We start from the raw sequence: 288,358 nt of genomic DNA, 5'->3' as shown, positions 1-288,358 counted from the left end.
AAGCTCAAACTCCTTTCATAACATCCTTGGGGATGAGGGTCAGGGATTATTTCTGACCATCATACAGATGAGAAAACATAGGATCAAAGAAATATTTACTCAAAACACACAGCGAGTCAATCCTGGATCTGGGACCAGAACTAAAGATCTCTGACTTTCAACCCAATATGCCTACTAGAAAAAGAGACAAAGACAGTTCTCTGTTAAAACACTAAAAACAGCTAAGAGTATGAATCAGGACCAATAGGTTGGAGTTCATATTAAGCATCTTTTGGTAAATTGAAGGTATCACTTTATTTTCCATAGGAAAAAAATAATCATGAAAAATATCTGCAATTATAGCTCATCACTGATGATTGTGTAACTACCGAGTAAGTACCTGGTAATCAGAGGACAGGAGACAATAAGAATTTGCCTTTTTTTTTTAAAGCACTTTCTGCCTTCCCCTACCTCCAAGCAGAGGGGGATGCTGGCAGAAGGAGATGGGCTCAACCATCACAGTAAACAAAGATCCCACCACATACATCCTTTGTCTCTAAAGATGCTGTTGACTCATTGGCAACCAGGGTCAACTTTAACTTGTTTTTCCAAGAGTACGGATGGGATGTACTAAGCCATTTGCACTCTATGGGTTGGAGGCAACCAATGGCATCCATGTGTGAGACAGATGGCTGGGATAGCAGGGCAGAGTTTTTCTCTGTGTGATGCTAATGGGTATGTATATGAATGGAAACTGTCCCTTTGGCCTCATTAGCAGCAGGTTTTCATCAGCTGAGTTAAATACAGCCACACATGGGACAAGACATGGAATCCTTCTCTTTGGCTGAGACTTCAGCTAAAGCAGAACTGTGGGCCTGGTTCCTAGAGGGAGGAAGCTTAGTTCCAGGATTCAGAGGAGCTGAGGAAAAACAAAATAGTGGAATGAACACTGTACTGTGAAATAGAAGTCTTGGGCTCTAGTCTTGTTTTTCCTATTCTCACTCACAAGTGGGACAAGAAATAGATAGGGCACTGGGCTTGGAGAAAGGAAAACTGAAGCGAAAATCTCATCTCTGATACTGAACTAGTTGTGTGATCTTAAACAAATCATTAGACTTCTGTTTGCCTCAGTTTTCCTTGCTATAAAGTAGAAATAATTATAGCACCTACTTTCTAGGATTGTTGTATCAAAAAAGATATTAGTAAAGCACTTAGCACATAGTAGGCATAAATGCTAGCAAATTCTAGCTATTGTTATTAGTTCATAGTACAAATTTATTTGAGTCTGAAATAGTGAGGAAAGCACTGAATTTATAAGAAGAAAGACCTGAATTTGAATCCTGATATCTATTCTACCATTTACAAGCTATATAACTTTGGGTAAGACACTTAACTTCCCAGTGCTCTCTGTTTCTTGACCTACAAAATAAGATCTCTAAGGTTCCTTCCATCTCAAATCCTATGATCCTAAATCTTTTCACTTTTTTTCCCCACAATTTATTTACCTATGAAAAGAACCATGTAGGGTCACTTTTTAACTTTATTTCCCAAATTGCTTCTTCCAGAAAGCCCTCCCTGATTGACTCCAAAGGAAGGCTCCTTTTCTTTGTGCCTCCTCAACATTTGTTTACTCAATTTTATCTTTATTAAAGTCTTTCCTCATATTTGTATGTCCTGTTTTTTCATTGAGAAGTTTTTTTAGGGAAAGTATTGAAAGCTAAAGGACCTGGATTGTGTTCCTGATTCTACTACTTAGTGACTATATGACCTCAAGCAAGTCACTTTACTTCTCTTGAGCCTCAGTTTACTCATCTGTAAAGTTATTGCCAAAGCCTCTTTCAACTCTGGAGTCTATGAAACTAAACCACACATTTAAAAAGAGTAGTTATGGAGTCATCTGTTCCCTCTCATTTTTCCTATTAGTGCCTAATACAGAAAGCTATACATAAGATGTGCTCATTGATCAATCAATCAGCACTATCAACTGAATGACTAAGAGAAACAACCCTTCCCAAGACTCAGCAATAGGGGTACAATTTGCCTTTAAGGGGTGGATGCTTGTTCTTTGGAAGCAGCATTCACCTGAATGCAAAGCTGTGGGTGAGTGAGCAGGATATTAATCAGGTACTGCAGCAGATTTGCACAGGGGCTGTCTGAGCAGTTCTGGGCTAGCAAGCAGACTAAAAGGGGGAGTGTCTCTCTCTATATCTCTGTTTCTTTCTCTCTCTGTCTGTTTCTCTCTCTTCCTTTTTTCTTCCCTCCTCTCCCCTTTACCTCTCTTTCTCTCTTCCTTCCTCTCCTTTCCTCCCTCTCTCTCTTTCCTTCTGTTTCATTTGTTTGTCTTTCTCCATCTATCTCTTGTCTTTCTTTATCTGCCTCTACCTCTAATTTTGTCTCTATTCTTTCTCACAGCACACACACACACACACACACACACACACACACACACACACACACTGCAGATTTAGCATCCTTTTTTCAGAGACCTAAGCAGGTCTAATAAGTAATTATTCCCAACCCCTAAACACTGTTATTTGACCATGGAAGTTTCATATCCTAAAAACAAGAAGGGAAGGGAAGGCTATGGAGGGTGGATATTTAGTAAGGAAGTCATTAGAACAAAGAAGTGGGGCAGGATGTTCCACCACTGGTATTAGCCTGAATTTTGACCAAAGAGTTTGGGGGGAGGTGAACAACAACTTGGACCATTCTTCCAAATGAAATAAGCTAAAAGAATATATCAAGTGCTTTCCATATCTTCCCTCTCCTTCTTTCCCCTCTCCTTCTCTCTCCTCTCTCTCTCTCTCTCTCTCTCTCTCTCTCTCTCTCTCTCTCTCTCTCTCTCTCTCTCTCTCTCTCTTTCTCTCTCTCTCTCTCTCTCCCCTTATCTATGTTTCTCTGGATCTGTCTCTCTCTGTTATCTTTGTCTCTGTATCTTTCTTTGTCTGTCTCTTGCTCTGGCTCTGGCTCTCTGTTTCTGTCTGTGTGTGGATGTCTCTCTCCCCACAATCCCCCTTTTCTTTTCCAGTAATTATTATTCTCTATTCCCACTTTCTTTCTCTTTTGATTAGTTTTCTTTGTGTATTCTTTCCTTCCCTGTTTTTTCTCTCTTTTTCTGTTTCAGTGTCCCTCCTTCCTGGTGTCTATAAGTCAGTCTGTATCTATTTCTTTATTTAGTCAGTCAGTTAATTTCCTCTTCAATAAACATTGATTAAATGCCTACCATGTGCCAGACTCTGTGCTAAACAATGGGGATACCAATAGAGATAAAAGATAGTCCTTGGCCTCAAGGACCTCACAGTTCAATGGAGAAGACAACAAGCAAATATACACAAACAAGCTATATGGGAATAAAAAGGAAATATTTAACAAAGGAAAAGCACTAGAATTTAGAGGGGTGAGGAAAGGGGTTTCTTTTCTTTTTTTTTTTCCATTCAAGGTTTCTTAATCTGGGGTTTATGAATTTTTTATAACTATATTTCAATATAATTTATTTCCTTGTAATCTTCAGTTTTATTGTATGTATTTTAAACCATTCTAAAAAGAAATCTGTGGGCTTCACCAGATGCCAAAGGGATCCATGACAGAACAGGTTAAAAATGTCTGTTCTATAAAAATCTCCCTTTAGATCTGTCATCTGACTTTCATGTTTCATACTCACTTTTACGCTTGTCTTAATTCTGTAACCAGTTCTCACTGGCCTCCAGTTCGTTCCCTCTTACTAGCTTTGTTTTATTCATTCAGCACATAGTTATGGTAAACCTACAAAACATAAGGCACTGTACAGGGAACTGAGAAGGTGTCAGCTCCCACTTGACCTTGCACCTGTTGTCCTGCCTTGTTTGATTCTACTGAACAACAAAAGGAAAAGCTTATCACTTCTAAATCAATCACCTCAAGCTTTGACTAATTCCATTTCCCTTAACCTCATCTACCTTCTCTTTGAAGGGCTAGAGGGCAGAATATCAGACTCCTCCCAACACCATCCTTTATAGCAAGCAGAAACTGCAGAAACTGGATTGTCAAATCATTCTATCTTACTTCTATGCCTGCCTGGTCTCAACTTTACAGAAAAAGCTACTTCCTTGATGGATCCCTCCCCTTCCTCAGCTTTCTTGCCTCTTTTTGTATGTTATCTCCCCCTTTAGATCTTAAGTTTATTTAGGATAGAAATTGTTTCTTTTATTAAACCCCAATGCTTACTTCAATGTCTGAAACATTATAGGCACTTTATAAAGTATATTGGATTGAATTAAACTAAATGGTAATTACCTGGTTCCTTGGCCCCCTAACAGAGAATCTGAGAGGGAGTAGGAAAGTTGTCAAGAATATAACTATCCATGACTTAGTGATAGAGTTATTGCTGCTTATTTATTTGATAAACACTGTGCCCATATCTAAGCCACTTGCAAAACTGCTTGATGCACAAGACACAATTCACAATAAAAGAAAACAATCATAAATAAAGAAAAACTTTCAAAATAATCCAGATAACTATGACTGGAAGTTAAAAAAAAAAAAGTTGTTGATCTTTATCTATGGAAGGCGTTTCCATTCGATACCAATGCAATCACAGATCTGGATGAAGAGGGGGAAAATCTAACTTTGCAAAATAGATGAAGGTTAGAATGGAGAAAGGGAACAGAGAGATCAATTAGGAGGCTACTAGAAAAATCCAAACAATGTGGAACAATGGAAAATTTCATGGGCTCGCAGTCAGGAAACTTGAATTCAACAACCAGCACTTCCTGGCTGTAGTTCATGGTCCCAGAACTAGAGTGGTCCCCAAACACTATTGAGGCAAACTTCTTCATTTGTACTTGAGGAAATTGAGTCATGCTAAGTGATTTGCCCCAGGCTCACAGGTAGTAAAATGTCGGAATTGGGATTTGAATTCAGATCCTTTCACTCTAGAGGCATTTTCTCAGTTTCCCTCCGTCCTACATAGTCTACTTAGTCCCATTTAACACTCAATTTCCTTATCTATAAAATGGAGATAACACACTATGTACCTCACAGTTAGGAGAAAAGTAGAGTGTGTGAATTTATTATTATCCCACGGCCTCTTTAGTACCACCAGCCCCAGATCCTTCTTTGTCACTCAGGGCCTTTTTCATGATTGCCCTTTGATTGACCAATTGTTCATTCTTCTTCACTGAGCTCAGGAAACAAATCTATTCATGAGAATAGGCAGATTTTTTGGGAAAAACCCAGAGTAATGTGCTAAAATAAAAAAAAGTGAACTTATGTAGTTGGGAAAACTGGGCATGAATAATGAGTTCCCTGTCAGTTTAAGCATTTGAACAAAGCTAGATGACATATCCATCCTTCCCACACACACCCACACACAGACTCATCAGGAATACCAGGGAGGAGAGTCCTGAATAGGAAGTGAGACTGAATGAGATGACCTTTAAGATCCTTTCCAATTTTATAAGAGATGCAATTGCTGGAATTGAAGGAAAGCTACAATATTCCTTTCTCTGACCATCTTTAAGGTCAATAGGCCCTCTTAGACTCAGTGCTTCCACTATGAAGAATATTCCCCAAGGAGGTCAATTAAAAATAAAAATGATAATTTTCCTATCAATCAAAATATTCATAGCAGAATTCTTTGTAGCCACAAAAAGAAAACCAAAATAAACAAACAAAATAAAACCTGAAAACAAAAAGAGCACCCATTTCTTGAGGAATATCTGTGTGGTATATATGATAAATTGTGTTATATGAATGGAATGAAATATCATTGGGCCATAAGCAAGGACAAATATTATAGAATTCATGGAAATATGAAGAAAGTTTATTTGAAATGATGCTGAGTAAAGAAGAAAATAGAATCAAGAAAATATTCAATACAGTGATTAAATTAATGTAAATATAAAAGATGACTTCTCTCTACATAGCTGGATTCATTTATGTCTGACTCCTCTAGTTTATGTCTTCTGGTTCTTTCCATTCCTTTAAGGTCCAACTCCCATAATGCTGTGTAGCTGAAACTGCAATAGAAATGATGGATTCTTGGAACCCTTCTTGAGACACTGTGAAGTAGACTAATTCCCAAAGTCCTACTTAATCCTGTCCCTATTTCTGCCACAGTACCTAGTTTTCCAGTGTAAAGAACTGAACAAATATGTCATAGTTTTGATTAGGGATGTTTCTGCTCTGCATTTCTTTTTAGAGACCTCCCAATTTCCTTCTCAGTCCCTCTTTCATGGCTTTGTTATTTTCATACTGCCCCTTGGCCATTATTGTTGTTTGTCCTTCTTTCTGGAAGAGGACCAAGACATCGGGGAGGTGAAGCCATGACATGCAAGTGAATTAGATTTAAGTGAGGGAGGACTGTGCAAAGTCACCTGCTTTACTTTCCTATCCAGAGCCCTCTGAGACCAGTGACAAGATACAGATCTCCTCTTTCTCCTAGTCCAAAAAAAATCTAAATAAATAAATGAATGAGTGAAACTGGGAGGGGAAAACCCTCAGGATTTCTGGCCAAAGCAGAAATGACTGCTAATCAGCTAAGTCACAAACAATGACCAAATGGGGCTTGGCCTAGGACCCATTGGTGGCTAATGAGAATCATAATGGTTTTGGTTTAAGACCTAGTCCTTAAATAAGAAACTAGCCAGTAAACCTCAAGAGATTTTAGGAGAGTTCAGAGGTACAAAAGAAAAAAAAAATGCTTTTAAGAGCATCTGTAGATAAGGATATGATACCTTATGTGGACAAAGAGGGAGGGGAAAAGAGAAGGAAAGAAAGGAAGACAGGGGAGAGAGGAAAGAAAGGATGGAAGAAGTGAAGGAAAGGTGAGAGAGGGAGGGCATTATGCACCTACTATACACTCCAAATTTGGAAGTTCTGATGAGATTTTCAGTGTTAGGTGTGCTTAGTAGAGGAACTGATCCCTAGGGCAAACAGGCAGAAGGCGCTGAGAGAGATCAGTTTAGCTCCAAGGTCCCACCCTTTGGAGAGGTGATCAAGTCTGAAATGCAAATTATGTCAAACCCCTGAGACCCACCCTCTGTAGAGCTTTCCAGCAGTCTCACCTTTTCTTGCCATACCCTGTCAGGAATCCCAGTCATGTCCCTAAGGTTAAATTTTCCCTATAAAATCTACTTATGGGGCATCCCGTGGCTGGTGCCTTCCGCCATGACACTCTGCCTTATGATGTCTTTCTTTTTACCTCTCCCCATGCCATGTGGTATCTCTTCTTAAATCCACTATGCTTCTCAACCCCACTTTTCCTTACAGCTAACTCACTCTTTTAGAGTGCTAAGTCCCTTTCAAAATTTAGCCTGTCAACCCTCTTTGGAGTGGCCAGAAACTGGGAACTGAGTGGATGCCCATCAGTTGTAGAAAGGCTGAATAAATTGTAGTATATGAATATTATGGAATATTATTGTTCTATACAAAACGATCAGCAGGATGATTTTAGAGAGGGCTGGAGAGACTTACACGAACTGATGTTGAGTGAAATGAGCAGGACCAGAAGACCATTATATACTTCAACAACAATACTGTATGATGATCAATTCTGATGGACGTGGCCATCTTCAACAAGAGAAGAACCAAATCAGTTCCAATAGAGCAGTAATGAACTGAACCAGCTACACCCAGCAAAAGAACTCTGGGAGAAGACTAAGAACCATTACATTGAATTCCCAATCCCTATAATTTTGCCTGTCTGCATTTTTTATTTCCTTCACAGGCTAATTGTACACTATTTCAGAGTCCAATTCTTTTTGTACAGCAAAATAACAGTTTGGATATGTATGCATATATTGTATTTAACTTATTCTTTAACATATTTAACATGTATTGGTCAACCTGCCATCTGGGAGAGGGGGAGGAAGGAAAGAGAGGAAAAACTGGGAAAAAAAGGTTTTGCAATTGTCATGCTGAAAAATTACCCATGCATATATCTTGTAAATAAAAAGCTATAATAAAAATTTTTAAAAAAAGATTTATCCTGACAGCTAAGGACAAGCCCCAACCTCATGGGGTGCTCCCTTTCTATGGGGTAATTGTGAGTTCCACTGAGGAACTTGTCTTTCATATTTCAACTCTATTTCATATTTCCCATTTCTGGTGTCTGTTGTGTCCCTTCATTTTGTCTGTGATCTATTCCCCTAAATAAATCTCTCTTTTGTTAAAGAGAATGGCCATTGTGAATTCTTTACAACCAAACCCCAACTTTCGGTGCCTGCCATCATTTGATGATAAACCCCACATCATCGATTACATCAGTTCCACTTTGTAAGAAAAATGCCTCATGTTCTGACCCTATCTTTCCTGCTATCTTTCTCCCTATGGCCTTCAAAACTTATTAATATTTTGTCCCTTTACTTTGGAGACCTTGTTAGGCGAGGATATTAATGGATAATAATGACTTTTGCCTCTTAGGGGTATTTGTATTATAACCAAAAGAAAAAAAAAAAAGCCAAGGAATAGTCAGTTAATTGAATATCTCCTGTTGTCTGATTCTATCATCTTTCCCTTTCTGGAGGAGGACGAATGGCATGAGTGTGGTGTGATGTCTTGACTTGCAAGTGAACCGGACTTAAGTGAGCAAAGCTGTGCAGTTACCAGCCTCGCTCTCTCCTCCAGGATCATCAGAGTCCAGTGGTAAGCTATAGATCTAGAAGACTTGGAATGGCCCCTGATGCAGTGGGAGACCTTGGCCTTTTTAAGCTAATATCACCTACATACATAACACTATTCTGAGTTATATATTTAACCCCCAAAAAAACATAAGATTAGTGGAATTTCAGGTACTATTGGAATATAGGGATTTTTAGAACTACTCAAGTTATATTACAATCATAGCTACCTAAGAGAAACAGAATATCTGTTTACCTTTCACCTAGATGAAAGTATAGCCATCAAGGCCCGGAGAACAGAAGTAGGAGCAGTGATTAGTTAGAAATTGCAAAAAAAGGAAATTAAAACTCAATGAAAAAAAATTCTTAACATTTCTAACTGTCCAAAAATAGAAAAGACAATGCTAGGAAATGGTGAGTTCCTTCTCACTTGAAGACTTTAGGCAGATGCTGGAACACCATTTATGAAAGATGGTGAAGAGACAATTTCCTTTGTATGTATTGGTCAGAATAGCTTCTGAGATCTCTTCCAATTCAGAATTCTGTGATTCTATGTTCAGCCTGGGTTCCCTGGCTATAAAATGGGAACAGGGCACAGAAATAATAGAGTCAGCTAGATGTATCAGGAATCCAGTGATCCTCTAGTCTTACTGCAGAGGTTGGGAGGAGTTGTCACTGGACATTCTCTCCTTTTGCTATCTACATGACATCTATAGTCTCCACCAGTCCCCTTACTAATGATCCAACTTAGACATTTGGTCCAATGTTTTTCCAATCTGGATTTTCTCTTTATCTCACTGTTTTTGTTATTATTTAGCCATTTCAGTCACATCCAACTCTTTATGACCCCATTTGAGGTTTTCTTGATAAAGATACTGGAGTGGCTTGCTATCCCTTCTCCAGTCTATTTTACAGATGAGAAAACTGAGGCAAACTGGGTTGTAACTTTCACAGTGTCACATAGTAACTAAGTATCTGAAGCCAATCAAATTGTGTAAACCCTTTGATCCAGCAGTGTTTCTACTGGACCTGGAACCCAAAGAGATCATAAAAAATGAAAAAGGACCCACATGTACAAAAATGTTTGCGGCAGCCCTTTTTGTAGTGACAAAAACTGGAAACTGAGTGGATGCCCATTTGTTGGAGAATGGTCAATAAGTTATGGTATATGAATGTAATGGAATATTATTATTCTATAGGAAACTATCAGCAGGTTTCAGAAAAGCCTGGAGAGCTTTACTTGAACTGATCCTAAATGAAGTGAGTAGAACCAACAGAACATTGTATATGGCAATGGCAAGATTATGTGATGGTCAACTCTGATAGACTTGGGTCTTTTCAACAATGAGATGATTCAGGCCAATTCCAATAGATTTAGAATGGAGAGAGCCATCTGCACCCTGAAAGAAGACTAAATGTGGATCACAAGACAGTATTTTCACCTTTTTTGTTATTGTTTGCTTGCTTTTTGTTTTCTTTCTCACTTTTTTCCTTTTTGATCTGATTTTTCTTGTGCAATATGATAAATGTGGAGATGTGTATAGAAGAACTGAACATGTTTAACCTATATTAGATTACTTGCTGTCTAAGGATAGGGAGTAGGGGAAGGGAGGAAGAAAAATTTGGAACACAAGGTTTGGCAAGGGTGAATGTTGAAAACTATCTTTGCATGTATTTTGAAGATAAAAAGCTATTATCAAAAAAAAATTTTAAGTACCTGAAGTCAGGTTTGTGCACAGTTCTTCCTGACTCTAGGCCGTATCCACTGCACCATCTAAAAGCTGCTTCTATTCTCCTTTATTGTCCTCTATCCAAATCCACCCCCACTCCATGCTCACATTTTCAAGGGGAAAAATATAAAATTAGACTATTCCATATAACTACATTTCCTTCAATCATTACTCCTGTCACATACTTTCCTTCCCTAATATTCCCTAGTTCATGTTAAATCTTTCTATCCCTTCCTGAAAACTTCAGAGAAACGATTTGATGGAAAGAAGCAACATGAGATATATTAGAAGTCATAACTTTGGGCTTCTTTTCCTGACATGCTGTGTGATCACAAATACATTTCTTGCTCTCTTTGTGCTTCATTTATTTCCATCTGTTTAATGGGTACAATCCAGGCTTCTGCCTTCACCTAAAACCTTTGGTCATTATCCTTTATAATTCTTTTCTGTCCCAAGCCTTCCCTCCCCAAGCTTCCTATCCATTGAAAAATACTGACATCTAGTGGTTTATTGTAGTGTCTAAAGTATGGGTTCTCACCTTTAATGGAAAGAGTAAACAGCTCTGAGCTGAATTTCCAAAAACAGGAGAAAAAAAAATACCCTCTGAATTTAGAATTTCAACTGAATCTTCCCCTACCTTTTCTAGATTTTACTATCCTTCATCTTGTAAAAATCAATCAACAATTATTTATTAAGTGGCTATTATGTAACAATCACCTTAAATATCAAGGATAGAAAAACAAAAGTAAAACAATTCCTCCCCTAAAGGAGCTTACATTCTAATAGGGGAGACAGCATAAACATGTGTGTGTGTGCGTGTGTATAATATATGTGTGTATGTATATATTTAATGTGTAAATATGCATATATACATACACACACACATCTGCTCTAATTCCCTCTCCCAAAAATAAGATAGTTACTTCTGCCCCCTAAATTATTCTGAGGAGTTTATATGGGGTCTCTTCCCTACTGCCATCGGTTCCATCTTCTCCTGGTTGCATTCCCTTTATTATTATGTACCAATTTTATTTAACCACTTTACATCAACTAGATTTTACAGTGGAATATTGATGTCAAAGAAATATTAAGAACAAAGTATAAACATGTCTTACAATACCTAGAGGTCATACTCTCCTAAACTATCTCAATCTCTGAGGGGAGTAAACTCAACTTTGTTCAGTTCTTAACTAGCATTGATCCCATCAATTTATGTTAAAGACAGCACTGCTGCCAAATGAATTCTTGTCTCTACAATCTTGAAGCTGAAATCCAAAAATCATGTTTTACTCTTTTTTTAGCATTAATGCTAAAAAATGACAAGATGCTGGAGCTCCCCCCTGACCTTTTGAAATCTCATCTTCTTAACCTAAAATGAAAAAGAACAAATGCAAAAGCCAAGGAAAACCTTTCACCAAACTACAGGGACCCAAAGAGGAGATGATCTCAGGTCCTATCTCCTTACATCATTGTCTCTCACTAGACATCATGAATGAAGGAATCACCAAGATCTCCTAAAAACAGGCAAAGAGACTTAAGGGAGAGCGAAGGCATTTGACAAGTGAGATCTTTAAAAGCCTCCCTAATCAATCAAAGAACTTCCCACTTGACATATCATATTAGCTGACTAGAATCCATTATAAAATATCTTCACATGCTTTATAATCTTTTCAAGGCAGTTCCTTACTAATATACATTTCACTATCAGAAGCAGGTTCCCCACCTCACCTCTGGTCTTTACCCATGGAGTCGAAGCATCCTATGAATGCTCCTAGTATATATATGAAATTAATACAGAATAATTTGATGAGGGCAATTGGAGGTTAAGAAAGGCTTCCTATAGAGGGAGGCGTTTGAGCTGACGCTCAAAAGAAATCAATGATTCTTAGAAGCATGAGTAAGATAGGAATCTGTTTCAGACATGGGAAACAGTAAGTGCAAAAGTATGGACATGGGAAATGGGAGCATCCTCTCTGTGGAACAGGACATTGGCTAATATGTTTCGATTGTAATGAGCATGTAAGGAAAAACTAAAAGTAGGAAAGGATTAGGTTATAATGACAAAGAAAAGATTTTATACTCAATCACAGAGGAAAAAGTGAGTCACTGGATTTTTTAATGGGGTTGGGGAGGGGAGAGTTAACATAATGAATTCTCCACTTTAGGAAAATCACTTCAAGATTTCTATGGAGAATGGATTAAAAAGAGGAAAAACATAAGGTAGGGGGACCAAAGAAGAGGCTATTATTGTAGTTCAGAGTAGAGGCAACAAAGAACATGATGAGGAAGATGGTTATGTGAGTGAAAAGAAAAGAACTCTTCACAAATGGTCATGATTTTCTCATAAAGCATGAAGTTCAGAGGCAGCTAAGACGTTCAGTAGATAGAAAACCAGGCCTAGAGTCAGGAAGACTCATCTTCCTGAGTTCAAATCCAGCCTCAGTTACTTATTAGCTGTGTGACTCTGGGCTTGTCACTTAATCCTGCTTGTCTCTGTTTCCTCATCTGTGAAATAAGTTGAAGAAGGAAATACCAAAGCAGGTCACAGAGTCAGGCATGACTGAACAACAACATGAAGTTTGGACCATAGCTGAGAAAGCAGGAGAGGAAAGGGAGAGATGATATGGGTGACATATAAAGAAAATACAAGGTTGGAATAGTTGGAATAGAGAATGGTAAAGAGAATTATTTAGGGTGGTCTAAAAAGGATTGTCTTGCCAAAGGGAAGGTACATTTAAGATTAGATAATACAAATTAATAGTAGACCCAGTCAGCACAATTGCTAGATTTCTTCAGGTCCATTCATGTGAAAATATCTTCAAAATATCTAGGTAAAGGACTGGAAATGTCTAGCCTGAAGAGTTGTCTTAAGAAGGAAGAGAGATGTGATAGTTACAATCAAATATCTAAAGATACCAAATATACAAGAGACAGAGGCTTATTCTAAAAGGTTTTAGGGGACAGAACTAGAACTCAAGAAGAAGTATTAGAAAGGCAAATCTCAACATAAGAAAGAACCTTTAAATATTTAGAACTATCCAACAAAAGAACGGGCTAGCCCATAAAGAAGCGCTTTCCCCATCACTAGATGGGCTCAAGAAGGGGCTAGAGAATCACCCATCAAAGATACTCTGTGTGGGGACCACTGCCTGGTGGGTGATTGAAATAGATGATGGTCTTTTCCAACTCTGAGCCTTCATTTTCCCATAAGTAAAATGTGAATAATAATAATACTTACATTAGTCCACCTCACTGACAACGAAAATGCATCATAAATCTTAAAATACTACATAAATGTGAGCTCTTATAGTTGTTAATAATAATTCAAGATAATGGAGAAGAGTGACTACATGGATAATGCAAAATAGTATCCAATCAAACAAAAGTATTTCTATTTGGCCTTGGAACAAATTATGATTCAATACTTCAAGGATATTTTTTACATTTAAGAGCTCACAACTCCTCCACAATTTATCAGGTGATCTTTGGAAATTTTTACAAGTGAAAATTTTATCTACTGCAAGCATTCTAGCGATGAGACATTCAAAACTTAGAAGGACTTGTCCTCAAATGCAAATATTCCATCATTGAATTTTGCATCTTAGTATAACCTGCCATGGAGTATAGTTAGGTGATGCAATTGATAAAGTGCCAGACCTAGAGTCAGGAAGACTCATATTGTTGAGTTCAAATCCAGTCTTAAATACTAGCTGGATGATTCTGGGCAAGTTACTTAACCCTATTTGCCTCAATTTCCTTATTTGTAAAATGAGATAGAGAAGAAAATGGCAAATCACTCCAGTATCCTTGCCTAGAAAACTCTAAATAGTATCAAAAAATAGTTGGACACAACTGCAAAACAACTGAACAGTAGAATTTGTTAAACTCTTTGCCTCGCTGGATAGATATATGATTTTCCTGGTCCCCTCCATAGGAATGTGAGATGTCAGAAAATGCTCTTGGTGAAGGACATCTCAAAAATGGCTATTTTTTGAATCAGGCTGCTTGAAAATCTAGTCCCAAAGTGAGTGATTAATTCTACCCAAAGGCTAAATACCAGTCACAGATTAATAGTCAAGAAATCCCCATAAGGGAAATTTGAGGAGAAACATGGCAGGTATTTCTTTCAACTCTGGAATACCTTGCTGCCAAAGATTTAACATGATATGTTTTGAGTACTTATAGGTTTATGAATATAACTCAAATTTCTATCCAGTATATTCTCAACCAACAGACCAAGCAGAACCATAAATCAAATAATAAAGCTTTGTTAGTGGACCTGTGAATTGATTCAAATATCTTCAAAAGAATTTGGAATTATACTAAAAAAATTATTAAATTATCAATATCTGTTAACCCAAGGATCCTATTATTGGACACAAATTCCAAGGATGATGAAGGAGGAAGGAAGACAGGAATGAAAGAAGGAAGGAAGGAAAGAGGAAAAGAAAGAAGGAAGGAAAAGCCCATATACTACAAAATATTTATAGCAGCATTTTTTAATTAGCAAGGAGCTGGGGGAAATGTAGATGTATATCAATTGAGGAAATGATTTAACAAATTATTGTATACAAATGTAAGAAAATATTACTGTGCTATGAGAAATGATAAATACAGAAAGCATGAGAAAACTTATATGAACTGACACAAATTGAACTAAGAAAACCAGAAAAACAATATACACAATGACAAAAATGTATATGGGAAAAGAAAATAAAACTGGATGTCATAAAATTAGAGGCAGCACAGTGTGGTAGAAATAGAACTAGTCTGTGAGTCAGAAGACCTAGTTCAAAGCTCATCTTCAACATTTCCTTTATGACTTTGTCCAAGCCATCTGATTTCCTAGGGCCTTAGTGTCTTTCTGTAAAACGTTGGTCAAGATAACCTTAAAAGTCTTTTCCAGCTATAGAAATGTTATCCTTTCATGAATTGTAATGGCCAAACTTGGCTCCAAAGAAAAGATATAAAAATGAAGGGGGAAGAGGAGGATGACAACCATAGATAGGAAACTCTGTGGATAAGTTTGGAATTGATTCATAGTTAGGTTTTCTGAACTGTCTTTTCTTATTTATTCCTTATCATTAGCAAAAGCTCTCTGGGAGAGGAAGAGATATATTGAGAAATGCACATGATATAAAAGAGGCTACTAATATGTACACTACCTCATCTACCAATAGAAAAGGACATCCAAGGGAAAAAAAAACCAATATCAAAATTATTCTCAGCTTCTATACATAAAATGGGTATAATCTCCCACAGACTACCCTTGGGAAATGTAACTCCCTAAATGATGCATCCTTCAAAGTGAGGGAAAAATGGGAACAACTGACTGCCTTGTTCCTTCTCAGCTCTACCTCTCACAGTTCGTTTGGTGGGTTCCAGAGCAATCTTCTGCAGCAATCTTCTGGTGTTGCCCCCCCATCCCTATCTCACCAATAGAACTTGGAATTATTGTGATCTTTTTGTCAGCCAAACTCAGCTGATAACCCAAAGAGGTCACTCAGGTAATTGTTATCACATTATCTAACTCCCTCACAGAAAGATCATCAATCCATATTCCTAGCTGGGAGAGGTTAAGTAAATTCCTTTCATTTATTACTCAATGCAGACTGTGGGTTCCCCACAGTCCAAACCTCCTCCTGTGTCTTTCTGGAGCTGAGGATAAATACAAATCCTGCTTCTTTATTTATTTATTTATTTTGCTCTTTCAACCCACATCATGACTGTGGCAGGTAACAACCAGGGACATGCAAATTGTCATTGTAGTGCTGTCTTGGAGTTACCAAGGAGATCAGAATATTGAGATACATACCTTCTGGCTCAGACTGAAATTTCACCAGCATTCTCCTCTTCAAACTTCAAAAATGTTGTCTTGACCCTGTGATTGATGGGTCCAGATTGAATAATAAGCTAGCCCCTCTTCTCCTAAGTGATTGTGGGCATGTAAAGAAGAACAAGCCTATAACCAGAAGGATACATAGGAGTGGGAGATGAATAGTACCTGCTAGGAAATGCAAGGTACCTGGAACAGCAAAATATGGCAGTAGGATAGTGGAAGCCACAAAGGGAAGTCACCTCCGGTTTTTTTTTTCACACCATCCACAAGATCTTCACTATGGCACACCAAAACTTGAGCTCAATGGGCAGAACAAAATGAGGCATATAGATATTTTATTGCTTGAAAACTCAGGATTTTAAAACTCTACAGTGATTTTTTTTCATCTTCCCTTCTTCTCCATTCTTCCTCTCTTGGGAGAATGTGTGCTTATTTCCAGAAACAAATCTGTTTAAAAGAGTTGTTTACTTTTATATTTCCTTTGTTTCTTAAGTCAACTATTATGATAAACATGGTTAACCAAGATACTGCTCATCTATATATGAGGATGTCTGGGCACAAGAGAGTACCTAAGAGAGGGAGATAGATTTGCACCTATGGTATTTTGTGAGAACAGTTTATTGACTGGAGACTCTGAGCTAAAAAAAAGAGAATTATTGATTCACTCCTTATGTAGATGAGTGAGAATGGGGTGGGGATAGTGATAGATTGTAGAACATACTTGAATTTGTGTGTGTGGTTTTTTTTTTTTTTTTAGTCATTCAGAACAAATTCAGATATCTTCTACCAGCTTCCAAGTCATCACATAGAGATTTGGAGAACCTATTTCCAGCTATGAGTGATTAAGGAGCTGTTACTTAGTGATGGTAAAGAACCTTCTGATTAGCTGAAGAACCAGAAGAACCAAAGGATGAATCAAGAATTGCTTAATTGGAATTGAGTGTGCATAAAAAGGGGAATGCTTTGCTTTTTAATTGGTCTTTTTATTCTTTTTTTCCTTTTTAGTTGTTAGTGAGGTAGAATTGTTGTGAGCTTCCACATGGCTGAGGGTGACTTCTCTATCTCCCACTCAATGTCCATGTGTGTCTGAGCACATTACCTCTATTTCTTTTGAGTCTGGTTTTTCATGATCTTAGGTGAATGAGAATTTGGAAAGGGGAGTACCTAGAGTACCCACTTGGCCTGTAGATCCATCAGATCTTCAGAAGTCCATCAGAAGTCCTACTGGCAATCAGTATAAGCAACAGAGTCCTCTGACAACAGCAAAAGCACCGACTGAGAGATATGGAAAGCTTGAGGACATCAAGGATTATGACTTCCCCACATTGGAAAGAAATAGGCATGCATTGTCCAAGAGAAGAAGAATGGAGAAGAGAGGAAAATGAAAAAAAATCAATTTCTAGAAATGTACTGATTCACTTACCACCTAAAGGAAAGTACCTAAGGACTCCATGATTAAAGAAAACGACTTCCAGAGCCAGGAGTCAGCAAGTATTCCTTGGTCACAAATGTTCTCTGCTCACATGCATCACTACTATTGTATATGAAATGTGAGTCCCAGAAACCTTGTGTGTGCAAGGAGATAGTGTGTCCAAGTGTGGAGGTAATTGTTTTTGTACCTTCTTAGCAATTCTTTTTTCTAAAAGCTAATAGAATTCTACAATGTGACCTATATGGAATGGAGTCTCATGAGCAGAAGTTTTAAAACCCCCAACACTTCAAGGTTGTCCATAGCACCTTCTGATGAGCAGTGGTCATTCCCTTATGTGGACTCAACATGCCAGGACTTGTGGAAATTGGGAGAACCAATTCAGAGGAAATAGTACATTTTAAATTTCCCAAGGCAAAGGGATTGATTTCCTAGGATCTCTTTTTAAACAAAGAGTCAGCAGTCTGGCTAAGAGATTGGGGTACTAGAACTAGCTGAACTATAATGGAGGCAGGGATTTTGCCATTATCTTTACATTTTGGTTGGAATGGAAAACTAGCAAAAGAGAAGAGTTGAAGATTATGTCTGGAAAGACAATCATGTTCAAGGTGGTGGGAGCGGGGTGGGGTCAGCCTCACTCATGCAATCCATTTTTCAGGTTTCAAAAAGGTTTGGAGGAAGGACAGACCAAAGGAAGAGAAAGTGACAATTTTGTTTACCTTTGTAGCCAGTTATTATCATAAGAGTGCTAGACCTTAAACTAGGAATCTTAAAGAACTCAGTAAAGTTAGGGAGGGAAGAGAAAAATTAAACACCTTTGCCTTATATTCCTGCCTTCATGGCATGCTCCTCATCCCCAATTGATGTAACTAACAAGATATTCTATACTCTATCAAGCAAAAATACTTCTTTGATGGATTCTAAAATCCATCAAAGATATAGACTAGATATGAACAATTTTAGATACTTCCATTAAGTCAATCAAAGGTATAAACTATGTACAAAAAATATCCTGAATCACTTTGAGAGAAGGGCAGTATTGGGATCATTTACTGAAAGCAGATGATATCACACAGGAAATGTCCTTTTTTTGGAAGAAGAGAATCAATTATACCCAGTGAGACTTGTATAAAACAGCAAACTAGTAAAGAATCTAGCCTCTTGATGATGACTTGTGATGAAATCAGACTAGTGATAGAATAGCTCACTGAAAGGAAATCCCTGGGTGGGAAAACAGTCTCACTCTCCTTCTGTTTTTTTTTTTTTCTTGACTAGAGGATGACTTTGAGGACTTCAGAAGGTTAGAATATGTTGACTTCCCATCAATGTTCATAGTATCTCTGGAATAGAACTAATAGTAGAGTATACACTGGGAATCCAGGGAAAATTAAATGCATTGAAAACAGATATCCTCAGGACTCTGCCATATCGTCATGCCTCAAAGTCAGCAGAGAGCTAAACAAACCAGAGGAGAATTCCTTAAAGATCCCACAAGAGAGAAAAGGATTTGCAAGTCAGGAGATATGAGTAAGCACACATGTGCTCATGTGGCAAAGGATCCTATACCTCAACCCACTCTTCTCAGGGAACCTGCTTGTATAAGGGATGTGTATGCCCCGAACTGGGGCAACTAGGTGGCACAGTAAATAAAGTACCCAGACTAGAGTCAGGAAGATTCATCTTCCTGTGTTCAAATCTAACCTCAGATACTTATTATCTGGGTGACTTAAGCTGTTTGCCTCAGTTTCCTGATCTGTAAAATGAGCTAGAAAGGAAATGCCAAGCCATTCCAGTATCTTGTCATGAAAACTCTATGGGAACCAGCACCCGCAGGATGGACGGGAGGGACCTGGCAGAGGCCCAAGAGGGACTTGGTAGAGTAAATGGGGTCACAAAAAGTTGGACAAAATTGAAAAAAGACTAAACAATAAAGTAAGTGTTCCAAACTGTAGGTTAGATTGTTTCTACAAAAATGGTCCTGCTTAGTAAACACTCCTTTCTAGCAGCTAATTAATTCTGGCTGGCTAATGGATAATTCATATGGGGGAAGTATACTAATAGGACCCTATGAACAATAAAATTAGAAATATCCTATACCTTCTGGGTTATCCCTAAAGACTCTGAGGAGATAAGTAGTCAACCATCCTCTGTAGTTGAAGCTCACCAAAATAAGTCGGGAAAGTAACCACAGAAGAAGTGCTATAATGTTGTTGTGTTTTCATAAGTGCTCTTGCCCAATTTTAAAGTTCAATAAACCATGTTGAGAAACACTCATGAATGATGTGAGACTAATATTGAAACACATTATTTCTTTTGTTTGTTTTGCAGCATATTTACCTTCCATATTACATGTGTGCTCGGGCTAATGTTAAAATTGTCTTGGGTTTTCTGAGAACATATTTGTCTACATAGTGAGAAAAAAAGCTACTCAGGAGTAGTATCATCTACATTTCCATTGGAGACTGAAGTAACTATGGTACTTAAAGGAAGGAATCGGGACAAAGAGGTGGTAAATTGTTGACAATACTATTCTTCAACTTTCAAAAAGATTATGGAATAAGGACAGACCAAAGGTAGGCACCAGATCAGGCATGGCTGGGAAAGATGTCCACTATGCTTTTATTGCAGGAGTCCCAGATACTATTCTAGATACAGAAAAAGCTGTTGACAAATACAGCACTCATTCCTATTTAAAACACTAGAAAGCATAGAAATAGGGTTTTTCTTAAAATAATAAGTAGCAACTATCTAAAACCATCAGCAAGCATTATATATAATGGGGAAACATTAGACATATTCCCAATAAAATCAGGTTTGAAACAAGGATGCCCATTATCATCACTATTTTCTGATATTGTATTAGAAATGTTATTTTAACAATAAGAGAAGAAAAGAAAATTGAAAGAATTATAGAAGGCTATGAATAAACAAAACTATCACTCTTTGCAGATGACATGATGGTATACTTAGAAAATCAATTGAAAAAGTATTGAAAAAGTAATTGAAACAATTAACAACTTTATCAAAGTTGCAAGATATAAAACCCGCATAAATCACCAGCATTTCTGTATATTACTAGCAAAACCTACTAGCAAGAAACAAAGAAAAATTCCATTTAAAATAACTTTAGACAAAACAAAATATTTGGGAGTTTACCTGCCAAGACATACTCAGGAACTATATGAACACCATTACAAACCACTTTCTATACAAAGATCTAAACAATTGGAAAAGCATCAATTGCTTATGGGTGGGCTGAGCTAACACAATAAAAAGTGATAATTCTACCTAAATTTATTTATTCAGTGCCATACCAAACTGCCAAAAAATTATTTTATAGATCTCAAAAAAGTAATGACAAAACTCATCTAGAAAAACAATAGGTCAAGAATATCAAGGGAATTAATGAGGGGAAAGGGAAATTCAAAGGACAGTGGCCTAGCTGAATCAAACATAAAACTGAATTATAAAGTGGTAGTCATCAAAACTATTTGGTACTGTCTAACAAATAGAGTGGCAGATCAGTGGGCTAGATTAAGTAACCAAGACACAATAATCGATGACTGAAGTAAACTATTATTTGATAAATCCAAAGTCAACAGCTTCAATATTTGACAAAATTTAAGAAAAAACCACTGGAAAATAGTATGGCACAAACTAGACACAGACCAACATCATATACCCTATACCAGAATAAAGTCAAAATGGATATCTTATTTAGACACAAGGGGTGCTACTATAAGCAAATTAGGACAGCAAGTGATAGTTTACCTATCAGATATTCAGGAAAGGCGAGAATTTATAACCAAACAAGAAATAAACAACATTATGAAATGCAAAATGGATCATTTTGATTACATTAAATTAAAAAGGTTTTGCACAAGCAAAATCAAGGCAGTCAAGATTAGAAGCAAAGCAGAAAGCTGGGAAATAATTTTTACAGCCAGTGTTTCTGATAAAGGCCTTATTTCTAAAATATATGGAAAACTGAGTCAAATTCTCAAAATACAAGTCATTCTTACATGAATTGATGCTAAGTGAAATGAGCAGAATCAGAAAATCATTATACACAGCAACAGCAAGATTATATGATGATCAATTCTTGTGGACATTGCTCTCTTCAACAATGAAATGATTCAGGCCAGTTCCAATGGTCTTGTGATGAAGAGAGCCATTTGCACCCAGAGAAACTGAGTGTGGATCATAACATAGTCGTTTCACTCTTTTTGTTGTTGTTTGCTTGCATTTTGTTTTGTCTCATGTTATTTTCCTTTTTGATCTGATTTTTCTTGTGCAACATGATATTTGTGGAAATACATATAGAAGAATTGCACGTGTTTAAGCTACATTGGACTAATTGCCATCTAGGGGAGGAGGTAAGGAAAGGGAGGGAAAAAATTGGGAACACAAGGTTTTGCAAGGGTGAATGTTGAAGATTATCCATGCATATATTTTAAAAATAAAAAGTTTTAATTTAAAAAAAGAATACAAGTCATACCTCAGTTGATAAATAAAGTATATGAATAGACAACTTTCAGATAAAGAAATTAAAGTCATATATAGTCATATAGAAATATTCTAAATAATCATTGATTAGAGAAATATAAATTAAAACAACTCTAAGGAACCACCTTACACCCATCAGATTGGCTAAGAGGGCAGGAAAAAGAAAAGGATAAATATTGAAGAGGATTGGGAAAACTGGGACATTAATGCATTGTTGATGGAATTGTAAACTGATCTAGTTATTCTGTAAAGCAACTTGGAATTATGCCTAAAGGGCTATAAACTGTGCATAATTTTTGATCCAGCAATGCCACTACTGGGTCTATATCCCAAAGAGATCATAAAGAAGGAAAAATGTACATGTACAAAAAATGTTTGTAGCAGCTCTTTTTGTGGTGGCAAAGAATTAGAAAATGAGTAGATGCTCATCAACTGGGAAATGACAGAATAATTTATTAATGTAATACCATACTACTGTTCTATAAGAAATGAACAGCCTGATTTTAAAAACAAAAGCTTGGGAAAAACTTGTATGAATTGATGGAATGAGCAGAAAAACATTGTACACAGCAACAGCAAGACTGTGTAATGATCAACTGTGATAGATCCAGCTCTTCTCAGCAATTTAGTGATACAAGGCAATTTCAATAAATTTTGGATTAAATTCTATCCACATCCAAAGAAAAAACTATGGAGACTGAATAAGGATTGAAACATACTATTTTCAGCTTTTTTTGTTTTGTTTTATTTTTCTCTTTCTTGTGATTTTTCCCTTTTGTTCTGATTTTTCTTTCCAAAAACAATCCATGTGGAAATATCTTTAAAATGAATGTGCATATATAACCTATATCAAATTATTTACTAATGTGGAGAGGGAGATGATAAGAAAGGAAGAAAAAAATTTGGAACTCAAAATCTTACAAAAATGCATGGTGTGGACCATTTTTGTGTGTAATTGAGAAAATGATATATGATTAAAATAAATTTTAAAAAAATAAATTCTTCCCTTCTCCATAGATCTGAAAGGTAAACTATTCCTTACTCTCCTAATTTATTTATGGTTTCAACCTTTATAGTTTTTTGTGATGAGTATTTTATAATTATGTTCATGTAGTTTCTTCTCCCATACTATGCTGTCTATAATTATTTTCAATAGAATTTCTCTTTCTATCTCTTCCTGGTGGGTTTTGTTGGTAGCATATAGAAATGCTGATGATTTGTGTGGATTTATTTTTCCTAAAATTATTCATTATTTCAACTAGTTTGTTTTTTTAATTTATCTTTAGGTTCTCTAAGTATATCATCATATCATCTGTAAAAAGTGATAATTTTGCACTAATGAATTGTTGCTGGAATTGTAAACTGATCTAATCATTTTGGATAGCAATTTAGAACTATGCCTAAAGGGCAATCAAATTGTGCATACCCTTTGATCCAGCAATACCAGGTCTGTATTCCAAAGAAATCATAAAAAAAGAAAAGAAAAGAAAAGACTCATATGTATAAAAATATTTTTAGCAGTTGTTTAGTGGTGGCAAAGAACTAGAAAATGTGGGCTTGCCCATCAATTAGGGAATGACTGAATAAATTATAGTATATGAATGGAATAGAATGCTATTGTGCTATAAGAAATGATGAGCAAGCAGATTTCAGAAAAACCTTGGAAGACTTACATGAAGTGATACTAAGTGAAGCAGGCAGAATTTGGAGAATATTGTACACAGTAACAGCAGCAGAAACAATAAAACAACAGAGTTTGATGATCATCTTTGATAAGTTTTCTCAACAATACAGTGATTCAACACAATTCCAAAACACATGTGATGGAAAATGCTATCTACATCCAGAGAACTATGGAGTCTGAATTCAGATAAAAGCATTCTATTTTTACTTTTTTTGTTTGGTTGATTGGTTTTTAGTTTTTCTTTCTTGTGGTTTTTCCAGTTCTGGTTCTTCTTTCATAGAATGACTAATGCAGAAATATCTTTAACAAGTGATAGCTCTGTTAGTTTGTTGCCTATTCATTCACTTTTCAATTTTCTTAGCTATAGCTAACATTATAACAAAAAATAGAATAATAATAGTGATAATGTATAATCTTTTTTTCTGTGATCTAATTGGAAAGTCTTCTAGTTTATCCCCGTTACAAATACTGAGTGCTATTCATTTTTGGTAGATACTACTATTCACTTTAAGAAAAGTTTTATTTCAAATGATGGACAGAAGCAGCTACACCCAAAGAAAGAACACTGGGAAACAAATGTGAACTATTTGCATTTTTGTTTTTCTTTCCGAGTTGTTCTTACCTTCTGAATCCAATTCTCCCTGTGCAACAAGAGAACTGTTCGATTCTGCAAACATATATTGTATCTAGGATATACTGCAACATATTTAACATATATAGGACTGCTTGCCATCTAGGGGAGGGGATGGAGGGAGGGAGGGGAAAAATCGGAACAGAAGCGAGTGCAAGGGATAATGTTGTAAAAAAAAAAAAATTACCCTGTCAATATAAAGTTATTATAAAATAAAATTTAAAAAAAAAGAAAAGTTTTATTTCTTTCTAAGCTGTCTAGGATTTGGGGATTTTTTTAATAATAGAAATGGTCATTATATTTTGTTAAAAGCTTTTTCAGTATCTGTTGATATAATCATAGGATTATTGTTGTTTTGGTTGTAGATATGGTCCATTATGACTGTTTTTTTGTTGTTGTTTTTTGTTTGTTTGTTTTGGGTTTTTTTACTGAGGCAATTGAGGTTAAGTGACTTGCCCAAGGTCCCACAGTTAGGAAGTGTTAAGTGACTGAGGCCAGATTTGAATTCAGGTCCTCCTGACTTCAGGGCTGGTATTCTATCCACTATGCCACCGAGTTGCCCATGATTGGTTTTTTAAATATTGAGCCAGCCTTATATTTTTAGTATAAATTCAGCCTAACCAGCCTAACAAATTACATCTTTGTAATATATTTCTATAATCTCCTTATAAAGGCTTTATTTAAAATTTTTGCATCAACATTCATTAACAAAATTAGTCTATAGTTTTCTTTGTTTTTCCTCTTCATGGTTTAAGTATCAAAACCATATTTCTGGCACAGAAGTAGTTTGGTAGGACTCTTTTACATATTTTTCCTATAGTTTTAGAATTAATTGTTCTTTAATGTTTGGCATTATGTCTTTTGCAAATCCATCAGGTCCTCAGGGTTTTTTTGTTAGGGAACTCATTTATGGCTTATTCAATTTCTTTTTCTAAGATAGGGTTATTTAAGTTTTTTATTTCCTCTTCTAATCTGAACAATTTATATTTTCATATATTCATCTATTTCATTCAGATTATCAATTTTATTGCCATATATGGCAGTAAATATGCAACATGGCCAAATACCTCTTAATTTGTTCCAGTTAATCTTCATTGGTTATATATTTGAGCTTTTTATTTATGATACTGTTAGTTTAGGTTTTTTTATTAAATCAAATTAGTTACTGCTTTGTCTCTTTTTTTAGTTTTTTTTTTTTTAATAAAACCAGCTCCTCATTTTATTTATTAATTTAATAAGTTTCTTTGACTTCCAATTTTATTCATCTCTCCCTTGACTTTCAGGATTCCTATTTTGCTGTTTAACTGGTATTTTTAATTTGTTCTTTAGTTTTTTAGCTGCATGCCCAATTTGTTGATCTGCTCTTTCTCTCTTTTATTGATGTAAGCATGTAGAGACAGAGACATTTCCTTAAGTATGGCTATGGCCGCATCCCACAAATTTTGGTATGTTGTTTCATTGTTGTCATTATTTTTAATGAAATTATTGATTGTTGCTCTGATTTTTTCTTTGATGCTGCACTCATTCTTTAGGATAAGATTACTTGTTTCCAATTAAATCTTAATCTATGTTTCAAAAGCTATTATTAAATGCAATCTTCCCTGCATTATGGTCAAAAAGAGTACATTTAATATTCCTCCTTTTCCACATTTGTTTATAATATTTTAATGCCCAATACATAGTCATTTTGTGAAAGTGTCATATATATGGAAGTGTGTTGGCATGATTACATATGATAAATTGCTTGTCTTCTCAATTATGTGGAAAAAGGAAGGAGGGAGAGAAATTGAAACTCAAAATTTGAAGAAAAAAGAATGTTAAAATTGTTTTACATGTAATTGTGAAAAAAATATTAAATAACATTAAAAATAAAGTGACATATATAGCTGAGAAAAGGTATACTCCTTTCTATTCCTATTCAATAATCTCCAGACATCTATACTAGCTATTCTTTCTAAAATTCTATTCATCTCCTTAACTTCTCTATTGCTTATTTTTTGGTTGGATTTACCTAGGTCTCAGAAGGTCAAACTGAGTTTTCCTTCTTAGTATAGTTTTACTGCCTATTTCCTCATGTAACTCATTTAACTTATGATTTCTCACTCGTGTTTACCTTTTTATACTTGAGTCTTGATATGAATGAATATAAAATTTTCTATTCAACTCTAGGTTTTTCACCAGGAATACTTGAATATCCTCTATTTCACATTTCTTCCTGTAGGATTATATTCAGTTTTGCTGGGGAAATTATTCTTGGATGTAATCCTAGCTCCTTTGCTTTCTAGAATATCATATTTTAAGCTCCTTTAGGGTGTTCGCTGCATTTAACTGTGCTTCCATAGCACCTGAATTTTTTCCTTCTGACCTCATGTAGTATTTTTGCCTTGACCTGGAAGTGCTGAATTTTAACTATAAAATTCCTGTGGATTTTTATTTGGGGAATCTCTTTCAGGAGGTGATTGGTGGATTCTTTCAATGTCTACTTTGCCCTCTGGTTGTAAGATAATGGGACAGTTTTTCTTTGTAATTTTTTGAAATATGATATATAAACTCTTTTTAAAAAATCATGAATTTCAGATAGCCCAATAATTCTTAAATTTATCTCTCCTCAATCTATTCTCCAGGACAGCTATTTTTTCTATAAGATATTTCACATTTTCTTCAATTGTTTTTCAGTCTTTTGACTTTGTTTCATTGCTTTTTGATTTCTCATGGAGTCATTACTTTTCACTTGGACAATTCTAATTTTTAAGGAGGTATTTTCTTTGGTAAAGTTTGAAACCTTTTTGTTATCATTTGACCAATATAATATTTTCTTATATGTTTATAAGAATTGCACATATAGGCTTACTTTCTGTCTAGGGGAGGAGGAAAGGTGGAGAGAGGGAGAAAAATTTGGAACACAAGGTTTGTAAAGGTGAAAAATAAAAAGCATTAGTATAAAAGGAAAGAAGAAGAAGAAGAAGAAGAAGAAAGGAGGCTTTGCTAGAAGATATTTTCAAATCATTGTTTTTTTTTTTCCCATTGTTTCTAATGATCAGATTCTTTTTGTTTTATTCTGTGATTTTTTTTATTGGTTTTCCTTCTTGGAATTTTGTTTGATGTACTTTTTAAAGTAATTTAGAGGAATGTTTTGAAAGAATGAGGCAAAAATATTTCCTTCATTCCACTACCTTGTCAATAACCTTTCAAAATTATGATGTCCAGAACTAAACATAATACTACAGTTGTGTTTCTGTCCCATAAAGGCAGAGAACCATGAACTATCAACTTAATATCTCATTAGCCTTTTTGGCTGCCATATTATGTAAATGATTCATTTTGAACCTATAGTTTACTGAGATTCCCACATTTTGTTCACATTAATTATTGCGTAGCCACACTACCCTCATCCCCCACACTTGTGAAATTAAACACACTCTCTGAGTCATGCCCCAGTCCCGTACACAACACCAGGACATAAAAGATATAAAGAAAAAAATACTGACTCAAATGCAAACTGGATAACAGGAAAAGCTAGATCTAGCTTTTTAAAAATGGCATACTACCCTATGAGTTGGGGAATGGCTGAATAAGTTATGGAATATGAATGGAATGGAGTATATTGTTCTATAAGAAATGATTTCAGAAAAGCCTGGGACGACTTATATGAACTGATGCTGAGTGAAGTGAGCAGAACCAGGTAAACATTGCACACAGTGACAGCAAAAATGGACATACTATCTCACCCTTATCCATTGGCTAATCTGATAGAAAAATGTTGGAGGGCATGTAGAAAAATTGGGACAATTGTTGGTGGAACTGTGAATTGATTCAACCATTCTGGAGAACAATTTGAAACTATAACCAAAGGGCAATCAAACTGTGCATACCTTCTGATTCAGCAATAGCACTACTAGGTCTGTATCCCAAAAAGATACTCCTAAAAAGGGGAAAGGATCTATTCATGCAAGGATATTTAAAGCAACTCTTTTTTGTGTGTGTGACTAAAAATTGGAAATTGAGGGAATTTTCATCAACTGAGGAATGACTAGACAAATTGTGGTATATGATTGTAATAGAATACTATTGTACTAGAAGAAATGATGAATTGGACAATTTCAGAAAAATCTTTTCTTCTTTCCTTTTTTCCTTCCTTCTTTCCTTCCTTCCTTTTTTCCTTTCTTTTTTCATTCTTTCTCTCTTTTTCTCTTTCTCTCTTTTTCTTTTTGTTTCAAGTTTTTTCCATAAAATTACTAATATAAGAACACATTTTTCTATGATTGCACACGTATAGCATATATCAGATTGCTTACCGTCTTGAAGAGAAGGATGAAGAAGGAAGGAGGAAGAGAAATTGGAATTGAAGTTTATATATATATTGCTTTCACATGTAATTAGGAGAAAGTAAGCATTTTTTTAAAATAGGCAAATGAAACAAATTAGAAAACAAATGACAGCAATTTCTCCATCTATTTATTTTTTTAGTCAACCAATCAGTCAAGGAGAAAGGAGAGGAAAGAAGAGAGAAGAGAGAAGGAGGAAAGGAGAGGAGAGGAGAGGAGAAGAGGAGAGGAGAGGAGAGGGGAGGGGAGAAGAGGAGAAGAGAGGAGAGGAGAGGAGAGGAGAGGAGAGGAGAGGAGAGGAGAGGAGAGGAGAGGAGAGGAGAGGAGAGGAGAGGAGAGGAGAGGAGAGGAGAGGAGAGAAAAAGGTGTAAGAGCTCTCAATGTGGCTGAGGATAGAAGGAACACACAGAGCAGATATATGGAGAATTATAAGCAACTGCATAATAATTCAAATGCTTTAGGGAAGTAATCTATAGCCCTATGTTCAAACTAGGTGTCTATCTCATATGTAGGATAAAAGTCTGAGATCTCACTGGGAATACTCTGTTATAATCTTCACAGCCCTGGAAAAGACAGAGGATATTGTGATCATGAGGCAGGGGGTGGTATTCTCTTGGGGGAAACTTTTGAATCTCCCTACAACAGAACAGTTACTCAGAGGATGTTGCAAAGGCAATCTATTATAAAGCTCCAAGAGAATCAAGGACTAGGGCTGGGGACAAAGATGATGGGAAATGTGGAAAAGAAAGAGAGAGAGAGGTGAGCTATAGTATAAAGGGGAAATAGAAACTGAAAGGAGTGATCACAGGGGGTCATAGAGTTTCTGCAGCTGTCTTAGAACAAAGAACTCAGACTAAAGCTGTAAGTTACAGTCCTTGTTTTAAGGACTGAGGAAAGTTCTGAATAGGTTTTTACTCTCCAAATTCCCTTCCCCATACCTTTTTACTAAAAAACAGTTATATGTTCTCTCTTGCTAATTATGTAGCTGCTTCTTTATCCTTATCTTTGTTTCTTATAACTCCATGATGAATCATGAATGTCTGTATTACTTTTCTGTGCCAGAAATGAAGGAATTAGAAGATGCTCAACATGGAAGTGTACCCAGTAACTAGCTGGGATATATAGAATTTTTACACACCTATGATCTGTGTCAATATTACACAGACCATTTGACTTGACCCTAGGCTCATCTCCATTAAGAGCTGTCCAAAGCAGAGAGATGGACCACTGCCAATACATCCTTTCTCTTACCTGCTAATCCTTATCAAGCAAGGGGAAAGATCTAAGTTAGGAGTACTCCTGTGAGGAAAGCAACTTTCCCCGCAGCCTGAAACAGAGCTTGTGATCTGCTAGCTGGAGTCTCAGTTCTTGGGGTCTTTGATATGTGTTTGCCCCTCTCACTCCCCACCTCCCACCTCTGGACACAGCAGGGATGAGAAGCACATCTCTCTTTCTTGCCTAGAGAACTTGACAAAGCCCAAGTACTTCTTTTATTTTTTCCAAAAAGTTCTTTGAAGACTTTCAAAGCCAACAGTGTTTGTGAGCAGTCACCAAACAGCATGGAAAGGGCCCAGGAACCCTAGGGCAACCCTAAAACAAGGCAGCTTGTACAATTCAGGATTTATGATCACTCCTTCAGTAGGGAGCCTATGGAGTACAATCTCCAATAACAAATCAGTGCCTGCAACCCCAGAATTGTGGTCATCCCAGGGCTTTGATTTGGATGGGAAAACAAGGACTTGCCCCCAAGGTGATGAATTAAGGAGGGCACTGAAAACATTAGCAGTCCTTCAGGAATGCAGAAATAACAGAGGTTAATATTGAGCAAGCACGAATAAATCATTAACATAAGAACTTATTAGTGTCCATCCAACTCCATAACTGTACCCCCAAACACTCATAACAACCTGTGTTGTAGAGTCTGTCTGGCCCTAATTCCTATGTAAGAGTGCAATGAATACTTGACCCAAGTCTGTTTCATCGTAACAAAGCTGATAGTTAAAGAGCCCAAGGTAACCATGCAAAGTAGCATCAAAGTAATGGAAAGAAAACTGAATTTCTAGTCAGAGGAGTTGGATTCAAATCTAAACACTACCAATAGCTACCTACATCATCTTGAGCAAATCATCACCATCACCCCACTCTACCTCCTTGGCTCTGGCTTCAATTTTCTCACTTAGAAAGGGAAGAGGTAGAATTTAGGGGCTTTTCCAAATCTTACAGAAAATATTTCCAGATTTTCCAGATCTTATATTGACAGAACTTGACAATGTTCCAGTCATTTGGGGCATCTCTATTAGGTATATTCTAATACAGAATATTTGGGAGCCTGAGTTCACATCATATCAGTAGTCATATAAATAGTGAACTAGAACCAGGAATACAAAGTTTCCAAGTAAGGGGAGACTAAAAATATAGATGAAATCATTCTGATGACCTGAGGGAAACATTAGACAATGTGCCTTCCTTTCTTCTTGGCAGAGGTGAAAGGCTGTGGATGTGGAACACTGAATATACTTTGGGACTTGATAGATATTGAGTAGAGAGGGAATAGTAAATAAATAAAATATTTGACCTCCAAAAGTATTTCCTCTCCCATTCCCCATGAACACAATGTAAATATGGGAACAGTCTCTCTTCCAAAAGGAGTAAAAATTTAAAAGCAAGTGGCCAAACCACTTTTCTCTGCAATAACAAAGATTCTAGATTCATTTGTTTACTTGTCACCTGAATTCATAACATGCAAAGCCACTTGCCTTGGTCTTAAGTTCCTCTATTAGGAGATGCCCAAACCAGAGAGATGGGCCACTGCTGACACTTTTTCTCACCTGCTTCAAAATTTAGAATATTAGGTGCTGTAGCTGCCTTTTTCTCTTCCTTGCTCTCCAAGCCAAAGAAGGGACATAGACTACTTTTCCACCTTTGGGATTAGATCTAGGCTGATTGCCTCACCTCCCATGTCCCTCCCTTTATCTTGCCTCTTTTATTCAGATCCTTTAAATATATGTGTGTGTGCATATTTGTGTGTATATGCATACACATATATACATGGGTGTATTTATTCATATGTCTAAATGCATGTATGCATATGCATGTATACTCATGTCTCCTGCATTTTATTTTTTGATTTATTATTGTTGTTGTTTGGTCATTTCAGTCATGTTTTATTCTTCATTATTCCTCTTAGGATTTTATTGACAAAGATACAGGAGTGATTTGCCATTTCCTTTTCCAACTCATTTTACAGATGAAGAAACTGAGGCAAACAGGGTCAAGTAACTTGCCCAGCATCACACAACTAGGTAAATATCTGAGGCTGGATTTGAACTCAAGATAAATTTTCTTAACTTCAGATCCTGCACTCTGTGCTATTCTACATTTGGCAAGGCAATTTAAATAGATGTTAGAAATGATAGGGATGGAAGCCTCCCTATTTTCCAGTAAACCATGCTTACAAAGGTAGTGAAAGGAAGAGGGACAGAAGCTGGGGAAAAGGAGGAATTATCAGGGACATGAAAAAGAAACATGAAATTCCTAAGACAACTTTCCCACCCTTCTCTATGGCCCCCAGGAGTGGCCCTCCTCCCCCATCCTATGGCCTGTGGTTTCAGAGTCTGACACTAAATCTCATCAACAAGAAATTTGAAGCCATTAAAATACAATAAAAGAGAAATTAAATGTAATTGCTTCGTATATTATAACTAATTGAAACATCAATTGTGATTTTTATGATCTGCATTCAAAGTGAGCGATGCTACGATTCACAAAATGAAAGTTAAATGATGTTAGAAATGTCCTGCAATGTTTCCCTTTCCTTTCCCACTCTGCCAATCCATGCCCCATTTCTGCCTTCCAAATCTTGCTCAAAATATATTTCCTCCAGGAGACCATCTTTAGCTAACTCTAAACAGCTATGATCTATCCATAGTTCCATATTTCCTCAGGTCATAGTTCACCTCAGTCATCTTTACTTTTCAAGTCTCATTAGATTATATACTGGGCAGAGTCTTTGTCTCATCTCTTGTCTTTTTCAAGTTCCCTACAATATCACATCTTGGCCAAGATTCTAGACTCAGTATAGCAGAGACACTCTCCACTACCTCCTCACTCTAGTCTGTAGACCTTATAGCCTGAGGTGACTGAAGGATAGATTTTGGGAAAAGAGATTTTACTATTTTAATTCAATAGACACTTATTAAGAGTGGACTCTTTTGTGCTAAGCACTATATTCATTGGAAATGCCAACAATCCCTGGCCACAGGGAACATACATTCTCCTAAGGAATTTCAACATGTACACAAGTATATTCTCCAGATTGTTTGTGAAGAGAAAAAACATTAAGTAGCACATCACTGAGGTTTTATGAACTAGAAGTAGCACTGAAATTGAGCTTCCAAAGGACTCAGATCTACCCCAATAGAACCTCTGCTTTTGAATCAACTCACCTGATTGGCAGGATCCTAGACATTTTTTCCCCATCATAGACTATTTGATTTGTAGATCTCAGGAGTTGGCATTAGAGATGCAACCCTAAAACCAATATTCTCTTAGTTCAGGTTTAATATTTGTATGAAACAAGGCCCTCACGAGTCACTGAACATTTCACAAAGAACGTTTTCTTTCTGCTAACACTGCGAGAAAATGCACAAAGATACAATAGTACTTCAGCTTCTCTGAAATGGTCCTTCTTGTCTCCATCTGGAAATATGTCTGGTGATCCGTGATCAGATTATAGTGTTCTTTACTATCCATCAGATCTGAAAGGCGGTGAATATATGAAATTGAAGATCTTTTATGTCCCTAGACTAGATAGGCAGATCAGGGAAATGGGGACTAATTACGTTGCATGAGGGAAGGAAGATAAGTCAGAATGAGGGAAGTTGTGTCAGGAAATGCTGATCCTACCACACATAAGTAATTTAGTCTATTCCCTGCTTCCATATTTCTCAATATTCCTTCGGATAACATACAAAAGAGTATCTGAGTCTGGTATGGTAGAATAATTTCTCTAGGAAGTGGGAACATAAGACTTAGGATACCAGTCTCTGCCCACTAGAACTAGGCAATTAATTTCCTTCCCCTCTTCCAGTTTCATATACCTTGTAGGTACGGTGGGTTTAGTTTAACTACCCTGAAAAGGTTATTCAGAGTTCCTGGAAGCTTCTGTTTTTTTTTTTTTTTTTTACCATCTAACTATTAATGTAAGTCCAGTCCCAAAACCCAGTGCTATGGAAGCTCATTAGTAAAGATCACTGTTCTTTACTAGGGCACTAGTATGTTTTGTTAAAAACAGGAGACCACCAGTCTCTTCTTTTTAGTCTTCAAGTTTTCTTCTAATCAGAGTCCCTTGAGCCACTTTTGTCTTCCACCTTCAAGAAAAAGGGAAGATGCCAATCCTATTCCAGGCTGTGGAAGTGAAGGAAAAGGAGTGGGTTTGAAGGGAACACCTCTAGGAAAAAATCAAGATGCGAGAAGCTTGCAGTGTCCATCACATCCCAAACTCCAACTTATTATACTAGAGAATTTGGGGAACTTTCTCTGTCTGTCTCTGTCTCTGTCTCTGTCTTTGTCTCTCTCAGTCTGTCTGTCTGTGTGTCTCTCTCATCTCTGTCCTCTCTCTATTTCTCTCCCTTTTTCTCAGTTGAATTGAACAACAGAAGAGTTCTTTCATTCCATATTGCTTGATGTGTATATTCTCACATGTATCTCTGATTTCTTTTTTCTACTGATTTGAATAAATGACATTCTTGACTAATTGCTATACTTGTGTGTCTATTATAGAACTGGTATTTGGTGGAAAAGGGATTAATCCTTGGATTTATATTGCAGTATCTTGTTTGCCCTCAGTAACAAAACAGCCATCAGAAGTTGATTTAACCTGAAAACACATCCCCTAAGCTAACAATATTTAAGCAACCCTGGCCTGGAGTCAGGAGGACCTGAATTCAGATTTGACTTCAAACAGAGTTACTAAGCATCTGTTGGACCCAGCCTCCTTTTTTCCCTCCTGGTAGGAATTATAGTTTCCCTTGAAGAGGACTAAGGGGGAAAGGTTAAAGGTATATAGACTGCCTCTCTTTGAGATATACAAGGACACTTCCATTTGACAGCCTTCATCACATATACTATCAGGAGTTCCCTTCCCACTTCACAGTCCACCTGATCCACATGCTTCCTTGTGGCTCTAGAGATGACTGATAGAGATGCCATTTAGGAAAGGAAAGGTTATTATTTCAATTCAACATTTATTAAGGGTCTATTAGAATAGCTATTAGACATTAGCTAGCCATACCACAGGGACTCCAGCTGCTTATACAGAATCCTGACTGCCATTCATGAATGACTCAAAGACTTTCAGCATTCAGATTCTTAAAGTCTTCTTCTAGGTCACTGCAAACACTACAAGGTCAAGATCTCAAGAGTCAAGATTCCAATCAACAAGTCTTACATGATACAGGCTCTCTATATCTCAAGCTACCCTAAATCTTGGAGGACCTTAGTTGCCAAGTTTGAATTCCTCTGAGACCCCACACCTAGGATTTTACTTAATGGCTGTCTTGGTATAAACTGTGGCACAAGGATAGAGCACTGATCTTGGAGTTGGGAAGACTTGAGGAACTACCTGTGTACACCTGGGCAGGTCACTTACCTTTAGTTTGTTCATCTATAAAACCAGGATAATAATAGCACCTACCTCTTAGGATTGTAAAAAAAAATTTTTAAATAATAATCTATATAAAAAACTTTGAAATCACCCTGGCATGAGTTCTATCAATAAAAAGTTATTAAAAAATAAAAAATAAAAAACTTTGAAAGCCTTCAAGTGCTATATAAATGCTAACTATTGTTATAATCATCATCCCAGAAGTTTCTGCAGTTTCAAATTAAGACTAGATAGGTTGTGTCAGCTAGGTGCAATGGATAGAAAGCCAGGCCTGGAGTTAGGAAAATTCCTCTTCCTGAGTTTGACCAGCCTCAGACACTTACTATATGGTCCTGGCCAAGGCACTTATCCCTGTTTGCCTCAATTTCCTAATCTGTAATCTGTAAATCTGTAAATGTAAAATGAGTTGGAGAAGAAAAATAGCAAACCACTCCAGTATTTTTGTCAGAAAACCCCAAATGAGGTCACCAAGAGTGAGATGTGACTGAAATGAATGAACGGCAAAGATCACAAGAGGCTAAAAGCATAGATTTAAACCTAAATGAGATCCAGAGCCCAAAACTCAAAGTAGCAGAGCAGAATCTAAATTCAAGTCCTCCACTTACACATTAAGAGGGTTTTCTTTTGCCACTGCACCAGTCGTGCCACTAAAAGTCCTTTTGGATATCAGGGCATATCTCTGGCACAAGTCTGACCCACCTGTTACCCCAGAGCCTTAGAAGCCAAACCAACCAAGGCCGCCCAGGGCTGATGGAACACTCATAGGCACTCTGCCATAGTCCGCAGAATGGATCAAATACCTCAGTGGTTTGCCTCCATTCTCCTATCTCACATTTCCATCTAATAGGACAGCACAGAACCCAAAGCCAAGTATAGGGACTGTGCAGAATGTCTCTGGGGGTGAAGCTAGAATACAGAGAATAACACTCAGGATTCCATCTCCCCCAAGGGCTGGAGGAGCCACAGTTTGGGAAAGAAAGAAATTCCAGAGATTTGTGGCTTTTTTCTTCCCCAGGTTACAGAACAGCCAGTGTCTCAGTGGGCCTGTAATTTGTAGCTCTTAGTTTAAATGCTGATGTTTAATAGACCTGTGACCAAAAAATGTTTTTTAGCAGATTGTAAATGTCTCCCTGATGTATCCAACAGTAATTACTCCAGCACTGACAATCTCTATTCAAAAGTTCATGGCCATCCGGTGGGGAGGGATTAGGGGAGGAGAAAAGACATCAAAGTATCTCTTCATGGGGAGTGTGAAGGGAGGAAGAAGAAACATGTGCCAGCCTGTATGTGGGTCTCAATGCCAGTAAGTCAGCTGCTCAGTCCATGTGCCCAATATATGACAAGCTAGGGCTCAGTTTTATTGTTTCAGAAATCTCCTCAGTGACTGTAGCTGGGCATGCTATAAAACTGAAGAACAAAGGAGAAAGAACAGATTTAGTCATTCCTGTAGGGAAAGGGAATAAGCATTTATTAAGTACCTACCATGTGCCAGGTACACTACTACACATTTTTACAAATATTACTTCATTTCATTCTCACAATAACTCTGCAAGGTAGATGCTATTAATATATACAATTTATAATTGAGGAAATATAGACAAATAGGTTAAGTGGTTTGTCTAGTCTCTGAGGATGGGTTTGAACTCAGGAATTCTTGAGTCATCCAGGTGAAGAATTCTATCCACTAAGCCACCCACTTTGCCTATAGAAAGAGTCTCTTCCCACTCACCTGTCAAAATGATCCTCCTTAGGTATGACCATGTCACCCCTACCTTTTCTATTCAATAAACTTCAGTGGCTTCTTAGCACCTCCAGGATCCTGTTAGGCATTCAAAGTCCTGTATCACCTAGCACCTTTCCTACCTTTTCACTCTTCTTGTACTTCACTCATCCTTCCACCCCTATACACATTGTAATTCAGTGACACAGATCTGTGCTCTTTCTCAAACACAACATTCCATCTCCATATTCTGGATATTTTCACCTGGATTTTCTCAGTGCCTGGATTTCTCTCCATCTTCATCTTTGCCTCTTGACTTTCTTGTCTGTATTCAAGACACAGATAAAATTTTAATTTCTACTAGAGGGTTTTCTTAACTGCCCTTAATGATAGCATTTTCCCTCTGTTGACTATAATTTATCTTGGATGCACTCATGCACATACACACACACACACACACACACACACACACACATCCTTCCAAATATAGATATAAATGTAGATACATATATATATATGTATATATATGGGATGTATACACACATATATGTATGTATGTATGTACATATATATACACATACATACATATATGGGATAAATACATTACATATATTTATATCAATTATAATTATATAGTGGGGAGTCAGGTCTGGAGTCAGAAAGACCTGGATTCAAATCTAGCCTCAGACACTTACTAGATGTATGAACCTGGGCACCCCATTTGCCTCAGTTTCTCTATCTGTAAAATGAACTTGAGAAGGAAATGGCAAAAGACTCTAGTATCTCTGCCAAAAAAAAGGGGAGGGGGGGAGGCTCTTGAAGAATCAGACAAAACTAAAATGACTGAACAAGAACAATTATATATTTAGTTTAATCACAATTAATATAAATTATTATATAATGTATTTAACACTTAATCATATAATCTATACTCTCTCAGAAATGTAACCAGAATCCAGGGAATAGGGTTGAGAATAGTAGGTATCAGTTTAACTTCCAGCTCTGGAACTGCAAGGTCTTGATACCTTTTCTCCATTACATGTGGCTGCTCTGTCCAAAGCAATATAATTTTTGGTTGCTTATGTTTGGAGGCTGCATTTATTTTTATTTTCTATTTTCTTTTTTTTTCCAAAAAGCTGGGACAATTTACTCTTTGTCTTACGGTTTTTATTTGTGATTTCTTGAAATATAGCTCTGAAAAAACAGTCATTAAGAAAAGCCATTGCAATTCAAATGGAGCTACTTGACTCTGCCTTTAAACCCAAATCACTCTAGCTTTCACTGAATGGCCAATAATAGGCTCTAGCCCAAATCTGATGTGAGTATAAATAGTAATTGTTTTGGCCAGACAGTCTGAGGGTTTTCCCCTCTCAGAATAATATTTTGTGAGGGTAAACTAAACTATCTTTTGTCTCAATTCTTACTCATTAAATGAGTTAAGCCTCAGCAAACTGAGGCCTAACCTTTAAAACCCATAATTTATAAAACCCAAGTCACCCACTGCATCCTGGGTCATCGCCAGACATCTTGACTCTAGTCTTAGGACTGGATTTTCTGATGATCCTGGAGGAGAAAATGAGATTGATGAATTTGCCAAGCTCTCCCACACTTAAATACAATTCACATGAAAATCAAGACATCTCCCTCATAAAGCCATTAGTCCTCTTAGAGAATGAAGGACAGTCGCTCCAGAGAGATCTCAAGAAATTCATTCACATCATTCACATGCAACTGGGTTGACTCTTCTCAGGTCATCTGAGTGTCTCTACTGGACCAGCAAGGCTAGTCATCTGGGGTTGTTCCTTCTAGAATGGGTGTCTCAGGTGGACAAGCCAATATGATGCATGTGTTCTGGCCCCCTTTAGAAGTCTGGTGAAACCTATGGAGCCCTTTTCAAAGTAATATTTATAAATGCATAAACCTTGTTTACAAAGGAAACCAATTATATTGAAGCACAGTTATCAAAATAAAAATAAAAAAGTTCACAGGCTCCAATTTAAGAATTCCTGAACTAGAACAATGAGCCCAGAAGAAGCTTCTCCCTCTCAGAGTCTCTCAGAGCCTCAACAGTGAAATTAAGTGTAGCCTGCCTTTCATGCTTACAAATTCTTCTTAGCTCAAAAGCCCCTTCCACAGATTTTTGCCTTAGGGTGATTTGTTTCTGTTTTTATTTTGTTTTGGCTTTTTTACCTTCCATATTCCTTTGGGAATCTAGTACAGATGAATGACTAAGAACACAGTTGTGAGTGCAATCTACGACCCAGAGAAGCTAGTTTTTTTGTCCTCTTCCTAGTCTATCAAGGTATTCAAGCCTCCTGTCTTTTCTGGAGTCTGTTTTGTTTATGAAAGTTTTCCTTTTTCCTTTCAAAGTCTCCATCTTCTGGAGGGACAATGGGGCGCTCCCCTTACACTAGAAATATTGATACTCAAGAAAGCTAAAATAAATGTATAAAGTCAAAATTTTTGTTTTTTCAGATATATTTGGTAGAGCATGGGGCAGGCAAGAGAAGAGATTCCTGGATACTTCAAAGGCAATTCAGGGAACAGTGGGGCTGAGAGAAGCTGAGCCAGGAGATTCAACTGGGGAAGAATTGTGGAAGGAAGGGAAATCACAAAGCTACAGCTAGAAGGAAGCTCAAGATCCATTAGATCCAAATGACATCATCTTGGGGAAACTAGATGGCACTGCAATAAGCAGGGTACCAGTCCTGGAGACAGGAAGACTTGTTTTTATGAGTTCAAATCCTGCTTCAGACACTCACTAGCTGTGTGTCTATACAGCTCATCTGTAAAATTTGTAAAATCTTATCTGTAAAATGAGCTGGAGAAGGAAATGGCAAACCAATCCTGAATCCTTGCCAAGAAAACCCCAAATGGAATCATAAAGAGTGGGCATGACCAAAACAACCCAGCAACAACAAAGCCCTTATTTTATAAATGGGGAAATTGAGGCACATGGAGGAATGGAGGTTGTCACTTGCTCAAATTCATTCAAGTCATAAGCAACAGAAGCTAGTTTAAAAGCCCAGACCACTGACTCTAGAGCCAGAAAACATCTGGGAGTTTCTTGCTTTGATTAATTATTCTTGCTAACTGATTACTAAGCCAAATATTTCCTTATATTGTCAAAGGTATACAAATGCTATCAGCATCCTCTAGATTTTATTATATCCCAGTTCCCTAGTCACTGACTCTAATTCTAGCTTTGAAAATAATCTTTAGGTCCAAGCAGCACTCAGTTTTCTATGGCCCTTCAGATTCCCCATTAAAGAATCTGGGGATCCAGAAACTCATCTGATCTCTGTCCCAAACTGCCACCATTCTTGACCCAGGTTGGTCAGCTAGCCAAAGGCAGAATGTGCTTCCCTGCTCCAAAAACAAAACAGAAAACAAAAAACTATGCCCAGATTTCAATTACAATAATTAGCACTATTTATTAGGTATCTCTCTTACATAACTATGGTGAGTTAGTCTGAGTTTAAAGAAATAAAATGGGGGGAGGAGGGAAAGGGAGGCAATTCTGTCCAAATTGAAAAAGTCCTCCTGTAATTACAAGATTGGAAAATATCCACTGTGGGGATCAATAAAGAGAAGCCTAAGTACCATTGTTTGCAGAGATTACAGTTTTTAAATTGTTCCATCTCAGATTTTAATTTTCTCACTGGCTTCAACAATGTGCCTGGGGCTGTGATACCAATCCTGCTTTCTGGTTCAGAGTAGATCTGCTGAAATGGAGCTTCACTGGGGCCAGGTCAGCCAATAGCAAAGACGTACCCAGGAATTTCTTCAGCCTGTGCAATTTCACAAAGCTTTAGCCATGGTTTTGTCCTAACCCCTAGGCAAGTCCTGTGCCCCATACCTTATATTAGTGGTCTGACTATGTCACCCCTCGATTAATAAACTACAGTGCCTCCCTATCACTGCCAAGATCAAACATAAAATCTTCTGTTTGGCAATCAAAGCTTTTTATAACTTCACTCCTTCCTACACATGCATCTTTTCCAGTCTCCTTACATCTCTGCCATTTACTCTGCAATCCTCTATATTCCAATTCCAAACATTTTCACTAGCTGTTCCCCCCCCCCCCCACCCTTGGAGAGTTCACCTTTCAGCTCTGTCTCCTGGCTTCCTTCAAGTCCCAACTAAGAGCCTACCTTCTATATGAAGCCTTTCCATATCCCCTTTATTCAAATGATTATTTCCTAGTATTTTCTATCTTGCTTTTTGTATATAGTCATTTACATGTTATTTTCCCCATTAGACTTCAAATTCCTCAAAGGCAGGAACTGTCCTTTCTCCTTTATTGTATTTCCAATGCTTAGAACAGTGTCTGGCACATAGTAGACACTTAATAAATGTTTGTTAAGTGACTGACAGATTGAAATTATAGATTCATTTCCCTTCTCCTTGCCCCAAATACCCCAAAACAACCAAATTCAAATTATGGAATTTCTCTTCACTCCATTTAACTCAATTCTGCTCCAATTCAATAGTAAGGTCTTATTATGTGAAAGGGAGAGTAGTGGATGGAGGGTCAATCTTAAACTCAAGAAGTCCTAGTATTGTCCTATATGAGAAACATAGGTTCTATGCTGTTGTTCAGTTGTATTCAACTCTTCCTGACTCCTTTGGGGTTTTTCTTGGCAAAGATGCTGGAATGGTTTGCCATTTACTTCTTTAGCTCATTTCACAGATGAGGAACTGAGGCAAATAGGATCAACTGTCTTATCCAGGGTCACACAGCTAGTAAGTGAATGAAGCTGGATTTGAACTCAGGAAGAGGAGCGTTCCTGACCCCAGGCTCAGCACTCTAAGCACTCCCTAGCTGCCAACAGATAGATAGGTAGACAGATAGATATACAAATAAATACATATACATAGGTACATAAATATATAGATATAGAAAGATGGATCCACATTGTTATGGCTATGGTTACTGTCCTTTGTTCCTAAAAAGGAGCAAAATGACATCAAAACAAGTCAAGTTACAGTATATCTAGCTGTGGCTGATCAGACCAATACACATTTGGGATGATCTACCACATAGATATATATTTACATGAATATGTACATACACAAGCATAGATAGATATACACAGAGATAGTCCCATAGCTAGAGAGATGTATACACACATAGATAGATACATACAAAGATGTATAGACCCAGATAGAGAAGTAGAAACATGGAAACACACACATAGATATAGAAAGAAACATACACATAAATTATAGAGATATAGAGAATATACATACAGATAGATGATAGATGAACATAGATATACATACATATAGATGATAAACATTTATAGATAGATATGATATAGTCTAGCTCCTGGGGATGATGGAGCAACAACCCTAAGGCTAACTGGCCTTAATCCTAAAGCCACCTGGTCAGAACAATCTGTTGGTCTGTAATAAAGTTTCTGAGACAATGTAAGCCATAGAATTCAGTAATGAAGTGCATCTTCCATAGAATTCAATAATAGGATGCATCCTCAACTCCACCTCTCAGACCACTCTTCAATTCTACCTCTAAGCCACAAAATTAGCATATCAGTGATATGAAACATCTGATCTTTCTATATTTTTCTTATAAATTTATCTTCCTGCTCATGATTCTTTGCTAAATTCTTTTGGAATTTAGTCCACTTCAATTGGCATTACAATTATCATAAATATTGCCCCTTGACTTAAGGATGGATCCAAGCCTGCAAATTCTTTGGAATCACCTTGCATCTGGAGCTCCAACTTTTTGGGCATCTCCTTTAAACCTCAACATATACACATATGGATAGATAGATATACATATATAGAAACATATACACATATATATATACAGAGAGATATATAGATAAATGATAGAATAATAGACTGATAGACAGATACACACACACATATATATATGTATATATTCTTAAATATAAAACCAATGATGATTCTACAAAAGAGATTGTGAAAAATATCTCCCTCTTTTTTGGCAGAATATTGCAAATATTGTCAGATGCTGTCACTGGATCAATTGTTTTAATACTTGCATTGGGCCACTTTCAAAAAGACCTGAGCAAAGAGAGGCTCCAGATCAGTCCCTTAGTTCCCTCACCAAGACACTATGTTAAAGAAGATTAACAAGTCCTATTCCTGCTCTTTCCCTGTCCCTAACAATTCTGCCCCCAAGAACACTAAAGTGCAGCTCTCAGGATAGCTTCCTACCCCTTCATCTCACATTTTCAGGTAAAATAAACAAATAAAAGTTGGGGGCAGTAGTATTAAAGTCAAATAGAAATTGATCCCCGCCAGCAGCATATTAATTTAGAAAAACAAAAATATTTTCTACATTTTACTGAGGCAGCTGGATGGCACCATGATGCTGGGGTTAAAGTCAGGAACACTAACCTTCCTGGGTTCAAATCTGGCCTCAGACACTTACTAACTGTGTGCCCTGAACCCCTAAGGTCACAACCTTGTTTGCTTTAGTTTTCTTATCTGTAAAATAAGCAGGGAAAGGCAAACAGAGTATCTTTACCAAAAAAAGTCTCAAATGGGATGAAGAAGAGTCAAACCTAATTAACCTAACTAAAAACGGACTAAACAATAAACTACAGGTGTTCTATTGTATTTGCATTTATTTTGTTAAATATTTCCCTATTACATTTTAATCTGGTTAAAGTAACTTTGCAGTTTTAAGAGGCTTGGAGCCCTTGTTTGAAACCATGTTATAGAGGTACCCTGCTTTCTCACAATACCCCAGAAAAATATATTCTGAGTGTGTGTATCAGGGAAACCATAACAAGTCCCAGCAAATGATGTTGAAACCTAAAAGCATTGAAGGAGTTCCTCAAGAGAAAGTAAACTCCTTCCTACATATGCATCTAAATATATCCTCCTCTCATTGATTTGGAGTTAAACTCTTTCTTGTAACAAAGAAAGTTTACAATGAAAAAATATAGGGGATTAAGAGAAACCCAAAATGAAATCCCAGATTGAAAAAAAGCAATGCTACAACAAATCCAATCAGAAACATAGAAATATAATGGACATTAGGGCTACAAGAATAGTTGGAAAAAATTATACAGAAGATTTTTTTAATGAAAATAGAATTGAAATAATAATTCGTTTGTTATTCAGTCATGTCCAACTTTTCATGACTTCATTTGGGATTTTCTTGACACAATGGTTGCCATTTCCTTTTCTAGCTCTTTTTTTTTTTACAGATGAGGAAACTGAGACAAATAGGCTCAAGTAACTTGACCAGGGTCATTCAGCTAGTAACAGTATGAGGCTGGATTTGAACTTGAGAAGATGAATCTTCTGAACTCCAAGTCCAACATTAGCAACAGTGTTATTAACTGCCTCAAATAAAAACTCTAGAAGAAAGAATTGAAAGGATAACAAATAGCTTAAAAAAGAAGGTGGAAAATCTTGTCAGGTAAAGACAAGGAGCTAAAACTTTAGAGTAGAAATATCAAAATTCAGTGACTCCATGAGAAAGGATTAAAAACAGTGAAACAAAATCAAAAGTTTGAAAAAAAAAAAAAAGAAAAAGAAAGAATATCTGGAACTTATCACAAGCAATGGACTGATCTACCAAAAAGGTCAAGGAGAAATAATTTAAGAATCATTGGACACCCTAAAAACCATAACCAGAAATATCTAACCCTAACCTAGCTCAAATAGTAAACACTGAAGTGAAAATGAGACATATTCATCAGTCCTACAAAATAGTCTTTACCTTCCAGGAAAGTATAATAGATGTGATGTGTTCTTGTTTCATGTTTTAATTTTTAATATTTGTTAATGTACAAGGAAGACTTTTATGTTTTAAGCATTTCATTTGTGGTAGAGTAAATAATAGATTCTATGCCTGAAATCTTCTTTGTACATTCAGTAGCATTTTTTAAAGGGACTCTGTTAATCCCTTTTGGGGATACCCTACAGATAAGTCATATCAAAGTTTGTGGGAGTTTTTTAACAGATCTTTCCTTGAGTACTTCTCTAGAGTGTCATTAGGGTGAGAGTTAAGATAACCAGAGCACTTAAAGAATCCACTCTCCTCTCTTTGGGTTCTGGTTTCCCCAGGATTGCACAGAATTTGCATGAGTCCAAAACCAGAACTCCATTGGATGAAAGGCACAAACCCACCATGGTACCAATGACACTTTGTTACAAGAAAGAGTTTAACTCCAAATCAATGAGAGGAGGATATATTTAGATATAACAATTTTGTAAAAACAAAATTCATCTCAGAATTATAGCATCAATAAAACTCATTTCAAAAGAAAGATGTATCTGACAATAGCATAAAGAATGGTTTGGAGATAGGAAGGCATGTAAAGAGGTCATTGCAATAGGTCACAAAGGTGGTAATGAGGAGCTGTGATGGAATAAGGGCTATACGAATAGAAAAAAGAGAAGGCATGCAAGATACTGCCGAGGAAGAATTGACAGGACTTAGCAGCTGAAAACTTGGTGTTATCCTCATCCCTTCCTTCTTTCTCACCTCTCATATCCAAACGTGGAAGATGGTGGTAGATGAATTGCTTTGTCACTGACAGTAATGGTGACAAAAATTGAAAGTGACACAAGGAGCAGATTAAAGGGGAAAGATAATAAGATTGGTTTTTGACACGTTGAATTTGAGATGCCTATGGGATAACCAGAAAGACATGTGGGTCAGCACTGAAAATATAGACTTGAGAGTCCAACAGATAGAGGTAATATTTTAAGCCATGGGAGTGACTGAAATTGCCAAGGGAGAGATGAAAAGGCCAAGGAAAAACCGCTGGGAAGAATCTACCTTAAGAGGTCAAGGAAAAAAAAAAGCTGGCAAAAGGAGGATTTAAAGAGATAAGAGGAGAACCAGGTAGTTTTTATTTCACTGAAACAAAGAGAAGCCAAGGTATCTAAAAAGAAGGGATGGGAACCACTCTCAAATATTACAGAGAGGTCAAAAAGGCTTAGGACTAATAAAAAGTCACTGGTTTGAGTAAGTAGAACATTTTAGATAACTTTTGAATGAATGACTTTAATTACTGCTGGGAACATAAGCCAGTTTTCAAAAGGCTGGAAAAAAATGAGTGACAAAGAAGAAAAGGATCAAGAATATATTTTTTCTCAAGAAATTTGGCAGTGAAGGGAGAGGTGAAAAATAGGGTAATAACTGGTTAAAATAATCAAGAAAAGGATCTTTTTTTAGGATTTGGCAGTCCTGAAAATAGGAAGATAGGAAAGAGTTAATAGAGAAATAAAGGCTAAGTAATCATGACAAAGAGGAAATGATTTATATAACAAGTCCTAGAAAAGATATGAGGGGATGGGATCAAGGGCATAGAGAAGAAAATTTGCCTTTAAGAAAAGAATGAAGCTCTCTCTTTCTGTGAGAACAGAAATTAAAGAAGAGAGGAATGAGGCAGCTAGATGCCACAGAGTGCTGGACCTGTTTCCTAAGCCCCTTGAAAACTATCAAAGTGAAAATTATTCAGTAGATGGAGGCCTACAAAATACTCAGGTGAGTAAATATAGATTCTCTAGTCCCTGAAGATTCCAATGAGCCTATGACTTTTCTTTTTAAGACTGGGGGGTGGAGGATTATAAAGGACTACATCCAGAATCATCAAGGTTCTCTCCATTCAATTGATTCCCCAAAACTTGAATAACTACATTGGACCCTGAATTATCTTAAATTCATCTCCTACTCCTCTTTCCTCCCAGGAGCCACTATTTAATCTAGGGCTTCTACCACTGTATTCAATTCAATTCCAACATTACATCATCAATATAGTAGTGGATATAGGACAGCTGGATGCCACAATGGATAGAGTGCTGCACCTGGAGTAAGGAAGTTCAAATTTAGCCTCAGATACTCATTATGTGAACCTGGGCAAGTCACTTAACCTTGCCTCAGTTTCTTCATCTGTAAAATGAACTGGAGAAGGAAATGGCAAACCACTCCAATATATCTTTGCAAAGAAAACTCCAAATGGGGTCACAAAGAGTTGTACGGGACTGAAAAATGACCAAACAACAGAGAAGGATATTAACATCTTCAAAAGATGGTCTACATCCAGTTCTCTATCAACCAAACTGTGACAATATAAAGGAGAATTCAAGAAACCTGGAGAAGAAAATTAATAGCATACTGAGTTACTTAGCCAGTGATTCTTTTACTTGCTTCTGACTAGTCTGGGCCACAATATTAGTGAGATTGAAAAACCCATGCCATTCAGCTGGTTCCTAAGTCATTCATGGGTTGACCAGTAACCTCATCTAAATCAGTTTGCAATCCTGCTTTGGACCAACTTAGACACACAAATTGCCTGCTTTTTCCCACAACTGGATTCCCCACTATGGTCCAGAATATGGGCACATCAACACAGTTCTGGCACAGTATTTCACCACATCTTTTATTATGACACTAACCTTTCCTTTGCCCCTTTCAGTTTTGTTTATCAGTCAGTGACCATTAAACTCTAGATCAACAAGAAAGTCTCCCATGGGACTCAGCAAAATGAAGGTTGTGTAGTTGGGTAAGGAGTTGGTTCTTTTTTTTTTTTTTTTTTGACTTCTCTTACTCCCCTCCAGTGGAAACCTCACTCTGGAGAGGATCCTTATTTAGGGGTATGGAAGGATTTTCTATCTCAAGTTTTCTATGGTCTTAGACCCACCATAACGTAACATCAAGGCCTGACTAATCTACTGAGGATCAAGGACACATAAATTCAGAAGTGAAAAGGACCTTAGAAGTCACATAGTTCAACTGCCTCATTTTATAAATGAGGAAACTGAAGGGGCTGGCTGATGGGTAGAGAGTCAAAGAAAGGGGGTCAGTTGAGATTCAAACCATATTCAACAGCATTGATCCATTGTCTTCTTCTTTCACTCACTGACCTCTTATTGTGACCTTCATGTTAGGAAATATTGCCTTGCAGAGATGCATCTCAGGATAGCATAAACCAACACATTTCAAAGCCCTTTTCAAGGCTGATATTCTGGAGACAAAGGGTAATACACTGGAATGTTCTTTTTGGAATCAGGTGACCTAAATGATAATAATAGTAATAGTTAATTTTAGGTAGTATTTTCTATGCAATTGTTATCTCATTTGGTTCTCCCAACAACTCTAAAAGAAAGGCATTATTATTATCCCCATTTTACAGATGAGAAAACAGAGGCAAATAAGAGTTTGCCTTACTCCTGACTCCAGACCCAGAGTTCTATCTACTTTGCCACCTAGCTCTACCTTTTATAATCCATGTGACTAACCTTAGACAAGTCAATTCATTTCTCAGGATCTCATTTTCCTCATCTATTAAATGAAGAGATTGGACCAAATTATATTTAAAATATCTCCAATTTTTAAATCATCCTGTGAATGTTTTCAGGCACCAAAATTTCTAGTAACAGCTCTGTCAGAACCCAACATCAAAAAAGTCATATGTATATGTGACCAACAGCAAGTAACTTTCTCCTTCTGATTTTCTCTCTTTTTATCTGTCAGTTTTTCCATCAGCAGAATAGAGGCAATAATAGTTGCCCTATTTCCCTCAAGGGACAAAATAGAGAAGAAAATAATTATTTAACTAAAAGAAAATATAGGAAAATATGTCATTATTATTACATCATACTATCTCCTATAATTTGCTTCTTTCTTTCAATCTCTCTTTGTCTTCCTTCATCTTTCCCTACCTCTTATAGCCACACATTCAGAAACACTTCTATGTCACATTTAACTCCCTACCATACTACTCCATCCTAGACTTGTTTTTTGCAATTCATAGACAAGATGGTCACTGGTGAGAAGAAAAGAAGGTTTTGATAAATTCCAACATCAGAGCTCCTAACAATAATAAAGACTTGGATATACCTTTATTACTTCCTGGAGTAAGAGGATATTTCTATTTCTGTTTTTTTGGCACAGGACAAGATCTGCAGCTCAAAGTCCTGATCCCCCCTGAATCAGTCAGGGTGAATAGTATCCAAACACTGACCAAGGTCACAATGCTTGGAGTGTTTAATCCAAGGGAAGAACAGAGCTGACAACCAACTAATTTCCTTCCCTCTCTCCAGGAGACCTGGACTGAAGACTTCATCTAATGTAATTAAGAGGCCAACTGCAGCTGTCTTGCTCCATTAAGAGTAGATCAGTCCTGTCAGGCAGGAGTCTGCATGGCAGGAAAACCTAAAGAGCAGGTAAGAAAGAATGAAAGCAAAAAAATAGGACAGGGACTAGAGGATCAAATTCCATTTGATCATATCCCATTTCTGGATCTTTCCTCTTTCCATAACATCCTGTTCCTTCCATCCCATTCAAATCTCAGGGATCCAAAGTGAAAAATACAATTGTTCAACAATCAAAAGAAAGAGTCAGTGAGTATAGGGTTTACAGGAATGGAACCTTTCTGGACCTAGAATTCACATTGATCTCAGAAATTCTGCCTCAGGTTACCAGGTTCTCACTAGAGAACCTGGTGTTTAAAAGAGAGAGCCAAACTTGAGGGAAAATTGATGAGTGTTGTGGGGTTTAAATCCATTTTTGTTGTTGTTGAGTCATTTTTTAGTCTTCATGATCTCATTTGGGTTTTTTTCTTGGCAAAGATATTGGAGTAGTTTGCCATTTTCTTCTCTAGCTCATTTTACAGATTAGGAAACTGAAGCAAAAGAAGAAAGTCATACAGCTAGAAAGTGCCTGGGGCTGCATTTGAAAGCTGGAAAATGAGTCTTCCTGACTGACCCCAGACCCAGCACTCTAGTATAGCACTCCTTTATACCAACACAGAAGATCCATGCACTAAAGGTATAACCCTTTCAAGAGACCAGAACATCCCCAACATCTTGACCCATACATTCCACAAATGCTTTTTAATCATGAGGTATGTGCATGGTACTATGCAAGGCTTTGATGTCTGACCCACCAGCCCTAAATACTGAGTCAGGTATTTGTAGCTGAATTACAACTCAGGTTGACTTCATACTGACTTCATATTCAACATACTCTATCCTCAGATATCTCAGTATCTAGTTTCTTGGCATTTTGGTTTCTTCCCACAAGTTCTCCCTTCAGCCACATCTCTTTCTTTAGAAAGATTGCTGGACAATTAGATGGAGAGAAGGAAGGAAGGAAGGAAGGAGGGAGAGAGGGAGGGAGGGAAGGAAGAAAGGAAGGAAGGAGGGATAGAGGAAGAGAGGGAGGGAGGGAAGGAAGAAAAGGAGAGTGAGAGTGAGGGAAGGAAGGAAGGAAGGAAAGAAAATTCCATCCAATACACATCCCTAACTAATCTCTCTATAATGCCAGACAAGAGAAAGGAAGAAAAGGAAAGTCTGTAACATCAATCTATTCTCTTCACTGATATTCTGAGATATTTTCCAGCTTCTCCTCCTACCCCTCCACCATTTCTGTGTCTCCTTCTATTTCCAATTACCTCTGCCTTCATCACTATGTGTTCCCCTCTGTCTTCATAAAAAAATAAAATAATCAAAATCACACACACACACTTGTATCTGTATACACACACACACACACACACACACACACACACACACACACACACACACACACCTGATTTATGCTGCTAATAGACCCCTCTACTCCGGCATCCCAAAGGCTTGCCATAAAAGGTTTCTTTAATCTCCTCACCTTGGGAGACACGATAGCATTCCAGTAATTGCTTTTGGAAACTCGGTCATCATTTAATTGCTAGAATTTCTGCTGGGTAATATAACACAGTGAAGTAATCTCAAGTCTAGTTACTTCTTGTAGAAACTCAAGTAAATGTGCATGATCTCTTTTGTATGTATGTATATGTATATGTATACATATATGTGTTGATGGCATGTGTGTTTCTGAGTTCAGTTGTTTGTATTTGGTTTTGGCTATCCCCCCCACCTCCCAGTGGTGCTAGTAGCAGATTACCCAGATTACTACATTACTACATTCTGGGTCAGAATCAGGACCCACTTAAGCAGGAGAGCACAATGACCTAACCCCTCTGGGCCAAATGATAATTATCTATATGTTGTTACAGACACACGGACAAAAACTTAAAATTATGTGTTAATATTTAAATTATAAAAACTGTTCGTGACAACCCTTTTTGTAGTGGTAAAGAACTGGAAAGTAAATGGATGCCTATTAATTTGGGAAATGGCTGAATAAGTTATGGTATATGAATGTAATGGAATCTTATTGGTTTTTTTTAAATGATTAGCAGGCTGGTTTCAGAAAAGCCTGGAAAGACTTACATGAACTGACGCTGAGTGAAGTGAGCAGAACCAGGAGAATATTGTGATGTAACATAGCTTCTAGGGGAGACAGTAATTTAAGGTCCCCTGACTTAAGGGGTTTCTATTCTAACAATCTGTCTAAAGTCCTCCGGTTTTGGAGGCTCCCCACACCCAATCCTAGAATACTATTGTTCTAACAATCTATCTGATTCTAAAGTCTTCTGGCTTCAAGATAGTCCCACAAATCAAGATCCTGAGACAATGGTGAACAGATCACACCTCAGTTCATTGCCAACTGTCAGATGGATAACCTGTTGGTCAGTGATAGCCAAATTCCAGAGACCACTCCTTGGTTCTACTCTGAGCCATAAAATTAACATATCTATAACATGAAGAACTAGATAAATGTGTCTCCTTGCATCTGTTTCTTTGCTAAATTCTCTTGGAATTTAGACTACTTGCATTACAGTTACAATAAACTTTGCCCCTTTACTTGGAAATAGGTTCAAGCCTGCAAATTCTTTTGAGACACCTCTCGACACCAGTCCTTGATCACAACCTTTTGGGGTCCCTTCCCAACCTCAACAATTGTACACAGTAACAAAAAGATAATGTAATGATCAATTATAATGGACTTGGCTTTTCTCAACAATAGAGTGATTCAAGGCAATTCCAGTAGACTTGGGATAGAAAATGATAATCACATCTGGAGAGAGAATTATGGAGACTAAATGTAGATTGAAGTGTAATATTTTCACCTTTTTTGGTTTTTTTTCCTTGTGTTTTTCCCCTTTTAGTCTGATTTTTCTTGTACAATATGACAAAAAAAAAAGAATTGCACATATTTAATCTATATCAGATTATTTGCTGTCTTGGAGAGGGGGAGGTATGGAAGAGAGAGAAAAAATTTGGAACACAAAATCTTACAAAAATGAATGTTGAAAATTACCTTTACATATATTTAGAAAAATAAAATAATATTGATAATTTTTCAAATACTTAAACTAAGAAAACATATTTCACTTCCACCTCAGATCTGCTGACCGAGTAGCTCGCTCAAGGTCTGTATTTCCTAGCCAGTCTGGCATTCATGACCCATTCTCCTGGCACTCATCTCCTCCAAAACGCTATAGCTACAAGGAACACCTGCTTCGGGGTAGCTGGCAGTGATTAAAGAACTCAGAAATTACTGACCTCTTGACATAGATATTAGGCTTTTAAAAAAATCTATGTTTACTGGTCATTGTTTTGTCACCTGTGTTCAGAGAAAGAAACACAAAGCCCCTTCCTATCAAGTCTCAAGCTTACCTAAACAGTATGTTTTCTCAATGCTAAATTTTTTAAGTTACCATGGCTGCAGAGGGTTGGGAGGGTAGTCCTCCCCCACAGCGAGTCTAAAGGAAATCTTAAAGGGTCCTAATATGCTTGGTTGGTGAGAGACACAGAGACACAAAAAGACAGACAGATACAGACTGACAGAGACAGAAAGAGCAGATAGAGATAAACAGAAACAAAAAGAGAGAGAAAGAAAGACAAAGACACAGAAACACAGACAGAAACAGGAGCAGAGAGAGTAGATATAGAAAGACACAGAGGGATGGGGAAACCATTGTTTTTAAAGTCCAAAGCCTGGGCAGGAGTCTTATTTGCCATCATGCCTACTGCCATCACAAGAACAAAGGGACCAATAAAAAAACTGCTACATCATCCCAAAGCAAAAGTCCTTTAGTACTGAACCAAAGCACCCCACTTCCAGAGGTGGCCAGAGGACCTACCTCAGCTTCACACATGCTCCATGGAATATCTTTTGTTCACTTGTTTCAATCATATCTAACTCTTCATGACCTCACTCGGGGTTTCCTTGCAAAGATACTGGAGTGGTCTGTCATTTCCTTCTTCAACTCATTTTACAGATGAAGAAATGGAGGCAAACATAGTAAAGTGACTTGTTCAGGATCACATAGCTAGTATCTGAAGCCAGATTTGAACTGATAATGCGTCAACCTGACCACATCCAGCACTTTATATGTGCACCACCCATCTGCCCCACTGGAATAGCTGCCAGAAGACCAATTCCCCCATTGCTCCATAGGATGTGCTCTAGTTAGGACAGATCAAAGTATCTTCCCTGATTACCACTCCACTACCACCATTCCCAATTATATTCAGTCAAACAAAAGATACAGCTCTAAATATAAAAAGACATTTAATCAAGAAACATAATAAACTACAATAAAAAATTCCTACATACACAAGATACTCTCCCACCAGCTGTGGGACAGGGGACACATTCATGGAGATTTGTGACCAGAGGACACATATGAAGGGTCATATACATAGAAACATATATGAAGGACTACAAATGCTCTGCTCCTGTGTAATCCCTGTTGCATTGTTTTCTATGGGGTATATCCACTGTGGATAGGTCATTGCCATAATGAATAGAGTGCCAGGATTTGAGTTCAAATCTGGCTTCAGATTCTTACTAGTTGTATGACTCTGGGCAAGAAATTTAACTGTTTGCCTTAATTGCTTCATCCATAAAATGAGCTAAAGAAGGAAATGACAAACTACTCAGTCAAGAAAACTCCAAATTGGAATCATAAAGAGTCAGAGACTGAACAACAAAATCTCCACTAAGTTATTCTCTTTGCTGGATGTCTCTATTGATGCTCTCTATTATCTGTTTTGGACCCCTAAGCAGGTACGCTAAACCATCTATTATTCCTTCCTAGATTGATACAACTTTTCCCCAAAAGGGAAAAGAGTCCATTTAAAATCAAGCTTAATAGCCCACAGGCTGTTTTTAGTTCTGTGATGAAAACTTCAGACAGACAACTAGCCAGATAGAGAAATTCTTAGGTTTCTGCTATCATCTCCAATAATCCAAAAATCTAATAAATATTTATTAAACACCTGTTGTATGTCAAGCTCTGTTCTAAGTGCTTGGGATACAGTTCATAAAAGAGACAGTTCCTGCCTTGGAAGAGCTTACAATAGGGGAAGGGTGGGGAGAACAATATACAAAAGGAGGCCAGAAAGGTGGTGAAGGGGCAGTGGTACCAGCCCAGAGGCATCTTATTCTGTGAAGTTGAAACCAGGCAGAACAGTAAATGCTTAACTCTCTTTTGAAGTCCTTTTATACAGTCATTGAGGTTTCCTTATTCTTGACTCTTTTTTAGGTATGATTTCAAAATTGCTTCTAATTCCAACCATATCCCTGGATTTCTTTCAAATCATCTCCATACTCCATTTAGCAAATGTGTACAGAAGTTGGACAGATTTCATTGCATTCCTTATAATGTCCCCTGGGTGCCATGCAAATCACCTTAGAAAAAATACCAAAAAAAAAAAAAAAAAAAGCCAGTTGGAGGTGATATACCTGCTAACTTTTGCCAACCAAAATTGCCATAGTTCATAAATAACATTTATTACATCTCTACTGTATGCAATGCATTGTGCTATTTGCTAGAGCTATAAAGATAGATATGAAAATTAATATTACCTCTGTTTTCTTCTGTGTGAGTTTAAATGATTTTATGCAATATTAATTTTATAATTGAGTCAGCTTTTCCTCTGAGTTAAAGTTACAAGTTATCATCCCTAACAGGTATATTACCTATCTTTGTACAATTAAGGAGAATCTTATCTACCTGACAAATCCTTCTATACTAGCAGTCTACTAATTCAGATCTACTTTACAAGGTCTGCAAGATGCTGATGGGTCCCATAAAATAATCAATATTCTTTAACTGTCAAAGAAGAGTGGTCACTAGCCCCATGTGGGTATGCTAGCTACTTTCTTTCTTTAAAATAACCATTCTGAAATAACCAGCAGGATGATTTCACAGAGGCCTGGAGAGACTGGAGTGAGTAGAACCAAGAAAACATTGTACACAGAAACAAGATTGTGTGATGAGCAATTCTGACGGAAGTGATTCTTTTCAACAGCAAGGTGATTCAGGCTAGTTCCACTTATCTTGTAATGAAGAGACCCAGATAGAGTACTATGGGGACTGAGTGTGGATCACCAACATTTTCACTTTTTTTTTTTTGCGCTATTTGCTTGTATTTTGTTTTCTTTCTAATTTTTTTTTCCTTTTTAATCTGATTTTTCTTGTGCAGCATGATAATTGTGGAAATATGTATAGAAGAATTGCACATGTTTTAACATATATTGGATTACTTGCATCTAGGGAAGAGGGTGGGTGGAAAGAAGGGGGAAAAAAGTTTGGAACACAAGGTTTTGCAAGAGTGAATGTTGAAAACTATCTATACGTGTATTTTTTTAATTATAGCTTTTTATTTACAAAATATATGCATGGGTAATTTTTCAACATTCACTCTTGCAAAACCTTCTGTTCCAGTTTTTCCCCTCTTTTCCTATGTTCCCTCTCCTAGTTGGCAAGTAGTCCAATACATGTTAAAGGTTAAAGTATCATGCATGTGTTTTGAAAATTTAAAATGTTGTATATATAAATAAATCAATAAGTCAATAAATGAATGAATAAATGAATGAATGAAATCACCAATCATGGAGGCATCTAGGTAGCATAGTAGATAGAACACCAGTCTGGGAGTCAAGAGGACCTGAGTTCAAATCCAGTATCAGATAATTGATACTTACTAGCTATGTGACCTGGTATGGTCACTTAACCCCAATTGCCTCACACATAACTAAAAAAATCACCAATCATGTTGTCCTAACCCATATGATACTGTCTACCTCTATACTCCCCAAAACTATATTAAAGCTGGTGAGCCTTACCTCAGGATCTTTGGTCATTAACAAAGGTCACTGATCCAATTTATTGGTTACTGTTAGTCTAACTAATAAATTGATCATGTTCAGATTTTTGTCTTTCAGTTTACCTAAATTTTCAAACAGAACAACACAGATACTGTCAGTAAGAAGTTTCTGATCTAATGAGGATATCAAGTACATAACTAATTGTTACATAATTTACTAACATGAGAATAAATGAAGTAAATGTCTAGAAAGTACACAGACAAAGTACTATAAGAAATTCAAGGTATGAGAGATCATGGTGATGGAGGGAGACATTCTGGTGGAGAGAAAAGCCTTCTTGAAGAAGATAACACTTGCACTGGGCTTTGAAAAGAATAATTTAGGGTACAAAAGATGGTGATCTGAATTAGAGTAGTTGCAGTGAACACAGAAAAGAGCACCCATATAAAGTAGATTGCAGATGGGAAAACAGTAAGACTTAACTATTGATTTGATAATACTAGCTATACTAGCTATATTACCCTAAAAAGCCACTTAACCTTTCTCTGACTCAATTTCCCTATCTGTAAAAATGGGCATAATAATAGTACCTACTTGTACATGGTTGTTTAGTGGATTAAATGAGATAGCACTTTTAAATTTTGAACTACTACATAAATGTTCATTTTTATCATTATTATTGTAATTATATGTGAGGAAAGGGAAAAAGAGTCAAAGTTGATGCTAATAAACCTAAGAGAATTGGAGACTAGGAGTAACATTAATTAAAGGGGGTTAGTTTTATGGAAGAAAGTGAGTAACTTTAAACACAATGAATTTGAGGTGTCAACAAGCAGAGCTAACCAGTTTAGTTGGGAAGATAATACCTGTTATTGTTCACCTTTTCTTCTTAAAGAGGACTGATATCTTAAGGAAGGTAATATCTTGAGTTGTGCATAAACTGGATTTAAATGAGGCAGAACTGTGCAAAGTCATCAGCTTCATTCTCTCCTCAGATCATCATCATCAGATCCAGTGGCAAGACAAAAATCAAGACAACTGGCAGTGATCCAGTAAAAATAGAACTAGAGTTCTGGGAAAGGACATAGAGTGGAGATAGCAATTTAGGACATCTTTTTGAAAACAGAAGTAATATAGTACCCTGATAATTGAAGAGATCTGGATTTGGAGAATGAGAGCCTGGTCCAAATCCCAACTCTGTTCTTTGACTCATCTGAGTGAGCTTGAATAAGTCTTTTGACTTAGATTCAGCTTTCTCATCTATCAAATGATGAGGTCCCTTCCCACTTTGACTTTTTGATCCTTCCTTAAATTTCAACTTATAAGAATAGATAAGCACAAAGACAAGAGTATAGAGATAAAAGAAAAAAATATGTGAAACAAAATCTTGAAGGAACAAAGAGAAGAGTCTGGAGGAGAATAGTCAGTACAAAGTAGCAATGGATTGCTTAGAGATATATAAAAGAAACTACGGGCATGCAATCATGGAAGTAAAGGGAGGTAAACATATCCAAAAAATGAGCACAATCAGAGAGTCTAATGCTCTCTAGGCATTTAGAAATGTCAAGAAGGAAGGCAGAAAGAAAGAAAAAAAAAACATTGGCTTTAATAATAAAAGAGGTCATTCATGACTTTGAAGAGTGCTATTAAGGTAAAACTAGAGATTACAAATTGAAGCATGAGTGATTAGTCTTTCTAAGATTTTGGTAGTGAGGGGAAGCAAGATATAAGATAACAACTTGAAGGAGAAGTAAAAACAAGGAAATCCTTTTTTTTAATTGGGAAATCTTGAACATCTTTATAGAAATTGAGGGTGAGGAGCCAGTAGAGAGGCTCTCTCCCATGATTGAAGATGCGTGAGAGGCAATGATTGATGGAGCAAGGCTTTTAGCACTGTAATTGAAGGAGGCTGAAATGCTTTGCTGCAGTAAGGTGGTGTTAGGTGGAGAATTGAAAGAGCAGGGAGGCATAGCTATAAGCAGCATCGATGTTGTTGCCTTTATGAGCACCGAGTTGTCTGCAGAACATGAATCAGATCCAAGTCAGCCTCTGGGTTTAGGAAGGATACAGCATAATCTGGTTTTCACTGGTGTCTCTTCCATGGAAGTGCTGACCCATAAGAATGTAGCCTGGAGATTTTATAGGATCATAGAATTGTAGATTTAAAATTGAAAGGGACCTTAAAGATCATCTAATCCAATTCCCTTATTTTATGGATGAGAAAATAGCAGAGGAAAGTGAATTAACTTGCCCAAAGTCTCCCTAAGAAAAAATGACAGAGGCTGGACTCAAATGAAGTCCTCTGACTCCAAAGCCAGCACTATTTTCATTTCACCCTAGAGGAATGGAATAAATGAGTTTTCCCTTTCCTGGACAACTTGTATGTGCTGCATCTCTCTTGGGTAAAGATGATCAACTTTCCCCTGGGGTAAGGGGTTGGTTTTCTGTAACACTTGTGTTTTAAGGGTTCTATGTCTGAAAGAGAAGGCAGAAAGGATGACTGAGATCAGTGAAGAGATTTGAGAGAATTCAGTCAAATTATCTGTAGAGCATGAGGGGAAGAGAGTGGCACTGGAGAAAGCTAGAAAGGAAAGGTTTAGAGCAGACAATATAGACAATACAAGGTCAATAAGTGAAGGGAGGGAATCAAGCAAGCAGAGAAACAGATTAAGCTGCCCCAAACTTCTGTTTAGAAAATTGATATGAGGAAGCTAGGTGACATAGTGGACAGAACACTGGCCCTGGAGTCCAGAGTACCTGAGTTCAATTCTGAACACTGAAAGCTATCTTTACATGTATTTGGGGAAATAAAATACTATTGAAAAGGGAAAAAAGAACAAAATTAAATCAATTGCATGATTTTAAAAAAGGGCTTTATAATATTAATTTTCAATAGTCAATAATATTAACTAAATTTCAATTAATTTTCTATATTAATTCATGAATTAATTAATTCAATAGTTCAATAAACCTTACATTCTGCTGAAGGGAAAATATATCCCCAAATAAATGCAATATATATACAAAGTAATATCAGGGAAGTGTCAAATAACTAGAGGAATCAAGAACGACCTCTTGAAGGGGTTGGCTTTTGAGCTGAGCTTTGAAGGAAACTAAAGAAGCTAAGGAAGTTAAGAGGGGGCACAATTCAAATGAGGGAAAGCAAGTATTTATGAGGATTATTGGGCTTGGGCAAAGAGAAAAGTGGATCTGGACATATAGGCAAGAACCGCCCAGACGTAGTCAATTCAAGGATGAAGCCTGATGTACCACTGACATCTTCTGGATGCACTGGTATGTCCCCACAAACTATCCTGTAGTGTAATCTTTACAATTAATCTCCAGGGACCTATCCTAATAGCTGTGTATATTGAGAATTCAAATTGGATAAAAATCCTATATGTAGTATACAATAGGAAAGCTTTCAGTCAAAGTTCCAACCTTGTTGTTTGTCAGAGATGTCTTAGTGGAATGAAATGTTTTAGATGAGTGAAATCTTATGAATCTAATGTAGTAAGTAATACTTTTAGCTGGAACATAGACCTGATTAGATAGCAGAAAATTTGTCCTGTGGGTAAAGACATATAAATATAATGAATTTTTCTCTGAAACAATACCCTTTCCTCAACAGGCAATCTCTGTCATCAGCAAAATCATGTGGGGCTCCTCTCATCAGAAATGGTGAGAATCCTCATTTGATGGTCCCCTTCACTGTGACGCCATAAACCAGTCCTCATCTTCCTCAGCTGCTCCTTGGAATTAACCCAGACAAACCTCTATGACAGGGATGGGAAGAAGTTCACAGCCTTATTCATTCTGCCTTACTTAGGTGCCCTCTGGCTGATAAAGGAGAGGTAAGAGACCCATATGATAACATTTCTAATTTTAAGGGTCTTACTTGTCATCCCTTCTCTGAACTCTCTCTAGAACCTAATGATTTATGGACTTTAATTTTCCCAGAGACTCACTAAGTGTCTCCTCTTCCCCTCTGGCCTGTCAGGGTATTTAACTCCTCTCTCTCTTCCCTTCCCCTCCTCACCCCCCTTTTTTATTTGAAGCATCCATCTGAAGCATCCTGAGATGAGAAGGTTTGCAATGCTGAATGCATTAAATTCTTGACAACTCTATTGATTTCCTCTCTCCCACTGCATAATGCAAGATATATATAAGCAGATAGGTTGGCCCCCTGTCCCTTACTGTAAAGGGACTCTGCCTTTTCCCCCTATCTAATGTCCCTTCTCTCTGGCATATGATGATGTATAGAGGTAGCGCTTGTCCCTTATGTTGATGATGGATTATCTTCTTCCCCAATATTATTTTCCTCCCTGCTCATGGACGTCTTCTAATTTATCCTCTTTACAGTGGCAGATTGGATGCCCCACATACTGCTCATTGAAGTTAAAGCTGTTAGTGATGGGAAGCAGGGGAACATAGAAGGGTTTATGTCAAAATGAAGGCAGCCCCAACTCTGGGCCCCTGATGAGTGAGAATGAACATGACTGAAGCTATGGTTTCTGAGATTTCACCTAACACTATGTCTGAACTCCTGAAAGGGAAGGAATCCTTACTGCTCCAGGTTACCCACCCATACATAGCTGCCTCCACTATTTTCTAATTCCTTCTCCTTCAGTACATCATGGAAAACTTATCCTCATTCAGCTTCCTTTTGTGTCTTATCTTTCCTTATTAGACTGCTCTCCTAAGAAAGCAGAATGGCTTTCTATTTCATATTTGTATTCCCAGAACTTAGCAAAGTATCTAGCAGTTATACATTCCACATGGTATGTGGGACATGGAACCTTTTCTCTTAATTTGGAAAATCCGAGTAAAAAAATTTTGACCTTCCCTTTGTACCAGAAAAGTCTGAATTTTTTTCCTTTTCTTTTATGAGGTATTTATAGTCCTTGTTTTTAAATTTAGTATTAAAATGTGGTATTTAAAAAGTAAAATTTGTTGATATTATATAATATTATAAGTATATTTAGGGCTTCTAAACTTTTTTATGTGTAATCTGTGATTTCCGCAAAACTCCCAAAATATATTCATTTAATTTCTTGTGCCTATCCACAATATTTCAAAAAAGAAACAGATGTCAACAAAGTCAAGATGTGGAAGGGATAACTGTACTTAGTAGGTACTTTTAAAATGTTTATTGACTAACTGCTTGTCATTTAAGAAGCCTTCCAGAATTGACTCTTCCTACAGAGCTCATTTATTCTTGACTTCTCAGGCTTTCTCTGTTTGCACTATATTTACTTGTACTTCCTGGCATGTTGCTTTGGAAGAATTCCCAAACATGTGTAAGTGTTTTGTCTTATAATAAGGGCAAAGTCTACATCTTCCATCTCACTAATCCCACCCCATATACGAGACTCTGAAGAGAACAAGGCATTCACTAATCCAGCAACATTTATACCATGCAGACAAAAAAAGGTTAGTTTTTCCTTAAAATATATCAAAACTTACAATGATAAACCATGATGCCGGAAGACTAGAGAGGAAGTATGCTAAATATCTCCTGCCAGGTGGATTTAAAATGCATGTAAGAATGAGATTTACACTTTTGGACATGACCAATTTGTATAATTTTTTGTTTGTTTGTTTGGTAGGGATTTGGGGGGAAAGTAAGAGGAGGGAGAGAGGAAGAGAAGGAAGAAAAGAGAAAGGGTGGGTGGGAGAGAAGAAGGAAGGAAGGAAGGAAGGAAGGAAGGAAGGAAGGAAGGAAGGAAGGAAGGAAGGAAGGAAGGAAGGAAGGAAGGAAGGAAAGAGGAAGGAAGGAAGGAAGGAAGGAAAGAAGGTAGGTAGGAGGAAGGGAGGTAATGAGGGAGGGAAGAAGGGAGAAAAGGAGGGAGGGAAGGAAGAGAGGAGGGAAGGAGGGAAGAGAGAAGGGAGGGAGGAAGGAAAGAAGGGATTGAAACTGTCTTTGAGATTTAATTAATCTAGGAGACTAAGGCTCAAATCATAGATGTCGCTTCCTTTTCAGCTAAATAAAAAAGCCAGCACATGAGGAGTCAAGGGTTCTTCTCACAGGTCTGACATGAGCATGATTGCAGGAAAACTGTACCTAACTAAATCAGTGTTTATCCCTATTAAACATCTTTCCATTCTATCGTTAAGTTCTTTTTGTTACCTGTTAGGATACAAGTGTCTTATTTGTTTTCCAATCTTGAACCTATGCCAATAAACCAGCCTCTGTCAGGCCTGGTCTAGAATATTTGGCGTTAGTTGGCTACATTGGATCAAAATGGCTGTTACAGTTGAAATGTCAGAAAGGTAAAACAGAAGAAAGGGAACTTCAGATAATGGATACTCTGATGCCTTGGATCATGCTTTTGGCTACATACAAGGGGCTCCCCTACTAAGGGGCTCCCTACTGACCCAAAGTGATATGTTGACATTCAGCAATTAGAGATAGTTGCAAAATTCTCTGGATCCTTAAGAACCACACCCCCCATATCACAAACTGTCATTTGCTTAATTTGTGTAGCTTTTCATTTAAGATGAGTTGTGATTTCTGGACCCACCAGTTTTACAAGTCCTAGGCTCTCCCTGAAGATATTAATTTGGGGGTTGTCTAGGGTCTGTACTGAATGAATTGCTTGGGACTTCTTGCTATGGTATTTGAAAAGTGAAAGCTTCACCAATTCTTTCTTGAATCTCTTGGTTGCAAAACACTAGAAGAAATATTTGGAAGACCTCAGAGACCTTTCAAGAGATGGGGAAGGTAAAACCAATATCTCCTTCTCTTTCTCCCTTTCTCTCCTTCTGTCCCTTTATGTTTCTGTGAGTCTGTCTCCAACCTTTCTCCTTTCCTTCTTCTGTGTATGTCTGTTTCTCTCTGTGTGTGTGTCTCTCTGTATGTCTCTTTGTCTCTGTTACTATCTTTATCTTTATCTCTAACTTTCTCTTCCTGTGAGGAAAGAAAAGGTTATTTCTTCTAACCTTTCTCCACTTCGGCATTTATGCCTACCTGAACCTACGCTTGGGTTTTGATCCTCTTCGCAGGATCTTTTGGGTCGTTTCTTTCCATAACGATAGAAACCTGAACAAAGATCATGAGATTTTCCAGCTCTGGAGATGATCTCATGAGTTTAAGACATTGGAAAGTTCTGGGCCCCTCAGTCACGCTGGCTGCTTAAGTGAAAGGAGCTCCCTGCAGCTATAATCATGACTCTCAGAAGAGGTACAACCACAAATTTTGTCCTGCCTTGGCTCGCCCAAAAACCTGGACCATGGTGTTGTTCTGTCAGCACATAGCCAAGGTGAAGGTAAACTACCTTTTTAACAATCTCACCAAATAGTTCTTGTTAATGTTTTAAGTACCAACCTCCAAAAATGTAATATAATTATGTTATTGCTTTTTCACATTTAAGTTTATCATTGAGTTTTGTCTTTTGTGTTCTGAGCATTTCTTTTGTGTGGAGTAAATAAGTAACTGTCTTTTTACCTTATCTACATTATATATTAAATATTTCTCCCTATAGGGAAGATCTTAATCATTTATTAAATATAAACTTTAAATGATTTTCCCCAAAGATCTAGGGTGTGTCCTTATATATACTTGGCTACTGGACCCATATGACTCTGGAGGAGAAAGTGAGGCAGGTGATCTTGCACAGCCCTCCCTCACTTAAATCCAATTCACTTGCATCATGTGCCTGATATCATGGTTCTTTCAAGAATAAAGGACAAACAACAACAATAACAATATAAAGACCCAAAGGATTCAAAAAAGAAAAAAAAAAAAAAAGAACCTGATTTTTTTCATTAAGGCCAGGCTCCTCCAGGACTAAACCAAGTCTGGAATTAGTGGTCTATTTAGAGAAAGGAGGCAAGAGCCACAGTAGCATTTCTATGTAGTTACATAATAAACAGAGTTGATACATCACAGACTGCAAATAACACACTGCATATGCAAACATTTCATAGAATGTTAAGTAGTATTCATAGAAGTCACAGAATCTCTCTTCTATCAACATGCAACTCAAGACCCGCTTTTTACATGACACACGAAGTTTGATAAAGGTAATCTTTCCTGATATCACCAAATTTGAGTGACCTCTGTCCCTAACCACTATTTTTAAATTTTATTTTGATTTATTCTCTTTACTTATAGAAGCAGCATAGAGTAGTGGATAGAGAGCTAGCCTTAAAGCTAGCAACACCTGTATTCATATTCACTATCAACACATGAGAATATGAGCTCCTTGAGGATAGAGAATATGTTTTGTTACCCCTGGTGTTTAGCATAGCATCTGGCACATGGTTGTTACTATTCTTCAGTCATGTCTGATTTTTTGTGTTTGTAATAATGGGTAATGTAAAAATGGTATTTATAATAATGGGTATTATATATATATATACGCTAATAATTGTCTGAGGCCAATTTCAGATTGAGATCTTTCTGATTCCAGGCCTGTGCTCTATCTACTGAGCCATCTAGCTACTTAATAAATTTTCATTGATTGACTGATAGTGTGACTCTGAGCAAGCCACTTAGCCCTTCAATATTCTAAGCAATTCACTAAAATTATAAATTGCAGAAAACGTTTTGATAATAATTGGTAGAAAGAATGTTCTCATCTAGAAATCCTTCCTATTAATGAGATCCTAAGTATGTTACTAGGGAATTGTGTATGAATAGAGTGCCAGTTTTTCCTGAATTCAAATCTGGCCTCAGACGATAGTTGTGTGACCCTGGGCAAGTCACTTAATCCTATTTGCCTCCCTTTCTTCACCTGTGAAATGAGCTGGAAATGGAAATGGCAAACACTCCAGTATTTCTGTCAAGGAAATTCCAATTAGAGTCATAGTCATATATGACTGAACAATAACAATTGGAAACTCTTTTTCTGGGGTAATTGAAAGAGATAGAAAGATAGAATGATCCTGATCATTTCCAGGTTTGAAATTTTAAGATCCTTAAAGTACCTTATAACTCTGAAATCTTAAGAGTTTAAGGCTTAAATTACATGGCCTTCAGGACTTTTTTCTATTCATATGCCTTTGCTCCCTCTTGTGGCCATTTATGCTCCTTACTCCTAGTCCTCCCTCTAATACACAAGTACAAAAATTGAAATCCAGAGTTACTTGTCCAAGATCACATAGCCAGAAGTTGCAGATTCAGGATTAGAATTCAGGTCTTTTGTATTCAAATTCAGTGTTTGCTATACAGTGCTAAAGTTCAGTATTCAAAATGAACAGTGGTGGCTATGATGACTGAAAGGGGCAATACCACCTAGAACTGGCATTAAGTAAACTTTTGAAGTAGAATAAGTTTAGATTTTTTTCCCAGTCATTTATTTCATTTCCCCAGTCCCTCAATATCCTTCAGTCCAGAAGATGCCAACTTGTACCTTATTCCAGGAGAATCATAATTAGCAAATTTTTATTCCCTAACAGAAATGGTACTCCTTGCAACAAGGGCAAGTATCATAATTCACATCCTCAAATTCTGCTTTTGATGCTACTGGAAATGGGAGGGATTTACAAAGAACAGTTCACCTAAGATGTAGCCTTTCAAGTGAGGAGAAAAAGGAAGTGTTTACAGTAGCTTCTCATTTGATTAATTATTGATGCTAACAAGGTGCTTAGTTAAGTTGTTCTAGGTGCTCATGGTGTACAAGCACAGCTAACAGTCCTAAACTTCAGCCCCTTAGGGCAGAGACTCAGTTGCCCTGCCCTAGTTACAGAATGACTTTTTAGTAGAGCTTTGCTCAGAGTTGCTGTCATGCTCAGAAAATAATAAATTAATCAAATTTTAAGTTAATGTAATTAATTAGCTTAAATAAATTAATTTATAATAATAAAGTGATAATAATAAATAAAACTAATAATAATTAAAAGGGATCTTGAAAATAATTTATTCTAACCCTCCTCACTTTACAGATAAGGAAACTAAGACCCTGAGAAATGAACTAACTGACTCAGAATTGTGCCAAAGTCCATACTAAAACCCAGACCACCAAATAATACCAATCTGTGCTCCTGCTCCTAAAGTGCTTGATAATAATGATTGGCAGTATTATATCTTTCAGGAGTATTCCCTTTCAAATAATTCCTTTTCATATCTTAAAGAATAAAAATGTGCAGGCCCTTAGAGACTTAAAGCTAACATATTCTTGCCTCAATTCAAATTGACAAGCATTTATTAAGCACCTATGATAAAGAAGACACTATTAGGGGCTTATAGAAAAATAAAAAATGACAGACCTTGCTGTTTAAGAAGCTTAATGGGGGAAGGGAAGATATAGAGTGTTCACAGTTAGGTATTATAATAATAATAAGATTATGCAATCAAAAAGACCTTGGCTTTTACCAGAATCTTGTGCTTCTATTTCCTTGTATTCCTCACTTACTCTGAGGGGGTTGTAGGGGAGATACCAGATTTATTATGAAGGGGCAGACTATAGCCCAAGTTGGAAATGGAACAGGTGAAGCTCCCTTGACATTTGGTAAGACATTTGGTCCATGGGTAGTTTTGCTCTTTCAGTCTGGGAGAAATAGGGAGACCCAATCTTAAAATAATAATAATAATAATATCTTGGACCAAACTCTTCTGTAGCCCCTACACTTCTCCCTAGACCTAGGCTTCCTCTAGGCCTATTATGTCCCTGATCATCAGCACAAGTCCAGCTTTATCCCCAGAGTAGTAAGCATCAAACAGAAAAGGTACAAAGGAATTAATCTCATGACACAATTCCAGTCCCTATAACAGATGGTAAGGAAGTGTTTTTTTGTTTTGTTTTGTTTTGTTTTGTTTTTGTGGGAAGGGAAAGGGATTTTTCTGGCACCTCTCAAATCATACCATGTAAGCTTCTGGCTACTCTGCCTTCTTGTAAAGCTGCTGGTTGTGGGTCCAATTCCTGGCTTCTAGCATCCTAATTAGTCCAGAAATGAGAAGGGTGAATAATTGGCAGTGAAATAGTACAATGTATGCCTGAGGAGAAGAGATTGGAGAGGTGCCCACCCCTCTGTTCTCACTTTCTGCCCTCCCCCTGGCTTTCTGAGTATCTGAAGCCAGCCAGGATCCTGGCAATATATACCATTCCTGCCAGCTTCTAGTGAAACTCCAAAGAAAGAACTTCATTTTCATTGTTATGTGATATCATAAAGGTATACTCTCTTTGAAGGCAGAGATCATTCCACTAAAATCCTCCACAGGGCCTAGCACACTTTCTAGCCATGAAGTAGATGCTTAGCAACTGTACACTTTGAAAGACTTGGAACTTTTATGGATACAATAACAAAGAACTTCATGATGAAATATACTACCTACCTCCAAAGAAAAACATGATAGATTCAGAGAATATATAGGGAGAAACAGAGAAAGAGGTGGGGGAAAAAGAGGGAGGGAAGGAAGGAAGGATGGAGAAAGAGAAAGAAAGAGACAAAGACAGAGCTATAGGGATACAGATATAGATAGATGAATAAATTAAATTAGATACAGATAGATGATAGATGGAGAGAGGGGGGAGAGAGAAAGAGAGAAAGAGAGAGAGAGAGAGAGAGAGAGAGAGAGGACATTACTAATGTGGAAATTTGTTTTGCTTAGTTATACATTTTGCAACAGGTTTCATTTTTTTCCTACTTTTTCAATTCGTACAAAAAGGAGAGGAAGGTGGAAGAAAGAGATTGAAAATCAAATTTTAAAAAATTTTTAAAGAAAATGAATGTACATGATTTGATTAGCATGAAAATAGCCATGCAAAAAATGACAAACCTGAATCAATGTCAGTACTAATCAAGGCAAAGTTAAGAAGTATGTTGTTTTTTACTGGAACTGAACAGGTCACCTCCTTTCTATGATACTAGTTTCCTTCTCTGTAAAATGAGAGGACTAAATAGATGTTTTCTCATGTTTTTTCCAGTTCTAAAGTTCTCTATAGTTTTTTATTTGATATATTATGGGGTTGGTTCAACTCCATTCTCTAAGGTTCATTAACATCTGTTTACTATGCCTATATTGATAAGTATTCTCAATCTAAATAGATATTTAGACCACAGACTTGTAAAGGCTCTTGTAAACTACAGTGCCTTTGGACTTCCTTTCTGCTATAAGACTGGAGCATCAGATAAGAAGTAAACAAAGTGTCTTCAAATGAACAGTGAGCTAAGATCTCTTCCCTTCACTTTCCTTCCCAACATCCTCCTCCCTTTCCCCCTCAGAGGGATCATGAATGTGTAGCAAGTATTCCTAATAGTCCCTTTTCAGAAGTTTTGCTGAGAGAAATAAATCATTGAGACAGTAGGGAGAGTTAAATATATGTGTGTGTGTAGGGGTTTGGAGGAGAGAGAAGGGGAAGAAGAAAGTAAACTGTAATAAGATTGGAAAGGTAGGAAAGGGCCATTTTATGAAGGGCTTTAAAAGTCAAATAGAAAATTTTATATTTGATCCTGGAGACAACAGGGAACTATTGAACCACTAGAAGATGATACAATCAAACTTATGCTTTAGGAAGATCAATTTGACCGCTAAGTGAAGGCTGGACTGGAGCACAGAGTTACTTAAGGTAAGGAAATCAATCAGCAGGCTATTGAAATAGCCCAGGTGAGATGATGAGGTCCTGCACCAAAATGGTGTTAGTGTTAGAGAAAAGAAGAGGGCACACTAGAGGTGATATGAAAGTGAAATCAATAGGATCTAGCAATAGATTGGATATGAAAGGACACCTAGATTGATAGGTGACAGGAAAATGATGAGGAACTTAGGAAGAGGGAAAGATTTTAGAGGCAAGATAATGAGTTCAGTTTTTATTCAGTTTAAGACAACTCTGAGACATCTAGTTTGAAAGAACTGGATCAGAAATGTGAGCTGCACACAGAGTATCACATTATAGGAGTCCATGTTGGCAAGACAAGATACAGAGTCAGGGTACCAGGACTAGAAGCTTCTGACAGCATGAGAGAAGGAAGACAAATTCCTCTCCCATATTCTTTGCCTTCAAGTTGATATGTTTAAAACCTAATGTTTTAAAAAGGAAATTCCAGAGACAAAATTCTTTCCCCTAATCCTTTCATCACGTAGGGAAAGCAGGAAGAGCTACAGATGGTAAGTGATCAGGCTAAAATATATAAAATAAAGTGCAGCTTTTGAAAAGCCCTTAATAATTTTCTTTGTTTGATAAAGTACATGGGACTACAATGTAGATTGCCTACATTCTACTACTACTACTATAACAACAAAAACAACAGTTACTATTACTACTCCTCCTGCTGCTATTATTTCCTGTTTCTATTCCTTTGAACTATATTTCAAGCACACCTCCATTCTTTCTGACCTCCCAACTCTTTCCCTCTCTTCTATCTCAATCACAATTATCTCAAAAACACTTTCCTGCTTCTTTGTTTCCTATTTTCCTCCCTTCTAACTTTCTCATCTTCTCCCTTGCTCTCTCCTTATGTTTCACTTGCAAGCCAAAAACTAACCCCAATGTAAGATTAATGTTATTACCACACAAGACCAAGAAAAAAGAAAGTCACAGAATTTCAGACGCAGGGTTAATAAAGATTTTCAAGCCCATTTAACTTAATCTGTCCCTGTACTTACCTTCTACAACATTCCTTGCCACCAAAAAAAAAAAAAAAAGGTTATCTGGGATCTCCTTGAAAGTCTCCAGGATTGAGGATTCCATTGTCATCTCAAATAGTTCATGGACTTTTTGACATGTCTTAATTATTAGCCATTTCCATTCAAAGAGCTAAAAATCTGCCTCTAAAATCTTAACTCATTGCTTTGTTTGCCCCTCTAGGGCCAAGCAAAACAAGTCTAATCTCTCTTCCACATGACAGTTTTCAAATACTAAAAGACAGATATCTTGCCCTCTGCTATTATCTCTTTAATCTGACACAATAAAGTGCCAGGGCTGTCAGTCGATAATGACCTTGACAATTCCCCAAAGTCTCCTTCAAGATTTCAATCCACAAACATTTAACCGCCTACTATGTGTTTAGTGAGGACTAATGATATCATGGGTGATGTCTTGACTCTATGAATTGGATTCAAATGAGGCTGAGGTGCACAAAGTCATCAGTCTCACTTCCTTATCCTGAATCCAGTCACTGTAACTATGTCTTTAGATTCAGTGGACGACCTCGGAAGTCTTCAATGTCTGACCAACCTCTAAGTCCTCCACAGCATCTGCTTCAGCTGTTTTCACATTGAAACAAAGTGCTCTCATCCATCCATTCCCTTCCCCCACCCCAACCCATGAAATCCTCCCATGCTTGAGGTAGATACGACCTTAACTCATTGACAGGTTTGAAGCATTCAACCTTGTTTAGTTTGATGAGACAGTTTACCTGGGTGTGGCACCAGACATGCTACAATTTCTTGGAGCCACAGGTGAGAATCGAATGCCAAATGTGGATGAGTAGCCCTGAAAAAGGCTCTGTAAACTCTCACACCAGAGGTGCTAGTCTTCCTTGAATATCCCATGTCAAGTATTATATTAACCTCTGGGAATATATGAATAAAAGTAAGACAAGAGTTTACATTTTTTTAAAACATTTTTTCAATTACATGTAAAAACATTTTTTCAAAATTAATTTTTCTTAAATTTTGAATTCCAGCTGTTCTTCCTCCCCTCCCCACTTCATTGCGATCACAAGCAATGTGATATATTATACGTGTGCCATCCTGGAAAATATATTCCCATATTAGTCATGTTATGAAAGAAAATGCAGATTAAACAATTTAAAAGTTTCTTTTTTAAATATGCTCTGATTTGCAGTAAGACTAAAAACTTACAAATGGAGGACAATATGGACTTATTTAAGCATGTACAAAACACATACAAACAGATATAAGGTAACCTTGATAATAGAAGGCACTAGGAACTATGAGGACCATGAATGGCATTTCTCCAAAGATGATACTTAACTTGAATATTAGAGGAAATCAGACATTCAAGTAGACAGAGGAGAGATGGAAGAGCATTCCACAAATGGGGGAAAGCCAACCAAAATCAGAGATGAGAAACGAAGTGATACATATGAAGAATAGAAAACAGACCAGTATGACTGAGAACAATAATACATAAGGAAAGTGGTAAAGGAAGGGGACAAACTGTGAAGAATTTTAAATGTCCCAAAATTGAATTTCTAGCTTATCCTAAGGAAATAGGGAGCTATTAGAATTTACTAGGAATCAGATTATGCCTTTATGGAGTTACTTGGCACTTATGGGGAGAATGAACTGAAGTGGAGAGAGATTTGAGTCAAGGATCACCAAATAGAAAAATTCAGTTAAAAAAAATTCAGAAGAGAAAAGAGGTCTATGAGACAGAGAGAGAAATGACAAGATTTAACAACTGATTGGATAAATGAGATAAGCAAGAGTACGAAGTTAAGGATGACATTAAAGTCACAAATCTGGGTGATTAGGTTAAAATGTTGTGTGTTCCCATTTCGAGACTTCTAAGGTTCAACCATTTCCCCAAAACAAAAGGGAAGGCATGTATGATTATGTGAAGATTAATTGGGATAATATATGCTAAATGTGTAGCAAACTTTAATAGAAAATTAGCTGTTACTAGCTGGTTGTCCTCTGCTTTTGTTAATACAACTTCCTGATCATAAAAAGTTCCACTCACGTGGAATCCAGATCTCTCAGACTTAGTAAGGACTTCAAAATCACGTGAGTTACTATACCCCAAGAAATTGGGCCAGGTTTCCATCATGAGGCAAAGAAGGCTGAATAAATGCATACTATGTTATAATAGTAAACACCTTTTATTAACTAATGACAAATCTCCTTTCATCCCAACAGCCAAGCTTAACCGCATACTAATGTAACAGCTCTCAAGGTGATAAACGAAGAAATTCATCCGGATGGGAAACTAACAAATGGCTAGCCTGGGTCACCACCTTAAATGAAGGTTCTGAGAGAAACTCTCCTCTCAGCCTCTAGTCAAAGGCACTTCCCCGGCAGAAGGTACAGATAAGGTGTGAGTTACAAGACCAATGTGGTCTTGCGGGATGAAAAGGTGCCGATGGACATGATGGAGAATTAAAAAAAAAAAAGTGGGAAATGGAGAGCCTGGTCCATAAAACTCCATCTTCTGAACTTTTTGAAATCTTTCTGAAAACTGAGGGTGTGTCTGTGCGTAGACTTCTCTACACAAACTCTAGGGTAAAATAATTCCAAAAAATCAACAAGTATTTCCCAAGTGCCTACTTGGTGCTCGAAATTGCACTAAGTGTTGAAAGCTAGAGTTCAATCTCCCCTTTACTTTATGGGGGGGGGGGGAGGGGAAAGGGGGAAGACAAGAGGAGTCAACGAGATTCTAAGGTTTAAAAATCCCCGGCCCCTCTGAGCTAGAGCAAGACCAGGTGTCCCCATTTCGCAGGCAGGACTCTTTCCACAACTCAATTATCAGGCAGTAGAAAATAGGAGAGTTTGGAAGGGGAAAAGCTTCCTTACATTAAATCCCGAGTGGGTTGGTGGGTTGGTGGGTTGGTTGATTTGTAAATGCAAAATCCTTTCAAAAAGATATTCAACATGGGTAAATCAGAATCTCTTCTTGTAGTATCCTGAGACACACGGGATCAAGACTGAAAGAAGGGAAACGCAAAACTATAATATTTGATCCATCGCGGATACCGTAGCACCGGGTTACTGGGGGCGGTCTTAGTTAGCCGGAAGTAGAAGTTTATCCTTTTCCGTCTTCCTCTGCTTCTTAGCAGTTGTGAGTATCTCTCCTGTGGTAAGCCGGGGAAGAATCCAGTGCCATCCTCAGGTTTTGTGGGGCCGGGCCTGCTCGGGAATTCTCCAGGGGATAGTGGTGGTGGGGAATTGGGCTATAACCAAGGACTTTATTCCTGGAGCGGGGCCGGGATCGGAGTAGGAACGTGGGGGGTTCCAGTCCCGCTGACGCCATGTTCTTCCCCTCTTCTCTTGCAGGCTAGACGTCTCGGGCCACACGCAGCCCCCTCGTCCTGCCGCCGCCATGGTGAGTTCCCGGGCCCGCGGCCCTCACCCCACGGGTCTGCTTTTCCGTAGAAATGGGGGAAGGGGGGCTGGAAGGGATTTAGCGACTGCTTAAGCCTAGCCCCTTTTGCAAATCAGAAAACCGAGGAGGAATGTCGAAATAACAGCTGCCATTTACAAAGCGCTTTGCGAAATAATCATTTCATCCTCGCAACACCCGTGGGAGATAGGCGGTATTATCCCCATTTTGCAGACGAGCAAACTGAGGCAGATTTAAGTTACTGACTCCAGCTCACACCGCTGGAAATTGCATGAGGCTCCATTCCTTCTGACTCCCAAGACCAGCACCTTTTCCACTGCACCACCCAGCAGCCTCTCCCTTGCACTTCGGGGCACAGTGACTCCCGAGGGGGGGGGGGAGGATTTGAACCCAAGCCCTCTTCATTCCCTTGACTAGCATGGTATCTGCCAAATCGGGGTGGGAGGAAAGGAACGATAACCATTTGAATTCAAATCCAAGTTCTGTTTATAATCTTTTGTGACTTTAGGCTAGCTACCTCTTTGTGGCTTTTTTTTTTAATTCATCACTAAAATGAAAGGATTAAAATCAGGATTTCTTAACCTGGAATATTTGAGTCTCTATTTTCAAAATGTCTTGATGGCTATTTTGATATAATTGGCCTCCTTTGAAAATATGCATGATTTTGTGTATTTGGGTCCTTGATACAAGAGTTGAAGAATCCCTGAACTAGATGCTCTTTTGGGTTTTCCCTAACACTAATTGTACAAGTAAACTCCTTGCCAGTAGTGTTGGCTTAATTATGCTTACGTTATGGCCAGTGCCTGGCACTTAAGAAATGCCTGTTGACTCATTGGTTTTGTTATTTCCTATGGAGGGGGGTCTTTATCAGCAACGATAGCCAACTAGCATTTTGATTATATTGCAGCCAAGAAAAATTGAGGAAATAAAAGACTTCCTGCTCACAGCCAGGCGAAAGGATGCCAAATGTAAGTCATCTTTCCTGCTTCAAATATTTTTGATTTTCCTCACCCCAAAATGTAGGCTATGCATGTTTTAGAGAAAAATTTATTTAGAAGTAATCAAGTTAGGTACCACAAGCTGTTTTTAACATGTATGTGTGTATCAAATTCTGGAACTTGGGCCTGTTCAAACTTCCTGGGATAAGTCTCCTGGTAGTAACATGTTTTTTTGGTTGGTTTTTTAATAAACTTAATTAGTACTAGTACATAGTCGGCCTAGAACAAAAGTTCTTAATCTAGGATCAGAAAATTGGAGAGTTATATCAATAGAATTAGAATTGCTTTCCTTTGTAATCCGATGTATTCTATTACTGTTTATCAATATTCTGACAACTGGGTCCATAATAACTCCTTGTTTGGAGATTTAGAACTAAGAAGTTTTAAGTGAGACTTAAAAGAGATACCTGGTTTGACCCAGTTAGCAGCCTTGTTAGTGGCAGAATAGGCACTGAAGAAGTTCAGTGCTGTTAAGAATCAACAGTGACTAACAATCTGTATCTTTTACTCAGAATAAGACTGAGAGTCAGGGGGAGAAGAAAATTGCTTACCTAAATTTCATTATTTTATGTAGCCACTAAAATCTGAGTCTAATACTTTTCACAATACTGTTATTATAAGATTATTTACAGCTATCTTTTTGATTCTGCTGACAAGTGGTTACAGATAAAGGAGAAGAAACTGAGGTCAGGGGAAGATATCACTTATGGGTTTGGGTCCAGTCAAGGGCTCAGATAGTAACTTCCAGCTCAGGGCTCCTGCCATTAGATTCTCTGTCTTTCTTGCTTTTTACTCCAGTCTTAACATCCTCTCAGCACAGCCTCTTTGAGACATACTCCAAAGAAAAACCCTGCAAACAACCCATTTGTATTTTGTCCCTATGCTAGTGTCCCCTGTATGAATGCTCAATCTGTATCTGATTGGTTTGGAAGTGAGGGAAAGGGAAGAATTAAGAGAGGGCTTCTAGAGAACAGGAGTTAGTGGATAGTGGTAATTATAGGGGAAGGAGGGTGTAGTGAACTTTTTACACAAGAGAATTCAGAAATGCCTCTTTTAACAAAATGTATTAAATTGATGGGTGCTCTCACTAACATCCTTCTCACCCTTCAGTAGGAAATGTATTTTTCTTTCTTGGAAAATTTACTGAATTTTCAGAGGAACTGGGTTCATATCCTGACTGGAAATTTCTTGCTGTGATCTAAGCCAAGTCACTAAGTTTTTCAGATTCTTAAATCTTTCCAGCTCTAAGTGCTATGGTAACAATTTTGTTGTGTTTCTTACCTCTCTAATTTAAAACTCTATAAAAGGAACTGTTACTGGTCATTTTCTTGGCATAGATACTCCTTTTCCTTACAGGTGAGAAAACAGGCAAACAGGGTTGAGTGAGTTGCCCAGGGTCACTCAGTTAAGTATCTGAGTTCATATTTGACCTTAGGTCTTCCTAACTCCCTACCTGGCACTCTATGCACTGTACAACCTAGCTAGCCTAAGAGCTATTGCAAAATGGCAAATAATTAAATTGGGGGCATAATACTTGTATTGTTCGGGGGGAGGGAAGAGAGGGGTAGGTTGTATAGGTAAATGGGTGTGGGATGTGGAATTGAAGCTGCCATTAAATTATTTTTCTCAATTACAAAGCCAATAAGTGAAAGAACCTTAGTTTTCTCATTTTTAATCCAATACTCAACTTACAAAAGTAGTAAATTAGGTTATATGTTACTAATGAGTACTTTTGAATTCTCTTGTTCGTGTACAAGGTATTTTGCAGAAATTCATTTGGCATTCAGATTTTTATGAGTACATCTGTTGTTCAAAATATAATGTTCAGTAGAGATGTTGGGATGTAAGAATTTGCTCATTTGCATGGAAATTTAGATTGCTGAATTTATATGAAATTTTGGTTGTGGCCTCAAATGACTGGAGTCCTGCTTCCTGTCAAATACCAGTATGTAACATTTCATATCCTCTAAAAGTGTTCAAATAAATGAAGTTACAGGTTTTGATAGTTGAGTTAATTTAATTGTAAGTCTGTTTTCCTTTGGAATTTTGTGTGTGTGTGCTTTTTCTCTTAATTCAGTTGTGTTTGAGTACTTTGGCACAAATACCTAAATTCTGTACTTAACCACCTGTTTCTTACTTGTTAGCATTCTAACAGCTTTTGCAATGCTAAGCTAGGGGCTTTTTTCTATGCTATTTGTAAAAGGGTAAAACAAAGAGTTTGAGTATTCTGATGGAATTACTCTAACCACATCAGAAGAAACAGATGTATTCTACCCATCTTAAGTACCTCTAGAATGTATGGAAATGTGCTGACACTTTTCCCATTAGTCTAGCTGTTGGGGATTTGTAAGATTTCAAGCAGATTTAGTCTTTAATTTGAGGTTTTGTCTTAAAACTTGATATATGGTTCTGTCGAAAAACTTTGCTCTTCAAATAGGGGATAGACCTGAGAATATTAGAAAAATCAGAGCTGCATTTTGGTGAAGGCCAGGGAAATGAATCTACAATCCTGCTGTTCTGTCCCATGTATGAGGCATTTGATCTTGAAAGATAAATAGTGGGCAATCTAGCTTCCTTCTCAAACTCCAAATTGCTGCCTTTGCTTTTGGTATTGTCCTGTGTCATGTCTCTCAGTAATTTTGAGGCCTTTTTCTTGTAGCTGTCAAGATCAAGAAAAATAAGGACAATGTGAAGTTTAAGGTTCGATGCAGCAGGTACCTGTACACATTGGTCATCACAGACAAAGAAAAGGCAGAGAAACTTAAACAGTCCTTGCCACCTGGTGAGTTGACTTAAAAGTCTTGGGCACAAAAGCAAAAATGGGAACCTATTTTCTAAAAAAGCCAACCAAGAGTGAGAGAATGCTAGATTGTGTTTTGACAGTAAATTATAAAGTAGTGTTTCCAAGATACTTGCTATTAGGGAACTGTCAAGTTTGATTTGTGCTATAAACAACTCCATGATAAGTCCTGGTGAATCTTGTCACTTGTCATTGTGCATGCTGTCTACAGAGAACAGTAGAGCAGTCCCAGACTGAGTCAGAAGATCAAGTAAGGGAAGGGTTAAGTTCTTCCTAACACATGGTTTGATTGTGAAGAGAAGTGCTTTACAGACCTGAACAAACTACATAAATGTGGCTGTTTGCTCATTTTGTCTTTCACATGATACAATAATACATCTTAATATGAAGGATTCACAAACTGTTTTAAGTTGGTGTCTAAGTTTGCCCTTGGTTACAGAGGTGGGATTTGAATCCAGGACTAGCACTCTACCCACGATGTCATCTTGGGAGGTTGGCCTATTAACATGTAGGGATTATTGTCATGGATATATTTCTCCTTTGGATATTATTGCATTCTTTACCAGCTATGTCTGCCTTAGCAAAGGCATGAAGTCTCTTGTTGTCTCTTTCTGGTTAACTTGAATTGAGATTCTCAGCTGTACTGTATAAGCTGACAGACTATTACTCCATTTTTAAAAAAATTAGATGAATCAGAAGCACAGGTGTTAGCCTCAATCTGTAAATTATAATAATATTTGGCAAAGGACTATGGAGAAACTCATTTATTTACTGTACACCTCTACTTAAAGAGCTCTTTTACATCATTTTGGCGTATTGGGACCTGCCTGAACTAGGGGATATAGATTTTATATAACTTGCCTAAGGAATATAAAATACTTAATAGGAGTAAAGATCTTCTAGTTGGCCAAAGCAGAAGAGTGGTTCATGAGAGGGCTGGGCTAAACTGAAGCCTTTAGAACCCTGTCTCTCTTTGCTCTCCTCTTGAGGAAGAATAAGACAGTGTAGCTTTAGCTTGTGTGTCTTAATTGGAATTGCTTATAGTCTAAATGTGTAGGCCCATTTCCATTGTTTCAGCATAGTTGGTCTTAACACTTGTTTAAATTAAACATCTTTGGGGACCACTGATGTTTTCTAAGCTTTGCCAACTTTTCTCTTAGCTACACTACAAATGTTAAGTGTTTCTAGACAGAAGTGGTAATTAGACTAAAAGTCTGTCTGCTGAGTGACTCATCTTTCTGTCTCCTTCCTTCTAGGTTTGGCTGTGAAGGAGCTGAAGTGAAGGAATTATTCAATGTTCCGCCTGTATTAAAATAATAGGGGAAAAAAAGAATTCTTGGGTGTCTTGTCTTTTTTGGGGGTGAGGGGGAGCGGTATGACACTTGTGGTACTGTTTCTAAAGAATCAATCCTTGAACATGGCTTGTCATCCTCCCCTACCTCTTGTCTTTGAATTGCATTACTGTAACCTGTAGCTCAATTCTCAGTTGTTGGAGCACATGACTTTCTTCAGTCTGAAGATGAACCCCAGGAACCAAAACTGACTTTTCAGGGAGGGGCTGATGTTAATATTTTAGCTTTATTAAGCCAGTCTGTAGTTGAAAAGAATGAAGGATAGAGTATCTTAGATTGATACTTGGTGGTTGGGGTGGTTGGTGTACGAGAACACAGATATATATATATGAGTATGTATTGAATAAATACAAGGTATGGGTAAGCATTTAAGAAGTAGAATTCTGATAACAGTTTGGCTGAACTGTTAGGGCAATATATAAGATTGAAAATATAGGACAAGTCTTGGCTGTGTTGGGCTTTAAAAGTCAAACAATAACTATCTTAACCATTATCACTACCTTCCTCCTGCTCCCCCAGGCTCAAGTTAAGTGTTCTCAATTCCTCACTATCTCACCATTCCCCCATATCCAATCAATTGCCAAAGCCTGTGGATTTCATTTTTATAACATGAATATACCACATCCCCTTCCTGATAGCATTGGCACCCTGATGCAGGCCTTCACAATCTCTTCCACCACTATGACACACCTCTTAAATCTAGTAACTAACTTTAAAAGCACTGACAGCTTGGCCTTTTTGCTGACTGTCCCCCCCCCCCCCCCCCCTGAAATGTGCTCTTCATCTTCGTCTCTTACCTTCAAATCCCAATCAAAATTCCATTTCCAGAAAGCCATTCTTAACCTCTCAGTTCTAATGCCTCTGTTGGTTATTACTTATTCTGTATGTATAGCTTGTTTGTATGTACATAGTTCTTTCCTTCAGACTGGGTTTGAGAGCAGAGACTATCTTGCCTATCTTTGTATTCCTAGGGTTTAGCACGCATAGGTACTTTAGTTACAGTCAAATATGTACTTAAAAAGGACAGGCTGTCATGAGGAAGTTAGATTGGAATGGGAAGAGGCTAAGCTAGAAAACAAACTAGGCTGTTTATTTTTAATAATCAAGAAAAACAGTAAGGGCTGAACTAAGATGGTACCTCTATTGGGAAGTTGGATGTGAGAGATGGAGATAGAAGTGGAACAATATTTGTGTGGGTGGTTTCAAGAGTACAGAGATATACAAGTTGATTTTAGAAACCAAAAGAATTGTGTTTCCAACAAATAGAGCAAAGTTTAGAAGTGCACTAGCAATAAGAGGAAGATGTTTGGGCTGTGTTGATGCTGACCAAGACATGTTTGTGATGTTTAGTTTGAATTGTCCATTATCCCTATTGGTGATATGGGACTGGTTTCCAGGAGGTATAAGGGATATACATACATCTATATAAATATGTATTAGGGAATAGCCACATAAAAGTGGGAAAAGATTTTTTCAGTTGTGACCCAATTTCCTTAAGATTTAGTTGTATTCTAGATGATCTGATTGGAAAAAATTGTCTTGAGGTATCTATAATCACATTTCTTGTGTGGGAGTCGGTTAACATCCACATATTCTGTCCTGGTTATAGAGTGGGGACTGCCAAGATGGGTGGGATTGATCTGAGGTGGGGATGAATGCCATCTGACTGCATTTGGCTTGTCTCCAAGTGAATGTGTGAATTGGTATTCGGCATTTCTTTCCTGGTTATCCTTTTACCCTCACTACACATCTTTTTTCCAGTTAAGCTCCCTAAAAGTAGGAACAGCTTAAATTTTTGTGTCTCCAGTGTCTAGCACATTGCTATATGATGTCTGTTGATTTTTTTTTTAAGCCATTGATAATATACTGCATTTTACTTAGGCAAACTTGATCTCTCCATTGCCTTTTAGATTACCTGTGGTTATAGGGTTGGGTTTATGAGGTCAAAATCTATACTAATAGTTATGTGTTTCTTGATAATTAAAAACAGATCATTTTCAACTGGATTCCAGCTTCAACCCTCATTTCTGGACCGTTAATTTTCTGTTTGCAATATTTGTCCATATTCACTAACTCTGGGCTCCCAGCCAGATTTCTTAATCTAGGCAATATGTGCTCTTCTTCTGATTTTTTTTTTCTGAATGTAACATAGTTGAACAGTTCAAAAAAATTTTTATTGTTGCCTTGTTTTTTACACCAGTCTGAGTTTCTGATTATCTGCCCTCATATAACCACAGGAACCATCCTTTGTAGGAAAAACAGTTAAACTAACAAGTTTGATTATGTTGCCTACCCCTCCCTTTCCAAGGAAAGGAGGACAGCACGTTTCCTTATCATTTCTCCAGTTCATTGTAGTGTTATTTACATTATTTTGATCATTGAGTATATTATTTTCCTACTTCTATCATTTCAAAGAATTTTCAACATGCCTCTGAATTCATATTCCTCAGATTCTTTTAACACAATATTTGATTATTCACATACTATATATCATTCAGCTATTTTTTAATTTACACGTTTCCCTTTGTTTATGAATTTTTTGCTATCACAAAAAGTGCTACTGTAAAGGGATATATGATCCTTTCCCCCCAAAAAAAAAAAAATGTTGCAGTTCTCTGAAGATTTTTAGTACCTGTAGTGGAGGTTGAAAAATCAGTTTGTCACTTTGTTATGTGTGTTATATAAGAAAAGTTAACAAAATAACATCTAGACAAATATGTGACCATAGTTTCTACTTTGTATTACCTAGATGCGGGCCTTTGATAATAGTATAGACTCCAAAATTTTTTAATCATACATTCAGTTAAAAAAAGTTTTAACAGGAATCTCTAATAATAAACATATATATATTTACACTAATATATACAGCATGAAAATAGGAATTTTAAAATAACCTTTTGGCTTATTAGATCTTAATAATCTAATACTTTATTATACAACAATTCAAAGGTCCATTATAAATTTGTTTTAAATTACTCAACAACTGAAGACAAATATCTAAATCGAAGAAATGCACTTGTTAAATTACAGTACTTATTTTTTACTAATTATCTTAGAAGTTCTTGAAATTCAGCTAGTAAATTTCTATTTTCCCTAATGTCAGTTATTAACAAAACAAAACATTTTGTTTTTGTATTTTTAACAGATAAGTTCAAAATCCACCATATGGTGGGAGGTGATACTTTGCTTAGACTGAGTTGCCTCTTTAAAGTTGTAATATTTTCTTATATCTCAGTGGATCATCCTTGGCATCCCACTTTGGAGAGACTGAATCTAGGACAGGGCTTTTTAAAACTAAACACTCATGACTCCTTTTCACCCAAGAAATTTTTTACATGACTCTAGATATACAGGTGTATAAAATAGATATACAAATCAAACATTTATTGATAATAAGTCATCATTTCATGATCCCCACACTTGGTTACAAGCTGCGACCTATGGTTTAAGAAGCTTTGATCTAGGAGACCACAATCCTCCCTTTGACAAGGAGAAACAGATAAGTCTTTGGTAGGTCACTAGGTGGAGCTGTGTTATAATGAATGAAAAGCAACCTGCTGTTTGAATTTCAAGGAAAATTGTGCAGAAAAATCAAAAGCAACAACAACAAAAAAAAACATCCCTGCTTTTAAAAACCAATCAGAGAAGCTTATATTTGAACAGAAAGGTAACCGAACCACGGAGTTTATTGTACACAAGAGTTTTGTGGTCAAACTTATTCTTTAGAAAAATCACTTTGGCAGTTGTGTTAGGGGAGGGACTTGAGCTAGGAAAACCCAAGTAGTCGAGCCTTTTACACAGTTATCTCTTCTGCATTGCATTTTTAATATAATACAGATTGGTGTAAGAAATTAAATGGGAATTTGGGGAGAATTTTGCAGAACCCATAGGTGCAAAGACAAGCAACGACAGCTAGCCTTTGACCAGATATTTAATCCAAATTTACAAAAAGGAACTTCTTCACCTATAAAAAGGAAGGCCAAAAGTTTTTATGCAAGTTCTCCAGAGCATCCTAATCTAGTAGTAGGGAAAAAAGTGACAAAAATCTCAACTAGTTTTAATGACTGTCAGTAGAGACAAGATGTGAAAGATTTGGCAAGTGATTGATTATATGGAGTGAAGGAGAAGAGGAGACTGGGATAACACTGAGTTTATAAAACCTGAGCGAGTAAAAGGATGGTTCTCCCCATGATAGAATTAGGGATCTTCAAAATAAAGGTATGCTTAAGGAAAAGATTACTCCAGTTTTGGACATATTGACTTGAAGATGTATAACTGGCATTCAGGGGAAAGAGTAGGTCTAGATATATGGATTTAGGTGCCATCAGCATAGAGATAATTAAACTCAAGGGAGCTGATAAAATTGTCATGTGAGAGAAAATAGAAGAGAGCCCAGGGAGAACTCTAGGGAACATTCACAGTTAGTGAACATGACATGGATGATGATCCAGCAGAAACAATCACAGGTAGGAAAACTAAGAGACAACATAGTACCAGATGCTTCAGAAAAATCAGCTCGGATGAGAGTTGAAAAAAAGCCACTATATTTGGCAATTAAAGAGAGTGTTGAATGATGAAGTTGGATGAGAGATTGTTAATTATTTAGAAGTAAGAGGAGAGATGTATATCATTTCTCTAGAAATTTGGTTTTGAAAGGAAGAAAAGATTTGGGGCAATAACTTGAGGAAATGTTATGTTCTAGTGAAGGGTTTTTTGTTTTATTTTTTAGGATGGGAAAGATAGGAGTGTTTGTAGGCAACTGGAAGTAATCAGTAAGTAGGAAGTCTGAAGAATAGAGGAGAATATGATTATGAGGGGGGGGGGCCTGTTGGAAAATATAGGAGGGGGCAGGACCAAGAGTATAAGTAGAGAGATTGACAATGGTAATGACAAGGGTCCCATCTTCCCTGGAGACTGGAGGATATAAGCAATCATAACAAAAATTAGATGAGGGACCTCATGGTTCCTCTTCTCAGTAATTTTTTGAGATAATCAAGATAGGGAATGTTTGGGAATCCGGGGAAAAGGATAAAGAACTAACCAATAAAGGAAGTATAAAAAGATTGAATTGGTTAACTAAGGGTCATGATTGTGAGGTAAGACTAGGGTTAACAACGTAGGAAACTTTGGAGAGATTACAAGGCTTGCATAAGGAGAAATGCAAAAATAGATCATAACCTGATAAGGGATTGAGACCTTTTACAATATAGTTTTAATGTATGTTTCCAATCATGTTATATGTTATTAATATATATTAATTGATATATAGTTCTTGATATTTTAATATAATTCTTGATATCTTACTATATATTAGTTCTTTTATACAGTGTGATCTAGGTGATTTGGCCTCCTTGCTATTCAAAGAAAACAGCTGACTCCCATTTCACTTCAGCTCCTTATAATCTTTATTCCTTCAGAACTATCCAGTATATCTTCTAAATTAAATGTTTCCTGATTTCTCCCAACTATCAGAGCATCCTCCCCACAAAGAAAATTTATATTGCTTCTATTTTGAACATATTTTATATATATTCTTAAATGCATATTATCTCTTCAGATAGAAAATGTAAGCTCATCAAGGACAGGAATTGTTTCATTTTAGCCTTTATGTCTACCACATTTAGAATTGAACAAGTCATTTAATCTAATGCCCAATAGTCTCATCTATAAAATGAAAGTGTTGAGTAGTTGGACCTCTAATGTCCCTTCCACCTGTAGAACTATATCTTATATTTATTTAGTTTTTTATCTCTAAAATGCCAATATAGAGTATTTTAGGACTCCATCATTGTTGTGGAATGATTGAAGTGAAATCACTGGACATCTCTAAAAAATAGAGGAGAGGAAGTAGAGGGAAGACCCTGAGGTGCTTTTGCCAGCCATCTTTTTCATCCCTTCAGCATATAAGAAGTTGGAGAGACATGGGGTATTGGATTTATTGTATATACTTCTTTTGTTTAAAACTGTCCTATACTTTTGTCTAGAATCTTCAATTCAACAGATATATTAATGATACTGATAAGAGCTTTCAGCATTTTTCTGAATGCTGCATTACAGAGTAAATGACAAGTGACAGTTCTTCGGAGAAAGGTCAGGCAGCTAGGTGACACAGTGGGTAAAGCACCAAGCTTGGGCAGTCAGTACAATTCATCTTTCTGAGTTCAAATCTGGCTTCAGAAACTTACTCACTGTGTGATCCTGAGCAAGTCACTTAACTTTGTCACATTTTCTTCATCTATAAAATAAGGTGAAGGAAGTTAAAAAAAAAAAAAAAAGGCAACACAAACTTCTACTGTATTGTTGCCAAGAAAACCTCAAATGGTTTACAAAGAATCACTCATGACTGAAACAAATGAACAATAGAAAGAGGTTGCCAGGATGATGAAAGAACTTGACAAATAAATGAGAGAAAGAGGAGAGAGAGTGCACTAACAATTCAGGATCAGGAAATAGCTGTTTTATAAAGAATATGCCAAGTAGCCCTTTTTTGAAGTGGCAAGAACTTGGCAACTGAGTGGATGTCCATTAGTTGGGGAATGCTGAAAAAGTTATGGTATATAACTGTTATGGAATATTATTGTTCTGTAAGAAATGACTAGCAGGGTGATTTCAGAGAGGCCTGGAGAGACTTACATGAATTGATGCTGAGTGAAATGAGCAGAACCAGGAGATCATTATATACAGAAACAACAAAATTATATAATAATCAATTCTGATGAATGTGGCTTTTCAACAATGAGATGATTGATGCCAGTTCCAATGATCTTGTGATGAAAAGAGTCATCTGCACCCAGGCAGAGGACTGTGGGAACTGAATATGGATCACAACATAGCATTTTAGATGTTGTTCATTTGCATTTTGTTCTCTTACTCATTTTCTTTCCTTTTAGATTTGATTTTTCTTATGCAGCAAGATAATTGTATAAATGTTTATATATACATATATATATATTATTTAACATATATTTTAACATGTATAACATATATTAGATTGCTTGCCATCTAAGGGAGGATGTAGGGGGAAGAGGGGAAAATTTGGAACACAAGGCTATGCAAGGGTCAATGTTGAAAAATTATCTGTGCATATATTTTGTAAATAAAAAGCTTTCAAAAAAAAATATATGCCAAGTAAATGAAAGAGAGAGAGCACACGCACTGGTAATTTGGGATCCAGAAATAACTATTCTAGGAAGTGACATTCAACCTATGCTTTGAAGGAATATTTTGATTCTGGCACCTAACAGCAAAATAAACATTTGCTAAATGTTTGATTGATTGATGCTGTGAAGCAAAAGTCAAGAGGAATTACCTTGTAGGCATGAAAAACCACCTGAGCAAAAGCAAGAAGGTGAAGAAAAAACAAACAGGGAGAAAATGATAAAGACTAAGAGAGTATGAAGAAAAAAATAGGAAACAACTTGAAAGGTAAGTGGCAGCCAAATTGTGGAAGGCTTTATGTGCAAGATTGAGGTGATATAAAACAAAGATTTTTTACTTCAACATGGTCAAACCTATATTTTTTAGGGATATCAATTTGCCAGCTTTGTGGAAGACAGATTTATAGAAGGGCTCTCCCCATCAACTCTGAGATTCCATTATTTTATTTATAAAAGTCTGCCCTGGCCTGTGTTGTAGAAACAGGAGAGACATTTAACATCAGCTATCAATTGGTTGACTTTGATGGAATCCCTTTCAAAAGCACTGGCTGGTAGTCAATAAATATTGAATGGCTGGTGAAGGGAGAAAATGGACGTAACAAATATTTGTGGATTCCCAAAGAGAAGTGTTTGTCTTCTACAACTTCTTACTGATTCCTTCCTTATCCCACCTGTTTGTCTTAGAAGAACCCAAGGTCTAGCCCCTCTATCTGATTATTGCCAATATTCCCGGGTCAACAAGTCTGGGGAAGCAACAAGAATGATGAGCCAGTTTCTGTCTCTGCAGTAGCAGTTAAGCAGGGTCTCAGTGTTCTCCACAATACAGAGGTGACTTTGGCAATGATAAATGACATCCTTAACTGAAGAAAACTAAAATTTATTTCTCAGAGAATTGCATGCTAGTCCTTTCCCAGCTCCTATGCACATCCAAATCTGGTGGAATCAACAAGTTTCATCATTATACTCACTATGATGGTTATAATAAAACCTCCCATCCTCTTCCTAAATCTTCTACCATGGGCATAGTAGAAACAGGATAAGGAGGTTGGTGTGGGAGAATAAAAACATAACAGAACTTGTTTGGTGGTTTTTTCCAGTAAATATATTAATAATTATAATATATAGTAGTAATATCCAATAAATATTTGTCAAGTATCTGTTATGTGCCAGGTACTGCACTAAGTGCTGGGAATTCAAAGAAAGATAAAAGATACTCCCTGTTCTCAAGGAGCTCCCAGACTGATGAGGGAATAACATAAAAATAACTGCCCAAATAAGATATAAGTAGGATAAATTGGAAATAATAATATATCCAAGACAATTTTGAGGGACTTATGATGAAAAATCTTCTTGACTTCCAGAGAAAGAACTGATAGATTTTGAATACAATTTGAAGCATACTTTTTAAATTTTTATTTTTCTTGGGGTTTTTGTCTTTTCTTTTGCAATATGGCTAATATAGAAATATATTTTGCATCATTTCACATGCATAATATATATAAAATTGCTTGCTATCTCAAGGCAGTGGAAGAGAAAAATTTAGGAACTTTTTTTTTTAATGTAAAAAAGTAAAAATTAAAATGAAAGGAGTTGGGGGGAGAAATAATCAGTAGAGCACTAGAATTAAGGGGATCTGTATAAAGCCACATAGCTGCCCTATTTGCCAGGACTTTGTACAACTACTCCTTATCTATAGGTATTTCTTTCTGACTTTAGATTTTCCAGCTTCTTTCCATACACAACTCAGGTGGATCTTAATAGATTAAGCCTTTTGGAGAGTTGTTAACACTCTCTCCTACTTTACTTTCTTTAAAAATGTGTTCTCTGAATAAATGCATTCTTCCAATAGAATGTAAACCTTGAAAAGAAATCATTTCTTTTAATCTTTGATGCTGTATCATCTTACACAGGGCCTTCCATATAGCAGACACTTAGTAAACATTTACTGAATGTTTTCACAGAGCCATAGACTAGCTGAAAGGGTCTTAGAGGTCATCTAGTCAAACCTCATTTTTTAGATGAAGAAACTGAGGAGTTCTGGAGAAGTTAAGTCATTTGTGCAAAGCCACATGGCTATTAAGGGCAGTTAGGTGGTACAGTAGATAGAGCACAGGACCTGAAGTCAAGAACACCTAAGTTCAAATCCAGCTTCAGGTATTTATGAGCTGTGTGATCTTAGACAAGTCACTTAACCCTGTTTGCCTCAGTTTCCTTATTTGTCAAATGATCTGGAGAAGGAAATGGCAAACCACCCTAGTATTTTTTTTGCCAAGAAAACCCCAAATAAGGTCACAAAACAGGGTTGACATGACAACAGTATACAGCTAGTAACTGGAAAACCCAGGATTCAAACTGAGGTACTTAGCTTTCAAACCCAGATCCTACCACTGTTGCATGTAGGGTAAATTGAAGTGAATTTCTGGTGTATACTCCAGTGTCTGGAATCATGTTTAAGATATGTCCTGAAAAGATAACAAATGCCTTGTGATTTTTCTATCACCACCTATTCCCTAATACAACCAGTGGCCAAGTCCTGTCTGGTCTGTCTTTACACCAAATTTTAAATCTATCTCTTCTCTGTCTGCCTACACGCCTACCACCACAGAATGTTAGCACCTATCTTAATCTCACTCCAAAATTTTTGCAATAGCTTCCTAAATACTTCCAATCTTTTCTTGTTTTTTTAATTTGAAAATTATTTCCGTATCATTGATTTTCTATGTACTACTTGTGTATTTTATGCATTTAAAAACATTATTTTGAAAGGGGATCCATGATACCAAAAAGGTTAAGAACCCCTGACATAGTAGAAGGCCACCAGCTTGCTGGTTGGATTCTCAAGTCAGATTTATTGAAGAACATAATTAAGTTATATAGTTATGACAAAGAGTAGAAGGAAAACTGTGCAAATGGTAGGAATATTTATCATCAAAAAGCTCACTAATATTCACTGAAGTGCACTACATGGGAGAGAGGAAGAAGGATGGAAGGGAAAAGGGCCAAAACCTCAAAACTTTAATTTACTGTTCTAATTTAGAAGTGCTAGTTTTTCTTCCAAGGTTGGTCTACTCTATTTCTATCTTTTATATGTTACCCAGGACCAAAGATAGATTCTAGTATATCTATAATTAGGTTCACTATGTTTGGAGTTTTTTTTTTTTTTTTAATTGGGGAGTGGGCAGAGAAAAGTGTATGAATCTCATATTGAAGAAGTCTACCACAGACATGTCTCTTATCTTTTCACTTTCTGGTCTTTCACCCGGGTATCAAAATAGTTTTTCTAAAGGAGGGAACTTACTGTATGACTCCCCATTCAAAATCTTTCCATGACTCCTTTGTGGCTTGAGAATAAAGTACAAACTCAGCCTGACATTTAAGGTACTCCAGTTTGGTTCCAATCCTGCCTTTGCAACTTTATTATATTCCCCTCCACCCACTCTCTGTTCCAGCCAAACTGGACTCCTAGCCATTCCCTGGTAGGAGGGAAAAAAAAAAAACCTGAATTCACCAAGCACTCTCCCGCTTCTTTATTTCCCAAAGAATATTCAAAATTCCTGGAACATATGTATAATCTCTTCAAGTGTCAGTAGATATCTTTCTCCAGCTTCAAATTCCAACTTGAACTACTTCAATTCAATATTAAACTCTTATTAAAAAAAACAAAAAACAGTTCCTCCTCTCAAGGAGCTTAAATTCCAGGATATGGGTTTTGGTGTTTTTCATCTATATAGGTTTAGCATCTAGCACAGAGTCTTATACACTGTAAGTGTTTAATAAATATTGTTTAGCTGTGTCTGATTCTTGATGAACTCATTTGGGGTTATCTTGGCAGAAATATTGGAGTGGTTTACCATTTCCTTCTCCAACTCATTTTACAGATAAGGACACTGAGGTAAGTAGGGTAAAGTGACTTGCCTAGGATCATATAGTTAAAGTCTCTGAAGCCAGAGTTGAACTGAAGATGACTCTTCCTGACTCCAGGCCCAGTACTCTATCCATTATACCAGAGCTTCTTAACCTTTTTTCCATTTGTACCCCCTTTTCACTTAAATTATGAGACCCCATATGGGATCAAGACCCACAGTTTAAGAAGCTTTGCACTATGCCACCTAGCTGCTCTAATAAATGTTACCTGAATTGAATTAAGCTTTCCTTGATTATCACCTCACTGCCCCCAACTGCTAATCCAATTTCTCCCTCTTCAAATTATAGGATACTTTGTAAATTTAGAATGTAAACTCTTAGAGGTAAGGCATTGTTTCATTTTTATTTCACCAAATTCTCTTTGATTGTATTCACAACAGTGTCTTGCACCTAGTTGACTTGTTAAAATGTTTTGTAGACTTGGTTTGGGTTATATTGACCCCTTCCCCCACTGAACCCTGGGCTTGAATGCCCCCAGACCAAAAAAATTAATTAATTCTGAATTTAGATTAGCTCTTCCGAAAGAAAAGGAGTAGGCAGTTAGGGGAGAGGGGATTAGGAAAGAGAGGATAGGGACCAGAGAAAACATTTTTATTTTAACTAGCCCCGGGAAAGAATATTGGAAAAATCCTGAGAAGGATTAAATTTTGGTCCCAATCCACCTGGCCCAAAGGTTTAGAAAGGATTGAATGTCCTCGGGCTGCTCATTCTATACTCATCAGTTTCAGTTACTCCATGGGGCAAGGGACCAAGATTCCATCCTGTCCCTTAAACTTTCTGGGTGAACCAGAACAAATCTTGCACTGCCTAACCCACAGTGTTATTGGAAGAAAGGTGCATTATAAACTTAAAGTTCTATTTTTTTTTAATAAGAATGCAAATTATTATTACTAATTAAAAGGAAACTGAACTGTGATTGGGGAATGGGAGTGGAAGATCTGTAGATTACAAATTAGCAACCTGTTAAACACCAAACTAAACCACACCCCCAAGTATGCTGCAGGCATAGAAAGAAACCGAGAAAAGGAGAGAATCAGTTGCAATACTTTGCCATGGCTTAATTCAGGGGCCCTCAAACTATGGCCCTATGCAGCAGCTGAGGACGTTTATCCCCCTCACCCAGGGCTATGAAGTTTCTTTATTTAAAGGCCCACAGAGTTTTTGTTTTTACTATAGTCCAGCCCTCCAACAGTCTGAGGGACAGTGAACTGGCCCCCTATTTAAAAAGTTTAGGGACCCCTGGATGTACTGCTTTTCATCCAGGAGGAATAGGAAAGGAGTGAAGCAGCTGGTGATGGGGGAATAGGGAGTGGAAGCTACTGCATAACCTGTGAGGTGGAGAGTGATTCACTATCACAGAATCTCAGCAGACATGATTGAATAAGAATCTTCCTTTAACATGCATGAGAGGGAAAGGGGGAGGAAGAGAGAGAGAAGAGAACAGAGAATGAAAGGGGAAAAAAATTTCGATGTTGTCTATTTCTTATTTGTCCCTGCTCATATCTTCATCTGTTAGTCCCTTACACTCTAATATCCTTGTTGGATCACTCATAATATAGAAGTATCTTGAATTAGCAGTTGTGGAAATAGTAACACCTATTCCTCATAAACTAAGCTTATTTTTCTTTAAAAAAAATTAATGAAAATTTTTTCAAAACTTAATTGACTCATAGAACTAAGGCTCAAACCAAAGTGCCCAATCACCACACCCATGAATAGCCCAGAGCAAGAACCCCTCAAGCTTCAAGGAGTACGGCCCACTCACCTCAGAAAGTAAATCTGTCCTGCGTACCAGGGCAATCTACATATGAAAAGTAGGGAAGCCACTTTCTGCAGAATTAACTTGGTTTGCTGAATATCCTTTCTTACTGTTTTGATAACTCCTCTTCCTTTAATCTCTTATTATCTGGGCAAGGAGGGTCCTGTGATTTCAGTCCTTAGTTTGAACGGAAGACTATAAGGGCTGGGCCGAAGTAATATCTATGCAACTATGACCATCATTTCATCTTCAAGTAAGTCTCTTCATCTGTAAAATAGAGATAAATAAACCATACATTACCTACTTCACAGGGTTGTGAGAAAAGCCCTACTTAAATACTAGATATTTATTATTATTATGAGTTAACATTGACTGGAGGCTCATAATAAGTTAAATGGCCCTTCTCACCCCCTACCCTAGGGCCTAAGAGTAGTCAGTCCCTCCTCTGGGTCAGGCGAGTTAATAAGTATAATCAACAGAGTAAAATAATGATGAGTAAGAACGGAAGTAACGATAAATGTCTGCAAGAAACACGGCGGGTAGACACATTGACTTTTAGGGGATGATAAGGCTTTGGAAAGTAACTCATGTCAACCTGAGGCATCATGGCTTAGCTGATACTGGACTGGAGACAGGAAATCATGAGTTCAAATCCCGTCTAAGATACTAGCTGCGTGCAAGCCATTTAAGCGCTCTGTGCCTCAGTTTCCTTATTTGTAACTAACTCTGTAATAGTTTTACGCCACTGTTCTAACTAGTTGGAGAACCTTGGGTAAATTACTTAATCTGGTCGGAACCAGAGATTACAGCTGAGTCGAGTAAATGGAGCAGACCCGGTCATTTAGCTTTAAATCCCTGATCCCGATCCTTCCCAGCGGCCGGGGGCGGGGCGGGCGGCCGCAGATCCCTTTTTATTCCTTCCATCCCTCGCTTCCCAGGCGCCTCCTCCAGGAGCGGCGCGGGAGAGCCGAGGGGCGAGGCGGGGCCGGGGGCGCGCTCGGGGGCGGGGGAGGAGGGAGGACTCCGAGGGCCGGCCGGGGATGGTGTCGGGAGCGCGCCCCGTGCAGTGGGCTCGCCTGCCGCGGCTGCTCTACTGCCTGGCGGGACACACGCACCGACCGGCCGAGGGGCAGCAGCAATGCCGGCCGCCCGCGTGGACTACATCGCTCCCTGGTGGGCCGTCTGGCTGCATAGCTTCCCGCACTTGAACCTGCGCTTGCAGCCTGTGGATAGCACCTTCCACCCCCAGGACGCCAGTTACCAGGAGGTCAGTGAGCTGCCCCACACCCCATGTGCAATCCCGGGCGAGGTCTCCAGCCTAAGATTCCCCCTCCCGTCCGGCTGCCCCTAACTCCATCCCTTTCCCGTTCTGCAGCAAGCCTTTGCCTTTTTTCCCTCAGCACCCCTCTACTTCCCTTTCCTGGATACCGATTCTCCCCCATTTGCTCCTCTATTTCCTCTCCTCTCGGCTTTCTTCCTCACTCTTTCCCTTTCTTCCTCTCTTCTCCCTCCCCACCTCTCCTTCTGGGACTCCTTCTGAGATGGGAAACTGGAAATTCGCGACTGGAACATGGGGCGAAGGCGTTGAGAGGCAATCGTTTTAGAAACTGAGGTAGCCTCTCTATCCCAGGGTTTCTTTGCAATCAGTTTAGGAAGTTAGGGGGCCCCTAAAAGGTGGATAGAGAGGTGCCTGGAGGATATGAAGGACTCGCCTATTTCAGTGTGGTTTTAAACAGCTACTCCTGGGTAGGAATCAATAAGAATGGGAGGTCTTTTAGAGTTTATTTTCTTTCAGATTTTTGGCCTGCTTTTGGTTGTAAGAGATTAGACTAACTCTGCACTCCCGTTTACCCACTTTTCTTTCCCAACTTCCTTCTTGAAATTCCACCATCTCCTAATCTTTTTCACCTCTTGTGGTCTTGCCTCTCCTAATTTTCCTATACTTTCCCTTATTAACCTAGTCTTGTCTAACATTCCCACCCTCCTTCATGTCCTACGCCTTCCTCCCTCCTCCAATTATCTTTCCCACTTCCAGCTTTCTGAACAAGGAACTTGCTTTCCCTGACCCTTTTCCCAAATCCCCATTTGAATTGACTTGAATTGAAGACTCTCCTAATGAAGGATATTATAGTAATAAGACAAACAATTGTTATAGTGATAAACAAGCATGTGTTAAGTTCCTATTGTGTGCTATTCTATGTGCTTGGCACTGGGTGAGGGTCTAAAAGACAAATAATTAAAGACATTGCAGTGATAAGATTATCAAATCACAAGTATTTATTAAGCTCCTACTATGTGAGTACAAAGACAACAATGATACAGTCCTTCCTTGCATTTGAGGAACTTCTGTACTATTGGGGAAGTGACAGCTTAGTTTTGAAAGAGCAATGGCGATGGGAGACTTAGAAAAAGATTGTTTTTCCCCATGGGGAAGATGGAGCTTGAACTGAGTCTTGAAGGAAGAGATTCTAGGTAATGAACATGAGGAAGAGAGTTCATTCCAAGTTTGGGGGTCATAGAGTGCAGAATTGGAAGATGGAAGAGCATTTCCTGTTGGGAACAGCAAGGAAGCCAATTTGACTGAACCATAGAGTATAGAAGGGGAATAATGAATCTAGAAAGATAGATAAGGGGCCAAGTTTCAAAGGGATTTAAAAAGACAGAGGTAGGAATTTGCATTTTATACTAAAATCAATGGAGAGCCACTGAAGTTTATTGAGGATGAGGAGAGGAAAGAGTAACCTTGTGCTTAAAAGAAAATCTACCTTGGCTATTATGTGAAAGTGGGAAGAGATTAGAGGCAGAGAGACCAAGTAGGAGGCTATTGCTTTTAAGTCTGTGTATGGAGGAGAAATGATACTAAGTCTGGTGGACATATGGAGTTTCAGATATGATACTTGTCAAAAGAGAGCTATAAGTAATCAATTCCTAAACCTGGCAATGATCTTAAGCCTTTATGGCCATCCTACTGGAAATAGCACTGAGTAAAAGCTTCAGACTTCTTTCCCTTTCATTAATATAATTAGTCTCTTTCTCCTCTTCTCTCCCTCCTCTTTTATTTGAATCAGAAAGCATTAAAGCTGTATGGAGGCTAATAAAATTTAGGGTTCTAACCCCAACACTTATACCCAGTAAATAGCTGGTGTTACCCATCCCTCTTTCTACCTGTTTTCCTGTTAATTTCCTTTTTAATGAAATATTTTATTTTTCTCCTAATTACATATTGAAACAATTTTTTGACATTTTAACAAAAAATTTGAGTTTGAAATTTTATCCCTTTCTCCCCTCCCTGAGACTAAGCAATCCAATATAGTTTATACATGTGGAATCATGTAAAACATTTCCATGTTAGTCATTTTTTATAATAAGACATGAATCACACATCCCCCAACATTCCCTTCCTCTCCCCATACTTCCCCACCATCATCAACACCCTTTTTTCTCTAAAAGAGAGACTGGAGTTTTAAAATACTAATCCACAGCCTCATTTTGTCAAAGAATCTTGCAAAGAAAGTCAGTAATAACACTGTCCCTGCTCTCAGGAAGCTCACATTCTAATAGATACATAGAAGGCAATCCCAGATAAGAGGCACTGGCATTTGGGATGGGAAGTAAAGAAAGACCATCTGAATAAAAGGAGAATTTGAGCAGCTTTGAAAGAAAGCCAGAAAACTAGGAGGTGGAGGTGAGGGAGAACATTTCAGGAATGAGAGACAGCCTATTTAAAAAAGAGGAGGAGAGAACAAGTGTTATATGTGAGAAACATGTGGAGGGGAGTAAAGTGGGAAAAGATTGGAAAAAAGCCAGATTATTTAGGGCTTTAAAAGCCTAACAGGATTTTATATTTCATCCTAGAAGTATTAGGGAGTCATTGGACTTTTTTCAGTGGAGGGAGATGTCAGACCTAAAGTTTTTAAGATCAGTTTCGTCTTGTTTTTTTGTTTTTCAGAAGTACATTCATGCATTTCTAATATTTTGAGCATATCCTTTAACCTGTGTGGGTGATACAGACATTTTAAAAGTCTTTAATCTGTGAGAATACTCTAGTAGCTGGTGGAGAATAAGCCAAAGTGAGGAGAGACTTGAGGCAGAAAAACCAACCAAAAGATTATTACAGTAGTTGAGGTAGAGGTGATAAGGCCCTCCACTGAGGAGGTGGTTGTGTGACTGGAGAGAAGGGGGCACAGAACCCAGATGTGTTGGACAACAAGGCTTGGCAGAAGATTGGATATGGTACAGGGCTGTGAGCCTGTCTTACTGGATTGGGGGTGGGGGAGGGAGAGGGGGAACAACAGTCATAGGGAAGCTGGGAAGAAGAGAGGACTTGGGAGGGAACATGATGAATTCTTTTTGGATGTGTTGAGTTTGAGATGTCCAGTACACAGCTGGTGATGCAAGTTTGGGAGTCCCAGAGGGAGAGCAAAGGTAGATAAATAGCTCTGAGAATCATTTGCATGGAGATGATGATTGGACCCTTAGGAAGTGAGGAGATTCCCCAAGTGAAATAATCGAGAGGGTGGAGCCTCTCTAGGAACCTTGGGAGATATCCAGTTTGTGAATATAATCTAGGATCCAGCAAAGGAAATTGAGAGGGTTTGGTTTTTTTTTTTTTAAACCAGTTTTCACTAATTCAATATTTCTCCTGCTTCTTGGGACCAAGCTGAGCCTATGTTCCCTTAGCTAGAGCAATGTTATAGGGATGGGAGTGAAGCACCAGGATGGAGCTTTTGATTTAGCCCTAATCTGTTTAATCACTGCTCTTTGACCCCTCTAATATGCCAGGGACTTTAAGAATTGCTTCCTCTCTTTGGGACATTATGAGCTTCTGACACTGAGAGGTTACGGAAAGAGCACTCGATCTGCTTTAAAGACTGAACCAAGGTTAGATAGCTCCACTTCCTCCCTGATCCCCTCATACAGGGCTTTTCCCTTTCTGTTCCATAGTTGAGGGAATTGTGTGAACTCATGTATGGATGTATGCTAGCCTTCCACGCCCCTCTACCTTGGTTTAGTTTAGCCCTGTGAAAAGAGAGTTTGGTATCCTCTGGACCCCTGGGGGCAGGTGACTACTTGTCCTTTCCTCTTTGAGAGAGAAGAGAATAGCAAAGAAACTTTCTAATAACTGAAGCAGGTAGTAAAAACTAGTTTAGTTCCACCCATCAAACTCTCAACCTACTGTTTCCAGAACCAGTTCCCCAAAATATCTCTTCCTTCTCTTCCCCTCCCCCACTTGAGTCTGTATTCAGTCTGTATTCTTCCACAAGAGTATAATCCGGGTGCCTTATCTCAACACAGGTTCCCTCAGTTCTTGGAGGCTATGTCAACAGAATATGAGCTCCATCAGGTATTCAGGGGGAAAGGAATTCATTACCAAGAGATTGATTATTATGCCACAGTTTCATGAAAACCAGTATATGCAAATTGTAACCCCTTTCTGTCAGGGTAGGGATTTCACACTGATGAAATCAGAGATCCTTGAATTATTTGCCCAGGAACCTCCATCTGAGGATAGCTCCAGGGAATCTTCTGCTCTGTGTTTATGGAAGAAAAAAGGCAGCTCTGGTGATCAAATGTGATTTCCCAGGCGAAGAGAAACTCTACTTGGCAGGCTTTTCTGGGTATTCCCAAGGGAGGGTCCAACAGCTGGACTTGGTCAAGTAGCACTTAGCTATTTGTTTTGAGTTTAGGAAAATGAGTGATAGAAGAGGGGCAGCTGGAAATCGGCCTCTACTTGCCTCTACCCAATTCACTAGCACCAAAAGACAGCCTTTGTCTGGCCAGCACCTGTTACTGGTCAGACTGAACCCACCCTTTCCCCTTTAGACAGTTGTTCACCTTTAATTGCAGATCCAGGACTCTGATAACTTAAGACTTTTCACAAAGTAAGGCAGAGTCTCATAGCCAGGCCCCCTTACCTTTCCCTCTCTGTTTTCCCATGTTCCTTCATTGAATTGAATTTCCTCATACACTTTTGTGCTTGGTGATTGTATCATTCTAATTTGAATCCACTACTGGTTTAGTCTCATCGTTCTTCAGCTTTTGGCTGGCCTTCCTCCTATGTTTTGTAACAGACATACACAGAAGTTGTAAAAGTCTTAACATAGCAGGAGAGCAATCTCTGGCTACCAGTGCCAGTGTGAAGTTTGGAATAACCTGCTCTCTTTAGCCCAAAACCTTCTGGGGATCATGTGACCTGTGGTAGTAAATTAGGAGAAAAAGCAGCTAGATGGTACAGTGGAGAAAATACCTGATCTGGAGTCAGGAAAAACCTCAGACACTTTCTGGATGTGATATTAGGTAAGTCACTTAACCCTGTTTGCCTCAGTTTCCCTCTCTATAAAATGAGCTGCAAAAGGAAATGGTAAGCCACCATAGTATATGCCATTAAAACCCCAAATGGGGGTCACAAAGGAGCAAACAAGACTGAAATAACAGAACAAGAGAAAAGTGGGGTAGTTTTGTGGTGTTTGTATCTTAGCTTGTAAATAATTGATTGTTGGCAAATCCCCCTACTGGTCATTGTAGAATGATTTGGTCCAATTTGTCAAGACAGGACATGGGATCATAGGTCCAGGAGTGGGAGACCTTGGAGGCCATCTAGTTGAATCTCTTTTTTGGAAACTGAAACTCCAGCAGGGAATGCAGATCATGAGTAGCAGAGGCAACATTTGAACTGAGCATGTTTTATGGCTTCAGAATTTGTCCTCTTTACACTATGAAAATCTGATTTCCTCTTTCCTCAGGGGGTCTTCAAGTGGGATACCTATCAGGGAATGAATAATAGAAGCAGAGAGGCAGCTATATACTGTAATATAGGGCATAGGACAAAAAAATAGAAGAAGACCCAAGTTCAAATCCTGTTTCAGACACTTAGTAGCTGTGTGAGACCTTGGACAAGTCACTTAAGTTCACTCAGCCTCAGTATCCTCATCTGTAAAATGGAGGCAATCATAACACTTCCTAGGTTTGTTGTGAGTCTCAAATGAAGTAATATTTGCAAATCATTTTGTAAACCTTGAAGCTCTCTATGCAGAGAATATTCAGATTGAATATAGACTGAGCTGGGGTGGAGGTGGGATAGAAGAGAAAAGGAAGAGATATTTGGGGAACTGGTTCTTGAAATAGTAGCTTGAGAGTTTGATGAGTGGACCTAAATTGCATCTTTCTGAAGTTTTAAGCTATTGAAATATTAGTGAAGGGGAGAAGAAAGAGATGAGGTCAAATCTGTACTTAGAGAAACAACCTTGAGAGTTATATGAAGCTCCTGAATCCTAAAACTTCACTAAGACTTTTGGGATACCTTGTATAAATGCTAGCTGTTATTACTGTAATAAAACAGCTGGGTGGTGTAGTGAGTAGAAACTGCTTAGAATCAGGAAGACTTGAGTTCAGTTTCAGCCTCAGACATTTATTAGTTCTCTCACCCTGAGTTACTTGACTTTATTTGCCTCAATTTCCTCATCTGTCAAATTTTTGAACTGGAGAAGGAAATGGCAAATCACTCTAGCATCTTTGCTAAGAAAACCCCAAATAGAGTGGCAAAGAGTAGACCTGACTAAACAACAAATTGTCATTATTGTCATTAAGCAGTTGTTTGAGATAAGAGACTGAGCCCCATAAGAGCTCTGTAGATCAAGAGCTCTAAGGAGCTTTAGAATCTATAATTGAGAAGCTACTGGTACAATGAATAGAGTCCTGGTTTCAGGAGGACCTGAGTTCAAATCCAGCTTCAGACACTAGTCTTCAGACACTAAATCCTAGACAAGCCACTTAATCTCCATTGCCTCCACAAAATAAAAAGAAACTAATTGAAAAGATAGGAAAAAAAAAAACCCAAACTTGATTTCATAATATATGTATTCTTTAACTTGGGTGGGAAAGGGAGAGACAGCTTTCTGTGTAGAAAAGAGATATGTTTGTTCCTCTTGGCCACCAAGACAAAACTAGGAGCAAGGTCAGGGGAATTAAATCTGCTTTAAAGAAGCAGATTTCAGCTGGACAAACATCCCATCATAGTAGTATAGGAGATGGTAGTCCCCATCACTTAAAAGCTTCAGGATCAGGTCATTCAAGCAAATGTCCCAGAAGAATATCCTGACTTATTTAGGCATGGGTTGGATTAGATGGCTTCTGAGGCCTAAATTCCAGAATCCTGATTCCTTCTACCCACACAGATTTAATACCTGTTCACATTCTAGTACTTGGGTTCTTAGTCTGGTTTCCAAGGAACTTTATTTTATTTTATTATTTTTCTAGTGTCAGTCCTTTTTTTTAAATAATATTTTATTTTTTCAAATACATGTAAAGGTAGTTTTCAACATTCCTTTTTGTAAGACTTTGTGTTCTAAATTTTTCTCTCTTTTTCTCTTACCATCCCCCTCCCCAAGAGAGCAAGCAGTCTAATGTAGGTTAAATTTGTGCAATCCTTTTAAACATAGTTCCATATTTGCCATGTTGTACAAGAAAAATCAGACCAAAAGGGGGAAAAATGAGAAAACAAATAAAAAGATGAAAATACTATACTATGATCCACATTCAGTCTCCATAATTTTCTCTCTGGAAGCAATTGGCATTTTCCATTGGAAATGCCTTGAATCATCAAATTGCTGAGAAGAGTCAAGTCACTTTGTTCAATTCTTTCCTGGTTCTGTTCGTTTCACTCTGCATCAATTCATGTAAGTCTTTCCAGACTTTTCTAAAATCAGCCTGTTCATCATTTGTTATACAACAACAATATTTCATTAACCTTCATTTACCATAATTTATTCCGCCATTCCCTAACTCACAGGCATCCATTTAATTTCTAGTTCCCAGGAAACTGTAAAAAATATATTTTGGTAACTCTTATTTCAATATAATTGAAATTTTACTTTGTAATCTCATGCGTTTTACTTTATATACTTAAAAGCATTGTTCTGAAAAGGGGTTCATGTTATTCAGTCATTTTTCAGTTATGTCCAGCTCTGCATGACCCCATTTGGAGTTTTTTTTGGCAGAAATGCTAGAGCAGTTTGCTATTTCCTTCTCCAGTTCATTTTATAGACAAGGAAATTGAGGCAAAGAGTTAAATGGCTTATTCAGGATCATACAGTAAGTATCTGACATCACATTTGAACTTCCTGATTCCAGACTATCCACTATGTCACCATAGGGGTATAGTCTTCTACAATTCTGTCAAAGAAGGACATGACACAAAGCAGATTGAGAACTCTTGCTCTGATAGATTATCTTCATGAGTTGTGATAGCCCCTGGATTTATTACCTGATAGCTTCTGGTGATGAGCCTCTATAATTTTAGGCCAAAAAAAAAAAAAAAATCCAGAGATTAACTTAGGAACACTTACAAATTAACTTCTGTCTATGCAGATAACTACAATACAAGCTGTTTCTCCTTGATAATTTATAAACACAAAATAAAGATGCCAGAATGGAAGAGGAAAAAAACTCCCACTTTTAGAACTGGAAGGGACCTTAAGGGTCATCAAATCCAACCCTATTCCCAATTTTATAGATGAGGAAATTGAATCATGGAGTGATTGATTTGCTTTTTTGTTTGTTTGTTTTTTTTCCAAGCAACATACTCAGGGTCACACAGTAAGTGTCTAAGGCAGGATTAGTGCTCAGGTATTTTTTATTCCCAGTACAATGCCCTAATTACTTTTCATTTATTGAAGTCCCACATATTTGAGGCCACTGTGATGGAATACAAAGAAATTTGACCCTTCAAAGAGTGAAAAGTGTATTAACTCACATTATATAAAATTTTAAAGTTTACAAAGCTCTTTTCTTATCACTACCTTGTGGGATAGTAGGTCAGATATTATCATATGTAGTTTATAAATAAGAAAACTGAGGTATAGAGAGATGTAACTTAAATGTAGTCACAGAACTTTGATTCAGGTCCAGGTGTTCTGAATTCAAATTTAGCATTTTAGAACAACAACTATATATTTCTTGTCGCTTACACATTAATTTAATGCAAACTAGAATATTTTGTTGCTGCCCATTTCTTCTAATTGTATCTGATTTTTTTATGACCTCATTTGGGGTTTTCTTGGCAAAGAACCTGGCAAAAAAGCCATTAGAGTGGTTTGCTATTTCCTTCTCCTGTTCCTTTTACAGATGAGGAAACTGAGGCAAATGGGATGAAGGGGCTTGCCCAGGGTCACACAGCTAGTCAGTTCCAAGACCAGATTTGAAGTCTTTCTGATTTCAAGCCCATTGCTCTATCCACTGTGATACGTAGTGCCTAAAATAGAGTATGAATGTATATAAAAGGGCTTCAGAGGAGGAAGGATGGTGAAAACTGTAGAAATAGCATATTCTCCTTCAGAAGCTAAAGGCTAGCCTCCTGATTTTTATTTCACAGACCACCTATTTCTTTAGGACATAGCAGAGAAACTTTTATCCCCCATGTTTACTGATTGACATAATTCAGAAGCAGAAATCTGAACCAAGTGCCCCCATTCTCAAAATCCAAGAAGGGGTGAGAGGAGTTAAAATTGAGACTCAGGCTGAAGGTTTGAACTTAAAAGGATCATATAGTTCAGCCCTCTGGTTTTAGAGGCCACAGTCAAAACAGTGATGAGTGTTTGAGAATCAGCATTGAAACCAGTCCCTCTGCTTGCAGATCACCACTTTGCCTTGTACCATGCTGCCCGATTGCCTTCAGGGAGACCTTGGGCCCCATGCCCAGCATAGCTGAGCTCAGAAAGTGCCTGGAGTCATGATGAGGAAATGGCATTCATCCCCAGCATGAAGTCAGAATCACTAGACTGTCACACTGAGCTCTCCCTGGACCCAAGAAAGCAAGTCACCCTCCAAAGGGACAGAGGACAGGGACAGTTCCCTTCCCCTGAATGATCCCTGCCTTTCTTACAGGCTCATTTCCACTCAACAGCTTCATTCCTATATTAGGATCTCTCCTCTGTAGACCTTCCCAAGAAGGACTTTGGTTATCCATCCCTCAGTCTGCAGGCGAAGTTCCTAGAAGAGGGACTGTCTTAGGTCCAGCTATCATGTATCTTGTAAAGAAAAGGAGTCCCGGCTAGTTAGTTCTATGATCTGAATGGTACCTGAGGCACAGCTCATCCTCAGGCAGTATTTCTCTGATGTTCACCTGCTCTGAAGTACCCCTATTGGAGGGAAATATTGGAAAACTTGACTTTTTTTGTTAAAAAATGAAAAAAGTAAAACCAAACAAACCAAACTTTTCCTAAAATTGATGAGTAAGGGAACGGAGGCTGTATTTGTGGGTATGGGTTTTAGGAATTTGGTTCATGGTGTTGGATATGTGGGTGAAGGCAATGCAATATAGTCGATAGAGCATCAGATTTGGAACTAAGGCTTCAATTGGCATAATGCAGGGAGTCTTAAATTTTTTCTACTCAAGACCTCTTCACCCAGGAAGTTTTTACATGGTAGCAGCTAAATAGCTCAATGGATAAAGCCCTGCCTCTGAACTCAGGAGGACCTGAGTTCAAGTCTAGCCTCAGATATAATACTTACTAGCTGTGTGACCCTAAACAAGTCACTTAATCCCAATTGCCTCGTGGGGGAAAATGTTAAATTGATCCCTAGTATATAAAATAGGTATACAAACCAAACATTTACTGATAATAAATCACAATTTCACCACCCTTGCATTCAGTTATAGGATTCTTTGTGAGGTTGCAAATCATAGTTTAAGAAGTTATAGTATAATGGATAGAGTATTAGACTTGGAACCAGGAAGTTGAGTTCAAATCTTGCCACAGATATTGCCTAGCTATATGACTCTTGGAAAGTCACTTAGGTTCTCTCAGCCTCAGTCTCCTCATCTGTAAAATGGGGTTTAATAACAATAGAACAGGGTCACTAGATGGTGCAGTGAATAGAGCATTTACCCCAGAGTCCTGAATCCAAATCCAGCCTCGGATACCTAATAGCTGTGTGACCCTCAACAAATCATTTAACCCTAATGCCTCCAAAAACAACAACAAAATAGCAAAGACTCTTACTTTTTTGAGAATCAAGTGAAATAAAATATATAAAGTGCTTTGAAAATTTCAAAGAGCTACATAAATACTGGTTATTATTAGTGAGGGTTCATGGGAGAAGATGAGTATTACAGATCTATGGTTTGAGTGGGTATGTATCAGAAAGGTAGGGAGACTAATAGGGGATGTTCAGGGAATCAAGAGCCTTAGATTCTTAACCAATCACCACCTTTACTTAATAACGAGTTATCTGACCTTAAGCAATCACTTTATATCTTTAAGTGTCAAGTTTTTTTGAGTAGTCTGAGTTAGCTGATTTATTTTACCTCCTCTGATTCTGTGATTCTTTACCTCTAGGGCACTGTCATCCTATCCTGAGGAGGGGGAAATAGTTAAATAGCTTTTTGCTAGCCAGGGTATAGCAGCAGTGGAAAAGAGGTCTTGGCTTCCATTTAGAGTTTGTGGTCTCCTTCTGCACCCTTTAAAATATTCACACACACACAATCATCCTTTCCCCTCTTCTCCCTCCTCCCCACTCCCCCAGATATCCACTTAGAGGACCTGCTACATTAATTACAAACACAAAAAAATCTGAGGAACAGATGACACAGGGACTTATCGGAAAATGGTTTCTCAGGTTAGACGCTCCATTCTCATCCAGAATCTTCCCCTCCTTTGCCAGTGTCTTTCCCCTTCTTATCTTGCTACATGTTCTCCCCAACGAGGAAGGACTTTGAGGTGAAAAAATCCTACTAAAGGGTTGCACGGGGTGTGGATTGCATTTTCACTAACCTATCTGTAGGCAGTTTCTATGTTAGATGGACTTGGAAGTGTGTGACATTAGAGTGTCCCATTGACTGTTTATGTTAGAGGAACAAGAAAGGAGAAATTGAAATAGTCCCGAAATCCCTCCCATCTCTATGAAATATAATTCAGTCCTCTGCCTCCCCAGAAGAACAGGAGGACTCTCAGTGCTGAGGTGGCAGATTGCTCTTACCACTTTAAAAAAATCCCTTTTCTTTCCCTCCCCAGCCCTGCTGGCTCTCCCGATGACCACTTCTGTGGTTTCCCAAAGACTAGTGTTCAAAACCCCTTTTCCTCTAGCCAGCCCAGCCGAATCGGTTCCCCTTGCCAGACTGATTTTCCCCTTGGTGTGCTAAGGAAGTTGGGTCAAAAGGCTAAATAAAGTATCTTCCAACTCGGAAAAATCCAAGATTCTAGAGCCCTATGAGGGGAGATGTGTCTAAAAGGGTCTGCCGCTTTGTGAAGAATCAGAAGAGGGGGACAGAGGAGCCCTGACTCTATTACAAAGGGGAACTTAGTGAAAAAGGCTTCATTTTGCTGGCCCAAGGAGGGATACCTGGTAGCAGAGAATCAGAAGAGAAACATAGTATCCGCGCTCCTAAGAGAGACATTGAATGTGGAGGAAACATTTGATTTTTTTTTTCTTCCCTGAAGCAAATGGAACTGGGGTTGGATATGGAACACGGCCAGTTGTAGCCTATAATGTCTGACCTCAAGCCAGAAGAGATCTACTGACAGACAGTGATGGCTCTGACAAGCCAGCTGACTGTCCCTGGAATGTTCTGCTCCCCCAGCGCCTGCTTTTAGCTTCCCTGGCTTCCTTCAAGGCTCCACTCAAATCCCTCCTTCAGCAGGGGGCCTTTCCCAGCCTCCCTAGCTGCTGATGTCATGTCTTTACTTCCTAGATCCCCTTCTAGCTATGAGAGAGACAGAGGTATACAAACAATAGGGGGAGGGAAGGAGAGAGGGGGAAGAGATATGACAGAGATGGGGAGAGAGATGAGAGAGATACAGAGACATGATAGAGGGGGAGATGAGAGAGAGACATGACAAAGAGAGGGGCAGATATAACAGGGGAAAGATGAAAGAGACAGACATAACAGAGAGATGAGAGAGATAGAGACATAACGGCGTGAGAGACAGACTACATGACAGATGAGGGACAGAAACATGAGAGAGATACACAGAGGGGAGAAACAGAAAGACATGACAGATGAGAAAAACATGGGGAGAGACATCGAGAGGGAGAGAGAGAGAGAAGTGAGAAACAGACACAGAGAGAGTAATGATGGGAAGGGGCAGATAGAGAGAGGGAGACTGATACGGGGAGAAAGAGAGGGCAAAAGATGGGAGAAGGGAAGGGAGGAAAGGATATGTAGCTATACCTGTATCTTGTATGTACCTCTTGATTTATAGGGCAGATAGATAGGGCAATGAATGGATAGAGACTAGCTTGGAGTTAGGAAGACTAATTTTTGTGAGTTTATATCCAGTGTCAGACACATACTAGTTATGTGACCCTGAGCAAGGCACTTAACTGTTAACCTCAGTTTCCTCATTGTTAAGTGAGCTGGAGAAGTACTCCAGTATTTTTGCCAAGAAAATGCCTTCAAAATGGGGTCATGAAGAGTTGGACAGAACAGAAATGACTGAGCAACAAAAATCATTTACGTGTCTTCTCCATTAAAACATGTCATCCCTGGGGGCAAGAAGTATGGGGATTCTTTTTTGTCTTTCTTTGTATCCCCTGTACTTAGTACAGTACCTGGCATATAATGTTTAATAAATGTTGTTGACTGACTAGGGCCTAGAACTTATCAATCACTGGAATTTTAATGGTATGTATTTGTTTCATCTCATCTACACTTTGATGGCTGCAAGGATATCAGTCTTCTGCATTTGTTTCTCCTTCCCCTCCCTCCTATACCTAATTTTCTACTTTGGGAAATATCATATCCATGTTGCAGTTGGAGCTGGGGGACTACCTTTTCTATGTACCAGTCACATATTTTGCCTCCTAGACACTTATTAATGGCACTTCAACCTTCCCCTCTCCCCTGCACCATTTCCCTAACTCTTTCTTGTCCTCTTCTGTTTCTCTAGCACTATTCATCCAGGAGATTCTGAAGGGATATCCCAGCATTCTCTCTTTTTCATCCTACCAGAGAGTGATTTCCCATATTACACCTTAGTCAGTTCAGGCCAAGCGAGGGTATGCACTATTCTGCTAGATATTGCCTAAAAGTTACAGCAACCTCTGTGTTGGGAATGAGGAGGCAAGACCATTTCGAAATGTAATTTTTCCCCCACATCCAAACTCATGGATCTCCTGATTTAGAAGAAAGGATAGAATAGAGAGATTCTACGATTTCCTTTATTGTTGAGGATGCCTTGAGGGGAGAGAGGAAGAAGGAGTTTCTGATGGGATCATACTGACCTTTTGAGCTTTTCAGAGAAGTCATTTAGAGTGGAGAGAAGCTGACTGATATTTCTGTTATTTGTATTACTGTTTTGTCTTTATCCATCAGTATGTTCATCTCCCTTCCCTCATTAAACTGAGGGGTCACTGAAAATAATGAGAGTATCTACTATTCAGATATTCTCTGTCTAGATACTTTCTATCTGTTCCCAATAGTCAAAATATTCCCTGGATAGAAATGCAATCTATGCTATTGGCTTTTTGATTAGCATTAGAAAGGAACACCTTTCTCCCCATGTACAATCTTTCCTGAAGCTGAATGAGCTCAGGCCCAGAATGGAAGGCTGCAGGTGTTGTTGGACCAAGGAGTGTTGCTGGGCATATGGTAAGCCCCAGGTCCAAGTGGACAATTGGAGACTAGCCCAATTCCAGCTGGCAGGTACTTAGATTTGATGCCAGATGCTGTCCATCTGGTATTGTTAGAGTTTGGAGGTAGCTGGGGGCAGTAGCAAGAAGGAGGACTTACTCAGGGGCCCTCCTCATAGTAACAACACTCTAGATTAAGTATTTGAGTTTTGAGCAGGCCAGAGGAAATGACCTGTTGCTGAGGTAACCAGATTATGCCTCCTGCCCAAAAGGACAAGAATTCATTTAATTGTTGATATATTCTGCTGTTCCTTGTTAGTGACTTGGTGACATGGCTTATAGGTTGCTGTGTTCCATGTACTGTAAGAAATTGAGATAGGGATGATGAAGAGCAAAGTGAGCAGAACTAAGAGAACATTGTATATAATAACAGTATTATTTTAAAAACAACTTTGAGAAACTAGATCATTTTGATTATAATAAATACACAAATTAAAAGTAAAGGACATGTGAAAACAGATACTAGGTCTAGAGAAGGAACTGATAGACAGATGTATAGAATAATTGTTTATATATATAAATACATATGTGTATGTAGATGTCTGTACACAAACACACACCTATTATATGTTTCTAACCATTTCTAGGGTGGGGAAGTAGAGGGAAGAAAAAGAAATTCACATGATAATTTTGTTGTATATTTGGAGAGAATCACAAGTTATACATAGTAAACGTGCAGTTTCATGTGCAATCATCTATTATACTGTTGTGGAAATGCTTGTTTTGTTCCATGAGTTAAAAATACAATAAATTTTTTTAAGTCAAAAGTATAATAATAGAAATAAGGACACTATGATTTGACTTTAAGTAAATCAGTAGGGACGGGAGGTGGGAGCACAGGAGGATGGTGAGCCAAAGTGGTGAAACTCACTTGAGTTCTCTCAAATTCCTTTCCAAACAACTTTAAAATAATGCTTCAAAATGAATTCTGAAATGGCAGAATCCACACAAGACAAGGTGAAACAATTTTCCAACCCAAGACAACTTAGATCTATCTCATTGGGGTAAAAGTGGCGTACAAGCAAAGCCCCAGCAAGCCAGCAGCAGGCTTTGGTAGATGACTGAATTGGTTTCTGAAGCTCTCAGCCCATAGAAAATGTGTAGGTCAGACAACTGACTAAAAGGGAATTACAGGGGATTTCTTACTGCCACTGGGAGCAGGACTTTATTACATTACTTATATGTGGTTTTCAGTTGCAGGCCCAGGGCAAGGAAGAGTACTAGGAGGACCCTGGTTACATTCCAGGATTTAAAAAAAAAAAAAAAAAAAAAAAGAGTGGTTGTGGTCACAGACCAGAGCACAGGCCAGATGAGCAATGGCCACACCTCTCCTTAGATCTAAAAACTTACAGATTCTACAGCAAAAAAGCTGAATCTTGGAACACTATCCCTCTGCCTCAGTTGAACCCAACTTTAACATATAGTTAAAGGCCAAGAAATAAGCTGAAAAACAAGCCAACAATAGCAACAAAGAACCTGTCCCATCAGGTTACTATCATGTCAGAGAATGTCAAAACAAATGCTGAAAAAAACTGTCAAAACAACTATATCCAAGTCCTCAAAGAAAATGTGAATTAATCTCAGGCCAAAAAAGAGTTCTTGGAAGAGCTCAAAAAGGATTTTAAACATCAAATAGGCATAGTAGAAAAAAAAAATGGGGAAAGAAATGAAATGCAAGAAAATTACCAAAAAGAGTCAACAGCATGGTAAAAGAGGAGATAAATACACAAACACAATCACAGGCACAAATACTAAAGAATATAATACCTAAAAAAAATTGGCCAAATGGTAAAAGATGTGCAAAACTTCCCAGAAGAGTACTCCTTAAAAAACAGAATTGGCCAAATGGAGAAAAGAGGTACAAAAGCTTATTGAAGAAAATAATTCCTTAAAAATTAAAACTGGGCAAGGAGAAACTAATGACTCTGTGGACTGATGCAAAGTGAAGTGAGCAGAACCAGGAGTACAATGCACACAGTAACCCACAATATAGTACAATGATTCATTGTGAATGACTTTGCTATTCTCATCCACATAGTGGTCTGAGATAATTCCAAAGGACTAGTGATGAAAAATGCTATCCATCCCCTAAGAAAGAAGTGATGGAGTCTGAATACAGATTGAAGCATACATACTTTTTTGAACTCTTTTTCTGTGGTTGATTTTTCTTTTGTCTATGTTTTCTTTCACAATTATGACTAATATGGAAATATATTTTGCATATATAATATATTAAATTGTTTGCTTTGTCAGTGAGGAATTTTGGGGGGAAGAAGAGAATTTGGACCTCAAAAAAAGTTTTAATGAATATTAACAATTGTTTTTACATGTAATTGGACAAAAATAAAATATTGAAGTTGTTAAAAAGTTAAAAAAAAAAAAATTAAAGCAAATAAATTCCTTTCTCTGGGCCTCTGTTTCCTTTTCTATAAAATGAAGTTTGACTAAATGGTTTCTGCATTCCTAGTGCCCACCATAGTGTCAGGTATGTAGCATTTACTCACTAAATGCTTATTGAATTACATACTGTGATATTTGAATAATATCAGACTGGACCATGAGTCTCATGGGATCTCAAGGACTGCCTTCTGCTCTGTGAGTCAGCCCACAGCCTAAGAGTTTTAGGTATTAGGACTTTTAACAAGAATGTGTGCTTGATCTTTGACTGTGAGAGAGAAGTTATCCTATCCTCCTCTTACCCAGTGATCACCCAGTCAAGGACCAGCTCATCTCCTTCCAGGAGACCATCTGTGACTATTCAAGCTCACAGTGATTTTTCCATTTTCTAAACTCTTTTATCATATACTGTCTGTATCACACATACAGTGACTTAGTAGAGTGGCTTAAATGTTTCCTGTCTGTATCTGTCTGCCTCAGCTAAATATCATAAATTCCTAAGAAATGGAGATCATCATATCTGGTGGGGGTTATGGTTTTGTTTTTTTTATATCTACCTCAATGCCTTGCACAATGCTCAGCATACAATAGGAATCAATAAATGCTTGTTGAATACTTATTAATAGTTTGGGTTCCTTCTTTCTTCCCTCACCTCTTTCAAGGACAAAAAGGCCCCCTTGTTTCCTGGATCACAGCACAGGGTACAATACCAAGCACATAGTAACTCTTAATAAAAACTTGTTCCCTGAGATTTCAGAGAAGCCTGGAGAGACTTAGATGAATTGATGCTAAGGGAAATAAGCAGAACTAGGAGATCATTATACACAGCAAGATTATATGATGATCACTTCTGATGGATGTGACTTTTCAACAATGAGATGATTCAAACTAGTTCCAGTTGTTCAGTGTTGAAGAGAGCCATCCAGACCTAGAGAAAGGACTGTGGGTGCTGAGTATGGACCACAATAGCATTCTCACTCTCTCTGTTGTTATTTGCTTGCATTTTGTTATCTTTCTCAGTGTTTTTTTCTCCTTCTTGATCCGATTTTTCTTGTGCAACAAGATAGCTGTATAACTGTATATATATATATTGTATTTAACAAATATTGTAACCTATTTAACATATATTGGACTACCTGCCATCTAGGGAAGGGGGTGGGGGAAGGAGGGGAAAAGTTGGAACAGAAGGTTTTGCAAGGGTCAATGTTGAAAAATTACCCATGCATATGTTTTGAAAATAAATACTTTTTTTCTTCCTGCTTGTATTGTGGCAATTCATCTCGCGCCCTAGTGGAGAGAGCTCTAGGTTGGAAGTCAGAAGAAAAGTTTGAGTTCTGACTTTGACATTGGCCACATATACATCTTCTAAGTGCCTAGTTATTTGCAGTTTGACTACCCCATTAGAATGTCAGCTCCTTGAATGTGTCAACAAACTGTCTTTCATAAAAAGACCCACACTTTCCTTATCACCTACAGAGTCTTCCCTTAAGCCATCTTTCATTTTGTTCATTCTTTTAAAATTTAATATGCAAGTGTTTTTTTATCTGTATGAATTTTATTTTGTTTTTATTAAAGCTTTTAGTTTTCAAAATATATACATAGATAATTTTCAACATTCACCCTTACAGAATGTTGTGTTCTAAATTTTTTCTTTCCTTTCTTCCCACCCCTTCCCTAGATGGAAGTAATCCAATACATGTTAAACATGTGCAGTTCTTCTATATATTTCCACAAATGTGCTGCACAAGAAAAATCAGATCAAAAAGGAAAAAAATAAGAAATCAAAATGCAAGCAAAAAACAACAAAAAGAATGAAAATACTAAATTGTGATCTATACTCAGTTCCCACACTCCTCTCTCTGGATTATATAATGATATTAAACAAAACTAATGACCTATTAAAGAATTTGATTCCTAAGGTACAAAAGATGTAACAGAAGCAAGAATTTCTTTGTAACCTTAGCCCCTAGCACAATAAATGATGCATACTAGGCACTTAATAAATGCTTGTTGACTGTCACCACACCTTGGGGATTCTTTGCTTTTCTGATGATGAGGATGATGATGATGATGGTGATGGTGATGGTGATGGTGATGGTGGTGGTGAAGAATCACTCTAGAAGTCCGGTGAAACTATACCTCTTCTCAGCCAGTCCTTAAACATTTATTAGACACTTACCATGTGCTCATTCCTGTGCCAGGGCTACAAAGGAAGGCACAAGACAGTCTTCTCCAGGACTTCGTAGTCTAATGGAAGAGACAATATGCAAACAACCAAGTACAAAGCATATTCAGGATAATGACCATTGCATAAGACAAAATGTATAGAATTACTAAGGAACTCAGCTGAATTGAGGTAATTCTCAATCAGCTGGTGAAGTCTGGGTCACGACTCTCTGCTCGACTCTCCCCTCCACACGGAGGATTGTTTTCTTCTGTAGAAACAGACATAGTAATGGCCGCCTCACCCACTTACCTGATCCCTCCACAAACCTCGCTGCCCCTCGCTAAAACCTGAGCCCTTGTTGTGACTCTCTTTCAGTCCCTGCTGTTACTGGGGCTCGTGGCCGGCATCTGCCTGGGCCTGAACTTGATCTTCATCACAGCCTACCTGATTTGCTTGTGCTGCTGCAACCAGGATGAGGAGGTGCAGACCAAGCAGCCCAGATCCTCCTGCATCACCTGGACCTCCGTGGTGGCTGGTCTCATCTGCTGGTGAGTGTCCCGGCCCAGAAGCAGGGGGAAAGGCCTCTGCAGACTGGGGCTCCCCTGTCACATTTGGGTTTTGGTTGGGACCCATCTGAGTCAGGCAGGTGTGGCCAGGAGGTGCCCGATTCCACCTTAGGTGCCCTCCCCACCCAGACTCCTGCCAGGATCCCCTCATGACGAGGCTGGTTGCTGTTCAGGTCCTTCAGTCAGGTCTGACTCTTTGGGACCCCATTTGGGGCTTTCTTGGCAGAGATCCTGGAGTGGCTTGCCATTTCCTTCTGCAGATCATTTTACAGATGAGGAAACTGAGGCAAATTGATGCAGTGACTTGCCCAGGGACCCACAGCTAGCTTGATTTGAACCAGGAAGATGAATCTTCCTGATTTCTGGCCAGAGACCACCTAGCTGTCTTATCACTGGGCCAGACGCAGCATTTTTCCTTAAAAACAAACAAAATTTCAACTTTTTTACTATCAAATAATTAGACTCCTGAGTATATAGACTATATAGGGCTGATTAGATGACTTGAGAATTCAGGCAACAGACATTTATTAAGTGCTTACCATTGGTGTCATAGTGGATAGGGCCTGGAGTCAGGAAAACTCATCAAACCTGTTCTCAGGCACTTATTAGCTGTGTGACCCTGGGCAAGGCACCTCATAATCCTGTTTGCTTCAGTTTCCCCATCTGTAAAATGAGCTGAAAAAGGAAATGGCAAACTACTCCAGTGTCTTTACCAAGAAAACCCCAAATGGGATCACAGTATTGGATATACCTTAGCAACAGCTAAAGTTAACTTTAGTGATCAGGCATCCAACACTTATTTAATGTATACTTTGTGCCAGGTACAAGTGAGTGCAATAAGAAAGTCAGTCCCTGATCTCAGGGAGCTTACATTCTGAAGAAGAAAGGCAACCCACCAAAGAGAGCTGGAAAGGGGGTGGGGAGAGAAGGAAGCCCCAAGCTTGGTGCTGAAGTCCAGAAAGCAAAGGTTAGCCAGCTTGGACCTCTTCCAGAATCAGGAGCTCATCAATGGGAGAAGGAAAAATGGGGCTGGAATAGCAGAAGAATATTTCAGGTTGAGAATGCCACAAGGGGAATAGGTCATTGTTCCTGGAAAGTTTCAGGGTGAGAATGCAACTGAGGAGTAGTGTTAAAACTGAGAAATTCAATAAAGGGCAAAGTTTGGAAAGTCAGCTGAGAGTAGAATGAAGATTGGACTTCATTAATCAGGAAGGATGGGTCATTCCACAGCTGGCTTGGATTTTGTCAACCCTAAGCAAAAACCACCAGCAAGGGCTCTCTAAAATAATCATTCTGGCACTACACTGAACAGATTATTCACTGGGCAGCTATCCCCAGGTTAGGTGCTTTTCTGACCTCTTCCCCTACATGTTCCCTTTTCTTTCTTCTGAATGCTGTTCTTGGACAGTGGGATCAAAACAAAGCCAGATTTTATCCCAGAATCAATTTCATCTTCAGAGTGGATCAATACCTTTTAATGCATTAGTCAGTTCTTTCAAGATGCTTTGGATGAAAGGGTAGAAATTTGAGATTTTAATGCTGAATACTCTGCTTCCCCATCCCTTTCATCATTGGATAGTAGGAAGCCCCTTTGTTTCTGGACCTTCTGTGAGTTTTTCTGATTGCAGATTAGTTGGCATCTGTAGAGGTTCTTCCCAAAAGATTAATGAAGTACCACACATTTAGTAATAATAGGGAGTAGGGTCAGCATTTAGCATTTTTAATGCCTTTTAAGAATATCTGGTGCCCTTAAACATTCATATGAGGAAATATTGCTCTCTTTAACACTAGTAATGACTAATATTAATATGGTACATTAAGGTTTCAAAGTACTTTGTAAATAATTTCTCATTTGATCCTCACAACACTCTTGGGAGATAAGTACTGTTGTTATGCTCACTTTTCAAATGAGGAAACTGAGGCACAATAAGGACCACATAAGTAAGTATCTGAAGTGAAATTTGAACTTGGCTCTTTCTGATTCCAAATACTGTGCCATCTAGTTTCCCTTTGGTAGTAAGCATCAAGAAAGTAACTTGGTACAATGAAAAGAATTTTGGACTAAGTTAAATGATGCATTTCAGTCCTAACTCCACAAGTTGAAGAGACCTTTGAGATAATTCTAGTCCAATCTTAGCATTTTATATATGAGGAAACAAAGCCAGAGAAGGAAAGAGATTTTACATATTCATGTAATATTTAGGGTAATGTGGAGTTTGTCTTCAGCTATTTGAAGGATATCACGTAAAAGAGATCAGGTATATTTCAGCTCAGTGGGTAAGGAAGACCATTCTAATAGAACTTGGCCAACAATGGTGGTGGCTAATGAAAGGGCAAATTCTTCATTACCCACAGTATTCAAGTAAAGGCTGACTATCCCTTATAACAAGAGATGTTATAGGGAGGGTTACTGCATTGGGAACCAATCTTTTAAGTTCCTTTTCAACTCTGAAATGTAACACACAATATGGATCAGTGGGAAATAGGGGATGGGAGAAATGGGAATCTTAAATGGTGAAGCAGTGACATTAATTGAGGAAAATCCCAATTAGGGAGGCATAAAAACAAATTAGTGTGGTTGCTTAGGGAACTCCCTAACAAATTCTTTATTTCTTTTAAAAAATCTATGCAAAAGAAGGAAACGAAAATGTCTCCTATAGGAAGTTTGCTGTTATTTGTCCTTTATTCTCAAAAAGGACCATGACATCAGGGATGTCATGAGGTGCAAGTAAATTGGATTGAAGTGAGGAAGGGCTGTGCAAAATCCCAGCCTTACTTTCCTCTCCAGAGTTATCTAGGTCCAGTGGCCAGATAGAGATCAGGATGAGTGGAGACCTCCTTGGATGCAGTGGGAGATATTGGCCTCTTAGAGCTAAGGATTCTTAACAGGTTTCCATTTGACTGAGGTAACAGGCCATTCAGTGATTAAGATTAGATAAGAAATGTGGAGAAGAATGGCTTCTTTTATCTAGTCCAAGAAAAAAAGTGAGTTTGTGTGTGTGAGCCTGGGAGGGGAAGCCCCGCAGGGTTTCTAGCCAAAACAGAGACTGGCTCTCTTTACATTTACTCAGCCAATTAGGGCCTAAATAATAACAAAGTGGGGCTTGACCTGGGACCTATTGTTGGTTAGTCAGTGAGAACTAGTTATTTGGATTCTAATCCTTAAAGCCAAAGATATCTTTGGAGATTTCAGTGATCAACGTTTACATTCCAGAGGTAAGGGTATGAAACCCTGTGTGAACAGAGGGAAGGGAAGAGAAAGAAGAAAGAAAAGAAAAGAATAGAGGGAGCTGTGTTGCCCAACTGGCCAGTTCCAGTTGAGTCCTCAGTGGAGCAGCTGGTACTCCTTACCAAAGAGGTTGTTATTTGTCTTTTGTTCTTTAAGAGGACCATGACATCAGGGAAGTGATACATGATATGGAAGTGAATTGGATTTAATAAGCAAGGGTACATTGTACAAAGTCACCAGCCTTGCTTTCTCCTCTGGAGTTACCTGGGTCCAGTGGTAAGACATAACCCAGAAACAGGTTCTCTCCTTTCCCTTACCTCTAATTTTTGTTTTGGTTCTATTCATAGTGCTGCAGTGGGAGTTGGTTTCTATGGAAACAGCGAGACCAATGATGGGGTCTACCAATTGATCTATTCCTTGGATAACGCCAACCACACCTTCTCAGGGATTGATGAACTGGTAAGGATATTGGTATGGGTACTACCACTGCTGTGCTGCTGTGAGGATAAAGGTAAAACAGATCTTGGAGATAATTTGCCAGGGTCGTCTTTGAGTTTCCAACACAGAGGTGTATACTACTTGCCTCTTCCAATTTTTGTTTGTTTCCCCTTCCATAGGCCTATTCTTAGGTACAAAAAAGAAAACAGGAACAGGAATGATAAAGGAACTATCTTATTAGATAGAATCTATGGGGCAGAAAAGACTCTAGACAGTGCCTAAAGAAGGAATTAATTGCACTTATTTTCAGAAGTGCCTGAAGACATCCCTTTATGATTCTCTCAAGGGGTCTTTGTCTGAGAGCATTTCACATCACTTTCCAAATTCTTTTTTTCTTTTCCTTCAAATGTTAGACCTTGAAACTATAATGAGAATCAAGAAATTCTAGTTCTTTTATCAAAAAAGTGTCTTCTTACTCAGCTTAGAGTACTAGTAGAATCTTTAAAGAATACACATGTGAATAGGATGTTTATCTAGCATTTATGGCTTAGGGATCCATGAAATTTATATATGTATGTCTATCTATATGTATAAACATACAGACTTTACAATCCTATGTATTTCATTTTATTCTTTTAAAACATGATTCTGCAAAGAGGTTCATAGACTTCATCAGACTGTCAAATGGATCTTTGACATAAAAAAGGTTAAGAATTTCTGATTTAGGGTTTTCTGGGCATATTCTTATAAGGGTCAAGGTCCTCAGAGTGATTGAATTGAGCAGTAAGCTTTTTTTTTTTTTTTAAATAAATTCATCTTTTGTTTTTATATTGCTTTCTTTCCTCTATATATCCTTTTCTTTTTTCTAGAAAGCAACCTCTTATAATAAGAACTTAAAAAATAAAAATGTGGTGAGAGGGAGATTTAACAAATTTGACCCACATAGAAAAAAATGCTATGTTCTATGTGTGTGGATCCCAGCTTTTGCGAAGGAGGGAAGGGAAATGTGTTCTCATATTTCTTCCTGGGGTCAGGTTTGTTCTTTTTTGCAACATTCAGTTTCATTTATTTTCTGGTGATGGTTTTTTCTATTTACATTTTTTATACTCCTTTTGTGTGTTGCTTTCTTCACTGCTTATTTCACTTTGTATCAGTTTGTGTGAGTCTTTCCAAACTTGTAAATATTCATCATATTTCTTACAACACAGTCATAGTAGTTATGTTAATTAACCACAATTTATTTAGTTCCCCCAGTCAATTCTTCCATAGGGAATATATTCTTAGTAAATCAAATCTCTTGAGAAAGGGCATGGATATTTAGTCACTCTATTTGCAGCATGCCAAATAGTTTTCCAGAGCATTTGTAGGAGTTGATGAGTTTGTCCACCATATGTTAAATATGCTTGCCTTTCTACAACCCTTCTATTGGTTATTCCCATTTTTTGTTATTTTTGTCAATTTTCTATGTACAATGGTTGGGTTTTTGTTGTTTACTTCTCTTATTATTTGTGATTTGGAACATTCATATAGTTGTTAATTATAATTTATTTTGAAGTTTGTTCATCTCGTTTGACTACTTATCTATTGGGAAATGGCTTTTGCACTTATATATTTTTATTGTTTAAAAATGTATGAAATGGATATCAAACCCTTATCAGAGTTATTTGAAAGAAATATTTTTTCTCAGTTGACTTCTCTTATGCTAGATATTACTTTTTCTTGTACAAAAGCTTTTCTGTTTTATTCTATCAAAATTGTCCATTTTAGCTTATATAATTGGTGCCATAAGTTTGAGTAAAAATTTTCCCACTACCCATAGCTATGAAAAATACTTAATTTATTTCCCTTCCAGTTTTAATGATATGATCTTTAATAGTCAGGTCACATATCTATTTTGAATGTATTGTGTATTATAGTGTAAATTAATCTTAACTTGATTACTGCCAGACAAGCAGTAGGCCTCTTAATAAGCTGAGAAGAAGCCAGATTTTGTTAAATGCTGACCCTAGGCATAAGAGAGAATACTTCACCTCAAAGTATCTGGATTCAGAAAGTATCCCCATCCAGCTCTGAGATTTCCCAGATGCAATAACTTGTCTCATTCTTTGTGATTAAAAGGAGAAGGATACAGGAAGAAAGGGGAATGGTTTGAACTAAAAGAAAATGGAACTGTTGGCCATTTACCCTCTTTGTAACCTGCAGGTTTGATCCCATTGTGATTGATAATTAGTGCAGTATCAAATGTTGAACCCAAAAAATCCAAAGGCTCTGGGTAATGCTTAATGGACTCCTTATTGAAATCTGTTACTACTAAGACTACTCTGTTGTCATCAGAGAATTTAGACTATGCCCTTGAGCTCACTGTAACAGAGTTTGACCTGTATTTATTTGTATGTTCTCCTATCCCTCTTCCTGTAAGCTGCTCATACAATATAATCCCTTGGTCTCTCAGAAAGGGCTCATCTTAAAGAGGCCGCTGTTCTTTTTCTAAATTCATAGTGTAACAGATTTAGAACTAGAGGAGATCTTAAGAGGCCATTGAGTTAAACCTGTTAGTTTACAGATGAGGAAACTGAGCTGAGAGAGAAGGTAATTAGCAAGTATTGTCCCCATTTTACATGTGGAAAATCAGAGACTTGAGAGATGAAGTGATTTGTTCACCTCAGCAGAGAACCAGGATTAGGTGGCCACCTCTAGAGAAATCTGTTTCTCTGAGATGTTAAACCAACAGAAAAATGAGATTGTAAAGAGCAGATCCAATATCTAGGGAAGGAGAATTTTCATGTGTTGATTCCTTATCCAATCCAGCTTCCAGTAGTATGTACTGTCAAACCTTGAAGATTCTAGATTGGCTAGAAAGGATTGGATATAGATTAGTTATAGATCAGTTAGATAAAAAGGGAGGGAAAGAGTTAAGGAGGTGTGGAGAAATTTGAGAAAGGGCACAATTAGTAGTAGATTCACTAGGATAGGAATAATTGAAAAGGATGTGGTAATAAAAAATTACATTTCTATAGCAATTTAGGACTTACAAAGTGCTTGACTTTTTTTTTTTTTTTTTTCATTTATCCTCTCAGCAATTTTGAGGTAGATAGCAAACTGGGAAGTCCAAGGTTGAGAAGTGAAGTATATGTCCTAAGATCAAGTAACATATAGCCAGTAAGTGGAACAACCAGGATTAAACCCAGGCCTCCCAATTCCAAATTACCATGGCCACCTCCAGATACAATCAATCATGACAGCTGGATTTGATGTATCTCAAGATTTAGAGTGAGCATGAATTTCCTGGACAGCTCCACCTGTACCTCCCCCATACCAGCTGCTTTACACTGAAGGAATGCCATGGGAATTCTTCTCTTGGCATTTTGAATGCTGTCCAGCAGTTTTAAGAGCCTAGCTCTGGTCTCCCTACTCCTAGCTCTCATTGGTAGAACTAAGAATAATCTGTCTAACCATTCTGGAAAGCAATTGGAATTATGCAAAAAAGTTACTGAACTGTTCATGCTCTTTGACCCAATGATATCACTGCTAGGTTAGTATTTTAGGGAGTATCCTTTTAAATGTTTAACAATCTGCTTTCCTGAAAAAACGTGGTGTCTTGTATTTTGAAGTTTAATTTGACTAATTAACATTTTCTCTATCCCTTTTTAAAGCATAAAACAATCAACAAAACAATAAACCAAAGCCTGATTTGCAGTGTTTGCTGATTTCAGAGATGTAAATGCTCACACTGAAAATCTAACAATTGGCCCTTGTGAGTAGTCACAGGCTAACTCACTCCAGCACACCCTTACTCCTGCCTCAAAGAAATCAGAGAAAAAGGGAAAAAATCCTATATGTACAAATATATTTATAGCAGCAAATTTTGTGATGACAAGAAATGGAAACAAAAAAGGGGTACCTTTTAATTGAGGAACAGTTCAAACTAGGATAGATATTTGAATGTAATCAAATATTATGGAAAGTCTTGTATGAACTGAACCCCACTTCTCTTTAACATTGGTGAAGGAACTGAGGCTCAAAAAGAGGAAGCTCAACTGGGAAGCCCCACAGCTATGAACTTAAATGCATAGACATATGACCAGCATGTGGAGAATGTACTGTATCTCCTGCACAGCAGAGTGGGGGAGGACAGGGACTCCCTCATTCCCTGTGATGGGAAAAGATGAAATGTCCTTTTTGTTTCCATTTTGTAACCTACATTCAAAATTGGACTTTCTGGCCCCTGGGATTTATGGGTAAGATATATATATATATATAAAAAATTTACAGAGGATTTCCCTGAAGAGAAGGACATAAAACAAAAGTCTCTACCTTTGCCCTGGTATAGCTCCAGAATCTTGGGACATTTCTCTTTATTTTCCTCCAATCCACTAAATCCTCAAAGAATATGTGTTTGTCCTATAACTGTTCCATGTCCCTCTTTTCCAACTGAATGTATTACCACTGAGAAGAGCCTTCTATCTATAAATTGCTACTGTGTCATTGCTTTAGTCTCTAATTGTGTGTGTGTGTGTGTGTGTGTGTGTGTGTGTGTGTGTGTGTGTCTGTCTGTCTGTCTCCCCTTGGGGCCATCTCTGGTAAGCAATTTGCCCAGAATCACATAGGTAGAAAATGTCTGAGGCTGAATTTGAACTCAGGACCTCCTGACTCCAGGGTCAGTATTCTATGCATTGTGCCACCTAGCTACCCCCTCATCCCTTATTCTCAAACTGGGAACTTTGAGCAACAACTGTAGGAGAGTATGCTGGTAGTTTGGGACAGAAAGATAAAATCCCAAAAGGTTCCTAGTTACCTGTATTTGTAGAATAGAGGGGAAAGCCTTACCCCAGGATATAGTGGCAAAAACCCTAAGACATTATATTTCAGCTTCTGGAGATTTGTCCCAAGAATGAGTCTAATGAGCCTCTCATAAGTAATGTGAGATTAGACAGGGAAGGAACTAAATTTGGGAATGGGATCTGTAGAGATTGTTCCAGCTAGGGGCTTAGAGCATGTGACCCTACTCTGGATATTGAGTGGGAGGAAAGAATATTTAATACACACTTAATTCATTCATTTGTCTGTTTATTCCCTGCAAGGAAGGAAGAAGCAAGCATTTATTAAGTATTTCCTGTGTTTTAGGCACTGCACTAAGCACTTTACAAATATTATCTCATTCAGTCCTCATAACAACCCTGGGAGGTACATGCTATATCTCCCATTTTATAGATGAGAAAATTGAGGCAGAGCATAGAAATTAATTCATGAAACCAGATTCAAACCCAAGTCTTTCAGACTCTAGTGCTCTATCCACTGTCACCATGATTTTGTCAAACATGATATATTTATGCAGATGTGTTTTTTTAGCAGTTTGTACAGTAGAGCTCATTGACTTAGAAAACCACAAATTAACATTATCTATGTTGTTATATTTTAAATTTTTATTTGGCTAAAATATTTCCCAATTACATTTTAATTAGGTTTTGGCTGGTCATGTGTTCAATACCTTTGGTGTAGATAATCTGTGATGTGGGAGGCCGACCCGTTCTTCACTGATGCCATATACCTTTTCTGGTAGCTCATTTCTCTAATGACTTCTATCACATCATTTCTTTATTAGTTGCCTTAATTAAGTGGGAAATTATGGCATATTTATAATTGCAAATTGACAAGTTGTATTTTTTGGTGAAAATTTTTGTTTTTTATAAATGCATTTATAAGCTACTAAACTATAAGGAGTAAGTAGCATACAATAGAACTGAGCATAAATGTCTGAAGACCTGAACTTGTGGTATTGAGCAGTCTGCAAAACTAATATCTCTCGTTTTTTTCAATCAGTAAGCATTTATAAAGCACCTACTATATGCTAGACACAGTACTAATCACTGGGGATCCAAAAGCCAAAATGAAATAGTCTTTGCCCTCAAGTAATTTATAATTTAACTGGGAAAACAACATGTACCTATATTCGTAAATACAGCGCATAATTAGTCTATACAAAATGTACAAAATTAATCCAAGTTAATTTGTGAAGGGAGGGCACTAGGGTAGATCAGGAAAGATTTTGTGCAACAACTGTTTTGAAGTGAGTTTTGAAGGAAACCATGAATTTTTAGAAGGGTTGAGGAAAGAATGCATTCCATGCATGAGACAGAGCCATTGCAAAGCCCTAGAGACCAAAATGGAACATCATGTTTGAGGAATAGTAAGTTGGCCAGCTAGCTGGTGCCACAGTGCATAGAGCTCTCCAATCTGGAGTCAGGAATACTCATCTTCTTGAATTCAAGTAGCTGTGTGACCCTAAGCAAATCACTTAACTTTTTGCCTTAGTTACCTCATTTGTCACATGAGTTGGAGAAAGAAATGGCAAACCACTCCTGTATTTTTTTTTTTTTTTGCCAAGAAAACTCTAGATGAGATTAGGAAGAGATGAACATGACTCAAAAATAACTAAACACCATCAAAATAGACCATTATAATTGGACTTTGGAGGGCATGGAGAGGAATTATGTTTAAAAAAAAAAAAAAAAAAGACTTGGAAGTGCTTGTAGACAAGGGAGATGACCTAGAAAAACTCTGAGATGTGGAAGGATCAGAAGTTGTGGTGAGCATGAAAATAATTTTAGGAAAAGATAAACTAATAAAGGAATTTCAGAGTTCTTAATCACAGAAGTGAAATATTTATGGATGATGGCAAGATAAAGATGTGAGCATAACTTTGTGTAGATGAGTGAAGGTAATGAGAATTGAGAAGATTGAGAAACTGAGAGGTTAGAGTAGGGCCTTTGTGGGAGTTTGAACACATATGTTGAGATTCTTTGCCATAAGAGAGAGGTTGGAATAGAGAGAGACTGTGAGCCAGGCACTGAATTCATTGAGAAAGGCTGGAAGTTATCCTGGGAAACAATGGAGAAAAAGCCACCAGCCTCTGGATTGGATAATAAATTTGGATAGGTACAACTTGTAACAAATGGTGGCCCAGAACACAGCATTATCCAAGTCTCAAAGAAGGCCAGAAAATGAAAAGAGGATGAGAGGAAGAGATCTAAAATGAAAGTTTATTCATTACAGAATCGATGATGGAGGTGGAGATAGGATATTGTGTAAGAGATGGACATACAGGAAGTATCTATGGGAATAGGTTCATGATGAGAGAGAGAGAGCAACAAGGTTGGAGAGCAGAGTCTAGTTTTTTTTGGTATTTGGGAGAATAAGAAGGACTGGGAGTTTGTTAGCCATTAGGGAATGAGCTCAAATAGAATCTCAGTAAGTGAAGGGAGGCAGGTAAATAAAATGTTCAAGCATGAGCAAAGCTTGTAGCTCTCGTTCTTCCCTTGTGAGAGTGAAGATAAGCGGAGAAGAAAAGATACCAGCAGCACTACAATAAAACAAGTAAATTATTAGGTTTTCTTCTTAACATCCTCCACAATATCAAACAATAACAAAATTATTTATTTTCAAAACAGAAGCTAAGGGAACTTTTTACCCCGAACTCATTAAATATAGCTTTTGGTACTCAAAAATTGTCTATTTTCTGGGTATCCACACTGGGCCCTTATGGGCCAAATGAGGCCTCCTTAACTGCTCTCAGACCTGCTTAGTATTTTTATCAGAAAAAAATTTTCCCCAAGTATATATAACATAGCAGAGGCAGCATGGTATAATGTAATGATTCCCGAAATATGGTCTGCAGGCCCCCTGGAGATTCTAGAGACTTTCAAGAGAATCCATGAATTGGAAATTATTTTTACAATAGTACAAAGACATTATTTTCCTTTTAAAATACTCCTTTCTTTTCAACTACACATTGTTGGGAGGCCAAATTATCTTTGTTTACTTAAACCAAAGCAACATTGAAATATATTGATTGCAGAAACAGAGATAAATCCAGCTGTGTTTTGTTAATCCAGATATTAAAGAAGTCTGCAAAAATATGAAAAGCAATACCATTCATCCCATTATGTTTTTTTGTTTTGGAAATTTATTTTTTCATTAAAACTTTATTCATATTAACATGTAAATTACATTTACCATTATACCATTACATGGGTATATTATTGTCTTTTTAAAAGAATTATAATTTTTTATTATTTTTTAAATAGTAGCTTTTTATTTTTCAAAATACATGCAAAAATAGTTTTCAGCATTCACCCTCACAAAAACTTGTGTTCCAAATTTATAAATATTTTTTAAATGTTCTCGGAGTATAATGTGGAGGTAGAGAACTAGCAACAATTGAACTCTTCTAACATTCCTACCAAATAATTCTTCAAATCAAATTTTGGAGTATCAGAGCTAACAAAAGGACAGAGTGCGATATTCTTCCAGCCTAAGACAGCTTAGGAAGTAAAGAGAAGAGGTTATGACCAGGAAGGAATCAGCCCAAAGCATAGCAGAAGCACCAGCAGAAAGGTCTGCAATAGCAGCAGTATTCTAGAGATGGTAAGGGAGTCAGGCAACTGGTCAGAAAGAGATCACAGGGGATTCTATGTTGGCATTGGGTACAGCTGATGCTGATTGGCAGCTCTCTTGTCCATATGCAATTCTGAATCACAGTTCCAAGGAACACTTAAGATTGGTCACAAGGAAGCAGAGGTCTTCCTTGCAGTTCCAAGATCAAGAGGAGCACTAGCTCTTATGGCTACACAGGAGCAAGAGTTCTTCTTGGGTAATGACTAGAGCACAGACTAAGAGAGCACTAAACACACTTCTCCCTGTGTCACACAATCTTGGAAGTACTGAAATCTTGTAGACCTCTAGAACTAGCTCTGAAAATAACAGCACAAAAATGTCTAAAGCTTGGGTCAGAGCATTCCTGTCCCCAGATGAGCTGAACCCAGCTTTAATATAAAGTTCAAAGTGAAGAAATAGATTGGGGGAAAAAAGCAAATAACAACAACAATAAAAAATCTTAAATATAAAAAAAACTATGATAGTGACAAGGAAGAAAGGTGGAAGAAAACAGCTACAACAGAAGCCCAACAAGAATTCCTGGAAAAAGTAAAGCAAGGTGGTAGAGGAAAAATTGGGAAAAGAAATGAGAATGATATAAGAAAATCATTATTAGAACAGTTAGAAGGAATCTACATAAGACAAAGGGCAGGAATGTGATTCAGTTATGTTGGAATGATCTCCAAAAAAGGAGGGAGGTAAGAATGCAGAATGCATTGGGAATAGAGAATAGGGAATAGGAAGGGCTAGAATAAGAAAATTTTTCTCAGATAAAAGGCACACAAGGATGAGCTTTATAATGGAAGGGGTGGGCAGATAATGCTGGAACCTCATTCATCAGAATTGGTTCAAAGAAGGAAGGATATAGATACCCACTCAGGTGGTTATAGAAATCTTGTCTTATCCATTACGGAAATAGGAGGGGAAAGATTTACAAGAGGGAGTAGGTGAGAGTGATAAAAGGAAAAATGGATTAAGTCAGGCTGTATTCAGAAACAAAACAGGTTTTTGAGGAGGGCTAGGATAAAAATAGAGAAGGATAAACAGAAGAAAATAGACTGGAGGAAAACACACAGTTATTGCTGTGAATGTGAATGGGATAAGCTCACCCGTAAAACAGAGACAGATAGCAGAATAGATTAGAAATCAGATCCACCAATATGTTGTTTACAAGAGACATAACTTGGGAACAGAAAGACAGAGCTAAAATTAAGGGCTGGAGCCAAATCCATTTTGCTTCAGCCAAAGTAAAAAAGACAGAAATAAGCAGGCAAAGCAAAAATAGACTTAATTAAAAGAGATAATCAGGGAAACTACAATTTGCTAAAAGGTACCATAGACAATGAAGTGTCAAAAATTTTTATATCTGATAAAGATCTTGTTTTTCAAATATATGAGAAGCTAAGTTAATTTAAAAAAAAAAATTAAGAGTCATGGGGCAGCTAGTTGGTCTAGTGGATAGAACACCAGCCCTGAAGTCAGGAGGACCTGAATTCAAATCTGGCCTCAGAAACTTAACTCTTCCTGGGCATGTGACTCTGAGCAAGTCACTTAGTCCCAGCTGCTGGAGGGGGGAGGAGGGGGGAAAATTAGTCATTCCCTAATAATAAAGGGTTAAAGGACAGTTTTCAAAAGAAGAAAGCAAAGCTGCCTATAATCAGATGAAAAAAATGCTCTAAATCATTATTGTCTAAAGAAAAGGCAAATTAAAATAATTCTGAGGTATTATGTAGTGTTCTTGTTGGTTTTCTGGAGGTCTTGGGACCAGCCTTAGTTTCAGCAGAGTAATCATCATGAGAATAGCCGGGGATAAAGTCCAAATTCTTTATTATCTCCTTCAAAGTCTGTCTCCTTCATTGGGGCCTGGCTGGCTTTCAGGAGGTCCTTCAGACAGGACTTGGTTTCAGTGGAGAAATGAAGGAGGGCCACCAGGAGCCTGATAAAGATGGAATGTCTCTCTGAGTCTGAGGGCTTGTGCTCCAACCTCCAGCCACCACAAGGTGGGAGATGGAATGAATCTGTCTGGCTGAGTTTGTCCCAGCTTATATGCAATACTGAGTATAAACCAATCATTATATCACTAGGGAACCATTATTTGTTGTAAGATTAAATCAACCATACTGAACTGGAGAACTATTAATTACCATGCTCAACTATATAATCATTGTCTCATCAGTTCCACTGATTTAACACCTTGTAAGAATCCTTGTTTCAAGTACAGATTTATGGCCCCTTACAGCATTACCTCATATCTATTAGAAATGACAAATGCTAGAGGAGGTAAGGGAAAATAGGTATACTAATAAGCTTTTGGTGGTTGTAAACTGGTCCAAACATTCTAGAGAACAATTTAGAACCATACCTAAAGGTATGTAATACTGTGTATACTCTTTGATCTAACAGTACCAGTACTAGATCTGTACCCCAAAGAGATCAAAATTAAAAGAAATGGACATAGATATTTGTGCCAGCCCTTTTTTTGTGGTGGCAAAGAATTGGAAATTGAGGGAATAGTCATCAATTGGTAAATAACTAATTTATTATGGTAGAGTACTATTATGGTAGAAGAAATGATAAGGAAAATGGTTTCAGAAAAAGATCTATTTGAACTGATACAATGTGAAGTGAGAATAACTGGGCGGTTATTGTGTACAGTAATAGCAATGTTGTGATGATGATCAACTGTGAAAGACTTGACGGTTATGATCAATTCAGTGATCCAAAATAATTCTAAAGGACTCATGATGAAAAAAAAATGCTATCCACCTCCAGAACTGATGAACTCTGAGTGCAAATTGAAGTATAATTTTCATGCTCTATTTTTATTTTTTTGTGACATGGAGTGATTTCATTTTGAGTGATTTCATATGTATAATTGATATCATTTGCTTGCCTTCTTAGTGGATGGAAGAAGGCTTTGAGAGGGGATGAGGAAGGAATTTGGAACCCAGAATTTTAAAAAAATGATAACAATTACAATTTTTTTTTTAAAAAACCAGTTTTCTTTTAAGAAAGTATAAAGGTCCTTAGATCAGAAAGTTAGAATGAAAGTGCCTATATTCATTCATTAGTATGAAATTTATCACCAGGAGGGCAGCCAGGTTGGGGAAGAATCAAGTATATGTCATATGAGTATTATTTGAAGGAATTGGGGCTTTTTAGCCTGAGGAAACTTCAAATATTTGAAGGCCTACCTTGTAGAGGAGAGATTTTATTTATTCTGCCTGGCCTCAAAGGGCAGATACTAAAAGTACTAGATAGAAAATGTTTTAGATGAGTTATCAAGAAAAATTAGAAGTGTCCTGAAGGAGAAAGGGCAAGAGATGATAGGTTTTCAGAGGGGTTTTTTTTTGTTTTGTTTGTTATTTGTTTTTGTTTTGTTATATTGTTTTGTTTTTTATTGTTTGTTTTTTTTTTTGTTTGTTATATTGTTTTGTTTTGTTAAGTATTTTGTAAATTCTAAAAGCTTTATAGAGGATGTTCCAAAAGTCTTATTGCAAAGGCTTGAGAAAGGGTTTTTTAAAACTTGCAGTAGTACCAAGACTTTTGGGACATCCTGTATAAATCTAAGCTATCATTATTAACTAATCTCATTTTCTAAGCAATTTTATGTCATTGTTAGCAGTTACTCTTTCTAAAGATTTTTTTTTAAACTTTGATCAATTTCTGAAAATTACAAAAGCTGTCTGGATTAGAACATACTTTCCTCTATTCACTTTATGCCTTTATTTCTTCATGTCAAAATCCAGACTCCTTTTGACAATATGCATTAGGAGATGAAGAAGTCTAAAGCTGGTGAACAGAAAGAGAAGCCAGCTGCTCTTCTGAATAAACGTCTGGCTACCATTCTGCTGCAGAGAGGTGTTTGGCAGAATCCCAGGCTGCTTTCCTAGACTGAAGAATCTCATATCTCCTCAATTGAAAAGTGCCTTGCTTAACACCGTGTCCTTAATGTACCACTCATTTGGTAATCAAGGACAACAGCAGCACTGTCATCACCTACAGTTTCTTCCTTTGCCTGAATAAATGTTGCTGCCATCCTTGAGGACAGGAACGTAGCCACCAGTTTTCAAATTAGAAGTGATGGAGAGGAAGCCCATGAGCTAAAAGGCATAGTCTTTGGAGTTCAGTTCTGTGTCGTAGTTTTAATGATCTGATCAGATTATTTTTATAGGAATTGGATTGTAAAGATGTTAGATTGTGAGGTTAAGCATTAACTAAGCTAATTTTAAGCATTAGATTATTATAAAAACAATTTTAGAACTTGAGTCTATCCCTAGCCTGCTCCTAACAAAGGAAAACAAAGAAAATGGGGGAAGGGGGTTTAAAATTTTTCCTTTGTTGCACTTGATTAAGGATCTTATTTCTCTTGTAAGAAGCCAGATTTAGGGATGACAGTCTGATTTGGGTCAGATTGGGAAGCTTCTTTCTCCACCTACTTATACCTCAAACCCATCTCTCACCCCTTACCTTTCTTGGAAATGAAACATAGCAGGGGAAACTTGGTTATACTTGTCTTCTGCCAACCTGCTATTGGAGGGGGCAGGATTCAGCTCCCTACTGTACTCATGGGCAAAAGGGTAATCAGCTGTGAAATAACCTGACCCAGGAGTAGTACCTAGAGCATCTTTTTCCTCCCAGACTTCCACTTCCAGAAGTGGGGTCAGCCATTTATATTCCTGAGGCATAGTTTAATTATTGTACCCAAATGTATTTGGAATTTGTGTCTTTCATGTGTTAGAAACCACCAGAGGTGATTTTGAATCTTTATTGTAACACATGACTTAGCTGAATGCAAAATGAATATCTATGGCTACGGATAATATAATTTCCTGGTACTAAAAATGAGTACTTTAAAAACTAATACCACATGAGTTTGAATTTTCATTTCAATTTTTCCTCAGATCTGACTTGCATCATTTCAAGGAGGCCTTTAATTCTGCTTTTATAGAATAGCAACAAAAGCAACAAAAACAATAATGGAAAAAAAGGATGAATTGCATTTATTTGGATGAAAAAAAATAATTTCCTTACCAAAAAAAAAACACCCTTTTCTCAATATATACATAAATTATAGTTCCATTTTACCATAACCCTATATATTTCTTTCATGAGAGATCTCATTCTCATTTTATGGATGAAGGTAGTCCTATATATACTTCTGAGGTTCTTTAACTTTTTTGTGTCATGGAATCCTTTAACAGTATGAGGGATCCTTTTCAGTAGAATGCTTTAAATGCATAAAATAAAATACAGAGAATTACAAAAGAAACCAATTAGATTGAAATATAGTTTACTAAAATCTTTCACAGATTGAAATCTATATACAGATAACTATGGGGGTCCATGGGCCCCAAATTAAGAACCCCTAATTTTGACCAGTACAAGCTAAAAAAAAGTGTTCCTCCAACACAATGAGCCCAAAGTGTTTGCCTGCATTGCATCCCTCCAACAACTGCCAGCTGTCTCCTCCCACATTTGACAGTCTCTCACATCCCTTTCTTCTTCCTGCCCCACTCCCAGGTATCAGGCACCACCCTGAAAATGAAGGTGAATCTGGAACAACACTTGGCACGGCTCAGTGAGATCTTTGCTACCCGGGGGGATTACATCCAGACCTTGAAGTTTGTGCAGCAGATGTCAGGCAACATCATCCTACAGCTCTCAGGACTACCTGTGTGGAGGGATGTCAGCGTGGAACTGACGGAGGTGGCCAACAAGACCACCTATGTGGAATATTACAGGTGAGAGAGAGGTGACGGGCAGGGAACGGGGGCGGAATACAATTTCAGGCAGATCTTCAGAATGGGGATTGAGGGCAGTGTATACAACACTGGTCCTAGTGTCAGGACGACCAGAATTCAAGTAAGGTTTGAAACAATAGTTCTATAACTCTGGGCAAGTCATTTAACCATGATTGGGAGAGAGACTGAGAGGGAAAGAATAAATGGTTATCAGTGGTGGTAATTTGAGTTCTTCCTAGAGGGGTTTAAAAAAGGCTCCTGTTCTCAAGATATTTACAAAACTCTTAAGACATCTGTGGAAAGAATTAAGTTAACAAGCATTTACCTTATTTGCATAAATTCATACCAAGTACTATGCTGTACCAAGTTGGTTTAAATTGCTATTAGGAGAAAAGTAACTTAAGACCCAGAGGGTGTTTTACCTGTAAATGTTTAACATCCAGCCCTCCTCCTTCCTCATCTCCTCCAGATAAACTTTTTAAAGTGTTCCAGATGTACTTCTGAAGTTTAATTTATATTATTAACATTTTCTCTATCCTTTGCTTAAATCTAAGTAATCAGAAAAACAAATCAATCCTGCTCACACTGAAAATTTAACAATGCCAAATTTGACCTGGTTCTGATATACAGCTGTCCCCTCCCTTCCCTCTATTCACAAAGTCATTACCCCACTTTAGACGCCTTACCAGAAGTATTAAAATAACCTGATAGTTTTCTTTGCCTACAGCCATTTCTCTTATCACTTCATGTGCCCCACCTCAGAGGAGGCTACTCATAAGATTTGGATCTAGACCATGAATGAGAATTTTAGCATTTTAAAGAGGACGTGGAGCATATGGAATTGCATTGTGGCCAGAGTATATGGATAAAACAATATTAGGAGATAATCCTAAAAAAAATAATAGGGTGAGAGCCACTTGAGGAGGGTCTCAAATGCTAGGCCAAAGAGTTTAGTACTAGGCTCAAAGATTCTCAGTGGCACCTTGTTGCCTGGTGAATAATCGGTGCTATTCTAGAATGGTTAATCTGATAACAGTGGATAGGATGAAGATGTTGAATGAATACACAAATAGGATTAAGTGTTTCTATGCAGGAATAGGGTTGAGGAGGGCAGTGAGGGCAAGGCTCCTGTACAGCTGTGGGGAGGGGTTGTTGAGGGAGCTGGGGGAGATTATGGATTCACTAGAGATAACCTTCCCTGTGACTGCCAAATCCCTAATCCCAGACTCCCTTAAATGCTATTCTGTCATACTCCTGCTTTACAGAAGTTGTGAGTTACAGCTTTCTTTCTTTTCCTTTTCCCCTCCCTCTCGATCTCTTCCACCTTTCTGCAGGCTGATTCAGAAAAGCCTTTGGTACTTAAAAAACATCTCACAAGCCTTGTAAATGCCTTCCATTGTCCAATGTCAATCCTGAAAGCCTTACCTCCCAGGAAGATGTGTACTCTCTATGGTTTTGAGACTAGTGTGGCTAACGTTGCATTTTTACAGCCAGCATTCATCATGATCTCCAGATCTGATAGAATGTAAGCTTTTTGAGAGCAGGTGTGTTTTTTCCCATTTAGTTTTTGTATGTAGCACCTAGTATTTATTAAGTGCTTGTTGAGTTGGAGTAAATCAAATTGAATGAAATTATTTCTCCCCTTGGGAAGCTCCCAGTGTAGCAGTAAGACAGAATATACAATAAAAGCATATATAACAGTACTAAATAAGCAAAGGATATAACTAGTCCAAGTTCTGCATATATACTCTACTCTCTTCTTCCAATGCTTAAAAGTTCGCCAGTCTAATGATCTGAAAGCATTTACCAATAATGTTTCAAGGTTAACCCCACATTTCTGGATTGGCTACTCCCCAGCCACTCTCCTAACTGGCCCCTATCTTTCCCATTAACACACCTAATGTATTACAAGCAGAAAGAAATCGCTGTACTAAGAGTTCAATCAATCAACAAGCATTTTAAAATAGATTTTTATTGGTATTTCCCCATATCTATATCCCTTCCTCTTCCTAAAGAGCTGTCCCTTGCATCAGAGTTTACAAAGGCTGGGGAGAGAAGAAATAGAGTAAAGACAATTAATAAGTTAAAAAAAAATTGCTAACCTTAATCATTGTTCCCTCCCTGTGGTCTCTCAACTCCAAAAAGTGAGGAAAACATTGGTGTATCTGTTTTTTAATCTTTTTTAAAAAGTGTGTGTGTGTATGTGTGTGTTAATCCATTCACATTGTAATACATTATTTTCCTGGCTTTGCTTACTTTACTTTCCATTAGTTTATATATGTCTTTACTGCTTCTCAATATTCATTTTACTAAATAAGCATTTACTAAACATCTGCTGTATGTCAGGTACTGTAACAAGTGCCATGGATACATAAAGATGAAATTTTCCCTGCTCTCATGAAGCTTGTTTTCTATTGGGAAAACTATAAATATGGAGTAGATCTGCTGATCCATATATAGTATGTGGGGTGTGATTGCCCCTTTCCTTGCATGCTGTTGACCCATTTTTTTCTTGTTCATTCTTATCCCACCTTCTAATGTAATCAAGCAGTATATTCTGATAAGTACTAAAATTGAAATATTATATTTCCTTCATTAATTAGCTATGGAACCTCACCAGTTTCTCTCTCTCTCTCTCGCTCTCTCCCTTCTCCCCCAAGGTTATTGGCTATACTATTTATTATCAGTATAGCAAATCAGATGTAAAAAAGGTTCCCATTGTGTCAGTTGTGAGAAACATCCTGGCCAGTTACCTTTAACTATCACTATTACTACTAACTTCTGCTCAATTCTGAAAACACAAATTCATCGAGTCCTCTCAGCAGTCTTTTCTCAAAAATTCTCTCCATGCATTAAATGCACTTCTGTCAGGAAATCAATTCTCTTTATTCTTTTCCGCTAGCCTCTTTTCATCTGTCATAGTTAACAATCTCTCCAGAGCATCAGTCAAGCTCTTGTTTCTTTAGACTCTTCATAAAATGACATCTGAACTGTTGACTCTTAAATGACAGTTAACAACAGACATTCCACAGTTCCATTGCTTCTCAAAGATGCAATAACAGTTCATGTATAATACATACAGTCTTTGGAACTGTACTTTTGGAGAAGCTAGTGTTAAATTTCTCCCCACAGTCAAAATTTTTAGTCCCCAAAAATGATTTAAAAGCACATCAAATCCACTTTAATATTCTACAAAACACACTTATCAGGCTGCTTCAAATAGCAGCACTTAAGACCACAGTGCCTGGTACATAGTAGGTGCTTAATAAATATTTATTGATTCAAATAAGGAGAAAAAAGGATATAATGTTAGTTATTGCAATCATAATAACAGCTAAATATAACTACAATTTCAGACACACAGCTAGTAATAGTGTGATCCACTTACCCTATTTGCCTTAGTTTCCTTATCTGTTAAGTGACCTGGAGAAGGAAATGGCAAAGCACTCCAGTATCTTTGCCCAGAAAACCCCAAAAGAAGTCACAGAGTCAGATACACCTGAATGACAATAACAATACATTCATAATACTGCATATACATTTTTAAAAGCCTAGCAAAATATGTAATTCAACAGTGAATTATATTTAACTGAAGAGATAATCATTTCTCCCACAACATCATCATTTAGCTTATTGATAGATTGGCTTCTGTAAGGATTCTTTTGTGACTTGTTACCTTTCTATATTTGTATCTAAGCCTATTAGAGGCTTACTACCAGTATTTCTAAATTCCTCTGTTCAGGAAGCTCTAGAGCAGAGATTCTAACTTTTGTGTATGGTTTAAGTATATAACTTAACTATCTGAACTGGATTCCTTTCAGTCCTAAGCAGTTATTTAGTTTGTCTATTCTGTGTCTACTTTAAGCAGGATCTTTTTCAGGAACTCCCTGTGCTCTATTATTTTTGAGCTGCTGTTTTAAAGTAACAGTTTTCTTTGAAACATTTTTTTTAATGTTTCTATTCTATCAACCCATGGATGTCAGCTGTGCCCATTTCTATGTATCTAAAATAAGAAAATCATGATTTGTTGTATATTCATAGGTGCAATGTCTAGCATATATAATAGATGCTTAATAAATATTTATTGATTGATTATTATAGATTAATGATAGACCTTCTACCTTGCTTTCCAATTTCTTCTTTATTTGAGATGCTTCATGTTTCTTACATTCTATGTGGTACTAAAAGTTCATCCATACTCTCTGATCAGTGGCATTTTTCAGAAAATGTTGTTATCTTGCTTCAAATTCCTGATATTAGTATCTCATTATTGGATCCTTGGAATCTACTTCCTCCAAAATGAAGGCATTTTATTCTTGGGTGCATTTGACAAAATTTGACAAGTTACATCATTTACATTTTAACAAAAATTAGTTTTGCCTCTCTGATATCTTCTTTAGTTGGAAAAAAAATTCTAAACCTAAACACCAAAAAAAGCATCTCTGTACACACAGAATACCAAAAGAGGATTCTCTCTGAAACTATGAATCTCCATTTCATTACACTTCTTTTTAACTCCTTTATTTTTCTCTTCTGTATGCTTCTAAAAATGTTTAAATGACCTTCTTTTTTTGCATCATTATTGGTAAGTGCTCCCTTCCCCAATTAGCCAAGAAAAAAAAACAAAAATGAAAATCCATAGAATGAATAAAAACAGTCAAGCAAAAATATATATATTTCTTTAAGCCTTAGTCAGTTATCTCTATATGGGGGCCAGTAACATACTTTATCATAGGTCCTCCGGAGGCATGGTCATTGAATTGATAAGACTTCTTAAGTTTGCAGTAGTTATTTTTTAACTTTGTAGTTATCCTCACATAAATTGTTGCTTTCAAATCCATATACAGCTAAAAAAAAAAAATTTAAGCCAATCCCATTCATAATTGCTTTGTATTTGAGTAGTTATCAATCATTATTTCATGAAGAGTTCAAGGGTGCTACAAATGTCTTTGTTTGATAAGCAAAACAATTCCTTATGCACATGCATGAGTTGGAAATTACTTGTCTTTTCAAAGTATGAAGCTTATCAAAGTATATTGCAACACATTCACCTGTCACTGAAATCAGAGCTGCTACAGGTCCTGTTGTTTTAAGCTGAGACAATATTTATAAGGTAAAGACACTTGATTGGCACTTGTATGACCTTTTCATTCAAATTCATATTAGTTTTCTACACTGACTGAAAAATATTTGTGAAGGCTACTGGAATAGAAATTTTTTAAATGATGAGAGGAGTTCTCAGGCAAGTGGAGAGAGGGTAGCTCATAGAAAGGGGCAGAATGATGATGACAACAGCAGAGGGTAATTGCTCCCAAGGGTGCAGCAGTGCAGCACACAATTGACATGGGCACAGAAGAAGTGCATGCTAGTCAGGCAGTGCTTAGCCCCCAACCTGCTACTTCCTTCAGTTTTCCACTCCTTTGTCTGCACTGACCCATCTCCATCTCCTGAAGCTGATTCTTTGGAATTTAACTTCTCATGACAACTTGCTTTCTTCTTTGGAGTATATCAGTCACTTGTGGGTCCATCCAGGTCAAGAAAAGAAGGAGAGAGAAAGGAAAGAAGGAGGAGCTAATGATGGAAGGAAAGAAGGAAGAGAAAGTTGCTTCTTCATGTGCATTGTGCTAATGATGATTTAGCATCAGACTATTGTGACCTCTGTTCCTTGGTCTTGGTTTCACAAATAGGGCAATTTTGTCTATATTTCTTCCTTGTAACACACTCACTGTAAACTTTTGTCATCAATTCAGGATTATTTTCTTTCTGTGCTTTTCTAGCCCATACATGAAAGGATGCTGTGGACTTAGATGATGTTGAATCTTAGCAAGGCAAATACTGCTGTGCTTTCCATTCCAAAAACTACATCCATTAACTTTTCAAAAGTGGTTTAGCCTAACATAGATCAACGTCAGCTGGATTCCAGTTTATTTCTGGGTTCTGTATCAAGTGATCGCATATTTGTTCTCTCCTAATCTCATCTCCTACCTCGGACTGTTGCTCAATTCTACAGACATTTCTTTAGTTGTTTTCACACAAACTACAAAGTCAACAGGTTCTTCACATGGCATCCCACCAACATCAAATCATCTTTCTAGTTTTTTCAGGCTGAATTTCCTTTTAACATTGTTTCAAGTCAAAAGTGGACCTCTAAGCCTTTCCATTAAGCTACTCATCCTTTCTAACTCGGGTACCTAGTTCCACAGTCACTGTGTCACCTTATTGACAGACTTGGCTAAGTTTGTTCCCTAGAATATGGTATTTCCAAGAAAAGCTTCCTATGTAACCAATGCAATCTCTCTGCAATGTTATATCAAATTTCAGCCTAGCCACCTATCATTATTCAATTCTTGGAATCTAGTCATCCATAGATGCTTACTCTGGCTCTCTCTCATTTCTCTCTGTCGCTGTCTCTGTCTGTCTCTCTCTGCCCCAGGGAATCTTGCTTTGGTCCTTAATAGCCTCAGTTTGATTTCCTTTCAGTCTCTTTGCTTTCAGGCCTTTTTTTTTTTTATTAAGGTCTCTGTTCTTTCAACCAGTACTTCTTCCTCAGTGAGGTATTTGTAAATCACCTGTTCCCAGGTGAAGTCTCCTATTATGGTATATGGTATTTTTGAGTGATCCAGTCAATCAGGAAATTTACAGAGTACAACCTGAGTGGTCTCCCCAGCTCTGATCCTGCTATCATTACCTTGTAATCGCTTAATTCTTTGACCTTTCTTTTCACTGTTCACTTATTTTTATTCTCTGTATTTGCTCTTAAAATCAGGAAACACCTATGAGTTCACAGCTCAGAAATATCTAATTATTTATTGTTTGTCAACTTTTTTTAAAGTAGCTTTGAATGAATCAGTAGCCCCAAAACAAAAACAAAACCCAACACCATAAATTTAGGAACCAATGACGATTTATTGAATTCACTGGCAAGGGAGCTCAACTGAAAGAATAAAAAGAACAAGGTTTATGTGCATGTGTGTGTATGTATGCATAAATATGTGCACGCTTAAGTGTGTGTATATGTGTAGCATATATAATTTGTATACATATAGTTTGCATATGTGTGAGTAAGTTTAAGGAGGAGGTGAATTGGGTATGGAATACCTTAGGATTGGGCAAGGAATAGAGGATGTGGTATTCTGTCATTAGTCAGGCCTATTCCTGGGAACTATTAATAGGAAAGGCTCTTCTTGGGTAAGTCATTTCTTGTCATCCAACTTTGAGAGATGAGACTGTCCCTACTGCTTCAGCCATAAAGGTTACAGACAGGGTAGGGGTTACAGTACAAGCTGAGATAGGGGCAAGGTAGAGAAACTACAAACAAAAAAGAAGTTTGTTTTGCTTTCTCTGCTACCCACAGTCTGTAATTTCTAAATAAATTAACTTTTCTCTAACTCAGTTTCTCCAATTCTTAAATAGGCATAGTAATGATTATATACTACTATACAAGGTTGTTACAGAACTATAACATAACATAGAAACAATGATTGTTTTTGTTATTGACTGGGAAAGGAGTATAGCAACTGAGGAAAAGGAATCAAAGAGGTATTCTCTCCAACTAGTTTCTTGCGCTCAGTAAGTATTTATTGAGTGAACCAACCTAAGTATATAACAAAGAAGGCATAGGAATTTATTTCAAATAGTAGATAAAAGAGGGACTGTTGTAGGTATCACTATCTAAAATAGAATGTGCCAAAACTAATACAATATCCAGAAGTCTTTGAGAAGAGAAGGAAGAAAGCAGAGACTGGGTGGTTAACAGAATTCTTTACTGGAGACTTGATCTCCTGGCAGGCAACTAAATATACTAACCCATGCCTCTAGTTCCTGGAATAAGTCACTGAGGAAACAGGCCACAGATACCTATAGAACTCTTAGTCTCCTCATCTCATTTATCTCTTAACCTGACTGGCCTGCCTCCGTTTCTGGACGTACAGATCCTTGTTGATGACACACAATGTGTTGCAAGCAGTGCAAGTACGGTTCAATAGGCTTTACAGCCCATCCATTGTGCCTCTTTCTGTTGCCCTTTGAGTCACCTACAATTTTGATCTAGTTGTTAGTTATATGTAGGATTTACTTAATATGAGGCCTTGGTCAGAAACAATCCTTTACGTTATTTCTATAAGCAGGATTTATTTTGCAGTGTGAACTCCAAGAAATCATTGTAGCTAAAAGTGAGATCTGTTTATAATCATTTGGCTGTTTCTCCTCATATAATTTCATCAACATGAAACTTCCTTTACTCAAGTATATCACAAATGGACTCACTGTGCACTTTTTCATTATTCTTTCTTCTTCCCCCCCAAAAGGCTACAATTAAGTACATATGTATGTATATGAATATGTATATATACACACATACACATATATTCACCTATATACACACATAAACATGTGCATGTGTATATACATATACAAACATAATCATACATCTACATCCACATGCATCTATGTAAGACTGTACTATGCTTGTTTGTCCTGTTACTCTGAAGGTGGATAACATTGTCCTTCATGAGTCTAAGTCTTTCCATATTTTTAATAGTCTAAAACAATATTGATTAATATGGCTGATGTATAGTGTAGTTTCCTTATTTTTCTCTTTTGATTAAACCTATTTTAAAGCTAACTTAGTCTGAGATTGTGATTACTACCCAGGCTTTTTTTTTTTTTTTTAACATAATAAATTCTGCTCCTGATCTTTATTTTATGTTTGTATGTACACAAATAGACTCTAACTCATCAACCAGTCAACAAGCATTTATTAAGTACTTGCTGCTATGTATCAGGAATTCAAGGACAGAAGTGAAAGTGTCCCCTTCCCTAGAGAAGTTCATAATCTAGCTGAAGAGAAAAAAGCTTAGATTGGAGAGGGGGTGGTATTAGGAAAGGGTTTATATAGGAGGTATAGCTCGAGTTAAGCCTTTTTACTTTTAGAAGTAGGAATTTTTTAAAATGCAATTTTATTTTCATTTCCAAATTCCCTTCCTTCCTCCATCTCCTCTCTTACTCATTGATAAAAAAGGGAATACTGTATAATTTGGAAGTTAGAATAGTCAGTGAAAAGTTTTAAAAGCCAAAGAAGTTTATTTTTTGCCTTAGGCACCATAGGGAACATAGTGACAATCAGCCAGTACTTTAGGAAAATCCTGCTGTCCAACCTCCTGCTTAGATAACTACCTGGCAAATATGTTTATATTTACTCCAGCAAAACCCTAAAATTCACCACAGACTGACAGATGATTAGAAGTCACATTGTTAATTATGTTAAAGATGATTTGGAGTAGGGAGAGACTTTAATTAGAGACTGTTGCAACAATCCAGGCAAGAAGTAATGAAGACCTGAGCTAGGGCAGTGATAGTGTGAGTGGAGAGAAGAGATGAATCAGTAGAGGGACGTAGTGAAGGAGAAGCATCAAGATTCGACAATTGATGGGACATCATGAGGTGACCCAGGTGATTAGGACACTGATGACTGGAAGGGTGATATGACCAAAACCTGGATGACTAGATCGAGGTCACTGATTAGAAGGTGACTAGAACTTGAATTGCTAGAAGGATGGCAATATTGGGAATGTGGAGGAGGGATAGATTTGAGGTAAAAAAATAATACATTTAATTTGTTGAGTGAAAATAGTGTTAGGGAGTTGCCTGCCATATCTCAGAGATTAAATAACTTATTCTTGGTGATATAGCTATTAAGTGGCAAAGGCAGGATTTGAACCCCAATGTTCCTTAACCCTTTATCTGTTCACATCTCTATTTCTTGTGTTCATTCTCCCTCTCTCCCTCTCTTTCCCTCTCTTCCTTTCTCCTCTTTCCCTCTCCTTCTCTCTTTCCCTTTCCCTCTCTCCATTCCTTTCCTTCTCTTTTGTTCCTTCCCTCCTTCTCTCTGTCTTTCTCTCATTGTCTCTCTCTCTCTCTGTTTTTCTCATAAAATATTAGGACAGATTTTGACTGAAAAAAGTAACTGCAACATTGATATTGGGAAACTAAGTTCAAATGTATGCTCTTGTAAAATGATTTAGAAGTATTTTAACATGAAATACTGAAAACACATCAATCTCTTAGGAAAGGGGGAAAAAAAACCCAAGAGATTTTCAGTTTGAAGTATGAAAAACAACACTGAAGACAGATGTGGATAAGAAACAGCAGAAAGAGCACTGCAGTTTTTTGTGTAATCTTGGTATCCTGAGCATCCCCAAGAACATTTAGGGCAGGGGATATTTTTTTAAATCCAGAGGCTCTGAATTCAAATGCTGTCTCATCACTTAATTACCTGTATAACCTTGAGTAACCTCTCTAATGTTAAGTAGTTGTGTTTTATTCTTTGGGCCTCAGTTTTTCTGGTTCTATAAAATATAGATGATTTTATGGAACCCTTATACCTTTCTATGTCTGTGAAAGGCATGTTACAAGAAAGGGAAATCTATGGAAAACTGAAGTCTTTTGGGGAGGACCAGAGCCTCTGTGGGAAGGACTGAACCCTCATTTTGTATATCAAGAAGATTTTAATTAGGTCATTAGATGGCAGCTGTGATGGGGCCCCTGCTTCCCTCCTCTCTTGTGGCATCCTTCCAGCCCCACCCCCAGCTCTCTCCTAGTCTGTGTAGTGTAAATAAATCCAAAAACCATTGGCAGAAAAGAAGAATGAAAAAAATGTTATTAGACTTTTGCATCTAGGGGATCTTTAGGAACTCAGGAAAAATTCCCTCCCTCTTTTTTCTCATTCTTATCTTTCTCCTCTTCCCTTCTGCTTTTCTCTTTCTTAGCTATTAACTAAATGACCTTGACCTCAAAATCTTAGAGGATGATCTAATCTAATTCCTTCATATTTTAAATAAAGAAATTAAAGGGGGCAGCTAGGTGGTACAGTGGATAGAGCACCAGCCCTGAAGTCAGGAGGATCTGAGTTCAAATCTGACTTTAGACACTTAACACTTCCTAGCTGTGTGACCCTGGGCAAGTCACTTAACTCCAAAAAAAAAAGAAAGAAAGAAAGAAATTAGAAAGATGTTTAGCACCCAAGGTGCTAAAATGATTAAGGCCAGATGAGAAACTTGGCAGTCAGGCAAAAAGAAATGAGGTGAAAGGGTTGAACACAAAAGTCAATTAATTTGCTTAGAATTTTCTAGGACAGGGGGCCTAAGCAGCTAGATGATGTAGTGGATAGAACCCTGTACTTGGAGTCAGGAAGACCTGTTCAAATCTGACCTCAGACACTTATTTACTATGTGATTCCAAGCAGCTCACTTAACCTCTGTCTGCTTCCGTTTTTTCATCTGTAAAATGGGGATAATAATAGCACCTGCTTCCCAGATTTGTTGTTAGGATCAAAAGAGAAACTTATTTTTACTTTTGAGGTTTTTGTAAAATACTAAGCACAAAACTTGGCACATAAAAAGTACTTAATAAATGCTTTATTTGAAAAAAATTAATGTAAGGTGGGTCATTCACTGGCCACTGCTCCTGTACTTATATTTTTATTTCCTTTAAGACAGGGACATTAGAATCTTTCTATAAACAAGTTTTGGATTCTGTGGCATGTACATCACTGGTCAGTAAGGAAGATGGGCTAGTCATGTAGTATGAGGAAGAAATAGCAGATGGGTGGCTCAAGTTCTGTATTGATACCCAGATAATGTTAAAAGGATAAAAGGAAGACCATGGCCAAGCGGTCATAAGAAGAGTTTTACAAAATGAAGAGATTGTGATCTGTAGCAGTGGGGAAGATACCCATATTGGTTGTGAGATGTATTGAAGCATTTTGAACATATTTCTGTTTGTAAATGAGGAGAGAAAGGAAAAGGGCCGAATGGGCAAATGGCCATTGTGGAGGCAACATTTTAAAACACATTTAAAAAATGAGGAATTGGGGTTAGAATCCAGTCTCAGATATTTACTAACTGAGTGACCCTAGTCAAATTACTTAACTTCTGATTCAGTTTTCTTACCTGTAAAATGGGGATAATAATAGCACTTAGCATATACAGTTGTTTTGCTCAAACAAGGTAATATTTGTAAAGTCTTTAGCACAACATCTGGGACATAATAAGTCCTTCCTTCTTTCCTTTCTTCCTTCTTTCCTTGGTTCCTATTGTGAAAAAAAAAATTCTGTACTCTGCATTTTAGGCAAAGTCTTTCAGAGATATTTCTTAAGGTACAAACATTCCTAGTTGGAGAAAAGTCCAAAAGGGTAAAGTTCTCCTTGCTAATTGGAATTTCCTGACTCAGACAATATCCACTTACATTTTAGAGTGACCTTGAAACAAAAGACAAAATTCCACAGCAAGGTAAAACAATGGTACACATAGTGTATACACACACACACACACACACACACACACACACACACACAGTCTTTTTGTTCTCAAGGCCCCTTTACAACTCTTAAAATTTATTAAGAACCCCAAGGACATTTTTGTCATATGTAAGATGGATATTTTATGGGGACCATGTGGAAAATTCCTATACACACAAATACATACATACATATACACACATATATATCTTCACACATTATATATACATATATATTTACTGTATTAGAAATTTAAATGTTCTAGTATTACTATGAAAATAACTTTGATGTCATAGACCCCTGAAATGATCTTAGAGATCCCAAAGGACCACATTTTGGGAATCTCTGTCATATAGGTTAAGTTGAGTGTTTTTGATTTGCTTAAATTGGTAATATTAATGCTGGTGAACTCTTAGAGAAATTGGTTTCCTGAGACCAGTTACTTTCTATAAACCTACTCCTAAGGATTCTTTTTTTCAATCTGGCCAAAGGTGCACAAAAAGACATTTCTTTTAATTGGATTAAATAAGAATACATTCCCAATTTTAGTTGTATCACCACAATTGAAACAAGCTAATGATCCTAGTTTCAGAGAATCAACATTCTTCCTTGGATTCCCCACCCCCTCTGGAATTTATTATGTTTCCTATTAAGAAGATCGATGGGGTCTTTGATTTAAGTTAGAGTAGGCATTTCAGCTTTCAGACCACTAATATTTTTTCTTAATGTTTTAGAGTAGAATTGAGGTCTTAGTTGATGTGGAATATATGGATAATAATGTACGTAATATGTAGACTTAAGCCTACATATTTCCACATTTCCCAGTCTCAAAGTCCATCCCCCAGAGATCTGCCAAACTTGTGTTTAGGGTCCAGCTCCTGGTAGTCCATCATGGAGGTTGTCACAGGAATAACCTAACACAGAAGAGGGAGACAGAGCCAGAGGCAGTAGTGTGCTAGTAATTGGCTTTTCAAGGGGAAAAAAAATATATCCTTCATGCACTTTGAAGTTTAATCTACATTATTTTCACTTTCTTAAGCCTAGGCAATCAAGAAAACAGTAAGTCAACCCTGATTTTGTAACATTTTCCAGTTTTTGAGGGATAAATGCTCATACCACAAATTTAACACTTGGCCCTTCTAAGCCAATTATAGATCACTTCAGTACACCCATCCAAAGAAAAGGGGGAAAAGGAAGAACCTAAAACTATCAAGATGGAGACTCATTAAATTCAAGGGCTAGAGACTTAAAAAAGACTGCTTCTAACTCAGGATGAGAGAGAGTTGTCCTTAGTCACAGTAGCCACAGATCGCAGTGTGCCCCTATTGTATCCTGCTAGAAAATGCATAAGTACCCAAGACTATACCATAAGAAGCTGTCCCCTCAGCTGATGATGGCCTTCTTTAGCAGTGTGCCTTCCCCTAGCTCAGGGGTCCTCAAACTACGGCCGCAGCCAGATGCGGCAGCTGAGGACGTTTATCCCCCTCACCCAGAGCTATGAAGTTTCTTTATTTAAAGGCCCACAAAACAAAGTTTTTGTTTTTATTATAGTCCGGCCCTCCAACAGTCTGAGGGACAGTGAACTGGCCCCCTATTTAAAAAGTTTGAGGACCTCTGCACTAGCTCATAGAATCATCAGTTTTAGGGTCATCTAATATAACACACATCCCAACCCCCCATGATAAGAAAACTGGTCTTTGAAGGCAAAGTAATTTACCCAACTTAAGCAGTTAATAAAGAGCAGAGGCAAGATTGAATCCAGGTTCTCTGACTCTGAATCCAATACCCTTCTTATTTCTTTACTTTTCGTAAGCCCAGAACAAGAGATGAAAAGGACAAATCAGTCTTTATGCATCCTTTCATATCCACTGTCTAAGGCAAGCAAATACTTTGAACAATCTTCTCTTTAGATCATATCTTATTTATTCACTGTCTTAAGTTACTCAAGTCCATCAACCAACAAGCTTCCACTTTTTTCCCAACTTATTTGCTACATAAGTAAATTTAAGTGGTGCTATAAATATTTTGGAATATATGGGACATTTCTGTTTTTAACTCCTTAAACTCTATATTGGTATCGCTAGGTCAAAGAATAGGAATGGTTCATTGACACTGAGCAGAGAATTCCAAATTCTGTTTCAGAGTGTTTGACCCATTCATAGTTCCCCCAAGAATATATTGGTATGCTTGTATTATATTGCTGTCTTTCATTATCTTTGCCAATTAATGGATGGGAAGTGAAACTTCAGTGTTATTTAATTTGCCTTTCACATTTGGAACATCTTTTCCTATGGCTGTTGATAATTTATTCTTCTAAAAAGTCCAGGTTCTGAAGAGATCAAGGAAGGCTTCTGGTACATTAGATAGGGTAGTGGTTGTGGTTTATATCATTAGAGCAAATATCCACATAGATGAAATCAAAGATACATGTTGGTAAAATCTAATTGACTGAATGATTGAATTCTTCCTCTAACCATAGACCTGAAAAATACCTCCTGCTCTCTAAATATTTTATGTTTTGGTCACTTACCCATTTAGTATATTGTAATATATGGTCCCTAGATTTTGGTGTTCTGCTCAGAAGGGGCACAAATTTAACCCAGGGTGCAGAAGTTCCCAAACTTTCTTAGTTCTCAACATCCTTAATATCTAAGTAATTTTTTTAAGACACCTGTAGACCAAACAGTCTTCCTTATACATAATGAGATCCAAAAAAAATTTTTTCTGAGTAATCTAATCATTTTATTTTATCAAGTTTTTACAAACTTAAATACAAGAGAGAAAAAAGTTGCTGTGTGCATAGCAAAACATGAGAGTATTCAAATTATAAAGCAAGAAATTTCCATTTCAAGAAAACTTATATAATAAATAGTATATATTATGTTCCAAGCTGTCCATCTTGGTTTCCTTGTAGATTTTCTTTTGTTCCCTGCTGTACACTTTTTTATTTTATTCTTTTTCCCCCATTTCTCTTCCCCCTCCTCTCCAAAAAGACAACAATTAAACATGATTATATTATATATATATATCATACACATATACTCACATGTATATTCATATGCATAGGTAAAACCACAATATGCTTGTTTATCCTCGCTTTCTCTGATCTTCCTTCATAAGTCTGCCAACTTACCATTTCTTACACCACAGCAATATTCCAGTCTTATATTGTCTAGTTATTTTAAATAGTCTAAAACTATATTGGCCGACACATGGAGTAGTTTCCCTATTTTTCCTCTTTTGTTTAAATCTGTTTTTAGTTTTAAAGTTTGAGATCATGATTACTACTCCTGGTACCTTAAGTTCCATTCCTGATCTTTATTTTATGTTTGTATCTCTTATTTCCTATCCTTTCTGACTCCTCTGCTTTACTTCTGTCTGCTGCTTTACCCTTGTATTAATCTACACTTTCCAAGAATATCTCCCTTATTCTCTCCCCCTACCTTTTCTCCTTACTCTCTTTTTTCTATGTGAATTCAGAAGACTTTTTTTAGGTTATGCATACATATTTATTTTTTACATATTTTCATATGAGTCAGTTTAGGAGACAAAAATCAGAACAAAAGGGAAAAACTATGAGAAAGAAATAGGTAAAAATAGTGTGCCTTGATCCACATTGAGTCTTCATAGGTTTCTCTCTGGATGCAGATGGTATTTTCATCAAAGTTTATTGGTATTGCCTTGGATCACTGAATTGCTGAGAAGAACCAAGTTTCATAGTTTATCATCACACATTTTGTTGCTCTGTACAGTGTTTTCCTAGTTCTGCTTGCTTCACTCAGCAACAGTTCACATAAACCTCTACCCCAGTCTTTCTTTTGAGCTACCCAATTCTTTTTTTTTTTTTAGCTACCCAATTCTTAATGACAGTTTTAAATCTATAGTTTACATTTCCACATATAAAAAGTTTGTCCTTATTGAAAGAATTAATTTTAATCTAGGGAAGATTCAAAGGGAATGTGTGAGTTGTCTTTAAGTATTTTAAAGATAGCTTGGAGAAGGGGGGGGACTAATTTTGTTTTATTTAGTCCTAGAGGGCAGAATCTAGATCAGTGGATAGAAGCAGAAAAAGAGACTAATTTGGGCTTGAGATCAGGAAAACAAAACAAAACTTTCTAACAATTAAAACAGTCCAAAAAATGATACAGGCGGCTGCCTTACGTAGAAAGGGCGAGTTCTCTCTCCTTGGTGATCTTTGAGCAAAGGCTGACAGACACTTCTTAGCTAGGTTACACTGGAGATTACGCAAAAGGTCACTGCAGCTCCTTCCAGTTCCCAGATTCTGTGATTCTTTTACTGAAAGATCTCTCAAGTCTGTTCCAGCTTTTCATGTTGGAGTGTGCTCAAGGCAACATTGAGCACCAGCTGCTTCCTTGGAACCAAGATGTGAAGCAAAAGTGCGTCACACTGAGATCTTCATTGGGCTTTGGATAGCCAAAGTGGCCTGCAGTCCAAAGAGACACTGGCTGTTTCCAACAATTTGCCATGAGCTCATAGTTAAATACCAATTCTTGTCCAAACAGCAAAATTATCCCTAAATGGCAGAAAGTTTGTGACCCTTATCTAATGGAAGGAAATTTAAGAACATCTTGGAGTTCACAAACTAGACTGCAGCTTGGCCCCCAAGTGAACTAAGGATGGTTTTTTTTGTTGTTGAGTCATTTCAATCATGTCTCAATCTTTGTGACTCCATTTGGGGTTTTCTTGGCAAAGATTTTCCAGCTCATTTACAGATGAGGAAACTGAGGCAAACAAGATTATATAACTTTTTTAGGCTCACTCAACTAGTAAATGTCTAAGACCAGATTTGAACTCGGGAGAATGAGTCTGCCCAACTTTATTCTTGTTACTTTATCCATTGTACCACCTAGCTGCCCAAGGATGGTTTTTATAAACTTAAATATTTAAATAATTAATTTTCCCTGCTATAAATAAATAATTCATTTAAGTAAATATTTAAATGACTAAATTAATTAAATTAAATATTTAAATAAACCATGAAAAACCATTCTTAGCTCACAGCCCTTACAAAGCCAGAATTAGTCATCAGCTCTTGTCCACCAATCCATGAGCTAGTTCAATTGCTTTGCTTTAGGGATGCTAGAAGAGAAAACTGAGAGCAAGGTAGAAAGTAACTTTTTCAGAATCATACAGCTAGTTAGCTGATGTCTCAGATCTGACCTCAGGCTTGAATTCTTCCCACTCCACTTTGATGTCTCTTTCAAATATAGATTCTCTCCTCCAGAATCATGCTCTGGGCTTTCCCACTGGTTCATGACATGTTGGTTATTTTACATTTTAAGGAAGAGATTGTGTTTACTCAGGACTCAGTGATTTAACTTAGATGATGAGTGAAATTGATAGTGAAAGGGATATGTCAGAAAGTGTCCTGCAGACTCTGTCTGTGGATCTCATACTTCTCAGTTTTCTGACCAGTAACCATCTTCTCCTTTCCCAGGTGGCTCTCTTACCTCTTGCTTTTCATCTTGGACCTGGTTATCTGCCTCATTGCCTGCTTGGGGCTGGCTAAGCACTCCAAGTGTCTCCTAGCTACGTGAGTATCCTTGATCTTAAGCCATATCAGAGCCTTGGATGGGGAGTCCAGTAAAATGAGGAGGTGGGAGTGGCTGGGTGTATATGATTACCCCGTCCCTAAGCCAAGCCCCAACCTGGCTGGGAGGATTCACTGATGCTTTTCCCAAAGCTGCCTATTTTCTGCCTTGCTGCTTGAGCAGAAATTAAGAATAGAGTGTTAACGAGTTGTAATGAACCCAAGAAATCCTCCGAGACCAAATGAGGGCAGTAACTAACTTTGCACCAAACCCCAAGAATAGAATCATCTATTTTGAGCTGAAAGGGGGCAGTTCTTAGGGGTCCAGCCTTTTTTTTTTTACAGGTAAAGAAAACAAGGTCCAGAGAGAGAGAGGGTGGCTTGCTTAGAGATCATGTCGGGTTTTGATAATTCAGTGAGTTTTGCCCCTGTTCTCTGCACACACACCAGGAGAAAACATGGGCTTTCCCAGTGGTTTCTGGACAGTAGATCCCCTTCCTCCCCAGCTCACTGTATTAAGTAGTAGGGGTGAGATTAGGGGTCCAAGTCCTTTTAATCACAAAAACAGTACTTTTCCCACTGCAGCATATTGCTTTGCCATTTTCCTGTGCGTATGCCCACAGCTAGGCTGTATCCCTGTATTTGAAGTGTCTTATACTAAAGAAAAACAGCCACCATTTTCGATGTCTCTTGCTACCCCCAAAACAGAGGCAGTAGTCTGTGGCTATGGCCAGACTGAGGGTCTTCTCCACAGAGTCCCAGGAGTAAACAAGAGGACAGGAACACCCCAACTCTGAGTACCAATAACTCAACAGCAAACTGAGAACACCCTAGGCTTTCTGCAGCCCCTTTGCCCAAGAAGAGGGAGCACATGGGGATTTCACTTAGCTCTGAGACACATAAGGGTCTAAAGAAGTCAGAACAAGTCCCAGACCCTTTCCTCCTCCTACTCTACCGAGATCCCAGGTCGCGACTCAGCAGATTCTGATATTCCTTTGTACCAGAAGGAAATCGTCATTTTCTTGACTTCAGGACAGTAGCCTTCCCAGCCCACTGTTGACTTCCCCAGTGTCAAGGTCACTGTCATGAGGGTTGACTTAAGTGCTGAATTCTAAGAAGCCCCAAGAACCACTGGGAGAAGGCTTCCCCACCAGAGTGCACTAGAAAGCGCAGGCTTGGTGCGAGCCTGATGGCAGGGGACCCTCCCCCACTGGGTGGTCTTGGGCAAGCCACTTAATCTCTCTGGACCTCCAGTTCTGAAAAAAGAGGGGTCCCGTTGAGCCGTAGGCTTGTGACCTGAAGGCTGGGCAGGACTTAGCCTGCCACCAGGCTGGCCCAGGGCAGGGAGAAGCCTCTGCTACCTGTGTCCATTTCTCTCCAGGATGCTTTGCTGCGGTGTGCTCACTCTGCTCCTCAGCTGGGCCTCCATGGCGGCAGACACAGCAGCGGCGGTGGTGAGTCCTCGAGGATGGCGGGAGGTGGTTCTGTCATGGGGGTCTCTTATCACTTCCTCTCACTCCCACAGAGCTTAGGTCCTGTACCAGTGAATCGAACTTCTCTAGTGATTCCCTAGAAATGGCCTAAGGGGGAAATGAATATTATTGAAGTCCAAATTCCCTGCTTCTGGGGTCCTCATGGACCTCTGTGGCCTCAGTCTCCTGGGTCCCTATGTGGAATCCTGGAATATCAGAGCTGGGTGGAACTTGAGAGGTTGCAACTCAAATCCCCCATTTGACAACTAAGAAAACTGAGCTCTGGAGAAGCTAAACAACTTACCTAGGTTCACACAGAAAATTAGTGGCAGATCTGGGGCTCAACACCATGTTTCTTCACTCTATTCTGCTGCTTGCTGATTAAAGTGTGGTGACTTTTGACCCTTGAGACTTAATTGATTCCCTGTTGGCTAGGTGAAAAGAATGACCCACAGCTGTGTGTATAATTGAGGCAATGGGAAAAAACACTGGCTAGGTGAAAAGAATGACCCACAGCTGTGTGTATAATTGAGGCAATGGGAAAAAACACTGGCTTGGGCAGACAAAATTCCAGGGACTGGGTTCCAATCCCAGCTCTCTGCCACTTATGGGACCTTTGCTTCTCTGGACCTCAGTTTCCTCATCTGTAAAATAAAGAGATTGGACTAGTTGATCTCCTGAGTTCCTTTCAACTCTATACCCATCCTACAAAGATGTTTCCCCTTTTCAAAAAGTAAAATGTTCATCCTTCGTTTTCAGAAACAATCAGTGACATTGTGAGGGTGATGTCACAGTTTCCTCATCTTGTAGGGCGGTACTTGGAGCAGACATTTTTTCCATGTTGGGAGTGGTGGTTGGTGGGCAGTTAGGTCTTTCAGTAGTTAAAGCTCTGGCTCTGAGTTCAGTTTCTAACTTTGTGATCCTGGTAAGTCATCTAATCTCTGTCTTCTTCAGAGTCAGAGGTGATAAACATTAATTAGGTACCTATTATGCATACTGTGCTAAGTGCTGGGGATAAAGAAAAGGCAGAAGATAATCCCCTGCTTTAAAGAGCTCATAATTTAATGGAAGAAGACCACACCTGAAAAGAAGGTGGGGGTGATCTCCTTAAATGATGGAGAATCTGGGAGGAGCTCTCCAATATCTATCCTTCATTTTATTATGTCCCATGACATTATATCCCAGATGCTGTGCTAAAGACTGCAAATGTTACTTATTTGAGCAAAACAACAACTCTGTGCACTAGATGCTATTATTATCCCTATTTTACAGTTAAAGAAACTGAGTCAGAAGTTAAGTAATTTGCCCAGAGTCACCCAGTTAATAAGTGTCTGAAGGGGAGAGGTACTGAGAACTGTCTGATCCTAAAAAAATTCAAATTTGCAATTAAAAAAAAAAAAAACTGAGCAGAGCTCTGAGCTAATAAACATTTATTAAAAGCACTTGGACCCTTTTAATGAATGAGGCTCGGATTTTTTTCACAATCCAAGGGCTTTAGTTTTATAGTGCTCGATATCCAGATGAAACAAACCAAAAATAATCTTATTGGTTGATGGTTCTTGATTTGCCAGAGGATCCTACTAGCCTATGAGCAGACTCATGGGTTGGGCTGGTAAACAGATGTTAAAATATCCACATGTGCTTATGGGCTGATAGATAGGCAGGCCATAGGCTAGCAAACAGGTTCACTTGTTGGACAAGTACTCATGGCCATCTCCCCATGTTGGGCAGTAGAGGGGTGATGAGTTGCAAAGAGGCAGCAAAATAACTAGGGAGCTTTCCATTTCATTGAGTCATCTCTAACACTGAGCTTGGTCCTCTAGTTAGTTTCCTGGGATTAAGCAATAAACTTCATGACAAGTAAATGAATTTATAATCTTGTAGTTTAAAATTTGGGACCTATTATAAGAAAAAGCCTTTTATTTAATTGTCCTTGAATTTAAACTATGTGTTAGTGTGGACTTTCTTATGCTAAAATTAGTTAACTAAGTGTATATTGATAGACAAGTGTAATTCTAATAATTACTAATAATCATTATCCCTATGGAATCACACTAAACTAATTAACACTGATTGGAATCAAATGGGAATCTAATTAAAATCATCATAATTAAAATTTGGGACCTATTATAAGAAAAAGTCTTTTATTTAATTATCCCTGAATCTAAATTGTGTGTTGACATGCACTTTCCTATGCTAAAATGAGTTAACTAGTATATATTGATAGACAAGTGTAATTCTGATAATTACTAATAATCACTATCCCTGTGGAATCACACTAAACTAATCAATACTGGTTGGAACTAAATAGGAGTGGAATTAAAATCATCTATCACTATGAGTTTCAGAATTGATTTCATCTTACAGGTTGATGAGATTCCTTGGTTTTCTCATTGTAAAATGGGAATCATAAGAGTACTTATCTCCCAGGGCTATTGGGAGGTTCAAATAGAATATTGACAAAGCTCTTAGCATAATATCTTATGCTAGGAGAGCTTGGCGTAAGGCTTAATAAATGTGTGTTTCCTTTCTCCCAAAATAGTTCCCTTGCACAGTTAGATATTATGATCTATAAACTGAGAATACAAGTCTGCTGCTTCGAATTGAGCCCTCATCAATGTCATGTCATTCTTGGTATTTGACCTGAGGTAGAATAGTGGAAAGGTCATTGTACTTGGGAGTCAAAAAGCCCCGCACCTTAAGTGCCTCATCTTTCCATTTAAAACTGGTGGGGATGGGGATGGTGAACAGCTACACGGTGAATCAAATGAAGGGAAGCAGGGATGGGGACCAGAAGTGCCTGCTGGATGCCGGCAGAGAACAGGAAGGCTGAGAGGGAGAGAACCAGGCTGGGCAGCCGCTAAAGCAGCAAACTCACAGCTCCTGGCATATTAGTAAATGAAGAAGCGAGAGTGTGAGGGGAATGAGCAAGCTGCCAAGCTGTTCCTCTGTCCTGAAAGCCTGGTACCGGGACTGCCTGTGAGTTACTTGCAGACTCCAGCTTGTACCAGCGTGATTCTCCCCTTTTGGGGGGAGGGGGAGCCTTTTTCCAATTAGTTCTAAGGAAACAAGTCCTGATTTAATCGCTTGCATTCCTCTGAGAGCAAGAGAGTGAACTAGAGATGCCATTTCCCTAATGAGTTTAGTCAGGCCTTTGTGTAAGAGCCGAGCAGAGAAAGACCAGCTGAATGGGTCTTTGATAGGATTTGAAATACAGATGCATTTTAAAAGGAAGTGGTGGGAGGAGGAGATGGGGAGGGGATGTGATGCTGTCAATGAGTTATTGTGTAAAAGCGCTTTTGTGTTGCCTCCCGAGCGAAGCCTAACTCTCTCAGCCTAGTTGCTAAAGCAGTGTGGCCAGAAGGCTAGCATTAATGTGTCTTGCACCGACCCCATGCTCAGTTCTTCTCCCCCGTCCTCCACCTCACCAGCAATTACAGTCTGTCTCTAGAATTGAGCCCCCATCAGTGTCATGTCATTCTTGCTATTTGACCTGAGGTAGAATAGTAGAAAGAACACTGTTCTTGGGAATCAGAAAACCTGACACCTTGAATGCCTTGCCTTTCTATGTCTCAGTTTCTGCCAACTGCGAGTATTCTCTATTTTACTTGCCTCACTGGATTGTTTTGAGGATTAAAGGAAAGAAAAGTTATGAAAGATTTGTACATTTCAATTGGAGCAGAAATTTGTTTTGCTTGGCTGCACATGTGTATAAGGATTTGTGGTACTTTTTCCTTTTGGGGGGGAGAAAGTGGATATTTGCTCATTAAAAACATTTAATTGAGGCTAAAATGCGTAAGATATTCTTAGGGGATAGGGATCAGACTCATAGGTATGGGGAATTCCAGAATGAGGAAACGCCTATTTTTCGGTACAGGTTAGCATCCTCCCTGTGTCTTTGAGTCTTAGGTAGAGAGCTGCCTCTAGCATCGAGAGGTTAAGTGACCTCCCACACAGCCAGCAGATTGTCATGGTGGTCGTAGAATTCAAGTCTTTCTGGCTACAAAGTTAGCTCTTGGTAGCCTGTCACAAAAATAAGGGCATTAGACTTCCATCCTAGAAGAATGGCATTGAAAGTATGTATCTTTAGAAATAGCAAGAGTAAATCAGAGAGATTTCATTTGCAAAACCCTAAAGAAGAAACATTGTCATGTAAAAGACATGTGGACCAGCATTTATTAAGTACCTGCTTGGGCTCAGCTAATTTTCAGGGATGCAAAGAAAGGCAAAAGTAGCCTCTGCTCTCGAGGAAGATGCTGTTTTCTTAATGAGCTTAGACAAGTCTCGAGGATGGGTGAAACAACATCACTGAGATGTTGTGAGAGCAGTTACACACAAGCAAGCACCTACTGAGTAATTGAGCCATCGTCTCCGAGGAAAGGCACGAGCACAGCAGGAGATTCTGCGTGGCCCCAGAGGGCCATGGTAGGAACAGTTCCTTGCAGGGAAGCAGATCTTGACTCAATGTAAAAATAATAATAATAATAATAATCTTCTTACTGATTAGAACCACAGACAAAACCTCAGTAACTTTGCTATATCCCTTCACTGGCCCTTTTCAGATGGAGACAGAGTGATCCTTTGTTGGGGGCATAAAGTAAAGGGAATTCCTGCCTGGGCACACATTGGTGCACTTAGGTACACTACTACCAGCAGCTGACATGTACTAAACACCTACTCTGTGCTGGGCATGTTACAGTCATTTCATCTGATCTTCACAAAAACCCTGGGAAGTAGGTCCTGTCATTATCTTCATTAAAAGCGAGGAAAGTGAGACAGAGGCAAAGTGGCTCGCCCAGGCCCCACAGCTAGTCAGTGTCCTGACTCTGGGTCTGCTCTTCTCTCCCCTGGGCCTCCTTAGCGGTCCTTAGAGCATCTTGTGGGTTCTAGGTCCATAGATCAAGAACTGAAAATAACCTCAAAGGCCTTAGGAGCCATCACTTTCGTTTTACAAATGAGAAAACTGGGATGCAGCAAGACGGAGTGACTTGCACACAGATATACTGAGTGGGGGAGGCAGGATTTGGAGCTGTGTCCTCTGGCTCCGGACTCAAGCTCTTTCCACTATTCCCAGCTGTCTCCCAAGAGTAAAAAGAATCAAGCAGAATCTTGATCTTTTCTCTGTCAGAGACCCTGTGGTGGGAATAGGGAATCCCTTCTCAGAATGTTTTCGTATGCATACAATAAAACAAGGAGCATCACAAAGGAAACCGGTGGTGCTGAAATACAGTTATCAAAATATTTCAGTTTCTGGACCCCAGAGTGAGGACTCTGTGCTGGGCATGTTACAGTCATTTCATCTGATCTTCACAAAAACCCTGGGAAGTAGGTCCTGTCATTATCTTCATTAAAAGCGAGGAAAGTGACACAGAGGCAAAGTGGCTCGCCCAGGCCCCACAGCCAGTCAGTGTCCTGACTCTGGGTCTGCTCTTCTCTCCCCTGGGCCTCCTTACCAGTACTTAGAGCATCTTGTGGGTTCTAGGTCCATAGATCAAGAACTGAAAATAACCTCAAAGGCCTTAGGAGCCATCACTTTCGTTTTACAAATGAGAAAACTGGGATGCAGCAAGACGGAGTGACTTGCACACAGATATACTGAGTGGGGGAGGCAGGATTTGGAGCGGTGTCCTCTGGCTCCGGACTCAAGCTCTTTCCACTATTCCCAGCTGCCTCCCAAGAGTAAAAAGGGTCAAGCAGAATCTCGATCTTTTCTCTGTCAGAGACCCTGTGGTGGGAATAGGGATTCCCTTCTCAGAATGTTTTCGTATGCATACAATAAAACAAGGAGGATCACAAAGGAAATACGGTGGTGCTGAAATACAGTTATCAAAATATTTCAGTTTCTGGACCCCAGAGTGAGGACCCATACACAAAAGGAGTCTATAACCAGTTAGTGGAGTCGCCCAGTTTGTGTCTTCTTGAAGTAGGAATTTGAGATGATTAGAGGGAATTCCCCATGTGTGGGCTCCTCCTTTCTTAGTCAGAAATTTTCCAGTTTGGGCTGATCATTAGGTGATTTTTCCCATGGGCACCAGCTGTGATCTCACTCATTTGTCTTCGTTAGCAGGAGACAGACACCTGAAGCTTCATGGGGGAGAGGGGGAGGGGGCAAGTAAGAGTGGCAAACCCTGCCCCTTCTCTCCCTACTTGCACCTACCCTTGCAGCAGGCAGCATCCTCAGGAAAGGTGGGCAAGGCAGGGATTATCTCTAATGTGGATGACTACTGAGAAACGGGGTCAGCCTTGAGAGGGCAGAACCAGGTCGCACCGAGAATATCCCAGCTGACAGCTGTGGCCATGAGGACACTGACCCTGCTTGGAGTCTAAAATTCATCCAGAAAGATGACATGCTATTTAAGCAGCTTGATTCTGTTATTTCAGGGAAGGGACTTTATTGGAAGGTACTTGTTTGAATGTTTGCTGAGAAGTGTATAGATAGATAAACATATATAGATAAATGTATATATAGACATGCATGTTATGTGTACTTGCACTGTATGTATACATATATTTGACAGATGAGTTTGTGTGTGTGTGTGTGTATTTGTGTTTTGCATATGTTCAATGCAGGTATTTTTTGCTTTTTTAAAAAAAGAAGGAAAGAAAAAAGGTTCAAAAGAGGAATGCAAACCTCTTCTACTTGATCTGATCTCCTTTTTTAAAAAATAGGTATATTTTCATCTTCCCTCCCTCAAGTACAATCATTTTTTGTTTTTTAATTCTAAAACTAACACTAAATAAAAGTATTTCCTATACAGTATAGAACAAACAATAAGAGAGCATTATACGTGAAACTACAGTTATGTAGCATTGACTTTTCTTTTAAAATATCTTATACATTCAACATGTAACTTTCTGCTTGTCTGTGATTTCCTTCTCACCTTATGTCCTTGTTACAATTTAAAGTGGAGGAAGGATAGAGAAGGCACCTTTTCTCTTCTCCCATCTCCCTACTCTGCCTACTGGAGGAAAAAGAAAAGAAATACAAAATTTTGTTATGATAATCCATCACCTCTCTAGAGGTGGGTAGCATATTTCATCATTACAATCCTCTCTTGTTTTGAGTAGACATTCATAGGAAAGGGATGGAAGGAGGAAAAAGGTCTCCATGGTGTGGCCTCTCACCAACCTAGATTATAATGGATATTAATTATTTTATCATTTATTTGTAGGTTATGCTATAAAGCACTGTACCTTCCCTCTCCTGCAAGATTCTTATTTTTAAATTTAATAATATTTTATTTTTCCAAATACAAGCAAAAATAATTTTCAATATTCACTTTGCAAAACCTTGTGCTCCAAATTTTTCTCCTCCCCTTTCCCCAGTACAGCAAGCAATCCAAAGTAGGTTAAATATATCCTGTAATATTCCGAAATGCTTGGCTCTGGGTGTGTGTGTGTGAGTGAGTGCGGAATACAGATAGATGGCAGCTATATACAAAATTGAATTGTTGCTGTGCCTCACTGCACTAGTATATGACACCCAGTGCTTCTATATCAGGACAAAGCATGTGACAGCTAGCCTACTGCACCAGTGGCGATGGGGCAGGGATCTTGGCTGGAGAGCATTCAGCTGTGGAGAGGAGCTAATTCCCAAGTTGGAATGGGGCCACTGCAAAGACAGGACTGGACACAGCAGCTGCAAAAGGTCACAAACAATCCCTGTGTCCCCAGGCACGGGTTGCCTTTAGCCCTCGTCACCCTGAACGAGACTTAGGGGGCCGTGCATGCAGCAGCTTCTTGGAGTCCCCTGCATCCCGGTGGCTCACACTTGGCTGGAGGTCGTGGGCCAAGAGCAAAGAGCACGGGATTGGGCGTCACAGGACAGAGTTGCCAAGCTTAGAGCTAAGACGTTTTGCAGAGGAGGAGACGGAGCCTGAATTGCTAGTACAGGGTCACAGAGATGATGGACAGGGGACGGGGACGGGGTTGGGAGCCGGGTCTTCCGGCTTCCACAATCAGTGGAATTAATGTATAATGAAAAGATGGATTGATTAGGACCAGGTCCTAGTAGACGTGGCTCTGGAGTGGGGACCTTGAACATCCACTTAACCTCTCCAGGCCTCAGTTTCCCTCTTGGTAAAGTAAGGGGAGTGCTCTGGGTGACTTCTGAGGTCCCTCGTTGGCTCTAAGTCTGCCAGGCCATGAGGGTCCCCAGCGTGCTCGTCTGCGAAGCAGGCTGCACAAGCATGAGCATCTACCATTTACAAACTACAGCTGTAATAGCTGCAGTTTCCCCAGCACTTTGTAGAGATTATTATTCCCACTTTACAGAAGAACCACCTGTTCAGTGGCCACGTAACTAGTAAGCATCAGGCATCTGGAGCGCTCTTTGCCCATGGTCACAGAGTGAGTCAGGGGCCGGCCAGGACCAGACCCTGACCCCTGACACCCACAGGCTGAGTCAAGAAGAGTCCCTCATAGCCAAGCTTGGACTTGGAGACCTGAGGTCACTTACTCAGACACTTACTAGCTGTGTGACCCTGAACGCATCACTTAACTCTGCCTCAGTTTCCTCAGTTGCAAAGTGAGGCTCATAATAGCACTTACTTCCAGGGCTGTTGTGGAATCAAATGAGATAATAACTGTAAAAGCACTTGGCACATCGCCTGGCACACAAGCACAAATGCTCATTCCCGCATCCAATATTTTCTTTCCCTGCACCACCCTGCCTTCTCAAGAAGTCCCTTGACTTTAATGTGGGTCCTATTTTGATTTGCCCTTCACAAAGAACTAAAGAAAATAATGAGGTTCCACATCAGATGGTGTAGAGAATCTGTTTTAATTAAAATGTGTTCCAATCAATGAAAATCCATCTTCTCTTTCTCCTACCTTCTCCTTCTCATGGTTGTTAAGGTAAGAAAGAAAAACCAGCCCTGAAGTCAGGAGGACCTGAGTTCAAATCTGGCCTTAGACACTTAACACTTCTAGCTGTGTGACCCTAGGCAAGTCACTTAATCCCAATTGTCTCAGCAAATAAATAAATAAATAAGTGAATGAATGAATGAATAAAGATAAAACCCCTGTTATAAACATAGATAATAAAAGAAGCACATTCCTGCATTGGCCATGTCATATGTATATGTGTATACCGTGGATGTGTGTGTCTCATTCTGTTCTCTGAATCAATCACCTCTCTGTCAGGAGGTAAGTGGAAAGTTTTACCATGAGTCCTGGTAGACAGATTTTAAAAGAAATAAAGAAGACTCCCTGATCCCAGAGGAGTATATAGTTTGGTTGGGTAAGCAGAGTACAGATATAAGAAAACGACTTAGATACAAATCACTGCCGTCTCTGCCATATTACTCTCTTGTGGCAGCAGCCAGTGTTTTGTTTTGTGAGTTTTGGACTCTATGATTTTCCCCCTGAAACCTAATTTTCCCTCAGTCTCTTGATTTACGGGGAGTGGGGTGGGATAAAACAGATGGAACAGGATTGCTGCTTTTAAGTATTTGAAGGGCTCTCAAGTAGAAAGATTAGATTTGTTTTGTTTGGCATTAAATGGTAGAACTAATAGCAATGGATGGAAGTTAGAGAAAAGTACACTTTAGTTTGAAAAAGAGAAAAATGTTATATTAGAATCATCCCAAAGGGCAATGGGATGGTTTAAGAGATAAGAATTCCTTATCATTGCCTGTAGAAACCCCTTTCTGTTGGCTCTGAAATTCTGTCATTCTTTACCACAGGGCACCAGTGACTTCTGTGTAGCTCCAGACAAGTTCATCCTCAATGTCACACAGGGCCAGATGAATACAGGTAAGCAAGGTGATGGGATGACTCTCTCGGGGCAAAGAGGCCACATTATGTCCAATTAATTTGTGTTGGTAATTACCCCTTCCTTCTTTTCTGGTGAACCTCGTGCTTCTATTCTCTTTTCCTTCTGATGGTTTGCTCTCCCAACACCTAGGACAGAGCCTGGTGCATGATACCATGGTTGTTGATTTATTTGCTCTTGGGATCTCCAGAAAGAACAGCTTTAGCAGTGTCCTCAAAGCCAGGCAAAAGTTACTGAAGGGGGGTCATCTGTATGGAACAGGAGGAAGACTAACTGAGAAACAGAGGAGAACCATTGGATTGCCAGTAGGTGGCTCCTCCCTTGAGACCTTGATCACAGCCACTGCCTTTGTTTTTCAGAGATAACCCGTTACTATCTGTATTGCAGCCAGGGGCTGAGTAACCCATTCCAACAGGTATGCACATCCTTCCCTGCCCCCTGTTCCTCCATGACACTGCCATTTCCATCAAATCAAATTTACCAACATCTTGGCCAGCAAGAATGAGTTTGTGTAGTTTCCAGGGCTAAGTTTGCTACCATCTCATTTTTGTTCAGTTTCTTCATCTGTAAAAGGGGAATAACAATAGCACTAACATCACATGATATCATATGTACAAAGAGATTTGCTCAGTTTCTTCATTTATAAAATGGAAATAGCATCTACAGCATCACATTGGTCACATGAGATCATACCTATAAAGTGCTTTGCAAGTCTTTACATACAAATGTTACAATTATAACATACAGCGGTCTGTAGGTTTTTTTGTTGTCTTTTGGGATAATTTGTTCTGGGAACCCAGAGGGTTTTAGGAAGCCTCAGGACTGCAGAGGAAGGGAATCCCAGAGGAAGGGAGCATGCATGATTGGGGATGCTCTGGAGAACTCGTCCTGAGGGCCACCGTAGGCTGCATGGGGAGAGTCGAGCCACGGGGTCTGTAATGGCAGGGCACCTAGAGTGACCCTATGGATCCTTGGCTCCTCAGTGTGAGGGAAAATAGCAAACAGCAGCTAATGACCTGCTCCTCTCTTGGGCTCAGGCACTGACCATCTTCCAGCGATCGTTGACTACGATGCAGATCCAAGTCCTCGGCCTCCTGCAGTTTGCGGTGCCCTTGTTCCCCACAGCAGAGGTGAGGGGAGAAAATGTGCACTGAGCAGGACGTCCGAATGGGGAGGTGGGGTAGGAGGATGTGGGAGAGAAGGGTACTGTTCTTGTCTTTAGTCCGTCTCGATGAGGACTGACAAAGGCTCTTTGGGCATGATGCCAAATCTAGCCTGGAAATGCCTCTTACCAAGGCACCGGTTGATATTTTGGAGGTTTTTCAAACCTTTTCTCCCCCTCACAATACACTTCCCCCGTGCCTCCTCAAATGGTGGTGTGTGAGGATTATTTTAGACTTTGTAGGCAGTTAGATGCCTCTGATGCTGAACTTTCTGTGTGATCTTAGACAAACCATGCTTTGCCTGTCGGGGGTTCAGTTTCCCCATCTGGAAAATGAGAATTGGACAGAATGGCCTCTGAGGTTCATTCCAACTCAAGCTCAGAGCCTGTGATCCCATCATCACTTGCTAGCTGCCTGGAACCCAAAGCGTCAAAGAGTCTCCTTCCCCCTCCCTTTCTCCTCCTCTCAATCCCTTTCTCCCCCTGATCCCTGGAGCCAGATTCTCACTTACAAGGGCCAGACTTGCTTTCCAGTATTTTTGAAAAGATGCTGAGAATGTGTAAATGCCTTCTCTGTCCATCCCTCGTCCTTGCAGGTTGGCTCCTTCCCCCTTGGTTTTAAAAGCTTCTTTGCAAAAGCAAATCCTAAACCTTGTCTGCCTCGTCCCTCTTCAGAAAGATCTGCTTGGGATACAGCTGCTACTGAACTCATCCGAGTCCAGCCTCCACCAGCTGACTGCCATGTTAGACTGCAGAGGACTGCACAAGGTACACTAGCTGGGGAGGGGGAAAGCGGCAGCCCCATAGGAATAAGGACTCCTTAGCATTTTGCCCTAAGCTAGGGACTAATGGAGGGTGGCAGGTGGGGAGCAACTGCCTTGAGCCCTAGACTGGGTTTCACCATGAAGGGGCTACAGCTGTAGAGTAAAAGAGGAGGGTATTAGGGTCTATGAGTCTCCTGAGATTCTTTCCAGCAGCTGGGAGAGGGGGGCTCTGTGTAAATCACTGAAGCCTTCTGTTCCGGAGGTGATGAGTCACTGCTCCATATTGCAGACACACAATCCCTCATCTACCCAGCTGTTTTTCCAGGCTTACTTTTATCACCAAAAAACATTGTTCGAAGACATGTTTAGACAAAGAAAACTGTCTGGGAGCTTCCCCACAATAAAAATTCCAGATCCCTATGACTTAAATCAAACCTACGTAGTTTTCTGAGACATGTAGACATTAAATGACTTTTTCAAGTCTTCCTGGCCCCAAGCGCAGACTCTGCCCACCATATATATTATACCAACATACGGAATGAGACCCAGGTTCAAATTTTAACTCCTCTACTTAGTGCCAGTGTGACCCTAAGTAAAATCATATAACCTCTAAGGTCCTCAGTTGCCTAGCCTTTAAAAGGAGGAAGTCAGACTTTAAAGTTTCTTCAGGATCTAAATATAAAACTATGTTCATTATTCAGTCATTTCAGTCATATCTGACCCTTTGAGGTCCCATTTGGGATTTTCTTGGTCAAGATACTAGAGTGGTTGGCCATTTCCTTCTCCACCCATTTCTCAGATGAGGAAACTAGGCAAATAGGGTTATGTGATTTGCCCTGGTCATAAAGCTATTAAGTGTCTGAGGCTGGATTTGAACTCAGGAAGATGAGCCTTCCCAACCCAAACCAGATACACTACTGCACCTCCTAATTGCCTAAAGCATATAAGGTGATAGGAGACAATAAACTGGTCTGTGACTACCAGAAAATATTCGCAGCAGATGTTTACTTCAGAGGGAAGGGCAGGAATAAGTATCTACCAAGAATGGCACTTTAAGCTGTGTTCACTCTGGAATGAACTTTCCCTCCATTCTCCCATCCCTTTTCAGGATTACCTCGATGCCTTGATTGGTATTTGCTATGATGGTGTGGAAGGGCTGCTCTACCTCGGCCTCTTCTCCCTCTTGGCTGCCATGGCCTTCTCGACTATGATCTGTGCAGGGCCTCAGGCCTGGAAATATTTGGTTGTCAGGTAGGTTGATTGGAGAGAGAAGGATAGAAGTCTCCTCCTGTTTCTCATTTCTTCAAAGGGATAAGGAGAAATATAGTGATCATTCTGTGTCTTCTGATCTGGGAATTAAGCAACAAGACCCTTTTCTGCGGTTTTCTTTGGTTGGTTTTCTATGAAAGTATCTAGGGAATTTTAGGATCTTTAATGTGGAAAGTTGATGGTGACCCTAGTCAAGTTGCATTGAGGAATACTTTTATTAAAGTCATACCATGGTGCTTTAATCTTTGAGCTGCCCTTCCCCTTAGGTTTGAACCCTTGGATGTTCAGCTTTAAAAGCCAATTAGGAAAAACCAGGATAGAGACAGGAAAACAATTGCTAGGAAGCTGAGCAGACAGTATTCCCTAGACAGCTCCTTTTCTGTTACTCCCTTCTTGTTCTGTCTTGTGTTACAAGAAACATCTCACAGTATAGAATGAAAGTGGGAAGGGGGAATATGGGCGATGACTACAAGTATCCTCTTATCAATCTCAATTCTCCCTGCTTCCCGCTACTGCACATTCTTTCTCTATCAACCAATCAGGATAATTTCTCTGTATTACAGAAAATGGAAATGCCAAAATGGAAAGAAAAGCGAAATAAATAATCATTTTTTAAAATTAGAAATTCAGCAAATAAACCTAAAATAAGCATAAAAGAGAAGTTATTAAAAATTAGAGGAGAAATCAATTGGAAATATAACAAATTATGAAATAAAACTAAAGATGAATCTCTGAAAAGATCACTAAAATTGATAAATCACTGTTAATATGTTTAAAAATAAAAGAACACATAATTAAATCAATAAAATAGCAAATGAACACATTGAAGTCACAACAGAACCAGAAAAAATAAGAATACTCAGAACATACTGTGATCAATTGTATGCTAAGAAAACTGAGAACACAAAAGAGAAATGCCTTTAAAGATTTAAAAAAAAACTAAACTATCCAAAAACCAGTTACAAATCTAAAATAATGCAATCTCAGAAAAGAAAGAAGATCTGGCTGTAAAAGATTGCCAAAGGACCATACTGGCCTTGATGGATTCACAGAGAATTCCATCAAACTTATAAAGAACAGTTAGCACTCATCCTTCACAAATTATTCTCATAAATCTCAGAATCCTTTTATGAGACAAATAAAGAACACCAAAACTACGAAAGGATGGAACACAGAAAGAAAATTATAATCTGATATATTATTAATGAACTTTTACTCAAAAATTTTAAACAAAAACCTATCAAACATGCTGTAGCAATTTATTCTAGAAGTCATTCATTATGATCAAATGAGATTTATACCAGGAATACAAGAATGGTTCAACATCATTAATATAATTAATTAACATAATTAGTTTTATTAAAAACTAAAGTATCCAAAACCACACGATCATCTCAGTAGACACAGAAGAAGAAAAAAAAAACCTTTGACAAGTATGTTTTTAATGCTGAAAACCTAAAAAGTATAGCCACAGAGGGACCTTTTTAATATCATAAAAAACATCAATCTAAAACCAAAGTCAAACATCAGAAGCAATGGGAATACACTAGAATCTTTTTCAAAAAATACAGACATGAAGCAAGGGCGCCCACTCTCCTCATTTATTGATATGGTTCTAGAAATTCTAGCAATGACAATAAGACACAAGAAGAGAATTAAAAGAATAAAGATAAGTAAGGAGGAGATAAAACTACCCATTTTCTAATGATATGATAGTTTATTTGGACAATCTTAGGGAATCAGCAAAGATACTAATTGAGATAAACTTTCAACAAAGTTTCTGGCTACAAAATAAATTCTCAGAAACCAAAAGCATTTCTATATAATACTAGTAAAATAAAAGAAGCAATAATAGAAATAACATTTGAAATAGAAAATAACCATAAAATGCATAAAATATCTGGAGATCTACCTCCCAAAGCACACACAAAAACTTGTGTAAATTCAAGTACAAAGTACTTAAAGAAATAAAGAACTTAAATATCCATATAAATATTCAGTGCTAATAAAAATAACAATACAACCAAAGTTAATTTACACTTTTAATGCCAAACCAATCAGGTTACAAAAGGAATACTTTACAGAATTTGATTAACTAAAAATAACAGAATTCCTTTGGAAAAGAACATCTTAATAGCAAGGAAAAATGGTCTGACAGAAATTAGTCTTAGACTAGTATTTTATACCATAATCTACAAAACATTCAAAATGGATATATGACTACAATATTAAATAAAGATCATGCTATTAAAAAATTAGAAGAGAAACAGATTATATATTTCTCACATTTATGAGTAGGAAGTGTATTCTTAATCAAACAAAATATAGAAGCAAACAAAAGATAAAATAGATAACTGATTACTTGAAGCTGAAAAACTGCTGCTTGTAAGATATAATAATGTATATAAGATAAAAAGCAAAGTAGTCAAATGGGGAAAAAAATCTGTATCCATTTTCTCTGATAAGAGTTTGCTATCTAGGAGGTATAAATTATACACACACACACACACATAGAGAGAGAGAGAGATACATATATATATGTAACTAATAACCATTCCCCAATAGATAAATGGTCAAAGAATATAAACAGTTTTCGAAGAACTGTATAGAATTCACAAATACATTTAAAAATGCTCTAAAATTACTAATAAATAATAAGAAAAATGCAAATGAAAACAAGCTTGAGTTTTTACCCCACACCCTGAATATTGGAGAGGAGGGAAAGGAGAGACAAAAAAGGGCCATAGCCAATGTTGAAAGGTGCGACTACTTTGGAAAGCAATTTGGAATTATACAAAATGACTAAAATGCCCATATTTTTTGATCCAAAGACCCTATTACTGGGCTTTATACTCTAAGAAAGCCATCAATATAAAAAAGGGCCTTATATATTCCAAATTTTTTTAGCAGCATTTTTTATTTTTTTATTTTTTTGTGATAGTTAAGAATTGGAAACAAAGTCAATCCCCAATAACTGGGGAATAAATTCTGGCATGTAATGAAATAGTATTGTAATGTAAGAAATTATATATGTGCTGAAAAAGAGAAAAGTATAAAAAGATGTATATGAACTGATGCAGAGGGAAGACAATAGAGCCAAGAAAACAATATCCACAGTAACTGCAGCAATGTAGGAAAGAATGACCCTGCCCTCCTCCCCCCCCCAAAAAAAAAAAATCAAAAGTAAATGTAACAGTTATAAAGATCACCCAGGACTCAAGTGAGGGATATGAGAACACAGTCCTAATCTATCCCTTCAGATACAGGGAAATAGCTGGAGATCGGTGGATAGAACAGGTTTAATACACTCATTATGTGCTGATTTTGTGCTAAATCTTGAGAACACAAATACAAGCTTGAAGATGTTCACAGCAGTTACAAGAGACTAAGAACAGGCTGGACAGAGAAGGAAAGGTGGGGGGCTGCCTGGGGCGTCGCGGACTGTCCAGCTTTGAAGAGAGCAGGATGCTTGTGCGGGTGCTGGCTGAAGCAGATGCTCTGATAGAGGTTCTGGAGGAACTGGCCAATGGGAGGCAGAAGCCTAGGGTGGGAAGGAGCAGGTGCCGGGGGCCAGAAGTGGTCAGAATAGAACACTCTCTGCTTGCAAGAGACTCACAGTCTCCTAGGCAGAGAGGATGTGTACGTATGAAAATAAAGTTACTAGCCTAGAGTCCTATTTGGTAACGGTAACGTGTGAGAAGTGACAAATGAAGGGTATCAATGCTATTGACATTTAGAGACATAAAATCCTCCTGGGCCGGGGGGTCATGGAAGGCTTCGAGGAGGAGGGGGGTCTTGAGTCCTTTGATTTGGGTAAACAATGACCGAGGAGTGGGCACTCCAGTTGTAGAGAATGGCGCATGTCAAAGACCGGGCCGGTTAGGATGTTGCAGGCAACAAGATTAGCAGGTGGATTGGGGGCCAGGTTGTGGAGGGCTTTGAATGCCAGGCTAAGGAGACGTAGCCCGGTTCCTCCCCATACCCCCTTCTCTGACACGCCGGGCGTGCTCTGCCTCTTGTTCCAGGGACCGCAGCTACGATGACATCGATGAAGACGATCCTTTCAATCCCCAGGCCCGGCGCATCGCGGCCCACAACCCGAGCCGGGGGCAGCTCCGAAGCTTTTGCAGCTACAGCAGCAGCCTGGGCAGTCAGACCAGCCTGCACCCCCCAGCGCAGACGGTCTCAAATGCCCCAGTCTCGGAATACATGTGAGGCTCTGGGAAGGCTGGGTTCAACTCCCTCTGCATCCCGCTCCCCGAGCTAGGAAAACAGACCACTGTACAGTCCCTTCCTAGTGCTGTTTGAGAAGAACCGCGGTGGGTTCGCTGGGTCTAACTAGACCAATGGGAGCAGAGAAAACGACCCTGCTCCATACAATGAAAGCTGCCAGGCTGGAGATGAGCAGGCCTTGGGTTGGACGCCAGATTCTTAAACTGTGGGTCGTAACACTATGTGGGGTCTCGTAAATGAAAACCGTGATTTATTAGCAGTAAAAGTTTGATTTGCATATCTATTTTATATACCCAAAGTCGTGCAAAAATTTCTTAGGCAAAAAGGAATTGTGAGTGGAAGAAATTTTAAAAGCCTGGATTTAGAATCATAAAGACAATATAAGGCTGAATAGAAAGATGAAGGCAATAGACCGCTTTTCAGAATAATAAGGTTTTAAAATGTATAAAATAAAATACATAAGGTTACAAAGGGAATAATTATGTCATAAAAGTTATAATTATCCTGTGAAAATTATGCAATTAAAATTTTTTTTGTTTTTAGTTCCATAGCCCTTGGGTTAAGAAGCCCCAATCCTAACAAGATCCAGGGGAGGGGACAGAGGTCTCATAGGTGCTCACTAGCCATTCCTTCTGCCCTTCTACTCTGCCAGTGATACTTAGAAGCTAAGATATATTGTTTATAGCACAGATCTCCCCTGGATGATCAAAAGGCAGTGCTGGCTGTTAGGAGGCATTTCTAGATGCAGGCAGATGTCTAGGCTGCCATCTGAGCATCTCCCTCCTAAAGTGAGCCTCCCTTACACCCCACCTTGTGTTGGAACCTTCCTCTCCCCTTTTGTTTTCACCTACCCCCTGCCTTTTAGCTTTCTTCTTCCCCCTCCTAAGCAGTCTCTTCCACCCTTGCAGGAACCAAGCGATGCTCTTTGGTGGGAACCCGCGCTATGAAAACGTGCCGCTGATTGGAAGAGCTTCTCCTCCCCCACGGTACTTTGGCCTCCCAAAGCTAAGTCTGGCCCTTTCCCCAAAGTCTCCCTCCTCAACAGCCTTTCCTTGTGAAAGAAGGAGAAGGGGTGGAGATCCCATGCTGGGCTGAGATCACCTGGGAAAGAGACCAGAATAGTCAGAGACGCCTGGCTAGGGATATTCCCTCAACTAATGAAAGTTGGCCCTTTATCTGTAATTTAAACGAAATCTTGCAGAAGTGTCCAACAAGTGCTGAGATAAACGAGCAACCAGATAAAAACATATATATATATATATAAAGATACAGTGGAATATAGAGTGTTAATATGTGGTGTTCTCAGTCAAGGGGCTGTCCACAAGCAAGAGGCTTGTAGGTGGCTCAATGGAGAGAGTGCTGGGCTCAGACCTTCCTAACGCGGTGCCCCTGGGCAAGGCACTTAACTCAGTCTGCCTCGATCCACTAGAAGTGGAAAGGGCAAACTACTCCCCTGTCTTTGCCAAGAGCTTCCATGACAGTACCGGTGTGCTGTGGTCCATGGGGTGGCAAAAAGTGGGAGGGACTAAAGCACAATGGACCAGTTTCTATTTGAGTCTGGTGTTTCTGTGGTAGAGCACTGTGAAGTTAAGGAATTATCCCAGGACGGATTAAAAACCAGAATCCGACAATATGTTGTTTACAGGAAACACATTTAAAGCAGAGAGAGAGAGACATACAGAGTAAAGGTAAAAGGCTGGAGCAGAATCTACTATGTTTCAGCTGAAATAAAAAAAGCATCCTGATCTCAGATCAAGTGAAAACAAAAATAGCTCTAATTAAAAAGAATTATCCCAGGGTCACACAATGTGTGCCAGAGGAAGAGCTTGGCATGGGTATTCCTGGCCATCTCCCTATCCACAAGGCCTCTCACCGCTGTATATTAGCAGGGTACAATAATGGACATTTTGGGGGAGAAGGAATGAAGGAATGTCAGAGGGTCATAAGATAGTGGATTTAGAAATAGAAAAACCTCAAAAATCGTCTAGCCCAACTCCCTCAGGAAACCAAGGCACAGAGCAGTCCAAGGACATAGATTTAGAGCTGGCAAGGACCTTAGAGGCCATCCAGTCCAACACTCACCCCCCAACCCCTGCCGTTTTTGTTGTTGTTCAGTTGTGTCCAACTCATCATGATGCCCTTTGCAGTTTTCTTGGCAAAGACACTGGAGTGGTTTACTTACCATTTCCTTCTCCAGCTCATTTTACAAATGAGAAAACTGACACAGACAGGGTTAAGTGACTTGCCCAGAGTCACACAGCTAGGAAGCGTCTGAGGCCAGGTTTGAACTTACAAAGGCTTCTGATTCCAGCCCCGCAGTCTCTCCACTGCATCACCCCACTTTACAGGAGAGAGAAAAGAGGTGTAGAGAATTCAGGTGGCTTCCCCCACGCCCCCTAGCTAATAAATTGTGGCAGAACACAGGACCCACCATTCCAAGTGCACTTGAGGTTTCGTTTGCCTGCAGCATATATTGATGCAAACCCATATCTCCCTAATGATTGTGTGTCAACTCCTATTTTGGTCTTTTCCATTGGAGGGTTACCCTCTTAGCCGTATCTAAGACACGTGCAGGAAGTCAGAAGGCAGAAGGAGGAAGATCCGTGTCTGTAATCCAGTAGCCACAAACAGGGGCGGGGAAAGTGAGAAAGAGGGAGCAACAAGCTGTGATTATACGCACCTCTCCATCCTCCACTCTCCCAACCCCAGAAAGCGATGACTGATGGACTGGACCTTAGAGAAAAACACATTTAAACCCCTTCATGTTACAGAAACTGTAATATGTACCTTGAAAACTACAGCCCAGAGAGACAGGACCCTGGACTTGGGTCACCCAGTAGGTGTCTGAGATCCAGTTTGACCCTGGACCTCCCCGACTATGGCCAGGTCCAGGGCTTTGTCCTGTCACTGTTGTTCTTGCCTTATTGGAGTAGATCTGAGCCACTTCTGAGGGGCCTCTAGAGCTGATGACCTTCAGGATAAGGAGAGGTCCAAAAGAATAACTGAAGGGGAGTGGTAGGTTCAACCTGGGTCTGGCTGGGCCAGGCCATACTTAGTGAATAGCCTTTCCCATGTCCAGGAGGAGGTGTCTCAGACAGCTTAGAACTCTGGCAAGGAATTCTTATTCTGCCTGCTCTTCAGCCTTGTATCCAAGGTCAGCTGTTGATTATCTATGCCTATGAGGGAAGAAAATAGGCAATCAAAAATAATTTATGTTTAACAGTGTTTAATTCTATTGTGCCTCAACAGATTTTACTTAATGAGATGCGTTAAATATTAAAAATCTTCCTGCAGTCCCCAGACATATAGTGACTGATGAGTAGCATTTGGCATCCAAATATGCAATGCTAGATAGCTGACTACAATAAATTTACCCTGATGCAGGAGAGTGGCTTTTGGCATCTAAAATTGCAATGTGTACAGGTGCCCCACCGACAGAAGGAGGCCAGGCCACAAACTCAGAGATTAGAACTTTCCCCTTAGCACGGGCTAAAGTACTGTGCACTTTGCTAAAAGTGCTAAACACTACACTAAAATGTTCCACAGGTGATAAGTCTTTGAAAAGCAGGGGGATTTAGTCGGAGATTATTCACACCACTGAATTAGTAGCATTGGGAGAGAAGATAGCATTACAGATGGGGTACTAGGTATGGAGTCAGGAGACCTGAATTCAAATTTAATCTTGGAAACGTCCTAGCTGTGGGACCCTGAACAGGGTATTTAACACTGTCTGCCTTCGTTTCCTTAACTGCAAAATGAGGATAATCACAGCACCTCCTCAAAGGGTTGTTGTGAAGATCAAATGAAATATTTGTAAAGCACTTAGCACAATGCCAGTCCATAGAAGGCACTATATATATATATATATATATATATCTATATATATATATATATATATATATATATATACACACACACACCCTTCCCCAAGGCCTAATAGTGTAGACTGAAGATGAGCAGAGTCCTCTCCAGAGCATCTCCCAGGTCTACAGTACTGCCCTTTGGAAGAGGACAGAGATCCTCACTTGCATTACTCCCATTGATATTTTAAATCATCCGAGGCCACTTAAGGAATCATGCGTTCTTTGATATTGTTTTAAAAGCTGCATCAGTCACCATATGTCTGGGGACTGCAGGAAGATTTTTTAATATTTAACACATCTCATTAAGTAATTGTTTTTTGATAGTGTTTAAAAAGACCGAGTTTCTTGTCCTCTCACCTGACTTCTCGACCATTTTCTCAAGGTACACTAATTATTACTAGCCTCATTCTTCTCCAGTAACTTCTGACCACTTCCTCATCCCTGAGTCCTGGAGGTCAGCTGGCTGCCTGCAAGCTGAAGTGGGCAGGCACCTGGCTGTCCACTTGTGGTGTGGCCATTGCTCTTGGAGTGTGGGCTGAACAGGTCAGGAGCTTCCGAAAGGGCTAGATGGGAAAGCCTGGAAACAGCCAGCACAGCCAGCAGGCGTCTCCTAGAAATGGGCCTGTGGCCTCAGTCTCCTACTTCAAAAGCTGCCTCTCCAACCTTGGCTATAAGCCTCCGGTTTAAAATGGGCAGAGACTAATTTGAACCTTAAATTTTTAAGCTAGCAAAGGCAGAATCATCTCTCTTCTGAAGCACCTATCACACTCATCTTGCAGGAGGGTTCTTAAAAGAGCTGTACTACAGGAAAGTTCATTTTCCTCCTCCTCCTTACAAACTATAAGCTGAGACTGTTTTTGAGGGTAGGTGATTAGGAAAGCTTCAGGTGTGATAACTAATAGTGTTCTTCTAAAAAAAAAAAAAAAACAGTTTGTTAGAGTCACGGACCCCTTTGGCAGTCTGGGGAAGCCTATGACCTTTTCTCAGAATGTTTGCAGATTAGTTAAGTAAAATACATGGGATTCAAAAAAAAAAAAATGATATTGAAATACAATGGATTATTTAAAAAAAAAAAAAAAGGTTTGCAAATCCCAGGTTAAGAATACCTATTCTAAAGGAGACTGAGTCCCAGCTTCTTAAATTGTAGGTCACATACCTGAGCGTAGGGGTTGTAAAATTATAATTTACTACCAGTAAATGTTTGATATTTTTTTTAATCTTATTTTACATACCTTTATATACCTATGTACCCAGGATCACATAAAAATTTCTCAGGCAAAAAAGTCATGAGTGGGAAAAGTTTTAAGTAACATTGAAAAGCCTCAAATTTTAGTCCCTCTTGACTCATGACTGAAAGATCTCATAAAAGTTATTGTCCCTCTTCCGAAGTATTTAAGGTTCACATTAGGAGCTCCCCGTCCTTCCTAGATATGACAGAGATTGGTATTTCCTAAAGAAATGCTCTTTCTGTATTTTGACACTATGGGTTGCCTCATTACCCTTTGTAAAAAAAAAAAAAAAAAAAAAGCCTGGAGAGCACTGCCCTACAAGCATCCTATTTATTCCCTCATGTGCATTTCTGATTGTGAATGTCATACTGAGCTTCCTTTGCTGCTGTAACATCTTTATACAGTTAGAACTTTCTAATGTAACTTTAACTAACGAGGTGCCTAATGAAGAGTGATAATGGAAATGCATTTCCTGCTCTCATTTTTTCCCCTTTTCTCCCTGCAGTACACTCCCACCATGAGGGCAACATACCTTTCCGTCACTGATGAGCACATGAGGCATTACGGGAATGAGTTTCCAGCCCAATAGTCTTCAAGTGGTTTCTTTTCTTCCTAATTTTTTTTCCTCTGAAAGAAAATACAAGCTATATTTCTTAAATAGAAATTAAAGGAAACTAGAAAAATGCATGAACTAAGGGAATGAAACAAGCTCAACTGAAGAGAGCATGAGCTGATGGAACTGATTCAAGAGAAAGCAGGCTCTAGAGCAAGGCTGGCATGCTGGAAAATGGCAGACTACCAACCATAGGCAGAGAGACGTTGGGGGTCTCTGTGGTGTGCCCCCCTCGAGTGCCTCTCCATGTTGGAAATGCCCAATGGTGGGAACCTAGAAGCTGCTGTTCCTCAAGTTGTACTTCAGCCATTTTCTTCTTTCAAAGAAAAGATGGAAGACTTGGACGGGACCAGATACTGCAGTCCAGAGGACAGAGCTACCCCTCCTTGAACCTTCATTGAGGACTTTTCTTCTATCACATTTTGATAGTTACTCTGAGTCAAAAGCACAGGTCATCAGATCTCTTAATCTCCTCTTCCCCCTCCTTCCCAACTGCACTGATTAGGAGAGATTTTTTTTTTGACCTGTCTGAAATAGAGGGAAGAACTGTTTTGTTTGGCTTTTTTTTTTAAACTTTTTAAGAAAAGTTAATGTGAAATAAGTAGTTTAATACTATCCAAATAAATAGGCCATAGGGTCATGCTGACTCTTTGGTATCAACATACCAATATAAGTCTTACCATATAGATATAAATTTGTTGAGTATGAAACGTGGAGATGGGAATATGATAGAGACAGAAAAAAAGGGATAGTATTGGATAGTGCACATTGATGATCTTCCAGGAGAATTTAAGATAGGGATTTGGGACCTCTTTGGCTTCTTCCATTGTGTACATGTATCATGCATGTTTGCCATTGGACACTCACCCTTTCTATCCATGCCTTTGACCAACTTGTTTCCTTCAGATGGAAATTCTGCTCTGAGTTTATTAGATGTGTGGGACTGGTCTCAGGTGTTCAGGGAAACATTTGGAAAGGTGTATAATCCTCTTTTTTTTTTTTTAAATCAGTTATCCAAAGGAGAGAAACCTTCAGCACATTCTTTTAAGATGTGGGATTTAGAGTTCCTTTCCTACATTTAAAAAATGTATATATATATATACATATATATTGATATTATTCTTAGTATTGATCAATTCCTCTGAGCTTAGCAGGATTTTTTTTTTTAAATAAAATGCATGGAAAACTAAGAGTGAGACATTCACTAATGCCTAAAAAAAATCCTGGTTTCATCCCGCTGAGGGAGAAAGTCTCTTTAATGAGAGAGACAGCTAACCAGGACAGTGGAACTGAATTTTCACATTAAGGGAAGAGCTGAAAGAGGAACAGGTTATTTTTTCCTGTTTATTTCCATGCAAAATTTTCTCTCTTTTTGAAGAGGAAGCTATCAGGTCTCACAAAAAAAAAGAAGAAGAAGAAGGAAAATGTGTCTTCCACTGTGTAACACCTCTTTCTCACCATTGGCATATTTTCCTTCAAACTTTCATATATCATGCTACCAGCTTTTACTTCCATTATGAAAATAGGCTCTTAAGCCAAGAGGAAATAATGACCTACCATCCTTCCTTTCCTGAGAATTGAAGGTTAAGGTCTTTGGTGCTTCCAATCTCCTGCCAACCCAAAGTGCGCACACTCAAGTCCCTTCAGCAACAGAAATAAAATTCTGCCTCGGCTGGTGATTTGGAGACTTCTTGTGGTTTTGGAAGACCTCCCTTGTTGGAAGAATGATGCTGAAGGTGTGAAGTATTGGCTAGCTTACGGTAGGAAAAACCAGCATTGGCAAGCCAGGCCACTGCAACCCAGGGCTCTTCCTTTGGAGCTACTGGACTATCAGTGACTCACTGTGTCCCTGTATTATACTAACCTGTATATACTGTGTACCATTAAAAACATCCTTTGTACTTCCATGACCTTGGGCCATGTAACTAGGAGCAACTAGTTTCACAAGATTTTGCTTCTTAACATTTCATCGTTGTGACTAGGACAGCTATTTTTAACGCATGTAAATGAAACATTTTGGGGGGCTCCTGAAGGAGCAAAATGGGGAAACCTCTGCCTGATTGTGGGTAGTCCTGCCCAGGAGAAAGAAATAAAGACTTGTACCGATGTTTGGAGTTGGTTTTTAACTTCCTCAGCCATCCAAGAACATCAGACCTTCAATCGACTTTTTCTAGAATATGGTGGTGGTTCTCTGGGAGTGGTAGAGATTATAAAATGTACTCTTGTTGTTGTTGTTTTTTAAATCAAAGGATGGCCAAGAAGTATTAGTAAATCACTGATATCCTGAGATATCAGTTGGCTTTTCTTTTAGAGAAAAAGTCATCACTTAGTTCCTGTCCCATCTTGTTCAATTTGCCTGGCAAGAAGGCAGTTTTATGATTACTGGTATAACTACCATCGATTATTCAGTTTGTAACAGAGGTCTTGGAGCCAGAGGGCCCTGTTTTTGAGTCCTGACTCTTACTCCTTTCAGTTTTAGATCCTTCTCCTTTAGTTAGTCCATACACAGCATTACACTAGCAATTGTGCACCCGATGTTTGTTGCTTCCTGGTCCTGGTAAAGCCTGTATTTGAATTGCTACTTTCTCTGGGGGATGGCAAGATGTATATTTAGGGGAAGGATATTTCACATAATCAAGTCATTTGAGCAGAATTTTGAAGGAAACAAAAATAATTCTAAGAGTCTAGTTTGAGGGAGAACATTCCTGGTATGGAGAATGGATGTAGACATGGGAGTTAGTGTGTCTTGCACAAGAAATAACAAGATCTATTTGGCAGGACCTTAAGTGCCAAGAAAGTGTTCAGTATCCAACTTTTTGTGATCCCATTGGATGTTTTCTTGACAAAGATATTAAAGTGGTTTGCCATTTCTTCATTTTACAGATGAGGAAACTGAGGCAAACGGGGAAGAGATTTGTCTAGAGTCATACAATTTCAATCTGAGGCTGAATTTAAACTCCCCACTCTAGACCCAGAATCTATCCATTGCACCACTTAGCTGCCCTTTCTGTGTAATACAGCTATCTTATATTACCTAGAGCCAGAAGGGACCTGTTGTTATTCCATCACTTTAGACTCTTTGCAATCCCTTTTGGGATTTTCTTGGCAGAGATACTAGAATGATTTGCCATTTCCTTCTCCAGCTTATTTTACAGATGAGAAAACTGAAGCAAAAAGAGTTAAGTAACTTGCCCAGGGTTGTACAGCTAGTAAGTGTCTGAAACCAGCTTTGAACTTGAGTCTTCCTGACTGTGGGCCCAATCCTTGATCCACTGTACCATCAAGCTGCAGAAAAAGTAGTACTATATAATAAAGCTAAAGAACTAGATTTGGAGGAATATTTTGAAGGCTAATCAGAGGAACTCATTTGATGCTATAATCAAGAGGAAGCCATTGACATTAAGTAGGGCAGTCACATGGTGAGATTTGCTTTTTTAGGAAAATCTTGGCAGCTGTGTGGAGGATGTATTGGAATAGGGAGACACTTGAATTGGGGAAACTAATTAGGAGAGGATAGCAGAGGTGATGGAATTTTGAGTTAGGAAGAGAGCATGGAAACCTGTGATCTGTGAGAAAGAAGTCTTTCACTGAGAACTTGTATAAAGCAATGAAATCTAGAATCTTGATCCATGAGGACACTTGTACAAAGACCCAGCAGACCAGAAATGAAGCCCAGGTCTACCCAGTCTCCTGATTCTCAGCCAATTATTCTGTCTATATGTACCAGACCATCTTTTAGACCTTTGCTATGTAATTGAGGATAGGGGTGGGGACCATGCAAGGAGGAGTACGGACTTAGGAAGAAAAGAGAGAAAGAAAACAGTTGCTTCTTTTGAAATATCTGCAAGGTAGGGACCTCTGGAGTATGCAACAACAGTTTTGAGGCAAGATTATTTGAAATGAGACCTATGAGATTTTCCTGTGACCATACTGAAAATTTAGAACTATTATTTTTTTATTGAAAATGTTTTTGTCTTTTTTTATCCTTTTACCTACCTCTTGGTAGTGAGAGGCTACTCCCTTCCCCCAAAAAAACTATGGGATCCCAAAGGCAATATCAGTGATAATCAGAGCAGTGGGGCACCTCTGCTCTCAGTATTACTAATTTTGAGGATAACTACTCCATTCCAATTTTTTTTTTAATTATCAAAATATTTGCATAATTTTCAAAATTCACTCTTGTAAAACCTTGTGTTCCAATTTTTTCCCTCCCCCCCATCCCCTTCCCTAGATGATAAGTAATCCAATATATGTTAAACATGCAATTCCTCTATATCTATTTCTACAATTATCATGCCACACAAGAAAAATCAGATCAAAAAAGAAAAAAGTGAGCAAGAAAACAAAACACAAGCAAACAACAAAAAAAGTGAAAATACTATGTTGTGATCTAATTCAGTCCGAAGTCCTCTTTCTGGGTGCAGATGGCTCTCTTCATCACAAGACCATTGGAACTGATCTGAATTATCTCTCTGTTGAAAAGGACCACATCTCTCAGAATTAATTTAGCATTTAATCTTGTTGCTGTGTATGATGTTCTCTCGGTTTCTACTCACTTTATTTAGCATCAGTTCTTATAAGTTTCTCCAGGTCTCTCTGAAATCATCCTGCTGGTCGTTTCTTACAAAACATAATATTCCATAACATTCATATACCACAATTTATTCAGCCATTCTCCAACTGATTGGCATCCACTCAGTTTCCAGTTCCTTGCTACTACAAAAAGGGCTGCCCAAGCATTTTTGCACTTTTAGGTCCTTTACCCTTTTTTACAATCTCTTTGGGATACGGACCCAGTAGAGACATTGCTGGATCAAAGGATGAACACAGTTTGATATTCCTTTGGGCATAGTTCCAAATTGCTCTCCATTATGGTCCAACCCAATTCTCATGTGAGAGCAGACATGAGATTCTATTGAATATTTTCTGGGCTCTAAAGTGAAACAGTATTAACCCAGGTCCCTTTTGGGAAATTATTGGTCAGGATTTGGGGTACAGATTATGATCATGAAAGAGAGTATCTCATTGATATAGAAGAGAAACAAACCAGAACTCTTGACTTCCTCAGCACTCACATTACACATAGTTGTCTTCTCTATTTGTCTAGGACCTGGGTTAATACTGTTTTGCTCACAGTATATGCCTCACAGCCTGAATTAGTTCTAAAGATCCTTACTTAACTCTCATTATCAAGATAAGTTTCCAGTCCTACAGCAAGACTACATCTCTTCTTCAGAATTGTTGGGGTGCCCTGAAGAGGTAGCTGTGATTCTCTAATAGTCTGCTAATCCCTAAAGGGAGGAGAGGGGCAGATTGTACTAAAGTTTAGTTAATGGCTCCTTAAGCAGTAAATAATAGCAGAATATTATGAGTAGTGTATTGAATTACCCCGGGAGGTTCCCAACATTTTTTTGTTAAAAGGGATTCCCAGAAGTGGACCTCTTTGATAAAGAGAGCCTTAATTGATCAAAGATGGACAGAAGCAGCTACACCCAGAGAAAGAACACTGGAAATGAATATAAACTGCTTGCATTTATGTTTTTCCTCCCGGGTTATTTATACCTTCTGAATTCAACTCTCCCTGTGCAACAAGAAAACTGTTTGGTTCTGCACACATATATTGTATCCAGGATATACTGCAACCCATTCAACATGTAAAGGACTCTTGCCATCTGGGGGGAAGGGGTGGAGGGAGGGAGGGGAAAAATCGGAACAGAAATGAATGCAAGGGATAATGCTGTAAAAAATTACCCTGGCATGCGTTCTATCAATAAAAAATTATTTAAAAAAAAAAAAAGAAAGAAAATACTCATATCCATCATAATTGATCTTTGTATATTCTTGTTATTGCCAAGTTAAAAAAAAAAAAAAAGGGATTCCCAGAAAATATGTTGAGAACAGCTGTTTTGTCATCATCTGTGGCTGGCCTTTAATGGTGTGCTTCTCCCAAGATTATCAGTTAAGAATTATTTTAATCAGTAATGATAGCATTGGTCCATCTTCCCCAGAATTCCTAGCACTTCTTATGATTATCAAACATTGTCTTCTCCTTCTGAATGAAGAGGTTACAGATCCAAGAGTATCAAAATGGTGGTTAAAGGTCCTAAAACAAATTGTTTTTCTTCCTCCTTATGCCATAATCTATTAAAGGAATGAAAGAATGATGACTAGAGTGCTTATATGTAAAGTGGAGGGTTATGGGATTTTTCTTGCGGGGGGAGGGGTTAATAAAGAGGAATAAAGCTTTTATTTAAGCACTTACTATGCATTGTACTATTATTAAAGCACTTACAGTGCAAAACGCTGTATTATATGCCTAGGGATACAAATGGAAAAGTAGCCCCTGCTGTCAAGAAACTCATATGTTTTTCATGTAAAACATATTTCTATATTAGCAAGTTTGCAAAAAAACAAAAACAAAAACCACCCCAAACTTCAATTTGTATTCAGAGTTAATCAGTTCTCTACCTGGAGGTATATAGCATTTTTCATCATGAATCCTATGGAATTGTCTTGGATCACCGTGTAGCCAAGATTTCCCAACTGATCATCATTAAGGTATTGCTATTGTTATGTAAAATGTTCTCCTGGTTTTGTTTACTTGGCTTTGCATCAGTTCTTATAAATCTCACCAGTTTCTGAAACATCTCCATCATTCCTTGTAGCACGAAGAATTCTAACACAATCAAATATCACAATGGGTTCAGGGATTTCCCAATTGATGGGCATCCTCTCAATTTCCAATTCTTTGCCACCACAAAAAGAGCTGCTATAAATATTTTTGTATAAACTGATCTTTTTTCTTTTTCTTTTATCTCTTTGGGATACAAGACCTCAGTGGTATTGTAGGGTCAAAGGGGATACAGTTTTATAGTCCTTTGGGTATAGTTTAGTGAGAGCCAGTTAATTAACCCCATTTGCCTCAGTTTTTGTAGTGCTCTAGAGAAAGAAATGGCAAACCACTCCAGTATTTTTGCAAACAAAATCTCAAAATGGGGTCACTAATTGTAAGACATGACTGAAACAACTAAACTACGAAGAAGAAATCCAGCATCTCTCAAAAGAGCTGTTTACTTTTGGACAGCTCTAAAGCCTAAATCAACTTCTTTGCAACTTCTAATCATTTCTCCTGGTACTGTATCCAGACAAAATAAATCTAATATCTCCTCCACAAAAAAAAACCCTTTAGACATCTGAAGATAGCAATTAATTCTCCCTAAATCTTCTTTTCTCTAGCTTAAATGTCCCCCATTCTTTCAACTAATCCTCATATGACAATGTTTTTGAGCTTTCCCAGTTAACAATAGAGTGAAACAAGGTTGTGTGCTTGCTCCCATGCTTTTTCGAATGATGTTTTCAGCCATGTTGTCAAATGACTCCAGTGAGACATGAAATCAGTCAGCTACCATCCTAATGATAAAATTTTCAACTTGAAAAGGCAACAAGCCAAAACTAAAGTGGAAGGAGTGTTGATGTGTGATTCTTTTGTTTGCAGATGATTGTGCACTCAATGCAACATCCAAAGCTGAGATGCAATGAAGTACAGATAGATTCTCTATTGCTTGTGCTAATTTTAACCTAATAACACCAAGAAAACACAGGTGCTTTATCAGCCAGCACTACACCATCCATATATGGAACCCTTAGTTACAACAAATGGAAAAGTCTTGAATGCTGTGGATAAGTTTACTTACCTTGTCAATATACTTTCCAGAGATGTTCACTTTAATAATAAAGTTATTACATACATTGCTTGACCTAGCTCAGTGTTTGGGAGGCTCTGAGGTAAAGTGGGGGAAAGGAGACGTATTAGACTGACTACCAAATTGAAGGCTTATAAAACCATCATGCTGATGTTGTATCCCTGTGAAAGCTGAACAGTATATCGGCTCCATACCAGGAAACTCATTCGCTTCCATTTGAATTGTCTTAGGAAGATTCTGAAGATCAGCTGGCAGGATAAGATACCAGATACTGAGGTACTTTCTTGAACTAAACTGCCAAGCATTCCAAATCTACTGCAGCCCATATCTGTTGAGCTGGCCGCATTTTTTTTTTTTGGGGGGGGGGGAGTGGGGAAGGGTAGAGAGATGAGGTAGATGGATTAAGTGACTTGTCCAGTCACACAACTAAGAAGTGTTAAATGAATGAGGTCCTCCTGAATTCAGTCTAGCCTACTATCCACTGCACCATCTAGCTGCCCTCTGGCCACATTGTTGAATGCCAAATGTATGCTTGCCCAAAAAGACTATTTTATGCAAAACTCACACAGGGCAAGCACTCACAAATGATCAGAAAAAGCAATACAAGAGCAATCTCAAGGTCTCTCAAGATCTTTAGAATTAATTGTAATGACAGGAGACACTGGGACAGGATGACCCAGCATGGCATACCCTCGTCAGAGAAGATGCTGTGTTCTATGAGCAAAGCAGAATTGAAATAACTTAAAAGAATTGTGAGATGCACAAAGTCAGAGAATCCATCCCAAATGTTCATAGGGACTATTTGTGACCAACCTGTGGCAGAGCATTCTGAGTTCATATTGGTCTGACACACTAACTTGACTCTATAATGCCACAGTCTCTTTGAACTGTTCTATCTCAGTTTCCCTGCACTGTTTCCCTGAATTGTTCTATTTCAGTTCTGCCTCAGCCCCCTTAGGTGTAAAACCCCACTCTGGTCCATTAAAACTGAGGACCATCTGCTTTAAGGTTATAAATTGCTAATATAAGACTCAAGGTAAGGGGGAGATCAGACTTCCTGACTCCTTCTGTCCTCAAGAATTTACTTCTGTTTATTCAAACATCCTGATTCTGGCTTTTAGTAAGAATTTATAGCCTCCCCCCATCCTGACAGAGCCAAATGGATCTGTGAAGAAGTTTCCCGCTTCTTTCCCCTTTTCTTTATTTGTAAAAGGTATTTAAGGCTTTGGGATTCTCCCATTGATCGCTGGATTCTTTGAGATGACAGTCTCGTCCAGCCCTGGGACCAACACGGATCCATTGGTCCCAGTATATCTCTCCATTTAATAAACTATTGAATTGGTCTCTAATCTCTGTCTGACTGGATACATTGAGACGAGAGTCCTATCCAGTCAATTATGCTCTCCAATTAATAAAATATCAAAAACTCTCTAATCTCTCTCCTGCCTCAGTTTCTCTGGCATTACATAACATCGTGGTGTCATTTTGGTTCTTTTACAGAATTATAGTTTCCAGAATGGAAAGCCATGATCAAGATGAGATCTGATAAAAGTAGAGTGCAGGAACTAGCATCTTCCTCTTCCTGGTAGAAACTATGCAGCTCCAAATTATGTTAGTTTTTTGTTGTTTGGTTGTTTTTTGTTTTGTTTTGTTTTGTTTTTTATTTTTGCTACCATGTTACTCACATCGAGCTTGCATTCCATTCACATGGAGCTTGCACTCCAGGGGGAGAAATTATTTATAGATAGATAGATAGATACATATATACATAGATAGATACATATATACATACATTATTAATACAAAATGTATCCTGGACTGCCACTCCCTTAAATAATCCTTTTAATAATATCCTTACATTCTTATTCTTATTTACTCTTGATTAGGTTGAGCTAAACCATATCCTAAGTCCTCCCCACTCAGAGATGTTGCCTTATAGGGAAACCCAACCTGAACTTCTAGTGCCTTCACCCCCTTCCATTGGGATTCACAGAAGGCAGCTAAAATGAAGTAGCTTTCCTTGCCTGAATTACCATGAGCCACTGGAATCTCACGACTAGGTCTTACTACCTCCCACCCTGTCTCCTAAATGTATAGGAAGCTTTTGCTTGAATTTTGGAGTTGGGAAATAATCCACTAGCATCCTCTAATCTGGCAGATTTGCTACGCTTTTATTTCTTTTTTTTTTTCCCCTGAGGCAATTGGGGTTAAGTGACTAGCCCAGGGTCACCCAGCTACAAAGTATTAAATGTCTGAGATCAGATTAGAACTCAGGTCCTCCTGACTTCAGGGCTAGTCTCTATCCACTGCACCATCCAGCTGCCCTACGCTGTTATTTCAATTAAAGATGTTTTATTCCTCAATTCACAACTTTGATTTATTTCAAGACTTGATAAATAGATAGATTTTATATATACACATACACACTCATATCCATACATATATGTATGATGAGGTTGGCACCAAATGATGAGGTTGGGATGACATTTCCTAGTTCAAAATACAAGGCAAATATGAAGAATTTACAATGGCATTTTCTTTGTCAAAAGGTACCTTTATTTAGAAGTTATGGACAAAAATGAAGAGGTAAAATAGATACCAGGAATGGTAAATGTGAAATAGATTCCAGAGAGCATACAGTTAGCAAGGAAAGGAGCTTTAACAATTAATAAGAGAAAAGGCAAGTTCCCTAGTGGAATTCATTACTAACCAGGAGAAAGGGAATATACACCATGAGTATGCCATTGATTAGCAGACTAAATCCTCCAAGGAGTTTAGCAGACTAATCCCAAAAGGGGTTAACAAGGGCAGAAGATTTACCATTGATTGATGGGCTAACTCCAAAAAGGATTCAGCAAAGATGGCATGGATCATGGAAAGATTTGTTGGAGAAATTTAGCCTAGGGAGTATGACATCATAACTTGGCTTTCTAATCGGAGTCAATAAGGTAGGATTTCCTAAGACCTCCACAAGACTGGGACTGTAAGGCTGACCTGAATCCTATCAGTCCCCTTCACTACTTGCCTCAGGGAGTATTATAATCTTAGCTTCAGGCTTTCTCTGCTAACGTCCATCTAGCTACCCAGGGCCACATCATACACATACATACATATGTGTATATCTGCATCCATATCTATATAGAAATGTAACAAAACATAAACTTTAAATGCTAGGGCGTTTAAAGAGCTCTACAATCTGAACCTAGCCTACCTTTCTATTTCTCTTTTTTTCTTATTTTTTTCTCTAGAAATTTCTTTTTATTTCTCTTTATGCATGGTTCAACCAAACCAGTCCCTAAACTTGGCATTCCATCTCTTGCCTCTTTGTATGGGTTGTCCCCCATGCTAAGAATGAACTCCTTCCTCACTTCTGCCCCTTAAAGTCCTTAATTTTTCTTCAAAACTAATCTCAGATGGCCCTCTTTGGGAAATTTGTTTTGATCCCCAAATCACTGTATTTTTTTAGCAAAGTCTCAGAGCATCTTCATGACCTACTTTTGCCGTCTCTCCTGCTGAGTATAGAAATATATTTCTGATCTTATAGCTTTTCTACCCTGTTCTCCTGGGTGACTTCAAACTCGGGTTGCTGATTCCTGAAGCTACTCTCCGGGAGAGTCGTTTCTTTCAGAGCTCAAATCCTGAATGGTTTTCCCTGTCCAGGAACTTACAGTCTCTGGGAATTCAGGTTATTAGCATTGCCTAACAACTCCCCTAAACTACTTATTAAACTCTACTTTCTATGCTCAGTGTTTGATTGCTCAGGTAGTATGGTTTATTTATAACTTTGAGAAATAAAGAGAGGAAACATTGCCTCCAGAGACCCCAAGGTCCCTAGTAATATTACCAAATTTTTATAAAAGATGACTCTGAAGATGACAGAAAAGAGTTTATATTGGAGAAGTAGTCATTAGTATTGATCCAAATAGGGCTCCCTTTTCTTTTGTAGTTAATATATATTTGTTCCTGAAAACTTATGCATGCTTTACCATGTATCAAACAATATATGAGCCCTTATTGTCAATGAAATCACTTTAAATATATATTTGAAAAGCAAAGAATTGCTCATCCTACCTTCCTTCTCCCTCAAATTGCCAATAAAGTGCTTTGCAGATTTGGTTGAGCTTTCTTAAAATTAATATATTGATCAGAAGAAGCTGATGTAAGTCTTTGGTCATTTATTCACTTAAATGTTTATTAGATCCTTATGTGGAATTAAGACTCTCTAGGTTTGTTTCTTTTTGTGATACTTCTTAGCAAGCTTGGAATTATTGAAAAGGACTTTGGGGAGATTAGGTATTGCTGACTAGAAGAAACTATGGGAAAGTATTTCTATGAGAAGCTTAGCTTACTATCTATAAGAAGAACTGTAGAAACCTTGTTGTAACTTGCTTGAGTAAATTCATTGTCATCAATTATCCATTAATGTTTATGTTTCTCTGAAAATTTCAAGACACCTCACCCTCTCCAGTGGTAAATTGTTCAGCTACACTTCATGTCTTTATTGTAAATCTTAACTAATCCTCCAACTGTAGGTTTTCAGTTATCTTTGTTACCTTTTATTATTCTTTCTTGATTTTATTTTCCCAAAGATAAAAAATCATTCCTTGTGTGGTTTGGTAGGGAGTTTCTTTATAGTCATAAAAACTCTCCATGTATTTGAAATGCCTCTTCCTTCAGGGTTGTAATAAAGAATAAGGAAAGCCTTTATTAAGCCCCTCAAGCAAGATATGTGGAATCAATTCTTGAACATCTATTGAATGTGACAAGAATGAGTGTTTTATCTGTAAGAGGTGGAGTACAATTCCACCTATTATAGTTAGTATTCCTTCAGAATAGAAAACTTGTGGGTATAAGAGAATGCTGTCATCCACATCTTTTGGATGCAAAATAACCTCAATTATAATAGAGCTATCTCCAAAAAGATGGGCATCCCAAGTGAAGCTGACCTTGCCTGACCTCAGCTTCCCTTTAAGGATCAAAGACTTATCTCACTTAGGTATAGGGGATTATATAATTTACGACACTTTACATAAGCTTTCCTAATTAATGGAAACTTGTGTTTGCCTAGGAGTATGATGCCCTTGATATGGTCCTCTTGTTTTTAATACTTCCAAAAGGAATTGGTGTCTACTCTTCCCTTTACACTTCAGCCCTCAGTTAAGAGGAGGTATTCCCTATTTCTCTTTTCTTTTCTTTTCTTTTTTTTTTTTTGCTGAGGCAATTGGGGTTAAGTGACTTGCCCAGGGTCATTCAACTAGAAAGTGTTAAGTGTCTGGGGCAGTCAAATTTGAACTCAGATCCTCTATCCACTCTGCCATCTAGTTGCCCTTATTCCCATTTCTTTAAAGGACCAAAGGGGGGGAAAAAAAACTTTTCCCCAGATTTTGACCTGTGTCATTATTAATTACACAATGATTATCAGCTGCCACATTTTCATTTTGCTTAGAAGAAAGCAATATTAATGATAGGATGGGTAGTAATATACATGACAGAATACTTCGCTTGGATCGGAAGGATTACAATGCCAGCCAGGAAAGCAGAATCAGCCTTTCTGCACTTCAACTTCTTCCCTTCCCCACTGGAAGGAAGGGAGAGAGAGAGTCTCTGTGAGCAGTTAGTGGAAGGCTGTTACCTTACCTAGCAAAGATCTTGTGAGTGGAGGGGAGGCGAAGGGAAAGGAATATGTTCAGGCTTGGTGCATATGTGTCCTTACCAAATAACACTCATTTGGGGGGCATTTCTCTTATGCCCAGAAATTTCAATCACTATTTTTCTACACATTACATTCAAGTTACAGAAAGAGTCATGTTAACTCAACATTTATTAAGCATCTACTGTGTGTCAGGCACTGTGCTAAAGTGTTCATGATCCAAAACAGTCCCCTCCTTCAAAGAGCTTATAATCTAATGAGGGTTACAACATGCAAACAAATGTGTACATACAAGATGTATATATAAGTAAAAAAAATAAAGTATATATAAAAATAAATTGGAGATAATGTCAGAGAGAAAGCACAGCCATTAATTATAATTGAGACAAACTTCTTACACAAGGTTGAATTTTAGTTGAAACTCAAAGTGAGTTAGAAGTCAGGGGACCAGCTGGTATACATCTAGAATAAGACCACTGATCAATCCTGTCTTCTGTTCTTCCTTCTTCATAGCCAAGTGACTGGATGGTCGCCTGTCCTTTGGACATGGCCAATGTAGGAAATTTTTTAATTTAATTATACATGTTTGGAATGGGAGTAGGAAGAGAGAACTGTTCTTTCTTAGTTAATCGAGGGGAGGAAAAAAAATTTAAACAAAAAAGTGATTTTCTGACCTTCTCTTCCTAGAAAGCTTTAAAGCCAAATTCAGAAGATATCAATGAACTGGTGAGCTCTGGACCAGAATCCATTCTTTGTTCTAGAGTCTGACCTCTCCATCACAATGCTTTCCAGGTTGGGATGCTAGGAGACCAGTACAATGATTATGGAAGATACTTAAAACCTTCCCCTTAATGATGTGGAACAGGAACTTTAATCTATCCATTCTGCCTCCACTGTCAGAACTTTAATCACCTATCTTGTTCTTATTGTCACACAAAAAGGTAAGTTAACTCCTAAGACTGTCTTGATTAGCATAACTAAGACAGAGTCAACTTTCTCATGCAGCTGTTCTCACCATATAGCTAGTCATATAGCTGACACTCAGGTTTGTTCTTGATTAAGTCCTTCCTTATCCCCTCCCTAACTCTATCCTAATTCCTTCCTAACTATCCCAGGAGTCCTCAAACTTTTTAAATAGGGGGCCAGTTCACTGTCCCTCAGACTGTTGGAGGTCTGGATTATAGTAAAAACAAAAACTTTGTTTTGTGGGCCTTTAAATAAAGAAACTTCATAGCCCTGGGTGAGGGAGATAAATGTCCTCAGCTGTAGCATCTGGCCCGCGGGCTGTAGTTTGAGGACCCTTAATCTAGACCAACCTTACTTCTCTCACTCTCTTCCCTCCAATTTTACCATTTTTACCCCAAGCACCTTGCTTAATCATTATTGATTTAACCTGTGACTGTTTCATGCAATAAAGGGTATCCTTTGTCACTGTGATAAATGTCTCCGGTGAATTCTTCACATTGTGAACTGCTCTCCCATCACTTGGTACCTGGATGTACTTGATACTTCTTCATTACATCTTTTTTTTTTTTTTTTTTGCTGTGGCAATTGGGGTTAAGTGACTTGTCCAGAGTCACACAGATGGGAAGGGTTAAGTGTCTGAGATCAGATTTGAACTCAGGTCCTCCTGACTTCAGGGCCAGTGCTCTATCCACTATGCCACCTAGCTGCCCCCTTCTTTATTACCATCAAAAATTGTTCTGCCTCGTCAAGGAGATAAGGTATATTTTATTTCATAGCTTTATAGAAATGTCTACATATGTGCATATATACGTATGTATGTGTTTACTTATGTATATGCACATAAGAATTCTAAGCAAAATGAGAGAGGAATCACTACTCTCTAGCAGTGGTGGTGAGGTGAGAAAAGAAGAGATCAAAAAAGACTTTATGAAGAATATTGTAAGCTTTCCTGCTGTATAATCACTCAGCATGGTTTTTAAATTGGTGGGGAGTCCCAGGGAGGTCTCACAAATACTGATGTATCACTGTTGTTTAGTCATTTTTTACTTGTATTAGATTCTATGTTACTCCATTTATGATTTTCCTGGCAAAGATACTGGAGTAGTTTGCCATTTCTTACTCTAGCTCATTTAACAGATAAAGAAAAAAGGTCACCAGGACTAAGTAACCTGTCCAAGATTACACAGCTAGCATCTGAAGTCAGATTTTAACTCAAGAAGATGAGTCTTCCTGACTCCAGTCCCAGCATTCTCTTCCCTGTATGACCTATCTACTCAATTTATCACTGTCTTCAATCTATTGACATACGAAATCAAAGAAGTAACTTCAAATGGCTAGAAATCAGTATAGACCCCAACAAAGCAATAAGCTAAAATCTACTTTTAGTTAATTAGAACCTAAGATAACAGCTAGTCCTGCATCTGGATTCAGCAGGAAATCTAAGATTTACCAAATGCTTTTCATTTCAGGTCTCATTTTCACTAGGTCCCCCTGAGTTATCCTAATTATGTGTGATACCATGTGGCATCCTGTAATGTCAGGAACAAGCTGCTCATAAATGATAACTACTTTTTGTAGTAAATGGAAGTATTCTGTGTGCTCTTGGAAGTCCAACTGCTTAGAGGGAGGAACTGATTGAGCTATCCTATGTAGTTAACATGAAACTAGATCAGATTCCTAGGTAGATGAAAGATGTATCCTCTCTAGTGAAGGAGATGAAAAATACCAGAGTACTCTGCTATACCCACTTCCCTTACAACCCCTCTGTTACCCACAAGTTAGGAAGATGGTACCTAATGGCTTATAGTGGATGAGAATTCAGTGGGTTTTTTTCCTCTCTTCTGTATGTGATATTAGTCAAGAGCAGTTTGCATTCAAGGAATCTAGTATAGCTTTTCCAAGACTACATGAACTAGTTCATATTGCCACATTCTGTTGGGCAGAAACCTAAAATTGCCTTCTCTTCTTGAGGGAATTGATATCCATCACTCTATGGTCAACAGACAGTTGACCAGGTTGGATGAAGCTAAGGTGGCTGAGGTCCTAGATTGGATAAACCACTACAATGACAGTGATCTATATCAAAACTTCTTAAACTATGGATCATGTATATGGTGTCATGTAACTGAATGTGGGGGTCACAAAACTGTGATTTATTATCAGTAAATGTTTGATTTGTATACATATATATATATATATATATGCCTAAAGTCAGGAGAAAATTTCTTAGGCAAAAGTAGTCACAAGTGGAAAAGATTTTAGAAGCCCTGGTCTATTTGAGGGGCTTCAACCCTAATAAAACACATGATTCAGCCAATTCAATCAAACTTTGGAGACAGGGAGTTATTGTGGATGGGAAGAACCCAGATGAATCCAAAGCCTGGAATAAGCTACTAATACTCAGTTTCACATAATCTTAAAAAAAAAAAAAAAAAAAAAAAAAAGCTCAGATGTTTACTGGATTCCTAAGGCTTTAGAGAACCCCCATCCCCCACATTGATATTCTAATGACCACCCCTCCATCCTTTACCAAGTCATCTTCAAATCTATTTTTTTTGAGTGGGGCCTAGAACAGTATATGGCTCTAAAACCTAAAGTGGACTGGGTCTATATCCCAAAGAGATAATAAAAAAGAGGAAAGGACTCACATATGCAAAAATGTTTGTAACAACCTTTTTGCAGTGGCAAGGAACTGGAAATTGAGTGGATGTCCATCAATTGGAGAATGGCTGAATAAGTTATAGTATATGAATGAAATGAAATGTTGTTCTATAAGAAATGACAAGCAGACCTATTTCAGAGAAGCCTAGAAAGACTTACATGAACTGATGCTGAGTGAAGTAAGCAGAACCAGGTGAACATTGTACATAGTAACAACAAGAATATGCGATAATTATGTGTTATGGACTTGGTTCTTCTCAACAATGTGGTGATTTAAGGCAATTACAATAGACTTGAAATGGAAACAGCCATTTGCATGCAGAGAGAGAACTATGGAAATTGTGGATTAAAGCATAGTATTTTCACTTTTTTGTTTGTGTATTTTTTTCTTTTTTGTGTTTTTTCCCCTCTTTTTCTGATTTTCTTGCATAACATGACAAATATAGAAATATGTTTAAAGGAATTACACATATTTAATTTATATTAGATTACTTGCTGTCTTGGAGAGGGAGGAGAAGAGGGAGGAAAAGAGTAAAATTTAGAACCCAAAGTTTTACAAAAATGAATATTGAAAACTCTCTTTACTTGTATTTGGGAAAATAAAATATTATTGAGAAAAAAAATGGGGGGAAAAGAGACCTAAAGTGGGTTGTCCAGCCATCTTTCTCTCTCTGGGCCCTTCTGATCATATGGAACCCAAATTTTTGAAGGTTTCTGTCCATTAAAAAAACCTGACTAGAGCCTTTGGCAGATACCTAGTAGAGTGGGTCAGAGTAAAATAATGTTAGACTACTGGAGTTGCAAATTCTCTAAATTAGTCACTTGTTACATTTTTTTTTTTTTGAGACAACCAGGGTTAAGTGACTTGCCTAAAGTCACACAGCTAATAAGTGTCTGAGACCATATTTGGATGCAGGTCCTCCAGGGCTAATGCTTTATCCACTATACCATCTAGCAGTCCCACTATATTACTTTTGAAAAGCTGTTACTGGATCTTCAGTAGCATTGAGCTACTGAAGGAATCAAACAGGATCATAAATTAACTTTCATTCAGCATGGCCACAAGATAACTTCTTTGATAAGATGTCACAGGAAATGTCTATAATTAATAGAAATGATAAATTAAAAATTACAACCTTCTAAATTTCATAGATATTAGTGTCCTTCATGAATAGGTTGCAACTCTTCCAAGGACTGAAACATTAAGGTCAAGTTTTGATAGCTTGTCCCTTCCACTAATCCCATAGGATCCTCCTATGAAGATTTGACTCCTGAGAAATACTGTTTTGCTTGATTTATAGATATCTTCACCTGCTATGAAAGAGGTATATGAAATTGAGGTCAATAGCCATTAATTTGGAAGCAGGGATTATCTAAATTGAGAGGGAAATGGGAGTGGTACCACAGCAAATATGAGAAAACTTTGAGGGATGTGTTGGATTCCTAGTCATTGGTCATGAGTCTGACCAAGTGATCTAAAACCTGGTTTGAGCAAGACTAAACAATCAGAGGCTCTCCCTTTTCAAGTCAGGATCATTGAAAAAATTTTACTAACCCTTCTACTACCCCAGTAGAGACACTATATTTCCTCTGTTGCATTGTATAGCCAGGTTGGAGCCAATATGAAAAGGGCAGAAGTTGGGAAGTAGGTCTGTTGCCAATCTGGACATGAAAGTTATGATGTCTTGTTTGTGCTGGGTAGGGTACCACTCAGGTAATAATAATAATAATAATGAATAGGTTTTTTTTTCTTTCAGCATTCCTCTTTCCCCATCACCAGAATATATTTGTTCTTCAGTTTTCTTAACTGTCAAAACTGAAACTAATCTTGTGTACTCACATTTAGAGACGGGAGTGAGGGAAAGCAGTTTGCAACTAAAATCAGAACAAAAACCTATTTTGGGAGGAGTGTTTTTCTTAACTTATAAGCTTTATCTGAATTTGGTAGTTATCTGGTTACACAATGCAATGCTTCTGTATTTCCTCAGTTAATTTCTCTCACATCCAACCTTAATTTCTCTCACATCCACCTTTTGTTGGCGTCCATGGCTCAGGGAAGATGGTAGGAAAGTAGTTTGGATGGGGCAACTGTAGTCCCATTGGGTTTTGCTTTGGAGCAAATTAGATCATAATTTTTTTATGGATCTAAGAAATTTAGTTCAATTCATTTCAATTTAAGGATTTATTAAGTACTTTGTACGCTCATGCTGCAATAGATAGAGTTCCAGATATGGAACCAGGAACACTCCTCTTTGTGAGTTCAAATCTGGCCTTAACCACATACTAACTGATTAACTTTGTTAGATTTTGCTCTTCTCAGCAATACAATGATTTAAAACAATTCTTTTTTTGGGGGGGGGGACGGGAATAGAACTGATTTGGTTCATCTCATTGTTGAAGAGAGCCACATCCATCAGAATTGATCATCATATAGTATTGTTGTTGAAGTATATAATGATCTCCTGGTCCTCCTCATTTCCCTTAGCATCAGTTCATGTAAATCTCTCCAGACCTCTCTGAAATCATCCTGCTGGTCATTTCTTACAGAACAATAATGTTCCATAATATTCATATACCACAACTTATTCAGCCATTCTCCAATTAAGGGGCATCCATTCAGTTTCCAGTTTCTAGCCACTACAAACAGGGCTGCCACAAACATTTTGGCACATACAGGTCCCTTTCCCTTCTTTGATATCTCTTTGGGATATAAGCCCAGTAGTAACACTGCTGGATCAAAAGGTATGCACAGATTGATATCTTTTTGAGCATAGTTCCAAATTGTTCTCCAGAATGGTTGCATGCATTCACAATTCCACCAACAATGTATTAGTGTCCCTGTTTTCCCACATCCCCTCCAACATTCCACATTATTTTTCCCTGTCATCCTAGCCAATCTGACAGTGTGTAGTACTATCTCAGAGTTGTCTTAATTTGCATTTCTCTGATTAACAATGATTCAGAGCATTTTTCATATGGCTAAAAATAGTTGAATCACTTTTGATTAGAAAAATGTAGAATTATTTTAATTCTGAGGTGCCATCTCATACCTATCAAGTTGGCTAATATGAGAAAACAGGAAAATTATGCATATTGAATAGTATGTAGGAAAAGTGGGACACTAATGCACTATTGGTGGAGCTATGAATGGTTCCAACCATTCTGAACCATTGGAACTATGCCCAAAGGGCAACCAAACTGTACATACCCTTTGATCTAGTAATATCACTACTAAGTCTGTAATAGAAATCCCCCAAAAGGGGAAGGACCTTCATATACAAAAATATTTATAGCAACTCTTTTTGTAGTGGCAAAAAAAAAAAATTGAAAATTTAGGAGATTCCCATCAATTGGGGGATGGCTAAACAAGTTGTGGTACATAAATATAATGAAATACCATTAAAATTCAATGTAAAACAATGTAAATGTATGAAGATTTGCATGAACTGAAGCAAACACTGTACACAGTAACTTGTGTTGTGTGATGATTAGCCATGAATTACTTAGCACTTTTTAGCAATATAGTGATCCAAGATTCAAAGGACTCATTGAAGAAAATGCTATCCATATCCAAATAAAGAACCAATGATCTCTAAATACAAATCAAAGAGCATTATATTTTCACTTTTTTCAGTTTTTTTTCACAACTGTGACTAATATGGAAATATATTTTATATGGTTTCATATATATAAAACATAGCAAATTTCTTATTTTAGAGAGAAAGGGAAGAAGGGAGGGAGAAAAAATTGGACTTCAAAATTTTGTAAAAGTAAATGCTTAAAATTTTTACATATAATTGAAAAAATAAAATACTATTTAAAAAGATGAAACACTTTCCTCACAGCAACTTTGTAAGACAGGTAATGATAATAGATGACATTTATATAGCACTTAAAGTTTTTATAAAATACTTACAACAATTACAACAATCCTGCAGATGAAAAAACTAAATCTGAGAGAAATTCAATCATTGCATATAGAATTAGAGTTAATAAGTGTCAGAGCTGGCATTCAATTCCAGGTTTCTCTTGAATGCAAGTTCAGTCCTATTCTCTAATATACCACACAGCTTCTACAGGGAGGAGTTAAATGTCAAAGATTTGACCAAAGGACTGGTCTCAGAGTACTCAGACTCTTTCCACTGCTGAAAATAATTTACTCTACATTGTATTTTAGGGGATTTGATATGTTATTATTGTTTTTCAATTGTGTCCAATTCTTTGTGACCTGATTTGGTTGTTTTCTTGGCAATAATAGCAGAGTGGTTTGCCATTTCTTCTCCAATTCATTTTACAGATCTGGAAACTGAGAGAGTTTAGTGACTTGCTCAGAATCTTACAACTAGTAAGTTTCTGGGGCCAAATCTAAACTCATGGATTCTTGACAATCTATCCAGTACTCTACCTAGCTGCCCTGGATGCACTAGAAGTTATATATTAATTAATCAATCAGTTACTTAGAATATTTTTGACCATGGATTTTCCTTTTCCAGCTCAGAATCTCAAATTAAAAGTGAAGAGTAGGGTTCATAGAGCTTTCCAAAGGACTTCTAGAGAATTTTAAGCTATTACCTCAAAATTACAAAGCAAGATTGCTGGCAATAAAGTTTCAATTCAGGAACAAAGTATTTATCCAATAGGAAAGAAAAAAGTGTCAGAAATGTATTTGTGGTGTTGAATCACGAGATCAGTAACATTTAACCTCAAGGACTCCAAGATGAGAGAAAAGCATTAGAAATTGGGGCAATCCAAACAATTGCAAAATTATTAGAACTGGAGATCTTTTAATCAGTCAGCGAGCCAGCCAATAAGTATTTATTAAGTGCTTATCATGTGCCAGCAACATGCTAAAGCTAATCATACAACAAAAAGGCCAGAAAAAATTTTGTTCCTTCCCTCAAGGAGTTTACATTCTAAATGAAGACATATAAATGATTCAGTATAATCAAGATAAATATTCTATTGCTAGAATAGCCTAGTTCAACCTTGTCATTTCAGTTATAGAATGGATACTTTTTCATTCTCCTAGGTGGCAAAGTGGATAGAGCAGTGAGCCCAAAATCGGAAAGACTTATCTTTCAGTTCATTTTGAGCCTCAAGTATTGAGTGACCCTGGACAAGTCACTTAATCCTGTTTGCCTCAGTTTCCTCATCTATATAAAGTGAGAGGGAGAAGGAAATGACAAACTACTCCAGTATCTTTTCCAAGAAAACTCCTAATGGGGTCATGAAGAATCAGACATGACTGAAAAATAACTAAACAACAAAAAAATGTGCCCAAGCCCTGTGCTAAGTGCTTCTTATTTTTGTCCAGGAAACATGTTTTCTCCATTCCTATCTTCCTTTAATCAAATATCTTACTCCATTTCCCCACCCCAAGTCCTAATCTTCAAAGTCAACTTCAAAGATCTTTTACTCTTTTCCTGATCTGTGATCCTATAGGATTCTCTCATAAGCTGCTTTGGACTGCTCCTTACATTTATTTTTTTAATATATGTATTTAATATTTTTCCCCAGTTACATTTCAAACATTTTTTTTTTAACTTTTGAGTTCCACATTCTTTCCCTTATGCTCCTTAGATTTACACCCACTTACCCAACTAGACTTTAAATTCCTTGAACAAAGCAGCCCATCATATCTATGGATATCTCATAGAACTCAGAACTGAAAGACACTTAGAACTCATTTAGTCTTAACTATTTCATATAGATGAGGAACCTGAGGCTTCAAGGAACTGAAGTACCAGAACAAAATTTTTAACCTAAATCCTATGCTTCTAAGTTTAACATCTTCACATTGTGAATAACCCCTCAGTGAGAAATAATATGAATCATTTGCCACATTGGAAATCAGAAGGAATTGGTTCTGATACTTGGTAATGGTCTGACCTTGGATAAATCCAATAACCTGCCTCAATATTCTTGTTTGTAAAATGGGTATAATGATATTCATATTGCTTACTTTGAAAGATTCAAATGACTTGATGCAGGTGAACTGCTTTGCAAACTTTAAAGTCTTATGAAAATACTAGATCCTCAACAAATATTTGAGAGAAAGTGCATCACCGGGATAAGGCACTAGATTGGGAAGTTTCAATTCCCGCTGCAGGCACTGCTTCTCTAATTTTGGGCAAATTACCTCATTTCTACTTCTGTAAAATGAGGAGTGGATTCAAAAATGGATTCAAAAGTCTCCTCGAGCTCTAAATCTGTAGTCTTGCTTGCAAATCTCTGTTAACCAAAGATGCTATTCCAGGAGCTCTGTTTGAAGCAGAAATGCCCACTCCCCAACAGTCTACTCCTTTCAACATTCTCCTCCAACCCCCACTTTGAGGATTGTTTTTGTTTTATTTTTCTTGATGACCTCCAGGGCTAAGCAGTATTTGGCACAGAGTAGGGGCTTGATAAATGCATACTTGTTGACCGGATGACTACGTGTCAACCCAGCCTCCCCACCGAGCAACTTGGGGGGGCGTCACGTGGCCTCTAGGACTCCTCTTTCTTTCTGCTGGCCCCCGGCCAGGGTTGCTAGGCAACGTGTAAACTTTGCAACTTGCAACCGTTTGAGAAGCCCTTAGGACCCCGGACCGTCCAGTCCCCACCGGCGGGCGGAGCAGAGAGAGGGTAAGGGAAGGGCGGGGGAGGGGGGGAGTGAAAAGGAAGGGAGACCGAGAGGGTCAGTATTTGAGAGTCACACAATCATTATAATAAATTAAGAGCGTTGCAATAAATTCCGTACGGAGGAGGGACAAGAGGGATTGTAAAGGCTCTGTCTGATATACCTCACTCTTGAGAGATTAGCTCAAGATTTAGGCTTATTGGCTCCGCCGCCTCAACTACCTAGCCCTCTCCTTTCTGCCAGTTGCCCTAAATCAGACTCATTTCTTTTCGGTTTCTGGGCAAACATTGTTCTTTTTATCTCCCTCAAGCAGCTTACATCCTTTGAAAGAGACATGGAAATAGATAAGGGACCCATTAAGGTACATTAGGCATAGCTGTAGAGGTATCTTACAGTAGAAGGTTCTTATAAGCAATTAGGAAGTGGGGAACGGGAAAGGAGCACTGTAGGAAGTGGGATTCCCTCGAAGGAAGCCTGGATTTGCTTTTAGGAAGCGGAGGGAATAAGTAAAGCCCGTCTATCTTTGAGGGACAACCAGTGCAAAGACCGGGATAATGGAGGATCCAAAAAGATTGGAGGCGGAGTGTCCAATGGGAGGCCAGGGTTGTGAGGTTTCAAGTGCCCTCGCTTCCTTTTTGATTCTGGAGGTATTTCCCCTTCCATCTTCACCTGGCATGGGACAGATATAATCACTTTCTCATCACCTCCATACATTTTTCCTCTCCATATTCCCGCTCTCTCCAGCACCAGTTTCGATCAAAATGGCTGAGTTTTCCAAGTAAAATTTGGTGATACCTTTGCTCCACTGAAGGAAAATTTGCTCTGATATAGTAACAGCCTGCCCTAAGGGGTGGATGAGCCCCCTAAGCGACATCAATGTGTCCAGACTATCCTCTCTCTAATCCCTAATTCAAGCCAATATTTTAAACAATCTCTTTAAAGAACCTTCAGTGATTCTCTGTTGCCTTCTTGGCATTCAAAACCTTCTACAATATGGCTCCATTGACCCGTCAAATCTTATTTTAGACTACTTTTTCTTCTCATACTTTGCATTCCTAATAAATTCTTACTGCTCCGGACCCCCTATTCACATCCTGCACATTTCCATCTCCATGCTTTTGTCAGACTGATGCATAGGTCTGTAAAAACTCTTTCCCCCACCTCATTTCCCTTTGTTAAAATCTCTTCAACACTCAACTCAGATGCTACTCTCTTCCTTGCTCCTTTCCTACTTCTCAGACCTCTCTCCTTTCGCCATGGAAGTTAATCATTCTTTCTACAGATGACTCGTAGCCCTTTGCCCAAACCTCTCCTTTGTGTTTTTTATTTCCCTTTTGCACTACCTCCTGACCTATGCCTCCCAGAATCTTTAGCTTCCTTTGGAGCTCACTCAGCTCAATTGCCATCTCTTACAGGGAGCATTCCCTGATCCACCCAGCTGCAAGCTACACTCGGATCTGCCTTCCCCATTATCCTCTATTGTATTTATCTCGTACATATTATATTAATATTTATATGTCTGAAAATACTGCTGTTTCAACAGAATATAAGTTCTTTGAGGGCAATTTATATTGAGGGAATATACACCTTGTCTTTATGTCTGTAACACAGTACTCTGCACAACAACAATAATATAATAGCTATCATTTATTAAGCACTGAGCCATGCACTGTGCTAAGCACTTTACAATTATTCTCTCTCATTTGAGTGATAATAACAACAATCCTGGGAAGTAGTGTTAATATCCTTATTTATAGATGAGGAAACAGGCAAAAAGAGGTAAGGATCATACAACTAGTAAATGTGTGAGGCTGGCTTATATATTGTACCTCTTAGCTGCCACACCACATAGTAGATTTTTGATGAATATCTGTGGTTTTGTTATTCTCACTTTCCCTTGTTTTATAGTTATTAGTATACATTTCTTCCTCCTTCCCCATGTTAGATTGTAAACTCTTTGAGGTTTATTCTCAAAGAATTTACAGTCTAATGTGGGGAATAAGGAAAGAATTTATTAAAAGAGAGAATGAGAAAGGAAAAAAGAGGGAAAAGGAGACTATGGGATGGTTAGACAAGTAGTAGGAAAACTCAAGCTTTTTTTTTTTCCTCCTCAGTGTTATCTGACTTAGGATGTAAACTCCTCAAAGGAAGGGAAAGTATCTCTACCATTCTTTTAGGCCCTAGCTCTAGGCATTGTGCCACAAGTTAGGAATCTCACCCATAGATATTTACTTCAGAGAAATAAAAGAGAGGCTGACCTCCCATTTACAAGGTTGACCAGCAAATTTGGGAGAATGGGGCTGATTGGGGCCCATGAATGCAGGCAAGCTAGCTTTTAACTTTGACTATCTGGGCACTGTCATGCCTAGATTTTAAATGTTGCCTCTGTTTTTGTTCTGAAAAAGGGCACAGTGTGACTGTTGTCAGATGTTACTATCATTGGCCTGGGGAGTTTTAAGTTATGAAACTGAATCTTTTAAAAATAGCATCTCTGCAAAATAAAATTTTATCCTGAAGGGTAACTGTTCTATTATGTTTTGTGAAATTCATAGAGGTTTTGACTCTCAGAATAATTGTCTTAAAAGGAGAGCCTTGTAAACACACATGTTTCTTCTGTAATGACTAGCAACTAGTAGTCCTCAGCTCCTATAGGACAGGGAATGTGTGCCATATTGCTGGGGCATTTTCTTTCTTTCTTTCTTCCTTCCCTCCTCTCTTCCTCTCTTCCTCCCTTCCTTCTCTTCCTCCTTCCATCCCTCCCTTATTTTTTCTTCCTCCCTCCCTCCTTTCATTCCTTCCTTTCTTCCTTTCTTCCTCCCTCCTTTCCTTCTTTCCTTCCTTCCTTCCTTCCTTCCTTTCTTCCACAGTTGGGATTAAGTGACTTGCCCAGGGTCACACAGCTAAAGAAGTGTTAAGTGTCTGAGACCAGAGACCAAATTTGAACTCAGGTCCTCCTGAATTCAGGGCTGGGGCTCTATCCACTGTGCCACCTAGCTGCCCCCTATTTTATTTGTTTTTAAAGAATTGGTGCCAATGTGGTAAATGAAAGAAGAAAATAATTTTGACATTAATTTCCATAAAGCTCTGGTTCTTCCTTAGTGAGACAGTAGATACGGAGTTAGGAAGATCTGGATTAGAATCCCACTATAGACATTGGACATACTCAACCATAAAAGTCAGAGCCAGTTTCCTCATCTGTAAAATGAGGGTAATAATCTCACCTCCCTCATAGGGATGTTTCTTGGATCAAATTAGAAAATATATGTAATGTACTTTGCAGATCTTAAAGTGATACTTAAGTGCTAGCTATTATTATTATCAAATTCTCTGAACCACAGCATTCATCTGTTAAATGGTGATAACAATAATATTTAACTTTCAGGGTTGTCATGAAAATGATAGGATCCTAGATTTAGAGTTAGAGTGAACTTTTTTTGTCATTGTTGAGTTCTTTCAGCTTTCTCCAATTCTTCATGATGGGATTTTCCTGGAAAAGAGACTGGAATGGTTTGTCATTTCTTTCTTTCTCCAGTTTATACTAAAGTCCAAAAAAAAAAAATAAAGTAATTTGTCTATTCAATCAATAAACATAGGAAGTGTAGCCTGTGTGCCAGGCACTGTCCCAAATGCTAGGGATATAAAGAAAAGCAAAAGGTCCTTGTCCTGAAGGAGCTCACACGTCTAATGTGGGACACAACATGCAAACTACTATATACAAAAAATCTGTAACAATAATTGGAGATTATCAACAGAACTAGCATTAAGGATAGCTGGGTGGTTCAATGGATAAAGAATCAGGTCTGGAATCAAAATAACTTGGGTTCAACTCTGACCTCAGATACTTCATAGTTGTGTGACCCTGGGCAAGTCACTTAAACCTGTTTATCTCAGTTTTTCATCTAGTATCCTTCTCAGAAAACCTGAAGATGGAGTCAAGAATAGTTGTACACTGATGAACACAAACACCCATGCACATGCACACACACACACATATGAATGCACACAAAATGATCTGGAGAAGGACATGGCAAACTACTTCAGTGTCTTTGCCAAGAAAACCCCTAGTGGGGTCAGTTGATTGTTTTGCTTCTTTCTCAAAGGGGACCAAAATTTCATCATTATGTTAGAATTAAGTCAGTGTGTCTGACTGTGGCTGATCAGACCAATATGAGCTCAGAATGTTCTGCCACAGATCAAACACAAATAGTATCTATGAACATTTGGTGTGGTTTTTCTAGCTTTTGCTCATCTTGCATTTTTTCTGAACTAATTCAATTCTGCTTTGCCCAGAGAGCACAGCATCTTCTCTGAAGAGGGAACGCCATGCAGAGCAATCCTGTGTCAGTGTGTCCCATGTCATGGGATTCTAAGTCAGCACCCTCATTTATGTTTTAAACCCGATGTAAAAGGAATAATATCCTAATGCTCCATCTTATTCAGGTTAAGTTAGTTTTTCCTAAAAAGAAATTGAAACTTTATTTTCAATATTCCAATTTCAAACTCAACAAGCCCCAAAAGAAAACATTATTTTCCCCCTAAATGATTCCCCTCTTCTTAACTTTCCTATTATTGTTGTACTGTTACCTGTAGTCACCACCATGGAGATTGTGTATGTTTATGTGAAGAGACGCAGTGAGTTTGGGAAGCAATGCAATTTCAGCGACCGACAGGCAGAGCTGAGCATCGACATACCACCTAATCCAGAACTTAATGAACAATTTATTGTACGTGATCCTGTGGACAGAGGAATTCAGTGTTCCTATGACATGTCAGAGCATGAGGTAATATCTTTCCCCATCATGAGTCAGGGTCTACTTAAAAGTGTGGGGTGGTATGGTCATCAAGACTTGGGTAGATGGAGAGAGTGGAGAGGTAGCAAGATTACCTCTTGTTTTCTCATGTGCTTATTCCCATGATGATTGTCATGTAGACTCTTTTCAGGATCAGAAAGTTATCCCTCCATCTCATACACCTTTGAGGAGAGGCAATCTTAAACTTCCTAATACTGTTTTTGTAGAGTCAACTCAGGCTTTGGGTTTGTTTTGTATGTTTTTAATGATCCCTTTAAATAAAATATAATGTAATTTCTCAGAATATCTCAATTCTCACACATTGAACCCTCCCTTAGGTTTGGGGACAGGGGCTATTCTTATGATTTCATTGGTTCAGGAAAAATACCCAATGAAGAAATTCCCTCCATCAGTGAAAATCAGCACTGTAATTTTCTGTAATTTATAATCTTAGAGTTGCTTAGAGTATTGGGAAGTTAAGTGATTTATCCAGTGTCACAAAGCCAGTATGTGTCAGAGGAAGGACTTGAATTCAGGTCCTTCTGGCTTTGAGGGAAGTTTTCCATCTACTACACCACATTGCTAAAGAAAGCTACTGAGAACAAGCAATCAATAAAGTAACCATGTCAGATCACCTATGCAACATTTGCCCTGGTATTAATAGGTCTTTAATACATTCTCTTTCCTTTGGAACCAAGGATATTCTTTGCATAGTTACCTGCCTTTTGGTGTTTTCATTGATATTATTGTTCTGGTTCTGCTTTCTTTGCTTCTGTGAGGGAATTCTCTTTATCTTCTGAAAGAGGAATACTCATCACCAAGGGTCCAGTGATTGTGGATCAAATATAGGAGACGAAACTGAAAGAGATTTATTGGCATACTAAGTAATCTGTCTTTGCCAATAATAAATATTTGATTTTTGTTAACATTACAGAATCACTCAGAGTACTAACCAATAAGTAGCATCCTAGGGCATCTTAGGATAGGAAAATAAAGAATTTCATAGGAGAGGGAGTGGTAGAGAAAGGAGGCCAGTAAAAGGAGAAAAGGAGGGTGCGGAAGGGGATGGTTTGTAATTGAGAATGCAAGTGGAAGGATTTATAATCTAAAAAAGAAAACATTTCCTGTTCAAGAGCAAGAAACAAAAGAAAGAGACCAAATGCTTTTATAATTGTGAAAGCAATCTTTTCAGACAAAACAGCAGGGTCTCTTATTAAAACACAGAAAGTAGTTGTTACAGCAATGGATGAGACCATCTGTATTAACATGTCCATAAGGAGCTGGGGACTTTTAAATGTTAGACCACCATGTAGTTGGGGGATTTCTGCATTATTAGTTCATCAAGATATAATAAAATTATTGGAGTTCCTATTTTTCTTTCACATTCTGCATGACTTCATGTCTTCCAATTTTTAAAAATTTCTCATGGTTTTCCTTACTTAATAATATTCTATTCACCATAATAAAAAAATTTTCACTATAGCATATACCATAATTTGTTTTCTAACAAATGGGTACCTCTTTGATTCTAGTTTTTCAAATGAGCTCTTGCTGAAGCAAAGCGATCTTTTTATTTCTCCAGAGTTGATTTCCCTATCTCATGCCTCAAAGAAACTCAATACTACCACATAATTATTGTTATATGTGGGATCTTTCTTTCTGTTTCTGACCTCTTTGAGCTGCTTTCCCAGCATAAGAACCCCTGAGACCAAGGGAATGAACAGTTAGTGACTTTTCTTCCATAACTCCAAATTACTACTTGGAACAGCTGAATTGGTTTACGGCTCTATGCAGTCATACGCTTTTAGTGTGACTATCTTTCCACAATCTCTCCAAAACTGCTTCAATTTTTTTGTTATGTTTGCCATTTTGATGGATGTGAGGTGAACTTGAACTTGAATGTTTTGTTTTTGGTTTTGTTTACCTCCTGCCCTGCATTTTATATAGGTCAATACAGAGAGATTTGAGATGGAGACCCGAGGAATTAATCACTTAGAAGGGGGCTGGCCCAAAGATGTGAACCCACTAGAGTTGGAGCAGACAATCCGATTCCGGAAGAAAGTGGAAAAGGATGAAAATTATATCAATGCCATCCTGCAGCTTGGTTATGTGAGGCAACAACTTCTTTTTTTCTGCTCTCTACTATCCCATTCTCCACTCTTTGTCCAGACCTATCCCAAGAGATGGTCAGAGTTAGCAGGAAATTCCATAATAAATTTTAATGATTAGTGCCCTAGTTCTGCAAAGATGACTCTAAAAGTTATAAAGGAACTCTTTTCCTAAGGGATCCACAAGCAACAATTTAATTTTTTAAGTATCCACTGTGTGCTAGGCACTATGGTAGGAGCTGGCATACAAATATAAAAGTGACACAATATCTATCTTCAAGGAGTTTACATTCTACTGGAGAAATATATTATGTTCACAGACGTAAAATAAATGTCAGTCACATTTTGGCACATACCTATAATCCCATTTATTGGGGAGATAGATTGTTGGATCTCTGGAACTCCAGAGTTCGGAGTTACCATGAGATTAGCCAATTGGATGTCCTCACTAATTTCAGAACAATATGGTGAGTCCCTAAGAAGTATGTGGGGAAAGAGTTGAGATGCCCAAACCATTGCCCAAGGTGTGGCAAAGGGAAGTAGGCCAACGTTTTCATGTCAGTTAATAATGAGATTTGGGTGTAACTCTTGCACTTAGCCTGAGTGAGATAGTGAAGCTTAGTCTTTAAATGAGAGAGGGAGGAAAGGAATGCAAGAAGAAAATAAAAGAGAGAGGAAGGGAAGGAAGGAGGGAGAGAGGAGGAAAGAAAAGGAAGGGAGGGGAGAAAGAGATAAAGAAAGGAAGAAAAGAAGGGAGGGAAGAAGGAAAGGAAGAAAGGGAAGAAAGGAGGGAGGGAGGAAGAAAAAAAGGAAAGAAGGAAGGAAGGAAGAAAGGAAGAAAGGAAGGAAGAAAGGAAGGAAGGAAAGGAAAAGAGGGAGGAAGGAGAGGACATCTTAATTCTTATATAGTTACTCCAGAGCCACTCTTCAGAAACCAGACTTAATTCTTTTCCCCTTCTCCCTCCTTTACTATTTCTCAGCATCTAGAAGAACTCCATGGTGCACTAGACAATATCTTGAATAGTTTCTGGGCATCCTGACCAAAAAATATCCCCTCCTCCAGTTTTACCCCTTCACTCTAGGGTCTTTGTTCTTCAAAACCTGAATAGAATGGAAAGAATGATGGAACCTGTTCTCTGTGTCCCAGGTGATGGAGCACTGCATTAAACAGAACAATGCCATTGATATTTATGGGGAGTATTTTGAAGAAGAGGATGCAGTAGAAGTGTCTGATGAGGTTCTTTCAGCCAAAACTATCAACGTTTTCAGGTATCCACAGCAGAATCTCTAATCTTGGGATTTCCCTCACATGTATTCCAGGGACTAGATGCTACCAGTGAATAGGGAGCCCTCATCAGTCAGCCATGAGAACTTAATGTGAAACTCTTGACAGAGAACCATGAGAATCACAGGATTTAGATCTAGTGGGAATCTCAGAGGCTATTGAGTCCAATTGTCTCATTTTACAGAAGAGGAAGTTGAGGCCCAGAGAGATGAAATGTTTTATCCACAGTCATTTAAATGTTCAGAATTTGAACTTAAGTCTTCCTGACTCTAGGTCTAGTACACAATCTAATATGGTTTTCATCATAGGAAGGTAACTTATCATGAGAAAATACAGGCTAAATAGAGGGATAGAATAAATATACAAAGGCTTTAAGGACACAAAGAAAGCAATTTTTAAGCAAGTGGCAAAGGAGAAAGAGCAATGGACTTGGAGTCAGAAGCCCCAGATTCAAAACTTCATTCAATCCTTTGTAAGCTATTTATCTATAGTAAATCAGGCCATAACAGCCTCAGGATTCTGTTTTCTCCTCTGACAAATTAAGGACTTAGGGTAGATAGATGGCTCAGTGAATAGAGCATCAGATCTTGAGTCAGGAGAAGTTGAATTCAAATTCAGCCTCACACATTTATTAGCTGTGTGACCATAAATAAGTAATTGCAATTGCCTTCTTTAAAAAGAAAAGAAAAGAAAAAAAGTTGAGGTTATTTTGGATTGGAGCTTTTTAATCCTTTAGTGCCATGGACCCCTTTGGCAATCTGTTCAAAAGCCCATGGATCTCTTCTCAGAAGGATATTTTTAAATGTAGTAAATAAAATACTTAGGAAGACAAAGAAAAATAAAATTGTATTGAAATACAGTTATTCCAAAAAAAAAATTTTTTTTGAACAAAGTTCATGGACATCAGGGTTAAGAACTCTTGAACTACATATATTTTAATGTCTCTTCTCATTATGTGAAGTCTGTCATATTAACAGAATAACAGATAAGTAAGAACAGAAATACTTGGAGAAGGGATGGTTGTATGCTCTGAACTGATTCAAAAATTCAGAAAAGGGACTTCCAGACTCTTTGAAATGGAGTAGTAAGCCCAGGTTGGGGAGGCTGTGTGAACTGTGGAAAGGGTGCTGGATTTGAAGCTTGTCGACACAGCTTCAAACTCTGGTATTTTTTATTGTTTTTTTTTTTAATTTATTATTATTTAATACATATGTGACCTTAGTCGTCATAGTCTTTTTGAATATTTCTTTCCTATCTCTAATAAGCATAATAATCATAAAACATAAAGTACTTAAAACCTAAAAAATACTTCTCAGAAATTATCTTGATTCTCATAACCTTGTGAGATAGGTATTAGGAGTTGTATTATTCTAATATTACATTTGAGAAAAATGATATTAAAAGAAGTAATCATACACTAAAATGTCTAAGTGGCATGTTAATCTACATCTTATTCTCCAGATCTCACAATCTAGTTCTATTTCATTAAGTTCTTAACTTAGAGACCACAAGCTTGTTGTTTTAAAAAATATTTGGTAATACATTTTAATTTAATTAATTTCCTTTGTGATCCTACATAATTTACATTATACATTTTAAAATATTTATCCAAGAAAGGATCCATAGATTTCAGCAGTCACAAGGGTGTATGACACAGAAAAGATTTTAGACCTCCTAGCTCTAAATAGATACTTTTATAGTAAAAATTGAGATTATAATTGAAATTCTAGAGGTATTCATGTATGTACAAATTCATGTCAGATTTCTTTTTTAAAAATGTATTGAATTTCTCAATAAACATTCAGGGCATTTGACTAATTGCTGTGAAAGCGATAGAAAACATGGGCCCTATCCTCAACTTAAAGTCTTATTAGGAAATATTTGCCTGATAAAATGGGAGGATGGAAATATTATTGGCCTCTGATACGTCCTAGCTGTGAGACCGTGGGTAAGCCACTTAAACTGTTTGCCTCAGTTTCCTCATCTGTAAAAATGAGCTAGAGAAGGAAATAGCAAACTACTTCAGTATCTTTGCCAAGGAAACCTTAAAAGTCAAAGAGAGTTGGATATCATTGAAGTGACTAAATAACCACTGCATGTACTATAGGAACTCAGAGAAAGAAGAGATCACACTGGACTCATTCCTATCTGGAAATAATAAGATACCTTTCTCTGTGATTGAAGACTCACATAATTTCAGAAGTAGAAGAGATTTCAGTGGTCATCTAGATCAACTCATACCACCCATCCCCACCCTTATACACATTCAATAATTCCCTTTAGAAAACAATGTTTTAAAACTATTCACAGAGCTAGGGGGAGAACCTAGAGAAATTGAGTCACCTAGCAGTTAGTGTGTACTATGTCTAGTGCTGAACATAGAAAGGAAAGGCAAAAAGCAAACACTTCCCCCCTCCAAAAAAAAAAAAAAAAAATTTAAAAAAAAATCTTTGCTTTCAAGTATCTCACAATCTAATGAGAGGGACAACATACAAACAGTTATGTCCAAATAAGATCTATACACGATAAGTTGAGAGCTATTTCAAAGGAAAGGTACTAAAATTAGGGAGAATTTGGAAAGGCTTCCAGTAAAAAGTGAGATTTTATTATTTTTATAAATTTTCAATAGTAATTTATTTTTCTAAATATATATAAAGATAGTTTTCAACATGTATTTTTATGAAACTTTTTTTCTCACCCCACTCCTCCCCAAGACAGCAAGCAATCAGAAATAGGTTAAATATATACAGTTCTTTTAAACATATTTCCAAATTTGTCATGTTGTACAAGAAAAATCAGACCAAAAGAGGAAAAAAAAAACATGAGGAAGAAAAAAAAACCAAAAAAGGTGAAATTGCTAAGTTTCTATCCACCTTCAGTCTCTCTCCATGGTTTTCTTTTTGAATGCAGATGTCTCTTTCCATCACAAGTCTATTGGAATTGCCTTGAATTACCTCATTGTTGAAAAGAGATAAATACATCACAGTTGATCATTACTTAATCTTCTTGATGCTATGTACAATGTTCTCTTGGTTCTGCTCATTTCACTTAGCATCAGCTCATATAAGTCTCTTCAGGCCTTTCTGAAATCATCCTGCTGATCATTTCTTTTAGAACAGTTATATTCCATAACATTCACATACCATAACTTATTCAGCCATTTTCCAACTGAAGGACATCCACTTAGTTTCCAGTTCCTTGCCACTACCAAAAAAGGCTGCTTGCAAACATTTTAAAAAACACATGTGGGTCCTTTTCCCTCTTTATGATCTCTTTGGGATACAGGCCCAGAAAAGACATTGCTGGACCAAAGGATATGCACAGTTTGATAGCCCTTTGGGCATAGTTCTGAATTGGGTCATTTTAGAACTCTAGCAACAATACATAAGTGTCCCAGTTTTCTCACATCCATCCCCTTTAGCATTTATCATTATTTTTTCCTATCATCTTAACCAATATGAGCAGTGTGAAAAGGTATCTCAGAGTTGTCTTAATTTGCATTTTTCTAATCAATTTCTCTAATTTTTTTTCATGTGACTAAGAATGGCTTTAATTTATAAATCTGAAAATTGTTTATTCATATCCTTTGACCATTTATCATTTGGGGAATGACTTGTATTCTTATAAATTTGAATCAATTCTTTATATATTTTAGAAATGAAGCCTTTATCAAAAAACTGGCTATAAAATTTTTTCTCCAGCTTTCTGCTTCCCTTCTAATCTTACCTGAATTCGTTTTGTTTGACCAAAATGATCCAATTGGCATTTCATAATATTCTCTAGTTAGAAGATGGGATTTTATCTGAAAATTGAAGCCAGTGGATGAAGATGAGAATGGAAAACATTCCTATTCTAGGCATGGGGGATGATCAGTGAAAATGCCCAGAGTAAAGATAGAGGGACTTTTGGGAGAAACAGCAAGAAAACCAGTGTCACTGGATGACAGAATAACTGGGAATGGATAAAGATGCAGGGAGTGGACTAAGGTATGAAAAGACTGCATAAGTAGGAAGGAATTAGATTACAAAGGTTTGGAAAGCCAAAGGGAAGATTTGACATTGGATCTTGTGTGTGATAGAGAGCCACTGGAAATGACTGAATGGGAAGGTAGGGGTGATATGGTCAGATCTGTACTTTCAGAAGGGTAATTTAACAACTGAGTAGAAAATGTACCAGAATAGAGAGAGGGAGACCTTTCAGAAGATTGTTGCAATAGTCCAGGCATGAGGTGATGAAGGCCTGCTCCAATGTCAGAGGAGAAAGGATACGTGTGAGAAATAATGCAAAGGTAGAAGTGAAAAGATTTAACTGTTGACCCTATAATTAGGGAATGGGGAAAAGTAAGGAGGAGTTTGACCCTTAGGATGTCTGATAGGATGATAACAGTAATATGGGAAATTAAGAAGTAGGGGAAGGTTGGGAGAGGAAAGATAATGAACAGTTTGGAGAATGTTGAGTTTTATCCATTTTGAGATGTCTAATAAGCACATAGAGATTCAAGACAGGAGGATGGGAAAGACATAGATCTAAGAATCATCTGCATAAAGATGAAAATTGAAACCATGTGTTGTTGCTCTTGCTCAATCTTTTCAGTCATGTCCAACTCTTCATGATCTCATTTGGGGTTTTCTTGGCAAAGATACTGAAATGGTTTGCCCTTTCCTTCTCCCGCTCATTTTACAGATAAAGAAACTGAGGCAGGTAGTGTTAAGTGACTTGCCCAGCATCATACAGCTGCTACATGTCTAGATCAGATTTGAACTCAAAAAAATAAGTCTTCCTAACTCCAGGCTGGCTACACTATTTACCCTGCCACCTTAGTTGCCCTCAAAATTAAAACCATGCCTACAAACAATTTTGTTATTTTGTGGAATTAAAGGTTGTTTGTTTGTTTGTTTTATAAAGCTCTGCATTCATTCCTAATCTATTCATTGTTGGCACAGCCTTATGTTTTACAGACTTTAGAAGTTTAGATCTGTTAAATCTGAGTTAATTGGTTGAAATGCCTTATAATTGGAATCTCTAATGCAACTGCCATCAGAAATTTGAAGGCCAAGAGTTCTCTATCTAGTTCAGTCTGCATTTTCCTGCACTCCAAATGCCAAAGCACTGAGTTTAAAAATTGATCATAAAAAGCACTTGGAAGCCATTCAAGGTGCTCTGGAAATTCAGAATTAAAAAATAAATTACAGTGGCCTTCCAACTGCTTTATAAAGTTAAGTCACTACTCTCTGAACAGCTCAATAAATTAGTTGGAATGAGCTTCCCTGTATATTTAAAAGGAGTTTCTGGCCTCTGAATAAGGCTGCTTGCCCACTGATTGTGCCTAGCACATAGGAAGTGATTTATAAATGTTTGTTGACTGACTGACTATTTAACTAATCATAATGGAAAGAACTGAATCCATGAAGATTTGAAGCATTCTCTTTTTTTTTTTTTAATAACTTTTTATTGATAGAACCCATGCCAGGGTAATTTTTTTACAGCATTATCCCTTGCATTCACTTCTGTTCCAATTTTTCCCCTCCCTCCCTCCACTCCCTCCCCCAGATGGCAAGAGGTCCTTTACATGTTGAATAGGTTACAGTATATGATACAATATATGTGTGCAGAACCGAACAGTTTTCTTGTTGCACAGGGAGAATTTAATTCAGAAGGTAAAAATAACTTGGGAAGAAAAACAAAAATGCAAGCAGTTTATATTCATTTCCCAGTGTTCTTTCTTTGGGTGTAGCTGCTTCTGTCCATCCTTGATCAATTGAAACTGAATTAGCTCTCTTTAACGAAGAGATCCACTTCCATCAGAATACATCCTCAAACAGTATTGTTGTTGAGGTATATAATGATCTCCTGGTTCTGCTCATTTCACTTAGCATCAGTTCATGTAAATCTCGCCAGTCCTCTCTGTATTCATTCTGCTGGTCATTCCTTACAGAACAATAATATTCCATAATGTTCATATACCACAATTTACCCAGCCATTCTCCAATTGATTGAAGCATTCTCTTAGTGTCAGGTGACTAGGCATCATGACTAGTAGAAGCTCAGGCCACTTATGTTCTTACTCCTATGAAAAACATCTTCCATTTGGTTTAATTCTTGTAATACTTTTGAGCCCCAATGGGTTGTCTAAATATTGCTCATAGATGGCAGGACAGATATAGTCTGGGATCTGGCCCATTATAGTAATAATGTTATTACTATATGTAGTTATAATATAACTATTACATATATAGTTATATTTTATATATAATATAACTAATAAAGTTATAGTAATAATAGCAATAATTATAGTTAACATTTATGTCATATTTTTAGGCTTGCAATGCACTTTACAGATATTTTATTTGATCCTTAAAACAACCCTGAGAGGTAGATGCTATTATTATTTCCGTTTTATGAGGAAACTGAATCCAGAAAGGCAAAATGATTTTCTCATTCATACCTTCAATGTCCAAGGTTAGATTTGATCTTTCTGACTGCAAGCCTAATATTCTACACATATACCTGTCCCATCTAGCTTCCAGGAGGAAAGCTGAAGAGCTAGAGAAAGCTTGGTTACACATTGAACATCCCTCCCAGCCTTACTAATGGAAAAATGACACAATTCATCCCAAGAATCAGACTTTGCAGGATGTTTTTCCCTTCTGTTACCCTCTGCGGGAGCCTGACCTCGCATGTGATTTTGTTTTACTCAAAAGGGACCCACATGAAATCAAACGTACAGCGAGCCATCTCTCCTGGCACCCTGATGCAAACCGTAAGTTAGCTGTGGCGTACTGCTGTCTGGATTTCCAGCGAGCTGATGCAAACATGAGCTATGATTCATTCATCTGGGACCTGGGTAAGAAATGGAAAGAACACAGCAGAATCTTGCAGCTTGGCTGGTGGGAGTTGGAGGGGAAGGGCGGTACCCCAAAGTCTTGGGCATAGAACATCCCTCAGCTGAAGGAAAATAACTCCTGTTGAAAGCCACTTCTTTGAACAGGTGATATTATTGTACTTAGTGAGATTTTTTAAGGTATTACTTAGTTTAGACACTACTGACACACATAGAACCAGATAACATTCTCTATTCTAAATTATGGGCAGCGGGGTGGCTCAGTGGATAGAGTGCTGGTCTTAGAGTCTGGAAAACCATCTTCCTAAGTCCTGGGGAAGACTCTGCTTCCTGAGTTCGATTTGAACTCAGGAAGATGGTTTTCCAGACTTAAGATCAGTCTGTGTACAATGGCACCCCTTAGCCATCCACTTGGAGTGTTGCAAGTAGCAGTGATTATAAGAGGTTTAAGAGGAGTGGAAAGCTATAAAGGAGCCAGGTCATGAAGAACTTTATGTGCTAAACAGGATTTTTTATGTGATCCTGGAGGCCATAGTTAATTTAAATAAGGCTTTCTTCCTCCCCATCTCTCAGGCCTTCATAATTTAAATGTGGTCTTTTCTCCCACTTTTTAATAGAAAATCCTAATAAACCAGACATCACCCTGAAGCCATCTTCTCCCCTTGTAACCTTGGAGTACAACCCCAAAGATGCACATGTCCTGATTGGAGGCTGCTACAATGGGCAGATTGGTAAGGGGACACTCGACAACTAACTACCCATTTCTCCTCTAGTACTTGCTTAGGGCCAAGCTTCTTCTACCTCAAGTCATACCATAAATGCCAATTTGAGCCAGGGGTTTATCAGTATCAAAGAAAACCTGGAGGCTGGGAGTTTCCAAAGCTCATAAGCAGACACATAGATGAGTAAAGTCAGGGATTCATAAGATGCCTCCACTAACCTCAGGCTGCTGTGGTCCAAGCATGTCCACTCTTGATTCCATTTGGGGTTTTCTTGGCAAAGATTCTAGAATGGTTTGTCATTTCCTTTTCCAGCTCATTTTACCAGTGAGGAAAACAGAACAACCACTCAGTAAGTATCTGAAGCTGAATTTGAACTCAGGAAGATAAGACTTGTTGATTCCAAGCCCAGTGCTCACCTTTTTGCTACCTAACTACCCACTCACCCCAAGAGGTATCCCTAAATTCCCTAAGCAAAATTCATTTAAATTCATTGTATTTTTTAAAAAATAAGAGATAGGGGGCAGTTAGAGGGCACAATGGATAAAGCACTGGCCCTGAAGTCAGGAGGACCTAAGTTAATGCATCCTAGCTGTGTGACTCTGAGCAAGTCACGTAACCCCAATTGCCTCAGCAAAAAAAAAAATTAAAAAAAAAATAAATAAAAGATAGCATGGAACATTTTCTTAGGGAAGAGGGGAGTAGAAAAATGGTTACAAAGTCCAATTTAGAGATATAGCTGGGGCAGGGGGAAGAGGAAGAAAAAATGTAATCCTGATTATTTCAGCAATGTGATGTAGGAAGATTCCTTTTGAAGGAGCTGGGTCTGGAGGTCTGGAGAGAAGGGGGTGAGTAGAGTTTATATGGTTCTAGAAGTCCTCTAATTCCAGGCAAAACTTTGGAGGGGCACTGGAATCCTGTTATCCCTCCCAGCCACTACCTCTACACATACACATTACTCTGTTTGCAAACTCGCTTTTTATTAACTTATCTCTCAGGTCAAAAGGCTATCTAGTGGAGATACACATATATACTATGAAATACTACTCTTGTAACTACTCTTGCCTTTGTTACACTAATATTGAAGAAATATTCTCTCTCTAATTGGCTCATTACCCCCACTTCAACATATACTTATTAGGTTAAAAGAAATTTATGATAAATGGTCGTATGCTTTCATTCAAAGGAACAGGCCATGACAGTTGCAGCTGGAAGAATTGGGTTTTTCTCTCCACACATATTCTTCTTCCCCACACGTCAGAAGCAAATGGTCAGATGTGTCCAGGGAAGATGTTTTTTTGTTTGTTTGTTTTTTTCTTCTCCCACACGGTACTCCAGGCCAGGGAAGAAACAAGAATAGGTCATGTGGACTGGACTTTGAATATCTCTCTCTCCTCAGGTCTGCTATTTTGGCCTGATGTGCTCTTACTTTTCCTGGCTATTTTTTCATAGTCTGTGCATGTTTTATCCTTCTTTAATCAGCACCCTGTTTCTGCTCCTGATCTCCAAACCTCTGCTGTCCTCCATTGGCAAATACCATCAAGGACATGATAACTGCAAAATTACTACTTGCCTTACTCTTCTTCCCTTTTCATGGCTTCTGGCAGAATGCCTGGTACTGGGCCTGCAGAAACCATCCCATGAATCATATAATAAATACCCTTGATAATTTTCAGGGAAATGCTTGGCTCCATGCTGAAAGAGTTATGGGATGAAGCAGCAAATCCTGCATTGTCCTTTGATCAGTTTAGCGGGTAGGACTGCCTCTAAGCTGCATCAGACAGGATTGAAGACTAAGCCAGAAAGAATGGCCTACTCAGTAGACTTGGAGTTAATTATCTCTACTCTATAGACATCTTTCTTCCTGCTTGCAAAATGAGTCATGACTTTTGAGGGTTTTTTTTGCTTTTTCTGTGAGAAGTAAGGGAGGAGTATGGATTCTCTCACCCTGGCAGAAATAGTAAACTGTTTGAACATGGCAGCTAGCACATGTACTGGCCTAAGTTAGCTTTAGATTGGAATTCAAAGCTCCAGCTACTGCTGCTACCTTCCCTTCCTTCCTTCCTTCCTTTTTTCCTTTTTCCTTCTTTCTTCCTTTCCTCTTTCTTTTCCTCCCTCCCTTCCTTCCTCCCTCCCTCCCTTCCTTCCTCCCTTCCTTCCTCCCTCCCTTCCTCCCTTTCTTCCTTCCTTCCTTCATTCCTTTTTCCCTCCGTCCCTCCCTTCCTCCCTTTCTTCCTTCCTCCCTTCCTTCCTTCCTCCCTTTCTTCCTTCCTCCCTTTCTTCCTCCCTCCCTCCCTCCTTCCCTCCCTCTTTCCTTCCTTCCTTCTTTCCTTCCTTCCTTCCTCCCTCCCTCCCTCCCTCCTTCCTTCCTTCCTTCCTTCCTTCCTTCCTTCCTTCCTTCCTTCCTTTCTTTCTTCTTCCTTCCTTTCTTCCTTCCTTCTTTCCTTCCTTCCTTCTTTTCTATTTCCCCCTTTTGGGGTAGACTCAAGAGATAAGTTTTAAATGACTGTCCTTGAGGATGAGGGTTTGTGGAACCAGATAGTCTCCCAGACCTAAACCTGATCCTATCATATGCATAAGCACAGAGTTGACAGGGACCTTATAGTGGAGAGGTTGGTTATATCAATTCCCTGGGCCTAGCAATATAATAGCATAGTATTTGTTGTTATATGACAGAAACTTTAAAAAAAATTTAAAAGTTCAGCAGAGCTGATACTTTGAAACTGTCTGACATTATATGCAGTATTCCATATCTTTGGTGCCTCATCTCTGCCAAGAAAAAGAAAAGAATTACCTTCTCATATTTTATCACCAGGAAACAAGCTTGGTCATTATAATTCCACAACATTTGGTTTCAAGTGCTTTGTTGTTGTTCTTTACATTTACTTCACTGTAATCAGTGTGCATCATTTCCTTGGTTCTATTAGCTTCATTTTGCATCAGTTCATATAAGCTTTCTCTTGTTTCTCTGTTTTCATCATATTTGTTTCTTACTGCACACAGATATTCCATTACATTCATTCATCATAAATTGTTTAGCCATTTCCCAGTTAATAAGCATCCAGTTTCTTTGCAGGATTTTTTTTTTCCCTACTGCAAAAAACACAATTTTAAATATTTTGGTTGTATATGGAGTCTTTCTTTTTATCATTGGTTTCCTTGCTATCTTGCCAATTTGCTGAGTTTTAGGTGAAATCTTATAGATATTTTTATTTGCACGTCTCTTGTTATGATTTGTAGTATTTCTTAAAATGATTGTTCATAGCATGCAATTCTTTTGAAAACTTTTCATATCATTTGATCGCTTATTATCAGGGAATGGCTCTTGGTTTTATGTAATTGTATTTAGAGGGAATTCGAGATTCCTCGGAGCTAAGCAATAGAACCACTGGAAAAATTTGTGCACAACATTAAAAAGTGAAAGAATTACAGAATCACATTTGCAAGTTGGAAGGGACCTTGAAGCCATTTAGTCTAATCTGTACACCAAAGGCAAAACTGCTATAATTGACAAGGGATCATCCAACCTCTATATAAGGGCCTCAAAAGAAGGGAAACTCATCATTTCTGAAGGTGGCCTATTCCATTTCTGGACAGTTCTGATTATTAGGAAGTTCTTCTTGATGTCTCTCTAAATTGGCTTCTTTGCTACTCCTACCCATTGCTGCAGGGTTCTTCTCATCCTACCATCCCAATCTTCTTTTCTTTGTCAGAAACATCTATTTTGTTCAACCACTGACCATACATTATAGTTTGAGGCCCTCCTGGCTGCCCTCTTTTGGGTCCTCTCCAGCTTATCAGTATCATCCTTAAAACACTTAAATCCTTGGATTGTAAAGTCTTTGGGGGCAGGAACTGTCTGTTTTTGTTTTTTTAGTATTTGTTCCTTAACACTTAGCATAATGTCTGTCACAAAGTAGCTTGATAAATGTTTGTTAATTATTGATTTAAGCTTAATGCCCAGAACTGAAAGCCATAGTCCAAATGAGATTTAGCCTGGGACTATCACCTCCCTATTCCTGGAAACCAGCATCCTCTTAATTTTCAAGATTATAGTATGTTTTTGGGAGAAAAGAGAGATATTCAGAAGGAACTGCCATATCACTTGGCTAACTCAAGTTGAATTTGCAGTCTATTCTGTATCTTTCCCCACCATACCTTTTGCATATTCCTGCTTTCCAGGTTCAGGTCTAGGAACTGGTACCCTTTGAGCACATCTTTATGGCATACTCCATATCCTTTTAGCCTTTCAAGGTACTCTACCATCCCTCATAGCCATGAGTTCATATTTAACAAAAGGGTTGCTAAGAGTGTTAGACAGCAAATTCTGAGAAAATTCAGAAAGTAGAGGGGAGACTCCCAGTAATTTTCCCTGGCTATTCCTGTATTCTTTTTTATGTCCAGACATACCTTCTCCTTTCAGTGATGGAAGCGTTTGCATAAATCTCATTTACCAAATAACTGGTAAGAATTTTAAAATATTAAACTGAAGTCATTTTGTCATTATTTATTCAATACCTCAAGGCTTGTTCTTTAATTACTGTATCTGGCTGCTTTTCATGGCCATTTTCAAAATGCAATTAGGCCAGGCAAGCACTGGACTGGGTGTGGGTAAGATTGGTCCTTCTGAGGCTTCTGCTTGCCTCAGGTTGATCCTCCAGTGGGAGTGCACAAAGATATTAAAGGGGTTTGTCAAGCTATTGTCTGAGGTTAGATTTGAACTCAGGTCTTCCTAGCTCTATGTTCCATCTACTAATAATTCATCTTTCTAGTCTTCGGGTTCCTTTCCTTATCTATGAAATGGTGGATTTGGACTAAATGGTCTCCCGCAGCTCAATTCTAAGAAAAAAAAAAAAACTTTGCTATTACTATTAAAGACAAATAAAGTGCATTTTCCCTTGGGGTAAAACTGAAAGGGAGAGTAACCTAGTTAATCACCCAATGATTATGAGGAATATGGTGAATTGTTCTGTAGTAGCAGCAGTGGAAAATAGGACCAGAGAGAAAGTTTAGGTCGGTAAAAGTGCTTCTTTCCACCTTAGGCATGCTTATTATGTCCTAAGTAGACAAAGAGAAATGTAAGGAATCCTCTCATTCCTGTTGCAATTTGCATTCTATAGAAGTAAAGATGGAGGCAGCCTCTAGCCTCAGCCACTGTATGACTTTGGGCAAGTCACTGTTTGCCTCAGTTTCCTCATCTGTCAAATGAGCCAGAGAAGAAAATGGCAAACTATTCCAGTATCTTTACCAAAAAAATCCCAAATGGGGTCATAAAACATCAGATATGACTGAAATGACTGAACAAAAAAAGAGATAGAGGCAGGTAGGGGGCCTAATGAATAGAGCACAGGACCTGAAGTAAAAAAGACCTGCATTCAAATTCAACCTCAGATAGTTGTATCTGAGTAGTACAGTGGTTAGCGTGCAGGGCATTGAAGTCAGTAAGACACTTTTCTGAATTCAAATCTGGCCTCATACACTCACAAAAAGGCAAGTCATTTATCTGTTTGCCTCAGTTTCCTCATCTGTAAAATGAACTGGAGAAGGAAATGGCAAGTCACTTCAGTATCTTTGGCAAGAAAATCCCATGAACAAAATGTTCACAATTGAAAGACAGAATAATAACAAGAGATGGAGCCTGTTTAAAACATGGATCTTTATATTCCTGGTAAAGGATATAAAATTTGGAGTTAGGCTCATTTGCACAAAAGCTTGGAGGCTTTGAGTAGTTCATTTGCATATAAAAAGACTAGAAAAAGCAATTTTGCAACCAATCAAGACAATAAACTTGCCCCATGCTTTAGATTGCCTCCTAGGTTTCCTGAAACTATTGATTTGCATAGACCTCTGGGGAGAACTTTTGAGTATAAAAAAACTGGAGAACCTTGAACCTCAGAGCTGCATGGTAATTATTGGTCAAATCATCTTGTCCTGACTATGGACTATCCTGAATCAATGAAGATTTGGGAATATACTAGATGGTCATCATCATAACTTAGTAGATTCAGTTCTGAAGCAGAGAAAGAAGACCCTGTTTTCCATTTCAGGAGGTAGCAAGTCTCAGAGTTGAGGCTTTAAGGGAGCATCATTGGGAGGTTTCATATACTACTGGGCTAAGGTTATTTGCTCATTCTGAAAGGCAGCATGGTTTAGTGGATAGTGTGATGGAGTGTATTTACCAAGACCTGAATTCAGTTACTGACAAGTCATCACCAGTTAGGTGATCTAGTGAATAAATTGGTCATTGCTTCAGTTTTTCATCTGTAAAATGGGGATAATAGTACCTCTTCTTAGAATTGTGAAGACCAAATGAAATAATGGTTATAAACTCTTAGCACATAGTAATATATTATTAGCTGTTCTTAGTAGCTCTGAGCTTCATTTTCCTATCTGTAGAGTGAAGGTTGAACTCAATAGCCTCTAAAGGTCCTTTGCAACTAAATCTGATCCACTGAAAGAGGGAAATCCTAATTTTACAGATTAATATTTAGGGTCACATGGCTAGTAATTTTCTGAGGCAGAATTTGAACTAAGGACTTCCAGATTCATTATGCCATTTAACTTAGACATGTAGTTAGAGTGTTCAGTCATTTTTTCAATCATGTATGGTTCTTTGTGACCTTATTTGGGGTTTTCTTGGCAAAGCTATTGGAATGATTTGCTATTCTCTTTTTCTAGTGTTGGGGCCGTCTTAAGGGTTCTATATTCTAGCTCATTTTTATAGATGACGAAACTGAGGCAAATAGGGTTAAGTAACTTGCCTAGAGTCAGATAGCTTGTAAAGCTCTCAGTAGCTGGCATGCTTTTCACATTTGAAGATTGCAGGAAACTTGAAGAAATAGCTAGTATGCCAGAATTAGGATCCCAAAATACCTCAACAACTTGGAATAAAACTGGAATGCTTGGTTTAAAAAAAGAAAAGTTAACTTCACAAGCAGACATGTCTTAATATGAATTCATGTGAAAAGGATCTGGAAGAGTGGGTAAACTGCCAGCTCACTAGGAGTGACATGATAATAGAGAAAAATGCTAATTTGCCCATAAGAGGCATTAATGAAAGCAGAATGCCCAGAGTGAGGGAGATGAGTCAACTTGTATTTTGCCCTAGTCTAACATCATCTGAAATATAGGGGCCAGTTTTGGATTCTATGTTGTAGGAAGAGCACAAAGTGATGTTGAAGGAACTGAAGTGTTTTAGCTAGGAGAAGAGATTTTACAGGAAAATATAATAACCATCTTCTAGAGGCTTCTTACATCTAGTATAGACATACTGAAATTCAGAGTCCAGGATAGGAGTAGTACTGGGATCTCCACTTCTCTCAGTCCTATGCTCAGGCATTTGGGTATAGACCAGTCCATTGCTAGAGGAAGTCTGACCTCCAGTTAAGGGAAGAATTAGGCTCCCTTTATTTTTCCTTCTTGGCTCATTAAACCCCAATCTTGGCGTCCCAAGGACAATGTTACTTTTTGTGGCATGTATAGGAGGAATAGGAAAAGAGGCATTCAATATACACTATTGAAAAGGAATAAGAACAATGGTTTACTCCAGCACAGAGAGAAATGTTAAGCATAAAAGAATTGCAGAGGGCATTAACAGAATGATTAGAACAGCATTCAGTAATTGAACTTAGAACTATAGTTACAACCCATTGGAAGACGAATGGTTTGAGCCTTATCAGAACATAAAGCAGTTGTGCAATACTTCCAATTAGGCATTTCACATTTCAATGAGCATTTTCACCATTCAGTTGCTCCTGGAACTTCTTTGCTTGGCCCCTCTCTTGGCAGTGGACCAACTCTATGATGCAGAAACTTCCCTTCTGTCAACTACTATTGTTCCAATGGATGGCACTACTGCCATGCCAGTGGATACTTCTGTTTGCTGTTCTGATGGATTTATGCTGCAGTCACACACCTTTGGAAACTCACAAGATCCCCTGGACACTTCACATCTCAAATACTTGTTCTTTTAAGATCAAGAAAAAAGAAATACACTGAATAAAGGCATCCAGGAGCCTGGATAAGTCTCGTAGCCCTAGCTGCCCCATGGTAAAGATCACCATTCAGTTGAGATGGAGAAGCATCCTATTCTTCCTCACATCTTTCTGGAGTCACATTTTATTATATAAAAAGGAAAAACTGAGAGACTCCAACCTGAAACCATAACATCTTTTTAAAAAATCATTTGAGTCATCAGCTCCTCCAGTTCAGCAGCCAGTGAGAGGATTCTTTATTATCATACAGTGCAAGACTCTCTACATGGCTGGAAGTAGGTATCTATCTATACTCCTCCCCTGAAGCAAAAAATAAAAAGAGAAAGAGAAAAGGAGAGAAAAAAGAAAGAAACAGAAAGGGAGAGAAAAATAAGAAAAAGACAAAGAAAAGGAAAGAAAGAGGAAAAGAGAGAAAGGGAGAGAGAAATTAAGAAAAGGAAGGAAGAGAGAGAGGGAGAGAAGAAGGGAAGGAGGAAAGGAGGAAGGAAGGAAAAAAGGGAGGAAAGAAAAAAAAGGAAAGGAGAGGGAAGGAAGGAGGGAGGGAGAAAAGAGAAAGAAATTCATATGACATATTAGAAGCAGGCAAAAAATAATATCTGTACATATACTACACAATCCATCAGGAAAAAAAAAATGAGCCTGTTCCATATGGAAAAGAGAATGAAATTTCTCCTTTTCAGGGTCAAAGGTGTGAGAAGAATGAAAAGTCTGAGGAACAAAGTTTCTGAATAATTAATAATGTATTAATTAGGATAGCCAATAATAAATTGATGATCAGAGATGTTTCTCACTAATCAAAGACAAAGCCATGGAAATCACAGAATGCTTAAATACCTTTGGAAAAGTAGGTGCTCCTGAAAGATGAAAATCAACCCTAACTGGTAAACTGTTAATGAAGGGATGGATAAAAGTCTTCAATCTTCTTGCAGAGAATAGACTTGATCATGCAGAGAAGGCTGGACAAAGGAATCTATCTCCATTCAGGCCCCTCTGGGGGTTTTCTCTTTCATAAAGTGGGCCACTGTAAATTCTAATGGAGCATTTTAAGGACGGGGGTTTATTTCCTAAGGGCAAAAATTCACCTAGATTAGATTCTGTTTGTAAAATCTTCGAATTGGGAGTGGTCCTATCCAAGATTGCAAGGTTTATACCTGGAGGAGGGCAATCTCATCTATTAGCAATGACCTTCAAAGACTGATTGACTTATAGGGGCTGGTCCTTAAATGAGAAAATAAAAGGGGAAGAAGGGGACCTGAATTCTAATTTAATATATTAACATAATAGAAAATAACAATTTCTCTCACAACCAGGATCAAGGTTTGCACATTATATATAGCAAGTCAGAATTTAGCATACTCTGACCAAGACTTTTGAGAGATAGAATGGTAAAGTATAAGGAGATCTGAATCTGGAGTCAGAATTTGTTTTTGTTTAGTTATTTCAGTTGGATACAACTGACTCTTTATAGGCCTTTTGGGGTTTTCTTTTGTCAAAGATATTGGAGTGGTTTGCCATTTTCTTTTCCAGCTTATTTTACAGATGAGGAAACTGAGGCAGGATTAAATGACTTACCCAGAGTCACATAACTAGTTTGTGCCTGAGACCAGATTTGAACTCAGGAAATGAGATTTCCTAACTCTAATCCTATCACTCTGCACTATGGCACTATCTAGCTGCCCACTGAATCCAAATCTTGACATCATCATTTATTACCAAACATCTGTTTCCTCATCTGTAAAATAAGAGGGTGAGACTTGGTGACTTTTAAGGCCCTTTCTAGTTCTAAAACTATGATTCTATCATTTAAAGCTGCTCACAAATTGAATATGTTGTTTTAAGCAATATCTCTGGTGACAACAGGAGGTTATCAAGTTAGGGCTAGATGGCCACTTATTGGGTTATATAGGGTGGCATTCATGCTTTAGGTAAGGCTTAGACCATAGATTTCTTTTTACGAAAAGTTTCTCTCTGTGTATCTCTCTGTGTCTCTCTGTCTCTATCTCTCTCTGTCTCTCTGTCTCTGTTTCTCATCTGTTTCTCCACATAGACATTTTGATAGTAATGATTAGGGGTTTCAAATTTGTAATTATTCTTTAAAAAAATGTTATAGTTTTCTCCAATTACATGTAAAGACAAATTTTACCATTTCTTTAAAGTTTGCGTTCCAGATTTTCTCTATCTCTTCCTTATCTCCCTTCCCTAAGACAGTAAGCAGTTTGATAAAGGTTATATAAGTACAATCATGTATAACATATTTCCTTATTAGTTAAATTGTAAAAGAAGAAACAGACCAAAAGAAGACACACACACACAAGAAAGTGAAAAAAAAAGAAAAGCTTCAATGAGCATTCAGACTTTTATCAGTTATTATTCTAGATGTGGATAGCATTTTTTATCCTTTGGGTTTGTCTTGAATCATTGTTTGGCTGAGAATACCTGTCATTTACAATACTGTTGTTAATGTATACAATGTCCTCCTGATTCTTCTTCATTTTGCATCAGTTCATGTAAGTCTTCCCAGATTTTTCTGAAATCTGCCCGTTCATGATTTCTTGTGGGGTAATAGTATTCCATTGTATTCATGTCCCACAACTTGCTTAATCATTCCTCAATTCATGAGCATCCCCTCAATTTCAAGTTCTTTGCCACCACAAAAAAAGAAATGCTCCATATATTTTTGTACAAGTAGATCATTTTTCCCTTTTTTCAAACTTGTAATTTTAATGGTGTGTGAGAACTCCCAATGTGGAAACTCCCTTCAGCATGCAAATAATATCTCATCTGGAATTTGTCACTTAAAGTCCTTGCGAGTTGCTTGGGGTTTGGAATGTAAATGATTTGCTGCAGAGTCACACAGTTACAAAGGGCAAGGAAGCAAGACTTGCATCTTCCTGATTCAAAGGCCAGCTCTCTATCCTCAAATGCAGAAGGATTTCTTTATAATCTATAAAATTAATGCAGAAAAAGAGTAATTGATCTCTATCTTCCCTAGTCACACACACACTCTTTATTTTAGAGACTATTAAGTGAAAGTATCTGACTTCTGTCTCCCTTGATTCTACTATCACTTTTTTCTAGAGTCTAGATTCTTCCCCTCCTTAAACCTTGTTCTCTCTCTTCTCTTCTCCCTTCCTCCCCCTTCCTCTGCCTTCAGCCTGCTGGGACACTAGGAAGGGCAGCCTGGTGGCGGAGCTGTCCACCATTGAGTTCAGCCACAGGGATCCTGTCTTTGGTGCCCTCTGGCTGCAGTCGAAGACAGGAACAGAATGTTTCTCAGCCTCCACTGATGGACAGGTAAGAGGAAAAAATGGGTAGGGTACAATAAACCACATATAAGACAAAATTTCCCCTTGATATTAAAGAAAGGACAAAACAGAACCAGGAAGCTTATAAAATCACAGGCTCCTGGAAGACTTAAAGAACACCAGTCTAATGTGGGTCTGTTTGTGGTTTAGTAAAGAGAGAGAGATTTGCAGTTAGAAGATGTGGCTTCAAATTTTGGCTCTGCCACTTAACTATGATCTTGGGCATGTCTCAGTGTTGTTTTTTTTTTTTAAATCAATCTTTTGTAAGTTGAGAGTAGGAACTATCTTCTGTCTTTTTTTTTTTTTTTTGTAGTTCCAGTGACCATCACAGTGCTGGGCACATATTAGGCAATAAATGTTTTGTGAAATGAATTACCTGAAAAATAAGGTCATTGGACTCATTCATCCCTAAAGTCCCTTGCTAACTCCTGAACTCTGGAATTCCTAGTGTTGAAAGAATAATTTTTTATTTGGATTTTTCACCCTCGTTAACAAGACAAAACTCAGGACAAAGCAAATTAAAAGGAGTTTATTATAATTTCTTCAAGGTATCAACACATTGATGGGTTGATCCTTGACTTCAAGATAGGGACAGCTTTTGTCTCTTTTAAAAATGTGTTTATTATTATTTTTTATTTTTATTTTTAAAGACAATCCAGAGAAGTCCACCTCAACAAAATAGGTTAAGCCCTTCCATCTCAGTTCTTCCCCAAGCAATTTGCAGGTGACAAAGAGTAGGTATAAAACACTGCAGACTTGATGTCTCTGATGTGGAATAGGAACTTTAATCAGTCCATCCCACGTCCATTGTCAGAACTTAAATCAACCCATCCCTTTTCCATGCTCACACACAAAGGTAGACCAGCTCCTGAGACTGTCTTGAAGACAGATTCAACCTTCTCAAGGGGCTACTCACTCACTCTGCAGCTATTCATATTGTTTGTTCTTGATAATGACCCACCCTAGCTCCTCCCTAAACTCCCCTAACTTCCTAGACTCTGCCCTTACTTTACTCGTTTTCTCTCTCCTCTTCACTTCACCCACCGCACATTGCTTAGCCTGTAATCATTTTCATTCCAATAAAGGGTATCATCCTTTGTGACCATGGTAAATTTATGCTGGTATGAATTACTTACATTCTAAATGTTCTCCCACTCCTTGATACCTGGATATTTTGTACCTGCTACTTCATCTCCTGCCCCACCAGATCATCTCTGAGGTATCGACTGAGTCAATCTCATTTTCAATACTAGTAATGAAATAAAAGGGAAGGAATTGGATTTTTGGCAGAAGTTAGCCAGCCATCCTCTCCCTCTCCCTGACCAGCCTGGTAGTCAGGACATTGAAATGCCAGTTGAAATCATCCATAAAGAAGATAGTTTTTCAGATAGTATTGCAGGGACATTTTCCCCCCAGAAATCTTTTGTCAACCTTTATTGATTCTTTTTTGCTTATAATTAAATACAATCCAAACTCCTTAGCCTACCAGGATCTGGTTTCAGCCTATCTTTCCTACTTTACTTCTGTAATCTCTCAATGTGAATCTTCCATTCTTTCTTTTCTTCTTTGTTTGATTGCTTTTTCTCTTTCTCTCTTGTTTTCTTTTCCTTCCATTTTTGTAGCACTTCCTCTCCTTCTGTCAAGGAATTTACTTTGAATTTCAAACAATAATAAAACCAATTAAACTTACACCCACAACCAGTGATGTGCTGGTAGAAATTTAACTACTGGCCTCAAAAAAAAAAAAAATGTATGTACAATACACTTTTAAGTGTGCTTGCATTATTAACATTTTCTTTACAGTATTAATTTCTAAAGTCTGGACAATCAAAAACAGTGCCAGTTTCTGAGGCATAAATACTCACACTGAAAATTTAACAACTGGTTCTGCATAACTGGAATAAGATGGCTCCAACATTCCAATACACCCTTGTATTACAACTAACTTTTAAAAACTTGTAACTAATCAATTCTTTGTACCCTTTTTGTTCATTAACCTCTTAAAATGGTGTAGTGGACAAGTCCTGAAATTGTAGTTCTAAGATTAAGTTCTATTTAAGTTTTAGTACTTACTATGTGACTTTGGAAAAATCATTATTTTTCTTTAGTCCTTGATTTTCCCATCTGTAAAATGAGGGACTACAACTAGATGATTTCTAAGATTCTATAATCCTTTCTCTTTGATTGATTTCTTTACATTATTTCATATTTTTCCATTTCTTTATATTCCTCATCTTTTCACATTGTTAGAGAAATCTCCACTGTCATCAAAAGTATTTGCTGTCCCAAATATGACATGTTTTCTTACTTCTTTACTTTTACTAAGGATATTTTTTCTCTTTTTCTTTCTCTGCCTACACCTCAAAGCCTCAACTAGAATACCTTGATTTCCCCCAACAATTTTTCCTATATTTCAAATTCTACTTCCTTAAAAAGTTAGTCAGTGGGCTAAATAAATTTTAGTAAATTTTATATAAATATATACATTTGTGTTAATATATTTAGACATAATATATAATACATATTTATATACATTTTAAATAATTTAATATTTGTTTACTAAACTAAACATTAAGGACTTATGAATGTGCTAGACATTAGGAATTCAAACAAAGGCAAAAGTCTGTCTCTAGTAGCTCAGTCTACTGGGGTGCATTCCTCCCGTATATCCCAAATATATATCATTATTACTCATAAAAGTCAATCCTTCATGATTGGAAGGAACCTCAGAAGTCATCTAATCAAACCTATATCTGGAAAAAAAATCTTCTCATACATTATGTCCAACAACTGGTTATCAAGGTTGTGATTGAAGATCTACATAGAAAGATGTTCCACCAATCTCCTGAGGCTATTCATTTAATTTTTGAATAACTAATTGTTAGGAAAACTTCTACCAGTTTCTCCTCATTCTGCCTTCTAGGGTCAAGAAAATGGGGCAGTTCTTCATGTATTTGAAGACATCTATTATATATATATATATATATATATCTCCTTCTTAAATCATCTCTTCTTCATTCCTTCAACTGATCTGAGAATCGTGAGATAATGATGTTGTAAGGAATCTTAGAGGTCATTGAGTTCAATCCCTTTCATTTTATTGATGAGGAAACAGACACAGAGAAATTAAATGACTTGTCTAAGATATCATAAACTATCAAATATCTGAAATGGGATTTGAATCCAGGAGTTCCTGATTGGACTTCATTTGCTACTCCATACTGAATCCAATCTTGATTGCATTCCTCTGGATTCTCTATTATCAAAATCTTGGCTAAAATATGGTGCCTATATATTCCAGTCTATTATATGACTTGGCTTTCCACCTAGATAGTAAAGTGTTTCAGAAAAGGATCTGTTTCCTATACTTCACAGCTTAAGCTACAAACTTAGCAAAGAGCCATAAACAATTCTGTTGATTTATGAAAAGTTAAGAACCATGGCAAAAAGGTATTCTTGTTTCTTGCTTCCCGCTTTCTTCTCAGGTCATGTGGTGGGATATCCGAAAGATTAATGAACCCACAGAGACCCTGATCATGGATATCTCCAGGAAAGGGATATTAGAAAATGCTCTGGGAGCCATCACCCTTGAATTTGAGGCAACTATGGTGAGTTCTTGCCTTCTCTTCTCATCTTCCTTAGTAGTGGTGAAATTGGGAAAGGGAAATGGAGGAAGAAGGATGGACCATATCAGCAGGCATGCTGCTAGACACTAGTGATACAAATTTTTAAAATGAAAATAACCTTTGCCTTCAAAGATCTCTTACAACTTACTCAGGAGGATGGAGATATAACATGTATACAAATCAGCAAATACAAAGTTTTTGTTTCTTTTGTTATTGTTGCTTTCATCAAACCTGGGATTTAATTGAAATAAGATGCTTCCAGGAGAGCTTTTTGTAACTAACTTAAATCAGTGCCTTCCCCATGAACTGTAGTCATGGTTACTTGGGGCACCCAGATTTTGAGTGATTTGCTCCAGGTTACAGAGATGGACATGTCAAGTGTCCCTGACTCCAAGATCACATCTCTTTTGATTATGATGGGCAGCTTGTACAAATATAAAATACATTCAAAGTGATACAAAATAATTTCAAGAGGGAGTGAGTGGATCTCAAGCCCTTATCTAAGGGACAGCATAAATTTTATGGCATTCTTTAAGCTATCATAGCTCCCTTGATCATAAAGGACCTGCAGGGTTCCCTTTGTTTGCCTTCTTGAAGACATTGCCTGTCCTATTAATATTGCCTCAATTGCTACCTAGCCTTAATCACTGAATAGGTATGGCTTCAGTCAAACTGAGACCTGTTGAATACCTTAGCTTAAAAAGGCCAAGGACTCCCATTGCTTCCAGGGCCATCTCTAGTTGTCCTGATCTATGTCTAGCCACTGGACCCAGATGGTTCTGGAGAGGAAAGTGAGGCAGGTAATTTTGCCCAGCCCTCCCTCATTTAAATCCAACTCACTTGAATGTAATGGTGTTGAGGTTGGGAAAGGGAGAATCCCAAAAGTTTGGAGTCCCACATTGGTATTGTGAGGTATATCAAAAAGAATTTGCAGGCTTGAACCCATCTCCTTGTCAAGGGGCAAAGTTTATTGAAAGTAATGGTAATGCTATTACAAAGCGAACTGAGTTATAAGAGAATTCAGCAGAGAAACTGAAGCAAGGAGATATATTTATACAGCTTTCAATCATAAATATTGCTAATTCTATGGTTCATAGGTAGGAAGAAGTGGTTCTCGAGTGACCAGATTATTACTGACAAGATTACCAGTCAGCAATGAATTGAGTGATTTTATTCACTATTGTCTCAGGAGTTTGATCTATGGAGTTTCCTGAGGTCTGAAGCTATCTGACTAAGGAGTGATCAGACATTGGGTGTGGCATTTCTTGAGGCAGATTCCAAAGCTAGAAGATTTAGGACTACTGACTTAATTGTTAGAACAGAAGCTCCCCAAGATCAGGGGACCCCAAAATCATATTATATCAATGGTATCACCTCCCTGATGTCATGGACCTCTTCGAGAATGAAGGACAAATAACGATATTCCATTCTTTAGAGGAATACTAACCAGTTCTGAGCTAAGCTGAATAGACAAGAATGGCTCCATAGCAGCTTCCCTGCTTTTCATTAAAGTGCAACTTCAGGAGCCAGAGTAAATTGAGAGGTTAAGCTCTCTATGCTATGACAGATAGCAACATGACAACACTTATCTCTGGGTAACTAGCTCTTTCTGGTGCTGAGATACAAAGAAACTTATATAAGGAGGTGCAGACTGGGGAATCAATCTTGTTCCATGTGAATCAATTACAGAAATCAGGAGCTAGAACGTAAGATTATCAACTGTTAGGCAACCATGTATTATCAGAACTTACTACATAAATGTGTATCATTGAATCATTTTGTTTTAAAAAAAAAAATCACCTAGATATCACCTTGGTTTTTGTGTGTATGTGTGTTTTTTTCAAATGAAGTTTTATTTTTCCTCTTTAAAAAAAATGAATTAGTGCTAACAATTGGGGGACGGGAGGTAGAGAGGACAAGTTGGTATCAAAGATTTCATACAGGAAGTGGTACCTGATTGTAGCAGAAGTAAAACATAGGAGACCATTTGCAAAGGCATGAAGGTGGGAGACAAGATGCTATGTGTGTGGGACAATCAATTAAGCATAAAACTGAGAATGATATGAAAAAGATAGGTGAGTCTCTATCACTATAGATAGAGTTACAGACTTACAAAATCTACAGATTTATTTATTTGTATTTTGCAGGGAGGCAATTGGGGTTAAGTGACTTGCCCAGGATCACACAGTTAGTTAGCTAGTCTGAGACAGATTTGAACTTGGGTTTTGCCCCCAAAAGAATGGAATTCCTAGCTATAGCTTTTAATTTTTATGACCTTATGAGCTGAGGGTTATTGTCAGGCCTGTAGGGTCTATTCCATCCTCCTAATCTCTAAGAATCTGTTAATCTCCTAATTTCTATAATAGAAATAGAACACAGTTTCTACAGCCCAGGTCATGGGCTAAATGACCAGTGGGCTGGGAGCTTTGGAATGTTATACTTAAAATTCTTCGGGCCCTTTAGTTATTAAAATGAAGTAATACAGTACAATGTGAAGACTTCAAAGATCTGAAATTGAGTAAATCATTTCATCTCTTTGGACCCTACTTTTCTCAGTTTTAAATAAGGCGATAACATAAATTTACTACCACTTCTCCCCATGATTCCCCTTCTCCAAAGCTCAGCTAATGTATTTACAAATGAAAATGTTTTAATGTGTTAACAAGAGAATAACATCTTGGTATCCCTTTATGAAGTGTAGTGTGAACATAGCTCTCTGATGGAATTAGAGGGGTATCTTGGGATTGACTAAACAGTAATTTGTCATAACATACCTTCTCAGGGATTTAAACAGCTAAGCCCCAGAGTGAATTCAAGAGTTTGACAGGGCAGGGCAGGAGCTGCCTATGGAAAAGACTTCTACAAAAGAAGAGAAAGATAGAAGAGGACTTCTCTTTTCTCCCTTCCATCCACCATAGTGTAGATGAGGGAGACTTCTCATTGCAGTGGTTGGAGAGTCCAGTTCAGAGTAGTTGAAGCAGAGTTGAAGGAGTAAAGAGACACACTTAGAGAGGGATCACACAGAATTAGAGACAAGTGAATAATAAATATATACATACACACACACACACACACACACACACACACAAATACATCATTTATGTTTATATACGTATGTATATATACCTTTTCTATATTCTTTTTTTGAAGCTTAGACTGCTTTTTTCCTTGGGACATGAGTCCCAATGCTTGTCTGAGATCCATAGGGACTGCAGATGCATAGCATAATTTGCCTGATGCCCTAGAAATTCTGAGTAATTAACTCAAACTGCTTAATCATTTTGGAGCATGCCAAACACTTCCCAGTTCCTTTTCTTTTTGCTTTTTTTTTTTTTTTTAAGTTAGTCTACTTGTTCTAAATTAGAATCTAGACCTTTCAGTTAGAGGAGTGAGTATAGACTTTCATTTAGAATTCCTAACGTGTTTCAGTGATCCCTAGAGGTATTTGGGCTTTTTTTGTATGTGTGGTTGGGACCCAAAGGAATTTTCACATGAAAATAGTTTAGTTTTTTCATCAGAAGATGAGGGAATGACTTCCAAATGACCCCAGGTGTCTAATTTCTATAAGAAGCTCTCTGTGTTTTCTGGGAACATTGTGGGGATCATGTTTTTTCTTTGAATGGGAAAGCTAGATTTTATTTTTTCCTTTTTTTCCCCTTTATTATCTTTGAGTGGGAAAAGATCTTTACATAAACAAAGACAAATAATAACCCATGATAGTTTTGTAAAATGATGTCTATTTGGTAAAATTATATAACTATGAATTTGGAAATATTATACATTATAAAACATATTATAAAAGATGCTTTCTTTTGGGAAGTTAAATCTTTCTTTCCCTAAAAGGGGTAAGATACCCAGAGAATACAGTTCTGAATCCCCCTTTTCCCTAAGGGGAAGAAAACCAGAGGAAGACAATGCATTGTCTTCCTGCAAAATTAAAGAAGAGTTTTATTAAGCAGGGAAATGAGGCATGTACATGGGAGCAATTGACATAATGGTGAACAGTTCAACTAAGTAATAGATGGGGAGACTATACATGGTTTTCAAATAAAGGAAGACAAGGAACTGGGAAGAAAGACAGGAATTGAGCAGATCCGAGAAAGGAATGAGGCAGGGACCGGCATTCCTGAGGTGTGGGTGAGATCCAGGAAAAAGGGGGAGTAAGGATTTCTAAGTATCAGAGTTATGGCCCTTTGAATCAGAAGGCATTCTTGGTGATAAGCAATCCTGACAGTTCTAAACTTGAACACAAACAATAAGATAAGAGGATATTTCCATAAACCATAAAATAGGATGTATCTGAGAACCCCAGACCAGTCTGAAGATAAGGATATCCCTTAAAGGTCCATAAAACAGCAAATGGCTCAGGGTCTGCTTCAAGCTTAATTGGCTGTTTTTCTGCATGTCAAACTGGAAAAATTCTGTCATTGCAAAGGACTGTTGATATATCAAGATATTCTGTAAGCTAAGGCTTATCAACTAGTCCTCATACAGCTCTTCTTGGTTACCCGGATATTTGGGGAGCTCAAGCAAGTCAAGGTAGTTAGTATATTCATTTCCAAATTCACTTGTGCAGTATAATATTTAGGCCAATCACCTATAGTAGTCCTATGTCCTTGGAAAAGAAGGTTGATTTATGGATTATTTTTAAAGTGTGCCACTGGGACATTGCCAAAAGCACCTCAAAGAGTTGAGTACACAGATTAGCCTCAGAAGTTTCTGAGCTATGTGGCTCAGGGCACCTGTTTGCCTCAGTTTCCTTAACTGTAAAATAGAAATAATAACAGCACCCACTTCACAGGGATGTTGTGAGGATTAAATGAAAGGATATTTGTAAAGCATTTAATTTAGTGTCTGGCACGTTAAAAAACAAAACAATACAAAACAAAACAACACTTTAGCTGATTTCCTGGGAATAGAAAATGTTTGGATAAGAGTAGTTGTAAGGAATGGGAGATTTAATTCCCTATCCTAACCCCAGCTCAGTTGATATAGTCACAGTTGAAGAAGTTCAAATATGTTTAAAAGGTGTAAATATATTGTTTTCCCTTTATAAAACATGACACATTACTCAAATGGAATTAGAGGGATAGTTTGAGATTATCCAAGTAATAATTGGCTGCGCCTCTACAGGGCTTTAAATAGCTAAGCCCTAGAGATAATTCATGTTTAAGAAGTGGAGAAAATAGTGTCTGGGAGCTATCTTTGGAGGAAACCCATTCATAGGGGAACAGGAAGGAATTTCTACCTTATCTTCTCCCACTTGCCATGGCAGAAGAGTATCTTCTGTCCAGCATTTGGAGAATCAGTTCAAGAGAGCTTGAGACATCTTTGTTGTTGTTGTTGTTGTTGTTGTTTTGTTTAAATTTTCAATAATACTTTATTTTCTAGCCACATGTAAAGATAGTTTTAAACATTTATTTTTATAAGACTTTATGTTCCAAATTTTCTCCCTCCCTCTCTTACCCCAAAACAACAAGCAATCTGAAAAGTCATATTTTTTGAAGGGGGAAAGATACACACTTCAAACATAGAAATACAGAGACAAAGACATACAAAGAGAGAGACATGGAGAAAGAGACAGAGAGAAAAACAGAATCTGTGACTTAAGGGAGGGAGTAGCCTCAGCAATCAATAGAAGAGCTTCATTCAGAAGAAGCAAACACGGGGAGCCCATATAAGCAAACTCTCTAACATAACTTCTCTGCCAAAAAGCAAGATTGGAGAAGGCATGAGTATCCAAGTCTGATGAATAAGATCAAGTTGTTGAGAGTGCCTCTATTTTTTTTCTTTTTTTCCCCCTTTATTAAAGCTTTTTCTTTTTCTTTTTTTTTTTTTAATAACTTTTAATTGATAGAACGCATGCCAAGGTAATTTTTTACAGCATTATCCCTTGCATTCACTTCTGTTGCGATTTTTCCCCTCCCTCCCTCCACCCCCTCCCCCAGATGGCAAGCAGTTCTTTACATGTTGAATGGGTTACAGTATATCCTAGATACAATATATGTGTGTAGAACCAAACAGTTTTCTTGTTGCACAGGGAGAATTGAATTCAGAAGGTATAAATAACCCGGGAAGAAAAACAAAAATGCAAGCAGTTTATATTCATTTCCCAGTGTTCTTTCTCTGGGTGTAGCTGCTTCTGTCCATCTTTGATCAATTAAAGCTCTCTTTATCGAAGAGATCCACGTCCATCAGAATACATCCTCAAACAGTATCGTTGTTGAGGTATATAATGATGTCCTGGTTCTGCTCATTTCACTTAGCATCAGTTCATGTAAGTCTCACCAGTTGAGGGTACCTTAAAAGACTTGAATTCAAATTCTACCTCAGACACTTACTAGCTATGTGACTCTGAGCAAGTCACTTCACCCTGTTAACCTCAGTTTCCCCAGTTATAAAATGGGACTAATAACACTTAGGCAATACAAAATAATAGCAAGACAAAGCAGTTGTTGTTTGTGAGACTCAAATGAGATAATATATGTCTGACACCATGCAAACCTTAAAATGGTATGTCACTTGCAGCTATTATAAGGTAACAGGATTCAACAGCGGCTACGATCCCTTCTGAGTCTTAATCTATAATTTTAAAGGGCTTGAAATGACTTTGTCTTGAGAAAGATCTGGAAGAATGGGTAGAACTAGAATAGGAAGAGGAGAATATTCTGATGGAGGGGGTGTGTGTGAGAACATGAACAAAAACCCATCCAAAGCCATGAGGTGAGATCTAAAATACACACCCTATACAAGATGAATCTAGAGTCATAACTCCATGGTGTGTCTCCCCCCACTACAGCCAACCAAGTTCATGGTGGGAACTGAGCAAGGGACCGTGATCTCCTGCAACCGAAAAGCCAAGACTGCCGCTGAGAAGATTGTATGTACCTTCTCTGGGCACCACGGCCCCATCTATGCCTTGCAAAGAAACCCTTTCTACCCCAAGAATTTCCTGACTGTTGGTGACTGGACAGCCCGCATCTGGTCTGAGGAAAGCAGGGAGTCATGTATCATGTGGACCAAGTAGGTAGATCTGAGAGCCTTGGAGGGCAGAGAGAGGGTCTGGTAAGCTAGAATCCTAGAACCTTTGGATCTCTGAACCTAGGACATAGCCTTTGTAAAATGGAAAACATAGAATCCTAAAATCTTAGAGATGCTTTACCTAGGTGTCCTTAATTTTTAATGTGTGCTCACCATGGACCCTTCCTGTTTGGCCAAAGCTGCGGACCTCTTCTCAGAAGAATAATTTTAAAAACAGAAACCAGAATACCTAGGATTACAAAGGAAACCAATTATATTGAAATACAATTATTACAGTCAAGAGCACTAAATCAGGAGAACTGAGTTCAAATCTGGCCTCATATACTTAACACTAGCTATGTAACCCCAACTGCCTTGCAAAAACAAACAAAAAAAGAAAGATATACAGTTATTAAAAGTTTTTTTTTAAGTCCAGGTTAAGAACCTCTGGTCTAGCACAACCTATTCATTTTATAGATTTCTAGTTCTAATTCTCCGTTACTACAATCAGCCCTTACCCCAACTCCATCTGTACCCATATCAAGAAAAGGATGTTGGAAAGGATATACTATCTAATATTCACCTTTATCATTGGTCCTTTTGGAGAAGGAAGGATGTACAGAAATCAGCTGGAATAATATCCAGCCGCTTAAAAAAAAAATTCCTAAATCAATGTACTACTATTTACCACCTCCCAAAGTGTCCAGGATGAGTATTTTCTCCTCTCTCCTTTTCTTCTTCTCTCCTCATCTATTTTGAAAACTATGGCAATATAGCTATTTTCTTCCTCCTCTCTTCTTCCTCCTTACCATTTTTTCCATCCCCCTCCTTCTTCCCTTTCCCCTCCTCTTCTTCCTTCTTTTCCTCCTGCTTTTCTTCCTCTACTTCCTCTGTTCACCAGTAAGGAATACCCTTACATATATATGGTCTGTTCAAAGGAATATAATTTTTAATCACTTATACTTAACAAAATATCTTGGCACTGGGGACTAAAATTTCCCCCTTATTTATTCTGTCACTGTTTTTTGTTTTGTTTTGTTCTGTTTTAAAACTGTAACAATGAATTTTTTTTGTCTCATGTAGTTTTCATTTAAGTCTGCTTGAAATATAGCTCTGAAAAACTAGGCTTTGATAAAACCCTTTGGAATTCAAACGGAGTTACTTGACTATGCCTTTAAACCCAAATCACTCTCTCTCACTGATTGGCCAATTATAGTTCCCAGCCCAAGTCTCTCTTGCTCTTTGTGAGGGATTTGATGGTGCAGAGTGAGTGTAAATAGCCATTGTTTTTGTTCTGGCGAGAAACTCTGAGGAGCTTGCTTTCCCAGATTGATTCTTTTGTGAAGGCAAACTAGGCCACCTTTTGCCTCAATTCTTGCCTAGCCTTTAATCACTGAATGGCTTTTGCTTCAGACAAACTGAGACTTGGGAAAGATCTTAGCTTAAAAAGACCAGGGTCTCCCACTGCACTGGGGCCATCACCAGTCATCCTGACCTATACTGGACTCCCCATGATTCTGGAGGAGACAGAGAGGCTGATGACTTTGTACAGCCCTACCCTATTTAAATTCACTTGCAAGTCAAGACATCACAAGACCTCTCCTCTTGTCATTGGTCTTCTTTAAGAAAAACAATCCATCTATTTATTTTCCTTTCCAATCCCCTGGGCAGTACAGATGGGAAAGGGTTATGTTCCCTGTGATCTCTCACATTTTCCATTTCTCTACTCCATGGAATTACCCATGCAATTTTTTTTTATTTGGACATAGCCAGTATAGGGAATCTATTTTACTTGACTGCATATATTTGTTACATGGATTTTTTGTTTTTCTTTCTTTCTTTTTTTAATGAGGCAGGGGCTATGGGAAGGAGAAGAAGATAGATTTTTGTTATGAATTAAACTAAACTTTAAAGTTTAAATAAACTTAACTTAAAAAAAACATTTCATTGAATAAAACTGATAAAAATTGTAGCTTATTAGAATTGAATTCATAAGACATTCTAGATTCTTTCAACACTTTCTAAATTATTTATATAACCTCAAGGAACACGGTGGAATGATGGTTTTGGAAATAAAGGGCCCAGATTCCAATATCAGCCTTGTAACTTACTAACTGTGGGGTATTAGACTAGTCATTTAACTTCTTTATGTGTTGGGTTAGGACAAGATGACATCTAAAGTTGGTTCTCTTTCTCTCTTTCTCTTTCCCTCTCTCTCTCTTTCTTCCTCTATGTCTGTCTCCCTCTTTGTCTCTCTCTCTCTCCCTTTCCCTCTCTCTTTGTATCTCTTTGCCTATCTGTTTATCTTCTTTATGTGTTGGGTTGGGACAAGATGATATCTAAGGTTGGTTTTCTCTCTCTCTTTCTCTCTCTCTCTCTCTCTACCCCTCTCTCCCTCCCTCCCTCTGTTTCTGTGTCTCTGTCTTTCTTTCTCCTTCCCTCCCCTCTCCTTCCTAATAGCCTGAAATGGAAGAATGGTGAGTTAAGACTGTGCTATAGTTAAGGTTATAACCATCTTTGGACCAATGCGTCTTGCAGTCTGAGGGATGCTGTAAGTCCCCTTGAAATCAATTGTTGGTCAGTCAGTCAATGATCTCATATTAAGCTCTTCTTTTATGTCATTGTTGTTGTTTTGTTATTCAGTTGTTTTCCAACTCTCCATTCACAGTTTTCTTGGCAAAGAAAAAGGTTGTCATTTCCTTTTCCCGTTCATTTAACAGATGAATAAACTGAGGCAAACAGGGTTAAGTGACTTGTCCAGGGTCACACAGCTAATAAATATTTGAAGCTGGATTTGAACTCAAGCCCTTTTGAATCTAGGTCCCAAATGTTCTATCCACTGTACCACCTTTATACCAGAGCTGTGTTTATCAACAGGGACAGAAAGAAAGGCAAAACAATGACTCCTGCCCTCGAGGATCTTACATTCTACGATGGAGACAATAAGTAAATAACTCTGTACATACAAGAGCTATACAATATCAATGAAAGGTGATCTCAGAGGATGATAGACTGAATAGAGTATAGGGCTTGGAGTTCAAATCCTGCCTTAGATATTCCCTCTGTTGTATGTTCCTGGGCAAGTTACTTTACCTCTTGGTTTCCTCATCTATCAAATGGGGATGACAATACAATTTACTTCATAGGGTTGTGAGAATCAAATGAAATTACACACCTAAAGCACTGAATAAGTGCTATTATTATCACTGCTACTATTACACCAAACCTCACCCATTTCCCTTAGTTGCCCATTCCTTTTTTGGCATCTTTAGGGCAAGAAGCATTCATAATGGCTACATTGGCTGGTCTGATTCACTTGCTACCTTGGTATTCCATCTGTCACCAAGAGCTCCCTTCCTGAACTGAGTGCCCAGTACTGCTTCCAGATTAATCTGAGTCAGAAAAAAGCAATATTCATTAGACCAGTAAGAAATCTACCTTTTTTTTTTCTTCCATTTTTGTTCTGGGCAGCTCAGTGAGTAGATAAATCAGCAAATTTTGCTATTACTAATTAACAAGATGTGAGTTCTATCTGAGAGAGAGAAGCAATGTTTATCACACACTATCCATCATCCCCAACAGGAGTTCACTGATCGATCAACCCATAGGCAGGCATGGGTGCCAGTAAGTCTGTCCCTAGCCTGAGTATATTGATTATTTCCTCCCTCTCAAGATGATCTAAGGCAGAAAAATAAGCCAGAAGCTCAAGGAAGGTGACTCTTAGCTATTTCTCTCAGAAACTAGGGGAGACTTGGTCCTAGGAAATTAAAAATTCAGCATAAAAGCCAAAGGAAGTTAGATTACTCAGTGTCCAATCTGGAGTCAGCAAGATCCGAATTCAAATCTAACCTCAGAGACTTACTAGTGTGATCCTGGGCAAGTCATTTAACACTGCTTCAGTTTCCTTGTCTATCAAATGAGCTAGGGAAGGAAATGGCAAACCTCTCCAGTGTCTTTGTCAAGAAAATCCCAAATAGGTTCACAAATAATCAGACACTCCTGATAACAACTGAACAACAACAATAACAAATAAAAGACAAATCAAGTATTATTAAGCACCTATTATGTGCCAGGTACTATACTAAATAAACACTAGGCATACAAAAAAAGACAAAAACAATTTTTGAACCAAGAAGCTAACAATCTAAGGGGGGAGATAACATAAAATAAAACAAAAAAGCTATATATTGGATAAACTGGAGATAATCTCAGAAAAGAGAATTAAGATTTAGGAAATTTCATACAGAAGGTGAAATTTACCTGATATTTGAAAAAAGCCAGTGAGACTAGGAGGTACAGGTGAGGAAGGAATACATTCTAGGATGGAGTAAAGGAGGAAAGGAGGGACAACCAGGCAAAATGTCGAGAGTTAAGAGATTAAATGTCTTATTCATGGAATAGCAAGGAGTCCAGAGTCAATGGATCACAAAATACGAAATTAGGGTAATGTCTACCCCAAATATAACTACCAAAATTCTCTGATAGAATGGACAGATGAGAACAATTTGTTCCAATGGCCATGAAGGGGACAGAAGCAAGCACTGTGGAGTGCTAAGAGCTTGGTCAGACATGGAAGGTATCATGTCTTTTAGGTCTTCATCAATCATCTTTTATCCTGCCTCTGGACTTTGATGATTCTGAGAGACAGAATAAGGTTAACAGCTTAGTGCAGCTCCTTACTTAAATCTAAATTATCAATGAATCATCTCCTCCCAATATCATTAATCCTCTTTGAAAATGAAAGACAAACATTCTCACACACAGCATTTGTGACTTTTGTGTTTGATTTCTCAGCTGGCTCTCCATTTTCTGCTTTCTCTGCCCTTTTTAATCAAACACCGTGACCCTACCAGGAGTCCTCAAACTTTTTAAATAGGGGGCCAGTTCACTGTCCCTTAGACTGTTGGAGGGCCGGACTATAGTAAAAAAACAAAACAAAACAAAACAAAAAAAAAACACTTTGTTTTGTGGGCCTTTAAATAAAGAAACTTCATAGCCCTGGGTGAGGGGGATAATCATCCTCAGCTGCCTCATTTGGCCCGTGGGCTTTAGTTTGAGGACCCCTGCTAGAGTCTTTCACCTGAATCAGTAGGTCTGGATTGAGTGACTGGCAAAACCAGTCAAGGATACATAAAACCTTAAGGTTGGCAGAATGGGAGTTCACCATGTAGTCCAGGTACTCCTGTGGGGAACAAGTTGCATTTCATCATCTTGGAGTAATGCTCCTGAAAAGTTGTCTAGGAGCCATTGCAGAAATGACACAGAGTACATCTTTTGAGGATCCTCAAACTTGAGTGTTCAAAATGTCTTCCTGAAACTAGTAGCTCCAAAAATCAAATCTAGAACAACAACAACAAAATTTGCCTTTGTATTTCTGGGTCAAATGGAGAAGTTTAAGGTTGTAATAGATAATCCAAACCATATAGGCTCCTTAAATTGTCGTTATGTTTCAAGTGTGAGCTTGGTGCTTAGCAGCTTTTTTCAGATATTATAGTTTTACTCTGTTGTGGACAATTTTTTTTTAGAAACCTATTTTATTAAAAATAATTTTTTTTAATTTAAAATTTTTTCAATAGTATAGCTTTTCATTTTCAGAAAAAATGCAAAGATAGTTTTCAACATTCACTCTTGCAAAAAACCTGTGTTCCTTTCCCAACCCTTCTCTCCTGGATGGCAAGTAATCCAATATATGTAAAACATGTGTAATTCTTATATATATATATATATACATTTATCATGCTGCACAACAAAAATCAGATCAAAAGGGGGAAAAAAATGAGGAAAAAAAAAAAGCAAGCAAGCAAGCAAAACAACAAAAAAGGCACAAATATTGTATTGTGATCACATTCAGTCCCCATAGTCCTCTCTCTGAAGGCAGATAGCTCTCTCCATCACAAGTCCATTGAATCACCTCTGTTGAAAAGAGCCAAGTCCTTTAGAGTTGATCTTCAGATAATTTTGTTGTCACTGTGTACAATGTTCTTTCGATTCTTTCGATTCTACTCACTTCACTTAGCATCTGTTCATATAAGTCTTTTCAGGTTGAAATCTGAAATCATCCTGTTGATTGTTCTTATAGAACAATAATATTCCCTAAGTTATTCAGCCACTCCCCCATTAATGGGCATCCACTCAGTTTCCAATTCCTTATGTGGATAATTAAAAAAATTTCAGTTCTCTACATATTTTATAAAAGAGGTTTATCAGAACCCTTAGACATAAATTTTTCCTCTAGTTTTCTGCTTCCCTTCTAATTTTGTCTGCATTGGTTTTATTTGTATAAAACCTTTTAAATTTAATATATTATTATCAAAATTATTCATTTTGCTTTTCATAATGTTCTCTAGTTCTTCTTTGGCCATAAATTCCTTCCTTCTCCACAGATCTGAGAGGTAGACTATCCCTAGTTCTCCTAATTTGCTTTAAAATTTTCAATAGTAGTTTACTTTCCAAATACATGTAAAGATAATTTTCAACATTCATTTTTGTAAGACTTTGTGTTCCAAATTTCTCTCCCTCCCTCCTTTACTTATCCCCTTCCCAAGGCAGCAAATAATCTGTTATAGGTTAAATATATGCAATTTTTAAAGCATATTTCCTTATTTGTCATGTTGTACAAGAAAAATCAGAGTAAAAGGGAAAAACCATCAGAAATAAAAAAAAAAAAAAAAATTGAAAATACTTTGTTTTGATTCATATTCAGTCTCCATAGTTCTCTCTCTGAATGCAGATGGCATTTTCCATCCCAAATCTATTGGAATTGTTTGGATAATTTTTTGAGATAAATATAGAAAGTGGCAAATGATGCTGAAAAAGGTCTGAGAAAACATTGTGTCTGGAGAGGAAATCATCATAGATTTACAGCTGAAAGGAATATTAGATGTTATCTATTCCAACAGGCTCATTTTGCAAATGAGAAAACTGAAGTCTCAAGAAGGTTGTTACAAATAATTAGTAACAAAGTCAGAATAAGAACTGAGATCTTCTGTCTTTAAATTCAGAACTCTTCCCAAGATACTATGCTGTCTAATATACCTGGAAAATAATTGGAAAGACATAAATGAATTGATAGAAAGTGAAGTAAGCACAACCAGAAGAACATTGTACAATGATCAGCTGTGAATGACTTATCTGTTTTCATTTTTTTTTTTTTGATAGGTAATTGGGGTTAAATGACTTGCCTAGTGTCACAACAGCTAGGAAGTGAGACACTTAAGTGTCTGAGACCAAAATGAACTCAGGTCCTCCTGATTCCAGGGCTGGTGCTGTATCTGCTATACCATCTAGCTACCTTGACTTATCTTTTTCAGCAATACAATGATCCAATACAATTCCAAAGGACTAATGATGAAAAATGCTATGGACTTCCAAAGAAAGGACTGATGGAGACTGAATGGAGATCAAAGCACACTCATTTTTCACTTAAAAATTTTTTATTCTGGGTTTGGTTTTTTGGTTTGGACTTTTTTCTTTTTCTTTTTTTTCTTTTTTTTTTTTTCTGTTTGTGTTTTCTTTTACAACATGACTAATATGGGAGCTTTGGAGTGGCAGCCAAAGGGATTTATCTTTGGTTCTGTCCTGTTCAATATTTTTATTGTCAATATAAAGACATAAATGGTATGCTGACCAAAATTTCTGATGACAGAAAGTTGGCAAGCATAGCTAATATTGTCAAAGACAGAATCTTCATGATCCAAGGAGATTCTGACAACAGGAAGAAAGAACTAAAGCTAACAAGACAAAACTCAATACTAGTAAATATAAAGGGCAGCTAGGTGCATAGTGGATAGAATTTGGACCTGGAGTTAGGAAGTCTCATCTTCCTGAGTTCAAATTTAACTTCAGACACTTACCAGCTGTAACTTGTCCAATGACCCTGGGCAAAAGTCATTTCACCCTGTTTTCTTCAGTTTTCTTATCCGTAAAATGAGCTGGAGAAGGAAATGGCAAACTACTCCAGTATCTTTGCCAAGAAAACCCCAAATAGGCTCACAAATTGTTGAACAGGATTGAAAAAAATGATTGAACAACAATATAGGTTAAAAAAAATTAGCCCCTCAAGACTAGTTTCCTAGTATAGATGGAATGCAGTTTATGTGAAAAAGTCATAGAATTATAGTTTTAGAATTGGGAAAGGACCACAATGGAGAGGGAATTCAATTCTTTCATTTTATAGGGGAAGAAAATAAGACCTAAAGAGGATAATTTTCTCAGTCATATAACCAAGAAGTGTCTGTGGTAGGATTTGAACCCAGTTTTTCCTGATTCATAGTCCTAGCCATGACACTACTCTGTTAGAAAAGAATGAGAAGCTTTAGTGGACTCCAACTTCAGTAGTTTTTCACATTTGCTGTTGTTAATTTGTTTTTAAATCTTGTCTGATTCAGCATGATCCCATTTTGGGTTTTTGGTTTTTTTTTTGGCAAAGATACTGGAGTAATTTGTCATTTCCTTCTCCAGCTCATTTTACAGATGTGAAAAATGAAGAAAAGAAGGTGAAATGACTTTTTCCAAAGTTACACAGCTAGTAGGTGTCTAAAGCTGGATTTGAATTCACATCTTTTTGACTCCAGGTGCTCTATCCATACTGTACCACCTAGCTGCCTAAGTTCTTGTATTATTGAGAGTAGAATTCTGCCAGAAACAATCAATTTCTTACCAAAACAAAACAAAAAACAACACCATGAATCCTGAAAGTCTTGTAACTTATTTATTTATTTTTTTACAGATACCACATGGCTTATTTAACTGATGGAGCCTGGAGCCCACAGAGACCAGCTGTTTTCTTCACAACTAAAATGGATGGAACTTTGGATATCTGGGACTTTGTATTCAAACAAAGTGACCCTGCTCTCAGCCTCAAGGTTGTGTACTTATCTTTACATATGCTTTCTCATGCAGCTCTTCCTTCTCTTTGAATTGGGACTTCCTAATGATGGGGACAAGTGTGTGTTTATAGTAGCTGGGAACAGATGTGTGTGTGTGTGTGTGTGTGTGTGTGTGTGTGTGTGTGTGTGTGTTTAAATACTTCCTCCTACACCTATTAACTGCATGACTCTGAGCAGGTAACAACTTTTTACTGCTCCAGAAAATTCCATAAAACTATACATTCTATCAAAACATCAGGAAAAATTGGTGCTGACTGGCATAGGTGTAGGAAGTTCTAACCTGGTATAGGGAGCTGCTACTACTACCAATAAATTTATAGGTTAAAAAAAAAATGATGTCCATAGAAATGATGAGAAGGATATTTTCAGAAAAAAACTTGGAAAGTTCTTCATGACTCAAAGTGAAATGTACTATATACAAAGGAATAGCAATGTTTGGGATGACCAGCTGTAAATGACTTTGCTTTTCTCAGCAGTACAATGATCTACAACTACTCTGAAGAACTTATGATGAAAACCCAGAGAAGAAACTGATTGTGAATGAAAACAGATTGAATCATACTCTCTTTTGTTGGAATCTTTATAAAGTGTAAAGTCATTAGAGTTGATAGAGACAATAATGACCTAATTTAGCATGGTTCAGTATGATTGATCTAATCCTATAAGAAGATGTTATGGGCCAGAAGAACCAAGGTACTAAGTAGAACTGATAGACAATAATGCTTGTGTTCACAACTTTAGAGAGCTCATATAAGCAAGAAATATTTAAGTACTCATTGGAATTCACAAGTATGGGAGATTCACAAAATTAACTTGTAACTTTGTGAATTCACATCTCCCTTGAAGCTCTTAGGGCCAGAGAGCACTCTGGGAGGAAGCTCAAAATGCAATGACTCTTGTGAACCAGTTGTGAGGTATTTTGAGACAGTCCTGGCTTTGTAGTCTACAGATTGCACCACTGCACTCAGTATGACCAACTGCCAAGTTCCTTCATCTCTGCACTTCCAAGTTCTCATCTATCAAATGGTGGGATCGGGGTTTCCTCCCAGGGTGCTCTCTGGCCCTAAGAGCTTCAAGGGAGGTGTGAATTCACAAAGTTACACAGTTAATTTTGTGAATCTCCTTACTTGTGAGTACTTAATACTTCTTGCTTATGTGAGCTCTCTAAAGGTCTGAACACAAGCATTATTGTCTATCAGTTCTACTTAGTACCTTGTTTCTTCTGGCCCATAACATCTTCTTATAGGATTAGATCAATCATACTGAACCATGCTAAATTAGGTCATTGTTGTCTCTATCAACTCTAATGACTTTACACTTTGTAAAGATTCCAACACTCTTTTTTTAGTTTTATTTTTCTTGAGGATTTTTTAAAATTAGGATGGGAGATCTTTCACTACATGATTTTATGGAAATGTTTTGTACAACTTCACATATGATTTCTTAATGGGGCTAGGGGTGGGGGCAAGGAAGAATTTGGAACTCAAAAGTTTAAAAAAAAGTAAAAAATTGTTTTGAATGTAAGTGGGGAAAATATTAAATAAATAAACTTAAAAAAATAATAATAATAACCATAGAAGCTATCATGAAAAGTTGTTGTAGAATAATCCTATTATGTATACAAAGAGCTTTGTAAGTTTTTAAGGATGCTTTATTAAATGTTATTTTCATTAGCTCTCCCCCATCCCTGAAATGTTCTACCACCTCATCGGCTTCCCTGGCTTCCTTCAAGTCCAAGTTAAAATCCCATCTTTTATAGGAAGCCTTTCCCAATCTCTCTTGATTCTAGGACTTTTCTTCTCCATCAATTATTTTCTATTTGTGCATAGTTATTTGCATATTGTCTCTCCTCATTAGATTTATAAGTTTCTTGAGGACAGGGACTGTCTTTTTGCCATTTTTTGTATCTGCAATATTTGGTACAGTGTCCAGTACACAGTAGGTGCTTAATAAATGTTTATTAATTGACTGACTTATAATTCTGAAATGTCTGTTTGGCCTTAGGTATGTGATGAATCCCTGTCTTCCCTCAAAGTGCAAGATAATGGCTGTTTCCTTGCCTGTGGATCCCGACTGGGGACAGCAACCCTTCTTGAAGTCTCTGAGGGATTATGTACCCTCCAAAGAAATGAGAAGAATACCATGTCATCAGTAAGTGCCCAAAGAGGCCTTGGGGCTAGTTATTATGCAAGGACAAGAGTTCTAGATACATTTGAAGTTGAAAGGCTGATAAAAAAAAAATTAGGTAAATCCTTCAGTGAAAATAGAATTCACATGTGACAATAATGTATAAGTAGTCACCTCTAAAGTAGTAAAAAACTAACAATAATGTGCTGGAAAGCAATAAATCCCTGTTTTGCTGCTAACTAGCTGGATAATCTTCAGACCTTCTTCTCTGGGTCTCAGTTTCCCCATTTGTAAACCGAGGAGATGCACTGGATTAGATTTTGAACTGGGAAGGACCTTAGAAGTCATCTAATCAAATGTCTTATTTTTTTTTCCTTTTTTATTATTACAACTTTTTATTTACAAAGCATATGCATGGGTAATTTTTCAACATTTACCTTTGCAAAACCTTCTGCTCCAAATTTTCCCCTCCTTCCACCTCCTCCCCTAGATGGCAGGTAGTCCAATACATGTTAAGTATATTAAAATTTGTTAAATCCAATATATGTATACATATTTATACAGTTATTTTGCTGCACAAGAAAAATTAGATCTAGAAAGAAAGAAAAAAAAACCTGAGAAGGAAAACAAAAATGCAAGCAAATAATAACAGAAAGAGTAGAAATGCTTTTGTTGTGATCTAAAGTCAGTTCCCATAGTCCTCTCTCTGGGTGTAGATGACTCTCTTCATTACTGAACAATTGGAATTGGTCTGAATCATCTCTTTGTGGAAGAGAGCCACATCCATCAGAATTGAGCATTCATTTCCCAGTGTTCTTTCTTTGGGTGTAGCTGCTTCTGTCCATCCTTGATCAATTGAAACTGAGTTAGATCTCTTTGTCAAAGAAATCTACTTTCATCAGAATACATCTTCATACAGTATCAATGTTGAGGTATATAATGATCTCCTGGTTCTGCTCATTTCACTTAGCATCGATTCATGTTTATTTTTTTTTCAAATGAAGTCTTTCTTTTAGGTTTTGATTATCAAACTGGGTTTCTTCTTTTACAAGAAATTCATGATTGAAACTTACAAAAATAGAAATATATCCCATTGTCAATGGCTTTTCCTTTAAACAGAAAATTTGACTTTATTGAATATCAATATTAAAAAATTTAAAAACACTTTAAATTTGATATTATGCTATGAACCAAAAAAGTCATGCACATTGACAAAAAAAAATGTACATTTATGTTTCAAGTTCTTCTCCTTGGAACCAGCATTGTTATGGTTGTTCTGTTATTTTCCATTTGACAAAATCTGATCCAATTTAGTGATCCTTCTTCCTCCAGGCATCATCTGGAACACAAAGACCTCCCCTCCCCCCCATAATTTTTTAAAACATTATTTATTTTTTAATACACATTGCTTTATGAATGATGTTGAGAGAGAAAAATCAGAACAAAAGGGAAAAACCATAGAAGAGAAAAAAAAACAGAAAAAAGAAGTGAACATAGTCTGTATTGATTTACATTCAATCTCCATAGTTCTTTTTCTGTCCAAAGTCTTTTGGGATTATCTTGGATCACTGAACCATTGCACATTCTTGCTGTTATTGTATTCAGTATCCTGGTTCTGCTTCTTTCACTTGGCATCAGTTTTTTTAAATTTTTCAAGATCTTTCTGAAGTCAGCTTGTTCATCATTTTTTATAAAACAATATTTACCTTCATATACCACAACTTATTCAGCCATTCCCAAATTGTTGGGAATCTACTCATTTTTCACTTCTTTATTCCACAAAAAAGCTGCTACAAACATTTTTGCAATGTGGGTCTCAAGGACCTTTTTTTTTAATCAGCATATTGATAGTCATTAAATACTGGCAGTTTATTATCAATTTATCCAAGCAGCTAGATGGCATAGGCTTTTGAGTCAGGAGGACCTGAATTCATAACCCAGCCTCAGATACTTAACACTTACCAGTTGTGTGATCTAGGGCAAGTCACGTAATTCCAATTGCTTTTCAAAACAAAACAAAACAATTTATCACTCTTCATCACCATGTGGATCTAGGATTTTATATATTTTATATATTATATATATACTTCCAGTGGAAGTATCTAAGACCTAATACTCTCATTTTTTTTAAATGGATAAGGAAAATGAGCCTCAGAGAGGTCACAGATGCAGTAAAGGGCAGATTGAAATTTCACACCCTAGCCTCTGACTTCAAATTGGATTTTCTTCCAGTATTACTATATAATCATTCCTTCCACATGTCAGGAGTTAAAGGAATGGCTTCCCCTCATTCTGGAAAATCCCCATAAAATTTTTTGGCACTCTCTTCTTTACAGAGAAGAAATCTGATTTTTTTTTCTTTTGGGGGAGGTTTATCGTAAAATTTGGGGTAAGTATTTGGTCCTTAGTTCAGTATTGTCACTGTTCCTCTTTGACTTCTCCAAAACTCCCCTAAATTCCCATTTAATTTCTTATGCCAACCACAATAGGGAAATTCATGATGTGGAAAGGATAATTGTATTGATCTCCAAGTGCTGATATTCTTTTTTTTTTAATTACAGCTTTTTATTTTCAAAATATATGCATGGGTTATTTTTCAGCATTGATCCTTGCAAAACGTTCTGCTCCAAGTTTTTCCATTCCTTCCCCCTTCTCCTTCCCTAGATATCAAGTGATCCAATATATGTTAAACATGTTAAAATATGTTAAATCATCATGCTGCACAAAAAATCAGATCAAAAGGGAAAAAATGAGAAAGAAAACAAAATGCAAGCAAACAACAAAAAGAGTGAGAATGTTATGTTGGGATGCACCCTCAGTTCCCACAGTCCTCTCTCTGGGTATAGATCTTCATCACAAGATCATTGGAACTGCCCTGAATCATCTCATTGTTGAAAAGAGCCATGTCCATCAGATTCAATCATTGCATAATTTTGCTATTGTCATGTACAATGATCTCCTGCTCATTTCACTTAGCATCAGTTCATGTAAGTTTCCCCAAGTCTCTCTGAAATCATCCTATTGGTAGTTTCTTACAGAACAATAATATTCATAGCATTCATATACCATAATTTATTCAGCCATTCTCCAATTGAGGGGCATCCATTCAGTTTCCAGTTTCTAGCCAATACAAAGAGGGCTGCCACAAACATTTAGGCACATGTGGTCCCTTTCCTTCCTTTAAAATTTCTTTGGGATATAAGCCCAGAAATGCACTGCTGGATCAAAGGGTATGCAGGTGTTAATATTCTTTGATCCTTTGTGATCACTTTTCTCAGCAGGACTTCCAGGTAGCTGTACACATCTAAAACTCTGGATCTGCAGTCCCACCCTAGAGCAAGGAAGTATCCAAAGAAATATTCCTATACAAATTAAAAACCTTTAGTTCTGAGAATCCTAACTATGCTAAGTATGTGATTTATTCACTCAGATAACTTCTTCCCATAAAGACACTCTCCTCCCACCTTTCTGAGTCACTTCAATTACTCCCCCCTTTTCTTTGGGTACCCTAGATCTTTGAACGAGAAACTCGTCGAGAAAAGATCCTGGAAGCCCGACACAGAGAGATGCGCCTAAAAGAAAAAGGCAAGTCTGAAGCCAGGGATGAAGAAGGGGATGAAGTTAAAGTCAACTGGCCAGAGCTGCTGGCCCAAACTGAGAAGGAGTACTTTGATATTATCAATGCTGAGATCAGGAAGAAAGAAGCTGCTCTTAGGAAATCTGAAGCAAAGGTAAGTGCCCAAAGGGACATTCAAAGGGGTGGAAGGATAGCCTTGGAAAGTCTGTTGATGTTCTAAATGATTTTAGTCCTATAGGTCCTCAATTTACCTCTCTAAAGAATGGAATGTAATTAATCCAGTCTTTATCTGGAATCACAGCTAGTTTGTTAATTTTCTAATTTAATTGCAAATTTTCTATAATTTTGCATCTCCTACTTAGACACTTATTAAATGCTTATTGACTGATGAAAGAAATGAATGAATATTCCAATAATGCACAAGGTAATAGATAGGAATGGGTTCTGAGCTTTTTGTGACAAAGGCAGCATAGAGAAAGACATAATAGGAAAAATGTTAAATTGAGAGTCTCTTTCCTCATTTTTCTGAAATACATCAGTGTAGGAATAGAGACTCTTTAATTGAGATAGCAGGGTAGCCAAATATGTCACCATGGGGAATATCAGACCAGGAGGCTTACTGGAAAGGTTTTTTATATTTTTTAAAAGAAAAAAAGGAAGGCAATGTGAAGTATGCAAATGAGGAAAACCATTTCATTATGACTGCTTTTCATAATCAAAAGATTCTGAAGGAAGGAAAAGGAATTTGCATCAACTTCTTCCTGCCCCTTATTCTGACTACTTCTTTGTCCAAACCCTTTTCTCACACTAAACAGTCAACTTTCTGGGGCTCAGAGCTTTGACTGGATTGCCCATACCCTGTATTCCACCATTCCTTTTTCTGAAAGTGTCCAATAGCCAATTTGGGATGTGATGAAGTTAAGCAAAGGGAGGATGAGGTATCAATTGATTCAGTGATGTCCAATGCCAAGAATGTCAGAATTGGAATGGACCTTAAAACTCATCTTACATAGAAGGTAACAGAAAAAGTGTTACCTTCCTTGTTCCACCAATTTGTCCTTGGGAATTGTATTAGTCTGCTTGAGAGGAGCATGTCTTTCAGATCATAGGCTAGAGGTTTCATTATTAAGCATCTCAGAAATTGACCAGCAGAATATCCAGCCTTTAGATTCCTCTTACAAAAGAACTTATCAATGAATGAAAAATCTTAAGTGATGGAGAGAGAGTACCCCCCTTCATAGAATAGGACAGATGTCTTCTTAAAACATCCTCTAAGCCCAAAGCCCAAACTCATAGAGTTCAATTAATCAATTAATCAATAAACATTTATTAAGCACTTTTTGCTAAGCAATGAGGATGCAAAAAGCAGCAAAAGATAGTCCCTGCCCTCAAAAAGTTTACAATTGTAATGGGGAAGAAAACATGCAAATACATATATACAAAGTAAGGTATGTACAAGATAAATGGTAAATCGTTAACAAAAAGAAACTAAACAACACAAATGACTCTCATAGAAGAAATTAAAAAGGCTCTCACAAGAGAGCTAGAAGAAAAATGGCAAAAGAAAAGGGAGGCTTGGCAAGAGAGTCTGGAGAAGTCATCCCACTCATTTAAAGACAGAGTGGACAAAGAAATCAAATCCTTGAAAAATAGAATTAGTGAACTGGAAAAAGAAAATAGCTCTCTAAAAAATAAAATGGCAAAATGGAAAAAAATTCCATAGAACAAAACAACTCACTTAAAAACTAAATTGGACAATTAAAAAAAGATATTAAAAAAGTGAGTGAAGAAAATACTTCATTGAAAATCAGAATTGAACAAATGGAATTGAATAACTCAAGACACCAAGAATCAGTCAAGCAAAACCAAAAAAAATGAAACAATGGGGAAAAAAATGTCAAATACATTCTTGGGAAAACAACAGACCTGGAAAATAGATCTAGAAGAGACAATCTAAGAATTATTGGAATCCCTGAAAAATATGATTTAAAAAAGAGCCTGGACACTATTTTCCAGGAAATTATCAAAGAGAACTGCCCAGAAGTCATTGAAATAGAGGGTAAAATAAACATTGAAAGAATTCATCAATCACTTACTGAAAGGAATCCTAAAATCAAAGCACCAAGAAATATAGTGGCCAAATGCCAGAACTATCAGACGAAGGAAAAAATACTGCAAGCGACTAGAAAAAACCCAATTCAAATATAAAGGAGCCACAATAAAGATTACCCAGGATCTAGCAACATCCACATTAAAGGATTGAAGGGCCTGGAATATGATATTCCAAAAGGCTAAGGAACTTGGTATGCAACCAAAAATAACTTACCCAGCCAAAATGAGCATCTTTTCCAGGAAAAAAGATGGACATTCAATGAAATAAGCAAATTTCACCTATTTTTGATGAAAAAATCAGAACTTAACAAAAAGTTTGATCTACAAATATAGAATTCAAGAGAAACCTAAAAAGGTAAAAAGAAATCTTGGGAACTATATTTCTGCTATAATATAAAGAATACATGTTTACCTTGTTCTAGAAACTAGAGGTGGAAAGGAAATTGTACCAGAAAAAGGGTAAAGTGGGGGTACTACATCTCATGAAGAGGCAAAGGAAACTTATTATATCTGAGAGAAAGAATGGAGGGGGATGAATATAGTATGTATCTTACTGCCATAAGAATTAGCTTAAAGAGAAAAATTTTAGACATATTCGATTTATGGTGAAACTTCTCCCACCTCATTGAAAAGTGGGAAGGGAAAAGTGAAAAAGGAAGGAATAAGCTAAGTGGAAGGGAATTCAGAAATTGTGAGGAAAAGGAGTAAGATAGGGGGAGGAACTCTAAAGTGGGGGGAGGGATATTAAAAAGGGAGGGCTGTGAGAAGCAAGTGGTGCTCACAAGTTTAATACTGGGGAGAGGGATAAGGGAGAAGGAAGGGAGAAAAGCATAAACAGGAGTTAACAAAATGGCAAGTAATACAGAATTGGTCATTTTAACCATAAATGTGAATGGGGTAAACTCCCCCATAAAGAGGAAGCGGTTAGCAGAATGGATTAAAAGCCAGAATCCAACAATATGTTGTTTACATGAAACACACCTGAAGCAGGGAGATACATGCAGAGTAAAGGTAAAAGGTTGGAGCAGAATCTAGCTTCAGGTGAAGTCAAAAAAGCAAGAGTAGCCATCCTCATCTCAGATCAAGCAAAAGCAAAAATTGGTCTAATTAAAAGAGACAAGGAAGGGCAGTATATCTTGCTAAAGGGTAGCATAGATAATGAAGCAATATCAATATTAAATATCTATGCACCTGGATTCTGTCAATACAAAGTTATTATTAAATAAAATTAAATTAAAAAATATATATATATCTATGCACCAAGTGGTGTAGCATCTAAATTCTTAAAAGAGAAATTAAGAGAGCTGCAAGAAGAAATAGACAGCAAAACTATAATAGTGGGAGATCTCAACCTTTCACTCTCAGAATTAGATAAATCAAACCACAAAATAAATAAGAAAGTCAATGAGGTAAATAGAATGCTAGAAAAGTTAGATATGATAGCCCTCTGAAGAAAAATAAATGGAGACAGAAAGGAATATACTTTCTTCTCAGCAGTTCATGGAACCTATACAAAAATTGGCCATATATTAGGACATAAAACCTCAAACTCAAATGCAGTAAGGCAGAAATATTAAATGCATCCTTTTCAGACCACGATGCAATGAAAATTACATTCAATAAAAAGCCAGGGGAAAATAGACCAAAAAATAATTGGAAACTAAATAATCTCATACTAAAGAATGATTGGGTGAAACAGCAAATCATAGACATAATAACTTCACCCAAGAAAATGACAATAATGAAAGATCATACCAAAATATGTGAGATGCAGCCAAAGCAATAATAAGGGGAAATTTCATATCTCTAGAGGCCTACTTGCATAAAATAGAGAAAGAGAAGGTCAATGAATTGGGCTAGCAACTAAAAATGCTAGAAAAGGAACAAATTAAAAACCTGCAATCAAACACTAAACTTGAAATTCTAAAAATAAAAAGAGAGATCAATAAAATTGAAAGTAAAAAAACTATTGAATTAATTAATAAAATTAAGAGTTGGTTCTATGAAAAAACCAACAAAATAGACAAACCCTTAGTAAATCTGATTTAAAAAAGGAAAAAGGAAAATCAAATTGTTAGTTTCAAAAATGAAAAGGGAGAATTCTCCACTAACGAAGAGGAAATTAGAGCAATAATTAGGAGCTACTTTGCCCAACTTCGTGCCACTAAATTCGACAACTTAAATGAAATGGAAGAATACCTTCAAAAACATAGCTTGTCCAGATTAACAGAGGAAGAAGTAAATAGACTAAACAGTCCCATTTTAGAAAAAGAAATAGAACAAGCTATAAACCAACTCCCTAAGAAAAAATCCCCAGGACCAGATGGATTTACATGTGAATTCTACCAAACATTTAAAGACCAATTAATTCAATGCTATATAAACTATTTGAAAAAATAGGGATTGAAGGAATCCTACCAAATTCCTTTTATGACACAGACATGGTACTGATACCTAAACCAGATAGGTTGAAAACAGAGAAAGAAAATTATAGACCAATGTCCCTAATGAATATTGATGCTAAAATATTAAATAAAATATTAGCAAAAAGATTACAGAAAATCATCTCCGGGATAATACACTATGACCAAGTAGTATTTATACCAAGAATGCAGGACTGGTTCAATATTAGGAAAACTACTGGCATAATTGACTATATTAATAACCAAATTAACAAAAAACATATGAATATCTCAATAGAGGCAGAAAAAGCATTTGATAAAATCCAACATCCATTCCTAATAAAAACACTTGAGAGGATAGGAATAAATGACTTTTCCTTAAAATAATCAGGAGCATCTATTTAAAACCATCAGTAAGTATCATATGCAATGGAGAAAAACTGGAACCTTTCCCAGAAAGATCAGGAGTGAAATAAGGTTGCCCACTATCACCATTATTATAAAATATTGTATCAGAAACGCTAGCCTTGGCAATAAGAATCGAGAAAGAGATTAAAGGAATTAGAGTAGGTAATGAAGAAACCAAACTATTACTTTTTTGCAGATGATATGATGTTATACTTAGAGAACCCCAGAGATTCTACTAAAAAGCTATTAGAAATAATTCATTACTTTAACAAAGTTGCAGGATACAAAATAAATCCCCATAAATCCTCAGCATTTTTATATATCACCAACAAAATCCAACAGCAAGAGATACAAAGAGAAATTCCATTCAAAATAACTGTCAATAGCATAAAATATTTGGGAATCTATCTATTAAAGGAAAGTCAGGAATTATATGAGCAAAATTACAAAAAACTTTCCACACAAATAAAGTCAGATTTAAATAATTGGAAAAATATTAAGTGCTCTTGGATAGGCCAAGTGAATATAATAAAGATGACAATACTCCCTAAATGAATCTATTTATTTAATGCTATATCAATCAGACTCTCAAGAAAATATTTTAATGATCTAGGAAAAATAACAAAATTCATATGGAAGAACAAAAGGTCGAGAATCTCAAGGGAATTAATGAAAAAAAAAAATCAAATGAAGGTGGCCTAGCTGTACCTGATCTAAAACTATATTATAAAGCAGCAGTCACCAAAACCATTTGGTATTGGCTAAGAAATAGATTAGTTGATCAGTGGAATAGGTTAGGTTCACAAGACAAAATAGTCAATGATAGCAATCTGGCATGGACCCATACTTAACACCGTATACCAAGATAAGATCAAAATGGGTCCATGACCTAGGCATAAAGAACGAGATTAAAAATAAATTAGAGGAACATAGGATAGTTTACCTCTAAGACTTGTGGAGGAGGAAGGAATTTGTGACCAAAGATGAACTAGAGATCATTATTGATCACAAAATAGAAAATTTTGATTATATTAAATTAAAAAACCTTTGTACAAACAAAACTAATGCAAACAAGATTAGAAGGGAAGCAACAAACTGGGAAGACATTTTTACAGTTAAAGGTTCTGATAAAGGCCTCATTTCCAAAATATATAGAGAATCAACTCTAATTTATAAGAAATGAAGCCATTCTCCATAGTCAAAGGATATGAACAGACAATTTTCAAATGATGAAATTGAAACTATTTCCACTGATATGAAAGAGTGTTCCAAATCACTATTGATCAGAGAAATGCAAATTAAGACAACTCTGAGATACCACTACACACCTGTCAGATTGGCTAAGATGACAGGAAAAAATAATGATGAATGTTGGAGGGGATGCGGGAAAACTGGGACACTGATGCATTATTGGTGGAACTGTGAACGAATCCAACCATTCTGGAGAGCAATCTGGAATTATGCCCAAAAAGTTATCAAACTGTGCATACCCTTTGATCCAGCAGTGTTTCTACTGGACTTATACCCCAAAGAGATACTAAAGAAAGGAAAGGGACCTGTATGTGCTAAAATGTTTGTGGCAGCCCTCTTTGCAGTGGCCAGAAACTGGAAAATGAATGGATGCCCGTCAGTTGGAGAATGGTTGGGTAAATTGTGGTATATGAATGTTATGGAATATTATTGTTCTGTAAGAAATGACCAGCAGGATGAATACAGAGAGGCTTGGAGACACATAAACGGATGCTGAGTGAAATGAACAGAACCAGGTGATCATTATATACTTCAACAACGATAATGTATGAGGATGTATTCTGATGGAAGTGGATTTCTTCAACAAAGAAAAGATCTAACTCAGTTTCAATTGATCAATGATGGACAGAAGCACCTACACTCAAAGAAAGAACACTGGGAAATGAATGTAAACTGTTTGCATTTTTGTTTTTCTTCCCAGGTTATTTTTACCTTCTGAATCCAATTCTTCCTGTGCAACAAGAGAACTGTTCGGTTCTGCACATATATATTGTATCTAGGATATATTGTGACATATTTAACACATATAGGACTGCTTGTCATGTGGGGGAGGGTGTGGAGGGAGGGAGGGGAAAAGTCGGATCAGAAGCGAGTGCAAGGGATAATGTAAAAAAAAAATTACCCAGGCATGGGTTCTGCCAATAAAAAGTTATAATTATTTAAGAAAAAAAGAGGGGTTAGGAAAAGAAAATTCCTGTAGAAGGTGGGTTTTGAGATTTAAAGTTAGCCAGGAAGGTCAGTGATTAGAGCAGAAGAAGAAGAATGTTTCAACCATGAGAAAACTAATTTCAAAGGTTTCTTTTGAGTAGTTCTTTAAATCTTTGTTGAGTACGTTTAGGGGAGACCTCAGCACCAATATTTTTCAATCTAAGACTTCTTGTCTACAAAGCTATACATCTGGTCCTTAAATCTCATCACATGACCATTTATTGTAATTTCTTTGTCATCTTTCTATCACTAGCTCTGTTTCTTTTCGTTTCTTTCTTTATGTGCTGACATTGCCCATTAAATTTAAATTTCTTGAATGTAAGGAACCTCTTGTTTTTATACTTAACATGGTGTCTGGAACATAATACTTAATAAATGTTCTTTCCATCCATCCATCCATCTGGTTTTTTACCTGTCTATCCATCTCTCCCTCCCTCTCTCTGATTCTCTTTTCTTTCTTTTTCTTTTCTCTTTTCTTTATCTCAGACTCTGTCTGTTTCTGTGTTTGTGTCTCTATATCTCTGTCTCTCTCTCTCAAAACACACACACACACACACACACACACACACACACACACACCCATCAATCTGGAGGAATGCTTGGCTCCTGAAGTCAGTGAGGAGTAGAAGTGATAAATTTGGGCTTACTCTAAAATAAGCCTTCCTGACAGAGTTGTCCCAAATGGAATAGGTTGCATTGAGATAGTGTGTTTTCTTCCTCAAAGTATGCAAGCAGAGGTTTGATGACTTCTCTTCCAGCATGTTGTAGAGAAAATTCATTGTTATATGTATTTTGGATTAGATAGCCTCAGGGTCCCTTCTATCTTCAGGATTCTGTGAATTATCAAATACATTGAATCCCTAGCCAAGAAATCTACTCACTCAGAGCAGCTTTGGGGAAAGGCAGATCCTGATAAAGGAAGCTTTTCCTTCATTAAGTCTCATTATGCCTTTCAGAAGAAAGATTATGAAGAAGGTAGTGAAGAAGAAGGAGGAGAAACAATAGGAGGAGAAGAAGAAGAAGAAGAAGAAGATGAAGAGCAAGGAGAGGAAGCTGAAGAAGAGGCAGCAAAAGAATAAAAGGTCAGAATTTAACACCATTCTAAAACAACCATCAGAATTACTTTGCTCTAAAATAATACAAATAATTCTTTTTTATTTGTTTTCATTTTTATTTTCAGGTCTGAATTTTCTTTCTCCAACTCTTCCCATATCCATCGGGAAGGCAAGAAATATAATAACAATTATACGTATGAATATATGAAAAAAACATAAGTCCACATCAAGCCATAAATGTGGACAATTAAGCAGTGCCCCTATTTTAATAGCTGGGACTCAAGAGAGACAGAGGTTATGGGGAGAGTTGAGTATATGTCAGGAGACTCCTAGAAAGCCTGAATTTCCATGAAAAAGGAGCAGACCCTTGATGGAAGATGCAAAACTGCTTTTCTTAGTGTAATAGGTTCTCAAACTTTTTGGTCTCAGGACCCTGTTACACTCTTAAAAATTATTAAGGACCCTCTCCCATGTAGCTTTTGTTTGTGTGGTTATATCTATGAACTGGCCACACAAAGTAAGTGTCAAAGTCAGTGTGTGAACCAGGGCTTTTGATACCAAATCAAATACAAAACTTCAATCTATTCGAAGCACAAGATTAACTAAGGTTCATAAAAAGCACTGTTTTTGAATTTGATATCTAATGTCCCCTTATTCCTTCCCTCTATCCTTCTCTGCCCTCCGAGTTATAGAACCTTGCCTGGGAGGAAGCACCCCTTTACTATTTGTCTCCAAACATCTTCCTAGTGTCATCCTTTCAGCATGGTCCAATCCCCTGCCTCAATGAAAGGAAAGAAGAAAATGAACATTTATTAAGTGTGTTCGATGTACCAAGCAGGCACTAGGTGGCGCCATAGTGCATAGAATGTGTGAGGAACACTTTCAGTTCCAATATGATCTGACACTTATTAGCTGTGGGACTCTGGCCGAGTCACTTAATCCTGATTGCCTCAGTTTCCTCATCTGTAAAATGGGCCAGAGAAGGAAATGGCAAAACACTCCAGTATCTTTGCCAAGAAAACCCCAAAGGGGGTCATGAAGAGTCAGACATGACTACAACAACAGAACAATAACAAAATGTGCCAAGCATTGTACTGAGTATTTTTTACAATTGTGATCTCATTTGATCCTCATAACAACCCTGGGAGGTGGATGGTATTATGACTCCTATTTTGCAATTGATAATGCAGACAGAGGTCAAATGATTTACCCAAAGTCACATAAGCTAGTGAGTATCTCAGGCAAGATTTGAACTCAGATCTTCATAGACCAGGTGCACAAAGCACTATGGTACCAGCTAGCTCCCTCCTTCATAGGAATGGCCAGATTTGCCTTCTGGTTCTTTTTTTTCAACAATAGCTTTTTATTTTTCAAAATACATGCAAAGATAGTTTTCAACATTCACCCTTGCAAAATCCTGTATTCCAAATTTTTCTCCCCCCACTTCCTCCTACCCTTCTCCCTTAGGCAGCAAGGAATCCATTATAGGTTAAACGTGCAATCTAAATATATTTTCACATTATGCTGAATGAGAAAAATCAGATCAAAAAGGAAAGAAAATGAGAGAAAAAAACAAGCATGTCTTCTAGTTCTAATACTGAATTTATTACACGAAGGCTGCTGGGGAAGCTTTTCCTTCACAATGAACTGAATCAATTCTTTCTCTCCCCCCCAAAACAGGTAATTAACACCATATGTACAAGACACCATAGTCATATGCTATGTGAGGATATAGACAAAGGATGTAGAAGGCACTTAATAAATACCTATTATTATTATTATTACTCTCTACTCCCCCCACCCCAACCTTCCTTCACAGTTCTTCTCTTCTGCTAGAAGTTTGTCCTGTTTTTATTTTGTTTAAGTCATTCTCTGAGGTTTAAGAGGCTTTTGTTAATACAGAGAATTTCATTGTGCTATAATGGTATTTATGGAATGAGCACATGAGTGCTGATTCAGAGCCTTCCTGCCCACAAAAGAACATAGAAAAGTATAAAAGATGTTTTCCAAATGCTAGGTAATCTTACTATTAGCTAATACAGAACTAATACTATTAACTATACTACTGCTTAACACACAGTTTTTCTCTCCTGCCTGCTTTCTTACTTCCCAGTGCAACGGAAACCTGGTGACCGTTTTTTTGTAAAAAGTTTCAGATGAGGAAATCTACACTGGTGTTTGTTCTAAGATAAGGAGCCTCATGGGGGGAGACATAACAACCTCATCACTCTGGTGGGTGTGGAATGTGGAACAGAATGCAGAGGCCTATCCAAAGCCCTGGCATCCCAGACAAGAATCTACCAGAAAGATGTCATCCATCCACAGCCAGCCGGTCCAGATGGCTACCCAGCCTCCCCTTATTTATTCATGTACCCATTTTGTTTTTTTGATTTCTCTGCCCTCAGGATCTTTTCTGAGAAACAAACATAACCAATATGTTTTCTACTTGACTGCTGATTTTTAGTCTTATATTCCTGGCTAATAATTATATAAATAAATCATACTGTTAGAAGAATCTGGCTTATTTACTTTACTGGGGGCATATGACCTTTGTCTTTAAATAAAGGATTGACTAGTAGAAGAGGGATTAAACATGGTCTCCTTGGCCTCTGAGAGCAGCATTGAACCAATGGGTGGAAATTATAGGAAGAAAGAATTCAGCTTACTAAATGGAAGAACTTTCTCACACTTAGAATGGTCTGGAAATAGAAAAGATTATCTCAAAAGGTGAGCTCCCCCAAACTAGCAGAGAGACGATCTGATCATTTACTGGGGACTGGCTGTTATAGAAGAAATTTCTAGTTTTCTGGAGAGACTAACTACACAGCCTCTGAGGTCCTTTACAGAGCTAAGATTATATAATTCTAAGATACTGAATCTGGCCCATTGGATAAGGATTCCACTCAGGATTGGGAATATACCAATTCAAGTATTGCTTGATTCTGTGACTTTTGCAAGTCAATTACTTAGGGCAGTAGGCCCAGTTCATATGTGGATTTCACTGGCAGAGAAATAAGAATTTATTTTTTCTTAATAAGAATTCAATGTAACAATGAAAGAATGGATCTGATATACAAAAATAAAATAAAATTTTAAAGATTTTTCTGATTCCAGTCAGAATAGTCCTAGGTACTTATGGATCCTAAAGCAGAAATTTTTTTTCCTATTTTTTTTTTAAGTTTGGTTGCCATCTTCTGTTTTTACATTGCATCATATATATTATGTAATCTTGAACAAGAAACCTATGCACTTATTTCTGGATATTACCCCACCTAGAGTCCTGATTGCCCACCCTGTGTATCTCCCCTTATAACAAAGAAAAATTAGTCAAAACAACCAATACAGCAGTCCTGTCTGATGATACATGCAGCATTTCTTGTTCATAGTACATCTCATTAATGAAATGAAGAAGGTGTATTTCATCAGGAGCCAAGATTGTTCATTACAATTGCAAAAATTAGTTATCCTCCCTTTAGTGTTCTTTTCATCAAAGCAAGTGTTTGAGAAAGAATTTTTACCTGTTAGTAATAAAGTAAACTTGTTTCAGAAGAGGTGGTCACAAGTTTTTCACTCTTCTATGTACTCTGGCAATATTTACATACATATTTTCATATGACTTCGGCATATTTCCATACAGAGAAGAGCTATATGTTCATTTGTTTCAGTCATGCTCAACTTTTTGTAACCCCATTTGAGATCTTATTGACAGAGATACTTGGAATAGTTTGCCAGTCTCTTCTTTAGTTCATTTTACAGATGAGGAAACTGAGGCAAACAAAAGTGAAGTGATTTGTCCAAGGTCACAGTGTCCAAGTGTTTGAACCACATTGGAACTCAGGTCTTCCAGACTCTAGGACTGACCATATACCCACCCAAGTTATCTAGCTGCCTTTAAGGCAGAAACCCTCAAAATGCCAAGTAATTAAGTCAAGCAGGATGTTCCAGTGGAAAGCATACTAGGCCATTGTCCAGTTAGGACCCTGGTTTCTCATAATGGCTCAATCACTAAATGAGCACTCTGAGTCTTATCTTCCTCATTAGTAAATTGAGGGATTTAGTCAAGATGATTTCCAAAGTCCCTCCTAACTCTAAAAAAACACCATACATTTTCTCTTTTAGCTTTTCTGTGATTCCGATGGACTGAACTGAGCTACAAATGAGTAATTTATATTAATGAGACTGATAATATAGCATTTATAATAGTACTCTAAAGTACTAGATAGCACAGTGGGTCTGGAGTTCAAATCTAGCCTCAGTCACTCACTAGAAATGTACCCCTAAACATGTCAGTGAATCCTATTTATCTCAGTTTCCTCATCTGTAAAATGACCTGGAGAAGAAAATGGCAAATAACTACAGTATTGCTGCCAAGAGAATCCAAATGGGATTTTGAAGAGTTGGATGAAACCACAAGCACTTTAAATATGTTAACTCATCTGATCCTTACCACAGTCCTGGATAATAGATGCTATTATATACCACTTAAAAGTACAGAGAGAGGTTAAGTGATTGGCCCAGATCACACAGTGTCTAATGACATGCAGCTTACTTGTAGTTCCTTTCCTCACCAAAGAAAAGAGAAACATTTCCCAGAGGTTTTGAACTAGGGTTTTACTGACTCCAAGTCTTGCACTCTATCCACTGTGCAACTTAGCCTTGGAAGTTATTATAAACACTCCCTAAACATTCAATGTGAATTAGCAAGACTATCCAGTTAGGGTAGCCACTATTCTGGCTTCCAGGTTGAATTTTATGGGACTCCTTTGGCTCTTAGACCTCCATATCCTAGAGGGCTACTTAAGTTGTATAGCTAGACCTACCATTCCAATTTTTTCTTGAGAAAACAAAAAGGAAATCACTTTCTTACAAATCTGATTTTTACATCACTTCTATTCAGGGATACCAGCTTAAACCAGTTTGTTAAATTTTCAATGAGAATACTCTTTGGAAATCAACTAATGCTACAAACCAGGGCTGATTTCCAGATTTAAGAAAGAAATGCTGTAAATGCTAATAATGCAGATTGAATTCAAAAGTGAGAGACTTAGTAAACATTTCCCAAAACACCCTGACTTAATTTCTGAATCTATCACCTCTCCCCCATTATGCTTATCCATCAATTCATCCTATGTAACAGAGCAAAAATTAAAGAAAAATAGCAATTCAGCAAAACCAGCCAACGCCACAATCATGTCTGACAGGATATGTAATATTCTACACTAAGAGTCTTCCACCTCCGCAAATAAGAGCGGAAGGTATATGAACTCTTCTCTGGGGTCAAGTTTGGTCATTATAATGATAGACATTTCCATTTCTTTTCTTTCCATTTACATTATTATAGTCATTGTGTACAGTATTCCTGATTTAACTTCACTCTGTATCGTTCCATCTAAATCTTCCCACGCTTCTTTGAATTCTTCATATTTATAATTTCCTTATGGTAGCATAATATTTATGTGCTACTATTTAATCATTCACAAGGAAATTCTTCATTTACATAATTTCTTAAGGCACAGTAATAGTCAATAAGTATTTATTACTATGGTATCAGGCATTGTGATAAGCTTGGTAAGAGGATATTTGTTTCCCCAATGGATGGACAGTAAATTCCTTTTATTGACACAGGTAGTTTCTTATTTCCAGTTTTCCAGTTCTCTGCATTCTTTAACGATGAAGGGGGAGGAAACAGGTAGCTATTCCCAATCTAGCCAGCAGGTGGGACTTTCCTCCCACGAACACCACAAGGTTAAAGACTAAAATGTGGCTTCTACACGGTACCTTGTATCATCTCTATTCTTATAATATGATTTTAGGGGCAGTGATTTCATTTAAGAAAGCCCTTTGCCCCTCATCCCCAATCATAGAATCACAGTTTTAGAATTGGAAAGGACCTTAGGGATGATCTAGTTCAACCCTCCTTGAGCTTAAGGAGAAAGAAAAAAAGAAAATCATAAGGAAAAGAATTAAGTAACTTGGGCACTTCTGAATCCAATTCTTCCTGTGCAACAAGAGAACTGTTTGGTTCTGCATACATATATTGTATCTAGGATATACTGCAACATATTTAACATATATAGGACTGCTTGCCATCTAAGGGAGGGGGTGGAGGGAGGGAGGGGAAAAAATCGGAACAGAAGTGAGTGCAAGGGATAATGTTGTAAAAAAAAAAATTACCCTGGCATGGGTTCTGTCAATAAAAAGTTATTATAAAATAAGTAAATTTTTTTAAAAAGTAACTTGAGCAGATAGGTGTGTAGTGAATAGATCACTGGGCTTGGAATCTGGAAGACTCAGTTTTCTGAGCTTGAATCTGGTCTCAGGCACTCATGATCCTGGCCAAGTTGACCTTTACCCTGTTTGCCTCAGTTTCCTCATCTGTTAAATGAACTGGAGAAGCAAATGGCAAATCACTAGTATTTTGTCCAAGAAAACCCTAAATAGGGTCATCAAGAGAGACAAATGAAAATGATTGTAAAATGATGTGCTTCCTCCAAACTTCCTTGGATTTTTTGAAGATAATCGTCTAATCACCCTTCTAGTCACTCAGATTCAACTTTTCATTCTTTCTCTCCTCTCAATCCATCTTATCTTTTCTACTTCCACAATATCTTTCTCACATCTGCCTCTTCTCTACTCATGCTCCCCACATGATACTCCTCATTGCTTCTCACTTTGACTACTGCAAATTTTCCTAATTTCACTTTCATTACTCCTTTTGTTTTTCCTCAGTTGTGTTTGACTCTTTGTGACCCTATTTAGAGTTTTCTTGGCAAAGATACTGAAGTTATCCATCTTCCATGCAGTTGCCAAAACAATCTCATTAAATACATGTCTGACCATGTTATTCCCTGCTCAATAATATTCAATAGTTCCCTATTACTGCTAGAATAAAGCATAAACTTAATTTGGTATTTAAAGTCTTTAATAGACTAGAAGCATTCTCTTTCCACACTTATTTCCTGTTACTTCCTTTCACCCACTCTCTATTCCAGCTAGCCTTGCCTTCTTGTAATTTCCCAAATTTGGAATTCCATCTCTGGTCTCTTCCTTTTTATTATCCTGTATTCCTTCCTCACCTCTACGTCTTAAAATTCTTAACTTCCTTCAAGGCTCAATTTTGATTGCCCCCCCCTTTTTAATTTTCAATAATATTTTATTTTTCCAAACATATGTAAAGACAGTTTTCAAAATTCATTTCTGTAAGACTTTGTATCCAAATTTTTCTCCCTTCTTCCCTATCTTCCCCCTCTCCAAGATAGCAAGCAATCTGATATAGGATAAATATGTGCAGTTCTTTTTAACATATTTCTGTATTTGTCATGCTGTACAAGAAAAATCAGACCTAAAGGAAAAAAACCATGAGAAAGAAAACAACCAAAAAGACAAAAAAAATTCTGCTTTAATCCATGTTTAGTCTCCAGTCTCTGCTTGCAGATGGCATTTTTCTGTTCCAAGCCTATTGGAATTATCATGAATCACTGCATTGCTGAGAAGAGCCAAGTCTATCACAGTTGATCATCTCATAGTACTGATGTTACTGTGTGCAAGTGTCCTCTTGGTTCTTCTCACTTCACTCAGCATCAGGCTTTTCTGAAATCAGCTGAAATCAGTCCCCTCTTATAGAAGGCCTTCCCTAATGTCACAACTTTTTAATGCTTTTTCTTTCCTACATGTCTAGGGCCCACATTAGGATGCTCAAGCCAGACTTCTTTATCTGTTCTGAATTAATTCATAGAGTGCCAGGCCTGGAATCATGAATACCTGAATTCAAATCTGATCTCACTTACCAGCTATGTGACCCTGGACAATTAAAATTTATTTTTTGCCTCAGTTTCCTCCTCTACAGAATGGGGATAATAATGGCACTTATTTCCCACTCTCATTGATAATTGTAATTTGCTTAACACAGTGCTTAGCACATGGTACCATATAAATGCTAGCAAACATTATCATTATTCTTATTACATGAGTTCAAATACAACTCAGATACTTACTAGCTGTGTGACACTGGGCTGGTCATTTCTCTCTGCTTTGGTTTACTCTCCTATAATAGGGGATAATAATAGCTCTTACCTTTTAGGGTCATTGTGAAGAATCAAATGAGACAATAATTGTAGAGTGCTTGGCACTATAAGAGCTACATAAATGTTAGTTATTATTATTATTATTATTAGTTCACCTTCTCCCCAAATCCTAACAGAGTCAGGAGGCATTTATAGTTAAGGGCAGTGAAATCTCCCTAATAATTGCTATTCCTAGCATACCCCATTGATCATAGGGGGGACTTGTTATTGCCTCTAAACCGCCAGGTTTGAATCTCTCTCTTTCCTCCTAAGGCCCTTGAGATTCCACATTTTCCCCATTTTATTCACCATGTCGTGAATGCTCATGCTCTTTTGTTCCCAAGTGAAGTGAAGATTATTGAGATAGAGCCCCTGGAATACCACCCATCTTCTTTGTTTTTACTGTTCCAATCTGGGGCCAAGACTTGGATTCTGGGATATGCTCAGGTAGAGAGGTCCAAGTAGATCCAGTTAACCTTCGCATTTTCATTATTTAAATAAATTGAGGATGCTGTGTTATAAACTATTTATCTGAATCTTATGATTGATGAGGACAGGAGACTTTCCAGAAGAAGAATGAGAACTAGATCCATTGATTTTCTCTCCTCAATAGTTTGGAGTGATATATCTTTTCATCCTCTGGCAAAGATTCTTCTTAAATTGGGGTCATGGAACTTTAAAAAATATATTTTTGAGAGCTATATTTCATTGTAATTTATTTCCTTTGCAATCTTCTGTATTTTATTTTCAGCATTTAAAAATGCTTCTGAGAAAGATGATATAATTTTCCTCAATCTGCCATGACATAAAAATAATGAACAATCTCTGCCTTAACAGAAATTTAGAATCCAATCAGCAAGGGATTTTTTGTGTACAGTTCTTTGGAGCAGGTGGTTTAACTGGGCTGGATTATAGTTGAATGTCTCTCTGTAACCTCATGGGAGATTATCACAGAACCTCAAGTCACCTGGGATACCCACCAAGCGTACACATAACCTGCACCTGTGTCACATTTATTTATGTGTTCAACGAAAATAGTTGAGCAAACTCAAACATTGTATTGTCCAACAGCATCTGCAACATCCCCACCCATAGTACTCCACCCCTGTAAAGGAAGCAGGGAGTTACATTTTCTCAACTCTGTGGGGAGGAGAGGGAGAAAACTTAATCATAAGTACATAGAATTTGGTTTTATTTGATTGTTCTTTCTATTTATAATGTTGTCACTGTGTATATTGTTTTCCTAATTCTGCTTACTTTGTTCTGCATCCTTCTAGACATCTTTCCCAAATTTCTTCTCTAAATTCATCATACTTATGATGTGATAATGTTATAGAGTACTACATTTTGTTTTTATCATTCTCCAGTTGATGAACATTATCTTATACTCTTTACTAAAACTCCTCTGAATCCTGAATCCTTAAGGAAGATACCTTCATATGAGCTTTCTGACCTTTCTTGGTCCCAGGAATTGGTTTACCTACTGAGTTCAGAAATCAATGGACCTAGAACTCTTAATTACCTATCTCTTCCTAATAACATCTACCATCCACCTCCCTCTGTCTTCTACTTCCTATCTCCATATGCTTTAAACCATAAAAGTAAATTTTCTAGGACTTTTTTTTTCAAGGAAAAAATGGAATCTACTATTAATAATGCAACATGCAAGGCAATATTCTAGATCTGTGGATACAAAGGCAAAAACCTTGCCCAAACCAAACAGTTACTGCCTCAAGGAGCTTACATTCTACTGGGGGAAATAGCACATAAAGGGGAAAAAATTTCAAAAAGGACCTCCCAGGCCATGTGGTTTTAAACTTAGTAAGATATCTTATGCTATCTGTTTTTTCTTTTTTCTTTCTTTCTTTCTTTTTTTTATTGCTATCTGTTTTTTTTCCAAGGAGTGTTTAAACTTTATTTAACTTGGAAAGTAATTTGGAACTATGCCTAAAGAACCATAAAACTACTCATGCTCTTTGATCCAGCAATATCACTACAAGGTCTATATCCAAAAAGATCATAAAAAAAGGAAAAGGACCCACATGTACAAAAATGTTTATAGAAGCTCTCTTTGTGGTGGCAAAGGATTCAAAATCAAGGAAATTCCCTATCAACTGGGGAATGACTGAACAATCTGTACTATTTAAATGTAATGAAATGTTATTGTTCTATAATAAATGATGACTAGGCAGACTTCAGAAAAACCTGGAAATACATGAACTGATGCTGAGTAAAGTGAGCAGAACCAGGAGAACATTGTACACAGTAACAACAGTATTGGGTGATGATCAACTTTGATATACTTTGCTCTTCTTAGAAATATAATGATCTAAGGCAATTTTAAATGGTTCATGATAGAAAATGCCATCCTCATTCAGAGAAAGTACTACGGAGTTTGAATGCAGATCAAAGCATATTATTTTCCATTTTTTTCTCTCTCATGGTTTTTCCCTTCTGTTCTGATTTTTCTTTTACAACCTGACTAATGTAGAAATAGGTTTAATATGATTGTACATGTATGATCTTTTTCAGATTGCTTGCTGTTTGGGGGAGGGTGGAGCTGAAGGAGGGATAAAAAATCAAAATCAAAATATTATCAAATCAAATTATTATAAAAACTATCTTTATGTAATTATAAAAACTATCTTTATGAAATACTATGTTCTCCTCAAGGGAAAAGGGAAAGAATAAATTAAAAATACTTATTTAAAAAATAAACTTTATTTAAACATACAATTTAGAAAATAGATAAATTTTTTTCCTGCTAGCCTATCAAATCTGGGAAATATATACTTCAAAATTTCAACTGGAGTCTTGTTAAGGACAGGGAATATTTCTTGTGTCATATATTCTCAATGCATAATATTAGTTCAGTGAAGGAGCTTGGGGGAGAGTCAGAGAAAATGCCCTAAAAGATGGGATATCTTGTTCATGGAACAGCTGGGAGGCCAATGTCATTGTACCAAAAAATTTATGTTAGGGAGTAAGATGTAAGAAACCTGGAAAGGTAGAAGGGGCTTAAGATATGAAGGACTCTGAATTTCAATAGCATTTTGTATTTGCTCCTGGAGGCAATAAGAAGTCACTGAAGTTTACTGAGTGCTGTGTGTGTGTGTGTGTGTGTGTGTGTGTATGTGTCTGAGTGAGAGAGAGAGACAAAGAAAGAGAGAAAAAGACATGATCTCTATGCTTTTTAAATGCATAATAATAATTTTATAAATAATAAGTAACAATAATAATAAATAATAAAATAATTTTATAAATAAAATAATAAAAGAAAAAAAACATGCTTTTAAAAAATCACTTTGATATCTAATTGGATGATGAATTGGAATAGGGAGAAATTGAGACAGCTAGACCCACAACAAGTTATTGTATCAATCCAAGCATGAGATAATGAGAACCTGCATTAGAGATTGGGGCATATTTGAGAGGTTATAAAGGTGAACTTTATAGGCCTTGACAATATCTTGAATATGGGAATGAGAAAGAATGAGGAGTCTATTACTCTAGTTTGTGAGTCTGAAAGACTGGGAGGATGGTGATACCATCTACAATAGGGAGGAGGAGAAAGGTAGTTTAGTTTTGGACACATTGAGTTTAAGATGTCTACTGAACATCCAGTTCAAAAAGTCTGAAAAGCTTTTGGAGATGTGAGATTGGAGATTAATAGAATCTGGTACAAGATAGATGGTCTTGAGAATTATCAGCATAAAGATGGTGATTAAATTCATGAGAGCTGATGAGATCAACAAGAAATAGTATAAAGGGAGAAAAGAAAAGGTGCTAAGACACAGCCTTGAGGGATACCTATAGTTAAAATGCATGATCTGGAGGAGAATCCAGCAAAGGAGATAGAGAAGGATCAGTCATAATGTAAGGTCTTCTAAAAGGTCATTAGGAACTTCTGAGAGAGAAAACAGTTTTGTTGAAATGATATGGTCAGAAACAAGATTGTAAGAGATTAAGAAGAAAATGAGACTACTGGATCTATATCTCAAAAGAGATTTTAAAAAACAAACAAAAAGAAACCTATATGTACAAAAATATTTATGGCAGCTTTTTTCTGGGAGCCAAGAATTGGAAATTGAGGGGCTACCTATCAATTGGGGAATGGCCGAACAATTATGGTATGTGTTGGAATACTATTGTGTTATAAGAAATGATGAGCAAGATACTCTCAGAAGAACTTGGAAAGACTTCCTTGAGCTCATGCAGTTAAATGTACTGTGTACAAAGTAATAACAATATTATAAGATGATCAGTGGTGAATGATATAATGATTCTAAACAATGCAATAATCCAAGACAATTTTGAGGGACTTTCAATGAAAAATGTTATCTGTACCCACAAAAAGACCTGATGGTGTCTGAATACAGACTGAAGTATTTTTTTTTTTACTTTTTAAATTTTTCTTAAAGGTTTTCCCCACTTTGATTTATCTTTATATCTATCTTTTATATCTATCTTTCACATGACTATTATGTAAGTGTTTTGCATGACTACACAATTTAAGCTAAATCAAATTGCTTGCATTCTCCATGGCGGGGAAAAGGGAGGAGAGAGAAGGGGATAGAATCTGGAATTCAAAGTTTTAAAAATGAATGTTAAAGAATATTTTTACATATAACTGGGGGAAAATAAAATACTAAATTGTAAAAAACAAAAACAAAAGAAGAAAGTGAGAAAACAGAAAGTGGAGGTATCTATTATGAATGACCTTTCCAAATTTAGCTACAAAAGACAGATATAGGATTATTGTTTTTGGAGATGGAAGGATCAAATAAGGGTTTTATTTGTTTGTTTATTTTGGGGGGTATAGAATTGACAAGGCCAAAGTGTGTAGGCAGTAGGAAATAAGCCAATAAAGAGAGTACGACTGAAAATATGTGAAAGAGTAGGGATGGCAGAGGGAGCAATTGAAAAAGACGGACAAAATGGGATTTCTTAAACAAGTAGAGTGGTTAATGTTGATAAGTAGTAAGGCCACTTCACCATGTGAGACAGGTGAAGGAGAAGATAGGAGAAGGAGAGATATGACTGATAAAAGATGAGAAAGAGGAGAGAAGAGGAGTTCACAATGAATGGCTTCCTCAATTTTTTTTCTGTAAAATATGAGGTAAGATTAGTGAAAAGAATGGGGAGAAGGAGTCATAGGAAGTTTGAGGAGGCATAAGAACTTTTGAAAGAATTGTGGAGAATAAGGTAGTGACTTGATAAAGTAAGATCATCTAGCAGCAGTTGAGATTCTATAACATAAATTTATAATGAACCCAGTCAGAAAATGGTTGTGAGATTTTCTCTACCTTCATTCAGCAAATCATGTGTAAGAGTGAAGGCAACAAATGGTCAAAGTGATCCAAGGTTGAAGCTTGACAGGGCATAATTGGTGAAATGATAAAGGGGTTAGGGATTCAAGACATAAAAACAGTGTAGAGTTCAACTGATTCACCAAGAAATGAAAGGGGAAGAGGAGGAGAGAGTGAGTAGGGCAGAGAAGATGACCTGGGGAGGAATGAAGAGTCAAGAGATTGGAGGTCATAATAAAGATGGAGAGTAGAGTTATGTAAGAGAAGACAAAGGGAGAAGTGAAAAACCAATAGACTGTGGTCTCCTAAGGAAATTTTAGAATTCTTAAATATGAATGTGGCACATCACCATGGGTGATAGGTGATAGGTACGACCATCCTTGGGTATGGCTGAAGTTGGATGAAGGATGTGGAGGTGAGTAGGTTGAAGAACAGAGAAATTAGGGTGGTTGAGACAAAATATTACACACACACACACACACACACACACACACACACCAGCTATCAGGACTTTGACTGGGAGTAGATAGGAACAGTATGAATTTCAAAGGTCCATGGTGTCCATGGGAAGCAAAGAGTATTCCAACTACCCCACCTTGACCAGGGAGCTAAGGAGATTAAAAGTGGAGCCAGTGCAAATGAGGATGACCAGGGAGAGTGTATCATTAAGAGAAAGTCAAGGTTCAGTAAGGGCTAGTAGATGAAAGGAATAGGAGAGGAAAAGACTTAAGAAGAAGGGAAGTTTGTTGCCTATGAAACAGTGGAAGGATTGAGTGGAATTAGGACTAAACTTCAGAATAGGAAGGTTGAGGTGATGGAGATGTGGAATCAAGTGGTAGGGGGTGTGGAATAGATGAAGATCTTCAGGAGTTCCAAACTACTGAATTTTGAAGGATATGGCCAGGTGTGAAAATGTTCATCATTGAATGGAGGATACTACTCTTCTGCCCTCAAAAAAGGTACTGAGGGAGATAGGGGGCCTGAAATCAAAAGGAGGGTTGTTCTTTGCACTGTGGACTCTCCATATCACAGTTGGGAGATTGGGCTAGTAGCCTGAGGCAGAAGTTTCCTTGTGCTGGCACAGATAAAAGTGTTTACTTTGGGGCAGATAGAAGACTCCCTGATCTGACTCCTAACAACTTATCCTCAGGAGACATTGAGCCCAAAAGGAAAAAGAAGACACAAGATACTGGCATGCAAGTGGGTGTAAGTGGTCTGAAGTCTTCTCTGAGGAAGCTGACTATAGACCAGAAGTAGGAAGTCATAGATTCCCTGTGTAGAGGCAAGCTACCTGGCCCCTAGCAGCTTTTCCTTAGTGAACATGTATCCAGCAGCTGGAAGGCTTAGGGTACTAGCATACCTGTTCTGACTGCTGACTTCCCTTGCTTCCTTTAAGCATCACTAAAATTTTACCTTCTACAGGAAATCTTCTCTAGCCCCTCTTAATTCCAGTGCCTTCATTCAGTTATTTATTTTCTATTTATCCTATATATAGTTTGCTTTGTATTTATTTGTTTACATTGACATCCTCATAAGATTGTAAACTTCTTGAGGGCAGGAATTATCTTATGCCTATTTTTCTATCTCTAGTGCTTTAGCGCAGTGTCTGGCACATAGTAGACATTTAACAAATATTTATCAATTGATTAAATGTTGAATTGACTCTCTGAATTCCCTGTGTCATAAGAGAATTTTTGACAACTTGTGTAGAAAGTGAATTTTGGGGACAACATAAGTGACTCTATTTTGTTCTGTAGTCTTCATTTTTTCATGTATGACCCTTGCATAAATTGCAGGACAGCTGTCACAACTAGTTCTCTTCAGTAGTTTTTTTTTTTTTTGCCCCCTTAATTGGCACAAAATTTTCAATTACTAAAGGAAAAGAAATGAGACTTTTTATTGTCAGGGAAGACTTGTGGAACTTCATTTCACATTAATTACATATATTTATTAGTTGCTTACTATCTAGAATGATTACTGTACTTGATATTGGGGGAGTTTTAAAAATCCAGATAAGCTAAGACTTCCAGTCCTCAGGGAACTTATAGACAAGACACAAGTAGCCATAATATGTGATATGACTTCAACACACAGTACTCTGAAAGGCAGTGTGTGTGTAGTAGCTAGAAATCTAGCCTTGGATTCAGGAAAACCTAACTGAATAACCAAATCTCTCTCTTAACACACACTGTGTTGTATAACTCTCAAAAAAAGCCATCTAGCCTCCCTATATTCCAAGCATTTCTCTAAGATTACATCAATGAAATTATAGGTACAATTTTTTAAAACTATATACACATATGAAAATATATATGTCTGAATATATATATATATATTTTATATATCTATATCTATAGCTATACACAAATTCACACACAATTTTGTTTGATCATTTTTCAATTGTGTCCAATTCTTCATGATCCCACTTGGGATTTTCTTGGTAGAGATACTGGAGTGACTTACCATTTTCTTCTCCAGCTCATTTTATGGATGAGGAAACTGAGTCAGAGTTAAGTGATTTGCACAGGGTCATGAAGCTAGTAAGTGTTTGAGGTCAGATTTGAACTCACAAAGAGAAGTCTAGTCTTCCTGATTCCAGAGCTCATGCTCTATCCACTGTACCAGTTAGCTATTCCAATGTTTACACAATACATATATACAGAAATTTGTATATATATATATATATATATACACACAAATTTATCAAAAAAGGATTTGTGAACTTGTTAATTTAGAAATTCCCTTTTATTATGCAAATGACAGGTTATTCTTGCCTGTCAATTCTGGGCAGCTCTTATTCATATCCTCCCAAATTCACCCCAAAAGGTCCAACTAAAATAATGAAAGCTTTCCTATTTTCTTCTGACATTACGATGATACCAAGAGAGCATTCTGCCTGCCCATCTTTTATCCTCTCTCCTCACTGCTTGGTTAGTTCATTTTTTCTTCCCCCTTACATTTTTTCTGATGATATCTTTTACAACTGTTCTTTTTTCAGTGCTCCTCATTGATTATGTTAGAGCCTGCTCATATCTACTAGATGCTTTCCATTATTCTCTATGTAACATTCATTTTTCATATACCTATAACTCATATAAGTTCTGAATACACTTCTCTTTATTCTCACTCCTACAGATGTCTAAGGCCCCAGAATAAGGATACTTCTCTCCTCAAGGTGCTGAAGTATACTTGAGGAATAATTATCTAATGTTATTGGTTTATGTCACCATGGATATGTATCTCCTCAAGATGATCAATTAAGATTATTTTAGTCAGCCAGTCACTCTTACATATCTTTTAGAAAGGGAGTTTTTACTAAAAGGACTCAATAAGAATAGCTGATCCAAAACATCTTCCTTTAGGATTAGTGAATTCTACAGAATCAAGAGAAAAGCTTAGAGAATACATGTAGCATTCTGTTTGTAGTAGCTAGAAGCTGGAAAATGAAAGGATGCCCATCAATTGGAGAATGGTTGAGTAAATTGTGATATATGAATGTTATGGAATATTATTGTTCTGTAAGGAATGACCAGCAGGATGAATACAGAGAGGACTGGTGAGATTTACATGAACTGATGCTAAGTGAAATGAGCAGAACCAGGAGATCATTATATACCTCAACAATGATACTGTTTGAGGATGTATTCTGATGGAAGTGGATCTTTTCGATAAAGAGAGCTAATTCAGTTTCAATTGATCGAGGATGGACAGAAGCAGCTACACCCAAAGAAAGAACACTGGGAAATGAATATAAACTGTTTGTATTTTTGTTTTTCTTCCCGGGTTATTTATACCTTCTGAATCCAATTCTCCCTGTGCAACAAGAAAACTGTTTGGTTCTGCACACATATATTGTATCTAGGATATACTGTAACCTATTCAACATGTAAAGGACTGCTTGCCATCTGGGGGAGGGAGTAGAGGGAGGGAGGGGAAAAATCGGAACAGAAGTGAGTGCAAGGGATAATGCTGTAAAAAATTACCCTGGCATGGGTTCTGTCAATAAAAAGTTATTAAAAAAAAAAGGAAATTAAAAGTTACAGAATTAACATATACAAATATATCCTATGAAGCTGGTACGCTAGTAATATATGTAAATGTATCCATCCCACGAAAATAAAACTGCATTGTGTTGTTCTCAGTTAGTACACACACACACACACACACACACACACACACACACACACACACACAAAGAGAATACATGCAGCATAGGGATTCACAGTTCCTGGTTGCTGAAAAAATTTTCTCCCTGTGTGAGACACTCAAGAAGTTCTCCTTAGAGATGATACAGTTTCTTTCCTGTGTTCTTCATGGAGCCATGAGTCTGTGTCCAGTGTGTCCTTGGTTCCTAATCTAGTCCCCTCTCCCCCATCTGTTGAATTTTGTGTCTGACTCTGTCCTTTGTAATATCTGTCTTTGAGATTTATATTTGTAGAAGCTCTAAGAAGAGTCTGTGATCTTGTTTTTAAAATTTAAGATAACTGAAAAATTGATTCACTATATATCTTGACCACCTCTTTTTGGTATTAATAAAGTCTGTAATTTAATATATATATATATATATATATATATATATATATATATATATATAATATATATATATATATATATAGGTATATTTCTTTGGTATATTTCTCTTTCAGGTACATTGTGAATCAATTTCTCAATTACCTGAATATGTCACAGACACACCCCTCTCAACTCAACTGTCTTTTAGGTACACTTTGACAAATACAACTGAATTTCCCCTAATTCTCCCTTTTCATGTCATTTATTCCTCTACAAGAATTTGTTATGATTCTTATATTAGAATCCAGGCATGGTAACTATTGTCTTCAAAGGTGAAAAACGTTTACTACAAAGGTCTTTGCAGATCTTTTCCATTTTACATCTGTTTGCTCTCTTCCTTCCCTTTTCATCTCTAAATACCCTTAGGATGATTTTGTTTAACTAGGGCCCTTAACAAGCTTTCTTCAAACTGGATTTGCCATCAACTATTTCTGTCTGATTTATGAGCTAATATTTCTCATATTTTTCTATTATTCTTTAATCAAACATTTAATCAAATTTATCCAAAAAACACATAAGTATGAAATTGGGACGACAAACATATGAAAGATGAAAAGATTTATAAAGATTTTTGTTACCTATGATAAGGATGTCCAAATCCTTGTATTGACATGAATAAAATCCAGTCTTGGAAATCTCTTCTGACTGGTGGCCCCCACAAATAGCTTAGGTGTAGATCAGGACTAAGCTTCACTTAATGTAGCCACGTCTCATAGAAATCTTCAAGACAATTGATTCAAATCAACTATGGTATAGCCTTTATTTTAACCCAAAGAAATAATTCAGATGATGAAAATGACTCTCAAAAGTTAACGACTCTCAACAGACATAGAAAAGATATATAGAACTCAGGTAACTATAACACAACTCAGAAGGCTAAAATATTTGGGGGCTACTGAACAAAGAAGCACACCTTCCAATTAAAACCTGCGTTATTTGAGTTACTTGCTATAAAATGCAATGGATGACAAGACCCATGTCTCTCACACTGTCCAAGTCCCTTTCCCAGATCTCCATGAGGCCTATGAAATTTTATTCTTTGGAACTATCTGTCTGTCTGTTTGTCTGCCTACACATATGTGTGTTTATTTGTAGTAGCTCTACTCTCAAGCCTCATGGGCAAGCACATGCCAGATTTTTCTGTATGCTTCTATAGTAATTATCATTTCCTGAACTACCACAATCTGTTAGGCTGGGAAAATCTGTTTCTCGGGACTTTTCCTTTGGGCTGCATGAGTGACCAACTGGAGCCTCCATATGCTTCTTCAAGAGCCCTGTTATTGCTCCAATTGCTGCTTCCAATTCCAATGCTTCTTTCATAAAATTAATTTTTTCAACTAACAACAATATATTTTCTAAAATCTATTCCCTATGTCCTATTCTCCTTTTTCTAAATTGGAAGAAAAAAGAGGGGGGAGGGAAAAGAAACCCTTCTAATAAATATGTGGCATAAAGCAAAACAAATGCCCACATTGACCACATGCTCCCAAAATCTTTGTTTCATTCTATACCCTATCATCCCTCTGTCAGGAAATAGGTCTTATATTTTATTCTTGGTTCTCTTGAATCATTGCTGGTCATAGTGCTGATTAAAGTTCTTAGTCTTTTAAAGTTGTTTATTTTTACTATGTAGTTGTTATATAAATCATTCTTCTCAGTTCATACAATACTTTCTAGTTTTCTCTAAAGTCATCCCCTTCCTCATTTCTTACAGCACAATAGTATTTCATCACATTTGTATGCCATCATCTGTTTAGTCGTTCTTCAATTCCTTGTAGTTTCCAGTTTTTTGACATCAAAAAAGAAATATTATAAATATTTTTGTACAAATAGATCCTTTTCTTCTTTCTTTAATCTCTTTGGAATATAGACCTAGTAATAATGTTCCTGGGTCAAAGATATAGACACAGTTAAGTAACCATTCAGAGTATGATTCCAATGAATATAAACTGCTTGCATTTTTGTTTTTCTTCCCGGGTTATTTATACCTTCTGAATCCAATTCTCCCTGTGCAACAAGAAAACTGTTTGGTTCTGCACACATATATTGTATCTAGGATATACTGTAACCTCTTCAAGATGTAAAGGACTGCTTGCCATCTGGGGGAGGGAGTAGAGGGAGGGAGGGGAAAAATCGGAACAGAAGTGAGTGCAAGGGATAATGCTGTAAAAAATTACCCTGGCATGGGTTCTGTCAATAAAAAGTTATTAAAAAAAAAAGGAAATTAAAAGTTACAGAATTAACATATACAAATATATCCTATGAAGCTGGTACGCTAGTAATATATGTAAATGTATCCATCCCACGAAAATAAAACTGCATTGTGTTGTTCTCAGTTAGTACACACACACACACACACACACACACACACACACACACACACACACACAAAGAGAATACATGCAGCATAGGGATTCACAGTTCCTGGTTGCTGAAAAAATTTTCTCCCTGTGTGAGACACTCAAGAAGTTCTCCTTAGAGATGATACAGTTTCTTTCCTGTGTTCTTCATGGAGCCATGAGTCTGTGTCCAGTGTGTCCTTGGTTCCTAATCTAGTCCCCTCTCCCCCATCTGTTGAATTTTGTGTCTGACTCTGTCCTTTGTAATATCTGTCTTTGAGATTTATATTTGTAGAAGCTCTAAGAAGAGTCTGTGATCTTGTTTTTAAAATTTAAGATAACTGAAAAATTGATTCACTATATATCTTGACCACCTCTTTTTGGTATTAATAAAGTCTGTAATTTAATATATATAATATATATATAATATATATATATAATATATATATATATATATATATTGGTATATTTCTTTGGTATATTTCTCTTTCAGGTACATTGTGAATCAATTTCTCAATTACCTGAATATGTCACAGACACACCCCTCTCAACTCAACTGTCTTTTAGGTACACTTTGACAAATACAACTGAATTTCCCCTAATTCTCCCTTTTCATGTCATTTATTCCTCTACAAGAATTTGTTATGATTCTTATATTAGAATCCAGGCATGGTAACTATTGTCTTCAAAGGTGAAAAACGTTTACTACAAAGGTCTTTGCAGATCTTTTCCATTTTACATCTGTTTGCTCTCTTCCTTCCCTTTTCATCTCTAAATACCCTTAGGATGATTTTGTTTAACTAGGGCCCTTAACAAGCTTTCTTCAAACTGGATTTGCCATCAACTATTTCTGTCTGATTTATGAGCTAATATTTCTCATATTTTTCTATTATTCTTTAATCAAACATTTAATCAAATTTATCCAAAAAACACATAAGTATGAAATTGGGAGGACAAACATATGAAAGATGAAAAGATTTATAAAGATTTTTGTTACCTATGATAAGGATGTCCAAATCCTTGTATTGACATGAATAAAATCCAGTCTTGGAAATCTCTTCTGACTGGTGGCCCCCACAAATAGCTTAGGTGTAGATCAGGACTAAGCTTCACTTAATGTAGCCACGTCTCATAGAAATCTTCAAGACAATTGATTCAAATCAACTATGGTATAGCCTTTATTTTAACCCAAAGAAATAATTCAGATGATGAAAATGACTCTCAAAAGTTAACGACTCTCAACAGACATAGAAAAGATATATAGAACTCAGGTAACTATAACACAACTCAGAAGGCTAAAATATTTGGGGGCTACTGAACAAAGAAGCACACCTTCCAATTAAAACCTGCGTTATTTGAGTTACTTGCTATAAAATGCAATGGATGACAAGACCCATGTCTCTCACACTGTCCAAGTCCCTTTCCCAGATCTCCATGAGGCCTATGAAATTTTATTCTTTGGAACTATCTGTCTGTCTGTTTGTCTGCCTACACATATGTGTGTTTATTTGTAGTAGCTCTACTCTCAAGCCTCATGGGCAAGCACATGCCAGATTTTTCTGTATGCTTCTATAGTAATTATCATTTCCTGAACTACCACAATCTGTTAGGCTGGGAAAATCTGTTTCTCGGGACTTTTCCTTTGGGCTGCATGAGTGACCAACTGGAGCCTCCATATGCTTCTTCAAGAGCCCTGTTATTGCTCCAATTGCTGCTTCCAATTCCAATGCTTCTTTCATAAAATTAATTTTTTCAACTAACAACAATATATTTTCTAAAATCTATTCCCTATGTCCTATTCTCCTTTTTCTAAATTGGAAGAAAAAAGAGGGGGGAGGGAAAAGAAACCCTTCTAATAAATATGTGGCATAAAGCAAAACAAATGCCCACATTGACCACATGCTCCCAAAATCTTTGTTTCATTCTATACCCTATCATCCCTCTGTCAGGAAATAGGTCTTATATTTTATTCTTGGTTCTCTTGAATCATTGCTGGTCATAGTGCTGATTAAAGTTCTTAGTCTTTTAAAGTTGTTTATTTTTACTATGTAGTTGTTATATAAATCATTCTTCTCAGTTCATACAATACTTTCTAGTTTTCTCTAAAGTCATCCCCTTCCTCATTTCTTACAGCACAATAGTATTTCATCACATTTGTATGCCATCATCTGTTTAGTCGTTCTTCAATTCCTTGTAGTTTCCAGTTTTTTGACATCAAAAAAGAAATATTATAAATATTTTTGTACAAATAGATCCTTTTCTTCTTTCTTTAATCTCTTTGGAATATAGACCTAGTAATAATGTTCCTGGGTCAAAGATATAGACACAGTTAAGTAACCATTCAGAGTATGATTCCAATGAATATAAACTGCTTGCATTTTTGTTTTTCTTCCCGGGTTATTTATACCTTCTGAATCCAATTCTCCCTGTGCAACAAGAAAACTGGTTGGTTCTGCATACATATATTGTATCTAGGATATACTGTAACCTATTTAACATGTAAAGGACTGCTTGCCATCTGGGGAAGAGGGTGGAGGGAGGGAGGGGAAAAATCGGAACAGAAGTGAGTGCAAGTAAAGTGAGTGCTGTAAAAAATTATCCTGGCATGGATTCTGTCAATAAAAAGTTATTAAAAAAAAAAAACAACAGAGTATGATTCCAAATTGTCTTTCAGAATGACTGAATTCTGAATTCAGAATTCAGAACAGATGAATTTGCAGCTTCACCAACAATGTATTAATTTTTCCCTGGCCTTTTGTAGACCCATGAGGGGACCTCTTATGGTTGCCATGGGGCTGGGGTCTGTGGAGCAGGGGGCAGATGTTTTACTCCCTTGCTAAAGTCTTGGTCTTTGTAAATGGAATACATTAAAAAATGCTAACTTGAGTCTGAAGGCGCTGCCTACTGGCTAGGCTTTAAGAAGAAATGAAGAAACATGTTCTTTCTCTCTTTTGAAGATGTCATTCAAGACTCTTCCAGTTCTCTTTGAACTTCAGTAGTATGGGGGGAGAGGAGGGATATGATTTTTCTCCCCTTCCCTTCGGTCATCTATGATCGTATGGCAGAAATTAAACATATTTGATACCACTATTAAGTCTATCTCAAAGAGATAATAAAAAGGAGCAAAGGTCTTCCATGTACAAAAAGTTTTATAGCAACTCCTTTTGTGGAGGCAAAGAATTAGAAATTGAGAAGATGCTCATCAATTAGGGAATACAAGCTGTAGCTTATGAATGTGATGTATGTATGTATGTATGATAAATGTAATGGAACACTATTTTCATAAGAAATGATGAGCAGACAAATTTCAGAAAAACCTGGACTTATATTCACTGATACAAAATGAAATTTGCAGAACCAGGAGAATATTGTACATAGCATCAGCAACAATGTTCAATGATCAACTATGAATGATTTAGCTCTTCCCAGCAATACAATGGAAAATGCTACTGACATTGATGGAATCTGAATGCACTTTGAAACATACTCTTTTCACTTTCTTTATTGTGCTTGTTTTTTTTTTCTTTTGCTCTATTTTTCCTTTCACAACATGACTAATATGGAAATAGGTTTTACATGACTGTATATATATATATGTATATATATATACACACACACACACACACATATATATATACATACACACACACACACATACATACACATACACAACCTATATCAAATTGCTTACTGTCTTAGCAGGAAGGAGAAGGAAGGAGAGTGAAAATTTTGGGATCCAAATTCTTATTCTAAAAATGAATGTTGAAAACTACTTTTACATGTAATTGAAGAGGAAATAAAATACTATTTACAAAAAAAACACAAACACACAAGCAAACAAATTAAAACATGCTTAACCCAGAAATTAGATCTCAAGTCCCTGACTGTTTCTTCTGCTTTATATTTCTTCCCCTGAACCTTGATCTTGAGTTATATTTATAGCCTTGGAAGCAACCTTATGAGTTTGAAAAGAAAAGAGCAGCTAATTTGGTGCCTCAGATATGTCACATTGACCATCGGCAAATTACAATTTCTAAGTGCCCAAAGAAATTTTTCAGAGTGTAAATTATAGACCTAATTGCCCATTTGCATCAGTTAGAAGGAGTGCCAAAAGCTTCCAATAATGAAATAATGGATCATAGTTTCCCAGCAAAAAAGGAACTCAGAGTCTATTCAGTTCAATACCCTCATGTACAGATCATGAAACTGAGGTTGAGGGAGATTAAGTAGTTTACACAAGGTTATACAGGTAGTCAACATAAGGGACTGGATTTAAATCCAGGTAATAATTACAATAATAGCAATATTTCTAAGGTGTTTTAAGGATTGCAAAGCACTTTAACATTGTTATGATATGATATAATATATAAAAATAAGCATTTAACAGGAATTAAATGCCCATAAATGGGCAGCTAGTAACTAAGCCCCAATTTGAAATGAGAATTCTATGATACTTCTCTATCTCACTGCCTTATACTCAGGCTTTGTCAAGGATCTGATAATTGTTGATAATGATAATTTTCTATCTATGATATCAATATAAATTGATGATGATAATAATTTCCATCATTCCCTCACATTCATAATTGAAGCATCATCTTTTTTTCTTTCCTTTTTTTTTTTAAATAAAGATGATGCTACAAAGTTTACAATAAATAAGACACATCCTGGATATTTTTCTTGCAGGAGGGATAAATTTCTATTGTCCAATTTACATTTTATCAGCTGATTTTCCTCTTGCACAACAATAGTTGGTCAATAGTTGAGTTGAAGAATGACAAGACTAGGACTCATAACTAATGCAGGGTGACCAGAGCTTTGTCTGATACAGACATACCTATTTCCTGAGCCATCACAATAGCTCTTTCACAGAATTCACCTCTGTTATTCCTCTCTTCCTCATTATCCCATTGATACCTTCCTCTTCCTACTTCTACCTTGAGGTCAGGGAATCCAAAACTGACAGATACACTACAGGGATTTGACCTGTACTCTAGAGAATCAATCAATTTCTTTTCCATGAGATTGTCAACCCCTCTCCCTCCTAAATGAAGATTTGGGACAACTAGAATGAATAATATTAGCAGAATCAAATCTTCTAGCCAAGTCTCTTTTTAGGACTTACCAAGATGTTGGCATTAAAGAAAAGGAATGGCTCTCAGTCCTAGGAGCAAGAGCTTGAACTCATTTATTCTTTATGTTATAGTCTAGTTTCTCTTTCACAATTTGATTTACTCCAAAATTAATTTAGCCCAGGCATGAAAAGTTTTAGTTATGACTCTAACTAACTGACCCATCTATCTTTTCCTTGGATGTTTATGAATGTTTCTGTAATATTTATTAATGATCATAGCTAGATCAAAGCTTAGAGAACTGAGGGAGTCCATCCCTGTGCAGAAGCTGGCACCAATCTCTCCATCTTTGGCTATGTGCCAGGGCTTCTGAAACATCCCTCAGGAAATATATCTGTATTTCATCAAACTTATCCCAAAGGGAGATGAACACAGTGAATGATTATGTCTGGCAAGGAAGTGAGTATGGTAGTTCCCTCTGATGAAGTCCCTGGGGTAGATGGGTTTGAGCAGTCTGAAAAGGTGTTTCAAAGAACTGTTTGTCAGCACTGCCAGGAGACAGATATCTGCCAGCTCACAGGGACTGATCTGCTCCTGGAGGTGGGGAGAAAAGAACCCAAATCTTATTTCTTTGTGGGACATACTGACACAGACATTGTCTTACATGGAGGAACTAAGCAGAAAGTACTTGCTTTACACTACAGTCTGAGTCAGGTAGGGTATTCCAAGATAGCAGCCATCTCAGACAAACAAGGGCAACCCAGCTACAGTAGAGCAGCACCCCAACTGGAATAAAGAGAAAGCCACTAAGGAAGGAAACACACTCACACCACAATCCTAAATCTAAACCAATACAGCTAAGTAGCACAGTGGAACAGAATGTTGGACTTGAGTGAGGAAAATCTGAGCTCCAATCTGCTTGGATTATCCCGGCCAAGTCACCCCGCCCGTTTCTCAGTCCCCTTTTCCTCGTCTGTACAATGGGGGTAATGATAATACCTACCATATTGTTGCGGGGTTTAAATGAAATTATATGTGAAAATATGTTTAGAAGAACTGCACATGTTTAATTTAGATTACTTGCTGTCTAAGGGAGGGGAGAGGAAAAAATCTGGATCACAACGTTTTGCGAGGGTAAATGTTGAAAACTATCTTTGCATGTATTTTGAAAAATAAAAAAAAAAACTATTATAAAAAGCAAATGAAATTACATATGTAAAACGTTTTTCGAACTTAAGCTAGGAAATATATAGGAAAATATGTTAAAGAAAGACATTATTGATCAAGATTAAAGCAGACGCAGGGACAGACACATCCATCTACAGACTGGACCAAGACAGGTTAGGAGAGTCATCTCGATGCCCCGCCTCCTCGCTCACCTCTAGGCGTTGGAAGCTTGCTTTGCCTTCTGGGCTCCCAGCCCAAGCACCCTCAATAATACAGGAGGGCTAGAATCGTAGAGCACAGCAGAAAGAGAAGAAGGGGACAAAGGGACAAAATACATAAATTGAAAAGACGCGCACAAACTTTGTTAATTTGTGGGATTCGGCGATACAACCGTGGGTACTGCGAGACGACTAGCGGCCGGATATCTGGGATATGGGGATAGCACGTGGGTTAGCTCTTGAATAACGGAGGGCCCAGAGTCCGAAGGCGTGGAGGTGGGAACAGCAGTCCAGCACCTAGAGGCGTATCCCGAAGGCCGGGGGAGGTTCCAAAGTGGGAAGGGCATCGAGTGGGTCCGCGCTGCAGCTGGCAGGGGCGCGGACACTGGTCCCGCGCAGTGGGCAGGAGGAGGAGGTGAAGAGGAGGGACCGTCGGTTTCCCCCTCCCCTTTCTCCGCCTCCCCGGTCCGGTGCCCCTGGCCTCCAGCGCGTTGTTGGTTTCCGGTTGTCAGGCAGCGGCCGGCTGGGAGGCAGCAGAAGTAGGAGGGAAGGAGGTAGGGAGGTTGGTGGGGTGCGGGCCTGAGCCCTCTGAGCCGCAACCAACATGAAGGACAGCGCGGACTCCAAGGACCATCAGCTCACGGTGAGTACGGGCTCCTTGTTCTCCATCCTGTCTCACTCAATAGCCGTCCACTCCCGGATTCTGGATTCCCTCCTACACCTACACCTATACTTACACCTACACCTACACTTATATCTACACACACACACACACACACACACACACACACACACACACACCCTTCTTCCCTACATGCCGCTTCCAACTCAACTCACCCCTCTTAATAGAACCTCCCTTCCATATCTACACCTCCAACTCCTCACCTCATCCCTAGAATCAGACTCCCACCCACATAACTCCCCTCCCCCCCCGAATTCTTTAACTCCATTTACCCCAGAACAGAGCCCAGATTCACATATTCACATTCCATCCTCCTAGGACTTCTCAAACTCTGCCCCATCTTCTCACCCCCTGGCCCCGGAGCAAAGCCCTTTCACCGTATACCTACTCAAACTCAATTCACCAATGCCAAACAAACCCGTTTCAATTCCATTTATCAAATTCGTGAACCTGCTCCAGCTTTAGAATATACCCCTATCTGCACACCCCTTCAGCTTCTCCACACTCCTCAAACCCTAGTTCAAAAGCTCTTCTAGCTTCCAATAACCCCCATTTCCAATCCCCACTCCCATATAAACATACAAATACACACAACTCTAAGACAAAGCTCTCTGGTACAAGGAAACAAAACCATTGGTGATGGGATTTATTATCTTGGCTCTATGAACCTTCTCTAAATTGGGGTAGGTGTGCATCCTTGCTTGTCTTCTTAGACACACCTCCTAACTTTTTCCCCATCTGAACCTGAGATGGCTGGAAGTACTCCTAATGAGAGGTGAGATCATACTCTACCCCTCTACCATTGCACATCTCTTATTACCTGTGTGGAACTCCCTCATCATCCTCTCCTAGGATTTGGGCTGGTGTATCTTTAGGCCAAGCCCATCTACGCATACCTCTTCATTCCCCTAGCCCACAGCAGCTGCCATGCCTGTGTAGAGGCTGGGATCAGGTTGGCTTCTATTTCCTGTCAACAGAGGGGAAGCAAGAGAAGGAAAAGGAAACTTGAATCTCTCTATTCAATTCCTTAGTGGGTATCTTGCCCAGGCAGCATTGTGGGATGAAGACAGTTAAAGGGAGCTGAGAATAAGGGCAAATATAGAGATTACAGAGAAAAATGTTACCTTTATCTTATATGACAATGTAACGCAAAATGTTATACAATTCAGAACTCTTTATTTCACAGAGAAACTTGGACTAGGTTGTTTTTATACATTGTAGGGTCTACAATGAATCAGAAGTATGTATGTTGAAAGCACAAGCTCTTCTAATCAACAACGCCTTTTAAAATTAAAAAGTGGTTCTGGGGATGGTAGAAGAGATGACTCAGTGACCCTGACCAAGTATCTCAAGGCTTTGATGGGGTATAACAAGATTGTGGAAACATTATCCTAAGGGTTACTCTAATCTCCATTTCTCCTAACTTCCTACATACATACAGATGACATTCCTCCTTCCCTTGAGGGGCTAGGATGGCACAGTAGATTGAGCACTGAGTTCAAATACTGCGAACACTTGGTGATCCTAGGCAAGACACTTAATGTCTCTGTGCCTCAGTTTCCTTATCTTTAAAAGGAGAGATTGTACTGATGAACTCAAAGCTGTCTTCCAGCTCTAAAACTAAAATTTATTAATCCCAAATGCCCTACAGAGCAGACCATCTATTAGCAGTAGGTGGGTGGTGATGCAATGTAGCAATAACATCTCACCAAGAGACACAGTACAGAGATGGGACTCTTGCCAAGTCTCTGACCTCAGCTCTCCAAAGCCCCTGGGGGCCAAAACATCCTCTTTGACAATTTAGAATCTGTCCATTTGAAAACTGGCTCATAAGGAGAAAACTATGCATATTGGGCTGGATTTGGGGTGTTCTTCCTTTTTGCATTTGCAGGCAACTGATGAATATGAACTGACTGGTGTTGGGAAAAAATTATCATTTGGAAACCTTATGCAATGATGAACAGGTGCACTCATTAGGAATTCCCTAATTAAGGATGCCTTCTGAGAGAACAATTTGGTCAAAGAGAATGTCAGTGACTTTGTACCAAGGAAACTTACACAGGTGTCATGCAACAAGCATTGACATTTTGAATCAGAAGGTCTGGATTCAAATCCTAACTCTATTCTTGATGACCTGTGACTTTTTATATGCAAGTCACCTCATTTTTGTGGAGGAACTAAGTGATTTTAAGGTTCCTTCTGGCTCTAAATCTGTGATCTTTTATTAAGGAAACAGCATGGTGCAATGGTGAATGTTCCATTTGGATTAAGAAGACCTGGATTCAAATCTTGCTTCCTTATTCTCTGTGGAGTCTTGGTCAGATCAACCCTTCTGGGCCTCAGTTTTCTCATTTATTGTTCTAGATTAAATTGTCAAACATACAATCAGCAACACTCTCAAAAGCAAGGAATTGGATTAAAATGTAATTGATAAATATTTGACAAAATAAAAATCCAAATAAATAAATATAAAAATGCAATAAAACATAGATAAGATTACATTTTAAAATTATCTCAATATACAGCCTGTGGGGATGCTTCTATATAGATTACTGATTTCAATCTCTATTTGAGTTTAATGCCACTGAATTAGATCAAAGCTTCTTAAAGCATGGATCCAGTAATATAACTGGATGTGGGGGTTGTGAAATTATGATTTATTATCAATAAGTGTTTCACTTGTATACATATTTTATATACTTATGTACCTGGAGTCACATAAAAATTTCTGGGGGAAAAGAAGGGTTGCAAGTAAGAAAAGTTTAAGAAGCCCTGCTTTTGATGACTCCTAAGGTCCTAATTTTATGTTTGAGCCTGCTGTTTTGGGGGACTGGTGGTGGTACCATTGTATCACAGTGATTCTTTAATCACACAGTTATAATATTTCAAGCTTGAAGGAACCTTAGAAATAATTTAGTCTACCCAGAGAAATGAAGTGACTTAAAAGGCTGGAACAAAATTTATTATGCTTCACATGAAGTTAAAAAAAAAAAAAAAGCAAGGGTAGAAAATGAAGTCACTTTCTTCCAAGTAGTCATGGATCATGAATATCAGAATGGGATTTAAATCCAGACTCTCTGGCTTAAAATCCAGTGCTTATTTCATGAAGCCTTTATGGTTTCTTTGTGTACAAAGAGGAGGTACTTTTGGATTTGCAGCCAGACTGATCATACTTTGCCCCAATATGTACAATGTCTTTGTGATTTCTTCCTCCCAAAAGTAGAGACATAGGACTAAATGGAATTTGAATTATTTAGGATTGCAAATGTACATTTCTCTCTATTCTACTAACTTTACTCTACACATCAAAACAGCCCTCTCTATTCACCCTGTCATCACTAGTGTGTCTAATCTCCAGGCATCTCTGTTTAGGTGAAGGAGCAGATCATAGGGGAGGTGCAGGTGTTTAATTTTGCTATATGTCTGTGCAAAGCAAGGCTTACAGACAGACCTTTCCCTAGAGTCTCTCCCTGGAACTGTGGACTCCCACAGGACAGCCACCTCGGTTGCTCTTAGGGAAATCTAGAAGTCTGAGTAAAACTTGAGACACTAAATAATCACATACATTCCTATCTCCCTGTATTCTAAATGTTTAGTGCTGTGGTGATGGTTGGAAATACTATCAGTTCTGGGAATAGCCAGTTTGGGGGTTCAGAGGAGAGAAACATGAAAGAAAGGGTATTTTTTGGAGACCATAACTGGACAGCTGTGACTAAGGGCTGATATGGGACAACATTTTTGTCAACAAAAATCAGCAAAAATTTAGTAAGTATCTACTATGTGCCACACACATTGCAAAGAAAGCAAAAACAGTCCCTTGCTATAAAGGAGCTCAAATGTAAATCATGTACAAGAAAGAAAAAAAGAGGTTACATTAGAATAATCAACAGAGAGAGGGCGCTAGCTTAAAGGGGGATCAGGCAAGGCTTCTTATTCAGCCCTGACTATGTGCTGAGCATCTGAGCTCCTGGACCCATCCCTAAGTTGCGAGATCACTTCCCTTTTCCTCCTGTGGAAAAAAGGTGATGGAAGATTTCCCATTGTCTTCTGGAAATGCTAACCCTGTGCAAGGTGTGGTCCGGCTTCTCTCCAGGTGCTCACTTTTTTTCTTCTAGGAAAATATTAAATTGTACTCAGTTTTTTTGCCCTAAGGCAGGTCTGAATTGGCCACAGGCATGGATTCTTTAAGACAGGCTAGGCATGGGGTGTAAAGGGTGACTCGAGGGAATCTTAATTGTTCAGCCCGTCTTGAATTAGGGAATAAGGTCCCTGGGGATGGCAATATAAAACTCACAATCATACAGTGCCTTAAGATTTGCCCAGCTCTCGTTTGCAACTGCCATGTGAGTGCAAGGATTATTAACTCAGTTTTACAAATGAGGAAACCAAAAGTCTGAGAGGTTAAATGTTTTGTCCTCAGTCACAAAACTAGTGAATGACAAAACTGAGATCAGAACCCAGACTGTCTGACTCCAAGGTCAATGCTTTTTCCACTATCTCATTTTGCTTCCTTTTACTCACTATTTTAATTGACACCAGTGATGTCACCATATAGAGGCAGCAAGGTGGCACAATGTTGATCCTGGAATTAGGAAGACCTCAGTTTTAATCTTGCCTTAAGCAAATCATTTTACCTCTTCCTGCCTCAGTTTCTTCATCTGTAAAATGAGATAATAAAAGCACGTACCTTCCAGGATGATTGTGATTGAAGTAACATGTAAAGTGCTACTATGTATTGTTATCATTGATATAATTATCATTATTATAGAGGAGAGTGGGGTTTTCTTTCTTATGATGATCAATAAATCAATTGACATTTATTAAACACCCCCTTTATATCATTAATTGTGTTAAGCTCTGCAGATATGAAAAGAGGCAAAAGATAGTCCCTGCTCCCAAGAAGTTTACAATCTCATGTGGATCAAGAAGTAATCCTGGAATTTTCATTGCTATCAGTATTTTAAGCACATCCCACATTCTTTGC

At 37.8% G+C, this 288,358-nt stretch overlaps 4 protein-coding genes across 7 annotated transcripts in view; all 4 read left to right on the top strand.

Annotated features, from left to right (window-relative positions):
• Positions 1–72,691: 72,691 nt before the first annotated feature.
• On the top strand, positions 72,692–78,172 carry RPL38 (ribosomal protein L38). 3 transcript variants are annotated; one of them, XM_051995176.1, is made up of 5 exons: positions 72,692–72,759; positions 72,975–73,023; positions 73,949–74,009; positions 76,699–76,821; positions 78,096–78,172. In XM_051995176.1, exons 2-5 carry the CDS (start codon positions 73,021–73,023, stop codon positions 78,119–78,121), a joined length of 213 nt encoding a protein of 70 aa, XP_051851136.1. In that variant the 5' UTR covers positions 72,692–72,759; positions 72,975–73,020; the 3' UTR covers positions 78,122–78,172. The 3 variants fall into 3 exon arrangements, with proteins under 3 accessions (XP_051851136.1, XP_051851137.1, XP_051851138.1); XM_051995177.1 differs by having other exon boundaries at positions 72,732–72,777; XM_051995178.1 differs by having other exon boundaries at positions 72,759–72,810.
• A 13,900-nt stretch (positions 78,173–92,072) lies between these two features.
• TTYH2 (tweety family member 2) lies at positions 92,073–173,965 on the top strand. Its single transcript, XM_051996638.1, has 14 exons — positions 92,073–92,298; positions 111,598–111,770; positions 115,365–115,476; positions 129,412–129,632; positions 147,386–147,481; positions 148,860–148,932; positions 158,637–158,706; positions 159,085–159,140; positions 159,763–159,855; positions 160,563–160,655; positions 161,760–161,902; positions 165,946–166,131; positions 167,062–167,243; positions 171,698–173,965. The coding sequence occupies exons 1-14, from the start codon at positions 92,170–92,172 to the stop codon at positions 171,832–171,834; spliced, it is 1,764 nt and encodes a 587-aa protein (XP_051852598.1). The 5' UTR covers positions 92,073–92,169; the 3' UTR covers positions 171,835–173,965.
• A 12,097-nt stretch (positions 173,966–186,062) lies between these two features.
• On the top strand, positions 186,063–258,467 carry DNAI2 (dynein axonemal intermediate chain 2). The gene is made up of 14 exons (XM_051995175.1): positions 186,063–186,152; positions 200,048–200,238; positions 202,195–202,356; positions 203,503–203,624; positions 210,342–210,484; positions 211,099–211,212; positions 222,349–222,488; positions 225,985–226,107; positions 232,925–233,148; positions 241,874–242,009; positions 244,038–244,184; positions 247,673–247,891; positions 255,854–255,979; positions 258,066–258,467. Exons 2-13 carry the CDS (start codon positions 200,056–200,058, stop codon positions 255,974–255,976), a joined length of 1,836 nt encoding a protein of 611 aa, XP_051851135.1. The 5' UTR covers positions 186,063–186,152; positions 200,048–200,055; the 3' UTR covers positions 255,977–255,979; positions 258,066–258,467.
• Positions 258,468–283,206: 24,739 nt separating this feature from the next.
• KIF19 (kinesin family member 19) overlaps positions 283,207–288,358 on the top strand; it is a 56,170-nt gene continuing 51,018 nt past the window's right edge. Inside the window, exon 1 of one of the 2 annotated variants that reach the window (XM_051995168.1) lies at positions 283,207–283,335. In XM_051995168.1, coding sequence (XP_051851128.1) covers positions 283,297–283,335 — 39 coding nt within the window. In that variant the 5' untranslated portion in view covers positions 283,207–283,296. The remainder of the gene's footprint in view (positions 283,336–288,358) is intronic. The other variant, XM_051995167.1, reaches the window with a different exon arrangement.

The sequence above is a fragment of the Antechinus flavipes genome, chromosome 4 (assembly GCF_016432865.1).
Source record: "Antechinus flavipes isolate AdamAnt ecotype Samford, QLD, Australia chromosome 4, AdamAnt_v2, whole genome shotgun sequence".
Classification (NCBI taxonomy): Eukaryota; Metazoa; Chordata; class Mammalia; order Dasyuromorphia; family Dasyuridae; genus Antechinus; species Antechinus flavipes.
The sequence above is the reverse complement of the archived record's forward strand: the minus strand, read 5'-3'. Positions and strand labels throughout refer to the sequence as shown.

Coding starts and splice junctions, on each gene's coding strand:
- TTYH2 (XM_051996638.1), top strand. CDS start 92,170: ATGCCGGCCGCCCGCGTGGACTACATCGCTCCCTGGTGGGCCGTCTGG. Junction 115,477..129,411: donor TCTCAGGGATTGATGAACTG/GTAAGGATATTG, acceptor CCCCACTCCCAG/GTATCAGGCACCACCCTGAA. Junction 159,856..160,562: donor CCTTGTTCCCCACAGCAGAG/GTGAGGGGAGAA, acceptor GTCCCTCTTCAG/AAAGATCTGCTTGGGATACA.
- RPL38 (XM_051995176.1), top strand. Junction 74,010..76,698: donor CAGGCGAAAGGATGCCAAAT/GTAAGTCATCTT, acceptor TTTTTCTTGTAG/CTGTCAAGATCAAGAAAAAT. Junction 76,822..78,095: donor TAAACAGTCCTTGCCACCTG/GTGAGTTGACTT, acceptor CCTTCCTTCTAG/GTTTGGCTGTGAAGGAGCTG.
- DNAI2 (XM_051995175.1), top strand. CDS start 200,056: ATGGAGATTGTGTATGTTTATGTGAAGAGACGCAGTGAGTTTGGGAAG. Junction 222,489..225,984: donor CAGCCTCCACTGATGGACAG/GTAAGAGGAAAA, acceptor CTTTCTTCTCAG/GTCATGTGGTGGGATATCCG. Junction 226,108..232,924: donor TTGAATTTGAGGCAACTATG/GTGAGTTCTTGC, acceptor CCCCCACTACAG/CCAACCAAGTTCATGGTGGG.